The sequence below is a fragment of the Achroia grisella genome, unplaced genomic scaffold, assembly GCF_030625045.1.
Source record: "Achroia grisella isolate CSIRO2021 unplaced genomic scaffold, CSIRO_AGI_Agris_v1 utg808, whole genome shotgun sequence".
NCBI lineage: Eukaryota > Metazoa > Arthropoda > Insecta > Lepidoptera > Pyralidae > Achroia > Achroia grisella.
This window is the reverse complement of record NW_026713029.1, coordinates 1,012,638-1,300,995: the sequence shown is the minus strand read 5'-3', so window position 1 is coordinate 1,300,995 and position 288,358 is coordinate 1,012,638. Positions and strand designations below refer to the sequence as shown.

The following is a 288,358-nucleotide window of genomic DNA, read 5'->3' as shown; positions in this document are numbered from 1 at the left end:
AAGTATAGCCATTATAGTTAAAGGTTAACATTCAGCCAACTAAGAAAAAACAAAGAGAACAAAATGACTACACGGCTGTTCATTCAATATATTCTTTGTTTAAAATGACTGGCACCTGCGAAACATTCATATATTATCGATTTCTGAAGTTTGTACGTGTCGATTACGTATTTGCATTATCATTATGCCTTTAAAATGTACAAAAGAGATGATTACGTTAATTTTTTTTATGGTAAATGGCCTTGCGGTTCTGTTGACCGCGGGCTATTAGTTATACACAGATGAGATGGCTCATGTGGTTACCTTAAAAAGAACCAAAAAGTCTTTGCATTTTCCTCGAAAAGGCGAAGGTATCTTTTTCTTAAAAATTCATGATAATCACTAATTAATTGATATATATTTGCACTGTCATAATTGCAGTTTTGGATTACTATTCTAATCACTAAAATAGTATGGATGAAAACTTTATATATTTGCAACTTCGGATGTTAGAATTACTAGCTGTGCCCGCAATTTCACTCGCGTGAAATTTATAGTCTATATGTTATTTTGATGTGTAAGCTATATTACTGTAAAGTTTCATCAAAATCAGTTCTATAGTTTTTGCATGAAAGAGTAACAAATTTCCATCCATACTCACAAACTTTCGAGTTTATAATTATATATATTATTACATGTATTATACATATAAACCATCCTCTTGAATCACTCTACCTATAAAAAAAACCGCTTCAAATCCGTTGCGTACTTTTAAAGATTTAAGCATACATAGCTACGGACAGACAGCGACATCGACTTTGGTTTATACTATGTAATGATATTGCTATAACCAAATTCAGCAACTGTACACATTAATAGCCATAAATTGAGTTCCACGGCTCATTCGCTAAAATTAGGTGAAACAGGTCCATAGAGTTATTTATTTCGCATTTATTCAAATTGAATTGTCAGACACCGCAATGGCTGTCGCTAGAACCGGTGGTGACGGAATATTTATAATATTTATTGACTTCAAAACTAACTTAATGATTAATGATTTCAAAACTAACATACGTTTACATTATTTCTCAATAATTATTAATGAATAGATTATACTACCTATTATTTCCTAGTTACCAAGTAAAAAGTATTATATCATTTTTAAAATAACATATATAATTTATATTTTAACGTTAAAGAACATAATTATTTTCTATAATTGCGTTAATTCGTCTTCAAAAAAGTATTAATAATTATTTGAATAATGAATCCACTGGCTATCGATATTAGAAAAAAAAATGTGGAAAGCGCCAAATATATGAATTATGTAGGTTGTTTTATTTAAACAATTTAACAACAAATAACAATCAACATTCTAACAGCCCATCAACGTGGAACTAACGCTCTGCGCGGACAATACTGGAAACGTTTTCTACTTTCATCAAATCGAACTAACGACGTGACATATAATGAAGTAATAATTGCACATTCCGAATCGTTAACAAAAGAGAAAATCAGCGGGAACAACAAGTGATCTGGCTGGAACGTACTTTCAATTCAACAATTATAAAACAAGTGACAGTGAGTGTGCACGATATACAATGCTAAAATGCGACACGCCACAAATAGGTAAGTGGATCACTACGACACAAGTTCTTGTCTCGTCTTCAAACGAAGATGCATCGCTGAAGACCAGAGAAAGTGATTTATGATAAATAATTGGCCATTAAGAAAATTGACGCACGCCAGTCGGCGCAATGTGTGCGGCACAATAATAATTTACATGGAGATTAATAGTTAGGTAGGAAAAATATAATTTGAGTTGATTGAAGACGTTCATGATCTAAGTAGAGGATGAACGTCTTCAATCACTTTATTATAATTGTTCGAAATTTAAAGCCCCTAAATTTCTGTTAAATAAAATAATAGTTAAGCAGATTCAATCAACGCAAATTATATTTTGTCGCAATGTTAATAGGGTTATGCTGGTTGATATATGACGAAATAGTTGTAATCTGTTATTGTAATTTTGAATAATTTTGTATTTAAATGAATGATGATTTCTTTTTAAATTTGATTTAATCTATAATATTTGAATCAGGATTCTTGCTAATATTAAGGGAGAATGATTGGACGACAGAAATACCAGAGAAGAAATATTTAAAAAATAATATAATAAATTGTTATATTTATTATGATTAATAAATAATACTTTTTTATATATTACGGTAACCATTTATCATCAGATGGGCCGTATGCCTGTTTGCCACCATAGTAGTATAAAAAAAATATATTGCTGTCATTAAAACGTAACCTGTGGCATAAAAAATAATGGGTAATGAAACTAGAGTGACATTTGCTTAGATTTTTACCATTTCTGTATAAATCTATTCAATAATTAATATCAACTTCATAAAGAGTTTTTTAACACACAATCTGTCTATAAGGAAGTTATTACAATACGAGTCAGGTATATATGTACATACAAAAGTTCAAGTTCACTGTGCAAATTAACTTTATGAGCGATCACTCTCGACGTTAACTTGCTTCGTAATTGTGTAGGTCATTGGATGCCCTTTACATAATTGCACTATATGCCTTCATAAATGCACTATAAATAAACCATAAGTACAGGTGTAGTACCAGCTGGTATCTGCTTTTAAAATTATAAGTGTACATATTCAATTAGAGGGGAGAATGGGATTGTCAGTAAAGCGGACTGATGACACCATTGCTAGCAATATACCATGTCAATTTGACCTCCCGGTGGGTCCCAATAAAAACCATCATGATAAGTTCCTTAAATTTGTCACCATGGGCTAACTGACCTGACCTCATGCTCATTTTATCATGCTGCACTGGTGCCCCGCCAGTATATATGTTAACGCGGGAGGGAGTTCAGTTCCATTATCATCAATAAAATAATCAATTGTAGATAAAGATCTTGCACCCATCTGTCAAAACGTGAAGGATCTACCACTACTAAAAGTATTATCTTTACTACTATAAGCATTATTTCCCTATATAAGAAAGGAAACGTGTTCGCTGAGAATTTTGAAGCAAATGTGAAGAGGATTTTTTTATTTATCCATTGAAATGAATAAGAGAAGATATATGAGATAATGTGTGGGTTTTACATTAATATATGGGATGAGATCTCGTGGGTTAATATGTTTATATTATCAAGTTTAAATATAGTGTAGTAAATTGGCGTCAATAGCTTCATATATTCATCTAATTATCATCATTCCCATATATCTGATAATGTAATACCAAAAATACAACTTACAAATATGTTTTTTTTTTATTTTGGTACACAACAAATTTGCCAGATATTGGATGAGGTATAAAATTTTCACATCATAATAATTAAAACACTACAACAAAATCATTCTAAATGGCTATCTACGGAAACGAAACGATAACTACTAAGTTGGTACTATCAGAGAAAATAATGAAATTAAGCAATTGCTTATCAGACCTATTATCGATTACTTATCACAATGATTAAACACACACAGATGAAACGATAAAAACACGGCATAGTACACACACTACCATACCCAATAACAAAGCAGAAGTGACATTAGCATGCTAGTTAGCAATTAGAGGAAATTATTGGGATGAAGGATTAAAACAATTAAAAGCCACAGACTGCCACAGAATGTCAGTTTAAGCGAAGCATTTACAAGCAAAACAAACACATACACTAACCAACTTCAACATCCGTATATCGTGGAGGGCTGGTCACACGAACTATCAGTATCAGTACATACAAAAGCCTAGTAAACTAGTTCTAATTGAACCATCAAGCGTCCACGACACACACACTCACTTTTACCAAACTAATTATTGCCGAGGACCATTCGAAACACGAGACGAGAGTATGTTATTATGTTCCGCCACGCGTCGTGCAGGTAGGTAGCTGTTTTCAACAATCGATTCACTTGTTCACAACACCCATTCAATTCGTTATTCGAGAATTAAGACAATTCGTTTTGTTTTTGCTATACACAAAAATCACTCCGGCTCGATAAGGTTTTTTATTTACGTTAAAACTTTGGAGGCTAAGGAATGACGCGACAAGCGATATTGTCAGCGGTTGGCGCGGCACTGGCGAGAAATCGAGACTGAATCGAGTAGGCTCGCCGGTGTCGTGCCTCTCGCTCGATCGCACAGCCTCTGCCACCGCCGGAGCCCCCAGATGACTCGATAACGACCTCACACGCACCAAACATACTTTTTGTCGCGCTCCAAATGGATTTCGTACCTATCCCATGAAATTTTAAATTTAAAAACGGTAAATTATTCAATCAATCGCCGTATTCGATTCGAGGAGCGTTTGTTTACTCATCGGTTTAATATTACATTTACGTCTTTTTAAACTTGATTATATTATTAAATTCTGACAGAGGCAATGGACCTTAGATGAGTATAATAATAGTTGTGACGGAGTAAGTTCAAACAAGATTATTTCAAAATGTAATTATCTGAATATGTATACAGATACCTACACAAGATAGAATGAATGTAACGAAGCGAATAGAAGAATAATAACACTTGTATTAACAATGAATCATATTCAAAATAAGCAATCTAAAGTTGATATACCTGTATCAATGATTGGAGTTTATAGCTGCAGCTATTACTACACAGTAATTGCTATCAAATAACAATTTGGACGCGATTACAGTAGAGTGGGCTGTGATTTTCGACGTGATTGGATATTTCTTGTTAAGTTCGATACCCTCGCTCTCATATCGCGATATATTGCTTCGGTTCAAGTAATAAGTACCTATCATTACTGTCCTGCTGATAAATAAGGATAAAATGTATATTTATAGATGTCTTTCTCATACCAAAATTTGTTATCAGTATCCAAATTAGGTAATTTGGGGTTACATCTTTCTTTATTTTATTAGGAAGAGAGAGAAAGAGTATCCAAATTGGGAGAGATGCAAGAGGAGTTCTCACAGACAAATGCTTCTTTGCTTTCAACAGACAAGTGGTCAGGTTATCCTCCAAGCAGTCTCATATGGAAACCATTGTGGTAAATTCCAGGTGGATTCACCAGGATATGCTATCTGACTTCATGCTCATCCTATCAACTTCCCCTGGTCCCCCATCAACGGACACCGTAAGCACAGACCCCATTTCATTATCATCTATTACAAAAAATATATCCAAATTGAAAGAGATTTATGCACGACCGCAATGACTTGTTTTTAATCCTATTCAATTTATCTCTAAGCTGATTTATCACTTTGTTTATCTGTGGCAACACATCCATTGTTATTTGCAGCCTCCTTGCCTTTGGGAATTTGAATAAGTTGATAACAGTCATGACGTTATCCATTCTGAATTGTTGTTTATGATATTTATCGCACATTCACGTTTACACACACAATAAAATAACGAACAATAAGATACACAATGGCGGATTTCTTCGAGTAATCCTGTATCTAATAAAAATGAAGTATGACAATTATTGAATGAAATGGACTAGAATTAATCTTGGTTCACAATGTAGATTTAGCAGAAACGAAAGAACATAAACTACTTGGCTGGTACTGTTTTGGAAAAAGTTTAATTTAGAATACAATAAAAAGAAATACTAAAGTTTACTATTTTAAAAATATAAATACACACAGATATAAAAAATCTCTTTATATCTTTGATCTTTTGTGCTAAGAAACTTTGGAGATTATTTTGCAACATTTTAAACTACTGATTGATTGTACTGACCACTAGTCAGTGGTCAGTACAATCAATCAGTGGTTTAAAATGTATAAAACAGCCTTCATAACTTCTTACTTGTCCGATTTTGTTGCGTGTTTATTTACAGTAATCGAACAGGACAGAATGTCTTCCCTTGCCAATCATTAATTCCAATAATAATTTTAAAAAGTTGTACGTATTTTTAGAATATATACTAAAGATATTGTGTATCTACGGTTAATAGTTATTAAACGATTAGTCAAGAAACCACATTTATTTTTTCGACTTCAAATGTCATAAATTAGTTAAGCACCTGTAATGCAATCCTAGACATACGGATTTGTTGTACAGGGTGGCCCAGAAGTCACTTTACATTTTGAAAATTAAATAATTTTTTTTCTATTAATATATTTCTTTTTCTCTTTTAAGAATTAAAAAATATAATCCCTGGAAATTTTTATCATAGATAAGTTTACAACAGAACAACGGGTGAAGATAATTGAATTTTATTTTGAAAATGGATGGTCAATTGTTGCGACGCAAAGATCATATATGCGCCATTTTAATGTTCGACATCCCCCTAGTAGGCCTGCAATAAGGAACTTAGTGAAGCGTTTTCAACAGCATGGCTCTGTAAGTGATAGGACTAGAAGTGGACGAGATCTTTCAGTACGTACACGTGAAAGTACTTACAGTATAAATTTACATTTTACTAAAAACAGATACAACAGAATTTAACTGATGAAAGGCCGCAATATACCTGAAATTCCCATACTCCTCTAGATTGACAGCTGCAAGCGAGTTAGTAATAATTTAACATCAGGTAAACCGTATGCTGTTTTCGCCTTTGCTATAAAAAACCAAACGTAGGTGAGACAAATTGCGAGGAGTACACGAACAATTTCATAACAATTTTAATTTGTATCAATATCGAAATATTATTCTATATTAAAAAATCAATGAACAAATATTTTGTAATATTGTCATTGAAATTTTTCCACTGCTGTCAAAGTACTCGAGATAATGTGAGATGTATCTTTTACATGTGACTACAATTTAACTATATCTTAGCTAGTGTTAAAAATATACATAAATTTAGTAAAACGCATCATGAAATTGTAAAAAAGGTTGATAACACCTGCAGAAGAATCTGATAACGGAGATATTGCCTTTCAAAGAATGAGATCACAATGTGAATCATGTAGGTACACGTTTGGATTTATTATGATGTTTCTGCAATGGACAGAGGCAATAAATGAATCAACTTTAAGTATGGATTATAAGAGAATTACAAGTGTAATTATAATTACTCAATTACATGGAGGCATGGCACCATAGACCTACATAGAATGGCAATAAATGGAACATGAACAATAATAAAGTTTCTGGACTTAAAGATTTCTGATACCGGCGACACAACCCTTGAGCTTAGTGCAGGGATTGCTGTTAAAACATTTTGTCTATAATCATTGACGTAAAGTATACAAATAAATAAAAAAATATCTTCAAATAACGAATTAATATCAATCAATCAAAATATCTTTATTCATGTAAATCTAATATAGACTCTTATTACATGTAGCGTTAGCGGAGTGCTTTCAAGGTAAGAAGACCTAACAAGATATCCATATATAGTACATAGACGACAGCTTTACCAACAGGTGGACTGTCAGTTTGTTTACTATTTTAGTTACATATATCTGAATTTACATTAATTAATAAATAAATAAGTTCAATAAGTTCGCCTGGATATTGGAGATATACGATCTTTTACATCTACAATAGTCGTCATAAGGTAACTACGTCATTAATCAAAGTAAAAAATCATTTATTCTAGTTTCATGTCATCAAGACCTTTTAGCCGCTTATGAACGTCAAGTTTTTTTGTGATATACATTTTTCCTTACACACTACAGTGCTTGAATAATTCACACAACGCCGTCTAGTCCCAAGTTAATCCGAGCTTGCATTATGGATACCAGACATTATCATTATCTGCTTGTTCCTTATCCCATTCATTTAGGGTCGTCGTAATATGTTTTTCTTTTCCATTCATCCCTGCTCGTAGTCTCGTTATTTACACCGTTTCTTCCCTTATAATCTTTCACACAGCCCATCCATCCCTTTTTCGACCTTCATCTACCCTCATAACCATCCACGCAGCTCCTTCTTCTTGTGATGAGACAGCTTTCCGAATGAGCGGTAGATTAAAAGAATGATAACTATGACTATTCAAAAGTGCTTAAATTAAGTTTATTCGAATAAATTATTTCTATTCTATTCTATTAATATTCATATGTTATAGCTTTCTTGAAATATCCTCTTGTAATGTAATGTATGTTGGACTCCAGTCTCCGCAATTAGCCTCTCATTCGGGCCGTTGTGCGTGCAGAGCCAGACTACTAAAGTAGCCAGCCAAGCTCATCCCAAAAGCGCAGAAGACTCTTGGTGTCTTCACAGGCTTCACGGAACGACCTCATCGTTCCGAGGATTTGTTTTCGTTGTTGGGCCACTGCCGTGCACTCCAGGATTACGTGAGCCGCCGTTTCTTCAGCTTCAAAACAGCCCCGACAAAGGGGACTGTCTGTAGCATCAATTTTGTATAAGTGTTTGTTTAAGGAACAATGGCCCGTTATTGTCCCTATCATTATTTTAAGATTATGTCTATCTAGATTAAGTAGGCGTGTTGTTATGTAGGCGTAAATATTATCTTTATTCCTATAGATATTTATGGATACCAACCGCTAGACATACTTGGTTACATTTTTATAAACCATTTATGTCAATTCTAGGAGTCATAAAAGTCTTTTATATTTATTTTGAATTTCGAATGCGCTATGCATTCATTTGTTTTATGAATAAAAATATTATTAAAGAGATGTGAAAATACCATCATGCCGTTTTTATTTATCTCCAAACAAATTAACTATGATTTATACATCAATAAAGATTACTATTGTATCAATTTATACATATAAATAAAATTGGAGTGTCTGTTTGTAATAACTACCTGCATATTAATATAAATACGGTACATAGATCAAAATATATTTTTTACAATATTTGTCCGTCTGTTCCGGCTAATCTCTGAAATGGCTGGACCGATTTTGACGGGACTTTTTTGGCAGGTAGCTGATGTAATAAGGAGTAACTTAGGCTACTTTCATTTTAGAAAAATAACGTTAAATTCCACGGGGACGAAGTCGCGGGAACAGCTAGTGTACTATAAATATATCTTGTATTGGCCACTTCTTAATTTGGTTACGCTGTATTGCCAACCTCCGGACGGTGACCGCCCGATTTTGTCTGCTGTTTTTTGTCCGAACGACGAGTCATTAAACCTGCGAGGTTTGGACGATAATTGATTCCAAGAACAAACAACATGTTAAGGAATCAAGGCAACGAAATAATGGCGGCCTGAGATAAATGTACAATGTAATAATAATAATAACCCAATGAATATCAACACAGCGCCATCTAGTCTCAAGCAGACCCTGTGTTATGGGTACTAGACAACTGAATATATATATACTTAGACACATTTTTTTGGAATTGTGAAATTATTTACACGGGACACCGAGGAGTGCATATTGACAAGATGAGCATAAATAATTATATTGGTGTAATATACTGACGAAATATGGATATTTCATATCATTTTTTCAAATATAATCTATACATATAAATAAAATTGCAATGTCTGTTTGTAATATTTTTTTACACATGACACCGAATATGAATACATATTGACAAGATGAGCATAGAGAAGATCTATATTTAGATTAGCCGGAACAAACAGACAGACAGACAGACAGACAAAAATATGACGGGACTTTTTTTGGCAGGTAGCTGATATAATAAGGAGTAATTAGGCTTAGAAAAATAAAGTTAAATTCCACGCGGACGAAATCACGTGTACAGCTAATATAATAATACAACTAACCACGATGGTTTCTAGAAAGGACTACGTGGAGGTCTGGCATGGAATGGTTTCTAGCAACAGAGTCACAAGTTTCGATTACTAATAATCCCCTCCTTCTGAGTCAGTAAGCAAGTGGTCTGGAAGAGGTTTAGTTAAACCAATTATGTTATCTGTGGTTAAACCGAAAATGCAATTTCTTTATACAATTGGAAAGGAGAATAAGCAGACAGCCCGACTAACAATAAGCGGTATGATATCACGTCATCACACAACACCCGTGATACCAATCGTGCTTTGCCATTCCACAGGACTATGTCACGCCTCTTGTCCAATTATTACTACCTAGTAATGGGTCATAAAAAAGTAAATGATGCATGAATAATTTAAGTACATATTAATTTCATCTGTAGAAAGCTATACGTATTATATTATGAGCGAGTAATATAGTATTGTTTTTAAAAAAAAAGAGATCGCTGCAATAAATGCAACCTATGTGAAGCCGGGATATAGTCATAGCCGCTAGTTATAAACAAGGGATTAACAAATAATACCTTTTAACTGATCATTTTCTTTTTCTAATGGTTAAAAAAAGATACAAAATAAGTGACACAAGGCCAATTGTTTTTCAATGAATACAAACCGAACAATAACAAGCGGCCACAAATTGATGGTGACAGGAAGTGACGTCATCACTGCAAAAACCATCGAATCCATGTCCCCAAAAAACGGTTCCCAAATTACATTAAGCACATAACTGAACCTTTTCCGCTTATTGTGTAGACTTTGTAAAATCAGCGCTTCTCAAAGTGAGATTTTGTTACCAGTAGGGTAGTTGTATATCTTTTATAGTTAACTAGCTATAGTCATCCGAGTGAAATTTATACTTTAACACAAAAAAGATAAACTTTGTGTTATTCTGAAACGTAAGATATATTACTGTAAAGTTTCATTAAAATCCGTTAAGTAGTTGTATGAAAGAGTAACAAACATCCATCGATATTCAGAAACTTTATAATATTAGTAATCTTACTAATATTATAAAGTTTCTGAGTATATCTATACTTACACACCTGATGGTAAGTGTTAACTGTTGTCTATATACATGAACAAATAAAAATATTTAGTGTATGATTTTATTTGCAACTAACTGACCCGTGTAACGTCGTTTGCATACATTTTCCCCGTTTTTGAAACATTCTGCATTGCAGCTCTGCTCCTATTGACTCTACCTATGAAACTAACAAATGATGTGGCTTTCTATTGGTAAAAGAATTTTCGAAATCAGTTCCGTAGATCCAGAAATTCCTCCGGTATCTCTTTTACTAATACTTGAAGCAAAAACTTTGTACCCCTTTTCACGAAAATTGCGGGGACAGAGGAGTGTGTGAAATTTCATTTCACACATTTATATGTAATTTACAAAAAGAAGGAGTGCAGAAAGGTGATATTTATGCATTTAAAATACATTAAACAAACAAAAAGAACATTACACAAACTACCATGTATTTGACACAAACACGCATATACACTCTTTTGTTTATTATTAAAGTCAGTGGTTAAATTTAGAATAGAGTAATATTGTTTGTCTTTAATATTATTTGTCTATAGTTTTACTGAATGTTAAATTAATTATGGTCGAATTTCGACCACTAGGGGATCACTTGTTAGTATAGACACAGATAATATAATATGTACAGATATGTAATGTTATGTTATCTGTGGTATAGATAATAAAAATCGTTACATTTGACGCTGGAAATTGGCAAGAGCTTGCTTATTGTTTCATTAATTAAAGAAAGAAGAAATAATACGCATCTTTACTAATATAAAATTTAATGACGTCAATAAATTTAGGCTCTACATAAGGTTGAGCGAACCATAACTTGTAGAACCTCTGGCTTTTCTTGTAACCACTTTATGAAGTCTGAAAATCAACCTCAGTTGAACCTGGTCATTGTGCGAGAGTACGGGACAAAAAACTAATGAACGCATCCGTCAATTGAATGTACAATATACACCAATAACATACAAATTTACCGTGTTTCTATTATTCAAATTTGACTTTTTTAGCGTGACATTTTATTGTTAGTTTCAATTGGGCCTGTGGGACAGAGTACTAACAAAGGACATGTAACGCACAGATTAATTTGTTTATTCTTTATTATAATTAGAAAGCGTTGTGGGGTAGTAATAGTGACTGTATATAGTATATTTTATTATTATATAGTAACTGTATCAAATTTACTAATATACATAAATAACTATACGATATATATAATATAAATTGAACAAATTTATTAAACACAATACAACTGATACAAACACTAGGTATATTAATTGACGTAAAAGAAATCGTCTTTTCGTCCCTTTTTTTGATTTTTTACGTGGGAAAAATTCCTCACGGAGACCCGTCCGTCTCAGGGGTTAAACGGACTGTGAGACTCATACACACCAAAAACTATATTACCCTACAATCTTGCTCCTCGCTGGCATAGTGCTGGGGTCGCGGGAACAAGTTCGCAATCAACCGCGACCCCAGCGGTGGTTGCCCGCAAGCAGGCCCTCCTCAACGCGTGGGTGGGAACTCTTCCCGGTTCCCCCGCCTTCGTGGGGAAGATGCACCGGCATACGGGATGCTCCCATCTCAGCTCCAGTTGTGAGGACGGCGGACTTGAGTCCAGTCCGTATAATCTAATCTATTCTTAAGCCGGGAAAGTGTGTACCAAAACAAAAATGCGAAATTTCTCTAAAGTCGTCATCCGGATTTTACTTTTTTTTTAAGTAACTAGTAAGGCATCATTGTACCTCCACGTATTGCCACTCTGGAGGACTATTCATACCTCCATACCTATTATTATCACTGTAATGAGACACAGCATACAATCACTAGTGTTTGATTTAATTGAGTTTACGTTATATCAGCACCAGTAATTCAATGAGAAATCTTTCTATTTAATGAATCATAAATGCAAAATTGGGGTTGTTTGATTCCACTTTGAATCCTTAATCGTTGAACTAATCTTCATTAATGCCACTTATCATTTGGAATTTAGAAAAGGACATAAGTATTATTCCCAATCATGGACTTACGAACTTTGACTTTATGTAGTTATAGTTTTAATACTATTGATTGACATTAGTGGAATATTGTGACATATTGTTATTTTATTGTGGTACCTATTATAATGTTTTAATGAAAATAAAATTAATGACATATTGTATTAAAATAATTATTATGTTAATTCCAATATTTGCATACCCCTAGGTACATGTCGTGTACTTTTATTATATTGTAAGATCAAAATTACCATGTAGCAAGCAAATAAATAAGTTACTATTATTATTATCAATTATAGTTGCGGACAGAAATCAAAGCTCGTCATTGTATAAACACTAAATCAGAAAAGTAGCTTACCGGAATCGAGTCCACTGCACTCCATCACAGCTGAAAACAATGACTAATCCATCAGTGATGACGCCCGTAATTTCCTCTAATTGGCACATTGTGCCGCGTACCTTGACATTTTGGCCTAGACAATCAGAACTCGCCACTCTTGAAAAAGCACAATCAACTCTATGAATATGATGATACAGCACCAATTACCTGGACACCGTTATGTGAGTCTTAAGTAGGTATATTTGCGTGGGACAGGTCACATTTTTTGCGGTTAGATTGTTAAAAGAAGGAGTGAGGTGAAATCCTTTCCTTACATAAACTAGCTATATTCCTCGACGCTGTCCGCGCGAAACTCCGTACATAATATCACATGTGCTAAATCTATCTATACAAATAAATAAATTAAAGTATCATATATATCATACATATTAAATTGTATACGGTACTTACTTCAAAAATATAATTAATAAATAATTGTCTGCTGGTTATATTTAAAACGGCTGGACTGGTTTTGACAGAAATTTCACTCGCAGATGATTTAGCGGTTTAGCACACTGCCTTACTTCCAATGGTCGCGGGTTCGATTCCTCGCACGCTGTAAAGATGAACATAATTATTTGTATTGGTCAGGGGGTTTTCTATAAGTATAGAAATATAAATAATCTTTATTCAAATAAACACTTAATAGTCTTATTTTTTATTCTACCATACCTTTGGAACGCAAACTCATTACAAGAAGTACGAGCAAGAAACTTACGTATTGTTCTTTTAAATATTTTTTTTTATTATAAAATGCATCTACATAAAAAGGGATGAATTATTGTTTGTCCGTTAGTTGATAGTTGGTGACCGTCATTTAATATTACTGTATGTGTAATTCCACAGTTTATTACCGTTACATCTATTCAGAATAATTACGCTGTATTTATATTACGTATAATTACATAGAAAAGAGCATCGGACAATTATTTTGGATGTGGGACAGACATAATGACTGATACGTAGAAGAATCCGCTATAGTCTTGAAATTTCTCTATAAATCTTTCTAATTTTATAAACTTGGAAGTTTGTAAGTATGAAAGGATGTTTACGCAAAACTATTGAACGGATTTTGATGAAACTTTACAGTAATATAGCTTATACATCAGACTAACACATAGGCTATAAATATCACGCAGCCGAAACCGCGAGCACAGCTAGTATAGGAATAAATCAAATTGAAAATTGTCGTTTGAGTTTAAATGAATTCATCCAAACAGCATATGTAGTCTTTATCCAAATAAACTAAATATAAGCACTTTAGAATAACCAAATTTGTTTTATTCCACCGCTCTTTCGAACGCGGAACGAATAAGAAACTTGCATGTTTCTCTATAAAATGTATATTGTTCAGAATTTAATTTTTATAACTTTGTGTGAATCATCATCATCATCATCATCGCAACCCGGAAGACGTCCACTGCTGGACATAGGCCTCACCCTAAGATCTCCACGACGATCGGTCCTGCACTGCTCGCATCCAATGCCTTCCAGCGACTTTGACCAGATCGTCGGTCCACCTTGCTGGAGGTCTTCCCACGCTGCGTCTTCCGGTCCGTGGTCGCCCCTCGAGGACTTTACTGCCCCAACGGCCATCTGTCCTACGAGCTATGTGCCCTGCCCATTGCCACTTCAGAGTCGTAATTCTTCGGGCTATATCGGTCACTCTGGTTCTTCTGCGGATCTCCTCATTTCTGATTCGATCACGCAGAATACAAACTGTAAAAAATATTAGATACCAGAAAAGTATTGCCGAATTAAAAAAATATCTCTGTTGCAAACTCCTTGCACATTTTTATACGTTTATTTTTCCACCTATTTTGAACGCATTTTCTTTATAGAATTATCATATATTTTTATTGACACTTTATAAGTATTTACCATTTTCTATCCATTGTTTGACTTACATCATACATACAGTCCACTCATTTTATCACCTACAATCTCAATCTGACTAATATTATAAACGAGAAAGTCTACGAGTATGGATGCATGGATGTTTGTTACTCTTTCACGCAAAAACTACTAAATAGATTTTAATGAAACTTTACAATAATACAGCTTATACTTCAAAATAACACTTAGCCTATAAATTTCCTGCCGATAAAACCGCGGACAGAGCTAGTGATATATACTTGAAAATGTCTATTTCTCAAGTTTTCAGTGAGTAATGCATATTAGGTAAGATTAATATAAATCACATGACACCTACTTAGATAAAAACGCAAGGATACTGCGACAAAGACGACGTTAATAACCTAAAACAAGAGATAAATACTATAAATACAGCACCAAATAATGTGGCTCCTCATTAGATGGACATTCCGGCGTCTGACGTAAAGGTTGGTGCACACTCTCCTCATAAAACTGAGATAAAAGTAACTTACTAACTAACCGTTAACAAAGACTTAATTCAATAATAACCCTGATCTAAGATTAAAAAAATTCTGATCAATATGAAATCCATAGCTAGTATTATAAATATATATAATGCAAAAATGTGTCAGATTGTCAGTGTGTTTGTTACTTTTTCAAGACTAAATGGCTGAACAGATCTTCATAAAATTTGCGATGAGGATAGATTATATTATGAGGATGAATATAGGCTATCTTTATCTTATAAAATAATATGCGAGTAGATGAAATAGAGGATGAAATTTTGTGCAGACAAAGAGTTAATTTATACGATTAGTTTTAAAGCTGTCAACGTAGTTTCCACAACATAATTTCAAAATTTAATAAAATTATTTTATTATCCACTAGTGTTTCAATTACATTTTGTGTAAAAAAAAATCATTTTTTATTTTCGTATATATATACTCATTTTTATGATATTATACTACAAACCAACTATCCTTTGAACAGCTAAACTACTACACACAACCCTTTTTAAAAATTACAAAAAACTAGCAACATAGGTATTGTCAAATTAGTCTCCAGCATTACAAAATAGAGAATAGAACGTTTTAACGAGAGTGTAAACTGATCTTTATAACTCCGCATTCTTTGCTGTCTAGTCTAAGCTATAAAGAAAATTTCAGTCCATAAATTTGTAGCGCTTGCAACGCTTTCTGGTCAGATGCCTAACGTAAATCAGCCGTTTTGTATTTAGTTAGGCATTTTCAATACCTAGAGCTATTACTTTCTTTTTTTAATATTGCTTATTGATTATTAAAAATTTAAACATACACAAATAATATATAATATAAACAGGACGTTTTTGTGACAGACTCGAGCTCGAACGAGACAGGCTATGCGACGAAATATTGCATCTCTGTGCATTTTCCACCGCATATATCACAGTGAGTGTTCTGAAGAGTTGTTCGGATTAATACCAGCTGCTGAGTTTCACCATCATACCACCCGCCAGAAACTAAAATACCATCCTGATCATCTGGATGAATGGCGATCCTCGGTGCGGTACGGTTTTCTAGAAACTTTTTGTCACGCACAACCTCATTGAGGAATCACCTTCCACCAATTTTTGAACCGATACGATATTGAAACTATCTGGAAAAGAGCTTATTCCTTCTTAATAGGCCGGCAATGTACTTGCAATTTTCCCGGTGTTGCTGGTGTTTATGGGCGGCGGTAATAAGTTACCATTAGGTGAGACGCAAGCTTATTTGTCCAATGTGCTATAAAATAAGAAGAAAAGTGTGATTAGAAAATTTTGTGTCTACCATTATTAGTTCGCAACATAAAAGAAATGGTGTTTGAAAAGTTGTGAAAAGTTTCACGTGTCTGTTTCTCTGTGGCAACATGGCTCCTAAAAGATCACTCCTTTAGGAGCCATGTTTTGCCAACCACCGATTATGACCGCCACCGCAGTATTTTTAAAGCTGATCGTAATTATTCTGATCCACTATTTATTGGAATTATTTTTTTTAATTCGGGAGTTCCTTAAGTTTGGAATTGTTAAATAAAAAAAAACAGATACTTGCCCGTATTGTTATCAGAAGTTCTGTAATTATATAAATATATGAACAATACTAGGGACTTCCCGTACTATCATTATTATCATTTAACATTTATTTGTTTGAATAGTAATATCATAGTAGTATCATATAGTAGTAATAATATCATTTATCATTTATTTATTTGTTAGAATACAGTGTTACAAGTAGGTCTTACAAAATTGAATATTACGTCCAATGTATTCAGCCTGCATACAGGCATGCAAAATTTACATTATTAAGTTTAAGAAATGAATTAATTTTTTTAAAAAATGTAACCATAAAAAATCCTTAATACAATAAAAATATTATTATTATATATATATATATATGGTAGTCCATAATCTATATACATACATATAATAAGGTCCAATATAGTTATATAAATAATATAATTTGCCTGGAGCAAATAAATAAATTAATATCCATGATCAGACTCACTTTTACTCATTAAGAGTCAAGTAATTAACAATTTCGCTCGGTACCGCTTCAATTATCGGATTTGTACCCGCATTACATCTACAATATGTCGCTCACTTGTTTTAACAAGTGATGAATATTTCTCACGATCTCTACAATCTGTTGACCGAAGTTGTTTACGGTAAGACTGCTTTCAAATGGAAAACATAATTAATTGCATACCCCACATTCTAAATATTTTTAATACAATTGGATTAACTACATATATTGATACCTAACTAAAAACTCTTTTCATTTCCAAAGAAGACACATTTATTTCTTTTGACACCCAAACGGTATCAGGAACAGAACAAATGCGTAAAAAATATAGCATTTTTTTAAGTCATTTACTATAGCATTTAATTTAATGTATTGCAGCAAGTTGCTTCCAAAAATGTTTCAGTCTTGTGTTTGTTATCAAAAAGTCAAAGATTTCCGACTAAATTAGCAGTTTTAATAGTTTTCCTTGTCGGCAATCAATATGTATTCATTAAAACGTCCGTTTTATTATGTTTGAAAATAATGAGTATATAATATAATATAACTTACTATAATAATTAAAAATAAATTGTACTTGGAGAACGCTTCGTCTTTTAGTTATATTTATTCAAATATTCTTTTGTTTCTACTTATTCAGAACGCAGATTCATCACAAGAAGAATAAACGAAAACTTGCGTGTTGCTCTTTTAAACAAATATTCTATGTTAATACACATTAATAAAGATTAGGCATAGGACAATCGACATAGAATATGCTACGCACTAATCTTTCACAAAAAGAAACCGCGTTTATAATATTAATATGGGCACAGATATGTTAATATTACATAGTATGGGTAATAAATAGATCTACATAGGTCGCAGTACTACAGCTCTAAGCACATGACAGCCCAAATTTTATTATAAAAAAAAAAGTAGTAGACTTGTAGTACTTAAATTGTAGTACATCATCAGAACAATTTTTCAATTATTATTTAAGAAAATTTCACCCATAAAAGGTTGTAAAGCATGTCGAAGAAATTATCATACAATGTAATGTTAACATGCGAGTGTTGAGAACACCAATATAGCGGGGACAATGCAAATGAAGGATTATTATATAAAATGACAAAGAATATTAAACGGTGAAAAGAAAGTCATCTGTAATCTTTTACATACCTTTTATTTTGAAGTATAGATACGGACCTTTTAATGGAATATGCGAGATTAAAAAGCAGTCGCCTAGTCTAAAATCTGACTTTTAAAAACGATGAAAAGAATGTCATGTCCAATCATTACATTGATACTTACTTTTGTTTTTTATGAAGTATAATGAAGACCCTTTCAATGGAAAATTCAAGATTAAAAAGCTGTCGCCTAGTTCAAATTAAGACTTTTAAAAACGATGAAAAGAATGTCATGTCCAATCATTACATTGATACTTACTTTTGTTTTTTATGAAGTATAATGAAGACCTTTCAATGGAAAATTCAAGAGTAAGAAAACAGTCGCCTAGTCCAAAATCAAACTTTTATAAACGTTGAAAAGAAAGTAGTCTCCTATCATTACATAGATATTTACTTTTGTTTTTAATGTAGTATAGTAACAGCCATTAAAATGGTTTTTTTTTTTAATAGATAAAATATAGAAATTGGATTTTATTTTGTTTAGTCCAAGGTAAAGTCAACATTATTTCATTATACGTATATGACACTTTTGGCTACTTATACCCGATATAATTTTTATTACAAAATCGGGTAGATCCAGAGATAGGTATAAATAACAGAATAGGATATGACGACCTCATTTGAAACCCATGAAATTGTCATTAAATCACTGAAATATTCATGCATTATGAGGAGAATCTAAGGTTTCCATCCTCTCCCGGTACGGACAGGTCTTTTTTAACGGCAAATCGCTCAACGCCATGGAGACCTGTCCATCTGAGGGGACGGACGGACAGGTACTTTGATTCATAAACAAGAAAAGTCAATTTCAAAGTATATCTTAATGTATTTAATGGGATGGTGTTAAATAATATATTGATAAATTTACAAATATATGTTAATTTTTTAAAGACGAAAAATATATTTTATTTATTTATTTCAGAGAGTACTATGAGGTTCTAAAACGATTAGAATTATTTTCTCACATCCATATTCCGTGGGGAAAGTTTTTCACTAAACATACAATTTCATGTATATCTAATACATATAAATAAAATATATTTGGAATTTCTGTATATGAATATATATAAAGATAATATAAGTAATATTGAAATAACTGTTTTTTACTACATGTATATGAATATAAATACGGTACATACACCAAGATAATTTTATTTTTAAATATTTGTCTATCTGTCTGTTTGTTCCGGCTAATCTCTGAAATGGCTGGACCGATTTTGACGGGACTTTTTTTGACAGGTAGCTGATGTAATAAGGAGTAACTTAGGCTACTTTTATTAATTATTTTTTAATATTATAGAAAAAAAAGCTAAATTCCACGCGGACGAAGTCGCGAGAACAGCTAGTAATAATAATAATATAAATAAATATAAATAGTCTCTTTATCACGACACTGACGAATCAATCGCAATCTCTCACGGTGGAGTCGTTTTCCCAAGTATTCGTTGGGTTGGTTTAATATTTGGATACAAACACAAGCCTACAGCTCAGTTTTGCTAACTTGACATATATATATCGGAGTTTCTATCACCGAATGGTCAGTCACATAAACTTTTTTTTTATTGAAATAAATAAATTTTCTATAACAAAAATAGTCTAAGTTATTTTCTATAACATTAGCTATCTGCGGGTGGAAGTTCCATTAAAATTGGTCTAGCCGTTTCAGAGAAAATCAAGAACAAACACACAAAAAAAGTTCTTTATATATTTTTTTATATACGTATCTTTCATTTTTAAATTACCGTTTTAATATAGTATATACTTTCATATGCCTTTAGTGAAATTAAGTTAATTTGAAATTACAAACAGATACTTTAGTTTTGTTTATTTGTATAGATTCACCTTGACTCTTGATTTCAAAAGGGTCCGTGATCGTAACTAAACAATCAATACGTTCCAGTTTACATCCGTTCGTCACAGCTCGGTGTCCAGTGCACGATCTGATTGTCTTTGAACTTCGTTGGAGCCCTGATGACTCAATACTGAGGTACTCGTATCGTTAGAAAAAATCAATTGTTCTCTATCAAGATATATAGTTAAGTAGTAAGTTATATGTTAACAAAGTTATATGCATATCTTACCTATTTCTACCTCCACTTTTTCCACTCCGATCGATCCCCTGTACAATCCAAACGGGGATCGAAATTACAACGGCTTGAGCCGAGGTTCGAACCCCTACTCTGTAAAAAGTAGTTGCCGCCAACAGCATTAGAGTAGTCCGAAAAAAAATTATTTTAACTAAATAATAAAATTTACTATTATGAAAGGCCAAACTGTTACTATTATAATTAAATACCATTAGGTGACTAGTATGCCACCAGATTATAGCTAGCTGACAATTTTATTTTGTACAAATAGCATATGAACTCACATCTGACAAATGGAGTGACAGGAAATCACTGAGTTTTCTATTTTTTCCATGTTCGTGATATCGGCTGTCATATAATACAGCACGCTACAGCCAGCTGACTATTTTTTATCTTCTATATGTAGGTTTAACAATAATTTCATAGGAATCTGAACCGAGAAGAAATGACAAAAATTCTTACATGTTTGACCGGGAGGAAATAATTGACGAAAAAAGCGTCTGGCTCTACGAATGGAAGTGACTTCTTACTTAAGCTATCTGCGACTGAAAGTCTCGTTAAAAATAGTCCAGCAGTAGCAGAGATATTACCAAGAACAAACAGACAGACAGACAAATAGTTTTCAATTATTTTTTTGGTGTAAGTACCTTCCTTATATACTATCATATGCATTAGTGAAAACCTGTTGATTTAAAAGTATAAACATACACTTCAGTTTTATTTATTTGTACAACGAAAACATAACAGTAAGTAATTAAAACATCTTATCAGTTACCTTGGCTTTCATATGAAAACAATATAGTCTTCGTGATGCGCCAAATGTGTCAAGTGTAAAATTGAGAGACGCATAACAATACAATCATTTACTACCTTTTCGCTCTACTCCATTATCGCAATCTTCATATAAAAATCTTCGCAAAGTGTTTATAACTTAATATGACAAGGTACTAATGTATTCACACATAATTACATGTACGTATAATAAGTTGTTCTAAGTCGTTTTTGATAACACTGCTTATTTGAGTAGCCTTCAAAATTTAGTTTATCACGTAGTTTTATGTACTTAAGGTTTAATTGCAAGTAAAGTTAATAGAATTGTAAACATGTTGAATGAAAAGATATCTGTAGACTGATTAAGGATGCAAGTTTGTTCAAATTTTAAATAGCTACATCTACAAAAAATATACGCAAGTTATATTGATTGTTTAGATAGATAGTTTTTGTATATATACATACTAAAGTATATATTTAAATCTTCACATAATGCAATCGAAAGACAACAATAATAAGTAAACTCGGACTACTCTAATACTGTTGGCCGCAGCTGGCCTTTGCAGCTACACCAGACGACGGCACTCCAAACCCGCGGAAGGTCTTGTGGAGCGGCTGAAGTCCAACCTCTGCCTGACCGATACGACTTGAGTCTGAGGGCACCGCTAGGGGTTCGAACTTCGGCTCAGGCTATCTTAATTTCAATCCCTGTTTGAATGCTGCTTGTAGGGACTGGTCTGCTCTTATCACTACGACTGATTTAATCTTATTGCATATTTATATTTGACCCAAAAAATTAGTGCTTGTTAGTAGTTTGTATTCACACGTTTCGACTTGTAAATGTAAACTTACAAGGATTATTTAAAAGAGCAACACACAAGTTTCTTGCTCGTTCTTCTTGTGATGAGACAGCTTTCCGAACGAGTGGTAGATAAAAAACAAATTGTTATGACTATTCAAAAGTGCTTAAATTAAGTTTAAGTTTAATAAATGATTTTCTATTCTATTCTATTCTATTCTATTGGACGGGCGGCGCGGCGATCGAGTAGATTGATATCTCATTAATATTATAAACGCGAAACTTTGTAAGTATGGATGGATGTTTGTTACTCTTTCACGCAAAAACTACTGAACGGATTTTAATGAAACTTTACAGTAATATAGCTTATACATAAGAAGTTATTCTTATGTATATAGGCTATAAATTTCATACGTGTGAAACCGCGAGCACAGCTAGGCGATCTGTAAGTATGAATGATAAACATCGAATGAGATATATCTCATTGATATATCAATAGTCTTGTTTTTTTACATTATTCGTGTAATAATTCTTGTTTTTGTTGATGTTATCGATAACTTAGTGTTCGAAAAATCGATATCAACACCGATTTTTCTAATATCTGTGATCCTTAACACGTTCAAATCCGCGTTGAAAAAATCTTATTTCTGTCGTAGGGACTGGCATTTTTTTATTGTTAATTACGTATATTATTTTTTTAAATGTTTTAGTGTACAATAATTTGAGGTAAACATTTTTTAGATTTATTTGAATTAAAGTGCCCATGGGTGATCACCCAGTCCCAACGTGTAAATTTCCTTTGTTGCGGAGTGACCCACCGGTGGGCATGCGGTCTTTAACGTGTTAAAATGGGTTGGAAAATCATCAAATTGTGGCACAAAGGATAATCAAGATATGTCACGTAGCTATAGTTGACGTAATTCTCACAAGGCGCCCGAGACGAATGCTAAACTCGTGAAAGTGTTGTGAAAGCGCCGCAATGTGTGCGCGTGCGCACCGCCATCTAACTAACGCGGCCGGAGAGCGATTTGCGACCGACATATTACTGCAATTAATCTCGCTATTATTAGAAAAATGGATTGTCTGTGCGTTCATTTATATTGTGTCGGTAGAGACTGACTCTCCTTTGGATATCGTTGATTGCTACTCTCTTTAGCAATTTTTTTTTATAAAATGGTGCTGTGAGCGATGTATAATTATTATAACTATTGCGAGTATATCATACATATGTATCTATATACCTATATATTTGTATATAATAATACCCCTGGGCAGTTCACACAACGCCATCTAGTCCCAAGCCTTTTTTTATACTAATACGGTGGCAAACAAGCATACGGCCATTTGTATCTGATGGTAATTGGTTACTGTATCCTATGAATACCTAAGACACCAGGGGTGTTACATGCTCGATCTCGACTCTTTAAGCTCAGCTAAGCTTATAGGTATTAGACAACTCAACTGACAACTTCTCTTATATTAATAATTTTATATTTATAAAAATGTATATATTACAATAACATAATCCAAATTGTACACCCAATAAAAGCATAACTTCACAAATCCGTTTCAACTCTGCTGAAGCGAGCGTAAACCACAGGCGCAAACGCTGAAGCATAGAGTACATCAAACAGATTCTAAATTAAAAAAAAAATCTGCCATAAATACTTTTTTTTGTAAATACCCACATAATATACATAGAAAACATCCAAACCGACACAAACAATCATACTCATAAATACAAATAATTGAAACCGAACCCGCGACTATCGGAAGTAAATCTGTATACTAAACTGCTAGACCACCGACATTACGTAATTCGAATGACAAGCTGTCGAACCACTTGATGGTAAATGGTCACCGTCGCCTATATACATAAACAGCACCACGATATGACACTTGTGGGACGGTACTACTAATGCGTTATCATTATGGAGGTCTAAGATGTCATGCCGAATCCAAATTTCACTGCCTTCAGTTCTTATCTTATCCTTGAACAGAAATACATCTTACAATACAAAGCAACCGGCTTAGAGGCTGAAATAGGTAAAACACCACCAAATGACTTCATATGAACAGTAACTCCGTCAAATAATATTATACCACAGATAAGATAATATTACGTACCTATTATTTTCTTTAATTTGCACAGAGAATATTTACAAAAAAAAATAAGTTTTGAAACATGTGTGAAATAAACAAGTATTGTTTTGCACATTTATATAAATTCTATTTTTTGTAAATATTTTTCTGTCGGCCTTATAGCCTTAAGCTATCTCTTACAATATTAATAACATCTTACTATGTAGGTATAATAATATTGTAATAAATATTTGTAAGAAATAAGATGTAGGCGCTGCGACGGTCGCCACTTACTATCAGACAAGCCGTAAGCTAATTTGCCATTCACGTTTTTTTTATATCACAGGGGACAAATGATCATCGTCTCACTTGATTTTAAGTGATTACCGCCGCCCATGAGCACCCCTAACACCAGGGGAATTGCAAGTGCGATGTCGACCTTTTAAAAAGGAATAAGCTCTTTTCTTAAAGGTTTTAATATCATATTGGTTCGGAAATACCATTTCTTGAAAGTGATTCCACAATGTTTATTATATTATTATTATTATAATTAACAAAACCAGTTACATTAGAACTAAATACAATTGTGAAGAAACAAAAAAGAACATTATTTACGCTGGTAGGTAACAGAGAATAATAAGATGAGCATGAGGTCAGGTCAGTTAGCCCGTAATGCCAAATTTATCACGATGGTCTCCAAGAATCAAGTGGAGATAAACCTAACATGGTACATTCTTATTCTATAACTCTTCTAGTACTCATAACAGAAGCTATGCTTATCTTGAGACTGGATAGCGCTGTGTGAATTGTCCAATGTTATTATTAGTAATAATAATTCCAAGAAGACCACTTACGGCATTTAACTTGAGTAACTCCGCGGGACGTCGCTATACACTAATTGTTCTACACATGCAGCTATTAAACATGATTGAAAGTGTTCCAGTTTCTGGCGCCATTGCTAATTTTCACTTTTAATTCAAGATCACTGTTTGCACAGACTAAGTGCATTCAAATAAATTTATAGGTTATTCTGAACCGGTTTCCATAAACGTGTTGTTGTAATTGGTCATTAGAAATGTAGTACTTGTATATTTTTGTGGTTAAAATTAATTACCTATTTTAATGATAAAAACAATATAGGTAATAACTATATAGGTACATAAGTCTTTTTTAAGAAGTTTCATAAAAGAATTAGTAATCTAATACAGTAATTGCAAATGTGATACTAGGTAATACCCGCACATTCGTCTGTGTGATTGTGGTTGACCAGAATAAAAAGTAAGTTGTCTATGGTCTCTGTAACTGCGTATCTACATATAATAATATTATAAAGCTGAAGAGTTTGTTTGTTTGTTTGAACGGAGGTTTCGGAATTATTTTTATGTTGGATAGTCCATTTGTCGAGGAAGGCTTTAAGCTATATAACATTATGCTAAGCGAAGCATCAGTGAAAAATATTACAAAAACGGGAAAATTTATTCATATTTGAGGGCTTCCTTTGCGTGCGCTGCGCCAACGAAGTGGCGGGCACAGCTAGTACCTACATATAGGAAATATTATGATGAATACACATTTATAGTATTACTTTAATAGAGTTTATGTCGGTCCCGTCTCATGCTGGTATTACTGGATATGAAGAGATGAAGATACGAAGTCGTAGACAAGAAGATTAATGAACTGGATTGTCATTTGGATTTATCTAACTATGCCAGTGTCAATGACTGACTACTAATTTAGAGAAGAAGTTTAGTAATAGACAGAAACGAAAATACTAAAAGGACAATGGTACACTTATATACAGGAAATTTCTATTATATATAGTATTTCAAACTAAAAGAACTATCTGGAAAATATATTATGACAGTTAATAGGATTCCTATGGGACATGGGCAGTTTCTATCTCATTTGTATCAGAATAAAAGTGTGGTCTTCTTTAAATTATGACCAATGCAGCAGAAAAAGCAGTTGTACGACATATAAAAATAGTATGTCCAGTATTTGGTTTGTAGTGAATTGTGATTTTGATAAATATCTCAATTAGTTTATATAAATATCAGTATCTTCGGAACTTTGCCTAAAGGGACTCCTTTTGATAATATATTTTAGTTATTATATTATATTTTTAAGGTTTTTAATTTTAGGTTATTAGTTGTACAATTAAGTTATATAAATAAATTTTCGTTTGTTTATATAATAAAAAAGTTTTTACATCCGCCGCCTTTTTACATCTAGCCTACAAACTACTGAATTTATAAAAAAATGTAATAAAAAAAATACTGTAGGGACGCTCTAGTAGTAATAATTATTAGGCTGTTAGAGATTTTCCAGGACCATTGAACTATTTAATAAAAAAATACTATAGGACGCTTTAGTAGCAGTTGTAATTAATAGCTAACTAACCTACTAACTAACTAAACTAACTAAACTAATAAATATAATTATTTGACTGTTACCAGGACCGTAAAACTACATAATAAAAAAAAATATTCCTACATGCCCACGTAGCTATTTTATGTTGCACTATCCAAAAAATATTTGCAGACCAGCACTTAATAAGAAAAAAACAGACAATGAAAATAACAATATCATTAAATTAAGGATGATATCACTACGGTTAACCCACTTAAGAATAAGTATAATTAAAATAATTAAAACCGGTTCATAATTATGACGATGACGTATCGTCATGTTATGGTATCGTAACATTTGCTGGCAAATCGATCATGTCCCAACAATTTTCACGTAATATTACAAAGAAAATTCGAACGAATAATGATTTTTTTAAAGTTGCTTGAAAATTAAACTATTTTTACAGTCCCTAATGAAATAGGTAGTAGAATCCGATTGTCGTTCCATTATATTATATTAGATATTATGTTATCAGTGATATTAGTAACGGGGAGTGATAATCCCATTGCTAGCAATGTACCATGTCAGGTTGGCCTCCACGCGGTTCCCCAGGGAAACATGATAAATTCCTGATGAATTTGACATGATGTACTAACTGACCTGACCTCATGTTCATCTTAACATCCTCCACTGGTGCCCCGCCAGCGTAAACCGTTATCACAATCGGGTGTACCATACCATTATCATCCATAAAAAATAACCAAGTAGATCATAAAACAGAACAATAAATAACATACCTGAACTGATGCATCAGAGAACTAAAAAATTACGTAACATATAGTTATTACGAAATATAAATAATGTTAACCCACCGTAAAGATAGCAGTTTTAATTAACATCGCCAGCAACAAAATCAGTTTGGCGGACCTAATTGGTAATGCATAATGTGGCCAATTATTTTGTACGTGTGGAGACTACAAAAACACACTACAAGGTTGAGGTGGTATGATAACGTAATGAGACAAGAAGAGAGTCATATAACAAAAAAGTCCTGAACCTTAACAGCGGCCCAAAGACACGAGCCCTACCAAATTGACAGTCTGCTATCAAACGACACAGGACAGATATGCCTAGCGAAGATGGACTAGGAGAGCCGACACCAAATGAAATAGAGAGAGAGAGAGAGGGAGCCCATCGAAGACAAACACCGATAAAGGGTTGAAATGGTATGGCCACGTAATAACACGAGAAGGTATACGGAAGAAGTATATGACCAAAAAAATAAAATGCAGCGGGTAATAGTTAGTTTTTTATAATGTACGAGCTACTCACCCCGGCTTCGCACGGGTGTACATGTATTATATATATACCTTCCTCTAGAATCGCTCTATCTGTTAAAAAACCGCTTCAAAATCCGTTGCGTAGTTTTAAAGATTTAAGCATACATAGGGACGGACAGACAGCGACAGCGACTTTGTTTTATACTATGTAATGATTCATGTTTCTTGTTTTTTATGTACTATTTCGTAACAAATGTAATTAATATAGATAATATATTATATATTATTATTATTGCTTCTCTGTTGACAAAGTTGAGACATTTTTACTCTCGCTAAAACGACACAGACAGCCTGAAAGCGGGATTGTCCCATCAAAATCAGACCGTATGGTCACATTAGTAATATAACGTAATACTGCACTAAAATAGGAGATGAGGCGGCGAATTTCAGAATGTAATTACGCAATCCGTTATAATAAATAATGAAAGTTTGTTTGCTATGGTATTCGCGATTCTGATCAACTTTTACTATTAAATAATCTCTCCTAATATAGACAAAAGAAGCGCTCAGCCGCACTAATGTGACAGCTAATTGTGTACATATTATACATAACTATCACCATGTGTCATACTAGTGAACGGGTGCTGCTTGTCTGTTCTTTAAACTGGTTTAAACTGGTCTGTTCTTTAAACGATTTTTAATTTGGATCTATTTCTTATATAGCTACTAAATATAACTTTTATATAATAGTTATAATGGAAAATAAATTAAATAGTAAAAATTCTGGAAAAAATATATAATAACCAGGTACAAGTTGGTAATAATTCGACCCTAATAAAAATTACAAAAAAACTTTGAATTAGGATTCACAAATAAACAAAAAACTATATATACGTATTTGTGGGTCAGATTTCAGACTCCACCATCCGCGCAATATTCGTAAAAAGTTGATATAACATAATACATAATAATTATTATATTTTGTCAAAACTGCGATGTAGAATTATTTTTAGAAAGAAGTTGGCGCGTATAGTATACGGATGTCAAATACGTACGTATTTGTGATTTTAAATATTCTATATATAAATACAATATTATATAAATAGAAACAACGGGAAACATAGGAAGCCATTCATTAGATACTATTCTTGGCGCCATAACGTTCCAGCGCCCACTTCAAAAGGGTCCCATTAAACATTAGAAATGTCACTGCGCGCCAAAAATAGACCGCATCCGTTAGTTCCGCTGCCAACAAATAAAAAAGTAAAACAAACATTTTCACTTTAACTAATTTGAATTCATAAATTGTGTTCTTTTGGACAGAACAACAATATTTATGTATTAGTCGATTTAAATAGACGTTCTATGTATGTATTTCATAATGCATTATTAAATTTACAGTCTTTCTTTTAAGAGAAATTACCACCAAAAGAGGTGGCAGCTAGAGATATGAGTTTTATAGTGGACTTGTTTTCTACATTGTATAACACGAGATATAATTTGTATTAAGTAATCTTTATCGACATTCAAATCAGCATCTCAAACTAAAAATCTAGAATGGCAGTATGGTAAAGAGACCTTTTGCTTTTCCAAAATGAAAAATAATCATAATCACAACTGTTTATAATGGTTTTTTAGGTATTATATTAAAATTTTATCGCCATTTTAATGCAGTCCATAATAGCAGGTTGCTTAAGCTGAAAAAAGTGAAATATTACTGTTCTATTTTTTTTAATCTGTTATATTTACTTTAACTTGAATCTCTTCTTTTTTACTGCTGTCTATCACACAACGAGGCAAAGGACGTAACGTCAACATGTCCATTATTTATAATCGCAAATTTATTGTTATTTGTAGGGATTATTTTACAATTAAAAATAATATTATATTATTTATAAATCTTGATTTTTTCGCTTATAATGAGAGCGTGTATTACCACTGTATTGTACTGATTTATAGAACATATGATTTTCTTTTTCTCTAGTTCAAGGAATAATTTAAATCGAAAGGTACTCGATTAAACTAAAGATCTGTCTAAACTATGAAACCACAATAACAACTACAACGCCACGTAATATATAAGCTACATTCCACGAGTAGGGCAACGTGATACAACCAGTCTACTATAGAACGAGAAACTATTTCACGTAATTCCACATAAAATCTATGGGAGCGTAACTTCACAACATCTATTAAGGCAAATTCAATAGCTACTGCATAATACCATAATACTAAATTATGTTCCGCCGATTTAGTTTCAAAATTAGCGTCATTTCGTCGAAGGTTACCAACAAATAGTCCAGAAACAATCGTAAGGCCGTAACTTTGAATAAGACAAAATGTCGGTTAGGTAATTTAATGTAATAGGTACTCCACCTAGTTACCTAAGATACAACGCTTTTGTGAATAACCAGCAATTAAAATTCTACCTTTGTTTAAATATTCATAGCGTCTCTTGTAGGTGTACATTTATATTTATTACTAGCTGTACACGCGACTTCGTCCGCGTGGAACTTAACTTTATTTTTCTAAAATAAAAGTAGCCAAAATTACTTCTTATTACATCAGCTACCTGCTAATAAAAGTCCAGTCAAAATCGGTCCAGCCATTTCAGAGATTAGCCTGAACAAACAGATTAGACAGACAGACAAAAATTGCAAAAAATGTTATTTTGGTGTTTGTGCCGTATTTATATTCATATGCATGTAGTAAAAAACGGTTATTTCAATATTACAAACAGACACTCCAATTTTATTTATATGTATAGACAATGATTGTCCCAATTTTCGGTCTAAATATCAAAAATTTGAAAGTCAAAGTAAAATATTTTTAAAGCTCTGTTTCCCTGCAATATGTTATTTTATCTAGTTTTGAGACTATTTACTAATATGTAGTAATAACTACAGCTCGTAGCTAGGCTGTACAGCTTCACCGGACGAATATGGGAGTAAGTGCAGAGGGCACACCAAACCGCGAAATAACTTATGGAACCGCTGATTCCAACTCAAACATAACGCAAATGACTTTAATCTGCGGCCATCGCTGCTCGAGCCTCGCGATTTTGATTATGATGCCCGATCCATTGAGCGAGGATCGATCGGATAATCGAATAATCCATAAATAATATCTTACTAATATTATAAACGCGTAAAAACATAAAATATATATATAATATAGCTTATAAATCAGAATAACGCATAGATTAATTTAAAAAGATAAATTTAGTAAAATATAATGATATAAGTGTGATTCAGAGGAAGTTGCATGGGTCAGTAATAAATAATAATTGATATAAGGAGGATATGGTAAAAAAATTTTAACTCTGTATGTGACCTACTGAACACCGAGAGTTGTTTTGATACTTGTATTAGAAAAACTTAGTACTTGAGTTCGATTACAATCTATAATACACAATTGGAATTTGTAAAGACTTCTCGTCAGTATTCTGATTCAAATTTAAAGTTTCGCGGAAAGTAAACAAACAGGTCACTTAACAGGGATGTCAACAGTACGAGGATCTTCGTCCAAGTACGAGATTTTTAATCTTTGGTGCGAGGTTCGTGGACATTTTCTTCCTTCTTCTTTTATTATGAAAATCTTATTTAGTTACTCAACCAGTTGGTTGTATATTTAATATTCTCTCTGTTTGAGTATTTAATTCAATTAGTGCTAGTTAGTAGCTTGTATTCACACACTTAAACTTATAAATGTAACATAACAACAAAATTATTTAAAAGAGCACATTCCTCTTGTTATGAGAAATTACTCCGAATGAGCGGTTGATTGAAAAATATGTGATGACTATTCAAATGTTGTGCTTCAATGTAAGTTCATTTGAATAAATGATTTTCTATTCTATTCTAAAAATATTTAGCCAAAATTATAATTGTTTTATCAAGTTTTTGTGTACCTTTATCAGTTTGTGCACATAGGTGATAGGTAACAACCCCAGCAGTCTTCTCTCTTTCCCCATCCCCTGTCGAGTATGATATACATCATATATCACAAATGCTGATTTGAACCAAATTCTGAGATTTTAGTCAAACCATCGCGCTCATTCGGATTTTATCTCATCAGCCGAACACCTGCACCCAGGCAGCAACTTACAAAGATCCACTTGGAAATCCCTCAATAAACTACGAATGCAGCTGAGACGCTGCCGGGGCATGGTGAAGTGCACGTGGTGAAATGGGGTGTCTTTAAGGGAGGCTTGCGATCGTGATGCACCATCCCAGACTATGGCTCACCTAGGGTCTCTCCTGTCCTTTATGAAAACATCCTACACAAAGGAACACCTCAACAATGCGACCGAACGCGCTGAAGTCATCGCAAGAGTCTAATCGTAATAATAATGTCAGGACAATTCACACAGCGCCATCTAGACCCAAGTTAAGTTAGCTATAACTTGTGTTATGGGTACTAGATAACTGATACAAATACATAGTTACACTTTTTTTTTCAATACATAAATATTATACATAGAAAATGCCCAGACCGATACAAACAATCATACTCATGAATACAAATGTTTGTGTCGTGCGAGGTATCGAACCCGCGACCGTTGGAAGTAAGGCGTTGTTCTAATCCGCTAGACCACCGAGGCCGTCTCTAGGATGATTATATTTAGTAACAAAAGAAGATGACGAGATTTTTTTCTACTATACTATATATTTCGGTATATTAGACAAGAAAATATTAATCTAGTAACCCTGCCACTCAAGCGCGCCGTTTCCGCGTTTAGTTAAGTCAGAAACTTGAAATTCGTCGTATGTAACCTTTGGATTAGTAGATCACCATACATTACAAAGCTGTTTATGTGGAATTAAAATTCTGGGCTCGAACGAGGAAGTTTGGATGTTAGTAGGCAAGTACTCGCATTACATAACCTAATCGTGTTTTACATTTTGTATAATAATCAAAAATAAATATATGTATTTATACTATACATACACATACATAAGGTTAAACATTACCTACAAAAATTAGACTATGATGCCACTGAACAAATTTTAAATAGTATTACGTATATTCTATAAACCGAACAATCAATAATTTAATAAGAATGTTTAATTACAGCGTGTAATTTGAATAATTTATGAACTATGCACACATATCATTGCAAGAACAAAGTGAAAAAAAAAATGTTATTTATTTTATTTTCTCTGTTTATTTTATTTTATTTTTATATAGTCAACAATTGTGTTTTTATGAAATCAATCTAAAAAATCTTAATTAGTCTGATATGTCAAACCCACTGATCAGTAATAGCACAGATAACATAATATTACATAAATAGTTAATTATTAGGCAATTCTTTTGCGGACTCCCGCGATACAGTTTCGCCTAGCGCGGGGTCCAATTTATAATAAATTTTATAATATTTGTACGTTTTAAAAAAAAATTAATAAATAAATAAACATGAAAATTTTATGGTAGAAAAACATATAGGTAGATGTTACGATGTAATGTAGATAGATGACGCCCTCGGTAGTTTAAGTCTAGTGCTTTAACACACCCCCTTACTTTCCGATGGTTTTTTTTATGGATGATAATGGGATGGTGTTCCCGCCTGCGCCAACGGTTTACGCTGGCGGGGCACCAGTGGAGGATGATAAGATGAGCATGAGGTCAGGTCAGTTAGCCCATCGTGACAAATTCACCAGGAATTTATCACGATGGTTTCCAGGGGGAACCGCGTGGAGGTCAACCTGAAATGCTACATTGTTAGTAATAGGTTCATGAGTCCACATTACTAACAATCCCCTTCCCTCCACTTTCCGATGGTCGTGGGTTCGATTCGTCTCAAATGTATTTAAGTATTTATGCTACTTTTCTAGTATCCATAACACAAGTTCTGCTTAGCTTGGGACTAGATCGCGCTGTGTGAATTATCCAGGAATATTATTAATATTATAAACTATAAAGAGACAACTTATAAACGAGAAAAGACACGTATATCACAATTTTTTTTTAAACTTCCAATGATATCAATAATTGAATTAATTACATTCGTAATCAATAAATACATACGACTGACCATTTTCCTACTACCGCATTTTCCACTTGAAAAACTTGAAAAGTTAACCTCAAATAATCGATCAGTCGGCCATTAATTGTTGCGGAAATGGCGGGAACGTGTTCAACTATGCTTGTTTGTTTTTTATTCGACTGAAATGACAAATAAGGCAACGGAACCACCGGATGGAAAGTGTAGTAATCACCATCGCCTGTAATGAATGAATGAATAGGAGCGCAGACATCACAAATTATACTCTGTGGTATTGCTCAGGCGATCCTTCTTACTAAATCCTTACTTACATACTCTATAATATCTATGAAACAGGCCCTCATTATATAGAACAGTTGCTAATGATTATTTTTATTTATTTAACTTCAATGCACACAATACAATATATGGTACAGTACATTAGGCGGACTTAACACCATGCGGCATTTTCTACCAGGCAATCATAGGTGGTGCAGAGAATAATATAATAAATGATGAATAAAATGCAACAAAATATAAACAGAACGTAAAATACAATATATACCTAAGAGATACCAAAATATATACAAATATTATACATATATATACAAATAAATATATATAAAATAAATATAAAAACCTTATTATATTTATTTTCTATTGACTTTAATTAGCTAAGGACACAATTTAAAACCAATTTTTTTGTGATTTGCTATAAAGCACTTAACTTGATTGACACTTAACGGCTCATGGCACACCGGCACCGCTTTACTTCCGATGATCGCATTTTCGAATCCTCGCACGGTACAATGTACAGATGTATTCATGAGTATGATTGTTTGTATCGGTGTAGGTGTTTTCTATGTACATATATTATGTATATACTAACATAAATATATGTTTACTAGCTACTACACCCGGCCTCGCACGGATGTATATATAAACCTTCCTCTTGAATCACTCTATCTATTAAAAAAAACTGCATCACAATCCGTTGCGTAGTTTTAAAGATTTAAGCATACTTATATAGGGACGGACAAACAGCTACAGCGACTTTGTTTTATGTAAGAAGATACTATGTAAGAATGATTAAGAATGTGTATAAGTTATCCAATAACACAAGCTCTGCTTAGCTTGTGACTAGATGGCGCTGTGTGAATTATCTAGGGATATTATTATCGAGTCAGTCTACCATCTTCCACTGGTACTACACCAGCGAATACTGTTAGCGGAGTCGGGTACTCTATCCATTTAAAAGAATTGTACCTACATTGTACCACCTACAAAGTTTCCGGATGCGCTATTGTATATATACCTAGATTTGTATAAACAGTTGCGTATGCGCATCAAACGTGACTCGATACATATTACGTAACACGATCATTATCATCAGTAACAAAGTTACATCACCAGAGCACTAATTACTTGCTGTGCTTGCACATATATATTTTTTTGGAAATTTCATTTCCATTAAAGTCTGTATTATGATAACGTCTAACGTTAAGTTAATTTAGAAGGAATATATTCATTACTAGTGACTACCCGCGACTTCGCATGAAAGTTAACCATCTTTTTTATATTAAATAATATTTATTAAATAAAAGTAGCTTAAGTTGTAATCCCTATAACATTATCTATCTGCGAGTGAAAGAACCATCAAAATCGGTTTAGCCGTTTCAAAGATGACAAGAACAGTCAGACGGATTTTTTTTAAAATAACTATTGAGGAAAGTACCGTACTGTACCGTATATACTTTCATATATACATGCGTTTAGTGAAGCTGTTAATATGATTCCATACAAACACTTTAATTTTATTTATATTTTACACACGCCTTTGTCTGCTTTTTTATATAAAAGATAACCTAATGCTTTCTCGTGTTATAATCTAACTTTACAACAAATTTCATCAGGATCCGTTCAGGCGTTTAATCATGTGAAAAAGTAGCAAACAGACAAACAGAGTGACAAACTATCGTGTTTAAATTATTTGGTATATACGAATATTCAAAGATATTTCTAAAAATTTAAATTATACATTTTTCTATATCGTCGGACATGTCAAATTAGCTAATCACAAACGGAAATCTGTAACCACAAATTATTAACTGTCCCTGAGTTGACGTAACAAGACGACCTCACCATAGTGACCCTACGGCCGTCATTACGTCACTTCCGATTTTCCGGTAGTCGCTTATATTAATAACATGCAATTTTCTTCTAACTTATTTGGTCATTATGTCAGAACTGTCTAAAACACGGCCCGTGAGCGTTTGCGGCCCGTGGCCTGATCTTCATTTACATAGACACAAAAATAGCAATGTAAATCTATACATATAAATAAAATTGGAGAGTCTGTTTGTAATATTGAAATAACTATTTTTTACTACAAGCATATGAATATAAATACCATGCAATTTTTCTCTGTCTGTCTGTCTGTCTGTTTGTTACGGCTACTGTCTGAAATGGCTGGACCGATTTTGACGATACTTTTTTGGCAGGTAGCTGATGTAATAAGGAGTAACTTAGGCTACTTTTATTTTAGAAAATATAGTTAAATTCCACGCGGACGAAGTCTCGAGTACAGTAACTAATATTAAAAAAAAACTCGTGTCAAATGCATTACTCCTTGTTATCGCTACGATAAAACAATCGACCTTCATTGATTTCAAATGTGATGATGTAAATATCTTTATCACGTACGTTACGTTATTTTAATATAATAATAGTTACAATCGTTAAAAACTGTTAAATATCCCACTTTGAATATTGTCTCATTATTATAGCTGTTTGGGTTTGTTCTGTTGCTTGTAGTCCATTTTAAAAAGGTGAAATAACTTGGCGCCAAAATATATTGACATAAAATAAAAAGGATATAATATTATAGAGACCAGAAGGGAACTGTAGAGAAAATATATATATTGTCATATTTATTACTGAAATACATTATAAAAGTTTTTTAAAGTGTAGTAATGGTTGGAAGTACAGTACAAGTATATTTAAGGCTTCAAAATAAAGATGTATATTGATTACAGTTTTCATTGTTATTATAGAAGATTCCCTAAATAAACAAAAACATTAATAAATGTTTATATTTTAAATTTAAAAAAAATGTCTTAGCAAACAAACTTACCAGTACGTCGCCTATATACGTCTAAATAAAAAAAAAATCTAATATCTTTATTCATGTAGGTCTATTACAAAGTCTTATTGCGTTGCCATGCCAGCGGGCTAAGATGTTATAGCTCCCGTAATTTCACTGCCTAATCTGGCCGTACACGAAACGGCTTACAAAATTTGTTGCTTGACTGCAGAAATAAGTTTTTTTTTTATAGATGATAATGGAAAAATGCCCCCGCCTGCGCTAGCGGCTTACACTACCCTTCCCCTCAGCTGAGAGTTATCCATGCAGACAACTTTTTACAGTCTACCTCTGATAATAATAGTAATCTAATAATCTCAGGACAATTTACACAGCGCCATCTAGACCCAAGTTAAGCTAGCTAAAGCTTGTGTTATGGGTACTAGAGAACAAATACAAATACATAGATTTTTTTTTAATAAATACATATTACACATAAAAAACACCTAGACCGATACAAACAATCATAGTCATGAACACAAATGTTTGTGCCGTGCGAGGAATCGAACCCGCGAGCAGCGGTCGTAAAGCAGTGTGCTAGAAGGCTAGACCTCCGAGGTCTAGCGCTCTACTGATCAACTAATTAAATTCTTTATAAATGGCAGTAAAACTCCCTATTTTTTTTTATTGACGTGTTTCAGCTATCTCTCGGTGTTTTAGAATTCTTAGCGGCGATGGTTTTTATCTCCTCAGGATAGAGTGTGTACTTTGCAAAGAAGATATATCGTTTATCCATGAGTAGGCTACAGCCACATAGGATTTGCGTGTGCTTATGCATTTCCTCTTCAATTTAACAAAATCTGAAAACTTCCTAAAAGTAATTAATACCTATTTCAGAAAAACTTGTACCAGGTTTATATTTATCATAATGACTTCATTTATTTCTTCTCCCATTCACAAACCAAGGCAAAGACATCTCTTAAAGTGTATATTAATTTACACACTCGATAAGTCGGTCAATGGCGAATTGGCCACGTTAGACCATAATGGCAGAGTAATCTACAATACGAGCCAAACGTGAGCACGTCATTCTAACACAATATGAACAAAACCTATGTAACCAAAATTAATGCAATAATAAAACCAGCAAAATATTTTAATGCGGTAAAATAAGAGGTGTAACTGATGAGTATATTATAAACAACATATCACATGATAACATATGATATCATACGATAACCATCAGGTGACCTATAAGGTTGTTTGCCATACTAGTTTCATAAGAAATAATATAGGCAAAAATATATTTTCTATTATTCCTTCGATCAATACCTACCTTGATCTATCTTTTAAAAGAATCCACTATATTTTAATAACTCAAACCGCCGAAATGGAAATTACCCACAAAAATTTTTCGAGTGCACTTCATATGCAGTATTGGTGCACGTCAATTTGTATGTGATCGACGCGCAGTTGTATTCTTAAAAGTATGCTTTATTTGAATTACCATTACTTGTAATTGATAAATAAAAACTGCTTCCATAAAATAATCATAATTAGACGTCTTTTTTATTCTTTGCAACTGCGTAGAACCGCTTAAAACAATGTAAGTTAGCATTAAAGTTTGTCCTGTGTTTGCGAAGGATCGACGCATATCATGCATCACGGCGCATTCACGTATGTATGTATTCGCTCATCACTAAATTGTTATGTAAATAGAGGCATGCATAAATACGCAACCGTGCTTGGGATAATAAAGTAATACATCAACCAGCTCCACTGTTCAAATCCTCGCCATTTCCATTCAATTATGAGCTGTATATCCAAGGAATAAGGACTCGCCAGGATTTTTAATGAATGCTGTACTCAACAATACTGTCAACACAATGAAGTTTAAACATTGTTTATTCACCCTTATGTCTATAGTAATAAGGTGTGTGAATCTTTATGTTGCTGTTAAGCCTTCCATTACCGGTGTACCTTCGTGGCATGCTAATTTAGAGTTTTAATGCGACCTTCCATACGTCTTGGCTATAGGAATTTACTGTTGAAGACACCTTCCTTGTTTTTGTCGGACAAAATATTAACAGTTTCTTTGTCAGTTGACAGTAATCTTTATCTCTGCTATTATTAATTAAAAATAACAAGTGTTCCGTATTTCTAAGTTTAAATAACAGAGCTGTTATTTGTTTTGATAAATAACATATCAGATTTCCTAGTTCCTTCTTTATTAAGTTTAGTAAGTTTAGGAACTGTGAAGGAAGGAGATCAAGACTAGGCGAGCAAAAGAAAAGGGCACCGGATTAGCAGAATATTGTAATGACTTACTTATACGTAAAAACAATATGATGATTATAATAAATATAGACAATAAAAAAGGTTTATAAAACAGTTTCCAACAATAACACAAAAACATTTCGTGAAGAGAGACCAAATCAAAAATCCTTGAAAGATATTAAGCCATTTTTTAAGACACCTTTATTTCTAATTACATATTTGATTTTTATCTACTGCGCTACGGACATCACGTTATCATATAACCATCCGTGATACCACTCACGCGGTAACATTCTGGAGATCTAAGATATCACGCTTTTTGTTGCATGTTGACAGTTAGGTACTGGCAGCCTACATTATTTATAGAAATATAAATATAAAATTATTACAATAAAAAATATTTGTTGAAAATAGAATATGTAGTATCATTTTATTAATTTATCTCGCCGTCAATATATATATTTAAAGACCGCACAACATCGATTTTCAACACTTCTTATTCTGTATTTTTTTGCCTACTAGCTCTACCTGCGACTACGTCCTCGTGGATATGGAATTTAACTTTATTTTCTAACATAAAAGTAGGCTAAGTTACTCCTTATTACATCAGCTACCTGACAATAAAAGTCCTGTCAAAATCGGTCCAGCCATTTCAGAGATTAGCCGCAACAAACAGACAGACTAAAATTGTAAAAAATGTTATTTTGGTGTATGTACCGTATTTATATTCATATGTACGTAGTAAAAAGCGGTTATTTCAATATGACAAACAGACACTCCAATTTTATTTATATATATAGATGTGTAGATAACAGTTATCCTTCAACCGAAGCACATCTTACAAAGGAACCTGCTTAGCAGCTGAAAAAGGTGAGACTTATGTAACCATGCTAACGACTTTTTAACGAAATCGATCTCGGTAAGAATAATTATTCTTGTTTCATTTGAAAGCTTCTTGCTGCTCTCATAAAAAAATATGAAGATCGGACCAGTCGTTTCTGAGTTTTGATTCAAAACTGTTTATTTCATGATCGAAAAAAGTATTGTACACCTACTAATGTATACTAGTTGGTCGGCCAGTGGTTGAAATTTAACCATCATTAATTTAAATTGTTAATTTAAGTTTGAAATATATGTGTACGTATGAAACACGTTGTAGAGTGTGTAATTTTTTTTTTGCGAATTTAATGTACTTTTTGTTCATAATCTTTCTAATATTATAAACCCGAAAGCTTGTGAGTAGGGATGGATGTTTGTTACTCTTTCAAGCAAAAATTACTGAACTGATTTTGATGAAACTTTACAGTAACGTTACACATCAGAATAACACATAGACTATAATTTAAAAAGATATATAAATTGTGCATTGTGCGAAATAAAATGTCAAGTAATGTAAGTGCAGACGAAGTTCCGCGGGTTAGCTACTTTTAAATACTATTCTGCAGTCCTTCTCTGTGTCAACTGTAGATATATATCTATATATTTCTGATTATATATATCTCTATAATAACTATAAGTTTTGTTTTCGGACTACTCTAATGCTGTTGGCCGCAGCTGGCCTTTACAGCTTCACCGGACGATAGGGAGCGAGTGCAGATGGCACTCCAAACCAAGGAAGGACTTATGGAGCGGCTGAAGGCCAACTCCTGCCTGACGGATACAACTTTAGTATGAGGGCACCGCTAGGAGTTCGAACATCGGCTCAGGCCGTCGTAATATAGATCCCCGTTTGAATTGGACGGGGGACGGAGGGGCACGGGGGATCGATCGGAGGGGATAACTATAAGTGTGTGAAATTTAATAGCCCTCTTTTCGCGCAATTTTCGTGAAGAGATTCGTAGATATATGTATTTCCTATATTACTTTATGAATTTAATTGAACATACCTACATATTTATCACATCATACCTATGTGCCTATTGTATTGACATGTTTATGTAGGTACGACATATCGATTTACTATCATTAAAAGATGTGTGTTTGTATGGCAATGGCATACCTCGGTATTGCGTCAAGTCTCTTGACATATTGTGGATACGTGTACCCATAAATATATTTATGCAAATAATCTCTGGTAGGTCTCTACATATATGGTTATGAGACAAGACCGGATGACACTTACGATAGGTACCTATTAATTAAAAACCAGAACACATTACAAAAACTATTGCGTAGAACAGTATTTATGTGTATAGTGAGTACGCTTCTTCTAAATATTTATTTTACTAAGGATACAGTAAGTAAGGTATTTAGGATAATGTGGTCTGGTCTGTTCGATTTACGGGCACTGATTGGACTATTTCCTTTTGACAAAGCATATATTGCAATAGCATATGGTGGTGGTCACTCTATTCTTTAAAGCAAAGTCGAAGTGTAATGACTTTAAAATGAATTTGTATTGAAGTCGAAAGCACTCCGAACTGACGGTAGATTTGACATATCATAAGAGTCTGTAATAGACCTACATGAATAAAGATATTTTGATTTTTATTGTGATTTTGTAAACAAATATAATGTGTTATATTACTATAGATACTAGTAAAATGAAACTTTTTCAATTCAGCCCTAAGTCCAGGAGTAAGCATAATAGCAATTTATTCATTTAAATATTGGGCCAACATGTTTTCCTTCGGTCTTATTCTTTCGTAAACTTTCTGTAGGAAACGGATACAATTTTAACATCATTATCATTAAGTATGTCAATAAATTACTCGTTCCTAAGATACTTGCATGCTCTCGAACATTAAACAACCGCAAATGTATCTATTAGCAATGGTTTGCAATAAGAAACCTAAATAGTTTTGTTACGAACGTGTTATTTTTATTATGTCTAATCACATTGACCATTAAATACCAGTTGGTATTAGAAGAATGCAAATATATATTGCTAGCTAAATATGTTATGGGTACTAGATAACTGATGACCGATACAATCATACTCATGAATACAAATGTTTGTATTGTGCGAGAAATCGAACCCGTGACCATCGGAAAGTAAAGCGGTGGTGTGCTAAACTACTAGACCACCGTATGACGACCTCGTCATAATATAATATTAAAATATATTACGAGGGTTTGAAGACTGGATAATACATGAACAATCTGTATCAAATGTTTAATTAAATCAAAACGATTATGTATATCTAAGCTCACCATTTTATCAATGTCCTTACCACAGACTACATAAACTTTTTAAAATTTATGTTATATTACAATTCACAATCATTTTTGTTCCATGTATTTTTATATTGTGGGGAGTCGTTTAAGTAAACAAACCACAAAACCAAGCAAATAGCGTAATTAGGTAAACACTGATTAAATTTTCCAGCAAAGAGTGAGCGGAACATCCCTCAATAACTTAAATCTACCCACATATATAGCACAAGGGAATAAAAGAGAAATAGAAAAAATAGAACGAAAGGCGCCAGGCTAGCGAGATATATAAGAGTCATTTCTCACTTTATAAAGAATGATATACGGCCAACAGCAGGGCGCAAATGAGATAAAGAATATCCCTTTTTTCTACCATCTGTTTATCACATTAATAATATTATTTTTTCAAAAGCAGCCAAGATCGTTGTAAGGGACTTCCGGAGTTAAGAATTTAAAAGTGTGCCCTAAAATACTATAACTCAATTAAAAATTGAACCCAAGATCTAGGTTTTAAACGACGTGCCTACTAACTTCGCTATTGACGACGTCATCAAAATTAGCATTCATATACAAATGACGTCTTCCTACAACACAATAGGCCACTTTTTGCACAACAATGCCTAAGTATTTGGCTAATCTCTATAAATGCTGCCTTATCTAAATATAGCTGAACTTTGTCATTTATCTTGTTTGTTCATTTCACTTTCGAGTTTATTACAAAACAAGAGCAATTCACAGAAATGTAACTATGTATTTATCATTAGAATCAGAGCATCACGAACATGGTTGCCATCGCAAATAACGCGTAGAAACGACAGAATTAAATTGCGTAAATTGTATCAAATTACACTTAGATCTATTGTCGTAGATTTTAAACTGTTTTCCACTTTATCATAAAAGGTTTAGGTCGTATTTAAAGTGAGCAATGTTTCGCCAGAAGTTACAGATGCTTATTGTTTCTGTTGTTATTAGTATGTAGTGGCACGTCCTATGACGAGATACTCTATTGTTCCAGGGTTTCAAACAGTATGAAAATTATTATTACCGTGCCCTTTGTTTTGTAATTTTTGGTGCAATTGTGTTAGTAGTAGACATCATACATTTGTTATGATATTCTAAATCTATAAAATATATATTATGTCATGCACGAATAGATATTTTATCATACTATCTAATAAACAGTATTGCTATAGTTATTGCCATAAGTAGCGATTATAAATACCTATTTAGATATCTGATTATCGATTTTAAAGTCGTTGTGATAACAGGTTATATTTAACTGTTATTGTATACATTATAATAACTGGATAATCTCTAAAGCGCTGCTTATAAGGACCGAGTCTGCTTATATGTATAGACTTTAAATTTAATTTTAATTGAAAATAAATAATAGAGATATTTGACAGAAATTAAAGTAATTTATTGATAAGAATCATCGACATCTTACTAAGATCATAACGCGAAAGTTTGTGAGGATAGATGGATGGATGTTTGTTACTATTTCACACAAAAATTACTGAACAAATTTTGATGAAACTTTACAATAATATAGCTTATAAATCAGCTGGCACAGCTAGTATTAGATATTTGTGTGCTTGCCACATACGGTAGGTAAAACCCACGATACCTTCAAGGAGTAATTGTTTATCCACAAGATATAATATCTTTAGGGCGTATATATTTTCCTTTTTTTTGTTACAAATACCTACTTATTTATTTTTATTTTATATTTTTAGTATTAACGGTTTTATTTTTTTGTTATTGTGGAGTTATTAAAGGTCATCAACTTCTTCGCCGTTCACACAGAACGAACGAATGATCTTAATGTATCATCTCCAATACTTATTACGTATTGTTAGTATGTATTGTTCGCTTGCTGTTCAACCATATTACGAATAAACAAAGTGAGATATGCAAGGTCTCACGTGTAGCTACCTACGTCATACTCCGAGCAACATATTAGCACAGGATTTAACATATTAATGTGTCATTTTTCTACGTTTATTTTGCAAAGCGGCCATTTTGAATATTTAGTTGGTGTGATGGATCGGATGAATAGATGATGTCGTGGTTGAAGTTTAGAGGTTCCGGGATATACCTACATACATAGGATGAGTGGATTATATATTTATATTCATATATGACACTTTCTTATTGAAATCTACTAATTGTACATATTTTATTAAATTAAGAAACAAAATTTTTCAAGAAATCAAAGAAGAAACATAAAGTCAATATTTATTATCACAATTTTATAATATATTACTTTTTAAAATAAAAAGTTTTAAAAAAATAGGCGGCTCTGAATAGAGATATAAAATTGGAATTAACTTATTTTAAACCAAATTTAATTTGTCTTTATTTTTGTTCTTTTATAGCCGTATTCGAAATACAGATTGTGACTGGAGCGGGAACACAAAAACTATTTTAATTAAAAATCAAATACTAGTAAAAAATGTGTATTTTTCCCAAAAGGGCTCACAGCGAACAAAAAGTAACAATAAGAAGTCAAAAGTGACATATAAAAAATAGATATAAAAAATATACAGTTTATAAAAAGAATGGTAGACAAGCTGCCAGCAACACAGATTGAGATAATAATGATCTTCGTAACCTGATTTTTGTTCTTTTTAATAAAATTTAAAACTACATGCATAAGTTTTTATTTCAGAAACTTCCTGAAACTGAATGTAACATCCTCGTGTAAGTGAATGAATAAGTTAATCTTCTTCACTGCATTGAGACTTATATTTATTGTATCACTGTTTTTTTATTCTATGGTGTGTCCAATCTAAACATATAAATAAAATTGGAGTGTCTGTTCGTAATATTGAAATAACCGTTTTTTACTAGGCGCACATGAATATAAATACGGTACATACACCAAAATAACATTTTTTACAATTTTTGTCTGTCTCTTTGTTCCGGGTAATCTCTGAAATGTTATAAGGAGTAACTTAGACTACTTTTATTTTTAAAAAATAAGTTAAATTCCACAAGGACGAAGCTGCGTATACAGCTAGTAAAGAATAAACCACTAAGCCACGACCTCTGAATAATAAACATCATAGTTTCTCCATGTACCGAGCCTTTTCTTGGAAGAGTATTACTTATTATTGGTTATCAGTTTAAATTTAAAAAATAAATCATAGACTCCAACAATCATCGACAACCGTACGTCACTTGTGCGTACCCATACCAATAGATGAAACAAGTGAAAACACTTCCTGTCATTATAGCACAGAGCAGTGAGTAGTTAATAACCTTCCGCGTATGACATAGACCATAGACACACTGTACCATAACATTGCTGGTTTCCAATCAACTTCTAACCGGAAGGTAACACCTATCTACCGATTCCATATCTGTAGCCTAGCAATTTAAACTCGACTAAATATACTACAAGTAAATAAGTACCGAGTAGGTATCGGATAATTAAAATCATTATTAAATTAAATTAGAACGTACCTAGCTTTACCAACCCATTTTAAACCCTAAAGGGGAAGGAATTTTTAGTAGTGAAGATTATGTGTCCATTGAACTCCATTGTCAGCAATGGACCATGTGAAAGATAGCATTCGTGGTTTATTTCCTGAAGAATTCGCTATGAGTATGACTGTCTTGTTTTCTATGTTTATTATGTACTAGCTAATCGCCCCGGCTTCGCCCGGGTGTATATATATCTAAATATATATAACTCAAAGGTGACTGACGTAGTGATCTATCAACGTACAGCCCAAACCACTGGACAGATCGGGCTGAAATTTGGCATGCAGGTAGATATTATAACATAGGGATTCGTTATGAAAGGATTTTGATAAATTCTACCCCCAAGGGGTTAAAATAGGGGATGAAAGTTTGTATGAAACTTTGTCAATTTTAAACCGATCGGGCTGAGACTTTGCATGCATAAAGCTACTATGACGTAGGCATCTCCTAAGAAAGTTATTCATATAAACGTTCCTCTTGAATCACTCTATCTATTTAAAAAAAGTAGTTTTAAAGATTTAAGCATACATTGAGACGGACAAACAGCTACAGCGACTTTGTTTTATACTATGTACTGATAAAAAACGTATCTAAGTATTTATATCTGTTGTCTAGTACCTAGTAACATAAGCTCTCCTTAGCTTGGGACTACATGGCGCTGTGTGAATTGTCCAGGTGTATTATTATTATAGGAGGAATGTAAATTGCAGTACCCAGCTTCAGTGCCGGTTGCGAGCCGCGTGTAATAGGCTCTTGTTATGTATGTGTTACGCGGTCAAATTGCGATGCTGTTCCGTTAACCACCTGATGCATTAAAATGCAACGTCCACAGCCCACTGAGATTTGCAGTCAGGGTTGCCAACCCTAAGACTATTTGCCTCGTACATAAGAAGACAATATATAGCTAACTAGATCTTGTATTATAGGTACTAGACGACTGATTGAAATACTTTAAGCAAGAAAATTGCCTGTTCCTCTTTTTTAGAGGAACGCGAAGGAGGAGGAAGCGCGGAGCGATCTTAGAGATCAGATTTGCACAATTTGTAACAGTACTCCTCTAAAATGGCTGGACAAATCGAGACCAAAATTTTATCGTAGGTCGATTATCATTTACCACTCAAAAAATTGCGATGGTCAAGGTTGAGATTTTAAAACTATACACGCTCCGAATGTAAGCAACACACCTAGTAATTTAACCTATTAGGTTATTATTTAACTATACATTTCTAAGATTGAAAAACAAAGTCCCTAAAATAAATAAATATAATACCTAAGTACCTAAGTACCAGTATAAATCAGTTATTGTTATCAGCCAGACCAATTTAAACATATTCTTATTTGTAAATACATGTATCGTGCGAGGAATGAACTCCAGTGCGATCATCAGAAGCTGGTGTAATATTTAACAACCCTAAAAAATATACCTAAACTTTTTAGGGTTGTTAAATATTACACAAACTAAAATAGGTGTACAAATTAGTACCTAACTTTACACTAATTTACTTTCTACTTTACGTAAATGCAGTGTAAAATTATGTCATAAATTTCCGTGGAACAAAATTTCGTACAAATATGTACAAGGATAATGTTCTCGTACTGGAGACCAAAAATTTCGTACAAATATGTACAAGGATAATGTTCTCGTACTGGAGACCAAAAATTTCGTACTGTACGAGGACTCTCGTACGGTCGACATCCCTACTACAACTTGCCGACTCGATGTGGGTCAGATGGACTGGTTCCTTTATAATTACGACTCCCTTTGAGGTCACTTGCGAAAATTTTCATTGAGAAATACCTATTGCATTCACATTAGACATATAAAACGAGTATTAGAAATATAGCAATTCCTGAAGCTTTTTTATGTATGGAAGCATTTACTATTGTCACAAATCTTAGCTTACAACAGTAACTCTCTAAAGGTCCATAAAAATCAGAATACAGACTAGAATATCAAGTTATTTATTACAATACATACAATTTATTTATTAATTACTGTTTACAGTTTAATACTACTCTAGAAAACAAATATCGAAATTCAAATTGAAAGTATCAAACCATAGTTTTGAAATTTATGGTTATATTCGAAAAAAATAGAAATAGCGTTTTCTAGGCCCAAGCTAAACAGAACTTGTGTTGTGGCATCTATACATCTATACGTATAAATAAAATTGGAGTGTCTGTTTGTAATATTGAAATAACCGTTTTAACTACATGCATATGAATATAATAATAGTTATTTTGGTGTATGTACCGTATTGTACATACACCAAAATAACATTTTTAACAATTTTTGTCTGTCTGTTTGTTCCGACTAATCTCTGAAATGGCTGGACCTATTTTGACGGGACTTTTATAGCAGGTAGCCGATGTAATAAGGAGTAACTTAGGCTACTTTTATCTTAGAAAAATTCTTTAATTAACTTTTTGTTAAATGCCATGCGGACGAAGTCGCGTGTACAGCTAGTAACTAATAGAAATACTTGTATGCATTTTTTTGTAAATATATCTTATTAATATAATAAACGCGAGTTTGTGAGTAGGTATGGATGTTTGTTACTCTTTCACACAAAAATTACTGAACGGATTTTGATGAAACTTTACTGTATCAGAATAACACGTAAACTATAATTTTCGAGCGGGTGAAACCGCGGACACAGTTAGTCCCAAATATACATAGAAAATACCAATACAAACAGTCGTACTCATGAATACATATGTTTGTACCGTGCGAGGAATCGAACCCGCGACCATCATAAATAAAGGTTGTGCTAAACCGCTAGACCACTCAGCCTCTCAATTACTTGCTCGCCTGCGATCTGATTTTGTGGAAATTCTGTTTTTACTACACTTGACTTAGAAACATATCTAAATAAAAATACAATGACATTGAATAACTCTGTAAAACATAAACTTCTTTTTTACTTGCTTAAACAATTATGTATTAAGTTTATTTTTGCCACATACAACCTCATTGTGGAATCACCTGCCAGCAATGGTATTTCCGAACAGATACGATATTGAAATCTTCAAGAAATGAGCTTATTCCTTTTTAAAATACCAACAACACACTTGCTCATGGGCGGCGGTAATCACGGTGCTTGATATATATAAAAAAAGATACAATTTCTACAAATTACACACATGTTTGTAAAGTACAAGGAAGGAGGAAAAGATAAGTACGCCTACAGATGAATTTCCTTACAATAGACACGAGTTTTATCGTTAATCAATAGAAATGCAAATGAACTTGCTTGCGATTAGCTAGTGCTCGCAAGAAATCGACCTTGCGCTCTGTTCATACATTCAGTCACATATTTGTATGGATATGGCACCTTCATTTATTTTATTCCAATATATAACTACATTGTACATACTGTGGAAAATTTTTAATATTAATGAAATAGTACTGAAATTGTAAAATTCTACTGTCTAAGCTCATATTATTCCTTTTGTTTTAATTTTTATGTTTTAATTAGTTTAGTTTTAATTAAATTCATTATAAAAATGTATTCGACTGAAGGACTTGTATCCATGGTCATGAATTGATGAAACTTTACAGTAATATAGCTTATGCATCACATTAACACATAGGCTATATTTTATATTGAATTTTAACGCGGATGAAACCGCGGGCTCTGCTAGTAATATTATAAACACGAAAGTTTGTGAGAATGGATGCATGTTTGTTATTCTATAACACGAAAACTATATATCAGAAGAACACATAGGCTATAATTTTAAAAGATATTATGTAAATTGTGCACAATATAAAGTCAAGTGTGATGCAGACGAAGTCGCGCGCGTCAGCTAGTATCTATAGTATATTTAGCAGTTTGGATTCAGACAAAATTTTCAATATCTACTGCGGGATAACATTTATTTCAAATTACACCGTGCGCGTTTTTTGCTCGATCTCCTTGTGATGAGTCTGCTTTCCGAATGAGAGGTAGAATAAAAAATATTACATGACTATTAAAAATTGCTTGTATTAAGTTTATTTGAATAAAAAATATTTCTATTGGATTTACAAAGAGTACAATTTTAATCGTTTTATGTAGTTTATAAAAACGTCCCGAATATATAAAATTATTGACGTATTTATGCCTCTAAAAATTAAATTAAAAACTGCAATGAATATAGGAACGTATTCTTTTTGAAGTCGGTAAACAAACGACAATATTTCCTTCAATATCTCACATAAATTCACCTTAAACTAACGCTAATCGTAGTAAATCCCCGTGGTACAATTTTTATGTTGGTAAGCCTACCTTTGCTGCCAGATTTTTTTATATGATACTGAAATAGTGTACCCGCCTGCGATGCACAAACTCGATGTAAACAAATCGCAGTCGAATTACCGTATCCTAATACTCTTATTATAGTTCAACAACGTGAGTAGATACCTGAACGGAAAAGGCTTGCGCTCCCTGCGCCGACTGTCGGTTTCCGGTTGCGCACGCGCCACTTCCCATAATGAGTCGCGGAAGTCGTGCCATTCATGAATCGCTCCCTTTACGCCCTATATGTACACGCTAAAGCATTTGAAAATATATGTACATGAAATTATAGCGACATCAACTTTCAACCAGCCATATATGATTACAGTACAAACGATAACTATGCTTTTTAATTTCTTGTACCTCTCAGCTCTCTCTATAATAAAAAGGTTATTGCGTTTCAATTAATACTCTTTCATAAACGTGTAACGATCTCGGTGGTCTAGCATTCCATCTTACTTCTGATGGTCGTGGGTTCGATATTCACAAACAGTTTTATTCATGAGTATGATTATATCGATCTGTGTTTTATATACATAACAAGTATTTACAAAAAAATGTATCTAAGTATTTATATCTGTTGTCTAATACCTATAACGCCAGCTCAGCTTAACTAGGGACTAGATGGCGCTGTGTGAAATGTCCTGAGATTGAATTATACTGAGATGTTACAAGTCTACCTCTAAGTTCAAGCTTAATATTTAATGCAATCAAATCCAGTATCATAAAGTGTTTTTGAAACGCAATAAAAAACTCGAATGAATCGATTACATTATAGTTTTCTTTATTCATATAATCAGGAAATATGTACTCATCATCATCATCTGCTTCTTCCTTATCCCATTTATTTGCGGTCGTCGTAATATGTTTTTCTCTTCCATTCATCCCTGTTCGCAGCCAATAATATCATCACACAGTCCATCCATCTCTTTTATACATATAAATACATATAAATAAAATTGGAGTGTCTGTTTGTAATATTGAAATAACCGTTTTTTACTACTTGCATATGAATATAAATACGGTATATACAACAAAATAACATTTTTTAAAATTATTGCCTGTCTATCTATTTGTATCGGCTAATCTCTGAAATGGCTAGACCGATTTTGACGGGACTTTTTTTGGCAGGTAACTAATATAATAAGGAGTAACTTAGGCTACATTTATTTTAGAAAAAATCTTGTATTTTAGAAAAATATAGTTAATTTCCATGCGGATGAAGTTGCTAGTTTGTATATAATTCAAGAGTACGAAAAATGTGAAATTCCTCGAATAGAGAAAATATTTCTTTCTAAATAGCCGAGAACACACCACACATAATAAAACATCAACCGACTTAGCCGAAACCAAATATCCTTTGCCTCCTATGCTATAAAAAATATAAATTATTCTCATTAGAAATAGGTTTTAATGTAAACGTATATCATACCGGAAGACCTTATTTCATGCAACAGACCATGACAATCGAGATAAAATTTTAACGAATTGCCATAAAACTATTCCACTATTTCGAAGGTCTACACAATAAAACATTTCCGTATAACATTCTATGCTTACTTGGAATTTTATTATTTAATTACAGACCTACGCGAATTGGTTCAAACTGTAGGTATAAAATTGTGGCCTACATAAAGTATACGTCATATATATTATACTTGAACAGTAGGTGGGAAAGTCGCTGTCTTAGTATACTAGCTACTATTTCTAACACTTATTACTTTTTTTAATTTAATGTTGTTAAAGATTAAAATTCAGTTTTAAACGCAGCGTTCCAGTCCTCGGGCTGTAATTCTCCTAACATATATTCTTTAATCAGGCAACATAATATTATATATAGAACAATATTGGCCCATATTGTATATATCTTTAGGACTAACATATATAGAAAATAATAACATTGTCTGTGTAATTTTGTTACGAAATGAACCATTCAGAAGTTTGCAGTATTTAAAGAATTTTTTTCCTAGCATATACCCAAATAAATGACAAATTGTGTGAAACAAGATATGATAACTTAAAATACCAAATCTACTGTACCACAGTTTATGCAATAAAATTTGATTTCATTCATTTCATAAAACACGTATACAATAAACACGTTATTACATTAAAAACATATACAAGCTTGAATATAAATATTTATTTTTTCTTTAAGGTTCACTTCGACCGAGCATTCACTTACGATTACCACATTCAGCTGGGGAGGGTGATCCCCCTCCCAGCCTCGTGTGTACGGCCATAGACTGTAGATATGTTCATCACAAGGCCACATGAATTGCCAAAAATTACGCTACACCCAGACAGCGGGGCACGCCATAAATGGTCATAATTACACACCGCGCTTAAACGCACTTGCACTTTCGTACGCCCCGAGCAGTGAAAGCAACAGGTGTTGCGTGTATTGACCTTTTGAGTGCGGAGTGGCCACCTACGGGCGGGCCCATTGATGATCATGACTTCACGAGATCAATTGATGCTGTCACACAGCGCGATGCGGATACACTATTGCATTTGCATAGTTAATAATGTGGATGTTATAACTTGACGTGAAATTGTAAGTGATTCATGTATTAATGGAAATATTGTTTAGTCAGCACCATCTGAGTTGACGAAAACACTCCCATATACTGGATTTTTAGCAGGATATCTTTGTAATATATTAATTACTTACTCAATGAGTATTTTTATAAAGTTTTTTAACAATGTCATTAGACCTGTAAAGAACATACTTTTTAAAATTAGTTCTTCTCCTGTTTATACAATTTTTATTCCACAGTCTTTTTATTGTGCCTATCTATATTGAAGTATTTTTTATTTTAATTATATTCTACACAGCATTATTTATTTAATAAAAACGAAATTACTTATCTAATAATAGTTTCCATAACGCTAGCATTCTACATGTTGAATTACTAGGAAAAGCCTTTGAGAAACCTATTATTTATTTTATATATTTACTTTTGATGTGTATTCTGTAGATGATTATAAATACCATTATTTTCAGATGTCAATTAAACTTAAAATATACTAAAATAAAACACTTATTTTTCATTTACAAATTTATTATGTACTCGTAAAGGTATTTATAACCTATAAAAAGGTTATGTTCCCGTAGGCATGGATTTATACAATTTCAATTTGCTTTACTATCTAAAACAGTGGAATTATTTTGTTTGTAATGTTAGTTCATCGTTTAAATTAAAATTTACCTTACCCTACAACATGTTACCACGAAAACACGTTTGTATAAGTCAGTTATAAAAATTTTGTTCTGTCCAGGGTTAGTCGAAAAGGGTTAAAATCCAAGTGAAAACCCAGTGGCAGTATTAATGAATGATTTAAAAAAACTAGAAATTTAAAAATCTATATCAACAAATAAAATTAAAGTGTCTCTTTACAGCTTCATATTAACAGTTTTTCACTAATTTCATAATAAAGTATACACAGTATTTAAATAAAATATTTTTTTGTCTGTATTTCTGTCTGTTTGTTTTTACTAATCGCTGAAAAGGGTTGACGAGACGTTTAATTTTAACGTTAAAGTTTAAACTTGTCAAAATTCGTTTTTCTTGGTGAGTCATTTTCAGATATAACTAATGTAATAAGGTGGTTGAAAAACCACTTTACGATATTTCTGAATATACAGAAAATTTCATCAAAACATGTTTAAATTTGTTAAATAATAGTTTAAACTTGTCAAAATTCATCAAGGATCCTGTGTAGTTTCTGCATTGCACCAAATATGTTTTATATTTGGGGCATGATTGTTAACTCCTGTTGTATCTATTCCCCCAGCCGCGACGGTGATCGTCCTTGTACTCGTCCATGTTGCGCTTCCTCTGTAACTCTTCAGGGTCGTCATCATCTTCTAGAAGCTCCTGAAAAAATATTTATTTACTTGTGTGAATTGAGATGCAGTGTCCCTAAGTGACTTCTTCTCCTCTAGAGAATTGGATTTTACTAATATTTGAATTAGGGAGCATATGTTTCTTAAGTAAAAAACTTGGTTTGTCGTCACTATAGGTTGCAAGGTCATAATATCCAATTTAGCGACATTTTGCTATCATTAAATTTATGCCTACACTTAATATTTCTGTCCATTTGTTCAATTATGAACTGTATACTCACTAGTTAGGTACTACAATCTATTAAGTGGCGACACCTCATCACATCATACATAACGCTACAGTGATGAGGTGACAACCGCTACAAATTCTTACTTTTTGAATTTTCTCTGCGTCATCTGGATCCGTTTCAGCAGTCTGTATAGTTGTGTGCGGTATATTAGTACCGTTCCCAGGAAACACGCCGTCCCTAACTCTCTGGTCATAGAACTCCTCCACCGTCATGGTGGGCAACGACGGGTAGCCGGCTCCGTACACTGCTTTCTGTATCGCATCGCGAGTGATTATGACAGGTTTTAATGGAGGCGCTCGAGGTTTGTCTTTCGTTGGCTTTGCCTCTGTAAAAAACGTATGCTTCATTTTAGCGACGTTATTTTGTTAGGAAATAGAAATAAAAATAATCTTTATCCAAATAAAATAAATATAAACACTTTTGAATAGTCATATTTTTTATTCTAACAGTAGGTAATATGGTACGCTGACGCATCACAAGAAGAATGCGCAAGAAACTTGTGAATAAATGTTTATTTAAATAAAGAGAAGCAGGTTTCAATTAATACTCTTTCACAGGTGTATAACGGCCTCAGTGGCCTCACACCGCGACACATGATTGCGGGTTCGATTCCTTCAACAATACAAACATTTGTATTCATGATTGTTTGTATTGATCTGGGTGTTTTCTATGTACACAATGTATTTACAATAAAAAAAAAATATGTATTTAAATCAGTAGTCTATTACCCTTAATACGCTTTGGAGTTGATGGCGCCTTGTGAATTATCCTGAGATACTATTATTTGAAAAGAATGGAGTTTTTAGTCATTTTTTCAAGGCTCCAGAGTACTCTTCCAAGTACTTCCAGAACGGATGGTAGATTTCATTTATCATAAATGTTACATACATTTACGAGTCTGGTCGAGAATTGGTCGGTCGCGGATAGCGCGCGACGCACATGAGCTATACGTTAGATGAGTCTCATGATGTAGGTACTTACTATATATATATCTCTCTCTCTTACAATATTAAAATTAACGAACCTCCAGCATGTTTCGCCATATACTCAAGTATAGGTTTCTCCTGCTCGATACTGCTTAACTCTTCCATTGCCTGATTGACATAATTGAGTAGTAGAGTTGTGAAGTACTCCCGCTTGGTCTCATCATCCACATTGGGAGAGGACATTGACTTTGATAATGTGCTCAACTTTTCTTTTAACTCTTTCTGTTCCTTGTACCTTTTGATTTTTGCTTCTCTTGTGAATACCTGAAATGGAAAAATTTAGCAAATACAATTATTAGAGTCTACAGCATGCAGTTTTGTATGAGGTGTAATAAGACTTTACACAATACTAGCTATTACATCTTTGATTTTGTAACAACCTGAGCAGCTTAAGCAGCATAAGCAGCTGATTTCCAAATGGTTGACAAGCTTAAGGTAAGTAGAAGAATTAAAGTAACTTATGTTGATTATTTAGAGGAGATAAGGAGATATGGAAATCTTAATGCTTAGAGATACTCCTGGATGTTGCAGTTGAATTGTGCTTTTAAGATAAGAATTTCGATGGTTGATTAATCTTAAGATTTTTTTCGAGCTACTACTATGTTATTGGCCGCATCGGGCCTTTACACCGAACGATAGGCGAGTGCAGATGTCACTCCAAAGCAAATGGACTTATAGAGCAGCTGATTTCTGTATGGTTAGCAAACTGTTAAGGTTAATAGAGCAAATAAAAAAAAAATATTGATTAATTAGAATTATTTATTTATTTTAAATAATAAGAAAGATTTATTTTATGAAGCAAACAGAAATTGAAAATTATGAATACTTGGGGATACTCATGTAATATCCTTGATGCTGCAGTAACAGCTTAAGCATAAGGTAAGCATTTCTATGGCCATCTATGATAAGATATTTTTAGAACTATTCTAATGTTGCTGGCCGCAGATGACACTTCAAGCATACGGAAGGACTTATGGAACCGCTGAAGACCAACTCCTTGTCTTAACCGTCTATTTGTTGCTATAGGTTTCATTATTACACCAAAAGCACTAAACTAATAAGTTTTAAATGTTATGATGATGTAATGTAAAAGCAAATGGAACAATGTTTATTTCTTGATGAACAAAAATGAAAACTGAAGGTATTAGACAGACAGAATTTAGTAGACCTACTAGTAGGGCGAGCCCAATATCTGTACAGGTCACAGTGTTATAGGTCTTAGCACCTGACAATAACCCCCCAAAAGTAGTTTCTATTACAGCATATTAAATATATAAAAGCAACTCATTATGTATAAGAATTCCAAATATTTTTTTAGGGATACCAACAACCACAACACAGGTTAGCTTATCTGGAGTTGGATCAACTGTATTCTACAACTTTGTCATCATCATCATCAATATGATTGATGATATTGTGAAACTTTGTAAATTATTGTATAAATATGTGAATAAAAATGGGAGTCTATTTTATTTGTAATGTACTGACCATGCTCGCAATCTTGGCTTGTTCAGTCTGTGGCCTGGATACTGTGCCCTGACTATTGTCACTAGTCTGTGGTACCTCTACATCTGTTACACCATAATCTTTACACCTCTGGAGGAAGTCTCTGGAAATAAAAAGTATGTATACTTTTAGTATTTATGGCATGCATAGAAACAAACATAAGGTAAAAACTTGATATCATTATTTTTGGGATAATGAGCTATTCTTTTTATATGTGGCATGCACACACAATTTGACCTCTAATCCGTTGTTTGTACTTATATTGTATATTGTTAACTGACCATTGCAGTGGTGTATTTACATTGCATCTCTCTTATATTACTGTACCTTATGCATCTGTCCTTTAATGGAAATTAAAGGTTTGTCTATATGACGTATATGTCATAACAATGATAAAATTGTGTTCTCAAGTCTAATAGTTTTATAAATTGACTTTATTCATGAACACTATGTTGAAGCCAAGAAAATGCTTTCACATTATTAAAGAAAACTTAAAAATCTTGATCAAATTTATATGGGAGCACATGAGAAGAATCTCACTTAAAAAAGACTGCATATAAATAGTATATTATATTATTTATTTTGAAAATAAACCTGTAAATATTGTGCAATATATAGAAATCTTTAGATAATAAATAGTAGACTAACCTGAAGTAAATTTCGGCTACATTAATAACTTCTTTTCGTGGTTGGCCAGATAACTTCAAACTCAGTGTGCCTAAAAGTACGGGCAATAAGAGGTACTGTAGTGTCTCCGTTGGCAACTCCTCAAGGCTCTCATTTCTGCTGAACATGCCTAGCATGGACACCATGTTGGTGGCCTTCTCAAATTTGGAAATAGCTGCTTTTATGCTCATCTGAAAAGATATAATATAATGAATTCAATCTTACTACTATTCAATAGTAAGACAAATATTTCAAAACTAAAATTGGCCATACTGGTCCAGCCATTCCCAGGTTTTTAAATATTGTAGAATGCCAAGGAAGTAGGAAGGTTTTGACTACTGAGAAAATATGAAGAAATTGCATGGAAAATAGTAAAAATAATAATTATATGCACCCTGTTTGACAGGTACAAACAGTTTGTATAGGAATATACAAACTGTTTGAACCTGTCAAACTTTTTAATTATAACTATTATAATAATTAAAATAATTAATTTCTGAATGCACCCTGCATTCAGAAATTAATTGCTTAGTTAAACTTTAAAAACTTTGGCATACTATTTTTTTTTATATACATAATTTTGACTGTATTCAGTCTTTACTACACTGCATAACAAGTTCTAGATATATAAATACCATAAGGAGGGGATTGTGAGTAATAGGAACCAGTACTTGCAGGTTGAACTCCATGCAGTTCCTCTGGAAACAATTATGTTTAATTCTGATTTTACTATGCCACACATGAGCTCATGACCATTTTATCAATCTCCAATGCTATCCCATTCCATTATCAATTGAGCAAAACCGTGCACACTTCATTAACAAGTACCTCTAAATATCTAAGTGATTTTTCGAGAAAGAAAAAACTATTATCGCAACGGAAGGCGCAGTATCAACGTCATGGTGGCACATCAGCGCAATAAAAGCCCATTTCATATACCACAGGTATGGAAGCGGATATATTTACCATCATTATATGCTTCTTCTTTATCCCATTCATTTGGGGTCGACGTAACATGTTTTTTTCTTCCATTCATCCATATTCACAGCTATTTCGGTATGTATACCATATCATATATACCACTAATCTCTAAAAACAAACATTCATACCTGTACCGGATCGCTGTTGGTCGCTTCATTACCATTTTCTATGCTATCGTACAGTTTCATGGCATCATCAAACAAACGCTTCAGCGGCTCCTCATCTGTGGATTGTCCTGCTTCGTTTTGTGCCATACTTGATTATTACGACATATAACTAAAAACTATGAATTAATTGTGTAAATTAAGGATTTTTATACTTGTTATTGAAGTGATTGTGACTTTATTATTATCATATATTTGACATTCAATTTATTCCTGACAATTCGATTGACAGTATTTACAAAGCTGTCAATGTCATATTAGTTTTTATACTTTTTCACGTTCATTTTAATGTAGTTATGGACTTATAACAATACAGCCATAATTGTTTAATATAAAGAAAACCATCAAGTAGTACATAATATAGTGGTAGTATATACTTAATTTCAACTTATTTGCGCTAATATAATGAAGACACTGTAAAGAGAATAAAATCAGATCGTAGTTCCTCTGGTGGCGACACAGAAACTAACTCCGATGAAAATCAACTGCTGATAAATATGTACGTAGCTAGAAATAAAGTCATAGGCACAATTATTCAGGCGTCTTGGCCTCGTTATTTGATAAGGGTGACGAGACACTGATATTTGTAGACGAATTTGTCAATATTTCATTCAAATATTAATGAATGGGAAAAAATGCAGAAGAAGAGAAGAATGCTAGCTTCCGGATGCGTATTCAGAGGGCGACCATTGATTACAGCAAGAGTCTTCAGAATTAATATAATCATGGAAACTCAATCATGAAGATTGGCCAGGAATAGTTTGTACTAATGGTACTAAACGCGTAATACTCATTAATTTATGAATTATAGCAGTACTAATTAGGATACACACATTTTTTTTACATATTACCTCTGCTTCGCACAATTGACACAGAATTCCGAAGTTAGGTAATATTTTAATTTCAACCAAATAGCACGAAACCACTTTAAATAAAATTTCTTAGATTTCAAGGAATGTATTCTTGTATGATACCTCGATAGCGCCTGTTAGTTTCATATAGCAATATCTCATAATTTGTTAACAGAATTACTTTGTACAAGTAGGGTATTTTCTTTATCTCTGCAATGTGTGCATGTATTCTAAATAGCAACACCATTAAATAAATAATTTGTTTTTCAATAATTACTGGTTAATAACAATGGCATTCTATTATACTGCTGATAATAGAGTGATCAACTGTATAATATGTCTTAGTTTTCATGTTAAAGCTTACGGCAACACTCGAAGTACTATCGATTTGTCAGATCACAAAAAAACCTAAACAATATAGTATATTATGTACTTACAGAATCATTGAGTGGCTAAGCGCCTGTATGAGCATCAACCATTGTCAAGTAGGTTTCATCATTTCATTCCGCAGTAGACAGTTTGTGGTCGAGTTAGGAGCACGTACATCGAGAATACAGTCATGTAAGTTTGTTATTTATCGTATGCATCGGCCCGGAAAATGTACCACGTGACCTTTCGGCTCGCGTCACGTCTCACGGACGCCCAAATTTTTGTAGTGTTTGAAGTAGGTAAGAAGTTAATCAAGAACTAAAATACGATGTTGACATCACGCTGTGTTACCTAGAGATTATAATTCAGTCGGTTATTCTAGGTGTTCATGTTTTAATTGATTAGTGAAAAACATGTGGTTTCCTCAAAAATGTACCTAATTTAAACTCGCAATGACTTTAGCATTGCATAACTTGTGCAGTTATAAGTGGCATTTACACAACTTTAAGTACATTTCTTAGTAGATATATATAGGTATATACCAATATATATAAACCTTATTATATCAACGTTACTAATTTAGATATAAATATACATTTTGTCATGTGTGTTATTTCTTATGTATTATTTATAAGTTGCAATACTTTATATGACGTAGTCTATCGTCGATCAATTTTAGAACCATGTTTTTACTATAGTTTTCCGAATATTTATCTACTATTTCATACCATAACCTTAAATCTGAAAACCGTTTATGTAATTAATAAACTCAAGTTTGTTTACAAACATTCAAAGGAGAGATGAAAGTAAAATAACGGGTTTAGGCAAATACCTACACGTGTAATAGAAAATATATATACTATGAGTGTGCTATTCAATATACTAACATAATGAATAAATCAGAGCTTGAAGAAAATAAAAATACTTTGATTATAAGTAAAATTACCATGTTCATCCCACCATATTTTATTCGAGAATAATATAACATATTTCCTTTTTACAACTACCTGGCAACAGAATTATCACATACAGCTTAAACCCATAGAACAGATAAATAATTTTCCCAAGCGATTAATATGCTAATAATAGCCTTAATATATTTTACCCACTTGACTTGACCACCATTATATTTGGTCTATGGTTAAAATGCGATATCATCACCCATTTTAATTGTGATGGGTTTGCAAAGACTATGTAGAGTTTAATCATATTGATTCTCTACTAATTTAGTCGCGAATAATCTAAAACCTACTCAATAGGTTTTAGATTATTCGACTTATATCATATTACCGAAAACCTATCGGAAGCGAAAACTTTCCATCTAGACCTAATTAAATGGTCGATATAAAGCACCCGGTGGGCAGTCGTCCTCCACGTACGAGTAGGTATCAGGAAAACATAAATTGCTGTTAGTTTATACGTCAACTGAATGTTGATGAATAATCCCCAAAAAGAAGAGGATTTAATATTAATCTTCTATAATAATATAACTGCAAGTTTCTTGCTCGTTTTTCTTATGATGAGGCTGCATTCGGAATTAGTAGAATCAAAAAGATATGCACTGCAACTAAAGTGTCAATTGAAAGTAATCTGTTAAGGGTATAATTGAATGTAAAGTAATTTAAAGTGCTGGTAATTGAATTTTTATTCATATTTTATTATAACTTACATTAAATTATAATTAATTACAAGCTGTTTGCATTTCATGTTATGACATCTCATCAATTTTATCCCGTTTCACTTTGTGATCTTCCCAAATTAATTTCGTGTTAGAAAAAGGAAAACGTCTATATATTTACGTATATGTCATAACAATGATAAAATTGTGTTCTCAAGTCTAATAGTTTTATAAATTGACTTTATTCAGGAACACTATGTTGAAGTCAGGAAAACTAATAATAACAGAAACATGTGTTCGACCGTCCCGACACAACCACAACAGAATATTTCTAGAAAATTCTGTCGGGCAGTAACTCGTGGCACACAACAGGATGACCGCTATTACATTGATTGTCGTCTCCACTGTCGAGTACACAATGCCTGTTTTAATTCAACAACGAGCTGGAATGGTTCCTAACAGAAAGGAACGGATGACCGCGTTTAATTAACTTATCCAATACATTTACAATCATCGATAAGTGCACACTTAATAAATAATAATTAATTAAAGGTTAAGTTTCTGCCTATCACCTTTGGGTAATTTCCACGATCAATTCTGCAATTCTTATTAATATTACCTATAAACGCGAAAGTTTGTGAGTATGGATGGATGTTTGTTACTCGTTCACGCAAAAACTACTGAACGCATTTTAATGAAACTTTACAATAATATACTTTATACATCAGAATAACATGTACAGACTGTAAATTTCATGCGGATAAACCGCGGGCACAGCTAGTCAAATATAAAATTAGTTGATACAATAACAAAAAATAAATGGACTGTGTTGTTTTGCTTTGCTGTAATTATAGACTTATTGAATTTACAGGATAAGAAGTATGACATCTTACGTGATGTCCGTAGTGTTGTTCATGTAAATATATAGGCGTCGGTTAGGTACCGCTTACCATCAGTTGGGCCGCAGCATATGCCATTCAAATTACATAAAAAATCGTGATCTGTTTTGTATATTCTGGAATATTCCTATGGACTCCTGAGATACCAAGGGTGTCACGTGCGCGTTCTAATGGTGCTCCCGCCTGTGCTAACGGCTTACGATGGCGGTGCACCAGTGAAGGACAAGATAACCTGATGTCAAGTCAGTAAGCCCATCGTGGTAATTTCACCAGTAATTAATGCCATGGTTTCTAGGGAAAACGCGCGGTGGTCAATCTGACATGACACATTGCTACTATCGTTATGATTTGTCCACAACTAACAATCCACTTCCCCTCAAATTTAAAATTTACTTAACCCACCTTACTTATCCTAAAAAGGAAAGCTATTATACAACCAATATAAAATTAGAAGCAACGTAGGGAAGATAATCTGGATTAAACACAAAGTCAACATTTACATTACGATTACAAGTAATCCATAATATAGTAGATTTACGAGGTAATATAACGAATCATTTTACATGTGCCTGCGAATGTTTACCGTAAAAATTAACGATCCTAACATAATCACGTCTTCTAATCAACACATCATGCGAGTTTACTAAACAAGACCTTATTCTCGTTCCAGATACACTCTAATATGGATTTTAGCATTGGACTGTGAAGGGTAATCTGCTTGAAGATGGGGCAGTTCTCGCTACTTATATTTGTCTTCATATCCATCAGTTTCACATATGGCTTCAACGGCGACAGCTTCGAGCTGGAATGTCCTGATGAATGCGACTGCCACTACTTCAGGATCAATTGGGTGACAGATTGCTCCGAGAGTAACCTCACCGAAGTACCATATGATGAGCTCAGTATGAGCGTTTACATCTTGGATCTCAACGGCAACAACATAACAAAGTTAAACACGTTCCCGAGCGATATCAAGATGCGTCGCCTGCAAATCGCTAACAATCACCTGAGGAGCGTAGATAGAGACGCTTTTAAAGGCTTGGAGTACCTTATTGACGTCGATTTGTCAGGAAATAACATTAGTTACGTCGACCCGGAAGCTTTCTTGTAAGTACATATTAAATTTTAGTAATATTATCAAATTTGATCGTACCTATTGAAGGACGACTACCTTATTGTGTCTGTCGTACTCCTTGTTTTCGTTTAATCATTTAAACCGCAGAAACTCTAAATTTGAAGATTTAATTCTAATGCATACATACGGTTGTTATAGAATTACCTGTTTTTTTTACATATTAAGTGAATTTCAATACATGTAGTAGTAGCAGTATAATGAAAAACAAGCATAAAAGTACATTAAAAAACCATATCTAAGTAACATCACATGCCATAGACTAAGTTGCAGTGTGGTTTCAAATAATATTCAGATTCACCCGTACCGATTTCAGTATTCCTTCTATTACGAAATTTGCAGGCCTACATATCACAACATTTCCATGACCATTTCTAAATATGGCCATAATTCTCCAGAACTAGTTATCTACTTACCGAAATTTTAACGCCCTCAACGAAATCATTAATTAACATCTGATTCGAATTTGGCAATGGCGCTACCAATCGAGTGGCGCAAATCTTATTGTTTGTGACCATCGTATTCGTATTGTACAAATTAACAAGGCCTAATTACCGCAAAATTAGCGGCCAGGTAGACATTACAATTCCCTTCTGATAAAAAAAGGAAACATGAGAAATCTGGAAGATAAAACATTACACACCTCACTTAAAAGAAAATTAACAACATCGAATGCGAGCCCTACTTTTAATGATAGCTGCATAAATATTGTACCTATAATTTATAATCACATTGTGTTAATAGATACTTAAAATTAAAAAAAAAAACACCGTCGTAGTATAAACAAATAGTATTGCAAGCAATTGTTTAGTTTTTAAGGTTTTCCTCAAATATTCAAGCCCGCCTAAAAGAAACTTTGTTTGCGAACTTTTCCTTTATAGGAGTATTATGTGATATAATATTCGTTATGAGAACATATGGATAGTGTCAAATCTTATAAAACGTAGTGTTAATAGCTCTGTGGTACTAACTTCAGTTTACTTCACATTGAAATAATGGGCGCACAATACACGTTACAAATTACAAATTACAAACAGATACAATAAAAAAATTAAAAGGTCTAAATTCATTGAGAGAGCTACGAGTGAACAAATTACCTCTAAACACCTTCGTGTGTGATATAAAATGTAACATTATCATCAATGTTCGAATGACTCACTGTTTACTGCACACTGGAAAGATTTTTTTCCCACGAGCGTTCAATGTTTGCGTGACGATTCTGACACTCATTCCTGAACGCACAATGGCTCTGATGACAAAATTGTACCAATTACTTGTGAACTTGTTGTGTTCACTAGTACGGCAGAACGCGACAAATTGACGTTAACTCGTGATGCCAATATTAGATAATGGTCGCGCAACGAATGCAAATTGAATTTAACGCCTAGAACGCTATGTTCTTATCTTAGTTCAGGCATAATGGAAGTGTCTATATTAAAATTCATTGAATTAAAATCTAAAGACCCGATTTTAATTCTTTCTGCACTACTGTTTATAGCTTTTATAATAATTTTAATTATATTTCATTACAGAGATGCGCGTGGTCTTCTAAACGTAGAGCTTCAAGATAATCCGATAAGTATTGTGGATGGGCCATTCCTAATCTCCACTACATTGCAATATCTGGACATTAGCTCATGTAACTTGTCAGAAATAAACCCACAGTTTTTCGAGAATATCACATCTTTAACCACAGTTGATCTTTCTAATAATCCTCTGATAACATTAGACACTGGTGTGTTTGACGTCTTAACCAGTCTCGATACTTTAAAACTGAACGATTGCAAGTTAACCAGTATTTCTGAAAACGTATTCTTCACCTCCTTTAACTTAAAGAACTTAGAATTAGCAGGAAATCAACTTACCAACACAAATTGGCCAGAATTATTAGGAAAACTAATAAGACTTGAATATTTAAATTTGAGGAAGTCTGGAATAACTTCGCTATCTGAAGACACTTTCTCCAACTGCACAAATCTGGTCACATTAATTTTAGCTGATAATGAACTACGCGACTTAGATGTTGGGGCTATATTGGGCAGCAGTGTTGACCATTTAGAATTATTGGATCTGTCAAATTGTAAAATACAAGGACCGATTGCAGGAGAAGCATTTGCAAATGCGAGCAGGTTAAAAAGCCTGTATCTTTCTGGCAATCCATTATTCGCACCCGACTTGCAGGAGGCGTTAGAGCCCTTACCAAAACTGGAGAGATTGTTTTTAAGTAACTGTGGCCTGCGTAATCTGCCTGATAATTTCAATGTTTTTAACAATTTACAAGAACTAGATATATCCCATAATCCACTAGTAAATGTATTCACGAAACTCCTTGCGCCTTTGGAAAAATTAGAATATTTAAATATGGGTTATAGTAATTTGTCTTACATAGGCCCAGACACATTTTCCAAAATGACATCAATGAAAAGGCTGGTCTTATCTGGTAATGATCTATTGTCTCTTGAAGCAGGTCTTTTTGGAAACTTAACGCAGCTTACTACACTTGAACTGGAATTTTGTGGATTAAAGAGGCCATTAAATGCGAATGTTTTCTTTAAAAATTTAACTTATATGGATTTAAGAGAGATACGTCTGGGTGGAAATCCACTGGTGATTCCTGTTTCAGGTCCTGTTTTCCCTAAACAGTTATCTCAAGTCACAATACTTGAGTTGAGCAACTGCAACATTACTTCCCTTAATGCTGATGCATTTAAAAATACAGAAAATCTGACAGAATTAAATTTGGCTGGTAACAGAATAAAATCTGAGTATGACAGTCTTTCATTCTTAGAAAGATTACATCAACTAGAAAAGATAAACTTGAGTAACAATAATTTAACAACTATTGACCCTCAAGTATTTGTTAATAATCCCAAGCTACATTCTTTGAATTTAGTTGGCAATCCATTTGTTTGCGACTGTAAGATCGCGGAAATGTGGGATTGGGCAAATATGATTAAAGGTAATTTAGATGTTCTTATTGGAGCTAAAAGTGCAGAAAAAGACATAGTGGTGAAAGGAAACAAGAAAAAGAAGCATTTATATTGTCATTACAATGAGACACAGCTTCGCAATATGTCTATACCTGTCAACAAAACAGTTCCAGGCAGAAGGCCATTCATAAAACCAAGAGAATTAAGTTTCGCTAACAGGACCTGGGCAAAGTACGTCAGAGAATCGGGATGTGAACCTGTTGTGAAGATACTGAGACCAGTGGCTTTAGTAGCTGAACTTTTCGACTTCAGTGATGGCCACTTTCCAACAAGTACCATTGTTTTGACTGTGTTATCACTAACTTTAGCTGCAGCTACTATTGTGATGACTTTAAGGCTATTTAGAAGAAGAGACGTTGAAGTAGTAGATACAGAGAATATAAGGAAACTAAGATAGCAAAAAGAAAAAGAAAGTTAAACATAATTAAGTATAAACATGAAATTTACAATCTTATGTCATCACGATATATCAATAACTACTTACTACAAACACGAAAGTTATCGATATATGACACAAATAGTACAATAACATTAATTATAAGTTATTTTTAATTGAATTTTAATTGGCTGTACTTTTTCCATATGTATACATACAATAAAGATCCATATAAAAATAATTCAAAGTTCGCCTACTACCACAGACAAAACAGTTGCAACATATGCCAATATATTTGTAGTAGCATCACCTCGCAAATATTTGCTATGCAGAATCAATACTACCAGCCAGAAGACACTAGCATAAAATATTGTTCCATTAGCTCTAAACGACGTGAAAATTACAGGATCGTATACTAGGTTAGTCGTAAAGATCAGATTACCTCTTCGTTTCTTAATGAAATGTTCCAATTTCATGAAAATATAACTTTCGTCTCGATATACCATTTACGACTAATCCTGTACACTTAAATTTTTCAACACGCAAGAAATTCAGAATTTTTTATTTATTTAATTCAGTCTACATGGCCCGTATTACATATATCTTACAGAGTAATATACAGATATAATAATAAAATATAAATTGTCTGTGTGGTGGACAGCACTGACGACGGCAATCTGCCACGGTAGCGCCGATATAACTTCGGCCAGTATTCCTTCATGAAAGTCAGCATCTTGATGGGGACCCGGGCCAAAAACGCCTTGAAACTCGCGTAAACATTATCTCATGATATAAGATTGTAGATGTTATTTTTACAATAGAATATGTATATTGTTTATTTTTATACTCTTGCATAGATTTAGAATTACGTACGGTTAAAACAGCACACAAATAGGAGCATTTCAAATGAAATATTTTTAACTAGTCATACAATTGGAAGCTTTATATTATTTATAGAATACGGTTTTCATAAACGGTTTAAGAATTTATTATTTTACATTAATTTGTCCCAATAAATCATTCAAAACTTAATTATATGTTTAATTTGTGGAATATTCTAATAACTGTCAGGACTTCTGGCCTTGAACAAGAACCTATAATCATATTTTTCCATCTCATCTACCTCTTGCCTAACTGGTCTCTTACTCGGATAAAAGCACAATCTTTTCTTCTTCAATAATAATAATTATAATAATCTAAGGACAATTCACACAGCACCATCTAGAGTCAAGTTAAGCTAGCGTAGCGTAGTTAAGCTAGCGCAGTATCCACAACACAGCTAGCTGGCTAGCTAGCTATGTTGTGGATACTAGACAACTGATACAAGTACACAGATATTGATTTTTCGATAAATACATACATATAAAACACCCAGACTGATACAATCAATCATACAAACAAATCATGAATAGAAATTATTGTACTGTGCGAGGAATCAAACCCGTGACCATCGGAAGTAAGGCAGTGTGCTAAGCCGCTAGACCATCGAGGTCGTCATATATATATTTTATATTAGATTATTACTACACATATAATGTGACCTATTGTATGCTATTGTATGCTATTGGAATAGTTTGCAATTTTTTTTTTTTGATGATGATGATCCAAAATAATAAAGATATTTGTATTCATAACTACGTAAATACATACGTAAATAAAAGTAAAGTAACGTACGTAAATGTTACAACTAAAACTACATATCCCAATGGACAGATAATTTTAACTGAATCTTATGAATGAATGAAGAAAATGCAATTACATATACAATTATGTATAAAATGATAAAAAAAATACAATATACGAGACAAAGAGGTAACAATGGGCGGCCTTATCGCTAAAAGCGATCTCTTCCAGGCAATCTTAGGATGGAATCTTATTAGTCCTCCATCATTTTTTCACTAATTCTGAACTGATTTTAATGTTTTTTTAGTGATATATGACATAGTTGACTGCAGTATAGTAGTTGCACAAATAACATGGTAATGCCACGCTATTTGTGCAACTGCAGTCTGTTTTTTTTTAACAAAAGTAACTAATTGCTTAAGCAACGCTCTCGTATTTGTCTTGAAGAATCTATTCATTCAGACCTTGCAAAATCTTCGAGGTCGTCACTGCATCAATTTTTACTATTAGTCTCAGTACTTGTTGTTGAAATTTGAAAACTTAACTCTGATCGTTATTAGTTATTACAGGGTAAAGTCTAAACTATTTCAGAGGAAGGTGGTCTAGGCATATAGCAGACTGCTTTACTTCTGATTGTCGCGAGTTCGATTCTCGATCTCCAGCGTTCTCACTACTACACTCATACAATACTGGGCAGATTTCTAGTAAACTAAAAAAGTATCTAATTTGACTTTTTGATAACTCGACTACGTATGTACCTTATCATCAACTTTTTCAGCCACTAAACAGCTTGTATAAGATGTGTTTCGTTAGAAGAAGGGAGTGAAATTACTGAAATGTATGTGATATTACAAGCATTACATGCAAACTGTCTGTAGTGCTGTATGTATTTATATATAATAATTACATATACATAGCTCCTCTTACCATCAGATAGGCGGTTGGTTTGCAGTTCAAATTATATAAAAGAACTAACTAGTAGGTATTACAATTAATTATCAATAATAGTTCATTAATAATAAATTTATTTGTAATATTACCAATGTTACTGTAAATTATTATTTATGGTTCTTTATCGTTGGATACTTAGATACTTCACAATCTGTCACCTACAAAATATTGCATCACCGTTAATAATCTATTTATTCATTTTCTATCCAAACCTACAACTGCAACTTAGACAACAAAAAAGAAAGAAATACTAATCTTAGCGCGCGCCAGACTGGTAGTTGGTTGGTGGTTTAAATTTCGCAAGAATATAGTACTGAGCAAGTAATCACTACGTTTTGATCATAGCAATTTATCTAAGTATTACAGATACCTTTTTATTTTACCTACTTAAAATAGAACAACTAAACCTATTTTTACACTAATTTGAATTTTATATATTTATACTTACATTTGTTCGAAAAAATATACAACCGAGTTTCTTCTGAACCAAATTTCTGGATTATTTCGGTAGAATTTAAAAAAGTACTATTCAATAATGTCTGTGTATTATGTTAAGATTATTTGAATAAAAAAATATTTCTATTTTATTGTAAAATTGCTAATTATAAATTAAATTTGGAGGTCGTAAATTGTTAAAAACTTGCTAAATATAATTCTTGGATTTTGACTTGGTCACGTCCGGCGTGCACGTTTTTAAAACCATTTATTTCCCCAGCGTTGCAGCATTTGCCTCCGTAACGTCAATTCTCTGCATCCGCTTGCAATGGGCATGCAAAATCAACTTTTTGCTATTCTACGGTGACTGATTTTCTTGATAACCAGGCCAGTGTAAGTTTTTTTTTATTTACCGATGTACAATGTGAATGGGCGGAACAAATAGTTGTTGTCACGTAATGTATTGACTGACAACGAAAGTTATATTGCACAACAAGACTATCTATTGGTCATCTATACATATAAATAAAATTGGAATGTCTGTTTGTAATATTGAAATAACCGTTTTTTACTCCATGCATGTGAATATATAGGTACGTACACCAAAATATCATTTTTTATTATTTTTGTCTGTCTGAAATGGCTGGACTTTTTTTTGGCAGGTAGCTGATGTAATAAGGAGTAACTTAGGCTACTTTTATATTAAAAAAATTAAATTATATTCCACGCGGAGGAAGTCGCGGGACAACTATTTAAAAAAAAATATTATTAAAGAAAAATAAATGTCATTTATTTTTTATTTACTTTCATGAAAAAATATATTTTTTATTACCTTAACGCTTAGAAACTAATTTAACAAATTATCGATACGCATTATAATAATAAATAGTTATCTAACCGTCATCAGCTGGCCGGCTTACCACCTGCCGTGCTAGTTTTCTTAATGTACCAATTCTCTTTGTAAACCTTTTTTCTCATACCCGGCTTTTCGCTCTCAGGACTATTGTTGGTCGCCATTGCCGCTAACTCGCTGTCCAGTAGCCGCGGTAACGAGATAGGTTCGAACCCATATTGGAATTGAGGCTCCACGAAATATGTTCTGCTCTTGTATCTTTGATACGGGCGCGACGCGTGCGCAGTGCTGTCCTTATTTCTAGGCGCTTCTTTAGCATAATCATACTCATATTGATATTTTTGTGGAGATGCTTTATATTGAGCGAAATAATCATTATTTTTCTTAGGCTCAGAACCGAAATTAAAAACGGACGCCGCAGTATATTTCTCTTTTTGTTTTTTATTATTATCCTCATTGGAGAAATATTTTTCGGGTTTATACTTGTTGTACGTCTTATAATAATCTTGTTTCTTTTTACGGTAATCTACTAAACTTTCAGGTTTACTGATTGAGTAATCTGAATAGTAGTCTTTTTTCATGTTATCCCTTGCGTCTTTGTATATTAGGCGAGCGGATTTTGGAAAGTTATCGCCTTCCGCTTCATATGCTTGGAAAGGTGTATGTTCGATATCATATTCGGCATCATCTCGAGGAACTCCATAGCTATCCGCATTATAGATGTCTTTTTCAAGATCGTCAGTAGACTTTCCATAAGCTGGAAAACCATAGGCAGCATCTTTATAAGCCTTTTCAAAGTCTTCCTCGTTATTTTCTTCTTGCTCTCTCATTTTGGCCATAAAATTCTCTTGATGAGAATGTACTTCCTCAGGAGTTTCCTCTTGAATAATAATATGTTTTGATTTTTCAAGTATATGTGGCACAGGCTCATTGTTGTGTCTCTGTTCAGGCTGATGTTGATGGTGCTGATGGTGTCTATGTCGAATTGGAGATGGACGTTGAGTTTGATGTTGCTGGTGAATTATTGGTACAGTAGGATGTTGTTGATGTAACTGTGGAATGGGGGATGGGCGATGATTTTGATGTAATACTGCTGGTGTTGGCCTTTGTATATGTTGATTAGGATCAACTTTGACTGCGGCATTAGGTCCTTGCGTTGGGTTCAACCGTATATTTTCCTCATATTCCTTTGTTACAGGTTGAACATCAAGCTCATAGTGTACAGGAACATTATGTGGCTGCGAGTAATGATTGGATGAAGGTGGAGTATGATATTCCTCTCTGTGTTCAGGTCTAAGCTGCTCCCCGTGTCTTGGTGTTTCTTCGTACTCTTCATGATGATAATTGTGATCATCTTCATCATTTTCTTCTGATGAATTTGTTTCGCCAGACTCCGATTGTGGTGGATGACGAGGTGGTGTGTCTCTTTGTTCTTCGTCATTTTCTTCTTGTTTGAATGAGTATACAAGATGTTTTGGTTGACCATTGTTTTCATAATGGACTTCTTTAATTTGCATTGGTTCTTTAGAGCTATGGACATAAGAGTGGTATACCGGTGCTTTTTGTACAGTTTTTCCATAACTATATGTAACCGGTTCTTTTACTGTCTTGTGTTCATAGTTGTAATTAACTGGTTTAGGTTTCGTCTCTTTATTATAACTCACTACTTGTTCTTTGTAGGTTTCCTTGTAATTCGGTGAATTAATTTCATATGTAAGTTCTGGACCATCATTTGGAGTATTTGTAATAGTTATAGTTGGCTTGACAGGTATATGTTTTTGAGGTGTGTTTTCATTATACGATGGTTTCTTTTGTTTCTTTTTCGTCAACTTCTTCTGTTGTCCTTCACTATTAGTTTTCTTTTGTTGTTTTTTACCGTCTAAGTTAAACTCCGGCAGTTCTTGGTAAGTAGCTTGATTAATCCTGGGTAAGAAGTGCTGTACTTGTGGAACAACAGGATTATCAAAGTGCAACGGTTCCAAAAGTGTCAAATCTAGTAATGGTACTGGTGGCTTTGTCTCTACGTTTATCACTGTTTTTTGTCCATTAACAACGGTCGTATAAGTTTGAGTTCCTGGACTTTCTTGTAATTGTTCCTTATCCACTTGTCTCGATGAGATTAATCCACTCTCATGTTTTGCCACAACATTATCTTTAGGCCTTTCTTCAAGCCGCTGAAATTTTGGTTCGTTCTTTAAATCTGTATACTTTATTATCGCTTGAGAATTTTGAAAAACGCCATTATTAATAGTAGACTGCTTGGGTGCGGCTAACCTCTGAGCTTGACTGTTAACTTGAATAGTGTGTGAGGGTGCCACATGTTGAATATTTTGAGCATACACTAAAGGCTGTGTGAAGCCTGTAAAACGGTTTATAGGAGTAGGCACTGCCGTTTGTAGCGATGGTATTCTATACTGTGATCCATAAATAATCTGTGGTGCAGCTTGCTTGATTTGGTAACTGGGCACTGTTGCAGGTAACGGGTTCACGAGATGAACCGGTAACCCTTGCAGCTGAACGAATTGCTGCGGAAAAGATGTCTTGTAAGCAGATTGAGGCGTTCCCACAAATCTGTTACCGTACGAATCCTTTAAAAACGTGTTTGGATTATGCACAATGAGTTCTTCTTTCACTGGTATGACACGACTTGCTGCAGTTTTTGGTGCTGTTACAAATCTTGGAATATGAAACGAGTAGTCTGCGTGTGGAGCAGCACTTGCATACACGCCAATAACGGGTACATTACGATATAATCTCGGAGCACTTCCTTCACTTATATTGTCCTTAGTAACTAAAGTATTTGATACGTTCTCATCCTTTGCTAAAGTCCCACTAAACGTAACCCAACACAAAACCGCTAGTAACGCCTGTGAACAAAGAAAATATTAATTTACTAAACATTAAAACAGTTATCAATAATTATGATCATCAGCATGAAACAACTTACTACGTTATAAGAATATAAGAAAATTCAGCTGTTGTAAAAGACATTTTTACAACTATTTATTGCAACTAAGTTTTTTAATTTTATTTATAGCACTGAAAGACTCTACTCTTAAAAATATTTTGTTTTTCTTAGTTTTAAATAAAAATAATGAATTACCTTTCTCCCCATTGTGGTGGACGTTACGTCGAGACAGTGGTAGCACTGCGCGGCGCCGGCTGCACCTTGCGCTTATATCGAAATGCGCGGGCGGGCTACAGCCGACGTTCGCAAGCGCCTTTTTGCTCCATTAGTCACCTATATTAAATTGTGCACAAATATTCCTTTCTTAAGATATTCCTTTAACATCTTTATATCCAGTCATTCAATAATAATTAGGTGTAGTAAAAACAAATTACTTTAAACACCACAAAAAACCAACTTCAATCATAACTTCATAATGCATTACGAAACTAATACTGTAGTAATATGTAGCGATTAAAAAATAAATCAGTTTACAATTAATACGAAGATATTGGATAATATTCCCATTTAACTACAGAACTAAATAAAATTGTTTATTTATTTAGCTATTTCAAATTTTTGGCGCCAAAAACTAGAGGCAAATGATATTTTTTCAAAGATAAATAAAATCTATACGGACACGGAATAAAAAAAGGTTGTATTTATTTTTAATCTAGTAGAACTATTTTCAAATTTCGAACACTAACAGCTACATACAATTATATTACTTCAATAATGATTGGGTCAACATGTTAGTAGTAATACCTATCACCAGGTACATCCATAGGCAGTATCATGTAGGCAGTCTTTCCTGGAAACCATTGTGTTTAATTCCTGGAGACTTCATCTCTGATGGGATGACCATTAGCTACCGTTATAGCAGATGGTGTTAAATCAGTTTAGGTACATCACACAAAAGGTCAATTGAATAGATAGTAGGTATCTAAGAAATTTGAAACCAACACCTTTACTTTTTTAAAATATAAACCAAGTCATAGAATCTGTAGAGTCGTGTCATAGGGATTCCGCTTTGTATCTTTAATTTGGAATAAAATTTTAAAATTACTTTCATCTAGAAAATTGTAAAAACTTCTTTCTTTCGAATAGTTATTTTTAAACTTTCGTGTTTAATATACATTATTTAAATTTTTAACCAGGTCTTAACACGAATAATTTTATGGCAAATAAAGTTATTTACCTCTCTCGACGTTTCGACTTCTTTCTTTCGAAGCCTATTGAATTAAATATATAGGTATCAATTATTACTTCCGGCGTTGAATTTCAAAACTGATTTAGTAATATTAACAACAATAGATATAAAAGCACGCACTGGCCGTTATGTCACCGGAGAATGGTCGAGATCGAGTATTGCTTGCTTTCTGTGGTAAATATTAAATTAAACAGTACGATACTCCTATTATTTAATCTCTACCACAAATCTTAATATCAATAACATTTTCACAAACTCGTAACTTAACACATATATCTATATAACTCAAAGGTGACTGACATAGTGATCTATCAACGCACAGCCCAAACCACTGGACGGATCGAGCTGAAATTTGGCATGCAGGTAGATGTTATGATGTAGGCATCCGCTAAGAAAGGATTTTGATTAATTCCACCCCTAAGGGGATAAATTAACGCGAGCGAAGCCGCGGGCAAAAGCTAGTATTAGTAAAAGTGTGCAATATTATATTATCTGTTTGGAGTCAACAGAATATCAGCGTTGCAGATTTGTAGCTTCATATTGAGTGGTTTGTCTACTCACCTTTGCGGCACATAAAGCCAGCTACATTTCTTTTATATGTACATTTATTTTTCTGTACCTCATACATGCTGGGTTTTGTAATTGGTGAATGAAGAATCTATCTATCTAAATACCATACAAACAAGAATGAAATGCTTAATTCTAAAATTTCACGGTGTAGGAAATATGCAAGGATAGTACTTCTTACAACAACTGAATTACCACGGTGGAAATAGGATTAAAGACAACGCAACATCAATCTATGGCGACAGCGAGTGGTTTCGCTAAGGGACAATTTGTTACAGTCAGCGATCACTAATAAAGTGAGCTGTGCTTACATACAGCCCTGTGTAGCTGGATATTTTTTTATTAATGACAATACTGATTGTTGTGATGGTAAGTGGCAACCGTTGCCTATACATGAACAGAGCTACGGACATCAGGTCAATGAATCATATTTGAGGATTAAGATGCATGACTGGTCATCTAGGGAGGTGGAGGTTGGAGCATCGGGACGAATCTTTGCCCCGGCATCGACTCCAGGGTTAGCCCTGGAGTGGTTTCAATTTCAATCCAACCACCCTCTGGGTAGTTGGATTGAAGCCTCTTAGGGAGAGTATAAAATTAAAATTAAAGTATATTGGGGATTTTTTTTTGTTTCTTGCTTTTCTTTACTTATTGGATTAAAGTATCATGCCGTTACTATAATTTAACTGCCATATCCCGCCTTCAAACAAGTTGTGATCAAAGGACTGTATATATATGGGGCTGGTAGATATAATTATGCAAACACGGGTTTTAGGAAGCAATAATATAATATTATGTACAAAAGTATAATAATTAGCAGAACAAGAATGACAATGTCATATATATTTTTCTATATAAAATAATAGACAAAATACATAAATAATATACAAAGAGGTGCGTCGTGCACACAAGTAAAGCCACTTGATGGTTAAAATGCTCATCCATTTTAGCCATCAAGTGGCTTTACTTGTACGACGACTTTGTACAAAGTCTACCTCGACTTTTAATAGATTACTTCCACTGTCATAGCCCGGGGGCACTCCACACGGGGATCAAAATTACGACGGCCTGAACCGATGTTCGAACCCCTAAATGTCGATGTCCTCAGACCAAAGTCGTATCTGTCAGCCGGGAGATAATCTTCAGCCGTTCCATAAGTCCTTCCGCGGGTTTGGAGTGCCATCGACACTAGCCCCCTATCGTCAGGTGACGCTGTAAAGGGCAGATGCAGTCAAATGTATTAGAATAGTTCGAAAAAAAACTGGAGAGATCTCATTCAGAGATAAGAACTGACCCTAGCTTAAATTAATTTATAACAATGTTGGATTTTATTATATAAAAAATACACTTTAATACACATAAAGTGTACATAGATTTCGCAAGCTTGCATGTCAAATTTTTGGCTGTACCTAAATTAGGAACTGTGGATATACGTCCACCTGTCATCAGAGAAGTCTGCAAGGTGGAACATTGATAGGTATGCTCATTCTTCCATCTTTAACTAATAACTAATACTAATAAAAGTCAACTAATAAAAGTCCATGGAACGAATGCCCAATTTATACCGCGCCCAATAAACACCTTACCTACTAACTTGCAAAATAGTATTAGGCAAGTAGGTACGTGCTGTCAAAATATAAAATGTAAAATTATAAATTGTAATTTTAATTAATTAATGTTCAAATATTGCTGTTTGTTATTAAATTAAATTCTTTAAGCGAAAATGAATGCGACGTGCCACAGACGTACCAACCTCAATATGTAGTTTATATTATGCGAAATATGCATTGTGTATTCCAATAAAAAAAACTATAAAGATTTGTTTTTAGAATGATTTGTACATCTAATAGATATACAATATTTTGGACTTCTAGTTTATACAAAGTAGTGAGTTTCACGAACTCTATGGCTATTTGAGCTTGTTTGTAACCCTTTCTATTACATAGATGATTAAGTTAAGGTTTTTGTTTGTTTTATTCAAAATATATTAATAATATATTCCTTGAACTGTTAAATAAGTAGACGCCATCAGTAGTGATTATATCCGATGCGAGAGACTGACAGAAAATCAACGTTGTGCAGCGTACATGTAAACGTTACACTCACAATATCAGCTGAGTCAGCCGCTTTTGCCCAAAATATGTATAGTTTCGGAAGTTCATTTCATTTTTGTTTATTTTTAACTAAAAATTGTACGCATGCAAATGTATGATTGTATCTTTTCCTGGCAATAAATCATTTATATTACATATTATCTTATTATTAATATTGTAAACGCGAAAATTTGTGATTATAGATGGATGTTTGTTACTCTTTCAGGCAAAAACTGCTGAACGAACTTTGATGAAACTTTACTGTAATATAGCTTATACGTTAGAATTACACATAGGCTATAAATTACACGCGGGGGAAACCGAGTGCATAGCTAGTAATAAATAAATGAACATTTGATGAAGAAATCTATTCATACATTCATTGCATTATATGTATGTTAGTTATTGGATATCTGGTATCAGCACTTTCCCACCACGGCTTTCTTCGCTTCGGTCACGGTCATAACCTTGGGAATCTACGTACTGGAAACCCAGTGAAAGTGATACCTAGTATACGGATATCAATTCTTCTGCGCCCTATAACAGATAGTAAACTTATAAAATAATAATTAAAACACTTACACACTGGAGGGAAGGGTATTGTTAGTATTGTGGACTGTTGATCCCATTGCTAGCAATGTACCCTGTCAGGTTGACCTCCACGCGGTTCCCCCTGGAAACCATCGTGATAAATATATGGTAAATTTACCACGATGGGCTAACTGTGTTCATCTCATTATCCTCCAATGTTGCCCCGTCAGCGTAAACTGTTAGCGCAGGCGGGTGCACTATTCCATTCTCATCCTTTATAAAAACGCACTGCACTTGGATTAAATGAAATTCCAATGAAATGAACTTCTACCCCGTAAGTGTATTACACTACCGCAGTTGTAAGCAATGTGTAATAACCGTGGACAATTCACACAGCGCCATCTAGTCCCAAGTAGAACTTATGTTCTAGTAGTAAAAAATATATTGTATTCTATATGCGGCGGCGTCCTTACCCATTGCGAGGCTTTGTCCTACATGAAAAGTCTGTGATGCGAACGATTATGCAGAAATTTTCCGCTGATTCAAAAAATTTATGCCTTGTTTTATATTTATTTAAATGTTTTTTTTTTGTTTGTGTATTTTAACGACAGTAATGTTTGTTGTGATTGATTGTGAACAGTGATTTGTTCATTTGCGATTAAATGCCTAAATCGGGATGTTTTTGCAACTTCCCACTAGGCAAAATGCCATTCGCTGATTATTTTAAATTGCAAGAGCTAGGCCCCGGGCGATTGCCCTGTTCACCACCCCCTAAGGCCGCTACTACCGGTATAGACTTGAAATAAATGCCTTACTTTGTAGGACATGTCGTGTCTATAGATGCAATTTTTTCACCTAGACCTTGTTATGCGCGTGAGTCGTCTGTACTAATTTACATTTAAGACAAATCCTTGCGCGAACTATTGATGATTGATAATGCGATCGCATGCGAAACGCTTTCTAACACAAAATTAACGTTTTACATAGTTGCATTTCCTATTGCGTATTCACTGTGTACTCACATGATTTTGTCCCTAACGGGTGTGGAAATTTTGATATATTGTGATGGCACACCAGATGGGGATATTGTAGCGAACTCCTTGAAAAGTTTTTATACTAATTTTAAATTTTATAATAATATTCTTTGACATATTCTTTATTGTTACTTTCTAATCTTTCTGTATAGATCACCTTTCTATAATAGATATTAGTCGTAGTTTTATTTTATCTTCGTATTTTAAAAGATATTAAAACCCTCAGCACATCTCACTCATCAGACACATTAGATACCTTCGCTTCAGGATATGATAAACGTATTAGCCTATTTTTTTAATAATGATCTTTTTCTAGGTGTTATAGCATGGTGACCTACAGAGATTTAGTGTACTCGCTCAAAAAAGTAGGCTATTGTCGTGAGTATAACCATACCTTTTTAGGAGGCATGGGGATTGTTAGTAATGTGGGCCAATAACCCCATTTTGTTAACAATGTACCATGTCAATTTGACCTCCACGTGGCTCCCCCTGGAAAACTACGTGATATATTACGGTGAATTTGCTAACTGACCTGACCTCATGCTCATCTTGTCATCCTCCACTGGTGCCCCGCCAGCGTAAGCCGTTAGCGCAGGCGGGTGCATAAAAAAACTTACCATTGGAGGAATCGCTCACATGCATGTAATAGTCGTATATGGGGGAAGGTGATTATTTGTAATTTGGACTAATCACCCCATTGATAGACCCCATAGCGCATGTAGTGACCTACTGTTACATCTGACCTTACTGTTCTGAATCTGACTTAATGTTCCACATTAATTCCAAGTTATCTTGACCTCCACGCGGAAAACCATCGTGATAAATTCCTGGTGAATTTGTCAGGATATAGGCTAACTGATTGATGTGCTAAACCGCTAGAGACCGATATTTGCTAAACTGTCGCTGAAAAAATAGATTTTTATGGTAAAACTACATTTATTTGGAAACTTTATTACAGAATATATGCTTTTAGTATTTTTAAGTAAGCTTATAATAATTAAAATACAAGTTTATTGCAAAACTCGTATTTTAATTATTGAGATTTAAGATTTTCTAAATGATTACTTAAAAAGAACTTTTTAAGTAATCATTTAGAAAATCTTGAAATGTTTATGAAAAGTGAGAGGCAATGCAGATGTTACGTGTCGCTCTAAATTTCAGTTTGAAAGTAATCTGCACTGTAAGAGAGCGTCGTGGACCAGTGGTTTGCTACTTACTCCCTTGGACTAAAAGGTCGTAAGTTCGAATCTCGTTGACGCTAAAAAAATGTTTTGCGTTGTTTTGTTTTGATGGAAACACAGATAACAAACGACACTTAATACGAGAGACGTCAATGTAATTGACCCCTACCGCGTTTATTTTCAAATATATATTTTTGCTTGGCAGTGGTACATATTTAAAAATGTATGATTAATGTGTTTTTATTAATATGCTGTTTTTTTAATATATAATACATAAAATTCTAGTATCACGGTGTCTGTAACAAAACTCCTTCCAAATTGATCGATTCCTATAAAATTATGTATTTTCAGTAGGACTTTGAATAGGATATGTGTACACCCCAAAATTTATGTTTGAATTTTTTAGACAAAATATTATTTTAATTTTTCGGATGTGATACGGCATTAAAAGTATGTGTAATCCTAAATTTTTACCCATTATATATTTTAATAGACATATTAGAACTTTTCAATTATATATGACAAAACAATGTTTGCCGAGTCAGAGAATTATATTATAAAATTATTTATATTAAGATGTAATATTAATATATCTATATATCTATCCACCTAGCCCGTGAAATGCCGACGCGACGAATTTCCAATGTCTCTGTCCACTCCCTCTGTGATAAGAGTGTGAAGATATTATTATTATCAGAAACACCAATAATACAGTGAGAGTTCAATTCTATTGTAACATTAAATAATTACAAAACCCCAGTTACTAAACATTGTATAATAGTAAAAAAAGATTAAAAAAACATTGGAGATGACTTTCATATCTTTTATTTAATGCAAAAAAGTATTTACAATTATTACAAAATAGAAAATACGTAACTTATACATAAAAACTAACTTCTTCGTTCAAACCCATTCCAACTATTACAGTGATTTGTCATTTTCATTAAAAAATCATAACAATAATAAACCTGGCTAATTTACACAGCGCCACCTAGTTCCAAGCTAAGCAAAGCTTGTGGTATGACTACTAAGACAACAGATATAAATACTTTTTAAACATATTTTGGTAGGTACATACTAGGAAACACGCAGATAAATACCAACAATCATACTCATGAATGCAAATGTTTATACTGTGTGAGGAATTTAAGCCGCGACTATCGGAAGTAAGATGGTGTGCTTAACCGCTTGTCCACCGTGGCTGTTTAAATATAGATACCAGCCCGAGTGAAAAAGACAAATCTATTCTATAACCAGAATGGGTTTATTCATTTTTGTTATTATGAGGTAATATTTAGTATTTTAGTAAATAATAATCAATTTCAAACACAAAAGAGCACCCCATTTTTTACATGAATGTAATTATAAATCATATATTTTATTAAGTACATAAAAAGGAGTACTTAGTAGAAAATACTTAGTTATATATATTTTTATTTATAATCCATAAATTTAATCATTTATCCAATAGGTGTTTACAAGAATATTTATTTAATACTATGTTAAACATAGTTTATGTTTACTTCATGTCCTTTTTTATAATTAAAGTTCTTTAATTCACATTCTAAGTCTAAGTTATGTCAGGTTATTCGTATGAATGTCAGTTTGTAGGTGCCTCTATGTGCAAAAACCATGCTTTTGTTTATGTATGGTGTCTATGCACCAAACATAAACTCGTGCTCACAAGTTCACTTTATACATATGTACATTTAAACTAAATAATTATGTAGTTACATCTATACAAATAAATAAAAAGGTTGTGTCTCTTTCTAATTTAAAATTAACAGCTTTTCACTAAATACATATGAAAACATATAGGGTACTTGCTGTACCTACTTATATTTTTTTTATCTGAATGTCTGTTGTCTTCTTGCTAATCTCTAAATATTCCAATTTTGACGGGACTTTTATAAGAACGGTTATGAAGAGTAACTTAGACTACTTTTATTTTTGTTATTTTATTTATTTAATAAAAAAAAAAGTTAAATTTAAAGTATTAAATAAAAATCTAAGGCATTTCTCACACGATACCCAAAGCATTAATTTTTTTTATATCGAGATTCAAATTTTGTTTAAAAAAAAATTCTTTGTACACAGTTTATAATTTATATATTTTTTAATTAAACTTAATAACATTTTACTTCTGTTTTAGTTTCGTGCTAATTTATCTATACTAGTATTATAAAGAATAAAAAAGTTTGTTTATTGAATTTGGATTGAATAATTAGGTAACATTATACTTACTTAGTGTAACCGTTTACCATCAGATGGGCCGTATATGCTTGATTGGCGCCAGCGTGGTACAAAAAAACTTATGCTAAAATAACGTAAAACTATATAAAAATAATCGGTACATATACCGATAAAAAAATAGCGATGTCAACAACATAAAATACATCTATATTGTCAATTATGAGTGATAAATAAATTCTTTTCATATATACCAATTAACTCGAATAGAATAGAAAAGAAACTTCAGAGGCTGTTGACAAAAAAAAACAATACGACGCCATCTCGTGTCAAAAATTATTTTTCATCTATACGAATAAATAAAAGTAAAGTGTATGTTTGTAATTTCAAATTAAAAGCTTCTCACTAAATGCATAAAAAGAAAAATAATTTAAAAAATCTTGCCTATGTTCTTGCTAATCTCGGAAACGGCTTGACCTCTTATGACGAGACTTTCGCTAACATGATATAAAGAGTAAGTTAGGCTACTTTTATTGAAGAAATTATATTTATTTCAATAAATAAAAGAAAGTTAAATACCACGCAGATAAAGAAAACGGCTAGTTATCAATACTAGTGTCGCCGAATGGTCGAAATTCGACCACAATTAATATATTGAACATTTGTAAGGTCAAAAATAAAAAAAATATTAACAATCTGCACACAAAATATCACCTATATACTACCTACCTATAAACTATATGTGTTCGAAATTTCATACTCCTCCATCCGCACATTTTCGTAATAAGAGGTACAAAGTTTTTGCTTCACGTATTAATATAATGATTGTACATACATTCTCATAGTAATGAACGGATTTTCCTTACCGGCTCAACATTAGCGCAAACTATATGTATATATAAAAATAGAATAATATTTATGGCTAATTACTACTACTCTGGATTGTAGCAATGTTTATCGGCGATCAGTAGGCTCCATTATAGTTAGTACTTACGGTATGTACTTAGTACATTATTTATTCTGTTAAGCTTTCTAACGCATTGTAAATTTTTATATTGTTATTCCTATGACTGAACCATACATAGAAAGCATCCACAATACGATTCGTAATGATAACAATCTCTTAAAACAACTGACTACAAATTCCTTCCTCAGAATGAGTACATTAATAAAACACAAAACACATTAAAAACAAACTCGTCCTTATGGCACAGAAAATCATACACCTAGCCTATTGAATACGTTTCTCGTAATTGTAAGATTGTTAGCATTCTTATTACCTAGCCTAGCTTTAACTCCATTATTGACTTCTGGCATAGACAACCGTCTCTCTGGTTTGTTAAAGACCGGCGTAAATTTCTGCGGCAACGCCTTTGGTTTGACTACATTCTTCTGGTGTGTTAATTTCTGCGGCAACACCTTTGGTTTGCCTGCATTCTTCTGGTTCATCTCTATTTCTTTGTACTCTACATGATTTGAAAACTTTACCGATTTCGATTTAGGCAATGCTAATTTATCCTTAATATTAACTGGGGTCTCGTCTGCTCTCATCGTACATCCCATAGCTATCTTCCTAACATTGTTTGTTGACGTTGTGACGGTGACAACCTTCGACCGCGTAGCTATGACTGGAGTCTTGAGTATGCCTTCATACTTGAGGGCATCCTTTTGTACTGGTATAACAACCTCTTCTTCAGCCACAGCAGGCTTGGATCCCAACCTAGCGTATATTGCTTTGACGGTAGGCTTTGCGGTTACAACTTTGGCCGGCTCTGACTGCCCGAGCCGCGAAAACACTGTTGTCTGCTTTGTAACTGCAACGAAACGTTTTACGAAGATGTAAGGATAAGTTTAAAAAAATTAATAAGAAATATGACTCACTTAAATGACAAACGTGCATGGCAATAGTTGTTCATGCACAGAATTTTTATAAATACTAGACATAGACACCTATATAACTATACAATGTAAATACACGGGCTTTCAAAAAAGGTATTCAGTTGAGTTTCTTAAAACTACTTAAGTTACAGTATTTAAATAAGCAATTTTCTATTCTATTCTATTGTGTGGTCACAATTACCTTCTTTCACCGATGCTTGTGGTGGCGACGAAAAACGTATGAAGCGAGCTTTCTTCATACTGTTGCTTTCCGTGTCAGATCTATTCAAACATATTTCACATTTCTGTCACAAAACATATTGTATTGTAGTTTTTTTTATAATTTCAATAGTTGGTTAGCTAGTCTATAATATATCTTTACGTAGGATAAAAGAAAGCCGACGCTGCTGTCTGTTCGCTTGGATGTTTTAAATTACGCAATGGATTTTAATGCAGTTTTCAGCAATAGATAGTGATTCAAGAGGAAGGTTTATATGTATAAATGCGTGTTATAGTACAGAACAAGCCGAAAAATTCCAATATTTGTAATGTAACCATCCGAAGCCGTGATGGGGCTAGTTATAATTAAATCTACAAACCCGGCATTTGTGAGCTTCCTCTTTTGTTGCAATGGTACCGTAGGCGATGATTCCCGCACGTTTGTGTTACGAGTATAATGCTCTAATATACGGCTAGCGGCTGTAAAAAAGAGAAAATAAATGTTTTTTAGCTTTCAGCTTAATCAATCAGATTTTTGGGTTTTATACCGTTTTCGAGAGTAGTGGGCGCAAGATGGCGGACTATTATTTGTGACTCGGACCAATAAAGATATTATTTTGAGCGTACATGTTGTGGCATATTGTGAGTGTGTTTCTAGCATATTTAAATATAAAAAAATTAAAATTTCATCTATTCTTGGCTAACTAATATCAATATTCTACGAATGTGGGAAGCCTACTTACTTCTATCGTTCTAGATGTTTTATAAGGTTGTCTTTAATACAGATATGTCACATCTAAACCGGTGTTTTAATTATTATTAAATTTGGAAGCTAATTATTCAATTCCATTATTATAAAGAGGAACCGATGTTTTAAATATTACTAAATTGGGAGCTAATTATTCAATTCCGATATTATAAAGAGGAATGATTTTATTTTTTTGTATGTTCGTTTAATTTTAATATTTCCATCCAAATTGAAGAACATTTGACCAACTACAGTTATCTTAATGCCATTCGCCAAAATATGGCTATTGTCAGGCCTGTGTGTTACGAAATGCACCCCAAGAAATGGAAAAGTCGAAATATGGATTATATTTCATTTATGGCAAATAGTTAGCTTTGAATCATTGCATTAATGTATAAACTGACAGACCCGGCGGTCAGAGGTGTAAGGCTTCCGATGGTCGCGGATCCGATACCTCCGACGAAACATTTGCATTTATGATTAAGATTGTATGTATCGGTCTACAAAAACAATGTACTTAGATAACTTATCTAGTACCCACTAGTTCTGCGTAGCTTGGGATTAGATGGTGCTGTGTGAATCGTCCAGGATTATTATAGACAAATTATTACAAAACTAGACTAACCAGAAGAAGGCTGAGACACAGTGGAGCGTCCTGTGACAGCGGCGACGGGCACTTTGTTTGTGACTGCTGTGCTCAGTACACGATCCCTCGCCGTATTCTCATGCACTTGCTTAGAATGCCTGTGTATAATTAAATAATTATAAACGTTATTTCTTACTAGCAGTTGCTCCCGTAACCGTTTATAGAATAATAGCTGCTTTACAGGAACACTCTTTCATGTAAATCGCTTTTCACGCAGGAAAGAATACAAATGTAAACAAAGCGAACGAGAAAAACAGCGCGCCGCAAGCTTGCGCATATAGCACCTATGTTCTACAATCTTGCGTGCTTTAGAACCTTTTTGAAGTAATTAATTGAAATTGCAAATGACCTATGTAAAAATATTATTATAGTTATTGATAATTTATAAATCTTAAATATATGCCTAGAAAAAATCTGTGATTTAAGAAATAATATTTTAAAAGTTCTGAAATGATTCATAGAAGTAAACACATGTGAAAGAGTGAACAAAAGAAACAGTTAATAGAAACCCCTACCATGGATTTCACTGGATTTATTTTATTTATTAGTTATTAATAAATAAAATAAACTGAAATCCAGTATGAACTTGCAAAGCAGACAGCACAGAATGGAAATGAAACGAAACGAACTAGACCTTGTTATTGATTAGTAACATTTTATATAATAAAATATAATAACCATATGTAAAACTATGTATAGCAATAAAGGTTAAAAATTTTATGATATATTTACTTAATTATGTTGTAACATGATGACCTGATGTTAAGGGCCCATTCGAGTATTACGTAAGCACTATGGGAGGGCAGGGGGGATCTTTGCTTTGCTTATTTTGGAGGACATCAGGGGTAGGGGAGTCTAAATGATGATTATGTCATCGGTAGTTATTTACTTTCTTACATGTATGGCAACCCTCACATTGTCTTTGCTAAAAAAATAATACATTAATTGATAAATAATTACGTAAACATGGAGGAAGGTGATAAGAGCTTTCCTTACTTTTGCTGACAAGGGGGATGGGGGGTAAATAATTATAATAAAGCTGCTTACATAATACTAGAATGCAGCAGCACTCAACACATGTGTGCTGATAATCTTCCAACTGTTCAACAATTAAAATAATAAAGAAAAATATTATGACCTCACCGCAGTATGGCAATAACGTCTCCCATCCTGGTGATGCCCATATCTCTGAGATACTCCTTGTTCAAGTCCAGTAGCATATCATTTTGGATCCTGTTCTCTGTGAAGGTGAGGGCATATGTAGCAGCAACATCCGATGGTATGCCAGCTGTAGTGAAAAAACTCACCCACATGCCTGTAATGATCATCATACTTTAGATTATAAAGATGTAAAATCTGTAAGTTTGTGAGGTTTTAGGGGGAAATTAGAAAAATCTTTTACCAATATAATACTACTACTTGCAAGTGTCATAGACTACTCTTATTAATATTATAAACACGAAAGTTTGTTAGTATGGATGGATATTTGTAACTCTTTCACGCAAAAACTACTGAACGGATTTCGATGAAATTTTACAGTAATATAGCTTATACATCAGAATTACATATAGGCTATAAACTTCATGCGGGTGAAACCACGGGCACAGCTAGCATATAATACGTACATAATATGCGCCAAACCTTCTTTGAAACCATATTGTGAATTTCTGACCGTGCGTTAGTGTAGGCGGGATTATCATTACATCATTATAGACAAACAAAAATACGAGAAGAGATTAAAATAATAAACACATCTTTCTAAAACAACACTGTCCTATCATTGAACCTTGAAATTTTGACAAAATTCTATAAATTAGTTCCACATGAATATATAGAAAGATAAATATTCACCAGTTAAATTGGAATCCATTTTATTCAGTCCGGTACTCATTTGTTTCCGTTTTTATACAGTAGCAATATAAATTTTTAATTCTATGTAATTTAAGACATGAGATGAAAAGAAAAATATAAATATCAAATAACTATTACAGGAATTAAAGACAAACTGTCAGACTAACGGATCAGACTGACTGCGACTGATTTTCTAGATTATGTTTTACGGCTCTGGATACAAGTCCTTTCTACCATTGTCAAAGATGCCAGGTTAATCTGCTTTACCTCGAAATTTAGACTCAAATACCCCCAAACTTAAATTTTCAACAAAAATAACATCATAAAAAAAGTTGCCTCCTGACTTTTTTTATGTTGAAGTACAAAAAAAGCAAGCGTACTGAAATTATCATAGAAGAACTATGACACTTTTCAACGTGCTTGCTTTTTTTGTACTTCCTTGGCTTCTCAAACTGATTAGGCAGCGGGCTCGTATTTTTTCGTTAGACATACTGTGGGCATATATACAGTCAAAGCCCTCCCACAACTATCAAATAAAATGTTTTCTCCACCGCTACAAAATTTTGATGAGTGGAAAATCTCCCAACTGTCATCGCGATTGACACAGTTATTACTATTATACTGACATTTACTGTATTCGATACACAGAGTAATTTACTACTTTTCTTTATGCATTCCTCTGATATACTTACTTTACTCTTTGATGTATTGATTGATTTTTCTTTTAAAGAATACTTGCATATATCAAATAAAATCAATATTTGCAGAGTGGTGCAAGTAAGTCGTATAGAAATTACTGTACAGTAAATATTTGTTTGGTAGTGTATTAACTTAATCTCAAAGCATCAATTGGTTATTCATTTGCAGGTTTAATTTCGTTACAAACCGTCAAAACAATGGCATCATCTTCATTGGCGGATGTGCCTACTGTAGATATAGATCCATCTGGGGTATTTAAATATATCCTAATTAAATTATATGATACAAAACAAAGTGAAGACGACTTTGTATATATTGTTCGCGGGTACTACAGATGCAATTACCATTCAGACGTATATGATGAGGTATATAAACTTAATTTGTTTCTCTACATTTGTCTCCTTTTTTTTCAACTCGAATTTTAAACATATTGTTATTCAAAATATATAGTTATTATAGTACTTATTAGCAAAATATAGTCACATGCTGCCGGATAGTGGATGAAATCTTCCACTTGCCAAAACTGCTTGGCAAACAAGTTGATGGCAATGGCAGCAGAAATATGTAATAAGGAGGTACTGCACACTAACAACTGTGCTTATAAATAGAATGGAAAGAAACTTAATGTAAACTCATTTGAATTGTTGTATAACATATATTTTTATATAATTCCATTACTACATTGACATGTATAATTATTGTTTTTATTTTTAGGTACAAGAAAAACTGCATCCATTAGATTGTGAAACAGTGGGTGGAGGTAGAATATCACATGAGCCAAGTATTAAGAAGATTCACATCTATGGTTATTCACAAGGCTATGGCAAAGCAGACCATGAAATAACAGCCAAACTTATCAAAGCTGCATTCCCTGACTATAAAATCACAATTAGTGATGAGGGATATTAAATGCAGTCATATTGTAATATATTATTAAATTTAATGTTTAAGCTTTTATGTTCTATTTAATGTATATTCATCGATGTATTATAAATGTGCAGTTAATGGAATTCTTAGATATAACTGTTATGAGTAACATGTATACTATAACAGCTAATAAATATATCATTTGAATTTCAAATTCATAATTGTTTTATTAAATATATTAATATATAAATTATTAATATATTTATATAAATAATTTGTTAATAACCATTTTCATTTAATGTAAATCTATATACTAAAAGCATTATAAATATAATGTAGTGTAGATATAGTGTAGTGGAAGACTTATAATATTTATTATATTCATATCATTCCATGTCTTTAATTTTACTAGACATAGTGCTGTGATGTGCTCTGGGGTCTGGGTTAATATATACAATTATTAATGCTGAGCCCCTTCAATGTGATGTTGTTTTATTGAAAATTTTTTTTTATGTATAATGAAAAATATCTATTGAATATTATATATATTATCTATTGAAATAACATATTCTTTATTAGGTGGAACCTAGAAACAAAAAAAATCCTTGCATTATGTGTCACTATAATTATTATAATATTTATAAACCATAAAATTTTTCCCCACCCTCATCTTTTGCGCAGTAGTTGCAGGTTGTTCTACATGAAATAATAGATTTAAGACTAGCCTATAAGGAACAAGAAGCAGTTGATAAACAAATTGGTGAGTGGTTACAAAATGGTATTATTAAACCTAGCTTTTCAGAGTATGGATTAGTATTAGTTAGAAAAAAGATGGTAGTATAAGAGTCTGTGTTGATTACAAATAAAATAAAAAAATTGTTAGGGATGAGTAAAACAAGATCAACGTCGGTCTTTATACTCGTTTACGCTGAATTCAGTTTCCTAAAACTTGATTTATACTGCGAATGGTAATATCCAGTCTAAGCGTTACAAGTAACGAACTACTATATAGGTATAAGGCTACAAATTATAGTTGAAAATTCAAATCGACACAAACTGAAATTTCTCCAAATCAAAATCAAATGACAAACACCTTGGCAACCCAGCTTTGGACAGATCTTTGACAGTTATCTCAAAACAGAAAGCATAGATTACTTGCCAAGTTGACACATAGCAAGTTCTGTGCTTTCTGTTTGTTTACAGTCTTCCTTCTTAATATTTGCTGTTCACCTATTTCAATAAAAATTAATGTAATTATTTCCTAATTTATTTAATAATAATGTCTAATTTAACCACAGACGGCAAAATATGCATTGAACGTGAAATATCTATTGCAAATGAGAGCAATGATTTTGAAGATATTGTACCACGTTTTTATGTCGAGGAAACATGCAAGTGGATTGTAGATAATAATTTTTTGAAGGTATGTAATTTTACTTGTAGTTATTTTTATTGATGATAATAGAATGGTGCAGCCGCCTGCGCTAACAGTTTATGCTGGTGGAGTACCAGTGGAGGATGATAAGATGAATATAAGGTCAGGTCAGTTAGCCTATCATGACATTTTCAGCAGGAATTTATCACGATGGTTTCTAGGTGGAACCGCGAGGAGGTCACCCTGACATGGTACCCATTGCTAGCAAAGGGATTGTATATTACATTTACCTTATTACGAGATATTATTTTTTCCTATGTGTGTGTACTATAAGGAATAAATTATATTAAATTTATCAGCTATTAAACAGTTTGTAATGTCATGTGACTTGATAGTTGTATTGCCAGTTTTTGTTTGTATTAATTAAATATGATGCATTTCTTTTGTGTAATATTTCTAAAACATTTATTGATAGTGTGTAATTGGATCTAAATGTAATTGTTTGTTTGCAACTATATAGCAACATTACAAGTTCCCTATTATTATATTATTCCGTAGACAACCACATGCTTTATTTTGAACAGATCTGCCTTCAGTTCCCTGATGACTTATTGTGTGTGAGTGTGGCCATTTATGAGGAGATAAAGAAAAGAGTGGGTGTTGACTTATATATTCTGGGTGATACTTCATATGCAAGGTTTGTTAAATTCTAGAAAAAAAATACTTAATGTCTTCCTTCATGATACAACCTACCTTCACACTAAATTATATAAAGATCTTTATGTAATAAGCAGTTTAGTTATGAACCAATATACACCACTTTACTTTTAATGGTTGTGGGTTAGATTCTTCCCATGGTGCAAACATGAGTATGTAAGTACTGCCTGGGTACAAGACACCCAGGCAATACAATGTATAATAATATATTATAATATTTTTATAGAAGTAGTAAGCATACAAGTACATACCTACATAAAAAATTAGGTATATCAGTTATTTAGCACCCATAACACAAGCCCTGCTTTGCTTAAGACCAGAGAGGATTGTCTGTATTATTAAATATAATTATTATATTTCCCTGAACACAACAATTTCATCTTTTTATTAATTACTTCCAGCTGTTGTGTGGACACAGTGGCTGCTATGCATGTACAAGGGAATGCAGTGGTTCATTACGGCCACACTTGTTTCTCCAAGACCAACCTTCCTGTTTTCATAGTGCTTCCAAGAGGAGACCTCAACATTGATGGGACAATAAATAATTTGTTCAATAACTTCAATTCTGACAGCAACAACAGTTTATGCCTGTTTTATGATACTGAATTTGAGCATTGTAAAGGTGAATTATTTTTTTTTTCTATTCAAGAGTTACACTATTCATGTATGTATTCATGTATTTTTTAAACAAATATCCTACAAATTTTGTGTATATAGTTTCTTATAATTATGTTTATAGATTAACTAGCTACCCACCCTGGCTTCACATGGCTGTATATGTATTATACATATAAACTTAATTAGAGTATATTACTCTAATAAAAATATTAACATTTTATATCTCATAACTTTAAATATAATTTATTTTGCAGATGAAATATCAAAGTGCTGGTATCAAAGGTACCCTAAAAGTTATATTGCTTATATAGAAAAAGAGGAGACACCGGAGAGGTTCCTAGGAAGAGTAGTTAAAGATGTAGAGGGAACAGTGTTACCTGTTGAAACACTCAGGGATTGTATATGTATTCACATTGGAACTAGAACCCAAACACTTTTTAATTACACAATATCTGTTGAAGGTCATTATTAATAAACTAATATATTATCTTATTATTAAAAACTAGTCTCATAGATGTTGATATGCATACTAGGTCATACCAACACTGTAGTTTTGAAATGAAATTGTTTTTGAAGCTAATAAACTTTTTTACTTGTTGTTTCGTCTCGGCACAACTCCTTCAATATAAATTGTTTTACTATACCATTTTAATGACAACAGAATTTTGTTTCTGCAATCTAATCTCTTAAACTTACTCTTCTTTTTTCATTTTAATAATATATTATCACAATTTAAGGAATGTCTATAGTACAGACTTAAATAATTAATGAAAGTATATGTAAAATAATACTTTTATTTTTTCTACAGCAAAAGAATGGTATTCACTAGACCCAGAAACTGGTAAAGTTGAACATAAAGATGAAACATCGTGGGTCAAACGGAGGCGGTTTCTTGTGGAGAAATGTAAAGATGCCAATGTTGTTGGTATTCTGGTCTGCAAATTGGCTGGAAACCAGACTAAGGATATAATAAACAGGATGAAGCAGCTTTGTCGTGTGAATGGCAAGAAAAGTTACATCGTATCTGTCGGCAAACCGAATGTTGCCAAACTAGCGAATTTTCCAGAGGTAAATAAAATGAAAAAACTACATACATTGTATATTTTACTAATATTATAAACATGGAAGTTTGCAGCTGTGGATGAATGGACGTTTGTTACTTTTTCACGCAAAACTTCCGAATGGATTTTATGAAACTTGACAATAATATAGCTTATACATCAGAATAATATATAGGCTATAAATTTCACGCGGGTATAGTTATTCCGAAATATAGATAATGTTCCGCAAGAAGTCCATTGCCCATAAAAGAAACTAAAATAGCTACATATTTTTATTACTAAATATAATTTAGAGTACTAGATTATATTTAGTAATTTTAATTTTACATTATTTATATTATTGACAAATTTTACGGGCTCGATGGTCACCTTACCTTCTATGGTCGCGGGCTCGAGTTCTCGCACGGTACAAATATTTGTAATCATGATAATTGTGTGTCGGCTGGGTGTTTCTATATATTTTATATCAGTTACGTTGTATGTATTTTATAACACAAACTCTGCTTAGCTTGAGACTAAGTGGCACTGTCTTCATTGTCCTAAATTATTATTTTTATTATTTCAGATTGATATTTATGTAATGATCGCATGTCCTGAAAACGACCTGTATAGCAGTAGGGATTTTTACAAACCAATTGTGTACCCTTACGAGTTAGAAGTAGCTCTAAATTCTAATCGACCACCTTATTTTGCAAATCACGTCACAGACTACGACGACCTACTGCCTGGCAAGAGGCATTACTGTGAAATTAACCAAGTAGAAGAGGGCACCGATGTTAGTCTGGTTACAGGAAGAATAAGGGAGATTAAAGTAGGCAACCACAATGATACAAGCACAGAATTATCAGAGAAACAAAACTGGGCATTGGAAAATATTGGAGGGAATTTACAAGAACGCACATGGAAAGGTCTAGAACAGAAATTGGGGGAAACAGAAGTGAAAAAGGCTGAAGAAGGTAGAGGCGGAATACCACTACAATACAAGAATGAACCCAATTGAAACAAACTGTATTAATAAAATTTATTTACACACATACTCTCCTTTTAAAGAATTAGTTGTACAGCAACAAATATTCCAAAACAATTGAATTATTGGAAAATGACCTATGTTATCTATGGCTTCTTTAACTTGAAATTGTAAATGTATATTGTTAATAAAGCTATGTTTCAGTATTACCAATTTTTTTTTTATGTCAGTAAACATGAATCTTTCGTACAAATGACATGTAACAAAACTACTACTAAAATGGAATAAACTTTTGAGCCATATACACTGTAGTTTACAATTTAATATAACAGAAACATGATAGACAATATGTATAAATAAATATATATTTTTTAATTTTTATTAACAAATCTCATACTCTTTTTTTAACTTGATTTTGGTGCTGAAGGGACGGACCTGACTTATACGATTTTAATTTGATGCCATCGTTAGGGAATCAGAACCCTGGTCAGATAAATACATTATAGATTACTGATGAGATATCAACTTCTCTAACAAGCTTTTATTCCACATAGAGATCAGTTTTTACTATTCACAAAGGTATCATGTGAGATATCAATCTCAGGGGAACAGGCCATTGTACTGTTTTTTTTTCAATGCTATGTAATATAAACTTCACATATTGATGAGTTCAACATAAACATATAATTAAATCATGTTAGTAAATAAGTTACAAATTTTTAAACAACTAAGATCACATCTGATTAACAGGATTCTGTGGTGATTTGAGCCATTCTTTCCTAAGCATCTGTTTCAGTTGAGACAGCCTAAGAGTAGGATTCTCCGCTTTAATTCTTGGTAAATTTATTTCTTCAAAAGCTGTATATGCAGCCTTCTGTCGTTTCTCAGGATGTCTATCCATGTCTGATTTATCACTGAAAAATAAAGAGAAATAAATTTATAGAGTATATAAAATTTTAATTGAAAAACTTCAAACATTAGAGAAACCAAAGTGAAAAGATAAGTAGAAGAAAAGTTAGTATTTTGTGTAACTAAATGTGTACAATTTATATTAATTGAATTTGAAATAGCCCTAAGGTGTGTGTTTTCATAATACATTTTTGTATGGAACTATCAGTACTCGGTTGTAATTTTTTTAAATTCATTGTTTTAATAATTTCCTTAGATACATTTTTGATAACTTCAGTGATACTAAAGGTAGTCTGTTTACAGTAATAACTAGCTGTTCCTGCGACTTCTTCCGCATGGAATCTAACTTTATTCTTCTAAAATAAAAGCAGCCCAAGTTACTCCTTATTACATCAGCTACCTGCTGCCTAAATCGGTCCAGCCATTTCAGAGTTTAGCCGGAACAAACAGATAGACAGACAGGCAAAAATTTTTTTAAATGTTATTTATTTTAGTGTATGTACAGTATTTATATTCATATACACATAGCAAAGAACTTTTATTTCAATTATTTTCAATATTACAAACAGACACTCCAATTTTATTTATATTATTTAAAGCATAATATTAGCATAGTGATACAATTCTCACCTGAGTATAGATATAGCTTCATCCACAGACTGTGCCAATTCACCATCAAGTTGTATTCTATTAAGATTTTCTTCCAAAGGAACTTCTTCAATGACAACCCGTGATGGCTGCAATATATTATTATAATAGTAATAAAAAACTGTTCAGGCATTAACATATTGACAATAGTAATAACATATTTAGTTAGTAAGATGTAGTAACATTTTACAGTAGTATACCCCAAGTATGGTTAGCACTTATCATGTAGGCCTTTATATGTTTAAGTAATAATTAAAGACTATTACACATAATATGAAATATTGTCATAAAAAATCATCACTTAAACATACAAGGATATATTTTTTAATTCAAATTGCATTACTGTTTCATGTGGTTATACAGAATAAGTTTCCAAAATGAATGCTGCAAGGGCACTGTATTTCATATTAGCATAAATAAAATATATAATGGCAATCTAAAATGCCTTGCTGACAAAGTCCTGCATTCTATAGTAATTTTTATTGAATATTTGTTTTGAACAATGACACTAATTTGTTCATGAAATATAAATGTATGTAGACCAAAGAGATAAAAGATAGGACTTGTGACTCAGGTGTAGGTTTAGTTGGACGCTTTGCCAGATTCTTTATTGTACTTGCAAATTTAATTTTGGAATAAGTAAAATATTGTGATTGAAGTCTACTCTTAACAGGGAGGTAGGGATCGTTAGAAACATGAAACAAAGTACCATGTCAGGATAACCTCTATATGATTTCTTTCGATTTTCTTACATGAAAACCGTTCTAAACAAGGTGGACTCAATAATAGATTGTCAATTTCATTGTACACAAAGAAAATACTACTAAGATGTAGATATTTTACCACTGGTTTTGGTGGTTCAGCTTTTATAGTCTTTTCCTTTAATTGTGATATCTGTGCCCGAGTAATTTTTGGTGGTGGTGGTGCATTTTTCACAGTGCCTTTCAATGATTCCATTTCCTTTTCTAATAGAGCCTTTGCCTCTGCCTTCTTTTGTAGCTGTTCTACACGTTTTCTTTCTTGATCTTCCTGTAAATTGTAAATTACATATAAAAAAATTAAAGTGTAACACTAAGCTTTTTGCTGAGGTAGACTTTGTATAACAATTATTATGTGTAACTCTATATCATTTATTTCCGCCAACAAACAATATGTCAGCTGTACTTCCATAAAGATTGAGACATAACTATGAAATTCAGAGACAAAAAGGAATAGTAAAACATGAGGGTTACTAAAGACGTCACATAATAACATGATGCCTGCGGTGCAGTTCATGTGAGGATTGCCATTTATCACCAGGCCGTGGATCATTCCAATTACATAAAAAATATAATTTATGTTTACCTTTTTTTGCTGCTTTTTCTTTAATTTGTCATCGTTGTCCTCCCATTCTGCATCCTCTATCATTTTCTTGAGTTTCTGATCTTTCTCCTGTTTCGCATTCTCTTTGCGTTGCCGTGCAGCGACAGCTTTGCTGTTTTCTCCCGCGAATTTTTTCGGCATTCTGGCTACAAGTAATCTAAATGTTAATATTCATATATATTCATAAATACTCTAACCTAAACTGTAATTAAATATTAGCACAGTACCTTTTATCCTGTTCTGGTGATATTAACTGATATTTATTATATTCTTGGAAATTGGAATTAATAATGAGAAAACATATTTCGAAAAAATAATGGAAACATGACTACGAATCGACATATCAATTACAATCGGTGTACTGACAGTGACACTAATGACAATGACAGTATGAATAATATAACATATTAAATAGTACCTATGTAGAACTCATCTCTTTTTTTAATAATATACCGATATTTTACTTTTTCAGTATGTTTAGTCTGGAATTGAATATATATTATATATATTATTTTACTCGTTGCTTCGTTGCGAGACTTCGGTAGAATTACTGACAGCCACTTTTCGATCTGTGCTGAATTCCTAGCAATCTCTATATTACTCTGTGTCTCTGTGCAGTGTATTATTTATTTTTATGTGTTCTGAATCGTATACTTTCATTATAAATCAAAGTATTTTATTCTATATTATGATTCAAGTAATTCACTAATTTTAATTTCAATAGAATATACTTTGTCTCAATATAATATTAGAAATCAACAAACATTAATCTTTACATATAATGGCTCTAGTTGCTTACGACAACAGTGATTCTAGTGATTATGGAGAAGATGATGGTGATACTTCTTCTGTATTGCCAGCCAAGAAACTGGAAGGTAGGCTAATAAAGGAAAACGAACATTTGTATATTGGAAATGCCTGACATTTAAGTTCGTTTGCATAATCAAATGTAATTAAAAAAATATATATATCATAGTAAGGGGGGAACTTAGGTACTTAAATCTAAGACATAGTGTATGTCTTAGATTAAGTACTCCAATAAATAAAGTTACAATACCAGTGTGCTCAGCTATATAGTAATGTATTAAATAGACAGACACATTTGCAATTTATCCATATAATCTTTAAAGTTTTTTCCTTGTATGTAACTTTTACCTACCATCACCTACCATCTGAGCATTCGAGCCGCATCATCACATACCAAACATCAATCCATACTCACAAATTTTTGCATTTGTTTACATTAATAATAGTAAGATTACCAGAAATTAATTATGTTTAGTTTGAATTAATAATAATATAATAATCTCTGGACAATTCACACAGCGCCATCTAGACCCAAGTGAAGCTTGCTAAAGCTTGTGTTTTGGCTACCACCGAGGTCATCTAATTATCTCTTCAGAGTGTATGCTGACTTAACAACTTTTTATATTGGAATAATATTAAAGTGCACCAATATCTGCTAATGGTATACACTGTTGGGGCACTAGTAAGTGACTGATATGATGGGATAATGGTCAGGTCAGTTAGGCCATTGAGATGATAAAATGTGGGAGTTAACATGATGTTATATTATGGTTTGCCCATTAGGTGCCTTAACTCAATATTCAACAATTTTATTACAGAACCTATAGTGCCATCTACAAAGACAGATTCAAAAGAATTAGAGACATCACCAGAGGCAGGAGACATAGGATTATTCAATTTTCTGCCACAACCAACACTGAAAAGGTCAGCTGTTATTGAAGAAGATGATGAATTCTTGCACAAAAAGGAAACATCAGATAGTGTGAAACCAAAAGTTAAGATTACAGTGCCTTCTTTGAGCGATGTAAGTTTGCTTAAAACTGGTTTCAGCCCATAACTCTTAATGACTAAATGGACCACAATGAATATCCAATCTTTTATCCAAGTTACAGTTCTATAGCAAATGTCGTAATTATAAATTTAATTTGGTGAGATATTAAAGTGCAAGAAACATACTATCACATTTATAATATTAATTAAAAATAATGGTTACATTTTTAAATATTAACATGTTTGCTATTTCATATTAGATTACAACTACTGGATAAATTTGATAATGAATATGAAGAAACCATTGAAATAATTAATTTAATTAATATAAAAAAAGCCTTAATTTTTTACAGTTCAAAGATGTGGATGGAAGCACACAACCTGCTAAACCCAAGATACGAAATGGGGTAAGTTGATCAATATTATTATACAAATATTATTTAACATCTGTCATGTATGCATAATTTTTGGATTGTATTACAGCAAAAATCAGGGTTGTTAAGTATACTACCACAACCAAGGAATGCCAGTTTATCCATTAAAGCTACTACAAAATCATTAATACCACATGTACTCACACGAAATAAAACTATGGATATAAAGAAAAAAGCCCCATTACCTACACCAATGAAAAAAGCTAAGACAGATGTGAAAGCTCTAGCAGACTATTCAGATGACAGTGACAATGAAGATGAAGTACAAAATGATTTCTTCTCAATCAACAAACCAATTGAACTGCCTGCTGTTGAGGATATTCCTCTAGATATAGATGATATGAGAAGCAATGTGAAAAATGTATCAGCTCCAAGGGCACAAAGAGAAGCATCTAACATTCAATCTTATTTCAAAGACAATGTTACAGAAAATTATGTGGATAATGAGACAGTCTATTCAGAAGGTAGTAGTAGTAACCCTGAACAGTACACAAATAATGAAATATCAAGTACGAGTAGCAATTATGGTGCTACTGATAATGCAAATGAAATAGTCCTTGATGACGAAGCTGTAAGTATATCTGTTCATAATATATTAGATCTTAGCTTAACAATAAGCGCCTTGTTGATACTCTAACATTTAAATTCAATAATTATTAAATATACTACTGATTGAATATAATAATTAGAAGCTTCTATAGGTAGTATATTGACAATATTCTAGCTATGGAGCCTGATAAAATATTTATATTCAGATCCAAGTGAAGCAGATCCCAAATTGAGTCTAATGAGAATCAAAGTTGGATATGAATCACTCAATTCTATATATCATACAATGTTATACAAAAAATACGCCTGTAGGCTGCAGGCTGAATACACTGGATATTATATTTTAATATTATATAAATTTATAAGCTGTTCTGCTAATAAATGATTTTATTTGATTTGATAGAAACTCGATATAATGTCATTGAATGAAACACTATACCAAAACAGATGTTATAAGCAGTGTAAATTATAATTATATGATTTTATTTAGAGGCAGGGTCCGATGTTGTAATAACGACCTGTCTCAATCAGTCATAAAGCAATTACTGAACTTTATTGTCAAAACAATTTTTTAACAATATTAAATATGTTTGCAGATATTAAAATTGTGTGGTGCACGTGGCAAACGCAAAAGGGAAGACATCCAAATAGTAGACGTGAATCAACAGGAAGTACTTGCGGATGCACGTGAATGGTTATTGAAGGGACTTATGGATGACACAAGTAAGCGTGTCTCATCAAGTAAGAAGAAAGGGAATGAACCTACAACGCAACAAAGGAGGAAGCACCAAATTACATATTTGGCACACCAAGTAAGTGTCGATAATTACTGAATATACTAAAAATATACTTTTCCTGTTTATGTTGTCTATATTTTTTTTTGTTTTTTCCAGGCTAAGGCAAATGAAGTTGAACTACAAAATCAATGGGCAAATAATAGGATGTCAAAAAGACAGACCCAGTCTAAATATGGATTTTAATGTAAATAAAATAGGTATAATAAAACTGTAAATATTTATTATTAAATCTATATTTTTATTATAATTTTTTTTAACTAGATAATAAATGATAAATATACATTATTAACATCAGTACAAACTAAAGTCTCCTTGCTTTCCTTGGCCTTGGAGGATTCCATGATACGTAAGTATTATCTGTTACTGATACCACTTCCAAACCACCCATCTGTAGTCCTTTTACTGCCGCCTGGAAGATAATTAAAAAGAGATAAAAATTAATGTTACAGCTATATGGAATAATATAATAGTAATATTTTTTTTTACATGTCATAACTTTTATCTCAGATTGGGTAGTCACATAATGTCATGGTAAATGCGACACCTGATATTGCCACACTTTGCTGGGTATATCAGAATTCAATATAGCAGGAAGTGTGCCTACACCCAACTCTCAGATTAATCTTTGGTTTGATATTGGTATTTCTTCAAAAAGGTCAATCAGAAATATTTTTTAACACACAAAGTTTTTTTCTGTATCCTCCAGATACAGAAAAAACTCACGACCTTTAGGCTGTAATTCAGGGTTAGTATACCACTAGGCCACTAAATTTTTAAAATTTGTAATATTCCAATATTATTTCTTAAGTATAAAAAACATATTAATTATACATACCAGTCTTCCTGGGCCTAATCCTCTAACACGAACTCTGATAGTCTTCACACCTCGATCAATAGCTTTCTGTAAATATACATAAATTATTATAATTGTGTAAGATCAAATTCAAGTTGTTTGTCAACAATTATTTAAGAGCAACATGCAAGTATCTTTTTCTTACTTCTCATGAGACAACTTTCCGAAAGATAGTAAATTAAAAAAAAATAAGTTTGACTATTTAAAAGTGCTTAAATTTAAGCTTATTATTAGAATTTACTATAGGATTCTATTTCAATACAACCTTCAAAATTGACATATGGAATGGCTTAGAGATAAAGAATTTCATTTTATTCTTTCTACAGGTATATAGAAGTTAGTCTATATTGTATTGTAAATGGCAAATAAGTTGAAAGTTCCATAAGTAAAATTGAAATGTATAATTATAATTGCATAATTCCACATAAAAAAATATATTGGAACACAAAATGAGTAAGTGAGTAAAATAGATATGAATATTTTATTAAATAGACATTTCAATTATAATTGAAAGAAAAATAGAAGAAAAGAGGAGTAGTAGAGGATACCAAGCAGATTAAGGAAAATGTTTGAGTTTGGTTGTATCAGTACCCAAAGAGATTTATGGAAGATTGTATAAAGTAGTAAAAGCTCTACCAAGAAATCTACTACTGTTAAATTATAAATGAATGAATGAAATAGGCACAAATTTATTTAAGAACTAACATATAAATTCAAATATGAACTTACCGTTGCAATACTAATAGCAGTAGTCTGAGCTGCTATGTTTGTGCCCTTTTTTGTGTTTTTGAACCCTTCAATGCCACAAGATCTGATAAGTTTGACTGTTCCTGCTGCATCGGTCATTGTGAACACGGTGTTATTATGTGTTACTCTTATATTACAAATGGGTAGTTGTTTGTATGGCACCCCATCAAATAGTGTGTTTTCTGATTCGAGGGTCGGGAATAGGGATTGTTTTCTATAAACATATTACAAAAATAATTGTATATGCAATCAAGATTAGCTTGTTTAAATTAATAACCTTAATTTCAATTTAATTATATTAAATATAAAAAGTTACTCATTGAATATTACAGTTAATATCTCTAATATTAAGTGTAAACTTTATTTAATAGGCTCACAACATATAATAATTATAAGTAACATGAGTGTAAATTTAATTAATAAATGATTACAATAATACATGTATTACATTTCCATTTTAAAATATATACTCATGATAATTGGAATAAAAAGCAGTGCACCCTTTTCCTTTATAAATACAAATAATGAAAATTATATAATAACATACGCTTTAAGAACAGAATCCAGATCAATTATCTTTTCGCCTTGTACACCCTCATCTTCTTGGGGTATACGTTTGTGATCGAATTTTTCAGTCGCTAGTGGTGCTGAAGTTTGAAATAACCGTCCTATATTTATAGCGGGAATACGCAAAGTGTTCCTAATTGCTGTAAGCATATTAAATGCAAATAATATTATGAATTTCTAATATTCAATAGTTTTGTAATCGTTGTAATAATAATAGAAACAACTTCATAACCTCAAATAAAACACTGAGGTTAACATATTGATTGACGTTTAACAAATTGACATTGACAGTTATTCTCACGGGTCTCTTATTTTACATAAGCAATAAATAAAGAAAGCATAGTGGTTATTTGCTCAGTGGACATTTTGCTGTTTTTCGGTAAATTATCGAATTCGGCACTACACTCACAAATGTGGCCTCGTTGGTGTAGCAGTTTAGCACACCGCCTTAATTTCGATTATTCTTTCTGGCTTTTCTATGAATATTATACATAGATATATGCATAATATTCTAAAAAAATAAAACTATATATTTCTATCAGTTGTCTAGACTCTAGATCCATAACACAAGCTCTGCTTAGCTTGGGACTAGATGGTGCCATGTGAATTGTCCAGACTTATTATTATCATTAATAAAATATTTTATTAGTCAATAAAGAAAATTCATGTTTATGTAAGTAAAACTATAAGATTATGAACCTAAATGGGAGTAGAATGAACTCGAACGGGGTATTAAATTAATTTGTCTGCATATGAATTTCTATGTTATGTTTATGTATCAGATTTAATTAAAAAATAAAACAAAATCACATTAAACATTGATTTAATATATTATTTTTTACATAATATAGACATAAATATCCCCGTTTAATTCTTACTGAACATACTTTTGCAATATAGAATAGATTGAGAGAAACCACGAAGCGGTGAGGGCACGCCGATGGACATCAATCGTAAATGACCCACTTCTGCTAAATAGTTAGCCTTTAGAAGCTCGTTGGTTGCCCATTCTACAGTGTACGTACTAGAAACTGGCTCCCCGGGTGTAGCCTCTTGAGTTACAATATAGCTAATTAATGGTGCATATAACGGAGTAGATACCAACTTCAAAAACATTCCACTGTCGAGTAGTTCCTTTATAAGGTCTTCTTCAATGTCTTGTTGTTTGATTGTATTCTGAAAACATACTCACAGATTAGGTAGTTTATAATATACTATCATTTTATTATTTTGTATTCTACTTAAGTAGACATTAGCTTTAAGTTTCAGATTAAAAAGGTAATTTTTAATCTAAGCTAATGTTTAGATATTATAATGCCAACTGCCAACTATACTACTATAGTTGGCAGTTGGCATTGACATACCGTATAGAAAATATACTATGTTGGAAAAGCCCTACTACACAAGTAACTGTTTATGAACATTGCAAAATAAACTCATTAAAGCAGTGCAGCCAGATTGGTGCAAGCAAAACTTTTACATAAGTTTATCTTTGCGCCAAGTCACTTAAATTATGTATAAGCACTGAGAACCATGTGGCAAAGGCCTCTACTCAATTCCTACTTCAATGTTGACACTAGTGTAATAATACCTTTATATTTTTGTAATAAAGTACAGAAAGGATATTTATGGCGCTTGACTTTATGTATATCTATTTTCCCCACTTATACTTAAGAATATTAAAAAAAATACTAATAATTTCTTCTCAATGGAAGTTTATAATCAAACAGTATAGTGTTGCCTTTGATTATGTGTTACCCCTGTACGTCGTTGTAGGTCAAAGACAATAATATTTACCTTATGCTGTAATATAAAGTTGAAAGCGAGAGTTTGCAACTGTTCACATTTGCTAAGTAGTACAATCCAAATTGCGTTGATTACCGCATCGGCAGGGGCTGAATCCGCTAGCCATTTCACCTCCTGGTAAATAGATATTTTATTATTTCTAATATAACAATAAAACTTCTTTATTTCGCCAACGTTCAAGACATATACGAAAAAACAAGTAGTAATATTACTTTCACATTTTTTTTAATTGTAGGAAATCTTTATTTTTTTATCTATTTCAAATTCAATAACAAACACGCATACACACACACACCCATATGCAAACAACCACGCACTCGTGTGGAAATTTCTCATTAAATTCACCAAATAATATATGTTTAATATACCATACTAATGCTAGAATTGCTCTCTACAAGTTCGGGAGGTGCAGTAATTCACAAATGATGTACTTAATTAATTAATTGAAAATAATAATAAACAAATAATTATTACAATGATGTTATATATACACATACTATGTACACATGTATAAACACATAACTTATTTATCTCTGGCTTGTTAAAGTATTTAGTTGTAGATACCTCTTCTGTGAGAACAGGACGTTGGAGCAATAATTTTATGAGAACTAAACTCTCCTTGCAGTCACTCGTGTCTGTTAACAGCGACCGGAGAAACACGTAGTGTAGGCTTCTAGATTCGCTAAAGAAAAAAAAAGTCAATTGTTAGACGAATTCAGTAAGAGGGTTCTGTATTATATAAGTTACGAGCTTTAGAAGTGCACGAATACAACTGAATTTTCCTTGCATTCCATCTTGTTTATAAATTGTATTATCATCTCTGATCGCCGTAATAATGTTACTTTGATTGTTAAATTACTTTCATTCTTGATATAGGCATAGCCCAGCGTGGGGCCATAGATAAAATGTTACTTAAGTTTTGTGAAGTAAAAGTTATTTTACTCTTATTTACTTTAATTGTTATAAAAGCATGGATTTTGATGAAATTTACAGTAATATATACACATCACAATTATGGACTCATGTGGGTGATACCGCGTGCACAGCTAGTTGTTCTTAGTAAAAAAAGTTTTCATTATTGTAAGTTAAATAATTTCAAAAGTAATAGTAGAATTTGCTTATTATTAATCACGCAATATTTGTTTTATATATGGTTACATTTAATATGTATTAATATATTTTTGTAATTGCAACGACAAGTAAGCTTATTTAGCTTGCATATTATTAATTAAGTTAACATTTACTTATTTTTATATATTATTGGTATAGAATATGTGAGTACCTGTTCTTAGTTGGAGGCCAGCAGTTCAGGACATCGACCAGCGCTTTCTTTTGCTGCCACGTGTCTGAGGTCTCCAAAAACTTTTCGAATGTTTCACGCCGCCCTTCTTCAGTCAGTAACTTTTCCTCTATAAGGAAAGAGATCATTTTAAAAATGTATACTGTTATTTCTAGATAGACTGAATCCAGTTGCGGTAGTCAAAAGGTCTTTTAAGAGTAGGACTATAAAATCGTGGAAGTATGTTGGAAAGTTGCCAGGAGCCGATTGCAAGTTAGCAACTGCCTTAGACTCGCACTGGAGGTACTAACTGAAATTAGTCTTTATTCTCACCATCATGAGTTGGCAACCTTAGTAACCTTACACAAGAAGAACCGCTAAACTCGTTTTATTTTACAATCAAGATATTATATTCTCGAATTCGTCGGTACCACGACGACCATTTCACAGCGTGGTCATGTACCAAATGTGTAAAGTGTGTAACTGCCTTTACACAGCACGTTAATTCACGCACGATCAGCTACAGTGTGTACCGGTGAGTGCAGCGGCGTAGTGTCGGTCCGAGCACTGCGCGCGCAGCAGGTGCGCGGTGTAGTGCGCGGCGTGCGCGGGCGGCGCGGCCGCTCCCAGCGCCAGCAGCGCCACCTGCCGCCCGGCCGGCACGCCCAGCACCCGGGCACGCTCCGCCGCCGCAGACACCACCTCCTCCGGCACCTTCACGCCCTCCTTGTGGTACTGGCATATCCGGCTTATTACCGTTTCCATTTCACTGCAAACCGATAATGACTAAAGTTAAAGCGATCTAAGTATGGTAAGGGACGCAGTTCTCGAGTAGTAACTATAACATTGTAACGTGTGAAACGCGGCCGGCGGCGGCGGGCACGTGCAGGCAGTGCAGCGAGCACAGTGTGCGGGTGTACTGACGCGGGGGAGTGCGCGGCGAGCAGCGCGGCGTGCAGCACGCGGCCGGCGGCGGCGGGCACGTGCAGGCAGTGCAGCGAGCACAGTGTGCGGGTGTACTGACGCGGGGGAGTGCGCGGCGAGCAGCGCGGCGTGCAGCACGCGGCCGGCGGCGGCGGGCACGTGCAGGCAGTGCAGCGAGCACAGTGTGCGGGTGTACTGACGCGGGGGAGTGCGCGGCGAGCAGCGCGGCGTGCAGCACGCGGCCGGCGGCGGCGGGCACGTGCAGGCAGTGCAGCGAGCACAGTGTGCGGGTGTACTGACGCGGGGGAGTGCGGCGCGGCGTGCAGTGTACTGTGCGGGTGTACTGACGCGGGGAGTGCGCGGCGAGCAGCGCGGCGTGCAGCACGCGGCCGGCGGCGGCGGGCACGTGCAGGCAGTGCAGCGAGCACAGTGTGCGGGTGTACTGACGCGGGGGAGAGCGCGGCGAGCAGCGCGGCGTGCAGCACGCGGCCGGCGGCGGCGGGCACGTGCAGGCAGTGCAGCGAGCACAGTGTGCGGGTGTACTGACGCGGGGGAGTGCGCGGCGAGCAGCGCGGCGTGCAGCACGCGGCCGGCGGCGGCGGGCACGTGCAGGCAGTGCAGCGAGCACAGTGTGCGGGTGTACTGACGCGGGCGGCGAGCAGCGCGGCGTGCAGCACGCGCGGCGAGCAGCGCGGCGCGAGCACAGTGCAGCACGCGGCCGGCGGCGGCGGCGCGGGCGTGCAGGCAGTGCAGCGAGCACAGTGTGCGGGTGTACTGACGCGGGGGAGTGCGCGGCGAGCAGCGCGGCGTGCAGCACGCGGCCGGCGGCGGCGGGCACGTGCAGGCAGTGCAGCGAGCACAGTGTGCGGGTGTACTGACGCGGGGGAGTGCGCGGCGAGCAGCGCGGCGTGCAGCACGCGGCCGGCGGCGGCGGGCACGTGCAGGCAGTGCAGCGAGCACAGTGTGCGGGTGTACTGACGCGGGGGAGTGCGCGGCGAGCAGCGCGGCGTGCAGCACGCGGCCGGCGGCGGCGGGCACGTGCAGGCAGTGCAGCGAGCACAGTGTGCGGGTGTACTGACGCGGGGGAGTGCGCGGCGAGCAGCGCGGCGTGCAGCACGCGGCCGGCGGCGGCGGGCACGTGCAGGCAGTGCAGCGTGCTCTGTGGGGGACGCAGACGCGGGGGAGGGCGCGGCGAGCAGCGCGGCGTGCAGCACGCGGCCGGCGGCGGCGGGCACGTGCAGGCAGTGCAGCGAGCACAGTGTGCGGGTGTACTGACGCGGGGGAGTGCGCGGCGAGCAGCGCGGCGTGCAGCACGCGGCCGGCGGCGGCGGGCACGTGCAGGCAGTGCAGCGAGCACAGTGTGCGGGTGTACTGACGCGGGGGTGTGCGCGGCGAGCAGCGCGGCGTGCAGCACGCGGCCGGCGGCGGCGGGCACGTGCAGGCAGTGCAGCGAGCACAGTGTGCGGGTGTACTGACGCGGGGGAGTGCGCGGCGAGCAGCGCGGCGTGCAGCACGCGGCCGGCGGCGGCGGGCACGTGCAGGCAGTGCAGCGAGCACAGTGTGCGGGTGTACTGACGCGGGGGAGTGCGCGGCGAGCAGCGCGGCGTGCAGCACGCGGCCGGCGGCGGCGGGCACGTGCAGGCAGTGCAGCAGCGAGCTCAGCGCGGCGGACCGCAGCGAGCCGCCCGTCGCGAGTCGCGCCAACGCAGCCACCGCAGCTTCCTCCGCTCCGTGGCTCATCTCCACCTCCCTGTGAAATACATTCACATTATATATTTTTTTAAAGTTAACCAGAAAATGCTACGTTTTGATATGGCTTTAAAATAACACTAAAAACAAATTATATCTAAACAGATACAGTCCACACCATAAATGCTGGTAGACAAAGCCAAAATATTTTCCGAATACTGACATACTGAATGCACGCTCGGCACGTGCGCGCTGCATTTATTCTTCGTCCATAGTACACAGAGTACCAATTACGGGAACCTTTGTACTAAATTTTTGTGGAAATCTAAATCACTTAGTATCGATTGCAATTCTGGCTCGACTATGTGTAGTTCTTCTACTTCCTAGTAGAAAGGATGAGAGTGAACTGACCAATAGTGTGTAGTAACAGCACTACCAAATATTATAACTATATGTAAACTAGCACAACAGAAAAATACATATATCAGTAATATTGTGAGTGAATACTAACGCCCACATGTCGGCGGCGTCGGGCGTGCCGCTGTTGCCGTCGACGATGGCCTGCACGGTGGTGGAGTGGAAGTTGTCCAAGAAACGTGCCCACCGGGTCAATTCTTGGCCTGTCTGCGACCACGACTGCTCACTGCTGTGACCGAATTATTGCTATATTTTAGAACATCTTCTAAAAGAATGGCGCTTTAATTTTACTGTATTTTATATCGTATACATAATGTCGCCATTTCTCAACCACTTTCATAACATTTTATGAAAGTGGTTGAGAAATGGCTTTTGTTTAAACATAAATGTTTAAATGCAAACATCTATTACTTACTCACTCTGTAACATAATTTCTTTTTATTAATCAAAAATAAATCTATATTTTTCATCAAATCGTTCACAAAACAAGGATTTTAAACAAACTACCACTAGTGTCGATAATTACACCGATTCATAGACTAATCGCGAATATATTTAGATTGTCTAGAATCTAGAATGTCACACCACTCACGTTTTGTTAAACTTCAAGTCGTTCTCTTGTTCCTGTTGACAGTAGTCCACCGCTTGCATTATCATTAGGTTTCTGGTGCCGTGTGGAACTCTGTCGTACATATACAAGAAATAATAGTACAATATTTATAGTTTCTTAAGAATATTTTTAGTCGGGTACGCTGTGGGTAAAAATTAAATATTTTTAAGACTTTTGAATGATATTTTTAGAGTGAATAAATCTTAATTTTTTAAACCCAAACCCAAGTGATCACTCGGGCTAATGTAATATATAAAAAATGTATTATATAGCGTATAATTGCAACACCACTTTCAGACCTAAAGTGTAGATATTTACCTTTCTACAGCATCCCGCGTGAAGCACGTATTATTGACGAACTGCAGAAGGTCCTCTGGAGAGAGTTTGTTGAAATAGCTGGCGCATTGTCGGTACTGCTGCATCCATTTCTTGTTAGTGGCATTCGCGGGCGGCACCTAACATTATTGATACTACCATTACAAGTTGCATTAATTATATAAAAACAATGACAAATATTTCATATGATTTATAAATTTGCTGTATATTTTATTCACGCACAAATTATATTTCTGATAGTTTTGTTGCGGGTAAATTGATTACAGATGGTAATAAACTGTTAATATGTACATAGAAATAATAATCTTATATACTAAATAACAATAGGAAAATGTAAGGTGGGGTGACACAGTTTAGACACAGCAGTGCTTAGTAGACAATATTGAATTTGTCTTACTAAACATTATTAAATGCAATTATTATTTTGATGTATCTAGATAACTGTGTTCCATAAGTTTCATTGGTAGAATACAAACCCAAACACCTATGCAAAACCAAAGTAATCTGAAAGCTGAGATATGCTCTCATTCAGTCACTTTGGATTCACGTATATAGCGCAAAATGTGGGCATTTTTTTTTCTCACACAGTTACATCTAGACCCAAGTTAAGCTAGTTAAAGCTTGTGTTATGGGTCTACCGAGGACGTCAAATATTATATGTTCTTGTGTTGTGTACACCACATATAACAGCCCCGAATGCTTATATTATTTACATACCCTATCATACCATACTAGTGAGCCCTTAAAATGGGTTCCTATTTGTTCATACATCATATAGTTACTTACGTTAAAGAAGTGTTTGGTGAGCCACATAGTGTATATAGCGTTGACCGTGAGAGGAAGTTTGATGGCGGGCGGCAGAGAACGCACGAACTTGCAAACCATTCCGATATTCTCCGGTTTCAAGATGGCCAGCAGGTGCTCAGATAACTGCTCCGGTGACGGCTGCTCTAAAAGCAACTTGTAGTCCAGCTCTGCGCATATTATCATTTAATCTTATTATTGAACTGTTTTAGCTTTGAGCTATAGTAATCCGGCTCCAAGGACCAAAGAGAACAGCCAAAATTGAAGACCTGCGTTTTAGCCGTACTTTCATACTTATTAAACGAATAATTCAAATTTATTGAACGTTAAATTAATATAAAAATATTAAGCCCATAAAGTAGCCCATAATTTTAGTATATGTCAAAAAGATAAGGAAGCATTATGCCGTCTCTAGCGCACACAGATGACGTTATGCGGCTATTACACTGTAACCGGCAAATGAGAATAGCGGTGAGTGTCTGAGAGCCGATAATTAGGAAGGTAAACAGTACATTAACATAAAACGTGTCAGTATTATACTAATACAAAACGCGTGACGGTGCCTGCATTTATTACATATGTACCTGGCGAGGCGGCCTTGGCCTTTTTGAGCAGCTTGATATGGTCGGCGGCGGTGAGTCCAGCGATGAGTGGCCGCTCGTCTACGCTTCGGAGCAGCGACACCAGATTCAGCAACGTACTGTGGTCGTGCCCCGCCACAAGCGGCCATAGAGCCTCTTTTATTCTGTAACATCATATGACTATTTTAGCTCGTATACTGTGTAGTCGCTTCAACTTGCGTAATCCGCTCAGAAGATTGGTGTTTCAGCAAGAAACGTCAGACATTATCAGACCCAGGGAATATTAACTGTATCGAACTTAATATATATAGCAGCGTGTGCGCTGCGTGCAGCCGCTGCAGGCCGGGCGCGGCGGCCGCACATGACGTACGTAACTGGCGTGCGCTGCGTGCAGCCGCTGCAGGCCGGGCGCGGCGGCCGCACGTGACGTACGTACCTAGCGTGCGCGCGCGGCAGGTGGCGTGCGCTGCGTGCAGCCGCTGCAGGCCGAGCGCGGCGGCCGCACGTGACGTACGTACCTGGTGTGCGCTGCGTGCAGCCGCTGCAGGCCGGGCGCGGCGGCCGCACGTGACGTACGTACCTGGCGTGCGCTGCGTGCAGCCGCTGCAGGCCGGGCGCGGCGGCCGCACGTGACGTACGTACCTGGCGTGCGCTGCGTGCAGCCGCTGCAGGCCGGGCGCGGCGGCCGCACGTGACGTACGTACCTGGCGTGCGCTGCGTGCAGCCGCTGCAGGCCGGGCGCGGCGGCCGCACGTGACGTACGTACCTGGCGTGCGCGCGCGGCAGGTGGCGCGGCGCGTGCGCTGCGTGCAGCCGCTGCAGGCCGGGCGAGGCGGCTGCGTGTTGCAGCCAAATTTGCAACGCATCCAGTTCGTGCCGCGCGCCCAGAGACATCGCCGCCTCCAGGTGCTCCTCGTCACCGGACCTGCGCACCAACACTCCTTAACGTCAATAGGGCATTCATAACTACAACGCAAAATTTAGATGCGTTCAAATTGCTGCTATTTTGGTACTCGTTTTGTATAGTACCCAAAGGGTAGCTTAATCACTTTCGATTGAAAAAATAATAATTAAAGAGAGAGAGACGAATTTCGTAGCATTCCGTGGGTTCAACTTGGGGAAGTGGGGTACTTCGTGTGGCATAGAGGAAAACTCCGAGCCTCTAGTCCGGTCGGTCTAAAAGGTCCGTGCGTACTGTTGCGGGTGAATAATACGATGTTGCTGGTCGAGACGATGTATATTACAGATGATGATAAACTGACAATGTATACATAGAAATAATGATCTTATATACTAAATAAAAGTAGGAAAATGTAAGGTGGGGTGACACAGTTTAGATACAGCAGTGCCTAGTAGACAATATTGAATTTGTCTTACTAGACATTATTAAATGCAATTATTATTTTATGTATCTAGGTGACTGTGTCCCATAGATATTCCCCCCTTGAGAGAAAAAAATATATATATTATACACAAAAAAAATTATAAAAGTTAACTGTAAAATTTAAGACGTTATCCACTTTAGTAACAATAAAAATTCATTATACCCAAATAACGACGTAAATTTTCGACTGTCGTGGGTTTAGGGTACTCGTGGATTGCTTGCCATTTTTCTTGCGTTGGTTTCATCCCTTGGCTCGTTATATGATAACCAAGAAAATCTAACTCATTTGTGAAGAATTTGCTCATATTAATTGTTTGCGGCGAATAATTTGATTTCGCTAGCGCTCTCTTTGGTCTGTGCTTGTTTTTTATTCATCGAGATTTTTTGCTCCGGTGTCCACCAAAATTCTATAGCCACTGTTAGAGTCGGTTATAGCTAGGCGGTTAGACGGATGAACAGCATAGCGTTTCCGTCTTATTCTGCGTCGAATCTAGTTTTCCGACGGTTGTCTATAGGAGCGCGGCATGTCTCATTTGTATGCCTTTTCTTTATATTTGCGATGATATAATATAAATAATAGTCATTTTTCTGACTATGCAATGACCGTAGGTGCGAATTTGACCTAGATCGGTAGTTGCTGCGTCTGTTTGTGTGTGGCGAGCGTTTTTCGCGTATATCAGCAATTTCTGATCGCAGTGTCGCAATTAGTGACGACAGTGTGCAATGACGTCGGCGGTAACTGTTGGCTGTACTTTTGTAGACAGAATTTTGGCTTTATTTTTCCAGTTTCAATTTTTCGTCCAGAGATTATATCCAGCAGGCAGTTGTGTTTACTGGGGGTCAGTAGCACGGCAGGATCCTTGTTGCGCAGTATTGCCAACGACTTTTATGCCTCGCGCGGCATTTCCGAGCCGGTGAGACCCGCTTCTGGGAAGCCGGTGGAAATGTGCAATCGTTGGTGGTGCGCAGGATGCCGTATCGTTTGATCTCGTCGTTTTCCCAGGTATCGTCTCGACCACGTCGGCCAGATCACGTCGGGGTCACCACTGTTGCGGGTGAATATTACGATGTTGCTGGTCGAGACGATGTGTATTACAGATGATGATAAACTGACAATGTATACATAGAAATAATGATCTTATATACTAAATAAAAGTAGGAAAATGTAAGGTGGGGTGACACAGTTTAGATACAGCAGTGCCTAGTAGACAATATTGAATTTGTCTTACTAGACATTATTAAATGCAATTATTATTTTATGTATCTAGGTGACTGTGTCCCATACGTACGTTAAGGAAAGAGCCTTAAAAATGGAAAAAATGTGACTATTCTTTTTATACAACTTGCTACATACCTGGCGAGACGGTATATGGTCTCGGCGCGGTAGTCCGGGTCGGCGTTGAACAGCAGCCCGTTAACTGTGTACCCGAGGCGGCGCACTATCTCCACGTCCCCAGTGCCGCTCAGTTTGTCTATACACTGTCGGATTATTGCCAGTTGTGCCTCCGATGCGCTCTTATGTTTCAACGTTGTACGCGCCATCTAGTTCAACAATTGGATCATGCTTTACTGTATTGTCCACGTAACTTAGAATGAACTATAGCATTATTGTTTGGGATGAAAAGTAATTTATGTCCTAGGTCCCTAATTTTACATACATTCCAAATTTTTAAGTTTGTGTTCATGTTGGCATTTATAACAATAGCTGCCTTTACACGTACGCTCTTTTACGCAGGAAAGAAAGAACATGTCAATGTAGACAAAGAGAACGAGAACGATTGCACGCGTGGGCTTTATCAGTGTAGGCAGCTATTAATTACGACTTCACTGACCACTGAGGGTTTGACGAGGTAAACGTTGTCGCGCAGCTCGGGCGCGTTGCACTTTAGCAGCGCGGCGTACAGTACGGCGGAGGCGGCGGCGGCTCCACGGGCCACCATACGAGACACGCCCCCGGCGACGCCCGCGCCCCCGCCATCGCCGCCGCCCACGCCCTCGCCCCCTCCCGCGCCCGCTCTCTCACCCCCTCCCGCGCCCGCAGCGTGGTCGCCGGCCGCCCGCAGCAGGCACGCCACGCTTAGGGCCGTGTCCTTGTACACCAGCTCTTCGGCACACTTCTGTACCACTGCGACAATGAAAGAGGACCGTTTTTAATTGTACGCATAATTCTAGTCATAGGCCTGTTTCTGTAAGTTTGAAAGTATAAGTTTCACGTGCTAACGTTTTTAAATTGTTCTCATATTTTTGTTTTTTGCAATATAATAGAAATCTGGCGCGAAGGACCATAAAGTAATTACACACTATCATAATTAGGATATTGACTAATATTATTACTGGTCTACTCCACAGACGCACGTAGTCATATATGTACTAGTGACCAGTTGGTATCTAGCTAAATCACGACGATTTTGTTTAACTAGGGACAATTTTCAGACATTATTAGGATACAAATATCAGTATAGGGTACATAGTGGTCACCTTCGGTCTCGAGGTGCAGCGTGCCGCCGCCGTCGAGGCAGTTCTGCACGTAGTACCAGTGCAGCGCGGCGGGCGCGCGCGCGTCCGCCTCGGGCGCTGAGAACCGGTCGTACCGGTAGCGCGCGCCCCCCGCCGCGCGCCGCACATGTAGCGACTTGTACCACTCGGCCACCACCACGCCGCGCAGAACGCCGTCCGTGTCTTCAGAAACCTCCGTGCTCTCTGCGTCCTCCACGCCATCTGACTTGTCGCTTTAAACACAATTTTATTTTATTTCTACTCTTACAACTATTTTGATGGCCTCGGTAATGTAACGGTTTAGCACACCGCTTTAATTCCGATGGTCGATTCGATTTCTCGAACGATGGAAACATTTGTATTCCTGAGTTAGTACAATTTGTACATTTTTCCACTATATACACTGACTAAGAAAGAAAAGAAAACTTCCCTACAAAACGTCTATAATTAAATAAAAAATCAATTATGTAATCTTACCTAAAAGGAAATTTATTCTGGAATGTATCAAGTAGATAGTTTAAAAGTGGTTTCTTCTCGGTTTGAGGTGGTGCTACTAAATCTTTCTTTTCTATAACCGGCTGAAAGAATTTTCAAAATACATGTCATTATTTGTTTGATGTAATCATTTTAGTGATGGTTAGAAGAATATTACTTACAGTTGTAATTGCGTCGGAGAACTCATCATCAGTAGACGGCCAGCGGTCGTCTTTCAGACGATTATGTTCTTTCAGAGCTGCACCCATTTGTTGCAGCCCTTCCAGTTCCAGTTCCAACCTATAGCATAATAAACATTTTTAAGATGCAGATAATATATAAATCACGTTACCCCTCTGTTTAAGTGCTATTATTGAGAACCACAAAGTATTTTAAAATATTATCATTAAATTATTTATGTGACAAGATATGGTCAAATTGAGTGGCCTTAATTTTCTACTTTGTAGACCATTGAATGAGTATCTTGGCTGTAAGGCGAAGAGTGATGTAGTTCTGCTATTGGCGCGCAGTAAGTTCAGCGCCGCGCCGCGCTCGCCGGCCGCGCCGGGTGTACAGTGCGGGCGGCGTACCTGGCGCGCAGCACGTCCTCGAGCTGGTGCGGCGCGGCGCGCGCGGCGGCGGCGGCCAGCAGGTGGCTGCGCTGCGCGCGGTCGGCGTGCGCGCGCGCGCTGCCCGCCACGCGCGCCAGCAGCGCCGCGCCGCGCTCGCCGGCCGCGCCGGGTGTACAGTGCGGGCGACGTACCAGCACGTCCTCGAGCTGGTGCGGCGCGGCGCGCGCGGCGGCGGCGGCCAGCAGGTGGCTGCGCTGCGCGCGGTCGGCGTGCGCGCGCGCGCTGCCCGCCACGCGCGCCAGCAGCGCCGCGCCGCGCGCGCCGGCCGCGCCGGGTGTACAGTGCGGGCGACGTACCTGGCGCGCAGCACGTCCTCGAGCTGGTGCGGCGCGGCGCGCGCGGCGGCGGCGGCCAGCAGGTGGCTGCGCTGCGCGCGGTCGGCGTGCGCGCGCGCGCGGCCCGCCACGCGCGCCAGCAGCGCCGCGCCGCGCTCGCCGGCCGCGCCGGGTGTACAGTGCGGGCGACGTACCTGGCGCGCAGCACGTCCTCGAGCTGGTGCGGCGCGGCGCGCGCGCGGCGGCGGCCAGCAGGTGTCTGCGCTGCGCGCGGTCGGCGTGCGCGCGCGCGCTGCCCGCCACGCGCGCCAGCAGCGCCGCGCCGCGCTCGCCGGCCGCGCCGGGTGTACAGTGCGGGCGACGTACCTGGCGCGCAGCACGTCCTCGAGCTGGTGCGGCGCGGCGCGCGCGGCGGCGGCGGCCAGCAGGTGGCTGCGCTGCGCGCGGTCGGCGTGCGCGCGCGCGCTGCCCGCCACGCGCGCCAGCAGCGCCGCGCCGCGCTCGCCGGCCGCGCCGGGTGTACAGTGCGGGCGACGTACCTGGCGCGCAGCACGTCCTCGAGCTGGTGCGGCGCGGCGCGCGCGGCGGCGGCGGCCAGCAGGTGTCTGCGCTGCGCGCGGTCGGCGTGCGCGCGCGCGCTGCCCGCCACGCGCGCCAGCAGCGCCGCGCCGCGCTCGCCGGCCGCGCCGGGTGTACAGTGCGGGCGACGTACCTGGCGCGCAGCACGTCCTCGAGCTGGTGCGGCGCGGCGCGCGCGGCGGCGGCGGCCAGCAGGTGTCTGCGCTGCGCGCGGTCGGCGTGCGCGCGCGCGCTGCCCGCCACGCGCGCCAGCAGCGCCGCGCCGCGCTCGCCGGCCGCGCCGAGCCCGGCGGCGGGCCGCAGCGCCGCGAGCCGCCGCGCCGCGTCCGCCGCCGCTCCGCCTCCGCCCGCCCGCACCGCGTACTCGCCCACCAGCTGCAGCACCGCCATCTCCCTGCGCAGCGCAATTTGACGACAATTTGAAGCGGAAAGAATCGCCTCAATTTATGTTTGCGAGGATGCATCTCTGAATACTGAATCGTAGCTGACTTTCACTTGACTTTATAATACAACTATCTTAACGTATTCTAGATGTGAGATTGGCGCAAAATATTAGGAATTTCATGGACGGAGCGGAGCTCTAATGCTATCTATACTGGAACAATTGGGTGTCAGAACATATCTCTCTACTGGGTGCTCCCAGCGTCTGCTAACTTTATTCGGCCACGGTCCCATGGTAAACCAGAGAATTTGGAAAAATGTATAATGGTAGGCCACGTGGACGGAAGAAAGGGCAGAGGTAGAGACGTGCATATACACTTGGCGCAAAATAAAGATGACTGGAGAAATTTGGTTGGAAAAAAAATTCTGGTGATCACCTGCCTCAGATCACAGAATCAACGAAGAAAAGTTTTCAATCCATTTCAAAAGTTTACTGCCGACAATAAATAATTTCAGAGATAATAGTCTCTGAAATTATTTATTGCCCTCAAAAATAATCATGAATGAGACCACAGTCCATAACCACAGGTATAAAAAAAATACAAACCTCGTCTGCTCATCATCGCCTGCGACTCTTAACAACTTCGCCAACTTCAATAGTTTATGGCTTGCCATGTACGCGTTTGGGTCCACTTTTAAACAATCTTCGATCAAGGTCAATCGATCTTCGCAAAGACGAACTGTAGAACAAAGAATTTCATTTCTAGATAGTTGTAGCCAAATTTCATACTCTGTAATTTGTAGAGTTTAGTTTATAACCGATGTTATTTATTAAAACAACAATGTGAGAGTTTCTAAAACCCCTTAGTTAAAGAATTCTTCATTTCCATGAATACTATCACTGTATTTCTACTCTATATACTTTTTTTTTATATACATGTGTACCTTGTATGGGGATAATACTCAAGCCGAACTCGTTCAATATCTGTAAGGCCGAAATTAGATCCAGCTCTTGTTCAATTTCCTCATTGTCCTCCTTTATCAATGTTAAACAGCATCTACAGAGAAATAAAAATAATTCAAGGCATTATCATATTTTTCATGTAGTATTATTTCCAAATAACATTGTGTGAACATAGTCCAAAAGTTATGTGTATCGTGCATGAGACCATAACATCATAATTCATACTAATAAAGAAATTATTTGATTATTATGAAAGACTTAATCTATTTTATAGTATAAATATTATTTAATCTGTAGAATGGACATAACTGTTATAGATAGCCATTATAGTACGTTATTCTTTATACATTTTAAGACTACATAACTAAGATTAACCATTCAATTAAGGTTAGCTAATTCTGATGCTACAAATGTAAACTTTTGTAAAATTGAATTCTCGAAAACACTTAAACGGCTCAAGGATTCAAGACGGATGGTCGCAATCCCCCGTCCATTTTCAAACGTTATCAAAATTACAACTATCTGAGCCGAGGTTCGAACCTCTAGCGGTACCTTAAGACTAAGGTTGTACCCGTCAGCCATGAGGCATTCAGTCGCCTCATAAGTCCTTCCGAGGGTTTGGAGTGCCATCTACAGTCACACAGTCAGTGAATTTACAGCTGCACTGAATGCCTATCATTCAGTGCAGCTGTAAAAGCCAGTTGCGGTCAACAGTATTAGAATAGTTTGAAAAAAGAAGTTGGGTGGATAATTAATAAAAGAGAGAGAGAGAGAGAGATAGAGAGAGCGAGGTGTCTACCTGGCGAGGTCGAGCGCGGGGTCCGCTAACGAGTCTGCAGAGTTGAAGTACTCGCGCGCGGCCGCCGTCACCAGCGACACGCGGCCGGCCGCGCCGGGCCCGCTCGTCACCACCTCCACGGCCAGCCGGATGCTTGCCGCGTCCCCCGACGTCAGCAGCGACGACGCGTATATCTGTACGCGTCGTTGATACTTTCACTTACCCGGCTCGAAGGACCGATTCATGTACGCTATAACGACTAGGGCTCTTCCAAGTGAGTAACAACTACATCAACTGTCAGTTATTGTCTAACTATGTTAGGAGTTGTCAGTTGACGTACTGATTTGTGGACATTATTAGAAATTTTATCAATTCCAGTAACATCAAATCCTATTTGGTTCAAAGGTCCCTATTGTTCTTCAATAATGATACCTTTTTAACACTACTCTAGGAATAGAGTAGTACATTCCAAATCATTTTATGTCAATTGTTATAATAATGTGGTAGTTTAGATGATAAGGCCATGTCCCAGCAGATACTGAGATTAGTTACGCAATAAATATCTGAACGCACCCTGTTTGCCAGGTATCATCAGTTTGTATGCGAAAATAAAATTGTTTTTATCTATTACATGCAATTTCTTCATATTTTATCAACGTTTAAACTTTCCCTGGACTTACAAGAGTATTTCAAGATTAAAATTAGCCAAATCGATACTATAATTACTTTAATTTGTCAAATATCATTGTTATTGTACCTTAATTTAATCAAATCTTAGCCATACCTCATAACATTCTTCTTTGGAAACGTTGGTGAACAGCGTTGATTGTAATTCCAGCATATCCTTTAGCAGATCGGCCCAATCTTGTTGAGTAGGTTTTTCAGTCCCGCGACCACTGGCAGTGTTTTGAGTACTAAATAATAAGTAATATAGATGAATAATAAATAAGTGACGATCGATCAGGGTTGTTAAAAAGCTCGCTTTACACGAACCATACTCATAATAGCTGCTTTTACATGTACGCTCTTTCACTCGCAAATAGATTTTCACGCAGGAAAGAAAGTGCTTGTAGATGTAGACAAAGAGAATGACAAAGACCGCCCGCGTCGCCAGCTCGAGTATTCACGCGACGTTAAATCGCTTTAGCACTTTTTTACATTAATTAAATATCATTGCAAAATGGCGAACATCAGACTGCGTAGCAAAGACATAACTATAAAGAGATTAATAATTTATAAATCTTAAACATGTCTTTGGAATATAAAATCGAGCACCCCGCCACCGGCTCCTCCAGCTCGCTGTTAGAGTGAGAGAGGTCAGAGACCTGCGGCAGAGTCCGCGCGCGATCCTGGCGAGCACGCGGCGCGCGCTGGCGGCGTCCCGCGCGACGTCCCGCAGCTCGCTGGGCGGCTGCAGCACGTCGCGCGCCGCCAGCACCGAGCACCCCGCCACCGGCTCCTCCAGCTCGCTGTTAGAGTGAGAGAGGTCAGAGACCTGCGGCAGAGTCCGCGCGCGATCCTGGCGAGCACGCGGCGCGCGCTGGCGGTGGTAGCACTTTTGCAGTTGCATTATATTACTTAGTCCCGCGCGACGTCCCGCAGCTCGCTGGGCGGCTGCAGCACGTCGCGCGCCGCCAGCACCGAGCACCCCGCCACCGGCTCCTCCAGCTCGCTGTTAGAGTGAGAGAGGTCAGAGACCTGCGGCAGAGTCCGCGCGCGATCCTGGCGAGCACGCGGCGCGCGCTGGCGGCGTCCCGCGCGACGTCCCGCAGCTCGCTGGGCGGCTGCAGCACGTCGCGCGCCGCCAGCACCGAGCACCCCGCCACCGGCTCCTCCAGCTCGCTGTTAGAGTGAGAGAGGTCAGAGACCTGCGGCAGATATATATTTGGAGTTGGTATTTTGTTTGCCGCGCGCGATCCTGGCGAGCACGCGGCGCGCGCTGGCGGCGTCCCGCGCGACGTCCCGCAGCTCGCTGGGCGGCTGCAGCACGTCGCGCGCCGCCAGCACCGAGCACCCCGCCACCGGCTCCTCCAGCTCGCTGTTAGAGTGAGAGAGGTCAGAGACCTGCGGCAGAGTCCGCGCGCGATCCTGGCGAGCACGCGGCGCGCGCTGGCGGCGTCCCGCGCGACGTCCCGCAGCTCGCTGGGCGGCTGCAGCACGTCGCGCGCCGCCAGCACCGAGCACCCCGCCACCGGCTCCTCCAGCTCGCTGTTAGAGTGAGAGAGGTCAGAGACCTGCGGCAGAGTCCGCGCGCGATCCTGGCGAGCACGCGGCGCGCGCTGGCGGCGTCCCGCGCGACGTCCCGCAGCTCGCTGGGCGGCTGCAGCACGTCGCGCGCCGCCAGCACCGAGCACCCCGCCACCGGCTCCTCCAGCTCGCTGTTAGAGTGAGAGAGGTCAGAGACCTGCGGCAGAGTCCGCGCGCGATCCTGGCGAGCACGCGGCGCGCGCTGGCGGCGTCCCGCGCGACGTCCCGCAGCTCGCTGGGCGGCTGCAGCACGTCGCGCGCCGCCAGCACCGAGCACCCCGCCACCAGCTTCTCTAGTTCGCGCACACGCCGCAACAGCTCACTGTTGGAGATGCTGCCGTCGCTGCAACAGAACATGGTCATAGATCATGCTAACCGACTCAATATTTAAAATATAGTAGTTAATATTGTCTGAATTCATTAAGACCCATGTGTCGTCTCGAATGTATTCTCTCCCCATTAGTTACTATTGCCGCACTACCTATCTATGCTGTAGCGTGGGGCGCCATAGACTAACAACTGACACCGTATTAATTCTAGAAAAATTGTGTAGAAAACATAACGCTGCTATCTCCAGGGCATAACTCAATGGCGCCCTCTATCATCTTTCAGAAAATCATGACACTATAGCAAAGCATGGTGATATAGTTTACCTTTCTTTTAGTATGGTATCGAGCAGGTCACAGGCCTTGTCGAGGTCCTGAGTGCCGTTGTAAGCTAGCAGGCAGCGCTCCGCGAGCTCGAGGTGCGTGCGCACGTCCAGCTCGAACTCATTTGGAGACTGCAGCACCTACGGCCAAAAATGAACCAAACTCTTTGCGTCTTTACATAGTAAAAAACAAAGGCTCCGCCGCTGTCAGCTCGCTTATATCTTTTACATTACGCAACAGATTTTAATGCAGTCTTCGGCAATAGACATGAGTAATTTAAGAGGTAGTACTATTAGTATAATACATGCGTTATAATATAGAACAAGCAGAGAGATTCAGACATTTGTAATGCATCCTTGCAAGCCGAGACGGGTCTCAAGTTTATAGTAAATTCCAAATTACTGCATAACAATGCACACAGGAAGTATAACGTTTTTATTATGTAATACGAATGGAAAACAAGCTGATGGCACAGGTTATGGGAGCGGTACATAATCATGTCACACATGTGATACCCCTCATGCGTTGATATTCCAGAGGACTAAGATCTGCTTCTTATCCTGTTATTTCATAACCTTAAATCTGCAGCTGAGGTGCACTACTTTATACAGTCTACCTCTGGTAAACTCATAACGTCTAGAACAGATATACATCTTAAAATGTCCTATAAAAATTACCAGTATATAGAAATTGTAAATTACCAGCAGTATGCAGGAGAGATCATCACTACTCATGCTCTCAAGGTACTCGGTGAGGCCGTTGATGCACGCATCGGCCCTCTTCGACAGTTTCTCGTAGCGCTTCAGGAACGGAATCACAAACGACTTTAGGTCCGACACAAATGTCGAAGCCGTCGACTGTAACAATTGTACAATAATAAATTTATTATCTGCTTTTACACGACACGTGCTTTCACGGGCAGTCTGAAGCGCATGCGATTTAGTGTTAGTCTTTTGCGCTTAACATACGCGTCATGTTATATCTTTCTTTCAAAATTCACTCTCTTATAATATTCCACAGATTTTATTTTCCAAAAACACGATTAAAATTTATAAACTATATATCAACAAGTCTGCGTCTGCATAAAAAATAAAACAGGCACAGTTGTAGGACGAGGGAATATGCGAGATGGGAGCGCGCGAGATCTATCTCGTTTTCTTTGATCTATTTAGATGGTTTCCACGCTTCAAACCAATCGATTCGCGCGTGAAAGAGCGTACATGTAAAGCTAGTTATAGTAATAATGAATGAAAATAATATAGATGCTTCTATAGACGTTTACTATAGCAGCTCTGCTATACTGCAGGGACAGAAGTAATTATAAAACAAAATGTATAAAAAGAACTCTCTTATTTTAAATATGGATAAACGAATATAAAAATTGCCAGTGATTGTCATTATAGGTCTAACAGTTATAAATGTGTAAAGGTAATTATAAACTCTCTATTACTGCTATTTATGCTGCTGCTATACATGGGATAAACATTTTTAAGTGGAATGATTGTACTGTCTGTCTGTAATGGATGACTTTTATTACCATATAAACTGAATATGACATATTTGAGACGCATAAAAGCTATTAATATAATTAAAAATATGTACTTTTAGCAGAAGGCTTCATTATATAAACAAGACTGAATTATAAACTGATAATTTTACACTATATTATTTTTTTACTATTAACAACAAACTAAGATTCAAATTGCTTTGACTCTATGGACAATCCTCGATTATGTTTCAAACTTTAGTAAGTTACTACTCACCATTTCCATTAGCACACGACAAGTTTCCAAAATAGACATCTTCTCGAGCTGATACAACGTCACGTCCTCGACATTGATGTCATAAATGAGGGTGTCAAGGGTTAGGAGGTTGAACATGAGGTCATCAAGGCCTTCTACTCCACCACCCACAGAAGCCAGGGTAGCCAGGTGCAGCGCGTGCGACACCATCCCACTACGACTTTCTATCTCTCTCGCACGCCTGTCGTACCACGCTGCCAGGTCTTCGTTCGTCGCTTCGGCCGTTTCCGTTTCGGGTGTGGTATCTTCTGACCAGTTCGAACTCCATATCGATCTATTTAATAATGAGTTGCAAATAATATATATAGATATTTTAATTTATGGTATATAAAACACCATAAATTAAAATATCTTTATAGATGTAGATCTGTTACAGACTCTTATGATATGTCAAACCTACCGTTAGTTTGTGCTTTCTAGTTAAGAACACGAAAAAAGAACAAGAAAACTAAGCTCTTATTCTTTTGATGAAATGAAGTGAGCTCGTACATGATTACAAAAATACGGTCTTAAACAATCTAGATTTTACTTATATTATATTATATATAAGAAACAAAGGCAATAGAAGTTAAATTACTGAGATTTGATGAGTTATAAAATGGTGTATATCGACTATCCTACCTGAAAATTTCTTTCCTGCACCAATCGTTATCGTATTTTGAAGGTTTAATTTTCACAGGCGGCTTCCTTTCGAACCACTGTAGCGGATGCTTGGTCGGCAAGAGATGCTGATAGTCCACTGGATTAATTGTCTCTGGCAACTTTTCAAGTACTGCCAACTGCATCGCAACGGTCTTGATATTCGGCCATAGACAAGTGAGGGCTTCTATGCGGCCTTCTTTAGCGATCTCCATAGAGCTATGGACAATGCTGTTGCTGCGCAGGCGGTCGTATTCATCTTTCACATATACAGACTTCTCACACTTCAGTATTGCCTATAACAATATTTTTCTGTAGTAGTTTGAAGTTGTAATGAACTAATTCTGTATATTCTTTGTTTATGGTGTTTATATATAGAAATAAATTTTATTCAAATTACTTTGAAAATTATAAGCTCAATTTTTTTATTCTACTACTAATTCGGAATGCAGACTAATCGCAAGAAAGGTGAGCAAGAAACTTGTCCGTGTTTGTTCTTCCATTTATATCTATATAATGTCAGTTTGTTTATCGCCGCTAAGTTATCAGTGTTTCCGTATTCTTAAATTTAATTAATAGATAAACTTTCTTGTGCCAACTAAATTCGAACTCACGTCTTTGAGATTTAAGTCGAGGTAGTAGACCCAGTATAGACCAAACTTTATACAAAAAAAAAATTAATTTCTGAAAAATAACATGTGACATAGCAGTTCTAAGCATAAATTAGGTTTATAGGTATTCCTTTTGATATTTAAAATGCTGTAAATCGTTACTACATACTATCAGTAACTTCAAAGGGTTTTCCTATTAAAACTATACTACTTCCTAACCAGTTTACCACCTTGTTGTATTTATACATGTTTAGTTTACTAATTAATTGTACCTATCTTCCATCATAGTATAATATAAATAGACATATACTATGTAAAGTAAAATAGTGTGATAGTCAAGGTACCTCATAGAGCCGTAGCCTCTCGTTGTAGAACAGCATCACGTGCCGGCACCGAAGCAGTTCGCTCGTGTACGCATTCAGATCCTCAAGTGTTATCTCATCGGGAGTCTTCAGTTTGTTCTCATCTCGTTCTTTATTTATCTCTATTTCAATAATAATAATAATTAGAATAGAACAGCATAGAAAATTCTTTATACAAATTAAGTACTTTTGAATAGTCATGCTTGTTTCGCTACCGCACATTCAAAAAGCTGTCTTATCACAAGAATGGTTAGAAACTTGCGTGTTTCTCTTTTAAATAACTATTATAAATTTACATTTTTAAGTTGAAATGTGTGATTACATATGACTAACAACAATAACTTAGCTTTATATAGAAATAGAAATAATCACACAGTACATTAATAAAACACTTTTAGTATGAACTGCATGCTCTTGAGGACAACAACATTTTTCAAGAAGAGTATATTACATATATAGTTAAAAATACTATTTATCACCAAGGGCGGATCGTGAATTTGTGGGGCTCTGGGCTAAATGTACATAGGGGTTTACCTAATTATATTACTCAACTAAAAAAATACTCGGACCAAAACCAAGCAACCAGAAATTCCCCATGCCTTTCGATAAACACGTTCATGCATGGGTTGATTGATCTCAGGGTTGCCAACGTTATGATAGGTTTTTTTAACATTCTAGACATTTTTAAATATTCTAAATGTCGTTTCAATGGGGATGTGAGGCCCTTTATATCCTCGGGCCCTGGGCTGCAGCCCAAAAAGCCCTTAGGTAGATCCGCCCCTGTTTATCACTATAAAATGATGTATGAACCTTTTAATCAATGAAATAATTTCTCAAATGGATGCAGTCCTTCCCGAGTTTACTTTCCTTGTAACAATACAGGCTACAGAAGAAAGAGATTGCACAAAAAAATCTACAGAAACTATACCATTTATAATTTTTTCATCAGTCAGCTTGATGCCGAATTCTAGCAGTTCTTTAGCAGCCGGGAGGGTCTCCGGAAGCCTGTCTACACACTGGTGCACAGCCCATATCTTCTTTGACACTTTACTCTGAAAACAATAGTTTATATCATTTTATATATTATTATGAATTGTTACCATTATACAAAATTGTCTTATTAAATGTTAGATTTTATTAAGTTTACTTTTTACATATTTGATGGAAGCAGAAATACATCCGGACCCAGAACTATTGAGTCTAATAAAATATTAAGAGAACCAGTTTTTTTTAAATAATATAATTTTTATTGAACTCATACATATTCGTTAACAACTTAGAAAACTTGTGAAATAAATTGTCGTTAGTAATGAAACAATATTAATCTTGCACTTACCAAATACTTCTCGATGGCTTCTGTGGAGACGGGGTTCTTCCTCCACTGTTGTTGGTACACGAGGTCGCTGTCCAAGTTGAAGGTTTCCGCCAGTGCTAACGCGTCATTATAGTTGCCACTTTCAATCTGTCAAAGTTAATCATAACTATTACCATTTTTTTAGTACTTTTTACACTTTATTACACTAAATACAAAAAAAAAATCAATATAAATTACATAGCATCTCAACCAACCTTTTTAGTATCATGCCCTACCATAATCTTTCTAAAATTTTTATGCCGAAATATTATAATATTATTGCCAACAAACTGCTCTGTAATTTGGCGAGTTATTCGTTATAATAAAATGTTAGGTACATTTGCGCGTGAAACCGTGCGTGTAAGGGCAGCTATTGTCAGTTCAGTATAAAGAGGACAGCTCCGGATCTTTTTCGAGGAGGGGCTAAAAACTTAAAAATTACCTCCCTAACACTCCCCGCTCCCTCCTCCTTCGCTTAACATTTTACAATACAATATAGCCAATCAACATGCAATATGTCGAATTAGTAGTTAATTTATATTGTTTTATGTTAATAGACCATCATAGTTTGAAAAAGTATGGGCTCTGCGAAAAATAATTTACTTGACGTCTCAGTGGTCAAGTTGTCAAAGGTGCGTTAAGATGAGTTATGTATTCACCTGCTAAGTTCGAATTTGCCGCCCCCAACACTTGACAAGAGGAGAGAGGAGGAGAGGACGAGAGAAGGAGAGGAGAGATGTCTTCTTCTACAACAATGCATACCTTCCTGGAGAACAGTTCACTGGGCGTGGTGCTCTTGACACCGAGCAGCCTGTATATCCTGGAGACGACGGTGATGCGGCGCGGCCGCGGCTGGAACGTCTCGATGTCCGTGATCGCGAACAGCACCGATTTGATCAGCTCGCGCACCGTCTCCATCATAGAATCCTCTGAGTCTGACTCCAGTTTCACCACCTCCATCTGATTATCAATCATATATAATACAAGGGTATGTCTGTCTGTCGGTTAGTCACGACTAAACGGCTCAGCGTCGGATAAATGGAATATGTTCACAGACACAGACTATTTTTTATCTCGAAAGAAGCAGACGATGATATAAATAACTACTATGCCAGTTTAACGCAATAAAAGTTTTTTTACAGTACAATGGTAGCAAACATATAATACAACCCTATTCACCATTCTACCATCAACAATTGTTTTTAATGGCGATTTTAATTTATACGGCAACACAACGTTTCGGGGTAACTAGTATTATATATTCTATGATACTCACGCTTTCATCGCTCCGGGACTTCTTAGCGGGCAGTACGTTGGACTCACACTCAAGCACCATAAACGTGCCGTCGTAAGCGCATGTCACCTGATAGTACAAATAACATAGATATTAAAAATATTACTAATGGTCTTGATGGCCTAGCGGTTAGCACACCGCTTTATTTCCGATGGTTGCGGATTCAATTTCTCTCACGGTACAAACATTTGTAGTCATGAGTATCAAATCGAGTATTCGAATTTGCGACCAACAGAAGTAAAACAGTGCGCTAAACCGCTAGATCACCGAGGCCGTCAATAATATAACAAAAACTAATCAAAACGCCCTGTCATTGCTAAACAGTGGTATCATGCAAATAATTTCATTTCGGGATAATTCAATTAGGTATCAAACATAAGATTATATTAACAATCTTATGAATTAGAAAAGAACTACTTTTGTTATTAAGTGTGACAGACCCGCGGAGATCCTTGGAAGAACTCGGGCTTCTTTCCCAATATATTCACCATATCTTCAATGTTACAAACGGTCACAGCACCACTGAATCTGGATACTATGATTTCCTAAAAAAACACGAAATAAAGATAGATTAGAAATAAAATAAAATTAATAAAGAAAGATTAATATTAATATAACTTTTTATTGTGCACACAAAAATATTTAAAAAGAAAACTTTACATAAATTTGCTAACCAAAAAGGCATTAAAAGCAATCTCTTACTGACAACTTTCGAGATCGAACCTTATATTCTCTGTGTTATTAGGTATATTTGCTGTTTAGTTTATTTAGACATCACAAAGCATCTGACATAGAGACCTGGATTCCTAAGATACAGATCTCCGAACTAGTTTCGGGTGCAATTTGCTACAAATTTTATATCATAACACTGCTGTCATATTCAAATTAAAATTAAAAATATTTTTTGACATAACAGAAGAGTTTGTAATAAACCTATTATTACAGACTCTTATGTTATGTCAAATCTACCATCAGTTCGGAGTGCTTTCCAACTGAGAACAGACAAGAAACTCAGTTCATATTTTTTTCAAATAAAGTTGTACATGTTTACAATAATAAAGATTCATTTTTAAATTCAAATATGGGAATATATTTTATGAACACTGTGGGGGTTCAAGCCCATAGTTTTGTGATACCGATATTACTTGATATATTGATTGATTGATGGATTGATGGATTGATGAGGGTTTTTGCTAAATATAACCGGGTTGGTTGAATGCTACTCAAACACTGAATTTATTGCTAAAAAGAAATGTAATGAGGTGAAATGCATTATAAGGTGAAATTGCATGTGTCGGAAATTATGTATTATGCACGTATAAACACAGCGAAGAACAAATTAAAAAAAAGTTAAATATGCGTGCGTACATTATCAGACCACCAGCTGAGGTCGGCGGGGGGCGAGGGTGCGGCGGTGGTGGTGGTGGCAACCGTGGTAGCTGTGGCGGTGGTGGCGGGCAGCGGGCTGGGCAGCGCGTGGTGCGGCTGCGTCACCAGCGGGTGGTGGTGCAGCCGGACCAGCAGCGGCAGGCGCCACACCGACACCGCGCCCGACCACTGCACGCACACCAGCTTCGACGCATCCGAGGACAACGCCATTTGTACCACCAACTCCTAGTAGTCATATGGGAAAACCGCGCCTTGGTAAACGATTGGTTGGATATTAGTAGTACTATTACTTGGTCAGTTTTTTTTTTTCTTTTGTATTATATATATGTATAATATTTTAATACGAATAAAAATTCTATCTATCTATCTATTACCATTGATAGTCTGCATGTAATCGCTATTGATTTGACAAGATATTGTAACTAAATTATAAAGTAAATTCAACGATTTAATAATTTTAGGTGGCAACAGTATTGAGCAACAAAATTGAGACATAATTTTATTAAAAATTATTAATGACATATTTCTTAGAAAATATATAAAATGTATATCCAGTACAGTACACAATTATAGTAGTACTAAAAAACATATATTTTCAGAATGTAGCTATTTTTACACAGTTATAATTTTATACGTACCAAATTCTTCGTAGACACAAACGGTATATAAAGCTGAAATCTTTCATTAGCCAGTTGAGCTTCAAGTTCATCCGATACTACAGATAACTTGTAAAACGGATCGTCATTTAATATTCGCCAAGCAGTTATACCGGCCGTAAGAGGTGATGCTGGATCCTACAATCAGATTATAAAAAGGAGGATTAAAATTCGGTTTTGGCCTTAGCAATTACACACAAAATACAGAATTCCGTGCTTTGAATTTTAATCAGAATTAATCAATTTCCGTCAGGATCATGATTTATTTACTTGTCATTCCAAAAATACAAAATATGTTTGTATATTTGTTGTATCATAGATATTAGGTAATTATGAAGAACGATCATAATTACCGAAGAAAACAATGGAATATAAATAACACTTAAATTAGTCAATATTAAATTCTTATCCTATTCTTGTAAAATAAAATCAGAATAGAGGGACTATTTTATTTTTCTTTGAAAATCCAGTTTAAAAATGTATCTATATTATTTTACACTACACTTTAACCGTTTCATTGCCATACATATTTTTTTACTAGTGAAAGCAGAGCGACGGCGTTCCTTGGCACTAAAAGGGTTAAAAGAAGACCGGTCATAATATTTCAAAAATATCATTTACATATACGAATTGTTAACAAATAGAACTTAATATTTGAAGTAGAATATGGATAATGGTGGAATGTGGGAAACTGGAGTGTGTGGTGCTAACCTTCGCACCAGATCGCGGCAGGCCGGCCACGTAGAGCGTGGAGTGTGGCGCGGCATACAGCACGGCGCTGACGCCGCCCGCGAACCGGAACGTGTGGTGGAGTTTGCATCCCTCCGTCTGAGACACCACGTACCCGCGCAACCGGCCGTCGTACGTCACCACCAACACCTCCCAGTTCCTACCAGACAAAGATTATGCCACGACTATTATGCAAAGAAACTTAAAGTCCTAAACTTGCATAAAGGTTGCAAAAGTACACAATTTAAAAAGTTTTAAAAATGAGTACATCCACAATTTAAAAAGTTTTAAAAATGAGTACATCCTTACATAAATAATACAACTGATATAAATACTTATATTTGTTTTTGTACATACATACATAATGTACATAGAAAACAGACTGATACAAACAATCATACTCATGTATACAAATTTTTGCACCTTGCGAGGTATCGAACCCGCGTCCATCAGAAGTAAAGCAATGTGCTAAACAGCAAGACCACTGAAGCTATCTACATAAAACAGAAATATTTCATTATTTAATTCAGAAAACAAAAAATATTCAAAACTTCATATTCTTTAATTTTTTGTATCATATATTCAACTTGTGTATAATACTTTTAGATTATTCATATCATTGAATTAAATATTCCATACTGACCACTTGTTGTCTTTGACTCGAAGTGGCATGAATATTATGTCAGCAACAGCATGTGTATTGTCTGTGCACTCCAATCCACCTGGCCTCGAACAGTCCTAATGAATAATAAATTAAAATTAGTAATATTCTAGTTATCATAGTTGAATGGTCCTTTATAATGTAGCTCGTATGATGATATAATGATCTCTTATGAAATCTAAAGAAATGAGTGAACCAAACTAAATGACATCTGTGCACCAGGCACAGATGTCATTTATTTGTTTGGCTAGCTATTTGTATATGATGCCAGTGTAAAAAGTATGTATGACAACTTGATCTAGATCAAAGATCAACAATCTTGATCAAACTCTAATAACAGTACCATTAATTGTTAACACCTTAAGGGTAAACAAATAATTATTCTATGAATATACTTACGATTGGTATATTGAAGAGATTAGAGGCTGTAAGGTCAAAGAAGCTAACAACTCCATTGCCATAGGCTAGAACCAAGAAGGAGCAGTCGGGGCTCCACACTAATTTACGCCACTGGGGATATGCATCACGACTCACTGCAATTATTAGAGAATCACTCAAAAAAGTAAAATAAAATAATCTAATTTTCAAGTATGCAGTGATTACAATTAGTTTCATATTCTGTACTTGAGAAATCACATATTCCACCCGTACACACTTTCACCCATTTATGACATGGCATGACACACTCATTCTCACAATTTATAGTTCTAACAAGTTCTAACAGAACTTAAGAATCATTCAGTTTTATTTATGCACTAGCTGTTCCCGCGACTTCTTCCGTGTGGAATTTAACTTTATTTTTCTAAAATAAAAGTAGCCTAAGTTACTCCTTATTACATCAACTACCTGTCAATAAAAAGTCCCATCAAAATAGGTCCAGCCATTTCAGAGATTAGCTGGAACAAACAGAGAGACAGACAGACAGACAAAAATTTTTTTTGTTATGTGCATGTAGTAAAAAACGGTTATTGCAGATTACAAACACACTCCAATTTTATTTATATATATATCTATGTATAGATTTATAATGTTAGCTAGGACTTTTGGAATTATCAATTTTTTTTATGATACTTGTATAAAAAGCAAAAGCAATACTATACCTGTAGTCCTAGCTGCTATAGTAGCATAATCTGATCTCTTTGTTCTGATTTCCAGTATGTTATCAGTTAGGACAGCTATAACTTTTCCTTCATCTCCTAGAGCAAAATGCCATTTCTGTTGTTTCTCCTTGTGCCTATGTATAAATATTTAATTTGAAAAAAATAATATTTGCTACATATGTATGATATAATTTTGGGATGAAATAATGAAAATATTGGGATATAAATAAGGTTTGGTTGGATAATGAGAAATCCGAATATGTAATAATATACATCCTATAGACACATACATTTATTCTTTAACAATACCAGAAATTAAGATTATAATAAATAAAACATAATTATGATATAATTTGACTATTATTAAATTTGTTATACCAGATAAAGTTTCACTTAATAAAAAAAAAAATTTATGTAGAACAAGAAATTATATATATATATATATATATATGAAGCCCTTACTCTATTCTGATGAAGTATAAAGGCAATGTACAAATTACTTACACTGTTATGCTATCAATCAGGCTCTTCTTTGGACCAAAAAACTTCAACCATCGCCATAATGCAGATATGTTCTCTGGTAATATACTGTCAGGTTTTTGCTGGAATAAAAATAAAGAATATCTTACTACATTATATTCAAAACAACTTACTACCAGTTCATGACTTCAACTGCACAAAGTTTCATTCCCTATTTCAACCCTTCCATATTATTATTTGAGATTAAATATATAATATTTATAAGACTCGGCTGAGTGTCCACCCTAATCAGCTAGACCAGAATTTACTCATTAACAACCCCCCAAAATGCCTGAAAAGGACACAAATACAAGATAAAGTGTGCTCAAGGTCTTGATTTCTTAACAGAACACCGGAGGCATCATTTAAATAAAAAGTTGTGCACTTAGTGGACTGCATACTTGCATTGTCCAACCAACCAATCCAATTATAGTAGACTTACTGATTGCAGATATAAAAAAAAATGTTTAGTTGTGAAATGGTAAACAGAATAAAAACTTATGTTATTAGTAAGAATTACCATTATTATTATTAATAATAATAATAATATGAGATTGTGTACCGATATAGACTGAGATGTGGAAATAATTTGTCTCAAATATTCAAAACAAGATGTTAATGCTGGTGTGTTGGTGAAACATTATTAAAAAAATAATATTACATATTTTGTTTTTTTTATTTAGTATGGGACTTACTTTTCTTTGCTATCTTATTATTTATGTCATATTACAAAGTCTTTATAGATATATTACACTTCAGTATGGACTCAAAATATATGTTTTTATTATTTGTTTACTCTAATAGGAGATTTATATACTTAAGACAATAAAAAAAACATAATCCAATTAACTATAAACCTAAACAATACAAAGGGTATAAGTTAAATATAAAAACTGCGATAAGTGTGATAGTATTGAATTATGAAGAATTAAATGAAAATTAAAACTAATAAAAACTATATACTCACAATATATTCTGGTTCTGGTTTCCATTCTGAAAACACATATAATTCGTGTAATATTGATTTATTCTCCGCCATAATTATAATTATTTGACGGAGATTTAATAATTTAAATGCGAATCAGAATCTCATACCAAATCAATATGAAAATTTTATATGGATTATTTTGAAATAGTGTTGTGTTGTCAAAATTCAGTGTTACCATATATCAACAGATCTAAATTCCAAGTCGCTAAAAATGTATGATGCATCAACTGCATAATACACTTATATGAGGTTATAGTATATGTATTACTCTGTTTCAGTCCGATTTTAACTTTTCTTGTATATTACCAGCTAAAAATTAAAAGTCACAATTACTATGATGAATTTTAGAAGTGGGTATAGAGTGTCTGTATGTCAATTATATTCGTCTGCAGAAGACGAATATAATTGACAAACAGATAAATTACTTAAGTCAACTTAAAATGCCATATTTAGAACGTATTTAAAGAACCGCTTTTATTAATTCTATACCATATTGATTGATTATGTGTTTCATATTGATTTCATAAATATCTAGACTTGACAAAATGAAGTTGACATTGTTGATATATTTTTAAAACAACTTGGTGACTTCTGATTTGTCACTAAAGTACCTTATTTTTATAGGGTCACACTGAACAGCTGTTTTATGTCAATGATTGTCAAACGAATGAATTCGTCGCAAAATATTTGAATTTAACCTACAATATAAACAAAATTCAAAATCAATTTGTTTTAGCAGTATAAATAGTCATTGTTCTTAGAATACAAAGTGAAAAACTTTTTTGTGCGTATAAAATATTTGTGCTGTTTGTTTACCGTTCAGGATGTCAATATTAAAAGGAAACGTGAATTCTGATGGCTTTCATTTCTTCCACAAAGTACCGACTTTTTTTTATTATTGTAAATAAAATACTGTTATTTATATTATTATTTATTTAGTTAAGTCAAAATCAATAAGTATTTGTTAATAATACTCTAATTCAACAAAAGACTGGTTTATAAATGATGACGATTATGGAAACTTCATAGAAACAACAAATATTATTACAAATGCTAATTGGGAATTGTGTCTCACTTTGCTACTTAAAATGTTCATATAGTACTTTATTAAAACATTTGAAACCATATCTTATATTTATTTTCAGTATATAAATGAAAATGATAAGAACTTACAGTTTTGGGATGACTATTTACACAAGCTAAAGTCACTAGACTTCAATGTGTACAGTGATAAGTTAACAGTACCAATTCTTGTACCCATTGGGAACAAGATACTTTTTAGGGGACACTTGAAACATACAAATGAAGTCACAGTGTCATTAGGAGCAGATTACTTTACTAAATGTTCTTTGAAACAAGCAGAGGTATTAAGACAACATAGAATTGAAGGTATTGTAATATATACTTATTTTAATTTTTTTCATAGTGTTTCCAATTGTAAACATTATCAATCTGTGATTATTATATTTGGTATGATATTTGTAACAATTTTGAAATATTTATAGATAATATAATCACACTGGTTAGTGGAACTTAACTGGTTTTTAGAATGGCCTCACCTCTTTGTGCAATAACAGCCCAAATGTCTAAGACTCCATTTTACAAATATAATCACAATAAATGTATAAAAAATATTTATAACATTTGTAATTATTTATTTGTATCTTGAAATTCATTATCAATATTTATCTTCTAGATGCTCAATCTAAAGTGGAAATGTTTACAAAAGAAAAGGAATATCTTGAAAGTCAAATATCATTTAAAAATAATATGACTGAACATTTAGGACAAGAGATCATAGAGGTACATACAGATGAGGAAGACAAAGCGTGGAGGGAAAAACATAGGGAGAATGTTAAAAAGTACAAAAAACAAAACCAAACTCATAAGCAAACTACTAGTGACATAACAGATGAAGAACTATGGGTCAGATTAGAAGAATTGGAACTACAAGAAGAATTGGAAAATGAAATGTTACATATGGATAATAGAAAATACAATAAGGATTCACCTAATACAATTATAAGAGAAATTGAAGAATCAAATATTTCATTGACAGAGAAAACAGAACTAAAAGAAAATAAAGATGAAACTGTAAGTAACAAAATAATGAATGATCCTAAACCAGTTCTAGAACAAACATCAAAATTGAATATATTACAACAAGTAATAGATAAACAAAATGAATTGGAACAGAAGCTTACAGAACTCAAGTATAAAGAAAGAAGTGAGACTAAAACTGAGCAAGATTTAATTGCAAGATTAGATGAAATGGATGAACTTGATGACCTTGAAGATGAAATGAACAGGTAATATTCTAACAATGAAAATCAAATTCTCTTAGCAGTTGTAAAATAAGTTAATGTATTAACTTTAACTTTCAGATTAGAAGATAATATTTTGGAGACCAATGCTTTGGAAAGTGAAGAGGATAATGATGCTATTGCAAAATCATCTACATCAATTAGAAAAGGTGTCTCCTTTGCTGATGAAGATGATAGTGAAACTGTAGATATTGTTTTTAAACATAGCACAGTTGAACCATGTAAAGAACCATACAACCCTGATAATGGTCTCAAAAAACCTAGTGATATCTATTATGCTTGTCCAAATCTTTTTAATGAAACCACATCTATTCTGAAGAAATCCAAATATGAGTCTAATATAGACTACACAGGAGACACTGGAAAAAGTGTGATTGGCATGTCCATACCTGAATCTAATAAGATTCCTATTAATAAAACTATAATTGTTAAGGATGTTGTGGAAAAATCAAATCAGTGTGATAATAAAATAGAGATTGAGAATCGCCCAACAAGTCTTTTCAAGAAAAAAAGACTACAAAATAAATCATAGTGAAGATAATAAGAAATGATATAAAATAATTGACTAAATTAGATGTAAGGTGTATAGCGATGATTGTTCTTTTACAAAAATATAATAAGTAAATAATGTCAATGATTGTTATTCATTTTTTTTATTAATTATTATTTCATTAATTATTTGCAAACTTGGACCTCAAATAAAAATTGTTTACTAACTGTTATATTGTATAATGTTTTATTGTACTATGGTATGTCTACAGTTGGATTCACTTTGTATTCACCCTATTACTACTTACTGGTGTACAGGTCAGTAATACATATTAGTGACCTGTACACCAGTAGATAGTGACCACATGGTCACTAGCTTAAAAAATAGGCACGACTTCAAGATAGTTACTTGAATGAATATATATTCTACACCCAGGGACTTCAAACTTCTTCAATGATTTGGCCACAAATATGGGATAGCAATATATCATAATTATAAAAAGTTTTCTATTGGATGATTCATTATAAATTCTCTGGGGAATGTTGCTAAGGTATACCTAAGGTAACCGTTAAAGATAATAAAATTAGGGTCACCGGACCCACTGTAACGAAATGTGTTGTGGAAGAAAATTATTTTATATCTATATATCATACAAGGATTTTTAATTGAAAAATAAACTATTTAATCAGAAAAGTATGGTTGTGAACCGAGTTGAATATAGTCAATCTACGCTCTTCTAGAGTCGGCTACGCACAAGTAACCCGTGGTATTTCAGACATGCATAAGCTACAGTAACAATTTACATTCAGAGGGGTCGTCTGCTTGTTTGTCACCATATTAGTATATAAAAAAACTGTTTAGGCAATTCTGCTCTCAAGTGCTTCAAAAAATTCTCACAGTTCTGTTAACAATTGTAGCTGAAAACCTGAAAACGTGTATAACATGTATCTTGTAACCAAGTCATAAATATACTTAAAAAACTTGTCTGTCAGCTCAGTTGTCACTGTCATTTATCAATATCATTTTGACATTTTATTTTATCTTGGTTATATTTTAGTATTTTAGGTTATGAACAGAATTTTAAAATTTTCTTTATAAATAACATAGATTCGAAATATTCTTAAGTAATTAATTCTAAATAATATGATATCACGCAGCTGGAGAATCGTGTGCCGACGATATTCGCAGACAGTAACATTCAGAACAACAGAGTCGTCACCTGTAAATATGTTTATAATATTATTAATAATATTTTATTGTAAATAAAACAATAGAAATTTATTATACTCTATAACCTATAATTAATGCATATAATTTATATACATTATATATACGGGCTGTTCCTGATAATATTATTTTAAATTCCCGATATTCTGTCTATTTTATAATCGTCGCGCTCGCAGAACGGCTTCCTAACTATTTATTATTACATTAACTATATGTCCTATTCGTATAGCATGTAAGCAAGTAAAAAAAAAATTTATAAATTTGCTAATTTATATTTTTTTAAATATAGAAGCATGCGCCAAAGCCCTCATTTATTTTTAATTCTATTTACATTTTACAGTCACAGCACAATGAGAAACAGATTGGTTTATTCTACTCCATCAAGCCTGATCTGTGCAAGCAATTATTTGCCCATGGAGGCTTACCAAAGAGTTTTTCCAAACAAACCAAGACATTCACAGAAACAGCCATAATGGTGCGCCAGCCAGCTCTTGACTTAATTGATTGTATTAAAGCTACAGATTTTAACAAGCCAGTGATTAGATATGTGATGTGTATCCTTTTACATTTTTAAATACAGCAGTAATATTTTTTATATATTTATTAGTGTACTAACAACTAGAATATTCTAGTTTATATAGATACAGTAATGAGATAATATATATTATGTGAAGAAATAAAATAATATAGTAATATAACATATACATTTAATAATAATTATAAAATAATTATGTAGAGGTAGAGGGTAGAACAGGCATATGGGCTGTCTTAACAGATGTGGGACAAGTCCCACATGGGGTGGCTATATGGGGCTTGTCACACATTTGTGTTCTAACAAAGGTTAAGGAATTATTACTTACAAAATTTAGTATTGTTGTCTAAAATTTAATAAATTATTAATAACAATACATGTATTAAATCTGATTTGTAATACAACATTATGAATTAATTTGTTGATTATTTATATCATTATAATATGGATATCTGTGCTTCATTTAACAATGAAATATTACTATAATATAATAAATATAAATATAATATCTACTATAATATTTCTTAATATAGATCAGATGGGGAAAAAGGATCAGGTAAATCATTAACAATGGCACATTTGCTGCATTATGCACATGAAGAAGGCTACTTAATTATACATGTACCCTGGGGTAAGGCAATTTAATATTTTTACAATATAATAATATGCATAAAGTCAATAAAATATAATTAGTATTTTATGTAATTGGAATAATAAATTTGGCCAAACAACCTGGTAACTTTAGGTAAATTTCAACTTTCCATTATGTGAGGGATCCTTGCTTTGTAAGTTGTATTTTGACTGAAGGCTAAGATGTGGCGCTTAGTATTAGTTCTCAAGAATGGCAATGAGCATACATATACATGATGAAACTGGAATGATAAACAAGTGTGTTTCCCACTTGATGGAAAGTTGCATTTTACCTGAAGTCATACAACTTACAAAGCAAGTTGTTTGGCAACAGAGATAGGTGAGACAGGTTTATACAGTCTACCTCAATGTTGCTGTATTTCAACTCTTAATGTAATGATTATATATAATTTATTGTAAACAGTATCAGAATTCCTGCGGCGTGTGACGCGACATAAGGAGATGTCGAACTCTCAAACCCACGAAGGATTTGTGGACCTTCCTCTAGATGTCGCCGCGTGGCTCTTACATTTTAAGACTCAAAATCAAGCTTTACTAAAAAATACAGAGGTATATTCCCTTATGTTGATATCATAGATTGCTACAAATGATAGAATTAAAAATAAGACTCAAATATTTTTATTTATTAATTACAAACAAACATACAAAAATACAAACCTTTCCTCTTTATAATAATAGTATACATGACAACTAACTAGAAAAATGATGTAACCAGGAAGATGTCAGATTCAAATTAAGGTCTATGAAAAAATATGTATCTCTATTTGTTGATAAATCATGCTTAAAGACTGCACAGATTGCTTAATCACTTTTGTATTTTAGTGCACATATAGATCATATATTAGGTTAATACATCACCATCTGTTTCTTCCTTAAACGATATTACGCCGACGCCAAATGAATGGGCATTTGGCGTCGGCGTAATATCGTTTTCCATTCCATTATTTCCATTTATCCCTGTTCCGTCATCTCGTTATTTACTCCCTAACCATATCATCACAGTCCATCCATCTCTTTTTCAGTCTTCTTCTGCCCTTATAACGATCAACATCTATATGTGTGTTACATCCTTAATACTATCTTATTTCTTTAACACCTATGGTAGTTTTCAGCTCATACCTGACACAGTTTGAGTTCCTTATATTTCTTAATTTGACACACAATTCAATTATGTATATGATTTGCAGTTGAAGATATCCAAAAGCTATGTATGGAGCAAACGTGAAACTACGGAAGCTGGCGCCCCACTGTCACAATTAGTGGAACACGGCATCAACCGCGTGAAATACGCCTGCGACGTGCTCGACGCTCTTGTATATGAAATTAAACAACTCTCTGATAACAAACAGTTAGTAACTATATGAAAATATACTGTAGAAAACATTAAGTTATTACAATATTGACAATTATGGAAAAGTTGTCATCACACTAAAGTTCTTAATAATAGTGGATGAAGATGTAATGGTGATATGTTTGATTTGGCTAAATTAAAAATGTAAATTTAGCTATCAAAAAACTTGCAGTATGAGAAGTAATTGTTAGTAATAGGTGGAGGAATTGGTCTTATTGTTATCAAAAACCTCGGCCTCTCTGAAAAATACCTAATTAAATAATAATTTATAGTGTAAAATAATTTTACAGATAATGTGTTATACAATATTTCATTTTGTGTTTTAGATGTAAAACTTTTGTTGCAATTGATGGTTACAATGGCTTCTTCTACCCCCTAACGCGACTTCACACACCAACCAAGAAGAAAGTGAAACCAGAGGAAGTAACACTCACTACATCGTTTTTGGAACTCACGAAAAATGATTGGGTTTGTATTGAATTCAATATATAAAACAGATCAATATTATTAACCTGTTATTAAAATAGTTGTATTGTGTTTGAGGGCACATGTATTATAAAATTATGTAAACAAAAATATTTGTCAATGTGATTATTTTTTATTAACTAAAACCAAACCTCCAATGCAAAAACATGCCCAATACTGAAAGTTTGCTGAGAGAAGGTGTTTGGTTAAATAAATAATCTTTTTTTTTTATTATTTTCAGACAAATGGAGTTGTCGTTGTGACAGCAGATCAGTTGGCACTACCTGATGATAATCAAGAAAGTTACCTTCCTAGATACTTATTATACAAAAAGGTAATTATAAATTTATTATTTTTGGAAGATGTCAGGATGTAGGTGACTCAATATGTCTTATTGCAATCTCTTTTTGGGAATGTGTTATGAACAACTGAAATTATGATTACAAAATTTTTTCTTTCTCTTATTAATTATCAGAGATAAGAAAATGTTTTTTCTATACTGTTTTTATTGTTTTGCTTCTTATGCTTTATATTTATGACTTTTAATGTAAAGAGTATTACACTTCACATTTCTAAACCTGTTTTTATATTTTCAGGGTTTTGAGTTATTGGACCCATTTGTCCCAATTGAAGTTGGGCGATACAGTGATAAAGAATTCCTATCCTGTGCCAGTTACTACAGAGATAGGCTGTGGCTCCGGGGACCTCCAGAAATTGAAACAGAACTAAAATTCACAAGTGCTGGCAACCCTTATAAATTTATGGAGCAGTGTGCTCCATTATAAATAATTTTGTATATAGATTATAGGTGCTTAGATGTATATTATATTAATTAATAATGTAGGATTTTTTTTATTTATTACTCCATAATTTAATGTAATACCTATACTCAGGTTTAATAATTTTACAGACATGCAAACTCCATTTATAGGTTGGGTTATTGTTATTTGTGTAATATAATAAACACATTAATTACTGTACTTTATTATTATTTAAATGTTCTATCTGATGAACTTAAACTAAATTGTTAAATTTAAAACAGAAATACATAAAACAATTTAATAATTTATTTCGCTGAAAATAATATCTACAGAGTTGAACTTATAATAAAATTTAAACATCGTAGCCAATAAGGTGACGTTTGCCAATGCATTCACCGACGTAGAACCAGAACAGAACCTCAGCGCCGACTAGTGTGTTCAAGGTTGCCTGTTTGATTGTCTGCTGTTTCCATGCACCTGATTTAGCACTTGACAGCAGTTTAGCAATACCAGCCTTAATTTGCGGGATTTCGCTCGCTTTTGGTGGGGCCAATTCAACTCGTGCATATTTCAAAAAAATATTGAATTTTGGTCGAGCCTGGGCGATGGCGGCTGTAAAAAATTTACGAATTAAATGATCAGTGGATATCTTTAGAGAACTAAAGATGTAGGTAAGAGACAATTTTATGGTAATTGATATATAAATAGCAAATTATCTTAATATCGACATAATAGTTGTGATAATAATCACGAATTACATAACAAATTAATCACGCTAATAAAACTAAAATGCCTTACAGTTGATCAAAGAAGGTAATTTAGCAGCGGCACTAGCCATTTTGTTAGGTTATTCGAAATATTAAAAGCACTTGCTGAGAAATATTCTAGATGAAATTTTGATTTTGGAATGAATGAAAGCAATGGGATACTGAAAAATGAGTTTGACAGTCAGTCAATAGATTGAAGTCATACTGTCTGAAAAGCACCGACATTTTTTTACACCATATTTACTCTTTGGTCACATCGTAGGGGTTGAATCGATATCGACATTACATATAATCTCAAAAATTGTTACATGTTTGTGTTAAGGCCCAATATTTTTACATTAAAATAATGATTTTATTCTACTTATCCCTAACTTATTAACAGTCAAACAAACTTTAAGTTCACAGTGAGATTTGTGAAGTTAAAGTTTCAACAGCCATTGTCTAGTGCCAGAGTTTCTCGCGGAATAGGCTAACCTCCAGAGTCGTAAAAAAATGTCTCTCTTGCTTTTGCGTGACGTCGATGATTTCTGTCAAATTCTATCCGGCTATCGTATAATTTTGTGAATTTTCTCAGCAATATTCTTGATTTACATTAATTGTAGGTTTTCCATTACTATCAGAGTGATTATTCTGATTGATATCTAAAATTATGCAATCATTAGGTGAGTAGTAAGGAGGTTTTTCTCAGAAATCTTATAACGTGGCTACCACAACATCGTATGTAATTGTACTTATTATTCGACATATTACAATTTTTTATAGGAAACTCTAAAAAAACTTTTATTTTACTTAACCCAATGTATAAGATATATCAATTCGGATGATTACTAATAATGATTATCCGATATATTAATGATTTTGGGACACGTCATGTTTACCCGTTCGGTGCCGGTAATAGGTACATAATGAGTTAAAAAGGTTAACATTAAATTAAATTCTAATAATTACGTATATATTTATTATTACCCGCGCCAGTATTGTCTATGGAAATACAAATAATCACATATTGATTTTTTTTCAGAATTATTATTATTAATATTAAGTATATTCACAATAAGTAATGCAACCCTTCAAAGCACCATAGATCTGCCACGCCTACAAGTGATATTGCAGGATGGTATTAAATCTAAGGATGTTAGTTCACTGTATTTTGCTATAAAAGGATTGAAGCAGTTGAAAGCATCCATACCTGATGTCTGCCAAGTAAGTGTAACTACTGCTATTGTATTGCTATATTATAATTGAAAATAATATAGCAGGACTATTAAGAGACCACTATTTAGTCCCAAACAGTTATATTTAATCTGTAAACTGATTATTTCACTCTATACCAATGTAAATTTTGTGATTATTTAACAACAATACAATATCATAACAGAATATTCGAATCGGTATTCTAACTCAGTATAATACATACAGATATTATTTGTAATACTTGATTTAAATATTCAAAAAGTTAAGATATTTTTGAATTACATCTGTGATTGTCAATGCCTGTGTGGTGGACATGGAGTCTGTAGTGCTACAGAAATAATAGTTACCACTAACTAACAGGTCATATCACTTACAGTGGCATATAAACTGCCTGAGAAAATGTGGTACAAAATTATTAGTTTTAGTTTATGATGATGGCATATATGAACAGTGTAATGTGTGATCTACTTCTACTTATGTAAAAAAGTATTTTGTCAGTTATTACCTTAAATTGGACATATCCATTAATGTTTAATTACACATTTCATTATGGTGTTTTTATTTCCTTCCATCCTTAATTGCAGGACCTTAAAAACTCTAAATATGATATAAAAAATGTTGAACAAATATTCTACCTCACAAATGCGGCAGCCCTGTCAAATTGCCAGAATGTACTGTCGCCAGATGTTCTAAAGACTCCAACTCAAGTCCTGGATAAAAAGGATGTGACTATCCGTGAACTGTACTATGCTGTTTACTCACTGAAGGCCTTGGGGAAAGGCTCTATATATGATAAGGAGGATGCCTTGAAGAATCTTATTCAGTTATTGAAGAAGGACGATTCACCAGTGAAGTAAGTACATATATAAATACACTATTAACTTTCTACATATAAAAGCAGACAAAATCATGTAACCTGTGAATATGTCTACCTTTTCTTTTAAGATAGCCAATATAAGATCTTCATAAAATAATAATCTTTATTTTAAATTTCATTAACATCTATTTCATTGAGGTAAGGTAACAAACACAGACAGATTTATCAACACATATACACATTTATAATATTAGCAGCTTTGCATGGCTTTGTTTGTATTTTTTATTATCAGCCTTTGTGACACAATTTGTCTTCACACAAATTTTCATCTAATAATTAATCATTTTAATTCACTGAATTAATCTTTCATTGATTTGTTAAACAATCTGACACACATACATACTTGGCACTTATAATATTAGTATGTATATTTTTTATGTGCTGTTTAGCCTAACTTTAACATATCTATGCACCATCCACAACTTTTTTTAAAGATTTACAAACCAATTATTAGTTATGCTCTTACAATAGACAGCCACAACTTTTTTATATTTATAAATCAATATATTGCTATTTTGAAAAATAATACTGTAAATAAAGACAAATTGGAATACTCTTTTTTGTATATTATGTTATGACTTTTCTTTTCAGTATGTGAATGTTAATGTTCTACAAGTGTGTTACACATAAAAATTATCACTCTATAAACTGTAACAATGTGTTCATTAAAATCATGTTTACCCAAGTGAAGTCATTCATCAACAGTAAATATTTACTCCATTTGCAATAACATACATACATTTGCATACAATATATTCATGAATTAAAATAAAAATACTATAATTATAGTCTATTAATATCATTAATTCCTTACAGTTTTTATTTAACATATATTTATTGTTAGTTATGGATAATAAGGTTTCTTAAGTCACAAATGCATACCTGATAGGGAGTCAGCCCCTAATACATTGAGATAATTCCAAAAGACCTATAAAGAAGAAATGGCACCTGTGGGTTAGAAAATGCACTCTATCTAAATATATACTAATGAATAAAATTGAAGTGTCTACTTGTAATTTCAAGTTAACAGCTTTTCACTAAATGCATTTGAAAGTTATATACAGACCTTACATTGATAATATTTAAAAAAAAACTGTCTGTTTGTTTATTCTAATCTATGTAATTGTAACTATATAAATATTGTTTTGAACAGTTACGGATATGTGTTTGGACTGTGTGAACACATGGGGTGCGGTGTGTGGACTTCCACGCACGCGGAGGGCGTGCTGCTGGCGGCCGACGAGAGCGACGCCAAGGCGCTACACTTCGAGGGCGGATTACCAGTCACCTCACTACTTCTCACCACCATCGTCAAGTATGTAACTAGGAAATATATATGATTATTTTATAGCAGACAAACGAGCTTGCGGATCACCTGAAGTTAAGTTAATCACTAGGTATGTGATAATGCGGCTCAAATGAAGAGATGGTACTTTATGCTTCAGCTGATTATGGGGTATAGAAAATGATAGTTTTGATTACTATCTTAAATTTATTGGGTAAATTACTATTAATTACAAAATTTGGTGTAGTGATCAAATCATATGTTGCGTCGATCGATTAGATTTTTGGAAGTCTGTGTCGTTATATCGCGGATTCAAATTGGATGGGTGTGCGCCACAATCAGAACACTCCCTTTGCGTTGCGTTTTGTTGCTGCTCGTACGCGACACTGGTTAAGTTCAACTATCGTTTTTTAAAACATTCATCAAGCTATTAGGCGTAAACATATTCAACAATTTTTTTAGAAAATCTACACAGTTTTCTAAATAAATTTCATATAGGTATGGTACTGTTAGAATTGGTCTGGCTGTTTTCAATGCATATTGTGTATGTATTTACACAATAAGGTATATAAGTATTTCTATCAATTATTTAGCACCCATAACACAAGCTCTGTTTAGCTTGGAACTTTGCGAATGTATTGTCCAACGATAATATTATTATCTTATTTTCTTATTTAATATCTATTACAAACGCGAAATTTTATGATTATGGATGGATTACTATTATTTATTATTACTACAAAAACTACTAAATGGATTTTGATGAAACTTTACAGTAGCTTATATATCAGAATATCATACATGGTCTATAATTGGAAAAAAAATTGTAATTGAGCGAAATATAATGATAAATGTCAGGTAACTGTGAAGCGCAAATGAAATGACGCTGGTCAACTAATTAATATTATTATATGCATCTGTGCAGAACTTACAAAGAACTAAAGAAGCCATTGCCGCTAACTGAGGAGCAACGCTACAAGTTCGCTGAATACTTGCTCTCCCGCCGCTCAGTGAATTCCCCGCGCGGAGCGTCGCTCCTGCTCGACGCAGCCCTTGCGCTTGCTGATGTCGATGTAATTAGAAACCTTAATATTTCTGGCTTGTTATTTAAAACAATTGCTAATGATTCTTAATAGTAACAGAGTGAAATTAATTGCTGTGTGAGTACAAAATCGCAAATGAACTGTTTCCTCTACTTGCGAGTAAAGGAGTTTTAGTCTCGTCGCTGAACAGTCAACAGTAGGCTGCCAAATTAAATATATCCAAACTATTCAATGCTCGATGATGCCTCGTTTGGAGGCGAAACACGTGTTGTAATGGGTGTAGATTCAATAACGATAGGAATTTAATCACTAATGGGGAAGAGCAACGCTTCCAGTAACGTTTGGACAGGTTTCAGCACTAAACATTTGTGATCTCACACATGCTTAAAATAGCGTTCTATTTCATTACTTGATTTATAAGATTTAAACAAACTTATACAAAGTAATGTAATGGACCCTCGCTAAAATAACACAAATCTATAATATATTATTGAAATATTATTTTCTCATATGACAATTACATACTCTTTTGGATTACTATCTTGGAAATATTAAACATTTAAATTTATAATTAACCCTGCAGCCCACACCAATCAGCATCTCAATCAAGGGCAAGAAATATGTCACGGCTGAATACGAGAGCGTCGAGGTCTCCATCACTGACCTGATTGGTCGCCCTATCAAAGCACTGAAACCTGAAGAAGTAGTCGCCCAATCAGGCACAAGACTTGCCGACGATGTTGTTGTCCTCTCGAAGCAACCATTGACACAGAAACCCAAAGATACAACAACATTCATCCTTAATTTGTCAAAGATTAAGGCTCAATATGGTTTGTACAAGATTGTTCTCAGCGCTGGAGGCAAGACGGCAAGTGTGAATATAGCAGTGTTGGGTGAAATACAAGTCTCTAATATAGAGGTCGGTGTTGGAGATGTCGATGGTACTACAAGCCCCAAAATCACAAATGTTGCATATCCTAACAAACTGAGCGAGAAACTGCAAGCTGATCATTTACAAAAGTGAGTAAATATAGTAAATATAATGTTACAAAGAAAAACATTAATCTTATTTTTTAAAACTAGCCACATTAAAAGTATTGGTTTCATATTCCATATTTCGTATAAATTTATTGAAATGTATATATATATATATGTAGTGATTGACGAAAAATCATGGAAAATGGCAAGAACGCGCCTCTTATATTATGAATAAATTGAAATCGTGTTAATTTTTGCATATTTCATTGTAATGGATAATTAAATATTATTTGATATGTTTAAAATAAAATTGCTTATTTATATTATTGTTATATTTCTTGTATAATTTGCTATTAGAAACTTGCGAACAACTATTTGTGTTACTTAAAATGTAATGGTTTACTCCTCTATAGTCCATTTCTCATTTTTGCCATCGAGTGATGTTATTAATCAAATAAAACAATGGTGCAGGGTCTCGTTGAAGTTTAACGTCCGTGACAAATGGAACAAGCCAGTACTGGTGCAGCAGGCGTTCGTGCGCGTGGGCAGCCTCGCCGGCGAAGACGAGGCTATATTCGTGGCAGAGCCGGACAACACTAAGGCCTACAAAGTTGAACTGGTTAGTAAACTTAATAGATGTTACCATTCGCCAACGTCCAAAAATACAATCATAGTCTGAAACGGGAATTTTATATTGTCGACAGAATGTGGGTGCTATTGGTAAACATTTGAACCAAGTATCGGGCACCTATACGCTGACTGTGTACTTGGGAGACAGCGCAGTTTCCAATCCTATCTCGTGGACCATCGGCGGTGTGGCGTTCAACTTTGGAAAGGATGTTACCCCAGTTGGTATGTAGTTCTAACATAATGTAACGATCTATAGGAATTTTGATTATTTTATTCTTTGTTTATGTATCCAATAATTAAAATTAAAGAGCCTGTAATAAAAATGATTTAAATTTATATGAAAGTTATAAAATACGTGTATTTACATAAGTTAATTTATTAGAATGGAAAAATATGGACATATGTCAAATGGTTTACGGGTTCCCGCCTGATGAAAACGTTTTTGGCCTGAGGGCACCGCTAGGCGTTCTAATCTCCGATCGTTTGAATTGGACGGGGTATCGATCGGAGAGGCGACCGGGCGCGCGCAGCATTATTAGGGTTGTTGTATGTTAGGAATAGGAATATCGGCGAGGGGCGCGGACCCGCTGCCCGATCGCGCTCTACGTATAGTCGTTATATCAGTTATCTGTCTAGTATCTATAACATAAGCTCTGCTTGCATCGGGGGTAGATAACACTGTGTGAATCGTCCAGGCAGGCAATCGTACTATATGAGGGTTGTGGTGTGGTAGGGTGGGCGGCGCGGGGCGCGGCGCCGCTGCCGGAGATCGCGCACTCGTTCCGGTCGGCGGAGGCGCGGCCGGCGCGCGTGCTGTCGGACGTGTTCGCGGCGGCGTGCGGGGCGCCGCTGGTGCTGCTGGTGGTGTTGTGGGCGCGGCTGCGGATCAACTTCGGGAACTTCCCCGCCACGCCCAGCGCGCTCGTCTTCCACCTCGCCCTGGGAGGTAAGTCTTGGCCTACATTTACATTTACATTGTACTACATTAACTTACATTATATTACAAACAATTATATATACAAGATAAGAAATTATTATTATTAGCAGCTCCACGATTAAAAACCATTCTCAATCTTTTTTCAATGCTCATTTGAATTATCTTCATACGACGACTATAAAATTATGAATTCTTATCAATGTAATCACTGCAGTATTGAATAATGAGTTTAAAATTATCACTTATCTAAGTACTCACACTCATCTACTAAGAAAATTTATCAGTATCTACATTGATTCTAATTTAAATTTGGTACTTCTAATAAAAATAGTGATTTGTTACCGGAATTATTCAGTGTCGAGTGTAAACAAAATGTATGTATACAAATTAAAAAAAATAGAAATGTCTGTTAGTAATTTCAAATCTTTATCTGTCTGTTGTTCGTGCTAATCTCGGAAATGGCTGGATACGTTTTGGACGGGACTTTCACTTGCAGATAGTTTATGATATAATGACTACTTTTATTTAAAAAAAAAACTATTTTAATAAAAATAAGTTATATTCTGCGCGATCTAAGTCACGTATAACAGCTAGTACGTAATCACGCACAACGACCCAGATGAGAGGCTAAATGCGGAGAATAGAGTCCATATTACCACAACTAGTAATATTTATTAAAATATACCTTGTTTGCAGCTTCGTTGTCGCTGTACGGCGTGTTGTGGCTGAAGCTGACGATGTTCGAGACCGTGCGCTACTTGCTGCCTCTGGGAGCGCTCACCTTCCTCTCCGGACACCGCCTACTGCGGCGGCTCGTGCAAGACAAGAGCCATTCTCGTTAGACGTCCATTTATATTGGTCCGAGGGTTTCTTATAATAACATACACAATCAATTATATTTAGGTACTAACATTGCCTTTAAACAAGAAGCACGGCGCGTCTGCGGAGTGACAGAATTAAGGTGAAACCATAGTGGTATAGGTTCACGTTCTTTTCTCTGCTACTTTTACTACCCTACGTCTCCATGTGAAGTGCCTAGCATGATGTTGACGGGCTATAGTGTGTACCATCGTGATAGCTTCGAAGTGATTGTTTTATAATATAGTGTCAGAGTATGTGCAATTATTCATAATACATTAATTTACACCTATTTATTTCTTATTAATATTGGTACCTAAGTATTAAGGGTAAAACTTGATTGTGTTGGTCACAATTTCTATATTTTATTCAAATCCAAAGACTGACTGATAACCCTCGACCATAACACTAGTTTTGTACTAATAGTCTATTGTCAATACGATTTTTTCAGTTGTTCCTGCTACTGTAGAAATGCAGAGCTGCAAAAATATTCGCATTTACCCTTAGAAAATAGAATTGTATTAATAGGAAATGGTCATAATGAAATAGACATAAACAGTTATATTTTTTTAATTAAATTCTTTATTGCCCTGGGAGCCTCGAACCAAGTGAACGAGAATTTCTAGTATTGCAGAAAATAACGCGCATCCATACAGAAAGTTCATGAAACATCGCGAACTATTTATAACTGGGAGCAGCGAGAAATTAGGATTTTGTTGACACCTGAATCAGTAATGCATCCATTATCCTCATGTCAAAACAGTATATATGTAGGTCTCAGTTTCATTCCAACTGCAAGTAGGTGCAACATAGTCGGTTTTTATATGCATTAATTAATTTAATGTGATTTTTTTAATAAAATACGTGATTTGTTATATGTTGTTTAATTTTATCAATTCCCTTAAAAATGATTAAGAGTAAGTTCTTTGCAACATTATAGTAAAAAAATAAATACTACAAATGTAATATAAAGAATGGAGGTATAAAAGAAAACAACGAAAATAGTTTAAGGCTTACTTTAATAAATTTACATATAATAATTATGACGCAAAAACAATATGCGCAATATATTAGTAATGTCAAACAAGACAAGAATACACACTTGCGATGTCCATGTTATATGTTTTACATTATGAGATACTGGATATTTCTAGATATTTTTGATACAATAATAAATTGAGAAATGGTATTTATATTATAACTAAAACTTATAGAAATGCAAACTTTTATATATTCGTTTCAGTTTGAACCAGTTTAACGTGACGGCTAGGTTTTGTATTTAAGATCTATGACCTAAAATATGGTGGGGTCGAGATTCTCGGTAACCCTATTGCCATTTTCTTTACTGCGATATGGAATAAACTCTACGAAGTCTCAACCTCCTTAAAGACTTGTAACTTGATAAGTAACTGCAACCAATGTATGGATTACTCGATATCCCTAAGATTCAAAATATAAATATCAGATTGATTTTAGTAATTTGCTCTACATTATTAGTGTCATTATTGATACTTATAGGTCGAGCCTGAATAATACTATTATAATTTGAACCGCCAAGTTGTCTGGTATATAAACTATTAATATGTAATATTAACAATTTCTATACTAGTACTAGATATACAAAATAAGGCAGAAACTAAAATAAGTACAGTCAATGTCACTTATACTTAATTATTAAATACATAATGTAAAAAAGTTGTGATAAATAATAGGTCACTGAAATGAATTGCACCATCAAATACACTAGAAAGTTTCCGTAGCTACTACAAAATAAACGTAATTTTTTTTCTCTTGTCTGCCTGCAATCAGTCTCTCAAACTTATAATCTGATTATAATTTTGTAGGCATTAGTTAGAGTCATATACATCAAACTGCCATGATATAAATGCATGTATTAGTTTTAGAAGCAGATCATGCGAGATATTTAAAGTCTAGACGGACAGTTATTTGTATTCAGTACCTTAAAGCTAGCCGCTTATTAAGGTTAGTCCATCTACAGTGATTAATTTATAAAGCAGTAATTTATAATATGTCAAATTCTGGAATAAACTATTCATATTAGTAGTATGGAAATACATTTAGCATCATCCGTGCTAAACCTTTGAACCAGTTGCGTATTCGAGTATAGGCGATTTAGCACCACTGTGCAAAATGTTATAATAAATCATTATTCAACTAGTCATTGTTGTAGTCATTATTTACAATTCATTCATAATTTTCCCGTGTTTTAGTAGGCCACATGTTCCTTCAGTCAATCAGTCACAGGTACAATTACAAATATTTGATTTTATACAAAATTAGACAGTAAGCGGTTCAACCGTTACTGATATTGTTATCCTTACATCTAGTACAACATTGGAATCTTTAATACTGTCACTATATTATTTACATTAAGCTAAAATTTTTGTTTAGAATTCTGCATCCAAAGTGAACACATTGTCCGTGCGATTCGCCATGACACCCCATTTTTGGTATTCGCCTACTTTCTTCTCAAAGAAGTTTGTCTTGCCTTCCAAGGAAATGAGATTCATGAAGTCAAATGGATTCTTTGTGTTGTAATGCTGTAAAATAAAAATATAATTACATATAGTTCTTTAGGTAGAAGTAGAAAAATTATTTTAACAGTATGAGAACAATAACGGCTTTGATTACACACACACATTAAAAAAACAAAGTAAAATAATAGAAAGGTATATATATGCAGAAACTTGCCTTCGGCAGAGCCAAGAATTTACATTGATGTGTGTAAATGTGATATCAAATTGAGAGTTATCCAGATTATTTTTATAAAATGGGATCTTACCTTTTCGCCCAGCAAATCAACAAGCAATCTATCGGCAACGAATTCGATATATTGCGACATCAGTTCACAGTTCATGCCAAGGAGCCTGACAGGCAGTGCGTCTGTGAGGAACTCCTGTTCGATCAGGACGGCATCTTTAATTATATGAAGCACTTGTTGCTTGCTCGGCTTCTGAACAAGGTGCTTGAACATTAGGCAAGCAAAGTCTGTGTGGAGGCCCTGTTGAGTACATGTGTAGTATTAGAAATCATCAAATTTTAATAGAATTGGACAACTTTGATTTACATTATATTGACTAAATTTGACAACTCTTCTAAATTGTTTCTACCAGAAGTTAATATTTTTTATGTAATAGGAATAATGAACAAACTGACTGACTCAATATTGGATATATGGATATGGTGGTCCATGGACATAAGATGTCATACCTCTTATCCTATAATTTCACTGCCTCATTACACCCTACAACTAAAACTATTTACGAAGCAAGTTGCAACGGCTGATATAGACGAGACTGGGGTATCCATACTGACGTTTTAGAATGGCTTAAAATATTAAAACAGATGTTTGATAAAAAAATGTTGGGAGTTTAACATCAAATGAAATGTTCGTAATTTTACCTCATCCCTGGATATTAGTTCATTGCTGAAAGTCAACCCTGGCATAAGACCTCTTTTCTTGAGCCAAAAGATAGATGCAAAACTACCAGAAAAGAAAATGCCTTCCACAGCCGCAAAGGCAACGATACGTTCGCCGAAAGTAGCAGATTTGCTCGCGATCCACTGAAGAGCCCAGTCTGCCTTCTTCTTTATGCATGGTAGAGTTTCAATAGCATTGAACAGGAAATCCCTGAAGATATAAAGTTGATACATTTTGAAATCTTAACATTTCAATCTGTCATACTCAATTAGTTCATATAAGTACAATTTATAATTGGTTTTGGCTTCTTAACTAATGTTCTTTAATCAATGTTATTAATATATTTTATTTTAATAAAATACAATAATAACATAAAAATGTAAATGGTGGTAAAATACAATAATAACAAATATACCAGTTTAATGCTTAAATATTAATATTTCTATGCTTCTTATAAGAAGATTTTGCAAGGCTATATTTTTCATAACATCTTGCAATGTACCCAAAATCATTCACAAATAAATTATTATTATAAAGTTAACTAATTTGAATATAAAGTGAATAGTCTGAAATCTCATTAGAATATGTATGTTACAGATTAGAACTCCAGATTATAAACATATTTTAGGAAAAGTTGTATCCTCTAATAACATCATTTATGCAATACTATAATACTGATTTATCTATACTAATATTATCTTTACTCTACTCTAGCTAAAGAGTTTGAATGTGCTACTCTCAGGAATTACTGGTTCTAATAGATTTCTTTTGTGTATGATAGTTCATTTGTTATGTAAGACTTTATGACTATATATAACATTACACTACAACCAATAGAAGCGAAGCATTGGTGAAAAATGTTGCAAAAACAGGGAAAAATATTAATATTTGAGGGCATCCAAAGATAATCACGATAGTGTTTTTGATAACCATCTGAATGAAGTCGCAGACACAGCTAGAAATATGTATAGCTAGATTGAATATGAATTCTGCATATGAGCATAACATACTAGATATTACATACTAAATATAGAAATACTAATAAATTTTAGTGACATTTAATGTTATTAAATAGTAACTGCAAACAATACAATAATTAACATTGAAGTTATAGGTAGATCATATGGTATTCAAATTCGAATCTTAATAGGTCTAATCAAATAATTAATATGCTTGTTAAATAGGCTACAAATTTGTTTGAAATCAAACAGACAGAAAGTAATCCTCAAATATGTATGTATGATTTAATGACATTTCCATGACATAGGCTGAGTTAGGTTTAATGTATGCAAACTTGATATCCTGCATTAATTATTCATTGTTCTGTATTTGGTTTGTAAACAGTGTATCATTCTTTCTACACAACATAATGACTACTTGAGTAAATATAATTACTGCAAAGCCAACTATTTGTAGAAACAATAAGATAACAACAAAATCTAGGAATATTTTGTATTTTTATTAATGACTAGCTGTACACGCGACTTCATCCTCATGGATATTAAATTTATTTTTCTAAAATAAAAGTAGCTTAAGTTACTCTTTATCAGCTACATGTTATTTTTGTGTGTACTGTATTTATATTCATGTGTGTAATAAAAAAAAATGGTTATTTCAATATTACAAACAGCAACTCCAATTTTGTATGTATAGATATAAATAATGTGGATGCATCATTTAAATTACATTATCATCATCTGCTTATTCCTTACCCCATTCATTTAGGGTCAGCATGCATTTTCTCTTCAATTCATCCCTGTTTACAGTCATCTTGTTATATACTCCCTTTCTTGCCATATCATCTTTCACATAGTCCATCCATCTCTTTTTCAGCTTGTCTCTGCTCTTATAACCATCCACATTCATATGTAATACCTTCGTTAAAATATTATCTTCATTCCTACACATTACATGCCCGTACCATGACAGATGATGTTGTAAACCTCCACAACACGGATGCCACTTTCATACTTCCCCTAATATATTTGTTCTTTATCTAGTGCGTTCTTGTAACATTAAGATTACATTACTGCCTGTATTATGTGCGTATGTTGAACCACAGTTTAATGCTATAAATAAACATGATGCAATACTTCTTTTAATTTATACCATGGTTACTTACCTCTCTTTTGGATCTCTGATATATGTGTCAATAAGTAATGAATACATCTCTGAATGGACATTTTCCATAGCAATCTGGAATCCATAGAAGCATCTCGCTTCAGTCACTTGCACTTCTTGTGAGAAGCGTTCCACAAGATTCTCATTGACAATTCCATCAGAGGCAGCAAAAAATGCTAATACATGTTTAATAAAATGGCGCTCGCAGTCTTTCAAGCTCTCCCAGTCTGATAAGTCCTGTTAAAGGAAGACAGGACAGGTTAATGACCTTACCAAAATATACTCATGTTCTATATGACATGATAAGATTGATAAAATTGTACTTTTCTAATAAGATTATGGATCATTGAGTACATTATTCTGCAAGAAATGCCATAGAATATGATATACAATAAAATTATTAACTTGCTTAAGAATTAGGTTATGTGTGAGATCATTTATTAAACAACAAATGCGCAAGTTTAGAACCACTCCTTGAGGATATAATTATAATATTAAGATATACTTACTTTCTTATCTGCTATTTAGTAGCATTGGACATGGTTGAGTGGTTAAAACGTTAATTTTCACAATTGTATTATTACTACGTCGTAAATATTATTAAGTACCTTTGATAAATCAACTTCCTCTACTGTCCAGAATGAAGCTTCAGCCTTTTTGTACATATTCCAAATATCTGGATACTGTATAGGAAATATAACAAATCGTCTAGGATTTTCACGGAGTAGGGGCTCCAATTGAGGATCAAATTCTTTACTCTCCTTCTCCACTTCCATTTTCTCCATTGCGACTGGAGAGTTGGAGTTTCTCAATGATAAAATGTTTTTAACGGGAGACTAAAACAAAAATAATAAAATTGACAGCTATAAAAAATAGGTACTAATAACTGTAACAGTAAATAACATGTGCTTGCAATGGAGGCAAAATTCACTGTACAAAACCTCCATATTTTTTTTATGTACAATGGATTTAATAAACGACATACGGTAATATATAAGTCAATAACTACGATAATGTGAAGACATATTATATATTCTAATTATACCTTAATGTGAACATTGTTGATACCACTGCTAATGTTTTCTTTGTCTGTTATTAGAGACATCCTGAAGAATATATAATATTCAACGCACAAACCAAGAAATCAAAACTGGATAATTCTATGTGAATCCAATACGACTACGACAACGTAATGGATGGAGGACTATTTCTAAATAACTGATAGCTTCATTTGTACGACAAAGTAAAAATGAGCGCCCTTTCCAGATTTCAAAACAACAGCACGGAGGCGCGAATTCTATTAGAAAAAATTGGTCCAAATCGCGTCTATAATTTTCGTCCTAGAATGAAATTGGAATTTTTTATATATATATTTTAAATTACTATCCTTATATATTTACATCACATAAAATAATAAATTTTGTATTATTGTTAAAAAATCTTAATTTATTCCGTTTTTTATTTATCAAAATAATTTGGGAAAATATTTTATTTTAGTAATCTGAAACGTGAATAGGAACAGATCGACGATTTAATACATGTTAGATATTAACCATTCAAAAGTTGTTTACAAAAAGGCGGCAAATTAACTTCTGTCTCCCCCTTTTATTACTGAATGTAATTTAAACATTGTGTTATTTTTATTTATATAACACTAATCAAAACTTAGTAAGTATACTATTTATTATGCTCAATTATAAGAAATTATATTGAGTGTATATTGAGAAATTAATATAATACTAGGTATAATTTTTTCCCTCGCAAAATATTTGTTTCAGGATAATTGTGATTGGTTGACTTTTATCCAATCCAAACACACATTTTTTTTTAATTTGTTACACTTTAACTTAGCTACATGACTACAGTCTACAGCCAAATGAACAAATGTATCTATGTCACATTAACTATTGGTGATTTTCGCATGTATGTGGGTATAAAGAGAACAAGTAATTCTGTTTCGGTACTATTTAAAATTAAGTTCTACTTACAATTTCATTTAGTAAAATATAAACCTTTTGTTGTATCAACATTAAAAGTAGTCAGAAGCAAATGAAATTGTAAATACTCACATTTGGATAAGCTGAGATGATTACAGACAATCTTTAAGAATTATGAGAACGGAACTTACTGTTTGATTACTTAGAAGGAAAAGGAAAAAGGAAGCATCTTAACTAACTGATTTTGTTTATTCTTTTAGTTTAACCGTCTGTAAAATAGACGGGGTTTTAAATCAAAACCACTAAGCTTTAGCAATTCTAAAAGTCAAATCAGAAAGTCGTCGCACAAAATAAACATTTTAGATAACCTCATGATCTAGTTGCAGTAATACATTTTCTCGACTCTCAAACACTCCTTTGCTTGATAGTCGAAAAATGTATTAGGTACGTATTCTTCTAAAGACCTAAAGGACTAGCGCCAAAATTACTTTGTATTGTTGATTTCTCTGTGTAGCTCCTGGAATATAGAACCACTGATAATAAATTAAATTAGGTAGGAGAATTTATGAGTTGGCCGTTGAAGTAGGAGATATTCAAGATGATATCGACTAGATCTTACAAGATATTTTTATAAGAGAAACATTTTAATTTCCTTATCTATATTGTATATATATATATTTGTGTTTACTAATCTTGTTATGTCGATTCATTGTTTTTATAGCCATTTTGTTTTAAGATTATTTTATTGTTATTAGTCGCGTCTTATCAAGAATTAAAGAGTATGATGGAAGATTGCGGAAAGCGGCAAGAACTTCACTAACAAGAGCGTAGCTCTTAAATTATGAATGAATGAAATTCATTAACCCATAACCTATTGCAGTACGAGATATTCTGGTCGATATTAACTACATTTTATATAATTTTTTTTTAAAGAAGACGTTAAAATTTTTTAATATATTTTCTCATGTACTAGAGATATAAAAATTTTATACCTATATCATTTTATGTCTACCTGAAGTGTCAATATGACATTGCTCTGAGTAGTCTGTGGCTCAATTTCTCTGTATTTTGTGTTACTTCATAGATGTAACTTTAATCTTGTTGTTAAATTGTGGAAACTAAGTAAAATTTTATTAGTTTTTAATATCTGACAAAAATGTCTGATAATGACGATGATTATATGTGTGAGGAGGAGGAGGACTATGGTTTGGTTTGTATTATAAGATAAATTTATACGCAGTGCCATCCTAATAATACCTGTTTACCGTGATCAAAATTTGATACGTCAATTTATATTTATGATAAACCATGATATTTTATGTTTTAATTACATTAAAACATAACCGCGTGTTACTTTTTTACAATGTTTAAATTACAACAATTTAATCTTTATTAATGATATATAACCTCAAAAGTATAAAAGAATTTATGAGCCATATTATGTTTTAAATTTATAAATCGCTCAAATAGATCTTAATCCTTTTAAGGCCCACTGTAAATAAATTGCTCTTTATCGAAGTGAGACGTAAAAGTAGTCAATGGGAATTGCCCTCATCTTTCCCTCCAAAAGAAATTGATTTGCTAATGTATACTTTATAGAATTTTTGACAGTCATTTAATATAAAAATAACACTAATTATATTATTCCGAGTAGAAATTAGGGTTGGGTAACAAATGTGTTAATCTTTTGTTGTAGTAATTTGAATATACAGTCTTGGTTATATTTATTGTGATACAAGTTTGGACAGGGATTTGTTGAGAGCCCCATAACAAAATCCTACCCAAAAATTAATAAATTTCATATGTAACTCATGGACATAAAAAATATATAATTGTTTATAGGAATATTCTGAAGACAGTAATTCAGAGCCAGATGTGGATTTAGAGAACCAGTACTATAACAGCAAAGCATTAAAAGAAGATGAGCCCCAGGCAGCGCTGCTCAGTTTCCAGAAGGTTCTGGAGTTGGAAGGTGGAGACAAGGGTGAATGGGGTTTTAAAGCACTCAAACAGATGATTAAGATTAATTTCAAATTGGTTAGTTAATATATTCTTAAATATTGCAAGATTATAATATTTTATGTTATATTTTCTTTTGTTATATTGCAATATGAAAATTACTTTTTTTATATTGTCTATTCAGATTTTACAAAAAAAACTCATTTTATTTTACAAAAAAATAAATTGAAATGAAGAGTTCAATAATTAAAATATTGAACAATTAATTTAAATTTATATTTATTCTAGCTGTGCCAGCTGTTTCACCCATGTCAAATTTACATTATATTATTCTGATGTGTAAGCTATATTACTGTAAGTTTCATGAAAATCTGTTTAGTTGTTTTTGGGAAAGAAGCAACAAAAATCTATCCATACTCACAAACTTTCGTGTTTATAATATAAGATTTATTCAAACCTTATTGAACCTGTACAATAGTCAGGTGTAATACTGTTAGCATTGTCTACCTTAAGAAGTGCAGAGATACTTGAAGGTGGTTTAGTTAATTAAATAATTATTATAATAAATAATATATAATATTTCTCCTCCCAAACATGTATGGCTACAAATACATGTAGTATTTTAGATAATACAATGCAAATTTACTATTACAATCAATTGCTGTGAGAAGCTGGTATCTGAGATAGGTAAATAAAGTTATAATTTCAACTGAAATAGTATACTAAAATGTATGTATGATGTTTAATAAAATTATTTGGTGTGGTACCAATTTTGTTGTAAGAAGAGTGATAAATGAAACTGACAAATTAGGAATATACTTTTCATTTCAACACTATATAAATGAATGTGTAATATACCATAAATTATTAACTATTAATGATGAACTTTGTGACTACTGTTTCAGGGCAATTTCACAGAGATGATGACTAGATACAAGCAACTGCTGACTTACATAAAGAGTGCTGTCACTAGGAATCATTCAGAGAAATCCATTAATTCTATTTTAGACTATATATCAACATCTAGAAATGTAAGTATTATATACAGCATTCAACTATGTAAGTTTACTCCTTATGACATTTATTATCTGTGTGTGAAAGTCTAATCAAAATCGATCCAACCATTCATAAGATTAGCAAGACCAAATGGACACACACACAGTCAATATTTTTAAATTATTTGTTGATTTAAGTAGCATATGTACTTTCACGGGCATTTAGTGATAAGCTGTTAATTTGACATTGCAAAATGGACAATTTTATTTATTTGTATAGATTAAAACAGAAATATTGAACTATAAGTGAAAAACTAAAATATTTTCAAATCATCTACTGGTATTTTGCTAACTGATGTATGTCTATCTAGATCAGAGGTTCCCAAATTTTTTTGTGTTGTAGACCTTGCCATATTTTTGGGTTTTGGGTAGATCCCCCATTCTTACCTGGTATTGATTTTTTGGAAATTTCTAACTGTAGTAAAGTTTGACCACTGTTGTAGACACCTTGCAGTTTGTCATAAACCCCTGGGGATTAATATAGACCACTGTGGGAATCACTGATCAACTGTGTTGACCTGCAAGTCAACCCAATCTTGCTTGATTTATTTCTTCCATTACTCTTCTATCATTTAACCTTGCTAAGTGTCCAAACCTTTTCTTGTTTACAATTGTACACTTTATAATATAAATGATTTAATTTACGGTCTCCCGATATTTCGACACTGTTACAAACATTCCAGTTATGGGTCAACTGACCTCATAAATAATGTTATCACAACAAATATGCCGTTTATATAATGTTTTTTGTGACATTTGTATAAACAAGCATAGTACACTAAATGAATAGTATAAACACACCAAATGTAGCATTCTAGAATAAATACATGCATGCTGTTACACTTGTTTTACATAGTGGTAACAAAATGTTCATATGCCACTTCATCATCATTCACATGCCTTTCGTTTTCTGCAGACATGCAAATTCATTCTTTATTGCACTTATATATGTATGTAATTCACCAGTTATGTGTACATTTTATTTTGTCTCACTTGTTTTGCATTATGGTAACAAAATGGATAGTCAAATGGACCAATTCATCACCATTCACATGTTATTCATCTTTTGCAATCATACAAATTCATCAGTTATTTGTACATTTTATTTTGTCACACTTGTTTTGCATTATTCTAACAAAATGGATAGTCAAATGCACCAATTCATCACCATTCACATGTTATTCATCTTTTGAAATCATACAAATTCATCAGTTATGTGTACATTTTATTTTGTCACACTTGTTTTGCATTATTCTAACAAAATGGATAGTCAAATGCACCAATTCATCACCATTCACATGTTATTCATCTTTTGAAATCATACAAATTCATCAGTTATGTGTACATTTTATTTTGTCACACTTGTTTTGCATTATGGTAACAAAATGGATAGTCAAATGCACCAATTCATTACCATTCACATGTTATTCATCTTTTGAAATCATACAAATTCATCAGTTATGTGTACATTTTATTTTTCCCTTTTTCAATATCTCTTAAGGGGTTATTTATAAATTGTGGAGTAGGAAGGAGTTAACAAAGTGACAATAGGTGGGAAAGGATATCAAGTTACAGGCTATTTATTGACTGTTTGTTATTTACACATATTTAATACTTAATCTAATATTGATGTATTGTAATTTTAAACAGATGGAATTGTTACAAGACTTCTATGAAACAACATTGGAAGCGCTGAAGGATGCAAAGAATGATAGGCTATGGTTTAAAACAAACACAAAATTAGGCAAACTGTATTATGACAGGGGTGATTTTAATAAATTGGCAAAAATATTGAAACAATTACATCAGAGCTGCCAGGTGAGACTAACTTATTATAATTAAGATTACAACAACATTACAAACATTTATTAACTGCCTCACATATCTATAGCAATATAAAGAGTTTTGATTGTTTCTATATTTGTAATAGGTAAATTAAAAAAACTTCTTAACTGGTGAAGAAAAATCCCTTGACAATTCACAGTGCCATCTAAATGCAAGCTCAGCAGAGAGAACTGATATAAATAAATACATAATATACCTAGAAAATACCCAGACCAATACAAACAATCATACTCATGAATACAAATGTTTGTATCATGAGAAAAATTAACCCGAAACCATTGAAAGTAAACCAGAAGCTTACCAGCCATGAAGTTTATTTGAATAAAGATTATTTCTATTTCTTAAATTATGTATGGCATTACTTACATTTACAATTTACGTCATCCAGTATATTGTATACTAGCTGTACCCGCGACTTCGTCCGCGTGGAATTTAACTTTATTTTTCTAAAATAAAAGTAGCCTAAGTTACTCCTTATTACATAAGCTAAATACCAATTAAAGTCCCGTTAAAATCGGTCCAGCCATTTCAGAGATTAGCCGGAACAAACAGACCGACAAACAAAAATTGTAAAAAGTGGTTTTTTGGTGTATGTACCGTATTTATATTCATATGCATATAGTAAAATACAGTTATTTCAATATTACAGACTCTCCAATTTTATTCATATGTACAGATAAGACTGACCTATTTATAATTTGGTGTTTTAGACTGATGATGGAGAAGATGATCTAAAGAAAGGCACACAGTTACTGGAGATATATGCACTTGAAATCCAGATGTATACTGCACAAAAGAACAACAAAAAATTGAAAGCATTGTATGAACAATCTTTGCATATCAAATCAGCTATACCCCATCCTTTAATCATGGGAGTCATTAGAGGTTGTTGTCTACTATTGTTTTATTTATATATACATGTAATTATCTGGTTTATTTAACAACCAGTAAATTTAATTAACAACACATAATATACCTATTGTATTTTAGAAACTATTATCATCTATTATAATTTTGATATTACCTTGTATAAAAATCACATGAAATTTTGAATGCCTAAAGAGACAAAACCAGTGGGACATTATATTCTACAATGACATATGTTTAATCACAAATAAATTTGTTTTGATTTGACATGTCAAGTAAGTTATTTTGTACTTAAATTTATTGCATTAAATAAAAAATTACAGGATAAGAGGCGTAACATCTTAATCGTCCTATATGTTAGAGTGTTCATTACTTCATGTCCATTCAAATTCCTTTATAAATGGTTATGTAAGTACTATAATGTTTAGGCATTCATAATTGTATACTAAACTTCTTTGACTACTTTGAAATTCTTTTGAAGCTAAGAAAAAAAATAGATCTTTTATGGGAAAATAAGTAGCACCAGTACCAGAGATACAGTTCATAATATTTTATAATACATTTACAGAATGCGGAGGGAAAATGCATTTGAGAGAAGGAGAGTTTGAGAAGGCTCACACTGATTTCTTTGAAGCGTTCAAAAATTATGATGAGTCTGGGAGTCCTAGAAGAACTACTTGTTTGAAATATCTGGTGCTAGCTAATATGTAAGTAGGTTGAATTATTTTTTAATGCTTAATTCCAAGATTGAAGATTGATTAAAACTACATAAATAATATGACATCAGATTTATTGATATTTAATTTTTTTTTGGATGTGTCGTCCATTGACGTTAATCCCTTTTATTGTATGTAGGGAGTACTTATATTTTGGCCAGACATTTCCTCTGCAGGCGGAACACATCAACACTTATCTAGAAGCTTTAGGGCTAATTTGTTCTCGTGGTATTCAAGTTTGTGATATATATTTCGATAGGATCATGTAAAATCTCGTGAGAGGTGATTCTCCATTGAGAATCCACCCTCAGATAATCCAGCTTATGCCAGGTTGTTGAAGTCTGGTATTTTACGTCTCTGATATTGTCTAATTATATACGTCTTAATATAATCAGGCAATATCAGTTCATGTATATTATTATTATGAAATTTTACAGGCTTATGAAATCCGGCATAAATCCATTTGACTCCCAAGAAGCTAAACCCTACAAAAACGATCCTGAAATACTTGCAATGACAAATCTAGTAATGGCCTATCAAAATAATGACATCAATGAATTTGAATCTATATTGAAACATAATAGAAATAATATAATGGATGATCCATTCATTAGAGAACATATTGAAGACTTATTAAGGAATATTAGAACACAAGTGTTGATAAAACTGATAGGTCCATACACTAGAATCCATATACCTTTTATATCAAAGGAGCTGAATATAGATGAGAAAGAAGTGGAGAATTTACTTGTCACATGTATTTTGGATAAGTGAGTGTACAGTCAAATGCAATATTTATAAATAGTTTTATTTGTATATTTTATTATATGTCATTGGAATGGTAAACAAGCTTACGGACCACCTGATGGTAAGTCCAAACTGTCATCTAGTGAGTTTCAGCTAGAACTTTAAAACTAAGAATTCATGCCTCTGTTTTCTTGAAGATTATCTGTCTGAACTCTTAACTGAAACACATCAACAAACCAAGCTCTTTGGCAGCTGAAATTAGTGATGCTAGTGCTCACATAGAGGACTTTTTACATAATATACCTTGGTAATGATTGATATTTAGAATGGTAAGGTGGTGGTTGAAAATGGTATCTGTCTAGTATCAAATAGTTGTAGAATGTTTACACAGTTAGTAACTACCACTCATGTATTACTAATAAGACAGCATTCAACCATAGCTACTTGGCTTGTCTAATTATTATAATGGCGTAAATATTGTATTTTTACTCTCTCACGGAGTTCTCTCCCTCTCAGGTATTGTGAGACTCACTAAAAACCCTACAGCATTACTTCTCCCTGCCATAGTTCCAGGGACGTGTTATCTATCATCAATTACAAAATTTTACTTGTATAAGGTACTAAAATGTCCTATGTAACCAATAATAGTCTATTACGATATAAGTTTGTTTGCTACTTTTTTATCAAATTTCGAACTGATTGCCGTGAGGTGCCAGTCAGCTCGCAGCGCGGAAAACGACAGTATGCATTACAGTTTTATTATTGAGTTTATTGAAAATTTTGGTGTGTTGAAAGACGTCGTACGATATACGTGCTTATTTAATACACTCAGCTCTATTACACCCTCGCCCTCACCCTATAATTGTTCGTGGCTGTATGGATGCAGCTCCCTTTACGGGATAAAGAGAATCAAAAAAAGAAATGTTAATGTGAATGTGACGTGTTGCAGCACGATAAGCGGCCGCATCGACCAGGTGAACTCAGTGCTGGAGCTGGCCAGCAGCGCGCGCGGCGCGGCGCGGTACTCCGCGCTCGACAAGTGGACCGCGCAGCTCTCCTGCCTGCACCTCGCGCTCGCCAACAAGATGGCCTAGCCGCCGCCGCACCCCGCACACCTCCCGCACGCCCGCCGCGCCGCCGGAGCACCGTCGCTGTAGTGCCGCGCCCTACACACTGTAACAAGGCTAACCCTCCCCCCCTCGAACCCAGCGCACACCGCCACCCACACGTGCGTCGCGCTGCTATAGTGCCGTCCCTGCAAAGCGATGCAACACCGCCAATAACATGATGACCTAGCCCCCCCGGACTCCACGCACTCCGCCCCCGAGACGTCCGTCACGCCGCAGCAGTGCGTTCCCTGTAGTGCGACGCAGCACCGCCGCCCGTGTACATTATTACATGCCATTAAAGGATATTCTTTCACGCGCCATTTAGCGCGGGATAGCCAGCGCACGCAATTGCATTTTACAATTTTTTGTGTTCACTCTTTCCACAAATTTTATTTTTCAAAGATACGTTAAAGATTTATAATTTATCAATAACCCTATGTTTATGTCCCATCTGCCTTTTGCAAAGATAATTAAGTATCACAATAAAGCACGCACGATAGAAGTACGCGGGAATGCGCGAGCTGGGGGCGCGGGCGGTCTTTCTCCTTCTATTTGTCTACATTTACACATCCACATGCTTTCCTGCGTGAAAGCCAATCCAAAAGAGCGTACGTGTAAAAGTAGCTTAGCGCCTTTTAGACCCTAAAGTAATATTCATAAATTACGTTACACCTTGGGTTGGGTCCAGAAAATGTGATATTGGTGGAAGTGGTGGAAGGCGCCCTAATTTTAGTGACATTTCAAATATGTAAATATTAAAACACTTAACTTCATAATTTCTAGCTGTAAAATTAGAAATTACGTGACGTCACATTGGAGAGGGGGAGTGTCAGTGACGGGAGTGCGTATAAACAATCACGAAATTCGTGTGACGTAATTATGGATGGCCCATAAGCATGTGTCTACGGCATTTGCTGGCATTGTGATTCGTAATTTTTTTTATTGGGTATTTTGGGCCAAGCCACGAAAAATTGTTTTGTCAATTGAGATACAGTGTACAGAGAGGATTATGTATAAAAGCGCGTACACACAAAGCATTAACAGATATGTGACAAAGGTATACCTACTTTTTGGCTGATTACTAATGTAGTAGCATTGTTTACACAAGAAATAGAACTTGCCAGTTGCTGACAACGTTAAATTTTATCTGTCATCTGCGCAGGCTTTTATTGATTGATTTAATACACATGTTCTATTTGCGAGTTTGTACCACAACGCGAATATATTTGTAACCCAATTGTAGGTACCGTATCTTGATATTTAATTAGTTTCACCGCAATAACTCCTAGTTCTTTAAAGATGCTTTCTTGTGTCGGTGGTATGTCGGGTCGAATTGTAGAGCGGGCGATAAGCTATCTTGTGTTATATATCTTAAGTAAAAGAGTTCTCTTTTAATCCATAAAATTAAAGACCCCCAAACCATATGGTTATTTGAGCTGGACTGTGTGTTTATTTATATTTTCTAAACGTTTTATACTCAAATGTAAATTGCACAATTGATGTTTTCTCTATATATATATATGAAAAGGACATCATAAACCATTATTTTAGGACATAAATAAGTAAACATTGCAATTTGTATGATTACGAACCGGAAAAACGGATTCGTGTACGATATTTAATACAATAACGGTAAAAAAGACAGATCGAATTATCGGTAAATATAATGCCGCTGTATTTATAATAATAGTGATGTGTATTGGATACTTAATTTGGGTAAAGTGATTTTAAATAAGTGTCCACTAGTTAGACTTTAGACTATAAGACTAGTAACATCACTCATAGGTTTGATTCCAAATTTTCATTCGCTGTAAATCTTTAGTATGTGCTATTTGCTATGATATTTTAAAAGAGCTACCCATCGTTTTACTTAGAGGTCAACGCGTTCTTTTTCCAACCGTTTTTGATATATATAAACATTTTTACAGCTAAATATAAGTCCTACACTTCTTGTATATATTAAATTTGTGAACATTTGGTTGTACATCTCGTTGTAACAGAGTCCCAATATTGTGCTAAAAATAACAGATCAAGCTCATAATAATGAAAGCTTGATCCCTATTATAAGTCTCATTCAGAGTTACTATGGGTTTTTAGAGTAATATTTTATACAAGATTTTGAATAATTCAGTATAGTGGTATAATTAACAAGTTTACATTAATTCATATTTGAGCGAAGATATTAACAAATTCACAGATGGTATCTGTGGATTTGTTAATGTTTTCGAACTTTCTAAGTTCTTTAAATTTATTTAGAGCCCAGTTTCACTGATATCTTTATAGTTTTTCAAGCAATTTGCAGCAACTGAACATGATTTACTTTGTATAATCAGCCAACGTAACTACGCTAGTTTGTAAGCGCGAGATGCTTGATAAATATAGTTGGGTAAATGAAATTGTATTATACTATTTGTTATGTGTTTTATTTTGTATTATGTGTGCTGAAGATACAAATAAATCATTTGTCTATCTACATAATTCAGTTTAAATTGGTTAATGTAATACCCCCATACTGTAGCTCTATATTTTAAATTGTAGTTTCTCGGATTTGTTTTTATAATCTTCCGAGTCCAACAGAGTGTCAGTTGGATTTTAGGTTTTGGTTTACATTATTTAAATTATATAATTTCTTTGGTTATTTTTTATTAGATTTCATTTTTTTTTTCTGATTACAATATTTAGTTCTAATCTTAAAATGAACTACTTTATTTCTACAGCATGCTGAATATCATGCTAATTCAATACAAGTTGTTAAAATAAAAGCAATGTAAAATATATATAATTAAATTAAATTGCTAAAAGAAAAAATGTAGGTAGCTAATGTCAAAAGCAATTAAAAAAAATGTATAAAATAATTAATTTGCTTAAAGAAAAAATGTAATATCGAGTTTTGGTTGGACACTAATTATTACTCAGCTTGGATAATCTGAAATTTGTAAATCGTATACATCAATATAAAAATGTGCAAATACAAAATTATAATATAATTTTGGTTTTTTATTCAAACTACAATTCTAATATAACTTTTTTATTATATAAAAGTCATAATAGGTATATAGTCTTACACTATTATATAAGTACACAATATAAAATGGACGGATTCGTATTTTATATCACAGGTTAGTTATATTTCAGTATAGACAGTATACAAATGGTTTATTGTATATATTGCTATCATATAGCATTACAATATTGCAAATACCACCACAAAGAAACACAAAGTTTAATAGATCCTTAGTTTAAAAGATTCATTTTGATTAATAATTATATTTTAAGTATGGCTGCTGATATACAGTCGGTCAGTTATTTATTGTTCGGATGCGGTGCTCGTCGTTCGTTCTCTGTCGTTTTAATCATCTTAGAAGAGGGTGAGGATTTAATTGGTATTCCTATTGGCGAATTTAAATGATGTAGAAATAGAATAGTCAATAGGAACGTTAATATCATTCGGACAACCTAACAACTGACCGACTGTATATTAGCAACCTAAATGGCACTATAGTTAAGAGACGATATGAAACCACTGGATTTCAGAGAGAATTTCTATGTACATTTAACTATTTAGATTAAATAGTACTTTATGACCTAATATAGGATGTAGTACATCCAAGTGCCAAAAATCATTGACACATTTTAGTAACAGCATAATAATAATAATCCCAATTCACACTGTGCTACCTAGTCCCAAGCTAAGCAGAGCTTGTGTTATGTGTACTAGACAACTGATATAAATACTGAAATACATTTTTTTTGTGGATACATATACAATGTACATAGAAAATATTTAGACCAATACAAACAATCATACTTATGATCTATGATGCAAATATTGTCACCGTACGAGGAATAGAATCCGCGACTAACAGAAGTAAAGCGGTGTGCAAAACTGCTAGACCAAAAGGCCGTCGACGCACATATATAATAATAGTGACGCCAAAACCACAGATATAGTTCTTAGCGTAAATCCAATCACATACAACATAATTACACTTATTCACGCACACATTTGCGCCCACAACATTTTGGCAAACGATTAACAAAATGTATATTTTTTAATGTAAACATTTTTAAAATTATCTCAAATTACTAAGAAAGATTAATAATTAATTGAAAATATTTCGTAACTTCACATTTATCCAGATATTTTCTTTTTTCAATTATATTGATTTCTTTGCCTCACATAACATAATATATAGAAATGGCAACACTTTCGATACAAACACATTAATAGAATATTGTTCTCTCTCGAAATTAAAATAAGATTTAAAGTCAGTAAAATGACGAAAAACCTTGATATGTACTATCAATGAGCCTCAAAATATTGAAACTGAATATTAGTAAATATATTTTGTTAAGTGCTTCACTTAAAAAATACCTTTAACTACTCTTATCAAAGGTTATTAATATAAATGTGTGTTATTTAAAATTAAATCGATATATTTTTTTAAAAAGATGTCGGATTGCGACCATATTTAAAAAAATATCGTCGTATAAATTTGGTTAAGAATATGAATAAATATAATTCGGGTACACCATTTCATTATCATCCATTAAAAAAATATATGCTGTCATTTAAAATGATAAGTTCTCGATTGGTCGAAGACATCGCATTACCATCATATTTAAAAAAAGACCACCCAATTAAAAACCTCCTTTCTAAAAATCGGTGAATAATATGAATAAATATAATTACTTGTCAATTTAATTACCTATGATACACCATTTTGATGTTTCTCCCATGATAACGTCAGTTGGATAAAAAACTGGGAGCGTAAAGTGGTGAATCTTGCTGTCAGTGCGCTGGTTTCTCGTGCAGCCACGGTCGGAATATTGGCAGCGTGCTCGGGTAGTGCGTGGGAGGATGCGGAGGGTCGTCGTTCTCGTCTCTGAACGGATACGTGCCCAGCAGGATCGGTAATTGCAATTTTACCTCTTTATCCAGGCTCTTGGGTTCTATTATGAACTGTAACAACAATTAAGTATACAAGGTGAATGTTTTCTTTTTCGGAATACTGTAATGTGTTGGCTGCAGCTGGCCTTTTCAGCTTCACCGGACGATAGGGGGCGAGTGTAGATGGCACTCCAAACCCGCGGAAGGATTTATGGAGCGGCTGAAGGCCAACTCTCGCCTGACGGATAGGAAATCTACTGTCTATGATTATTGAAAAGTAATCCTTAAATTCAGAGACATATATATTAATTTGAGTTATGTAATAATACCTATTGAGTTACAACTTAATAGATATTATTATATAAATAAATAAAAGGAATGTGTTATGGGACACATAGTAAAGTTCAACAGACAGCGCTGCTCGCGTGATTTTAGTGACTTACGAAGACGTCGTACTGCACGGCGATGAGGTGGCAGCCGCGCAGGTTGGTGGGCGGCAGCGGCGGCACGTACAGCAGCTCGCCGCGCCACTCGTCGCGCTGTCCGCCGCGCACTTTGCCGCGGGTGAGCGACGCCAGCTCGCGCACCTCCTTCGCCGCCACTTTGCCGTGCGCCGAGTACTGGATAGTCTACGCACAGGACCAGATCTCCATAAACCACATGTACACATGTACATTGTCAATACAAGGCAATTTACATAAAAAATGTATTATACATTTTCTATGTCACAATGAAAGATAAGCTTTCGGTTTTATCTTACTAATTTAGAAAATATTATAAACGCAATAGTTTGTGAGTATGGATGTTTGTTACTCTTTCACGAGAAATAAATTAAACTACTAAACGAATTTTTATGACATTACACTCATATAAAAAATACTCATTCAAATAAAAAATCATTTAATTTACTACATTTAGTAGGAAATTTTGGCTCATAAAAAAAATTAAATGTTCTCAACATTTAATTTTATTTATTAATATTTATTTCCTATTGTCCAGTTCAGTATACAGATTCAACAGATTGCCATGAAACTGAAGGAATTCTTTTATACACTACAAAACACATTTTATCTCATTTTAAAATAATGTAGTATTCTAAGATTTAGTGTGAATATTCGTATTGTGTAGTATATAATACAAATATTCACTCTAAATTCATAGTCAGACAAAACTAGTATGGATATTACATTTAATTTCATAATATTTCTAAACAGAGTTGTCGTCGTTTTATGATGAGGTGGTAGAGATCTCGGGTCGATTGTAGATAGAGTGATGGTGTTGATTGTGAGAGTGAGACGTTTGATTGTAAGCGATGGTTGATGGTGAGGGAGGAGGTCGGTGGTATGTTAGTTACCTCAGTGAGCGCGGCGCGGGTGCACTTGATGGTGGTGCGCGAGTTGTTGACGAGCAGCGCGTCGAGCGCGATGGACTCGCCCGGCACGAACGCGCCGCGCTGCAGCGACACGCGGCACACCACCGCGCCCCCGCCCACGCACCCCACGCCCAGACGGTGCTCCACGCTGCACTCCAACTGGTGCTGCACCACGCATCATCCGCTCACAATAATAATATAGTGACTCTCACTAGTATAAATATACCTTCGCTACTACTTCTACCTCGCTCCGATGATAGGTGGTACCAACTGCTCACATTCGTATTACATTGTTATACTAGTGAGAGCTGCTCTAATAAGTAGCACAGACTGTAGTTAATATTTCTTGTTTTAAGACAATGTCACACTTTATACATATTCAATCCTCTTAACGTGTGATGTAACTTATGGATGCACCATTAAACTTTATTATTTTGTTTTTTTAACATTAAAAGATTCGTCCTTTTACTGTTGATGTCATACTGCTTATTAAGATCATAAAATGACTAGAATAATGAAAAGAGACTAACTTTATTAAAATAAACCTCCTTATAAAAGTACTTATAGGGTACTTTTGAATATTTGTTTTATTCTGCAATCGCTTTTAGAAATCAGATCTACCCAAGGAGCATGTCTAAGATATTTGGCTACTCTTTAACAACACAAATTTTGTATATGCAACTGTGTCAATACATATTAATATAAACTAATGAATAAATATTAAATAGTACAAAATCATGAGACAAAATATTAAATTATAATATGGAAGAGGACATAGACTTCTGAAACAGATATTGTCTATACCTACCTCAGAAGTTTGGGACTTCATAAATTATTTGTAATAAATATGTGATAAAAAAAATTACAGTCAATCAGAAACATAAAACTAATAAAAAATGAATAGAAAATGAGGAGTTCTTAACTGAACTGTTCTATTTGAAATGGTTTTGATTTTCACTTTGATAGTATGACGGTAATATGTTTAGAAATAACCTTTATTCATAATAAACTTAATATAAGCACTTTTGAACAGTCACATTTTTTTTATTTTACCACTCATTCGGAACGCAGACTGGCCAAGAAACTTGTGTGTTGCTCTATTAAATAAATATTGTTTTAAGTATGAAAATACTCACAGCTAACACAGGTGGTTCCAGATTCAAATCAATTGGGTTCATTACTATGAACACTTGTTGGTTTTTATGTGTTAAGCCATTGGGTTCTCTTAAAGCTGCTTTACAATAGTACTGAACCCAACCATGAGTGCCGAGGAATGTGGACGGCAGCCCCATTGGTAGGCCCAACTTGAATGGGAAACTGTGAATACCTGGCGAAAGGATTGAAGTGCCATGACCTGAAATAGAGAATTTTCTTATATTTTTTTTTTATTTTTACTTACATATCAATAAAACACAGCTGTTGTTTTTTTTGACTTGATTCTAGGTCAAACTGTATGAATTTTCCCAAAGGCAACCTATTTGATAATTACTTTTATATATTATATTTTGATGCTCTGTTTTTATATACTAATTATTTTCTAATGCCATATTGCTTCATCCTTACGATTTTGTTCTGCTAGCTGGATATACCAATTTTATGTCATCCTCATAGGAGTGTGTCCCATTTTAAACCAGCCTAATACAGTCCCTCCATCACAATGAGAGTCCACAAAAGACTTGTGATATAAAGTGATATTAAATTTACCTTTACAGATCAAAGATTATATATATAGAATTAGACCATAGATTAGGAATGTTTAAATTTGTGTTTCCTATAGCAATTTGGGCAACTTTTTATCCACTTATACTACTTATTACAAATCCATTTGAAGAAACATGTCATATATAAGTATTCTGATGCAAAGGAAGTGCTTCAGACAATAAAATGTATATATTATATAACTTTTTTTTTCTATGACAGGAGCATATATTGTATTCACAACAAATATTAATCATATAATTTATGAAATATATTAAAATAATATCTAACAGTAGTTAGACAAAATAATAATAATAATAATAATTAATAAAAATAAATAATAATAGGCATTACCTGGTTCTCCAAGCAGTCTCATCCTGAAATCAATGTAGTTTTCCTTATCAAAGAGCCTCTCATGACGGCCATTACCAACTCTAACAACACCTTCACCAACAACATGGAAATGAAGACCTGCAACACAAATAGGGAGTATTTATTTCTTACATCCATATTATCTGATAATGAAATGGTACACCTGTCTGGGCTAATGGATTATGATGGTGGGGCAACGGTTTATGATGATGAGATGAGCATGAGGTCAGGTCAGTTAGCACATTGTGGTAAATTCACCATGAAGGTTTCCAGGGGGAGGTCAAGCTGACATGGTACTTGCTATCAGTGGAGTTATTAATCCACATTACTAACAATCCCCTTCCCTACAGACTGAATTTTTTTAAACAGTAATTCAACACTTTGTAGATCATTTCTCTCAAAAAAAATTCAGTAAGTACTGTTATAGCTATTAATAATATATACAGAGATAGCTTTACCTAATACAGGTGTGTCATCTTGCAATTCCATCAATACTTTTCCTGAGAGAAATTGACCAGGAAAATATAGCAGTGATGTGTTGTCAAACACTATGAGGAACTTCAGCAGTTTTCTTGGCATTTTCACTTAGTTTTGTTTAGGTGAGAGTATGAAATTCACTCACGGCACTAATTTAAAACACAAATCAAAGATAACACAACAGCATATAGCACAGTGATTTATGGTAATGCTCAATTATGTAAATTAATAAAACTTTTGTCACAATAACTTTGTGACAGTGAACTCCAAAATTAATTAAAATGAACTAGACTAGACCGCAGAACCTTGCAATTACGAAAGTTACACCCACGGTTTATTTTACAGTAAAGTTCTCAAATTCTTGAGTAGGTATTCGTAGGTTGCAAACAAAGTTGAGAAATATGTTAATCGAAGCCTCGCTCGAAGGCCATCAACTTAAATGATTTGGTCAGTAAAGATAGATATTTAAAATTTCTGTAAAGAATCCAGATATTACAATAACTACAGTTTTAAAATTTTTAGTTTATCTTATTTTGTATTAGTAAAATTAAAAAAAATAACATATATAAAACAATATTTAAAAAAAGTAAATAAAATATATTGACACAATTGGTAAAACAACTGACAATTCTATTTGACAATGACAATTGCACAGAGTGATCATTTACGGCTGCAATTTATTGACAGAAAGGAACACAGAGTAATTTAAGTTGTTGTTTATTATTATTCAATTCATGGCGGTTTAATTCTTTTTATCCACATTAAAGTTGTTAAAAATAAGAAATAATTAATGAGGATAATATAAATTTCTTAACACTATCGATTACAAAACAAGTAAAATGCCTAGTGAAATGATAACACTTCAACTTGGCCAATGCGGCAATCAGAGTAAGTACTTTTGGAATAACTTGATAATTAAATTGTTTCATTCGTCAATTTATTCATAAAATATTAATTACAGTTGGCTTTGAATTTTGGAAACAGCTGTGCATAGAGCATGGCATATCTCCTGAAGGTATACTGGAGGAGTTTGCCTCGGCGGGGTCTGATCGTAAGGACGTGTTTTTCTATCAGGCCGACGATGACCATTACATACCGCGCGCCGTTCTATTGGATTTGGAGCCTCGTGTAATTCACACTATAATGAACTCTCCTTATGCCAAAGTAAGTTTTAACATTTTAAATCCACTGAATTCAATCAATCATGTTTATAATATATTACAGTAAGATCCAGCTTAACACGGTGAATATGTTCCACTAAGTTCCAGCATTAAACGAGGCGCTCTCCGGAATCACTACTATCAATATGTTTATTTTCTTCTCGCTCAGTTAATTCCTTGAGCTCATTATTAGAAAAGCTAGCTGCTGTTTCTTGAACTATTTCCTCAACATCTATCAGTTATATTCTGAATCCCTGGGTTGAAATAAAGGAGTGCTAAATGAGACAGTGTTAAGCGGGGTCTTACTTTATTATCCAGTTTCAAACCTAATTATGCAATTTTTAATATTTAAGAATGCTTGAATGTGCTATTATGGCAAATGATAAAATTAATCATGAACAAGCAACTACACAATGTTTTTCTTGGAAGCTTCCTCATCTAAATTGTTATTGATTGTTTAATACTTATATTATTGAAAACTTTCTTTGCTGTTGAATATAATTTGAACTTTTTTCCTGAATACTGAATATTATACAATTGATACTAAAAAAAATATAAACAGTACATATGTTGTATGTGCAGTGTAAAAATTTGTTTGTTAATACTTTGAATTCATTAATATTTGCAATCAAAGGGAGATAAATTAAATAGAAAACATATATAGTAAATATTTTAAGATTAAAGAAATACTTATATTTCAAGAAGGGTATATTAAGGTTTCTTCAGGTTTGGCAATAAGCATTTGGCAGCCCTAGTGTTTTAGGTGTCCATATGCTACAGTAACTGTTTACCATCACATTAGCCATATGTTCTATTGCCAGCATTGTAGAATAAAAAAAAAATGACTTGTTTCAGCTATATAATCCAGAAAATGTATATTTATCTAAACATGGTGGTGGTGCTGGTAATAATTGGGCTTCTGGGTATGCTCAGGGTGAGAAGTTGAATGAAGAAGTGTTTGATATCATCAACCGTGAAGCAGATGGCAGTGATAATTTAGAGGTAATTAAGTGATATAATTTTATACAATAAATAATAATTGTCATAAGCTGCTAAATTGTTCTACATGAATCAATTATTTTTGATCTGATTTGATTAGAATGGTGTACAATTTTTTCCATCCGTTTATTTCTATTCATAGCCAACCCAAATTTAAGTCAATTACTAAATACATGCTGTTTAAATTTTCTTAGTTAAAGAATATGGCGAGACTGGATTCCCAGTGGAGATTTAAAGGACAACTTTAACGTTTTCTTTCATATTATGTAATCCGTCTTCCAGACTTCCAGTTTTCCAGTCTTACCATGTCACTAAGAAAATTGTATCATATAGCATGATTAGTAATTAACTTAAATTTGGGTTGGCTATGAATAAAGATAAACAGAAGGGAAAATATATTACACCATTTAAATCAAATCAGATCAGTAATAATTTTTTCATGTATATTCATAAATTAGCAGCTTATCAACTCAAGTTTTTTTATATTATTTATTATTTTTTCCTCAGTTCAGTGTACATTTATTATATAGTTAATACATATAAAAAACAATTTTTCTGTGTTTTTGTCTCTCAAAAATCTTTATTAGACTGTTGTTAAGGTTTAGTTGTTTGTGTTAGACATAAACACCTATATAAGTATACAATGTAAATAAACAAGGTTTTAAAAAAATTGGTTGAGATTTTGCTAGTTCTTCTCAATTGAATATATATACTGAACTGGACAGTAGAGGAAAGCAACAAACTGTATGTTTTCATATATTTTCGAAAAAAAATGAAATAAACTATATGAATTGTTTTATTGTTTGTCAGGGTTTTGTGCTGTGTCATTCAATTGCTGGTGGTACGGGCTCGGGTATGGGCTCCTACATACTGGAGCACCTCTCAGACAGATTCCCAAAGAAGCTTGTGCAAACATACAGTGTATTCCCTAATTTGGATGAAATAAGGTGCATATTGTGTTATTTTATTTAATACTTAATATTCAAAACTGTCCCTTAGTGTTCTCCCGAAATTGTTGGTTTCAAGGTCTATAATAATTTATTGTACAATTCTCACTCAACTCTTTAAAATAAGGTGCATATTGTATAATTTTACTTGATCAGTTAAGAATATTTTTTTTTAAATGATGACTTTATAACAAAAATAGCATAAGATACATTCTGTCAAAAACCGTCCTGCCGTTTCACAGATTACCAAGAACAAATAGACACACAGAAAAATACTATACATACATCAAAAAATTTATTTAAAAATGCTTTTTTATATAGTAGTTATACACAGTTTCATTATACATAGTTTCATATGCGTTTAGTGAAACACTATTAATTTGAAATTACAAACAGACATTTCAATTTCATATATTTGTCAAAGCTCGTCCATTTATCATGTGAGGCTCGCTCTCGGAGAAGGCGGGATGGGGATTCGAATCACGAAATATTACAAAGGGGAGCAGTAAAGCATCACGTGATTAACGGACGGTCTAATTGTGTATGTATGTTTCAGTGATGTGGTAGTCCAGCCCTACAACTCGCTGTTGACTCTGAAGCGATTGACAGAGAGTGCTGATTGCGTCATGGTGCTTGACAACACGGCACTGAACCGCATCGCCAGCGACCGCCTGCACATACAAAACCCTTCATTTGCACAGATAAACACACTCGTGTCCACCATTATGAGTGCCAGTACCGCCACTCTCAGGTATATGGCAACATTTATTATTACTAAAACGAAATATTTTCATTTTGCTTAATATGATATTATTTACTTTCTTTATTTCAAAGAGCAACACACAAGTTTCTTGCTCATTCTTCTTGTGATAAATCTGCGTTCGGAATTAGTAGAATAAAATATAGGACTATTTAAAAGTGCTTGTATTGAGTCATCACAAGAAGAATGAGCAAGGGACTTGTGTATTGCTCTTTTAAATAAATGTTATTTTAAATACATAATTACACAACAACAAGTAGCATGCGATAATGAACATTGAAACTGCTACGAACTACCTTCCAGCACTAATACATACTCAAAATAATGCAACCAACTGTTTGAGTAACTAAGTAAGGGTAAATCAGTCGTAGTGTTTAGATTAGACCAGTCCTCTCAAGCGGCACTGTATTAATGATTATAATTTTATTTGTAAACAGGTATCCGTCATACATGAACAACGATTTGATCAGTTTGGTGGCGCCGTTAATACCTACCCCGCGGTTACACTTCCTCATGACTGGCTACACCCCACTGTCGGCCGACCACGAGCTTAATACCGTATGTTACCACATTTTATGATAGTTATGATGCCCTCGGCGATCTAATGGTTTAGGATACCGCTTTACTTCCGATTTCTGGTCTGATTTTCTGGTCGCGGGTTTGATTCCTCACACGGTTGTATTCATCATGAGTATGATTGATTGCATTGGTCTGGGTGTATTCTATGTGTATTATATATGTATTAACAAAAAAAGGTATGTAACTATTTATATTTGTTTAGTACGCATAACACAAGCTCTATTTAGAATGGGACTAGATGGCGCTGTGTGAATTGTCCAGGCTATTATAATTAGGAAACGTCACTGAATGCAGTTGTTTCTTGTTTTAGCATGTGTAATAGCTGAACTATATCATGACAAATTTAGCACAAAGCTGATTGAGTTGGTGGCTCACCTTCAATAGCAGTGATGCTGTGACAGGATATGGACGTGTAATATCTAATCGTTGAAGGTTTTCTCGTGAGACTACAGCATGGGGTTTTTAAAGAAGGATGTAGTAACATTATTTAAGGGGAGGCAAACTTTTGGTATATTTTGTTAATGGTATAGTTATGTTTTTTAAGGGTAGCAATCCTCATTCCTTGTTGTTCTAATCTGCGATATCTCTTTAGTCTTTCCATGTATAATGTAACACTGAGTAAAATTCATCTGAAGATATTATAAATTCAATTGCATTATATTTTCTAGGCTCCAAAGATTCGAAAAACGACAGTTTTAGATGTAATGCAGAGACTGCTTCAGCCAAAGAATATGATGGTATCGCTTAGTCCAGACAGAACTAACCAACACTGCTATATTTCAATACTGAACATAATACAGGTAAATAAAATTAATATGTATCTAGTCTAGTCTTGCTTTCAAGAAAGTACATGTTCTAGAAGATGTTTAATTTGCAGGACATAACAGAACAATAGAAGAGAATCGGAAATAAGTAGTTTTCATACCTAATATAAATATGGTATTGTATAGGTATGGGTGTCTTCTATGTATAATATATATTTGTTTACAAAAAAAGTACTTATTTATATCAGTTGTCTTGTACCCATAACACAAGCTCTGCTTAGCTTGGTGCTGTGTGATTTGGCAATTTTGTGAAATATTAATATTAATATATTTACTCCATTTCTTAACTAATAACCCATGACAATGACAATTATTAAAACAGTATGTGTAAATTGTCAGGGGGAGGTGGATCCGTCGCAGGTGCACAAGTCGTTGCAACGCATTCGCGAGCGTAAGCTGGCCTCGTTCATCCCGTGGGGGCCCGCCTCCATACAGGTGGCGCTCTCCCGCCGCTCGCCCTACGTGCACGCTTCACACAAGGTCTCCGGCCTTCTCCTTGCCAACCACACCAACATATCATCGGTGAGATTTTTATATGATTCTATATTGCATATGGCATTCTCTACCAGCTAACATCAGGCGGCGTTCATGTAAAATACAATATGTTATTTAATATTTTCATGCATTCATTAATTATTACTCCAAACTATTAGTCAATCTGACCTTAATCTTTATATGTAAAAATTACGTGTCACGTTGTTTGTCCGCCATGAACTTCTAAACTACTAAACAGATTGCAAATTTCATTTGCACATTATGTGCAATTTGATCCAACTTGATCTTAATTTTACGTCTTAATTAATAGTCGCAATATTATTTTATTCAAGAACCTTAACCCCAGCAATGCGTGGCCGGGTCTGCTAGTGTTATATAAATAAATTACGATATCATTTTTTTACATACCACAATGGTGGCAAACTATCGACTGATTCTGAGTTCCTTACAGTTTTTGCATCGTTTAGTCAAGCAAAAGTAATATAACTATGCAAAGATAAATATAGCTAATATTATTTAAGACATCTGAATGATTTATTATCGTAACTCCGGCTGATTAATCATATTTTCTGGTATTTTCAGCTATTCGACAGATGCCTGCAGCAGTTCGATAAGCTACGTAAGCGTGAAGCGTTCCTCGAGGTGTTCCGTAAGGAGCCCATGTTCAAAGACTCGCTAGAGGAGTTCGACGAGTCGCGAAGCGTGGTTGACGATCTAGTCCAGGAGTACCAGGCGGCCGCAACACCGGACTATGTACATTGGAATCCAGGTAAGGTGTTATGGATGATAATGGAATAGCCCACCTGCCTGCGCTAGCGGTTTACGATGGCTGGTACCCCGCCATGGTGGAGTGAATCTGCCTGACTGGATCTCATGCTTATCCTATCGTGGAGGGTGATAGGATAAGCATAAGATCCAGTCAGATATCCCATCATGGTAATGGGGTTATTAGTTCACATTACTACAGTTCCTTTCCCCCCATTCAGGTATAGTCATGTTTCTAGGCCTAAACAGAATCCTGTACGGTGAACATACCCATGTAGTCAGCCATTCTGTATTAAATGTAAAATCTATATTAATATGATAAAGAGTAAATTATGTCTGATTGAAAGAAAAAATAATACTTGGTCTATTTTAAAGAATATTTCACCTACAAAAGGCAATTTATTAATTTATTTTATTAGAATTTTAATTGTTTGTAATAAGTAAAGGTGTCAAGTCTCCTATCCTATAATTTCACTGGTAACCCCTCCATGATACTTAGATATATTCCACACGCTATAGGATATACCATAAGTTACTTAATATAGGACTAGTTTTATATAAAAAGGGTTGAGTTATCGGAGTTTACTAGCATTTTAGGATCTTGTGTTCTTGTACACGTCGATAATGTAAGGCATTATCGATTTGGATGAGATTTGCGAACCTTACCCGATTTGAAAGTCAAGTGACGTGTCGAAGAAACGTGTCTAACGTTTAGGACAGGTGCTCCATTTGGTTGAGCAATTATATCATAATATCACCATCATAAAAACTCATTCATATTTGAAATTATTGGTTTCAGAGAGCAGTCAAATATAACAAGAACTGTAACTAAAGTATGGAATTATATTGACATTACCAGAATCTCAGAGGATGTAAAGAGATTCCAAGCGGAATAAGTTGAATAATGTATACTTACAACTTGTTATCTTATGTTAAACAAAGTGCCATTTATCACTGATCAATGTAACTAAAATTAATAATCTCATTTTGTTAATCTCTAACAACGACTCGACAAGAGCCATTAACTCTTCAACAAAAGGTTGCACAGATAAATAAATACTACGTTATTTTTACCAAGAATTTATTTTATTTTTAATAGCTAACTTTTTAACATCCCTTAATCTTCCGTACCATACATATCACACCTGTGCGGAAATCACACATTTTTAAAAGCGTCCCTGCGCTTCTGTTGCCTCCAACAATCTGGAGCTGGTTATGTAGAAACAGATGGATATGATGTGAAAAAAAAATACAGAATAGACATCGATCGACCGAAGCTAACAAAACAAATATGTTAACTATTAGTAGTAGCATATTTTTTATAAAAATAAATTCGTTTCATAATAATAATGACTAAAACTAAATCGCACTTGTGTTCTACTCTTCACAGTGCAGACCAATGGGGCCTAGATATTTTATCACTATCAATACTAATTATGGCCTTAATATACAGGGATCGATTACATTTTTTTTCAATCGTATTTTTAAATCATGTATATGATTACACAATCTCGGTATTTCAAAAAGATAAAAAACTACAGCTTTGACAGTCTGATTGTAATTTGAAGACTGTGATTAATGTTAAAGTCTGGTATAAATTATACTGGTACATTTGGCTGTAATAGAACGAATGAAGATGCGATTATTATACATACAATAATATTATAGATAGTGCATTAGTGTGTCAAATTCATGTGCAATACTGACAAGTGCGGGACAGAGATGAGCTTGCATTGAGTATTATATGAAGCGGCGTTGAGACATTCTTCCCTTGAAAGTGAAACGTAGTCTGTGCCACGTCCACCCACATAGCATTCTTGGCACAAACTTGACATACTATAGACATATAGTTTAAGTAATTTAAAAATGATCCCTTGTATGTTTAAATCTCCCATTATTGTATAGGCAATTCAATCAAAAGACATTTCTCCATGCTATAAAAATAATATTACACCTCTTATCACTAATGCAGTTCTCGGAAAAAAAACAAACCATAGATGACAGCTTGCTAGGTACAGGATGCATGTCAAATTGTAACAGGGCAAGTTACATAAGTATCAATATAATTTTTATGATTTATTAACGTTTATACAGATCCTTTAAGAAATCTCATAGTTACAGAATGGATTATCTTTTATGATATACAAGTTATACATTTATTGAGACATCATAATATGATATTTTTGTAGTAGTTATTACAATTTACTAAAAACGATGCAAACCAGCAAAACTACTAGGCTAAAACTTGACAACTGCATTATTGAATACAACTCATACATTCAAACACCCCGTCACACTCAACTATAGCTAATTTTTATTTTTACACATTAATATAACAGTTGCACTTATAAAAGTTTTGTTAAAATTTCAACACAGAATGCTAAATAAGAACAAAACATACACATAGTCAATATCAAATATATCTGGTGCCATCAAGTAAAGACAATGTGATGAAACCTAAACTAACACAAATGCTTAGAATGGTGCTGACACTGATAGGATCAAAAGCAATGCATTGTGTTGTATTAGCAAAATTAAAAGTTAAAGACAGGGCTTGATGCCTATTTGTGGACAGGGCTAGGAAGTCTGACTGGGCGGCTGGAACTTGGGTTGGATGATAGACGTCTTGCGAACGGGGACTGTCTCTGGCGTTGGTATGGCGTCGCCGGTGGGCAACTTCGCAGGAATGGCCGGCGTTTTGAATGGAGCCGCTAAATTGCTCGGCCTCTGTTTTGCCATTTGATAATCACCAGAGTCGAAGAACTTTTGCTGAAATATAATAGGAAATATATAAGTTATGAACTATTATTTACTAAGTTTCAGTTTTTATGCCTATTAGACTAATGGACTATTTAAAAATAGAATGTCAATTTGGACTGCCCCTGGACTGGAATGAATAATACTATGGACACATCGCCTACCTCTATTTTGTCCTCTGAGTCCAGTTCCCCTGGGATCTCCACAGATTCTCCTTAGAAATTATTATGGTAAATTCATAATGAGTTTTGCAGGACGAGGGTAAACCTTTTTCGTCATTAATATCCACAAGAAAAGAAAAAAAACCAGACAAAGTATCATAATATTTTATGATTTACACAGAATTGTTACTATTTTACTACTGATAATATATATACTCCTACAAAAAAAACTGTTTTTTTAATTTGTATCTTTCCTATATATTAGTCTTACTACTAGTATTACTGTAGTCTCTGGTTTAAAATGTGCATATTACCTTATGCACATTTTAAACCAGAGACTATTGCATAAATCACAGACAACAATGTAAGTATTTTTAATTGCTAGGTAAAAGAAATATAATCATGCAAAATGTACACAAAATGTACACTCACAAAGTGACTGTCTTTCGATTAGCAACCTGGAACATCAATGGATTGACTCCAAACCAACACGACGTAGCTATACTGCTGAACGAATACAAGCTTGACATAATTATGATCACTGAACTCACTGCACAAACTTTAGCAATGTAAAATTTAAAGGCTACTGCACTTACTTGACTAACCACCCAGATGGTACCTCTCATGGTGGAACTGCAATTGTAATCCGAGAAACTATTAAACACCATGTAATGGCAAATTACGAAACTGAACATATTCAGGCAACTACAGTAGCAGTGGAAGACAAACATGGCTTCTTTAACATCTCTTCTATATACTGCCCACCCAGACATAAAATAGATGAGGAGAGCTTCTCCCAATTCTACAGCACTCTTGGAGGAAGATTTATTGCAGGAGGTGATTATAATGCAAAACACACATACTATATACAACTTAAATCAAGTGCATAACTTGACATCCATCTCTACCGGGGAACCAACATACTGGCCATCTGATCCACACAAAATGCCAGACTTACTGGATTTTTTTATGATTAAAGGAATGTCTCAGCATTACTTTAAAGCGGAGACATGTCTGGACAGTTCATCTGATCACAGCCCTGTTATCTTAACTGTTAGTGTTAACATAATAGTTCGGGAAAGACCAGAAATCATCTGTAATAAAAATATAGACTGGGACTCATTCAGAGAACATATAGAGAAAAACTTAATGCTGAATATCTCATTAAATACTATCAACGAAATTGAAGAAGCTACTAAATATATAACAACTATGATCCAGGAAGCTTGCTGGAGAATTGTACCCCACATCTAAAATACCAGAAGCATTTACAAACTGGTCACTCGAAATAAAAAATAAAATTCTCGAGAAACGTCGTTTACGTCGTACGTGGCATCGAAGCAGATGTGCTGAAGATAAAACTATTTTAAATAGAGCTATTGTGGAACTAAGAACAATGATACAGGAGCACAAAAACTACACATTACAGCGAAAATTAGAGGCACTGACGCCTACTGTTTCTACAGATTACTCATTATGGAAATATACGAAATCATTTAAAAGACCACAACAAACCAAGCCTCCCATAAGAACAAAAAACAATATCTGGGCTAGAACAAGTAAAGAAAAGGCCAATATTTTTGCCAAACACCTATCTGAGGTATTCATCCCGAATCACGTACCTAATGAGGGATTTGAGAACAATGTGAATTCAGTCCTAAACCAAGATCTACAATTAGACCTCCCAACAAAGCCTGTAACAGTACGAGAGCTTTGGAGGACCATAAAGTCTCTTAAAGATAAAAAGGCTCTGGTTTTGATCTTCTCACCAAAGAAGTGCTATGCCAATTGCCAAGAAAAGCTGTAATTTTCCTAACCATTCTGTTTAATGGTATTATAAGAGTTCAGCACTTTCCAGAGCTATGGAAGGTCTCAACCATCACCATGATACACAAACCTGGAAAACCTTCTCAGGAAGCCGCATCCTATAGACCCATTAGCCTCCTTCCAATCTTGTCCAAGCTTTTTGAGAAGATACTTCTGCGAAGAATCCATTCTCAACTTGCACAAAAAAATTATTCCTGATCACCAGTTCGGTTTCCGGCATCAACACTCAACTGTGGAACAGGTTCACAGGGTCTGTGATAGAATTCGAATGACTCTCGAAAACAAAGAATACTGTTCGGCTGCTTTTCTTGACATACAGCAAGCTGTTCGATCGTAATATAAAATCAGTAACTCACACAGTTATTACCTCCTACTACGATCTTACCTGCTACAAAGACTCTTTCAGGTAAGGGAATCTGGAGAAACATCATCATTCTATGAGATCAAAGCTGGAGTGCCACAGGGGTCAATTCTCGGTCCTATGTTATACCTCATCTATAGCGGACATTCTGGAAGTGAAAGGTGTCACTATAGCCACCTTTGCGGATGATACTGCATTGCTAGCTAGTAATAAAACACCTGACATGGCTTCAACCATTCTCCAGAATGGCCTGGATCACACCTATAGGTGGTTGCAAAGATGGAAAGTCAAGACCAGCATTACAAAATCTGTCCAAGTCACCTTTACTCTAAAACGTGGAAATTGTCCACCAGTAAGATTGGATTTATTGAAAAGAAAATAATTAATGATTATGCTCTACCACATAAGGACAATGTTAAGTATCTTGGAGTACACCTTGACCGCCGTTTGAATTGGAGGGAACATATTAAAACCAAGAGAGAATGCTTAATGATTCGCTTTAAAAACCTTTACTGGCTTATGGGTCGAAATACAAAACTGTCTATTGACAATAAACTACTGATTTATAAGTCCATTCTAAAACCTGTATGGACATACGGCATACAACTTTGGGGAAGTGCGTCAAAGTAAATGTTAACATCAAACCCAAAATATTATACTGATATCGGGTGTCCCTTGGTACATCACCAACAACGAAATTCACAAGGAACTCCTGACAGTAAAAGAGGAGATCCTCAATTGTAAAGAAAAATATAAAAAGCAACTATGTAACCACCCAAATCAACTGGCTGCTCAATGACTACAAATAATTTACCCCAAGCGACTAAAAAGAAGCGACATTTAATGTTTGCATTGCTTAAGGAGTAGATTCGCCCGTGGGGTGGACACTTTTCTTAATCCCACACCCAAAAAATCTGCTCATAGTTCCGGGATATGATTGCAGACAGGAAAAGAGTTTTTAAAAAAAAAAATTATGCAAAATGTATAGTAAAATCCACAACTATCTACTACTCATCTACATGATATGTATCAACTATCAGCTACATGATAAGACCGCCTTTAGCACATCAAATACTTTGTTAAGTATAATTGTTGTATTATATATTATATCTTTGCGTAGAATAAAAAGTTAATAAATCAATAAAAACATAGTGATGTTATTTATTGATAGCTAGACATTACACAATCTATGTCATAAGAGAGTTTAACTAGAAACAGTAACAATGTCTGACAGTAGTAAAACAAAATATTTACCCCTTTAGCTAGTCTCTTCTGTAGAAATGCGGAGTGTCCCCCAGGGCCTCTCATAGCATTCGGAAATTTGGCTTTTAGTTTGGCCTCTTCCAGTTTCTCCAACTCTTTTGGCTGTAATTGAAATCACTCATAATTTATTATCATCAGACTTCAAAAAGTAGAAAATAGTCAATTGTAAATGTATGGCCTGGTAAGTCTTACAGTAAATTAAAGTAATCTCTACAATAGTGGTCATTATTTATACATAAAATTAGAAAAGTCATGAGATCTCACTACATTTTATTTATTTTTATTGAGTTTGTGCCAATAAACATAAACAAAACATGGTAAGATCCAATCCAAGCAATATATCAGCAATGCTCAAATAAAAATCTATTTGATTACTTTTTTAATCCACATCTAATTTGTCATGATATAACTTACACTAATATCTGTTTTTAAATTATGAAACATGTTTTTTCATACATTACAATGTAAAATATATGCATGTGGATTATTAGTAACTAGCCGTGCCTGCAATTTCACCTGCATGAAATTTATAATTTAACACATAGGCGTGTTGTTTTGATGTATAAGCTATATTACTGTAAGGTTTCATCAAAATCCGTTCAGTATTTATGCATGAAAAAGTAACAAACATGCATACATCCATCTCTCTAACCATACTCACAAACTTTCGTGTTTATAATATTAATATAATTATAAACCTGCACAGATTACATTATCAACATGTATATAAAGAAAGTTGAAATAAAATATGAAATTGTATTCATAATATGAATTATAATATGCAACTTACATCTTTTGGTGGTTCATTTTGATCTGATGAGTCACTCATTGCGATTACTGAAACAAATTAATTTTAAGATACAGTAGGTATTTTGTTAGCTGATATGAAATCTATAGAAAACATTTACCCCAACTAACTCTTATTTAATTAACTGTAATAACTGAATTATATTATCATACTGGTTTTTCATTTGCACTATTATTTAGATGCAGAGATTCCCAGGCTAAGTGGAGATGGTTTTATGATACAATACTAGAAAACAGTAAGTCTGTTTCAAAAAGTGATATAAATAAAAATAAAGTTCAAAGGTAGATTTGAAATTGCAATAGAATTCAAATTGAATTTAATATATGAGCTATTTTACACATAGAGATGTAAAAATTACCAAGTGGACATTGAAAAAAATTGAGTTGAGTAAATAGTGACACTAAATAAAAAGCTCCTCTGAAGTTGGCCTATGATCCAAGTTGTATTTCGTGATCATGAATACCCATCCTTTATTATACAAGAGTAAAGATGCACTTTCAGCAGCACCAGAGACATCATAAACAAAGGTAGGTTAGGTTGTTTAAATTGTAAAAACTCAACAAATAATCATTTCCGCATCTTAATATTAATGCAAGTAGAAATTGACATAATATAATATGTAATAAAGATAAAGGAAAATTTTAGAAAAACAAATGTATTAAAATACATTCAGGTGAACATTTGGCAACTAATAAAGAATTGCTTCTTCTAATTTAATAAATATATTAATATTAATGTTTCACGTATGCACAATAGGAATGGAGAATGAATGTTTCCGGTTAATTTGCTTCTACTTACAATTTTAAATTAACAGAAATTATTGTTTGTTTACACTTTCAGCAATCACATGTGATTGACTGTCATTATCAACAGTAACAAGTAGTTTAATTGCTTTATGAGCTAGGAGAACTAAAAACTAATATATAAAATCAGAAATAATGTAGTGAGTACATTTAGAGGGTAGAAAGTTATCTAAAAATACTTGTACATCGCAGATTGCAGGTGGATAATTGAAGTGCAGACTAATACGAAAGTTGTTTACCTTGAAATATTTCGGCAAGTGCAAATTCTTTTAAAAGAATTATATTTAGTTAATATTATAGTTTAGGAAATTGACAACGAAAAATAAAATTCGAATAATACGCACGTTTATCAGTTATTTTCCAAAAAATAATGATGGGATTATTAAACAGTCAATTGTCACAAATAAAAATGGCGTTTGTTTTATTTTTTTTCTGTGATTGGAAGCATTACATTGTCCAAATAATAATTTGTCAATTAATAAAAATAAATAGTCACTTTATGCGTTTTTTAGATTATTATAAGTCTTTATAAATTTAACACAATATCTCCTATTTTGGGTTGTGTAACATTAAAGAAAACTAAAAAAAAACCAATATTTCATATTATACATATTGTATTGTATATCCTGTGGACCAGTGTAAGAGATGAGTGATGGAAGACATCAAATATCTTTATTACTGTCTGTGACTGTCACTGTCACTGTTGCGGTGTGTGTGTTGTATACTTTTGTTATTTTGTGTTATTTTTGATCTGTGATTGTAACAGAGTTTGAATTGCTTATATTATTATCTTTTAGATAACGAACAAATTAAGGTATTTTTATTTTATATCTTTCTTTAGATCTTTCTAAAATGGAAGAGGATATAATCGAGGAGGATGTGGATGGTTCAATTCATAGTATTCATGTTCGCAATTTTTTTTGCCATGATAATTTAGAAATTACTATGAATAAAAATGTGAACTTTATTGTTGGTCGCAATGGTAGCGGAAAAAGTGCTATCCTGGCGGCCCTAGTCGTCGGTTTAGGAGGCAGAGCTTCTGCTACTAACAGAGGCAGCAGTTTAAATTGTAAGTTGTGTTAATAATGTTTCTAATTAGGGCAAGGTGTGAGGAACTAGAATATAGGACTTCCTGGAAATTATTATGCTAAATTCCTGGAGTAGTTGCCATGATGAGCTAATCTGAATTCATCCTTATCTAATTATCTGCTGGGCCCCCACCTACCAGCAGGTTGATTAGCTTTACTGCAGGCGGGTGAATCCTATCATCTATGAAAAAGAAAATTCCACAACTAAATATTTCTTGCTTGAAAATGAATAGTGATCATAAAATTTTACCAAATTGACACCTAGCTTTATGAAGTGTCATATGTGATCTGTATTGTTTGTCCTTTATAAAACATGTAGCATTGATTAATAAAATAGTTTTTGCTTAAAAATAAAACATTATGAAATGTAAAAATAACATCTTAGCTCAGTAAAATGTAAAGACAAAAATTATTTGAACACTGGCACTCCACTTTTTCAACCTTCAACAATGTATTGTGCAAGTATTCATAAGATGATTATAAACTACTTGTGCCCGTATTTCACCCGTGTAAAATTTATAGCCTATGTGTTATTCTGATGTATAAGCTATGTTATTGTAAAGTTTCATTAAAATCCATTCCCTAGTTTTTGTGTGAAAGAGTAACATACATCTATCCATACTTACAACCTTTCTTGTTTATAATATTAGTGAGATAATGTACAGATAAAGTTGCAAATAACAATGTAGTATAAAATTGAATCTGAATACTGAATGAAACTAAACATTTAATGGTCTGTTTTCAATTTTCATTTAACGGTCATATTTTAGTATATATAAAGTCTACAATGAACAATATTATGTTTTCATTACAGTCTTTCAGCATGTAATTTATAATTTCAGCTCTTATAAAGAAAGGTGCTAATTCGGCTACAATAGAAATAAAAATAAATAATAGCAGTGAAAAGGCGTACAAACCGAATCTGTATGGAGACTATATAACTATTGTAAGGCACATTAATGCTTCTGGTGGATCCAATTACAAAGTGAAATCAGAGACAGGTAACTATATTAAATAAATTCTTAATTAATTTATGATAAACAAAAATTTATTTTTTTTCCCAACAATAAAAGAGTCAACAAAACAAGAAAATTATTTTTACTATAATAATTATTTATAGTTGATTGATTACATACTAATTCATTTCAAATTGTAACCACTGTAATAAATGTGATGATCCTTATTACATCAGCTATCTACCAAAAAAAGTCCCGTCAAAATGGTCCAGCCATTTCAGAGATTAGCCGGAACAAACAGATAGATAGACAGACAGACAAAAATTTTGATAATGATATTTTGGTGTATGTACCGTATTTATATTCATATGCATGTAGCCAAAAATTGTTATTTCAATATTACAAACAGATACTCCAATTTTATTTATATTTATAGATGTATATATAATAATAATTTGGTATATGTTATTGCTTTATAGGTGAAGTAATATCAACAAAATTTGAAGAAGTTAATGCTATAATACTAGCTCATGATATACAAGTGGACAATCCAATATCAGTACTGAATCAGGATGATGCCAGGAGCTTCCATGCATCAGATTCTAAGAAAAAGTACTCCCTCTTTAGAAAGGCTACAAATTTGGACCAGACAGAAACAAATTATATCAGGGCTTTGGAGAATTGTAACAAAGCAGTTAATATATGGAATAGAAAGAATGAGGTAAATACCCACTAACAGTTTATTACTTTTATGCTAGAACCCACTTAGGTTTTGTGTTATCAACTTATCACATAATTTTATTAAGTAAAATATACCTTTGTCTTTGAGTTGGTCTTGAATTATTTTTAACTGGTGACCCATCCTGGCTTCCTCACGAATACATTACAAATCTTTAAAATTCTCGCCACTTTCTATACTATAACATGCATGTATTATACATATAAATCTTCCCCTTGAATCACTCTATCTATTGCTCAGAATTGCATTAAAATCTGTTGCGTAATTTAAAAGATATAAGGGAACAGATAGTGCCAGCGTCCTTGTTTTTTACTATGTAAAAATTAGTTCTGCTCATTTCACAATTCATTAAACATCATAGAGTTCAAAATTCATATAGAATTTTTAATTTTATAGAATAACTTTATTGGATTGGGTATATATGAAATCCCATGTGTTGTAACTAGCTAATAAGAAATGCATTTTATATTCTCAATTTGTATTTAAATTATTATTCTTTTGTTATTTCATTCTATTATTTTCAATACTAACCAAAATATATATTTTCTTCTTATACCTAGTCTTTATTCCTTTACCTATATACAAATATAATAAAACTACAATATCATGCATAATTAAAATTAGAATATTAAGAATTCCAACTTATCGTTATAATAAATCGAACCATTTCTCTTCAGTCGTGTATAGAATTAGAAAAAGAATATAAAAAATGGAAGCAAAGTCATGAACAACTGCAGTCAAAAGACGAGATTGAAGCAAAGAAGCTGGCTCTACAGAATGAATATTATTGGAGTGAGATAGCTGAGTTTGAGCGTGAGGCGACAATAGTGCAGACTCAATACGACAGACAGCAGGAGAGGATCAATAAGCTGGCCGAAAAACTGAGCACCATTAATGAACACTTTGGAAGTAACACTGAAGTAATTGAGTAAGTTTTTACAAATTTACGGTTAGAATTGATTTAGTTTTTATTTTTCTCCAAATGTGATTTTGTTTCATCACATATTGTAAAATAAATGTACATTAATGTGAAGTAAAAGATATAAGATAACATACCCTATGTCCATTCTCATACTTTTATCTTTTAAATTTTTACGCCAAATGTAAAGAGCCACGACAGTCAGTTGTTTAGTTCTGAAAAATTAAAGCAAACAAACATTCACTCGCATTTGTAATATTAATATGGAAGTCTATATTACTCAAAGTAATTTAAAATACTAATTTTTTTAATTGGTCTTATAGTTTTGAGTTTTTTTACAAACATTTAAAAAGATATCATAGAAAATGAGGCATGTTTTTAAGATAACAGAGCAGTTTAATATAGCAGAGCGGAGTTACTGAATTAGAAGAAGAATTGGTAATGAAAACAATAGGCAAAAAGAACAAATTTACAAAACTGCCCGTGAATATAATTCTATATCTAAAAAAAATAAACATATTTTCTCTTTATAATATTAGTGTCCATTTCATAATTTGTATTATATTTTTACTGAATGGTTTTATAACATTTTGTTTAATTCTACTACCATAAAAACAAAATAATAGAATAGAATAGAATAGAAAATAGAATAGAAAATCATTTATTATATAAACTTAATTTAAGCACTTTTAATAGTCATAACAATTTGTTTTTTATCTACCACTCGTTCGATGTCTCATCACAAGAAGAACGAGCAAAATTGTGTGTTGCTCTTTTAAATAATCCTTGTAAGTTTACATTTACAAGTCGAAACGTGTGAATACAAACTACCAACAAGCACTAATTTTTTGGGTCAAATATAATCATGCAATAAGATTAAATCAGTCGTAGTGATAAGAGCAGACCAGTCCCTACAAGCAGCACTCGTTCACGAGTATGACGGATGAGCCAGCCATCACTGCGCTCGACCATATTTTAGTAAGCCCATTGACCCGGCCCACCACGCCGCCACATGTCTGGACATTTTAGTGATCATGACTACTCATTCCACACGAATCACAGCTACAAAAATTACTATATGGTAGTTACAGTATTCGCACTTTACATAAGGATGCATGCGGCAATCAATACAAAAATACGCTATCATATATCAAGAAAGCAGTATGAAAATTAAAATTATAATGTTGTCCGCAAATATACTTATTCTTGCTATATATTGCTATCATCTATAAATTCATCTATCTTATAATAGGCTTTTTTACATAACATTTGTTTAATATAAGATTTGAATTTCTCTGTAAGATTTAGCGTAGACTCTGGCAGTTTATTATAGAATCTTACGCAATTACCATAAAATGAATTACTAACTTTGTGTAGACGGCATTTCGGTAAAATTTTTTTTTTTTTTTTTTTTTTTTTTTTTTTCTTTTGTCTATCTGCGATCAGCCAATTAGCTTTTATCAGATTTTATAGCTTTCGTTATCTGTCGCTTTGAGTTACCACATCCAATAATGTGGTCCTCTTTTTATATACATCAGCTGTTTTAAATCGAAGCCAGACGTGACCTTTTCAGCCTGCATACGTAATTCGAGTCCAGGAGAGTTGTTGCTAGAGGGTTGGTATGGTGTTGAAGTCTTTGCCGGTAAGCCTTACATGAGCGTTTTATCTCTTCGTGCACCGTTGGGATCTCTGTGTAGTCATGCACCTCCCGGTTTTTTACATACCAAGGTGCATTGGTTATGATCTTTAACACCTTACTTTGGTAACGCTGAATTATTTCAATATTGGAATGACTTGCCGATCCCCATAGCTCTATACCATATGTCCATATAGGCCTTAAGATGGATTTGAATATGAGAACCTTATTTTCCAGGCTTAGAGCTGATTGTCTGCCTATTAGCCAGTGTATGTCTCTAAGTTTTATATTTGCCTGTTCTCTTTTGGCCTTAATATGATCACGCCAAGTAAGTCGTCTATCGAGATGCATACCCAAATATTTAACGGTATTGTTATGAGGCAGAATACAGCCGTCGAGCGTCACTGGTGGGCAGTCTCCTCTTTTCAGGGTAAAGGTAATGTGATTTGATTTTTCAGCACTGGCTCTTATGCGCACACACAACCATATGGTTCAGGTGTTCTTGTAGTCTTGCTGTAGCCACTTCAGGTTCTCTGTGGCAGGCAAGTATAGCTGTATCATCTGCATATGTTGCAATCACCACATTTTCTGAGGTAGGTAGATCTGCAGTAAAAATGGTATATAATAAAGGACCCAACACGGAACCCTGAGGAACACCAGCATCTATTGGATATAAGGAGGACAAACAGTCTTCGTATCGAACTTGAAATAGTCTGTGTTCTAGGTAGGATTTTATAAATAAAAGCAGAGTTGGACACAGTTTAAGCTTATATAACAGGCCTTTGTGCCAAACTCGGTCGAAAGCTTGCTGCACATCAAGAAAGGCAGCTGAGCAATATTCTTTCTTTTCCATTGTTTGCCTGATGGTGTGAGCCACTGTGTATTTGTTCTGTCGTGCCATGTTGTTGGCGGAAACCGAATTGGTGATGTGGTATAACATTTTGATCTTTTAGATGCGTTAGGAAACGTTTCAGAATAAGTTTCTCAAGCAGTTTTGACAATATTGACAGGAGGCTTATTGGTCTATATGAGGTTATTTCTGTGGCAGGTTTTCCTGTTTTAAGAATCATGTTTATGATGGAGACCTTCCAAAGGGAAAATATTGTTTTCTCAATATTGCGTTATAAAGAATGGTCAAGAGAAGAATACCTTTCTTTGGTATCTGCTTCAGGACTTCAGCTGTTATTAAGTCAAAACCAGGTGCCTTTTTATTCTTTAGACCATTAATGGTTCTCCTGACTTCTGCAGGTGTAACTGGTCGTAATGGCAATGACAGTTGTTGATCGCTGTTTATAACATTGTCTATTTCTGTCTCTGAGTCGCTGTCGTCTGACTTATTAGGCGTAAAAGCGTCTTTTAGGAAGTGAGCAAAGGTCTCAGCTTTATCATCTCAACCAACCGCCATTTGTTCCAATGGTGCATTGTGTTCCTGTGGTCTTCTAAGAGATTTTGTTACTTTCCAAACATATTCTTCTGCCTTATGTGGAGATAACGTCTTTAATTTGTCTTGAAGGGTTTTAGTCTCACATTCCTTTAATTATTTAGTTCTTTTTGGGCTTTATTTAATGCCTTTTACACAAGATCTCTGCTCGTCTGCCATTGAAATTTATCAATCTTGATTCTAATTTCAAGTATAATTCTTGTTTTGTGGTTCTATCTCAATACTAGGTGTTGACTTCCATGCGGCTGTTTGTATCAAATTTGTGGTGTACCATGTAGCATTATCAATATCTTCTTCGGTTTTGAGAGGTACGTGCAATTTTGTATTCTCTTCGATGTAATCTTTAAATGCTGGCCAATCTGTCTTTCTATTATACAAAGCCTCACGTGGCTCTTTCGAGATAAGTGTGGTGCTTAATGTACATATTACTGGCGAATGGTCAGAAGACCCATCCAGACATGATTCAACTTTTGTGTATAATCCAGATATCCCTTTGGTTATGAAGAAGTTATAAGGTCTGGTATTTTATTACGGTCAGAGGCCAATGTGTTGGTTCTCCAGTGGTAAGTACGTTCATATTTTCTTTCAATGATTTAAACAATTCTCGACCTCTAGTGGTGGTAAAACGTGAACCCCAGTAGGTATTTTTAGCGTTCCAATCTCCTCCGAATATATCTGCAACCTAAATATAAGTCATTGAATAATTGTTCGTCTAGTCGATGTCTTGGGGGACAGTATACAGCGATAATTTGGAGTAATCCTTGGAATCATCTAAATATTCGTAGCGAAAATTTAAGGAAGAACATGATGTTTTATGTTTCCATTTAAGAATTGGGATGTGCCATCAGGGTGTTTTATTGTATATGTTATACCCCTTTATTGTAATAATTCTACCATCAGTCATGTGGGTTTCCAATACTAAAAGAATGTCAATTTTGTTGTGATTGATAAATAATTCCACTTCCTGCTTATTGAATGATTAACATTCCATGTAGCAATTCTGAGATTTTTTACTTATTATATTTGGCAATTAATGTTGTGAAAGTAATTCCCATCTGTTGAATATATATCTATTTTTTCTGATTGTTTTATTAAAATTTGTTGTAACAAATTTGTTGGCTGATGTATAGTCTCTGATGTCCTACCCCAGTTTCCAGAATTTCTGGTCGCGGCTTTGAAGACTTTTGGATATATTTATATCATCATTAATATATAAGCAAGAGAGAGTCTGTTTTGTGTAGTGGAGGAAATTCATTCATTGTTGGCGGGTACATTGGAATAAGTGGTTTAGTTGGCTGTTTTTTAATAAGTGGTGTTTTTGTACTTAATGGCTGTGTCATTTTTCTTGCCCTGATTTCTTTGTATACCTGGCAACCCTTGTAATTGGCTGGGTGGTTACCAAGGCAAAGGGTACATGTTGCAGGTGTATTTCTGTCCTTTTTTGGACATTCTACAGTCTTGTGTCCTTCAGCGCATTTGACACATCTATATGGACGCATACAGTTGTTTTTTGTGTGTCCATACTGCTGGCACCTGGTACATTGTGGGATTTCACTTTTCAAAGGATCAATTTTAACTCTAGTATGTGTATATAATCTATTCTTTTTATATCTGAGTTCTTTGTAGGTTCAATGTTCACAAAGAACATATTTAGCGGCTTCTTATTTCTTCTGGATATTGCACATATTACTTCACCTCTGACTTTATTTCCAGTTTTTTCTATTTCTTCTATAATAGCTGTTTTCGGAGTGGTATGATGTAGATTTTTGATCACAATTCTGTAGCATTTATTTTGTTTTTGTGTAAAAGTGTGACCAATAAGTCCATTGCTTCAGTATCAATCAAGCTTTTGTAGGTTTCAGTACATTGTGTCATTAGTCTCAGCTGATCCTTGTTGATTATTTTGTATGAGTAGTTTTTTTCGGTAAAATTAGCTTATTTTTATTGCGTAAGTTTCTACTTGTACAGTCTTTAAGTTTCTTGAAACTATCTAAGTTTTTCCTTGTATACATAATATTTTCATAAATGTACTGTGAGGCAACGGTGAGGATATTTGATTGTTTAAAGCATTGACGTAATGACTCTCTAGAACCCATACCATAAATACTCTCTTTTGTAAAATAAATATAGTATTTATATCGGCAGCTTTACCCCATAGCAGTATGCCATATGACATAATGCTATGGAAATAACTAAAATATACAAGTTTTGCCGTCGCCACGTCTGTTAATTGCCTTATCCTTCTAATTGCATAAGCAGCAGAACTAAGTCTACAATTTTGAAATATGGGGCCCCCATTGTAACTTCGAGTCCACTGTTATTCCTAAAAAATAGGTATCATTAACAAAATTTACTATTTCATCATTAAGCAATAGCTGCGTATTTACTTGTTTTACATTAGGCAGCGTGAATTTAATGCACTTAGTTTTGTTGGAGTTCAATAATAGATTATTACATGTGAACCAATTTAGTATAGCAGATATAGTTTTACATCGTCTAATTGATTACATTGGCGACCAATTTTAAACACTAACGAAGTATCATCCGCAAATAACACTATGTCTGCAACTTTCTGAACCATGTAGGTCATTTATATAAATTAAAAAGAGAAATGGGCCTAATATTGAACCTTGAGGAACGCCCATTTTTATATTAGTTCCTTTAGACTTTACACCATCAATATCTACAGTTTGCACCCTATCCTCTAGATAAGTTTTCATTAGACTTAGGTCATTATCTCTAATACCATAGTGTTTGAGCTTGTACAAAAGTGTTTCATGATCTACGCAATCAAACGCCTTCGACAAGTCAAAATTTATAGCATCCTGTGATTTTTCCCATGATTCGAATATATGTGTAATAAGCGCTACACCTGCATCAGTAGTAGACTTGCCGGCAGTGAAACCATATTGCTGACTGTGAAGCAGTCCGTTATCCCTGAAGTTTTTGTGTGAACATTTGGTTAAACATAATCTTTTCAAATACTTTACTTAGAACTGGCAAAATAGAAATTGGTCTATAGTTGCCTATAAATCTATCTCCAGATTTAAAGAGAATTAATTTGCTAAATTTCATTAATTGAGGAAACACGCCATTATCAACACATTTATTGAAAATAGTAGCTAGATAAGGAGCAACAATATCTATGAATGAACTAACTACTTTAACTGACATGTCCCAGAGATCTTCCGTATTTTTTAAATTTAACTGTTTGAATATTTTTATATATGAAAAGGGCTGACATGTGAAAATTTAAATGTTAAAGACAGTCTTTCACATTAATTTCCATAATGTTTTTGCCCGAATTATAGATGAGTCTAGAGAAGATGTAATATCAATTGGAATATTAGCAAAAAAATCTTGAAAAATATGAACTATATCTTTTGTTGCTGTTATTAACTTATTGTCATAATTTAATGAGAATTGATTGCAGGCTTTTTCAGACCGTATATAATTCCCCAGATGGTCTTAATTTTGTCAGAGGACTGATTAATTTGTTTATTTATAAAATTAGATTTAGCTGCAATACAAACTTGTTTGAAAATTTTAGAGTAATTTCTCACATAAGTTGTAAATTTGTCATCAAATCTATATTTTTTTTATCATATAAATCAAATAAAATGTTTCTACTTTTTATTCCTACTGTTGCCCATTCTGTAAATTTAGATTTAACACAATATTCTATTTTCTTGAAAATATTCGGGTATTCTTTTGACAAAAGACTAATTAACTTATGTAAAGAATATCAGGATTATTAAGACTGACAGATTGTAACTCTAAGTCTAATTTATATTTAACCGTGCTTTTGTATTTATTAATATTGTAAGCATTTATTTGTCTTTTTGATCTTTTATTATTGGTATTTTTTTTAGTCTGATTACTAAACTTAACAACTTAATTTTTCAATATACTCACAGTTACAAAAAACATTGTCAAGACAAGTAGCAGTCGTAGCGGTTACACGAGTGGGTTCCTGAAAGACATTACTCAAATTAAAAGACTGAAATAAACTAATAATTTTTGTACATGTGGGTGTATCACAAAGAATATCAACGTTAAAATCACCACACACAATGATTTTTTTACTGCTATTAAATACTTTTTTTAATATATCCTCCATCACCTCTATATACATTATAATCACTATTAGGAGGCCTATAAACACATATAAGTATATAATTATCTAGTTCTATACATGAGATTTCTGTACAACACTCAATAGAAAGTCTAACAATGTCAGCACGTTCCTTTACTTTAATATTATTTCTTGCAATTATCATAGACCCACCTCTGTTAACTGACTTTCTATTGAAGCAGCTGACAACATTATAATTATTTAAACTGAACATCATATTGCTTTCTTTAAGCCAATGTTCAGTGAAACAGATAATGTCAATATTGTATTTTTCAAAAAATAATTGTATAATTAATTCACTGCCGGGAAAACTTTGTATGTTCTGATGAACAATTACCAATTCTAATTGCTTTCCCTTTGTCTTTGTTAGCAGTTTAAATCTGCAGTCAAATTACTTATATCAATATTTAAACAAAAATTAATAGAATCATTTGTTATGTCACAATTTTTATATTGAAGTTTACCATGTAAACTGTTCATGAAGTCCCTATTATAAGCCACTAAAGTGGCTATTTTATTCTTAGAAGATTTAGAAAGATACATTGTATCTTTTGTCAAATAAAAATCACTAATAAAACTATTAGTGTCAAAAAATGTAAAAACGTCACTATGACGACATGTCAATGTATGCAATAAATTATTAAGGTAATGTACCTTATTGTTAATTTTTTATGATAATGGCTACTTGTATAAATACATTACAAATCTTATATACATTCAATTGTAACAAATATTGAATACCTTTAATTATATCCTGTCTATTTAATTTAATACATACCGAAAAATAACACAACTGTGGTCATTTTATTTATTTTAGCTAGATTTAATTAATAATTTGTGCAAATGATGCCCCTGTAATTTAATACATACCCTAAGATGATACTTCAATATAGACCCAAAATTACAGCCTATTCTGTCAGAAAACACCATTGTTTTTTACTTATAGTCACTGACACAAATCCCCTGAACTTCATTTATCTGCACAGTTGATGAATTATTATTTGGCAAAGTTGAATGATCACATGTACAATGTTTAATTAACGATCAAATAAGCATTGTATTTACTGACATCAATATATCCATTGCCAAAATATGCTCCTGGATTTGTTTTTGTGAGATAGTATATTGTTAAAATCATGAAGCATTTCTAAATTCTCAATTTGTATTTAAACTTGTATCCATTATATAACTTTTGTTATTTCATTCTATTATTATTATACTTATTAATATATATAATTTTAAATTGTTTAAACTAGTTTTTATTCAGCTTTACCTATTTACAAATATATATAAAATACAATATCTTAGTTATAAACTTTTTTAATTTTAAATATTTTTTTAATTTATCGTTATGACTAACATACACCATGTTATTATTATAGTTGCCCTGTGATGTGTCACTAGAAAAAGGTCAATAAAAACTGGATGGCTGCATGGAACTGAAGTCAGAAGGAGATACAGCACACTAATAAGCTCATCATATAAATATTAATCTCATTACTTTGTTGAGATTCAAATTTTGTGTCAAGATCATTAATTTTTAGATATGCCTGCTTTAACTCAATACCAACTCAGGATACGATCAATAAGCTTGCTCAAAAACTGTATCACTACATTAATGAACACTTAATAGTTCTTGAAGCTGATACACTGAATAACTTTCTGATGACTATTATGAAGTTCTGACAATTCAGATTTTAATTGATTTTTATTTATAATTTTTAAATTTCATTTTCTCTTCTCTCTCCCTGATCATTGTCAAATCTTTGGATGCCTTAAGTTCTTGTAAAAGATATAAGATTCATCTCTGTCTGCCTATGTCCATTCTCATACTTTTAGATAGTGACATTATTAAGAATATAAATAGTTACTAGGGACAGTCAGTGAGCTATTTCTGAAAAAGCTAAGTAAACGAGAAACAAACATTACTATACAGTTTAAGTGTTAAAATTGTGAATAAATTCTATATATTATATACAAGTTATATTTATAAATTGATAATCTAAATAAACGTTTTAACTGAATAACGAAATAAATGTAGATAAATTGTTTTTTTCCCTTTAAATTATAATAATACAAAATATAAAAAGACTTACAATTAAATTATGGGCATTTTTTTTCGACGTATGCAACAACCGAACTTCACTATAATTATTATTAATTTAACTTAATATGAATATTTTATGAAAACTTGCAATGATTATGAGTTTCTTGGGATAAATCCAAGAAACAATTGCAAAATAATTTTGAATAAAACTTAGTTGTTCACGAACAGTTTGACAGATGGCCGGTAATATTTGTAATGTCGATTTTTGCTAAAAACTAAACTACACAAACAACAATCGACACTAATTACAATATTAGATCACTAATAACAATATTGAAATTATATATTTGTATGATAAACAATTAAAATTTATTTATTATTACGGCCATAAAAATGACAATTGTCGTAATATAAGAAAAAAAAATAAAAACAAGTAATGATATGGACTTCCGCACAATAACATCTAACTCAATAAAATATATATTTTTCTTTCCTACCAGTGCATTGAAGAATCGTTTGGATGAAAACAAGCTTGAGAAGACAGCACTGGAACAAGAATTGCGCAGTCTGGAAGACGAAGTCCGAGAGACGCAGGCGGCGTGGCGGACCGCGCAGCACGTCTCCAGCAAACAAGCCGAGCTGATCAATAGGGAGAATCGGAAGGTGGCCGATATCGAGCAGGAGATCGCCAATATCGAGTGAGTCTAGATAACATTGTACTGCATTGAAATATTAATTTACAAGCGACCTGTGCCGCCGTCGCAAGGATGGAGGATTCAAACACGCATGTATTATATAATAAAACTTCGTCTTGAATCACTATCTATTAAAAAAATGCATTAAAATCCGTTGCGTAATTTAAAATACATAGTAAGTAATACACTCCTAAAGTTTCGCTCTTCTATTACAAGCCTTTATTTTTTAATAACGATAGTAATTTATATGAAAAAACAGCGTGGGTTGGATCAGCTAGCGTCATGATAATAATAATAACCCTGGACAATTAACACAGCGCTATCAAGTCCCGAACTATGCAGAGCTTGTGTACTAGGTAACCGATATAAAAACGTAAATACGTTTATTAAAATATATACAAAATATGCATAGAAAGTACTGAGATCGATACAAACAATCATAGTCGGGAATACAAATGTTAACACCAGGAATCGAAATGGCGACCATTGGAAGCAAAGCAGTGTGATAAACCGTGGTTTTGCGGTTATATGTAATCGACCACATGGTGGTGTGTGCAGGTGTTGGTTTTCAGCCGCTTCCCTGAGTTCGGAGCGCCCTCTGCGAGTGTAGAGGGCGCTCAGGGCGTTCGGTGAAGCTGTAAAGTCCGGCTGCGGCCAATAAAATTAGAGTAGTCCGCAATCGAATCGTGTGTGCACAGTTCGGGCGACGCGGCTGCGACCCGTGCGTGTCTGGAGGCTCGCGCAGAGGAGGCCAAGCTGGTGGCGAGCGCGGCCCGCGCGCGGTACGACACCGCGCGGCACGGCGCCGACCAGGCCCGCGCCGCGCACGAACGGGCCGCCGCCGCCGCGGACCTCGCCGCCGGCCACGCCCACCGACACCGCGACAAACTCAGTATGCCCCCTACCTCTTTTATATCATACCTACTCGCTCCGGCTTCGTTCGTGTGTACATGTATCATATAAACCTTCTAGAATCACTCTATCTATTAAAAAAAAACAGCGTCAAAATTCGTTGCGTAGTTTTAAAGATTTAAGCATACGTAGGGACAGTCAGCGACGGCGACTTTGTTTTATGCTATGTAATGTAATGAAGGGTGGTATTTGTTAGGCAAATGATAGTTACGACATTAAATTGTCTCTAGTTGCCTTAATTTTGTCCTCTTATCATATGATTCCATCTTGGCGTTATGTGTATATTTCTTGATTTTGTTTCCTTAATATACGTATATATTTATTTTTGATTAAAATACATTTACAAGTATTTTATCTACTGCTGTTAGCGCGCGAGATTGAGCTCATTCTAAGCTCATGGCATGGATGGGCACGACATTTGAGTGTATACTGATTGATATATACTAGTTGACCCGGAATACGTTATTTTGCAGTATAAATAAAAATAGAGGATGGTGATAGAAAGGCGAAAATTTACGGTTGTATGAATTTTTAATGCTACATTATAAAAAAAATCCATAACATAAAAAGAAAATATTAGGGGTGGACAACCCTTATCACTTAGGGGTTGGAAAAATAGATAGTAGCAGATTCTCAGACCTACTCAATATGAATATAAAATTTCATAAAAATCGTTCAAGCCCTTTCGGAGGAGTATGATAACTAACATTGTCGAGATTTCACATATAAAATGAGATGGTGCATACAGATCTTCTATCGAGCCCCCGTCTAATTGAAACGGGGATCGAAATTACGACGGCCCGAGTCGAAGTTCGAACCCTAGCGGTGCCCTTAGATTAAAGTCGTATCCGTCATGTGGGAGTTGGCTTTCGGCCGCTCTGTAAGACCTTCCGCTGGCGTGGAGTGTCATCTGGTGGTGGTCCACAGAGCAACTGAAGCAGGAGCTGCGCGAGCTGGAGTCGCGGGGCTCGGACTCGCTGGCGGTGTTCGGGTCGCGCATGGTGGAGCTGTGCCGGCGCGTGGAGGACGCCGCGCGGCGCAACATGTTCAGCGAGCCGCCGCGCGGGCCCGTCGGTCTGTACGCACTCTCTTAACCTTACCTTAACCACAGCCCGGGGAGTGAGAGAGAGAGATGAGGGGCTCGATCCCCTGTTTCCGCAACTTAAGAGAGCGTTACGAATTGGAAATTTTTATGTCAACAAAATCACTTTCATAATAATATCTCAGAACGGTTCACACAGTGGCAAAACTAAGCAGAGCTAGTGTTATGAGTATTAAACGACTGATACAAATAGATAGAAACATTTGTTTTTTCTGTAAATACATACGAGTACATATTATACACAGAAAACACCTCGACCAATACAAACTATCATACTCATACATACAAATGAATCACGACCATCGAAAATAAGGAAGGTTAGCATGATCACTGAGACCGCTCTACCGTTGTGTACCTATTATGCTATTTATACTATATTATATATATAGCACAATAGATACAAGACGGGCGATTTTCCACATGGTAAAGATGACAATATGAGAAAAGTAGAATGATTTAAAGAAACATCCTGTACTAAATGTACTTCCTTTTAGGTGCTTATCTGAAGGTGAAGCAACAGGAATGGGCTGGTGTTTTAGAGCATATCCTCGGAAATTCCATTCAGACGTTTTGTGTTAATTCGCCCGAAGACTCTAGAAAGTTGTTTGAGATCATGGGTCAAGTAAGTCAATAAGAATAAATATATTTAAAGAATCTAGAAAATTAAAAAAAATTCTAGAGAGTATGATTATATAGTAATAATAAAAAACTCAGGACAATTCACACAGCGCCATCTCAATTACCAATTTAAGCTAGCTATACCTTGTGTTATGGGTATTAGATGACTCGATCAGTCACGGGCGCGCATGTCGTGCTCGGTATAGAGTAGAGTAGAGTGGATGTAGAGAGTGGTCCCGTGGTGCAGGTGTACGGCGGCGCGGCCAAGCCGGGCGTGACGTGCAGCGAGTTCGCACGTCGCGCTCGGTATAGAGTAGAGTAGAGTGGATGTAGAGAGTGGTCCCGTGGTGCAGGTGTACGGCGGCGCGGCCAAGCCGGGCGTGACGTGCAGCGAGTTCGCACGTCGCGCTCGGTATAGAGTAGAGTAGAGTGGATGTAGAGAGTGGTCCCGTGGTGCAGAGTAGTCGCGCTCGGTAGTGGATGTAGAGAGTGGTCCCGTGGTGCAGGTGTACGGCGGCGCGGCCAAGCCGGGCGTGACGTGCAGCGAGTTCGCACGTCGCGCTCGGTATAGAGTAGAGTAGAGTGGATGTAGAGAGTGGTCCCGTGGTGCAGGTGTACGGCGGCGCGGCCAAGCCGGGCGTGACGTGCAGCGAGTTCGGGCGACACACGCACGACGTGCGCGGGCGCTGCGTGCGGGCGCGCGGGCACGCGGCGGCGCTGCACGCGCTGGACGTGCCCGACCCGGTCATCGCCAACTTCCTCATCGACAACCTCGCGCTCGAGCGCGTGCTGCTCGTGCCCACCCACGGTAACCTCGCGCTGCGCTACATTTACACGTTTCTTCTGCACTCATAAAATATCTACTGCCGTTAGTTTCACTGCTTTCGTTTCTTATATACTAGTTATCGATTGCGTTGTTCGAATAGAGGAGGCGATCCGGCTGGCGGACACGGAGGAGAACGTGCCGGAGAACTGTGCCAAGATCGTGACGCTGGACACCACCGAGTACCACCCCGCGCCCAACTACCGCAGCTACGGCGGCGTCGCTCGCCGCGCGCGATACCTGCATCTCACCACCGCGCAGAGGAAGAGGTACTCCTCCCCCCACAGCCTCGTCCCCGTCTCTACACATGTATCGTTAGAATACATGTGTAGAGTCCCACTGTGGATGACATCTCTTCCCTTCTATTCAATAGCTGACCAGCACAACTTCGTCTGCATCACACTTTAAACTTATCATTATATTTTGCCCAGTTTACTTAATATATATTATTATTATTATCTAGCTGGAAACTATGACCTATAACAGATTTTTGTTATAAATAATATACAATGTAATAATAAACTCTACTCGCAGCCAGGTGATGGCAGAAATAAGTGAAGCTGAAGCAACGTTGCGATCGCTGGAGAACACTGAAAAAGAGTTGAGAGATGCAGCAAAAGAAGCGCGCGACAGCGAAGACAGCGCTCGACGAGAGCTGCAAGCGCTGGTGGGGGAGAAGCACCGCGCCGAGGAGCGCGAGCGTGCGGCCGCCGCCGCCGCCCTCGAGCAGCAGAACGCGCCGCACCTCGCCATGCTCGTGAGTACCGTCCGTGCGCGTGCAGCGCTGCAGCGCTGGTGGGGGAGACGCACCGCGCCGAGGAGCGCGAGCGTGCGGCCGCCGCCGCCGCCCTCGAGCAGCAGAACGCGCCGCACCTCGCCATGCTCGTGAGTACCGTCCGTGCGCGTGCAGCGCTGCAGCGCTGTTGGGGGAGACGCACCGCGCCGAGGAGCGCGAGCGTGCGGCCGCCGCCGCCGCCCTCGAGCAGCAGAACGCGCCGCACCTCGCCATGCTCGTGAGTACTGTCCGTGCGCGTGCAGCGCTGCAGCGCTGGTGGGGGAGACGCACCGCGCCGAGGAGCGCGAGCGTGCGGCCGCCGCCGCCGCCCTCGAGCAGCAGAACGCGCCGCACCTCGCCATGCTCGTGAGTACTGTCCGTGCGCGTGCAGCGCTGCAGCGCTGGTGGGGGAGACGCACCGCGCCGAGGAAGCACCCTCGAGCGCCGCCGCACCTCGCCATGCTCGTGAGTACGTCCGTGCGCGTGCAGCGCTGCAGCGCTGGTGGGGGAGACGCACCGCGCCGCGCGAGCCCTCGAGCCGCCAGAGCAGAACGCGCCGCACCTCGCCATGCTCGTGAGTACCGTCCGTGCGCGTGCAGCGCTGCAGCGCTGGTGGGGGAGAAGCACCGCGCCAAGGAGCGCGAGCGTGCGGCCGCCGCCGCCACCCTCGAGCAGCAGAACGCGCCGCACCTCGCCATGCTCGTGAGTACCGTCCGTGCGCGTGCAGCGCTGCAGCGCTGGTGGGGGAGAAGCACCGCGCCAAGGAGCGCGAGCGTGCGGCCGCCGCCGCCACCCTCGAGCAGCAGAACGCGCCGCACCTCGCCATGCTCGTGAGTACCGTCCGTGCGCGTGCAGCGCTGCAGCGCTGGTGGGGGAGACGCACCGCGCCGAGGAGCGCGAGCGTGCGGCCGCCGCCGCCGCCCTCGAGCAGCAGAACGCGCCGCACCTCGCCATGCTCGTGAGTACCGTCCGTGCGCGTGCAGCGCTGCAGCGCTGGTGGGGGAGACGCACCGCGCCGAGGAGCGCGAGCGTGCGGCCGCCGCCGCCGCCCTCGAGCAGCAGAACGCGCCGCACCTCGCCATGCTCGTGAGTACCGTCCGTGCGCGTGCAGCGCTGCAGCGCTGGTGGGGGAGACGCACCGCGCCGAGGAGCGCGAGCGTGCGGCCGCCGCCGCCACCCTCGAGCAGCAGAACGCGCCGCACCTCGCCATGCTCGTGAGTACCGTCCGTGCGCGTGCTACGTTCACAACGTATTGTCCCGTACTGCGATACTCGTCTCATCGTGAGTATGTTCTTCGTGTGTGCAGCGCTACAATGCAGATATTAAAAAGTGAGCAGATCCTCGTAATTTAATTGATATTTTCAATTGATTTCTTAGAAGATTCTCAGGTATTTTGATGCTGGCAGTAAACATCTGTAAGAGATTGCTTTTAACGTTATAGGTTCTCATTGTTTTCTGTGTAAATAATTCTCGTAATTTTTATTTCCTTTGAATGTGTTGTTGGTAACAATAAATAATCTCTATCTAACCTTCTGTAATAAAAAAGCATTATTTTGACATACGTTCAAAGTCAAGACCATTTATTAATATAAGACATTTTTAACAATAAAAAAACCTACACTACAAATATTTATAATTATATATAAATGCGGTAAAGCAGAGTTCTATTTATAGTAAGTATTAAATGTGTAATTAATTATATTTACATGCATTGAAACATACAGACGGAGGAACTGAACGTATCCAAAGAGAAGCTGCGGACATTAAAAAAGAAACTGGAGGAGCTGTCGGCGTCAGAGTCACAGTATAGAACCAAGATCGATCAGTCCGACGGCCGGATACGATCGGTGAAGAACAAGCTCGGGGCCGTCACTACTATGTGTAGGACGATTAATGTAAGTTTAATAATAATAAGTTTATTGTGGATAAAAGCTGTTACAAAATGGATGTTGGGTTGTACGGGTCGTGCCGTAACTATAAGATGATGAAGAAGATACTGATTGAAACTGTATATTAAAATTGATTAATGTTAAATGAGTAAGCGCAGCGTTCTTGACGACCAAATGCGGACTGATTTTTGGCCAAATATAGTGAAAATATAATAATATATAACAAATAAATAAATATTAAACATATTAAGGCATTGAACGAAAAAACACGTTTAAATTAGGTTCATTTATAATAAAAAATAAATTGTATAACTGAGGTAATTAATGCGTCACATCGTGTCGCGCATTATATATTACTATCTTTTGCCCGCGGCTTCGCTCACGTTAATTTATTCCCTTAGGGGTGGAATTTATCAAAATCTTTTCCTAGGGCATGCCTACGTCATAGCTTTATGCATGCAAAGTCTCAGCCCGATCGGTTTAAAATTGACAAAGTTTCATACAAACTTTTATCCCCTTGTGGATAAAATTAATCAAAATCCTTTCTTAGCTGATGCCTACGTCATAACATCATAACGTCATAACGTCAACATACCTGCATACCAAATTTCAGCCCGATCCGTCCAGTGGTTTGGGCTGTACGTTGATAGATCACTACGTTAGTAGTGATCTATCAACGCACAGCGTATCGTCACCTTTGAGTTATATTATATATACTAGAGGGTGCGTGTGTGCGCGGGCCCCAAGAGGCCCGCGAGGCGTTGTCGCTGATTTTCTTTGTGAAGACGGTTTTCTTTTCGAATAGACTTGGTTGGCAAGTAGAGTTGTCTGTTTTGATACGAAATCATTCATGTGACTTCAAATTGTAACAGTGTGGCAAAACTTTATGTTGTAATGTTCACAATACAAAACCTAACCTAACCTACCTTTCTGTATACTATATTAGTCTAGGGTCAAGTTTTTAATGTAGAGATTAACCTACCTTTTTGTTTACTATATTATTCTGAGGGCATAATTTCTACTGTAAGAGTCGCAATAGAAATCCTAACCAAACGTAACTTTCAGTATACCATTTCGACCTGTGGCTTTAATTTTTATTGCAATAGGCACAATACAAAACCTCACATTACCTACCTTTCTGTATACTATATTAATTTGGGTTCACAGTTTATAATGTAGAAATCATAATACAAAACCTAACCTAACCTACTTTTTTGTTTACTATATTATTCTGAGGCCATAATTTCTACTGTAAGAGTCGCAATACAAAACCTAACCTAACCTACCTTTCTATATACCATTTCGACTTTTTATTTTTTTTTATTTTGGCTTAGCTACCGGTGACAAAAACATTTCGTCCATACATTGTCAACTCCTTCTAATAGTTTACTATGAAAACCGATGTATCAAACTTACATCGGTTTTCATAGTAAAGTTTTCCAAATAATTTTGATAAAAGCCTTAGGGTTATTATTTATCGTAGGTAAAGGACCTATGATAAATAATAACCACTCAACACTCTTTTAATTAAAATATCATAAATATTAAAATCGGAGAAAGTTTTTAGCGCTGGCAATACTAAGATTCAATGCCATCCCATAAAAGCGGACTCGCTGCATGGTTACAATGTACCAAAATAAAAAATCTTCCAAATTTTGTTCAAAGCCAACCTCGGCGACCATCTTGGATTTTTCCATTTTGATACTTCTGACGTATATATTACATGACGACAGATATATTTCGTCCATATAATGTACAGAGACACGGTCCTTTTAAAATATTCGGTCGGTTCCTTAGTAAATATTACTTTCTACGAAAATCTATGCATGGTGTTGCCCCCTAATTTTACAAAAAATTGCATAAAACTATTAAGATGAGATTTATTATAGATACCCGTCACTTTTATGTTTAAATGTCGAAAAAAAATTCCCACATTTAAGGTTTGCAAAATTACCCAAAAATCGGGGAAAATTTGTAGCCTATATAATACTTCACGTCTTTGCTCCATAGAAGTAACTTGCTGTAAGAAATAAAATACTACCCCAAAAATGAGTTTTAAAACGTCCCTAAACTTGTCATCGGGAATAAAGTACCCTAACTCGGCCGCCATCTTGAATGATTCCATTTTAAATAGTTGTTTTAACATATACACCTTGGTGAGAAACATTTCGTCCATACATTGTACAGAGCCAAGGTAACTCCTTCTAGTAGTTCCTAAGTACTGTTTACAATGGAAATCTATATATGGTGTTGCCAGCTCATTTTAACAAAAAACACCTAAGACCCCTTGGGGATTATTTTTGACAGATCGTCATCATTGTTTGGTCTAAAATGATGAAACAAAAAATTCCACGTTTTTTTTTACTTCTCTCCGATATTACCCTAAAATCGGGGAAAATTTTTAGACCAGATAGTGCTTCGTACCCAGAGTTTCCACTGTTCCATAAAAGTCAACTCGCTGCAGTGACGATGGGTACCTGAAAATTGAATTTAAAAAAGTACCCTAACTCGGCCGCCATCTTAGATTTTTACTTCTTAATACTTTTGACGTATTCACCCTAATAACAGAAACATTTCGTCCATACATTATGTAGAGTCTCGGTGACTTCTTCTTGTACTATTCCCTAAGAAAACTGATCTAAGATGTTGCCAAATAATTGTGACAAAAACCAATAAGGGGATGATTTTTGACAGATATCCATCATTATTTTGTTTGAAATATCGAAAAAAAAATCCCACATTTTGGACTTGTCTTCTAAATTACCCAAAATCGGGGAAAATTTTCATACCATTTTTCCTTTTTCGTCCATATATTGTACAGAGACACGATCCTTCTAGTGGGTCCTTAGTAAATATTACTTTTTACGAAAATCGATGCATGGTGTTGCCACCTAATTTTACAAAAAATCGCATATAACTATTAAAATGATATTTATTATAGATCTCCGTTGCTCTTATATATAGTTTGTCGAAAAAAAAATCCCACATTTTGGGTTTGCAAAATTACCCAAAAAACGGGGAACATTTGTAACCTAGGTAATATTTCGAACCGAAATCTACCACGGCTCAATAAAGGTCGACTCGCTGCAGGGAAGCCAGGTAAATTTATCATCAGAGAAAAAATACTCAAACTCGGCCGCCACCTTGGATTTTTCCTTTTTTAAATACTTTTAACTTATCCACTTTGGTGACAGAAACATTTTGTCCATACATTGTACAGATGTAAGGTGACTCCTTCTAGTACTTCCTTAGTACTGTTTACTATGAAAATTAGTTAATACTTCGCACCGAGAGTTTCCATTCCTCAATAGAAGTCAGTTCGCTGCAGGGTTGATAGGTGCCACAAAACTGAATTTACTAAAAAGACCTTAAAATTGTCATAATAAATAAAGTATCCTAATTCGGCCGCCATCTTGGATTTTTCCTTTTTAAATACTTTTAACACATACATTTTGGTGACAGAAACACTTCATATATACATTGTACAGAGCCCAGGTTACACCTCTAGTTCCTTAGTACGGTTTACTATGAAAATCGATGTATGGTGCTGCCAGATGATTTTGACAAAAACCACCTAGGATCCTTTGGGGGATGATTTTGAACCAATGCTCATCACTGTTTTGTTCAAATTAACGAAAAAAAAAAAAAAATTCCCACGTTTTTTTACTTTTCTCCGAAATTACCCCAAAATCGGGGAAAATTTTTAGACCAGGTAAAATTTTCCACCGAGAGTTTCCATTGCTCTATAGAAGTCAACTCGCGTCAGGGATTAATTGTACCCCAAAATTGAATTTTAAAAAGTCCCTAAAATTGTCAACATAAATTAAGTACCCTAACTCGGCCGCCATCTTAGATTTTTACTTTTTAATACTTTTGACATATTCACCCTAGTGACAGAAACATTTCGTTCATACATTGTATAGAGCCTCAGCGACTCCTTCTAGTTCTATTCTCTAAGAAAACTGATGTAAGGTGTTGCCAGATAATTCTGACAAAAAACACCTAAACTCAATAGGGGGATTGTTTTTGACAGATTTTCATCATTCTTTTGTTTGAAATGTCCAAAAAAAATTTTCCCACTTTTTAGGACCTATCTCAAAAATTACCCTAAAATCGGGGAAAATTTTTATACCAGGTAATACTTTGTGTTGAGACACATCATCTCTCCATAGTAGTCGACTGGCTGTGGGGTTGCCAAGTGTCCTAAAACTACATTTAAAAATATCCCAATTTTTCTCCGAAAAGCAAAACTCCCCTATCTCTGCCGCCATCTTGGATTTCTAAAATTTCATAATTTTCCCTAGAGGCCGAGTCCTTCGGCTATCCGACGCCGTACAGTGCGTTGAGCTAGCATACTCGTAGGTACCCTATCAATTTCAGTTTTTGAAGCTAGACCTCAATTTCAAAATTTGTCCGATGATGTATGGGTGTTGCCAGCAAATTCTGAAGAAATCCACCTAAAACCCTTCAGGGGACGATTTGTAGTAGACCAAAACGAGTTCTTCATTTAAAATGTCAAAAAAAAAAAAAAAAAAAAAAAAAAAAAAAAAAAAAAAAAAAAAAAAAAAAAAAAAAAAAAAAAAAAAAAAAAAAAAAAAAAAAAATTTCCCACTTTATGGGACTTTTTTCCAAAATTAACCCAAAATCGGGGAAAATTTTAGACCTGGCAAATCTTCTTACTCAGACTTACCCATGTCAGTAGGTGGCGTTTAGCTGCAGGGTTGCCATGTGCAGCAAAAACTCGATTGAAAATATCCCAAATTTTTTCCAAAAACTAAATCTCCCATAGCTTGGTCGCCATCTTGGATTTTTGAAATTTCATAATTTTCCCTAGAGGCCGGGTCTTTCAGCCTCCCAATGCCCTATAATAGGGATCGGTAGCTCCCCCGCAAGTACCCTAGGAATTTCAGTTTTTGGAGAGACACCCCAATTTCTATTTTGGTCAAACCATGTATGGGTGTTGCCAGCAAATTCCAACAAAACCCACCTAAAACCCTTTAGGGGATGTTTCTCGATAGGCCTTGATGCCTCTTTTGTCAAAAATGCCGAAAAAATTTTTTCCCACTTTTTGGGACATTTCTCCCAAATTACCCTAAATTCGGAAATTCTTTTTATCGCTGGCAATACTTCTTACCGAGACCCATCATCGCCCCATAGAAGCCGACTCGCTGCGGGGTTGCCCTGTACCTAAAAAATGATTTTGAAAATAATCCGGATTTTTAGGACCAAATTCACACGCCCCCAACTCGTCGGCCATCTTGGATTTTCGAAATTTCATAATTTTCCCTAGAGGTCGGGTCCTTCGAGTTTCCTATGCCCTACAACCGGTGTCGCCAGCACCCCCGCAACTACCCTGGGAATTTCGGTTTTTGAAACCCTAGAAAATTTTCAACCAGTTTTTGGCAATTTTTTCGCCGCCATCTTGGATTTTAATTTTTTGTTTTTACGCCATATTCTGGGTCCCGCCGAGACGTGCCAAATCACTCTTTGAACGGAATCGATCCGAGCGAAACTGTAAAAGTTAGCCGCCATCTTTGTCCGCCATCTTGGATTTTCCCAAATTTCGGAATTTTCTCGTGGTCACCCTAGCCAAAGGAACATTTCCCCCATACATCGTCTCGACCCCCGGACGCTCCTTCTGGGAGAACAACTATGTCAATCAGTGAGTGAGTCACCGTAATGCAGCTTTATATATTATAGACTAGAGGGTGCGTGTGTGCGCGGGCCTCAAGAGGCCCGCGAGGCGTTGTCGTTGATTTTTTTGTGCAGACGGTTTTCTTTTCGAATAGACTTGGTTGGCAAGTAGAGTTGTCTGTTTTGATACGATTAGGTGACTTCCTATTGTAACAGTGAATTTTTGTTTCACGTGTACCATCCTGTGGCGAAACTTTGAATTGTAATGGTCACAATACAAAACCTAACCTAACCTACCTTTTTGTTTACTATATTATTCTGTGGCTTTAATTTTTATTGCAATGGTCACAATACAAAACCTCACATTACCTACCTTTCTGTATTAGTATACAGAAATGTATGCTTAGTGTTGCCACCTAATTTTACAAAAAAATCGCATGAAACTATTAAGATGAGATTTATTATAGATCCCCGTCACTCTTATGTTAGAATGTCGAAACAAAAAATTCCCACATTTTGGGTTTGCAAAATTACCTAAAAATCGGGGAAAATTTGTAGCCTAGATAATATTTCAAACCGAAATCTACCATGGCTCAATAAAGGCCGACTCGCTGCAGGGAAGCCAGGTACCCCAAAATGTATTCCTAAATTTATCATCAGAGATAAAATACTCGAACTCGGCCGCCATCTTGGATTTTTCCTTTTTGAATACTTTTAACTTATCCACTTTGGCGATTGAAACATTTTGTCCATACATTGTACAGAGCTAAGGTGACTCCTAGTAGTTCCTTAGTACTGTTTACTATGAAAATTAGTTAATACTTCGCACCGAGAGTTTCCATTCCTCAATACAAGTCAATTCGTTGCAGGGATGATGCCACAGAACTGAATTTTAAAAAGTTCTTAAAATTGTCATCATAGATAAAGTATCCTAATTCGGCCGCCATCTTGGATTTTTTATTTTTAAATACTTTTAACATATACACTGGTGATAGAAACATTTCATCCATATATTGTACAGAGCCCAGGTTACATACACCTAAGAGTTCCTTAGTACGGTTTACTATGAAAATCGATGTATGGTGTTGCCAGGAGATTTTGACAAAAACCACCTAGGGCCCTTTGAGGGATAATTTTGGACCAATGCTTATCACTGTTTTGTTCAAATTGACGAAAAAAAATTCCACGTTTTTTTACTTTTCTTCGAAATTACCCCAAAATCGGGAAAATTTTTTGGACCAGGTAATATTTCCCACCGAGAATTTCCATTGCTCTATAGAAGTCAACTCGCTGCAACGTTTAGTGGTACCCCAAAATTGAATTTTTAAAAGTCCCTAAAAATGTCAACATAAATTAAGTACCCTAACTCGGCCGCCATCTTAGATTTTTACTTTTTAATACTTTTGACGTATTCACCCTAGTGACAGAAACATTTCGTTCATACATTGTATAGAGCCTCAGTGACTCCTTCTAGTACTATTCTCTAAGAAAACTGATGTAAGGTGTTGCCAGATAATTCTGACAAAAACCACCTAAAATCAATAGGGGGATTGTTTTTGACAGATTTTCATCATTCTTTTGTTTGAAATGTCCGAAAATTATTGTCCCACTTTTTAGGACTTATCTCAAAAATTACCCTAAAATTGGGGAAAATTTTTATACCAGGTAATACTTTGTATTGAGACACATCATCTCTCCATAGAAGTCGACTGGCTGTGGGGTTGGCAAGTGTCCTAAAACTACATTTAAAAATATCCCAAATTTTCTCCGAAAAGCAAAACTCCCCTATCTCTGCCGCCATTTTGGATTTTTACTTCTTAATACTTTTGACGTATTCACCTTAGTAACAGAAACATTTCGTCCATACATTATGTAGAGCCTCGGTGACTTCTTCTTGTACTATTCCCTAAGAAAACTGATCTGAGGTGTTGCCAGATAATTTTGACAAAAACCACCAAAAATCCTTAAGGGGATGACTTTTGACAGATTTTCATCATTCTTTAGTTTGAAATGTCGAAAAAAAATTTTTCCACTTTTTAGGACCTGTCTCAAAAAATACCCCAAAATCGGGGAAAATTTTCATACCAGGTAATACTTTGTGTCAATAGACATCATCTCTCCGTAGAAGTCGACTCGCTGCGGTGTTGCCATGTGTCCTAAAACAACATTTAAAAATGTCCCAAATTTTATCCGAAAAGCAAAACTCCCCTATCTGTGCCGCCATCTTGGATTTCTAAAATTTCATAATTTTCACTAGATGCCGGGTCCTTCGGCTATCCGACGCCGCACAGTGCGTTGACCTAGCACACTCGTAGGTACCCTATCAATTTCAGTTTTTAAAGCTAGACCTCAATTTCAATATTTGTCCCATGATGTATGGGTGTTGCCAGCGAATTCTGACAAAATTCCCCTAAAACCCTTCAGGGGACGATTTTTGGTAGACCAACAAGACTTTTTCATTTGAAATGTCGAAAAAAATTTTTCCCACTTTATGGGACTTTTCTCCAAATTTAACCCAAAATCGGGGAAAATTTTTAGCCCTGGCAAATCTTCTTACTGAGACTTACCCATGTCAGTAGGTGGCGTTTAGCTACGGGGTTGCCATGAGCAGCAAAAACGCGATTGAAAATATCCCAAAATTTTTCCAAAAACTAAATCTCCCATAGCTTGGCCGCCATCTTGGATTTCTGAAATTTCATAATTTTCCCTAGAGGCCGGGTTTTTCAGCCTCCCAATGGCCTACAATAGGGATCGGTAGTATCCCCGCAAGTACCCTAGGAATTTCAGTTTTTGGAGAGACACCCCAATTTCTATTTTGGTCAAACCATGTATGGGTGTTGCCAGCAAATTCCAACAAAACACATCTAAAACCCTTTAGGGGATGTTTCTCGATAGGGCTTGATGCCTCTTTTGTCAAAAATGTCGAAAAAAATTTTTCCCACTTTTTGGACCATTTCTCCCAAATTACCCCAAATTCGGGAATTCTTTTTAGCGCTGGCAATACTTCTTACCGAGACCCATCATCGCCCCATAGAAGCCGACTCGCTGCGGGGTTGCCCTGTACCTAAAAAATGACTTTGAAAATAATCCGGATTTTTAGGACCAATTTCACACGCCCCCAACTCGGCGGCCATCTTGGATTTTCCAAATTTCATAATTTTCCCTAGAGGTCGGGTCCTTCGAGTTTCCTATGCCCCACAACCGGAGTCGCCAGCACCCCCGCAACTACCCTGGGAATTTCGGTTTTTGAAACTGTAGAAAATTTTCAACCAGTTTTTGGCAATTTTTTCGCCGCCATCTTGGATTTTAATTTTTTGTTTTTACGCCATATTCTGGGTCCCGCCGAGACGTGCCAAATCACTCTTTGAACGGAATCGATCCGAGCGAAACTGTAAAAGTTAGCCGCCATCTTTGTCCGCCATCTTGGATTTTCCCAAATTTCGGAATTTTCTCGTGGTCACCCTAGCCAAAGGAACATTTCCCCCATACATCGTCTCGACCCCCGGACGCTCCTTCTGGGAGAACAACTATGTCAATCAGTGAGTGAGTCACCGTAATGCAGCTTTATATATTATAGATATTTAGACTAGCTATACTCGCGGTTGCACCCGCGTGAAACTTATAGCCTATATGTTAATCTGATGTACAAGCTATATTATTGTGAAGTTTCATTAAAATCCATTCAGTAGTTTTTGCGTGAAAGACTAACAAAATAACCGTCTATACATACTTCCACGTTTCTAATATTACTAAGATTGTTCTTGTATTTCTTAGGAAGAAATAGAGCAAGAGCAACTAAAGAATGACCAGGCGGTGAGTGAGCGGGACACGTGCAAACAGAAACTCAACCAGGACAGGTCCAAACTGGAACAAGTGGCGGTCATTTTAGAAGAGAAAAGGGCTAACATAGAAAAACTCATATACGAAGCAGTCAAGCTGTGCCCTAGAGTCCAGAATCCAAGGTAAACCCAACTACAATAAATGTTCAGTTGAATTAATTTTATAACTTTTATAATAGCGTACCATCAGTAGATAAATGAGTACACATTTATTAATAATATGTTGGACAATTCTATTTAGTCACAAACTAAGCAGAGGTTGTGTTATGTGCACTAGACAACTGATAGATATACTTAATTTTTAATATACATAGAAGGGGGGGGGGGGAGTACAAGATTGTTAAGTGGATTAATGATCTCATTTCTAACAATGTACCGTGTCAAGTTGACTTCCACACGTTTCCCCTTGAAAAGCATCGTGATAAATTTCTGGTGAATTTAGCCATGATGAGCTAACTGATACGACCTCAGGCAGATCTTATCATCTTTCACTAGTTGTACCGGGCGAGGAATCAAACCCACAACGCGTAATCTTGGTATATTTTTTTATTATTTTATTCTAACAGAGAACGAAGCATCGTGACCAGCGAACTGAAGAAGACACAGTTGAAACTGAACTCCATTCGTAGCGACGGCATGACGAAAGCGCAGGTCGCTGAGAAATTGTTACAAGTCGGCCGCAAATACAAACGCACCAAAGACACGTTGGACAGACTCAAGTACCTCATAGACGATGTGAGTGCATTAAACGTGTTACATTTTTAAAGAATACACAATTAGAATAGTCCGAACTAAAATATTTTTTGTGTGATTTTATACATACTGTTACACTAACTGTGACAGGAACGGAGAATGTTAGAAAATAGAAAAAAAAATAGAAATAATCTTTATTCAAATAAACTCATTACAAGCACTTTTGAATAGTCATATTTTGATTTTATCATTCATTCGGAATGCAGATTCATCACAAGAAGAATGAACAAGAAACTTGTGTGTTGCTCTTTTGAATAGATGTTTTTTTTATATAAATAAATACAGTATAATAAGTAAGAGGCATGCGATAATCAACATAGAAATCGCTACGCACTCATTATTACTGTAATCAGATAATATTGTCAGTGCTATGGATTTTAAGTTTTTCTATAAAATAATAATTGTCGTTAACGAAATCTTCAATTTTATAGTAAGCTTTTTTTGCAAAGGAAGTATTCTATATGACATTTAAATATATTATCAGGCAGATTTATAACAGACTCTGGTATTTTGTTGTAAAACCGTACTCAAATGCCATAAAACGAATTACTAACTTTAGTTAAACGACATTTAAGGTAAAATCTGTTTTTTATTGTTACGTAAGCTTTTATTAGTGTAATCACTAACTCTTTTGAAATTGTCTATATTCTTCCTGGCATATAAGATCTTTTCATAAATGTATTGAGAAACAAAGGTGAGGATTTTTGATTAAAAAATCGTATAATTCGTGTGACGTAACGTAGTAATGCTCCTATACTTTATAAACGTTATTATGTTGTTCGCAGATTCAAAGCACAACAGACAAGCATTTGAATTTCTGCCACAAAATGCAGACATACATCGCAAGGAGAGTACAATACTGTTTTCAGTCTATACTGACTTTGCGTGGTTATTCCGTGAGTATTTTTTATTTTTAATCTTATAATGTTAGCTACAAAATGGATATATTATTTTTTTAATAAAATACTTAAAACACCTGTATGTGATCTAGTAAACATCGAAATATATTTATGACTTCGTCCGCGTGGAGTTTTATTTTCTATTTCTAAAATAATAGATTTTTTCTAAAATAAAAGTCGCCTAAGTTACTCCTTATTACATCAGCTACCGGCCAAAAAAAGTCCTGTCAAAATCGGTCCAGCCATTTCAGAGATTAGCTGGAACAAACAGACCGACAGACAGACAGACAAAAATTGTAAAAAATGTTATTTTGGTGTATGTACCGTATTTATATTCATATGCATGTAGTAAAAAACGGTTATTAAAATATTACAAACAGACACTCCAATATTATGCATACGTATAGATGTATACATAAAAATAATTAAAGTAAGTTAGAAATGTAAATGTTGTAAGTTATTAGATACAATATAATTAGTGATGGAGATTACTCCGTCGCTGATCATATGAAAGTTTAAAAATCACTAACACTACTTAGTGATTTTAGACCTTTCGTGTTTAATACGCATTATTTATATTGTTAACCGGGGATAGTACAAAGCATTTTATGGTAAATAAAGGAATTTATCTCTCACGACGTTTCGACTAGGATGTACTGGCCGTAGTCACGATCTGTCTCAAGCTGTTGTTTATTCGTATTATGACCTAGTTAACGATGTGTAATAGACTTTAGTATACACTAATAGTTGATGATGTTTTTATTTTTTACGATGCTTATATCTTTTTCTTATAGATTACTAGATGTACCCGCGACTTCGTCCGCGTAAATTGTCGATACTTCCATATAACCTTTCATCTCCTCTTTCAACCCCTTACAACCCTGTTTTCGGATTAAAAATGTATTAAATGTGTACCAAATTTCTTTTAAATCGGTTCAGTAGTTTTGGCGTGAAAGCGAGACAGACAGACAGACAGACAGACATAGTTACTTTCGCATTTATAATATTAGTAAGGATAAGGAAGTAAGGATTGCAATATAACTATTTGTATCAATCTGTCTTATAGGGATTTTTTTTATTTGAAACACAACTCTTATTCTTACTCTTAACTGCTATACTATAATGTCTCCGCTAATATATTATACAGGTAAAGATTTTTTTTTTAATTCATCTATTACAAACAAAAAAGTTATTTTACTTTTTGATATTTGTTAAAATATTTTTTTAATGGTGTAAATGAAATGATGCACCCGTCTGCGCTAATGGTTTACGCTGGCGGGGTACCAGTGGAGGATGATAAAATGAGCATGAAGTCAGGTCAGTTAGCCCATCATGACAACTTCACCGGGAATTTAACATGATGGTTTCCAGGGGAAACCGCGTGGAGGTCAGCCTAACGTGGTTTGTTAGCAATGTGGATATTAGTCCTCATTACTAACAATCACCTCCCCCCAAATATGGATATTATAATATTTGTTAATATGGATATTTTAGTGATATGCGTATGTGGTGACATGTGCAGGGCCGCATGGAAATCGACAACGGGCGCGGCATGTTGGAGATCACGTGCACGGGACGAGAGTCGGGCGCGCGGCGCGTGGCGTCCTCCACGCGGTCGCTCTCAGGCGGCGAGCGCTCCTACTCCACCGTCGCATTCATTATGGCACTTTGGGAGTGCGTCGAACTGCCGTTCTACTTCATGGACGAATTCGACGTGTTTATGGTTAGAATTGTTTAATTTTGGTTCTATATTTTCTACTGTCGAGTGGCGTATGAACATGAACTTACCTTACTACTACTGTAAGTATTGAATGACTATTGAATACATGAATTCATCACGTGGCAGAGGGAAACTCCGAGCAGTTCCCGGGATTTATGACCCGGGTGTAGGTTTATTGCCGATGTTCGTACGTATTCTATTGTTCATTTTCATTTGAAAATACATATACATTTTTAAAAAGTAGTACCTTTAACAGTTCCTTAGTATCTATAAGTATACGCTCTACTTATTTTGTGATTAGATGCCCCGTGTGAATTGTCCAAAATTATTATTTAAAACTATACCCACCAGAGAAAAGTTCGCTTTTTTTCTTCAAAATGTAAAAAAACTTACCTGACAAGCTTCATGTTCATCATATTACCAAGATTCCAATATTTAAACTTAAATAAACATTTAATTTCATACCCATTTTATTGACAAGCATTTATTCATCAACAACAGGACAATGTGAACCGTAAAATAGTAATGGAGTTGTTAATCGACCACGCGCTGAAGAACAAGAGCCGCCAGTTCGTGTTCCTGACGCCGCAGGACACGTCCTCCGTCGTCGCCGGACCGCACATAAGTATACACATGTAAGTATTATTTATTTAAATATTGCGTGTAATGGAACTAACGTAAATTCACCACTATTAGCCATAGTAATCATAAGAAATGAAAGGCTGTTAGGGAGTGGGGAACTTGACAAACTACAGCGACCCCAAATAATGGGATAAAGTCAAGACAATGATGACGACTCATGGAAATGAGTTTTCTGCAGGACAGCAACAATTGATTTTTTAAATGTAACTGAAATGTCAAACAACTTGTATGACCCAGTTGCTGGTAAATGATAACCGTCAGCTATATACATGAGTGTTGAATAATTGATATATTTAGAGACTAACGTCGTAGTTATTACTCATCTAGCTGTTCATTAATATTGTAGAAAACACGAACCTATTTCACTAGTTTCGTAACATATTAAAATATAAAATGTATAATTGTTTGTTAGTGTGTATTTTTTATGACACATTATAAAAATGACCCAAAAAAAAAATGTTATGAGTGGACAACCCACTTAGCTGTATGAAAAATAGATAGTAGCTGATGCTCAGACCTATTTAATATGCTTATAAAATTTATAAAAATCGATCAAGCCAAGGTCAAGTTTCGGAGGAGTATGGTAACATTGTGACACGAGAACTGTATATGTTGACCGCGTCAAATACAAACAGTATATTAAATATATTCCTTAATTACTGTATAATTAGCAGGGACATCTTATTATTTGACGTCCGTGATAAGAATGAAAGAATGTTATGCCTCCCTCCTATACTATAATCTCACGCGCTACCTCGCTCTTCAACCGAAACAGTTTACAAAACTTCAAGAACCTTAGCCACGCGTTGCTGTGGCTATGTCTTGAATAAAATAATATTGCGACTGTAAATTGCGACGTAGGCTATCCTATCTTTCAAGTTGGATCAAATTGCACACAATGTGCAAATCAAATTTGCAATCGGTTCAGTAGTTTAGGAGTCCATCGCGGACAAATAAGGTGACACGTGTTTTTATTTATAAAGATTTTACATTTCGTATTAAAATATATGTAGTTGTTGAAGTATATTTTTTACTTGCAGGATGGCGGCTCCACGACCTTAAGTTACGAATGGTATTTTTATATGAACCAGTGAGATTTGTACCAATGTTATTGTTCATTCAATTTGTGATTAAGAATTAAACGTATTTTTATTAAATATTGATTATTATTTAACCACAAATAAATAACGTATAGTTCAATAAGTACATACTGTGGTATTTACCGTTCTTACTTATACCGATATATATACAATAAATAATAGATTTCCATAAACAGTACTACAGAAAGTTTCTCTTTCCAAAGATTGTTGATTGACTTTTGATCAACAGTATTAAGTTATTTTGTCAAATAGTAACTTACCTTTAAGATTATTATCCAAGATGGGTAAGCCAGAGGCGTTGTGAGCCATCAGCGTAATGGTGATCAACTTATTGACATTTCGCGAGGTAGGTAGGTATATGAAAACCATCGTGGCAGGGGCCAGACTACATACTTCAACTTGACATGGTATATTGTCAGCGATGTAGTTATTAGTCCACATTATGGATAATGGATTGATACACCCGCCTGGGTTAACGATTTATGATGGCTGAGATCAGTGGAGGATGATAAAGCGAGCTCGAAGTCAAGAATATTACCCCATCTCAAAATGGTTGCCAGGGGGAACCGCGTGGAAGTCAATCTGATATGGTATATTGCTGCAATTGGTCCATTACTCATAATCCCTAATGGTGAGAGCTGAGGGTCCACCGGAGTTTTACCCAGATATGTTTCAATTGCTAGAATATCATAACCAGCCAAATCTGAATTCACATCCTTTCGAGGTCAAAATGGATTAGTAAACCACACGGCCTTAAATATCTCCAGGATATTTTGATATCAGTAAAGACATTATTATTTTATTTCATATCAGTTTCTTGCTCATATGTCTCGATTTGAATCTACATCGAGAGTGAAGGTAGAACTATTATACTCTTTCTCTAATTTATCTTCTAGTTTCTAAAAATCTTACAGTTTCATTGCAAAATAACACCGTTCAAAGTCTATGGTCAGGGGACTAGTCAGTTGACAGGAAAGATTGAAATATCTCAGGATGGTAAAATAAAAGTCACATGAAAATTCATTGATATCATTTATTGAATACTCGCACGACATAGCAGTAATCATACAATACGTGATACATGTATGTTTATTGCACAAATGAAAATACAACAGTTCTACGAAAATTATAATCAGTCCGATATGGATTCTTATTCAACTGCTATGAGATCACTCACACACCATTTCTTGGAATTAAATTGCAAAACTAATGATCTTTTACATTTTTTTTATATTAGTTTATTAGATTTATATAAAAAATAACTTATATCTAATATTCGAAAACTAACACACGAGACTGCATATTTTATAAAATATACACTCTTCCCCAGCACTATATACAACATCATTTAACTTTGTGATGAATTTCAGAATCATTGATCTCGGTATAAACAAAAACAAACATGTATATAGTACGTAATATACAATTTAGAAGATCGATTTAATAAATTAAATTGATAATGATTATACATACTATTTGCATTGAATTAAAACCATTTCTGAATGCGTGACCGCTGACCCCTTAATATTATTAACACATAGATATTTCTAACTACAATGGGATATGGCCTATTTAATTTTTTTTTATGACTGGAATGGTAAACATTGATGGACCACTAAAATTAAACTTACAACCGTCGTCGTCGGACATCATGAAATGCAAAGTCCTGTATCAACTCTATATGTGTTACCATTCTCGAGGATTAAAGTATCATTGAGCGGAGCGCGAAGCGAGCGATTGCACTCTTTGCAACGATATTCCTCCAAAATGGTTTGACCGATCGAGACCAAAATTTCAACGAAGATCTGACGGACGGGCCTTAATCGTTTACCACTCAAAAAATCGATCGATCAAGGTCGAGTTTTAAGAATAAGCGCACTCCGCTCAACACGGGTGTGGTGTGTAAACAACACACCGTTAACAAACCTACTGTTATTGCCAGTCATTTCATTGCTATATCCCATTATTGAATCATAAGAGAAGTTTGCAGAGCAAACTGCTTCACGGCAGATATAAATAAAACAAACAGTTGTGAAGACGCCATTGTATAGGCTTCTGTAAAAATAATAAAATGAAGTTTGATTCGTAATAAAAAATTAAAGTTAACTTTTTATAAAAAATAGATTTAAATGCAGTCGTGCTGCTACAATGCTCTATTTAGTAACCAAACAATCGCTTCGCATTCAACATTGGCATTTTACACTATATATACATTAACAAGCAAGGATTAATTCAATTTACTTAAACATTTAGATTTACTTAAGCTAATTCAACTAAGTCTTATGTACCTATAAGGTAAATATCATTCACCATAAGCGTAATGTTTTCCACCTAAGCTTAAATCTATCAATTCTCTATAATGAAAATACCATCAACTGATACCGTACCATATAGCTTTATTATCACTACCAAATATATTGAAAAGATTCATTCGTTTAAAAATACAAAATATCACACGTGGCCTAGCACAGCGGGGGACAACTGACATTTAAACATCACATTACAGAAAAAAAAAACATATTTTATACAGCCAAATTAAATCGGCAAATGTTACAGTAATGTAATTTTTGTCGCTGTCACCTGCATGCTATAACGGGCGAGGTCTGATTATTTCCTCAGATACAAGAAGCTTCTAATAATAAAAATAATATTCAAGTTCAAATTCATCTATATATTTGATAGTGCAATATGCTAATGTAATTTGTAAGGCGAAATCCGTCTATATAAGAATAGGAACATATTATTATATCCACAGAATTATGGCATTCAAGTTTTAGATCTCCTAGGTCACAGTATAAGGTTTGATCTCTTACCAGACCACTTGTTTGTAAGTCTTATTATACACTGCGTAAAATCAGTTGTTATTTAAGAAAATATAAACATTGTCAAGGCGATAGAAAAGATCAAGTGTGTAATAACAATTTTTAGACAATAGTTAACACGCTATGCTTATTGTATTCTATAAATATAAATAGCAGGTGGAAAACGAATTTAATTTAAGAAATAAATAAAAAATAGTAACCATGCATACATAGAGTTGTAATCAAACCATGTCATTCAAGACAATATTGTAATAATATATTTTCGAGTCAGCCGCGAGTCTTTGGTTAAAATATTGTTTGCAAGCATTTAATTTCACATTTTATTAGGATTTTTATCTGACTCGAAAGTCTGTATCAGTCTCGTGGAATCACTTTGTTCATTTATTAATAACATCAACCAATAAATTATATAAGAAAATTACAATTAATATTTTAGTATTTACAAAATTTATTTAGAAAGTGCACATAACCTAGAGATTAAATTATTATCGATTCTGTATTGTAGAATAACGTCCTTGTATTTTAAAGATATTCGTTTGATATTCAGATTTGATTAAAGGCGAGATTTTTTTGACAAATTCTAGTGTCGATTAATAAACGAGGTTCAAAATTGTACTTTTGGAGAATTATCTAAAGTCACGTCTAAAGTCATAAATCCAATACGATATTAAAGCCAAATTAATCTAGTAATGTCTGTATTGCATAGTTATAATTCGTTCAAAATTATATTATATACATGTTGGTCAGTACGCACAGACATTTGCTGGTAAAGTTAGATTTAGAGAATATTTTAGAATTGTCTAGAATTCAGATGCAACTGTTTTTGTATTAAACAACTAAATTAAAAGATTTGTGGATATCTATCTATCAAGTATTTGATAGTATCTATCATAAATTAAGTTACGTATTAAAATTATGAATTTAATTTTGAAATCTTATATTTTCTGGTTAATAAGTAACATGCATTGACTGGCATAATGAATAGTTGGGTCACGTATGTTACGATTATATATATAGGGAAGTAAAATTACAGATCTGTGGTACATTTTTTGAGATACAATATAAGAATAAGTGATTAGTCTTAATGCATTCTTAAACTTTCGCTAAAGTTTCTCTTATTAAATTTAAACAAAGAGACGTCGTGACAGCGATATAAATATGTAGTTGCGAAATATAAAAGATGGAATGTTCACACACATCCGCAAAGTCACAGATTGTTAAAGGGCCATCTAGTAATGACGTCACACAAAATTCAAGATTTTCGATTCCTCCCCCGTTCCTGTAACAACATTTATGACACTCCCCTCCCTAGTATAGAATTATACAATAGTATAACTTGTCAACAATAGTGCATACAGCTGAAGAAAAATATTTTAAAGATTTTCGTTAATAGTAGTTAGTATAGTTAATCTGGTAAAACACTAGTGGAGCAACAAAAGTGCAACGTGGCTAATTTGCCAGGAATTAACTAGTATGGATTTTAGCGGTAACCGCATAGAGGGCACACCCTAAAAAATTGTAGAAAATAGCTGATATATAAACGGCCCTTTTTATACGCGTTGAAGCAAAGCAAAAGCAAGTCAAATATAAAATATAAACAGTTTGTTTATTCGGCGTTTTATTATTACTTTTCTATTTACTGTTTTTTTTCTTATTATGTTTCTATTGTGTACACATTTACACAATAAAGTGTTTATTATTATTATTTTGCGTATTAAGTATCAATACACAGGATATATTATATTTTATAATATGTCATGAAATTTAGGACCCATTGTCACACTATGTCATATGTTGTCAACCTTCTGACCGCGTGACGCCATTTATAAATGATCCCTACAGCTAACTAACTATAATTATTGTATTATTAGTTCGCATGCCGACATCAAGTCAAAACGTATTAGAATAACTTAAAAACAATACAAAAAATGTATTTCATTAAATGCTAATCATTTGGGATGACAGTTGAAGCATCAATATACAAAAATAATATTCGAGGTATAATATATTAATAACAGATTTAGTATCAAGAGATGTCTTCGAGAAAGTTCCTTGTTGAATGTAATTAGTGCTAACTGATGGACGCGTTTTCGTCTGCGTACAATTACTATTTACAGTAGTTTTTTTAGGCAAACATATTCCTTACTTAAGAAATATGCAAGTAATATTTTTGGGACATAAAGTAGCTTACTTACTTTACTTCGTCAATGTTCCAAAATTTATCAAATCGGGTTTAGTGGATTAGGCGTCAAATTATAATACATACACAGACATTAATTTAGAATTTATATTAGTATGGATTAAGAAAAATTATAAATTCTTTATTAATTTTCTTAGTATTTGCAACTTTATATACTATTCTATATACTCGTAACTCAGTCAATGCGTTTAAACTATCAACTATATCGTATAGTTTGTCTAAAGTTATATTAAAGTCACAGCTTTGTGGTGCAAGCAGAAATATTTAGTTTTACTACTTAAACTGCAGACATTATTTATATAAAATTGTATTAATTTTATTAAAAATAAAATTACTATCATGCGAGTTTTAATTAAGCGTAATATGGTACGCGGAGTTGTCTAATATTACAAGTTGTAAGTGTAACTTTTTTAACATGCACATAATTAAGGTTAAGCATTTGGAGAAACATGAGGCGTTAGAGAAGTAGACCGGCTGGTCTACTCTGGTATCTAATGTCAATGATTTCAATCCAATTCCGCTTTTACTGGTCATTTGAATTGCTATCAATAAGATCGTTTAATTGATGACTGAAATATGGATCTAATATTAATACGTTATTGTTGGGAGTACGTTTATTAACAGAAATTGATCTAGAAGAGTAGACCGACAGCTTACTGAAGCATTTTCTATGTAGAATGGGATCACAACTGCATATCACTTTGAGAATTAGAGAAAATTGCTCTTTTCTTTAGTTTAGGCATATGCGAAGTGGACTAACAGCTACTTTGATGATATAACTAGTAAAAACATACAGATCTAATGGATTCATCGATATACTGAATTTTGCTAATGTTTTTTTGTAACTGAAACAGGAAACAAGCTAACTGACCACCTGATGGTAAGTGGTAATCCTCGCCTGTATATAATAATAGCACCATACTCATCACCTTGGCAACCAACGTCTGTATAGCACCACGGCCATCAAGATCAAGTCGTCGTCAAGAGACGCTAATGGGACATCTGTTGCTGTTGTGAAGAAGTAAGCTCATGCGCCGCTGGAGTCGCGGTAGAATGATAATGCAACCTCGCGAATCTGGCAATGGCGCTCGTAGGTACACCGTGTGGTTTTTTAGTGGGTAAGAATATCACACATTCCCTCGTCATCCCTCTGACGGGGGGACGGTCTTTTGAAGATTTTTCTACAAGATAAAAAAACGACTACTAGGTGAGTTGATTTGCCTATTATTTCATTGTCATAGTCCTTCAATGAAAACACCATTTATAAATCAAGTTGCATGGAGTCTAGCATACGCAAGACGATCAGTCTAAACCACGATAGAAAGTTAATTCATCCTAAATAACCAGAACAATCATTTGCTTATCTAAACGTCTAATTTACATTAAGATAGTTCCACGTGTAAATTTTTAAATTCTTCCAGTTTAAAATTAAAAATTTATGAAAGTGAGATACAGTGGTGGTTTGACCAAAAACGAAAATAAATGCACCATGTTAGTTCCTGGTCAATATCCTAGAATGTATATAGTCCTTTGACGATAGCTAGCAATAAACTTGATGTATCAGTCTATAAATTACACTAAATTAATTAAAAATTTGTGAGATTTGCATTATAAGTTAAACAGCCAATCTTTTTTTCTTTCTTTTAAAGTATAAAGTATAGACTGATGTATTTTATACTATATATACATATACAGAGAATATAGTAGGCACAGGATGACAATGGTTTCTGTCAAGAAAATTAATTGTCTACGAGTTCTGAGTTAGTTGTGAAGTGAATGCCGTGACGGAAACCAGGTAGCCCCCACAAAACTGAACCATTATCACTAAGAAACAAAGTAATAATTTGAATACAAATTTTGAACATTCATATTAAATTATGTGACCGTACAATTGTAGAATCCTTTCAAACATTATCAATTTTCCACATTGCTTCTGTGACAAAATCTTAACATCATGAATACTATCATTAGCTTTCAGTTTTACCTTTTATGAGTAACCCTGACACAAGATTTTGTTATGCAGTTATAAAACTAAAAATTTTGCGCCTTTTTGTAAAAGTAACTAATATTGATATACACTTGCATTCCCAAGTTTCATGTATATTATGCATGCTATCCTATTATAAAAGTTTTACTAAACCGGTTATAGTAATTGTCTATTGTAATGTGGTGTTTATAAATTGTGTACAACATTGTATGTACATAAATAACTTTACAGGATGCATCGAAGAGAGTATGACAAATAAAAACTGATCATATTAATAAAATAACAACATATGTCGTTGAAACATTTAAAATAATTATATGCGTACGATTTTACATAAAATTATATGTAATATTTTAAAACTTTTCACCAATTTTAAAGTGCAACAAAAGTTCAAAAATTTGATAGTCTGGTGTGAATACACCACATATTTCAGTCATTTCTTCGTAGCTTGAAAGCACTTCGAATTGACGGTAGATTTGATATATCATAAGAGTCTAATTTGATTTGTTAGTAAAATGTTCAATTTTATTGTTTTATTTCTTTTGTTGACTCTGAAGAGTAATTTCATGTTTTCTTCTTAGTAAGTGCTCCGAACTCACGATAGATTTGACATATCAAAAGAGTCTGTAATAGACCTACATGAATAAAGATATGTTATAAGTAAGAAGCTCAATTCTATAAGAGCCATTCTAAAGATTTGATTACTGTGAAATATTAAAAATTGCACAAGTATATATCATAAATTGTGGTAAATACTACTTACTACAGACCTGCTTTATTTGTTATATTCTTTTCAATTACCCCGTAGGATCACTGTACAATCTTGTACAAGATCATAACAATACTAACAATAAATAGAGTCCTTAATGTAAACCACAATCATTCTACCTCTGAATCTACATCCGGTACAGACTGATGCCTCGTGGACGGCGTCTTAGTGGACGGTGTTTTGGGACTCTTCTGGTCGGACTGCGGGGGCGTAGGTGGGAACACGTGCTCTGTGTCTTGTGATGTTGATGCACCGGTGTCGGCTTGTGTTGAAGATTGTTCAAGAAGTTGCTGGTACACCTTGTCCTGTTGACAGTACAATTAGATTTTTTGATGCTTGATAATGGAATGTTGTATTCATCTGCGCTGTCTCACCAGCCTATACTCTGGCGAGACACTACTGGAGGATATGATGAAATCTGATGACTAAGGTCGTGATTGTATCGTGGCTAATTTGCTAGGAATTAACTAAAATGGACTCTAGGGATAGCCGCGTGGAGTTTAATCCTAAAAATAGTTGTTAGGCTTGATATACAAATCGGCATAGTTTATACGCGTTGTAGCTGCCCAAATATTTTAATTAGCGATTGAATATCAACAAATATGAAGCGACAGGGTCAGAAGGAACTTTGCAGGTTCTTAACACTTATTGTTGATATGCATTCCTCCAAAAGTAGTTATAATGCATTCAAAGTAAATTAGGATTACAAGATTGGATTCAGTAATACAATCGGATTGTAATTGAATTGTATTTCCCAACCTAGAATTATAATATGGGACAAAAGTTTCAACACGTAAACTCGCATTTTCTATATTTATACTCATTTGTTTACTTTCGATTAAGATTTCAATAATCAGTTACAAATGATATATTGTAATATAATAATATGACAATGGTGAAATAGAAAGTTATATTGAATCTTTTAATTGCGGATTCCATTCCCACATCATTCAATCATTTTAAATAACAGTTCTAGAAAGTTATATGACATCTATGATCGATGTAGCATATCTACATATAGCATCTAGAAAGCATTGGAGCTATCCGATGCTTTCTAATTAACACTGTTAGAGTTCCTAAGTTAGGTTAAGCTGTACATATTGTACCTTGTAGTTTAGATAAGTAAAATCTACGTAAATTTTCTGTCCTTAAGGCTTAAAACCAGTAGCCCGGGGACTGTTGCCCCTGGAGAAGTAGTTCTCATGTCTCTGATTTTGTAATTTTATTGCCAAAATTGCATCTTATAAGCAAAATACAAGGACTAAAATAGAAAATAATTTAATCAAATAATCTTAAATTTGAGTACTTTTGAATAGTTATAATTATCTTTTTTTAATCTACCGCTCATTAGGAAAGCTGTGTCATTATAGAAGAACGAGCAAGAAACATACGTGTTGGTCTTAGGCTCTTAGCGTGTACCAGACGACACGTCTCAGATGTTGTAAATTCATTGGCTTATTGCATCCTACAACCGAACTGGTCTCTGGCTCACTGGTCGTCTCCGACTGTATGCGGGTGTGTGGCGGCGGTACTCACGAACATGTCGAGGGTGACGTTGTGCGACTGGATGCGGTGGCTCTCGTCCAGGTTGAGGTCGGGACAGATGAGGTGGAGGCCGGCGGCGCGCTGCACGAACTCCCCGTCGCCGCCGCGCACCACCCGCACGCTGCCCGCGCCGCGCACGCTCGCCGCGAACGGCGACAGCCACCGCCAGCACGCCGACACCGCCTCCCACGCGTACCCTGCCCACCAAACACAGAACCAAATATAAAACCAGCCTTGACCAGCACGCAGATACCGCCTATGACGCGTACCCTACGTAAACACCACATCCCCACGTCACATACAATTCTCCTCCGATCGATACCCCATCCAATTCAAACAAGGATTGGTAATACGATGGCCTGAGCCGAGGCCTGAATCCCTAGCAGTACCCTCGGAATAAAGTTGTACCCGTCAGTCTATCTATGTAGTCCTTCCGCGGGTTTGAAGTGCCATCTGCACTAGTTCCCTATCGTCCGGTGAAGCTGTAAAGGCCAGATGCGACCAACAGCATTAGAGTAGGCCGGAAAAAACCCCCCACTACCCTCATTTCCAATACATACTCATCTTACCAGCAAAGATAGGCATATATTTTAAAATGTGAAAAATATTTTCAAACATTTCATTGCAATTTGAAATATAACTTCTACTACTCTTTCATATGTAATATTTTGAAGTGAAAGGAGTTTTTTTTTAAGTAGAAGAAATGTAGCTTAATCAAAGCTATACAACAATATATATAATAAATGTAAGCAATTCACAACTAGCTCTTTCCTGCGGCGCTGCAGGCGTCTTGAATATAATATATGTACCTCTAATTTGAATCAGTACCATAGCTTTTACGTGAATTAGTAAGAAATATCTAAGTTTATTCCAAGTTCATAACATTAGTACAATTAAAAAAAACTATTTACTCACCTGACACCCTAATAGCTAGTTCCTTACTGAACGCGTGCGCTATAGCGGCCGCAGCCACTATACTGTACGGGAACATATTAACATCTACATGCAACACTGCCAAGTCTATCAACTGTCCACATATCACAAACTCGAGCGATGAGTACTGAGGGAACACGAACGTGTACCCTCTCAAGGCGTTAGCACCGATGTCACTTTCACCGACCAGCCGCCTCTTGGCACTGCGGCCTTCGCTTGCCAACTGCATGTATATATTTAGCCAGCTGTTTATCGTGATGGGAGTGATACTCCACGATAATATCTTGAGGATTAGGAGCTCTTCTAGTAGAATCTCCTCGGTGGTGCACGCGCCATCTGTCACGTAGGCGAACTCGCCTATCTTCGGTGGGTATACTTCTTCTACTTTCGCAGCAATAAATAAGCATGTTATACCTGAAATACGTATATATTTAAATATATCTGTAATGGTAAACAAGCTGACGACTCGCCACATGGTAGGTAGTAACCGTTTCGTAGCAAGGTAGTGACGGTCTCGGTAGTCTAGCTGTTTTAGCACATATCTTTACTTCTTATGGGCGCAGATTCAATTCCACGGTTCAAACATTTGTATACATGAGTATATGTATCATAGAATTTCCCAGACCAATACAAACAGTATTGGTCTAGGTGTTTCAATATAAATATTTACAAAAAAGTCAATTTATATTAGGTACTAGACAAACCCAAAACACAATCTCTGCTTAGCTTGGGACTAGATGGCGCTAAGTAAATTGGTCAGGGTTTTATATTAATATTATATGTGTACATGAACAGCACATCGGCCATCACATCATCATATAACGTCAATGGATCCTTTTAAACGTTGCCATTCCCTGAGATTAAGGATTCAAAGCTCGCCTACCCTATAATTTACTGCCTATTTTTAACTTTCAACGAAATACATAAACAATCTGCTCGTAGGCTGTAATATGTGAAACAGGGCACACAAACGACTTTATACGGAGTTTACCTTTGTTATTAAAAAGTAATTAATTTTGAATTAAAATTACCTAGGTCATCACCGAAAGTGTACACATAATGCGAAATATCTAATATAAATAAACATCGTGACAGTAGATTTATATATATTTAACAATAATACGATAATATAACAAAACTTATTATCAACTTAAAGATTTGTACGCTTGATATCAGCTGATTTTGCAAGGGCCCCGTTTCTCACCAATATCATATATGTAATGTTACCAAAATCTTTTACAAATAAAATTATTATTAATAATAATAGTAGAAAATATTTACTCAAAGCTACGAAGCAATCTGAAAGCAATGTTATAGTATGTTGACTAATAAAAATACTATCTCCAAGTTATCTCAGGTATCTAACAATTTTAGTAATCATCATTTAAGAAATGAACTTTAAAAACAAGTTAATATACTATAAAATAAGCTTAGCAATTTGATATTGTTTGCATTTAATCGATTTGCGGTGAACGTGAGTAAATATACAGCTATGTTCCCCAATGGCCAATGAATGGTAGGAACGATTTACTCATCAGTAGGTAATTGCGTATTACAACATTAATATCTAATAGATGTATTTACTACAGAAAACAATATGTAGTCGCCGGATCTACGAGGAAGTCGATATTTATAAAGTGCCATACTCAAACGTAAGTTACGATACGATAATGACTAATAATTACGGCTGCTTGATAAACTTAGTAACTGTATAAGAATGGTTACAATCTCTGTATATATAGGCTAATATATTTTATCATATAAACTAATGTTGTAACACAATTTTGATTTATTTGTACATTCATAAAATTCGTGACCGAATTAATTTTATTTTATATTTTTATTCCGACAGCCTCTTTAGCCGATTGACTTCCGATGGTCGAGGGTTCGATTCCTCGCATGGCGCAAACATTTGTATTCACGAGTATAATTGTTTGTATTGATCTGAATGTTTTTTATTAGGTATGTATTTACATCAGGTCGAGTACCCATAACACAACCTCTGCTTACAGTAGGTCTAGATGGTGTTGTGTTATGCATATACCCATATCTATATACCTCTGCGCTGTCACGTTGCAACCTGTATTGCTCATTAATATCATACCCATATTATTATTAATTTTAACAATTTTATTAATTTATTATATCAATCACGCCACTACTCTTTTCAATAGCAGTGCAGTATGTAGCATTGAGATAGATTTAAAATGCTACTTACGTATAATGTTAAATATTATGATCTCTACAATTTTCTGGTTGAACTGCATAAGTTCTATATTAGAACGTGTATATAAAACTACACTAGCAGGCTCCACCTAGATACGGCTGGGCAGGGAGAGAAACACGAGCGGTGAAGGTTAGCGTTGACGTACGGTCAGAAGAACCGGGAAATGCTCGGAGTTTCCCTCTCTACCACACGATGGACCTGGCATCTGCACGGTTAATCCATGGAATGCTAAGAGGTTCGTCTCTCAATAGTTAGTGTGTTAAATCATATAAGTGTAGTATATATTCACTTTTGTATTTCTATATTAGTATTTTATTTAGTGAAATATTTTATTAGTGAATTATGATACATACCTATGAGCTGCAACCGGCCCTTCTGGACATCCACTGTGTTGCTGAGGTACCTGTCAATATAATCCACCGTCAGGTGGAACGATTCTCTGTGTAGTTTGTATACCTCGCAAACCTTAAAAAAAAATGTTTTGAAATTAAATACACTGTGACTTAAAATATCATATACCTATACCTACTTGTCAAAAAAATATACCTACATATATATTAATACGTGAAACAAAAATTTAGTAGTCCTTACGAAATTAGCAAGGACGATGAGTAAGAAATTTCGCATACTTATAGTTTATATAGAGCAGGAGAACAGAATGCTACTTTAATTCAATTATGCATAAAAAATACTTTAAATCAATAAAAAAAACATTACACACTACAGTTATACATATTATTTGACACGCACAAGCATATACAGTCTTTTCTTTATTGTTAAAGTCCACTTGAGAATAGAATAATATTGTTTGTCTAGTCTTACTGAATGTTAAATTAATTATGATCAATTTCGACCACTGGGCGACAACTAGTATTAATAATTAGATGATTCGTTTACTAGAAATTTTAGTGGACTGCGACGACCTATGGTAAGCTCTTATCTTCTCGTCGCCATTTTAATGAACATCGTAAAATGGCATTTAATTGTAAATTTCAGTCACTAAAATCTAGAATTTTTATTTTGAGTATGTAAAACATGGAAGAGGTCGAGAAGAGAATGGCGGAAGAGAAGGTAATCCCTTCTCTTCTCGGCCTCTTTCGTCCATTCTACTCTAATCCACTCTACTCCATTCAGTTCCATTTTAGCCCGTTCAATCCCATTCCACATTAATTTTTTCATAAAATTAATGTGGAAATTATTAAATTGACAGTAACAGTTTGTAGAAAGAAAAGCTGGCTACGTCTTTTGGTAATTTTTTTCGTTCCTAAGAAATTTTCTTAGAACTTCAAAATATAAAAACCAACTAATTTGTTTTTACTACATGATTTAGTATTTGATATACCTAAGTAAAAGCCGATTGTATAACAGCTTGTTTTGAGTTATTTAGCTCATAGTAAAAGTGCATATAGGCATGCTTAAGTTTCCTTATATGGTGATGAAAATGTAATTATTTTAATAAATTACATGTTATGGGAAAATATGTAGCAATTTCTATAGATAGATTATAAAATCAATAGTAGATCGAAACAATACGGTATGAAAGGGACAACAATAGTTATACATAGATAGTGAATAATCTGTAATATTGTAAAGCAGTTTTTTAGTTAAGAATCGAGTTTAATCATTGACGACTGCAAAAAGAATAACAAAAATAGAACATAAAAATTTCGATTGAAAAGGGAGTTTGCATCTCAAAGTCCCGTTTTCAACCTAAATTCTCTCTCTCTCTGTAAAATACTTTAATACCTCTATATTATTTATAATTTACAAAGACGAGACAGATCTATGAGCTGATTGTGATTGCACAAAGCTCTAACGGTCCGTCAGACTAAAGTCGCATACGTCAGGCAGAAGTTGGCCTTTAGCCGCTCCATAAGTCCTTCCGTGGGTTTGGAGTGCCATCTGCACTTCGTCCCTATTGTTGTGAAGTATATATATTTATAGTTATTGTGCGGTGAAATTGTAAAGGCCAGCTGCGGTCAACAGCATTAGAATAGTTCGGAAAAAATGTGAATGTCATGAAATGTCATGAGGTGTGAAGTCAGCTTATTATTTTTTTTATATAGAATAGGGGAAAACGAGGTTGCGGATCACCTGATAGTAAGTGACTACCGCCGCCCATGAGCATCAGCAAAACATTGTAAATGCTTTGCCGGCCTTTTAAAACGGAATAAGCTCTTTTGTTGAAGGTTTCAATATCGTATCGGTTTGGAAATATCATTTTGCTGTGATTCCACAATGTAATTGTGCGTATTCATTAACAGGACTAAGAATATAACGTCTTTATATGACGACTGTGAGAAGTAACCTCGTGAGTTGCCATTCCGGAGGGAAAAGATGTTATGCCAGTAATTTCACCCTTCATCTGAAACTCAGCTTACAGTACAAGCTATTTGTTGGCCATAATAGTATACTACTAAATTATTACTTTACCGTTTATTCAGATAATAATAATATATACATATATATTTATATCTGCTTGCTAGCAACGCAAGATGCTTGTTGGCCTTAATATTCTACTATATTACTACCTCACCGTTACACAGTAATAATATATTATAAATTCTAGAAATCATTCCGAACTGACTGGTAGATTTGACATATAAGAGTCTGTAATAGACCTACATGAATAAAGATATTTTGAATTGGAATTTGAATTTGTATATTTTTTATAAAACCTTGAATTATATTAAACCTTTTAAAGATTTTGTTGCATTTTATCATGCGGGTCTCGTAGGTCGTACCCGCATTTCTTATGCACAAATTCAATTCAACACAAAAGATGATAAAGAACATAACTAAGAACAGGTAGTGAGCCGGTATCGCCCGTCGCCATTGTTGCGATAAAGCTTTCAATTTTAAACACGTAAACTTACTTCATTGGCCTGCATTAATTAATTCATGGTATAAGTAAACTAGAACAAATGGATACTTATTCTTTATCAATAACATTCCTTTAATTTTATTAATGGGTTTCTCTCCAAGATTGGGTGACAAGGGAAAGAAAGAAGTTTAATAGTACAGGGTGAAGTGCCCAAATAGCTAGCAATGTAAAATAAAATACAACTTTTTTTCAATTTATGAATGTAACGTACATTCATAATAGGTAAAAAATTATGACTGATTCAGCCGTTAAACAGAGGTATTTACTACTACTGACTGGTTGGATGAACAAAGTTTATCTATTATAAAGTATAGAGTAGGCATTATTTGGCAAACCTTTTTTAATACAACCATGAAGAGATAAAGTAGACTTTTATGTTTTGGTTTGAAATTAATGCAGAGGTGCTAGAATTATGATGCTATCCAAAGATAAGTGAACACTACAACTAATGAAAATCGGTAACGCGAGAATGAGGATTTTTGATGAGCCGTTCTCCCATTTTCTTACGTAGTAGTCAGGGGCGAACTAGGCAACATAGGCAAGTGCCTAGGGCCCGCAATTTTTAAAACTAACAAACGCCAAGTTAGTTTTGACTGAAAAGGAGGTTTGGAATAACAATGGTGTCCAACCCGCTTTAGCCTTGGTACCAGGAAGTGTTCGATAATACTGACAATAGTGCTGCTATTTATTATAGTTGCTGTATTTCAAGATGGCGACTTTAGACAGTGTCCTCCAGAGAACCAAAGGGTTATATTCAATTTTACTTGCTTTATAACTATCTACTAAACTAAGTAAACTGGACTATAACGGCTCTTAATGGATGCTGTAGATCGTAGTAGGTAGTTCAGCAGTTCTACGGTTTCCGTAGAGCCACGTTTATCATTCAACGGTTTGTCAACAGATTTTTTCAATAAATCTACGATAATGTGATTTTTTTAATAGCAGTCTGTGTATGCTGGCTTTCAATTATTTTCTATTGGGGTTGAAAACAAAACTTTGCTTGATTATCATAATAATAGCAGATGTTTAGAAAATCTTCGAAATGAGACAAGGTTCTGTCAGCATTTGTATGAACAAGTGCACGCTAATACATAGTACGTGCGAAATGCAAGAATACATACATCAATACATACAAGGTTGTATATATAATTAGAGACCAAAACTTTAATTTAGATGTTATTGTTTTAGAACATACATATAAGCTAACACGTTTCAAAGATTTTCAATTGAAATATATTCTATACAAAACACTAATTAAAAAATATGAATACTTTCTATTAACAAAGTGTAACTTAAAAGTCATGACTAATACTGCGATGTACAGCGTAAGATATGGACGGGGACAAAAAAAGGTGTAAGACGTCTTTCAATTAAGTAATTATGCTTCATTTAGATTTTGGAATTGCATTTAAATAATGAGGTAATGTTTACAAAACGCATATTTAAAGTCGCATTTAATTCGTTTTAGTCTGGGGGCCGGTGTGGGGTACCGATATTGTGAAGGCGTGAATAAAAAGCTGTCTGCACTAATGACATCCTAAAAATAACGCTCAAGTGAGATTCTGGCATTTATAACATCTGTCTAGATGTGCCTAGTATCGTTTTATAGCACGTAGGTAAATAACAAATATCTACGTCCACGATCAGAACAATTATTGCAATTCAAGTTTTTAGTTACATCTTAAGATTACTTATTCTTCTTTCCATAGTATAAAATGAAGTCGCTTCCGCTGATCGTTCGTTTATATCTCTGCAACTATGCAACGAATTTTAATGCCTTTTTTAGCAATAGTGTGGAAAGGGGAAAGTTTGTAGGTACAATACATGTACCGTGCGAAGCTGGGGCGGGTAACTAGTATGGTATAAAATAATTCTATTAAAACATCAGTACATTATTATTAGAATAAGAGCAGTATATGTAACATGTAGATATAGGTCATAAGTTCTTTAACGGAATGATATTTAAATTTATGACGTTACAGCGTAAACGCATCTTCAGGTCTAGAAAAAGGTTATCTTCAAACCTAACTTCTTGTGTAGGTATACATTACACATTTCGTCGTCTATTATAGGAAAAACTTATATTGAAAGACCAAATAATTAAGGCACGATAGTGTATAAACGCGTTGGTTCTGGTGGGGTCAGTGACACATTGCAAAAAAGAGGTCACTGATCTCAATATTACATCACTAACTTTTCTACATGTAAAGTCGCCGTCTGAGAACAGTGTTGTTTTATCCTGATAGTCCTTAGCATATTTTATATATGGTGTACCTAAACCACTCACCTTTTGATAGTTCACTGTTTCACTGTATTGCAGCATGGAAAGATAGTAAATTACTTTAAACATTAAGCATGATATTTTACTAACAATTAACTTTAGAAATTAGTAATTTAAATATGTAAATTTCATAATTAGCTAATTTTCTATAATTTAGATTACTTTATAGTTATTTAAAGTATATTTTAGAAATTTATGAAGAATAATGGATACCCCACTAACTATAATTATGGTTTAAAGCTTAAGTCAATATATGCTATGATGTTACACATTTCTTAATAAACTATATTGATAATAATGTCAGAATATTACCTCATTGAGCCAATCCAGCAGGATAGCTCTCATCCGGAGCTGAAGATTGGGATGATTGTCAAACATGTTGATATTCTTCTTGCGGCTGGATTTGGCATCACACTCACACATACTGTTCCACACATCCTGAGGATCTGCCCAGGAGAGCACTGGCAGGGGACATTTCCGTTTTGGAAGTGTGGGACAATCTGATTTACTTGTGCTGCAATAATGTAGATATGCTCTGTATAGTAAGATGAGATAGACAACTACACATAATACATCATTAAATATCAAAATTTATACCATTATATGTGGTTGACATATCATGATTTAGACATCTCATAAACATTTATAATATCATTCTTATCATAATTTTTTTGAACTTCCCAATGTCCTTGTATACATCATAAATATTGCAGGGTTTTAAATTAACATAACAAACAATTATATCAGAAATATAATTAGCTACAAACATAATTTTATTTGGATAGATTTTAGCTTGTACAACTGTGCATGAGAGCATTCTCATGCTTGCAGTTCTGTCTGGGTATCATATTAACTCACCTGGGCCTTTTATTTGAATGTGGAGTTGATTCGCCCCTGGCCACATTCTCTAGAGGACTCAGTACACAATTTGGCAAATCTGATATGCTTGGTGGACTTAAAAAACTATCAGCATTGTAGTCTATGTCTGTAAACACACTCCTTGGCTGATCAGCATTGTCATATTGTGAGCCCTCATCATCACTAGAACAAGACGACTCCACAACCACATTGTGTGTTGGTTGATCCTGTAGTTTCTCATTGAGTCTCGGTGATATCTTCACCGGAGGCATGTTTTCCACCTACAACACAGATCAGTCTTTAACTAAGTGGTTGCACACAAATACAGTACAAACAAGGAGTACTACAGACCTCATCATCAGTAGAATTTCTTTTCCGTTTTAAATTCATGCGTTTTTCAGTGTCATCAAGTGAACTGTAAAACAAGTGTAAGTGTAAAGTAAACAGAACATCAAGGTCGACGTTTAAAGCGTGTCTGAAGGAACACTTGTTACATACCCATTTTGTGCCATTATGGGCTAAGGCAACAGCTGGCACACTATCCCCAACGTCTGAAACATAATACTGATTACTTATATGTGCTTTCATAGGCCATAAGAGTTACCAAAATAAGGATTAATGACCTAAAATTACCGCATGTCATGTTCAAATTGCAAATAGGGTTATGTCATTTGACAACCTTATTGAGGCCAAATTTCTAATGTTAACGTATAAATTTAACCATCTATCTTCCAGTGAGATATAACTGACGCGTATAAATAACAAAAACATGAAATATTCATGGTAACAGAGGCTCAAATGAGTGTATATTTCTCAGCGTGCCCCCTGCTGATTGGCGGGAGAAAACATTTCAGAGGGCATATTTGGGTGGTAAATGAATGTTAATATAAGCATTTTAGTGTTTTATTTTCACTATATAGTATTAGGAGTAATATTATATCATATTTATTTAAAAAGAATGCAGTCAGCTGTTGAAAAAAATGCCACGAATTCGTCTCAATCGCGCGCGAAATCCTCCGTCAGCGCCATTAGACACGTCGCTGGCTTGGGTTTCTCGGGCCATCCACTTATGGAAATTGATAAAAATAGTACTCAGGTGACATGATATATCAGATCATACAATATATCAAAGAAATAATGCTATATAAACCCGATTTTCATGATCTTTAACGACATAACCGGCGCCAATGTAATCGGCTTGGCTTATCACCTACACAATTTTTATAACCTACTAGCAAGTAAAGATTAACATTACTGTTTAAGAAGAATATTCAATAAGATTCTCTACATATCAAGGGATTCGAAATTAGATTAAACATATACCTGGTCATTCACAAATTATTTCAAAATTCACAAAACAAATTTTCTAATATACTAGGTATGGATGATCACACCAAATGCACAATTGTACAATATTTTTCTCACGTTTAAAGTTTATCACACTAAATATGATTAAAAAATGATACACTTAGACTTTTTCCTCAAATTTATGGTCTATATTTCAGGATTTCACGGCTCGATAACGACCGGCTTTCCGCGCGAAAATGTCGCGGTAAAACTTGGGATACTCTGCAAGGAGACAAACAACTAACTTCGTGTTTGTTTCTACTGAAACTTTACGTCATTTCGATATTGTGCTTCCATTCACGCAGAAATTATTTTACAACATTTGACACTTCCTATATGTATCTTGTTTAACATAACTATTAGTTCAATATTTATATCATTAATGACATTTTATCATAATCTGTTATTTTTTAATAATAAATACGATAGAATAATATTAAATATCTATATATATTTGAGTTAAAATTTAATTTGGATTATCTATGCCATATAATTAATTTTCTTAATCCGTGAAACGAAACTCGTGGAACTATTGATGCTTATCTCTGATTGGTTCATTTGTATCACTAGCGCCAAATGTGGTGGCTTGGCGTTATTCTTTTTGTCCGATTGGTATTTCATGAAATTTTAAACAGCAACTTCATGTTCTACTACAGCTGGCCGCCAGCTGATTGAAAATCGTGTGAGAAAAGTCAATAAAAGTAGGTGCGCTTCTGTGGATATATTGATAACGTGGCTACACAGTGACATATTTGTGCGTTATGTGAATAACAGGTGTAGTTTACGACAATATCAATCGATATGGCCGTGCAAAATATCGCAGTGAAATTATGTGGTGTATTGCAGTCGCAGTCAGATGAAGGTAAGATTTTGTATCAATATTTTTTTTTATATAAATCCTGTATATTTTGATTTCTGTGGTTAGTTTGCAAGTAGTTTTTTACTATTTGTACTGAGAATATTAAATTTAAGTCATAATTTTGAATGAAAACAGTCTTTTATAATCTGTTCTAATATGTATAACATTTCTTCTATTATAAGGAAGAGGGCACGCTCTATTTACGCATATGATGGGTCGGTGAGTTTAAAAAAGTATATTCCATGAATAACTGCAGCAATTGGCAGATTTAATATAGTTGTAAGTTAGCATTATCTTCATGTCAACCTTTCCTAGATTAGTCACCACAGAGAACATAATACATACATGAGCTTGAGCACTAGCTGAATCTGATAGTCAACCAGAAATATGAACATTAGGTTTCTTATAATATTTATTATGTTTCTAGAGTTAGGACAGCCTGAAAAGCTTTCACTCTATATATATGATCCTCTTCAATGATACTCAGTGTTTTCTATGTAGTTCTAAATTTAGATAGTTTACTTTCATGTGTAAAACTAACATTTCTTCCTAAATAAGTAGTTTATGTCAATTCATAAAATTAAACACACAATTATAATTTCAGAAGTGACCGCTAGAGAATGGCGACTGCTGGGGCAAGAACAAGATGGATCCCAATTGCTGTCCTGGGTTTCAAAAAATGGCATCAATGACGTACTTAATATTGGTGTTTATACCAACAAAACCAAAGTTTTGACCACTCTCTACACTTTCCAAGAAAAATTAAATATAATACAAGCATCGGTGAATGCTACTCGTAGTTTGCTGGTATATGTTGTAAAACAGCTACCCAGTGAAGATGGTGACTGTGAACAGCCACTGTATTGTCCCTATTTAATCTGTTTACTCCCCGATAAAGAGAGCAGCCCAGTGGAAGTGGAAGAAGGGTCTACAAAACAGATAATGGTGCAGTATGTTTATGGAAAGAGCAATAAATATAGCCCAGGAATAAGGAATGATCGGTTTCTTCTGTTTAAACATTTGGAATGTAAGTTGACATTCAAATTATTTTTTTAGTTTTTTTATGTAACTAGAAGGTTGACAAGCTGACTGTCCACCTGATAGTAAACTGTCTCCTATATACAACATTACCATGGAGTATGTTATCATGTCAGCCATGATATATCTCATGCATTGTCATTCCAGAGGTCCAAAGTTTTGGTTTGCCTGTTTTATGTGGTTAAACTAAAATATAATTATTATGGAGTTAAGTAAGGCTAAAAGCGGAAAATTTATGTGTCTTTAATTTTTATTGTTATTTTTCTTGAAGAGCTAGCAAATCAAATTTATGTAACTTAATTGCTTACTTTAAAAAAACATTATTATTTTGTCTTAGGTATTAAAATATACCGCACACCATTGTTCTTGAATGAGTGTGATGATGGAACAGAAAAATGGGGCTTTGACGGCATCTACACAGAGCCAGAGACAATAGTGAAGGTTTTCTCATGGTCGCAGTGGGACTGTGCTAATCAGGTATGGCAGTATTTCAGTCATTGACACTTTCTAAATTATACATAATTCTAAAATATTCCTTAATAAAAATAAATTCTTTTATAAGTAGGAGTATAACTATAACATTGCTGGTATTTTTTTATTAGGTTCAAAGAGAGATTTCCATGGGTATTTAAAATTATCTGGTATCCTGCCTAGATCTGTTGTGCGCATCCTGTTTTGAAGCGCGCTACAAATTTAGTTAGAGACGTTAAATAGTTACATTTGTTAACAATATTATACATGAACTTGATATAATTATAATGTTATTTATGAGCTGTCGTTTCATGTTAATGGTACCCGCAACTTCGTCTATAAAGACTTTGCAGTTCTAGTAGTCCATTTGTTATTTTTCCTATACGAACTTTAATTCCCTTCAGGAATTAATTTATCTCAAAACCATAATTCGTTTAGCTGTGAAAACGTTCTAAACATTTATAGGTAATATTAGTACGGATATGGGAAAGAGAGTGTATTTTTCAATGGAGAACTTTCGCTTACACGTAACTGGTACTAAAACAGTACTCTTATGTTTAGGTGCTTTACTACATTCACTATCGCCCACCGACGCAGAGTTTCGCCGAAGGTGAAGAGGTAAAGTCGCCATCCGAAGCAACTCCGACGCTTTCAGCTCTCCAGTTCCACGCTGATTTGCCTCATGAAACAGTTGTAAGTTAATTATCAATATGCTTTATTAAATTTGACGTGTTTATTGCCGAAATATCAGGATTAAAAAAAACGTGGTAAGATAATAATATCGTAATTCAGATAGCGCCATATAGTCCAAAGTTAAGCATAGCTCGTGCTATGGGTACTAGACAACAGGCACTAGACAAATACATAGATAAGTTTTTTTTGTAAATATATACATATATGTACAGTCCAGTTTCTTGTCTGTGTATTTAACACAGAAAAGACACAGATTGATTCAATCAATCATACTCATGAATACAAATGCTTGTACCATGCGATTAATCGAACCCGCGACCATCGAAGATAAGGCGGGGTGCTAAGCCGCTAGACCACCAAGGCGGTCAAGATGGTAAAGGTAGCATATGACTCTTTGCAGCTACGTAGAGCGATGACATACGTAGAGTTGCGGGTAACAACTGGAAGAGAAGGGCTGAAGATCTTGCCATTTGGCGTACCTTAGAAGAGGTCTTTGTCCAGCAGTAGACTGCAGTGGGCTGATGATGATGATGAAGATCCCGTGATTTTTCTTGATTATAAATATTTACAATTGGTTATTTTGCTTCGATATAACATTAAATGTAATGATGATAATCAATAATTACCATAATTAATTTATAATGACATGACATTAAATAATTATCACTAATTATATATAGCGAACATGTATGAATAGATAGATGAATGTTAGCCTAGATAGATAGATGAATGAAGAGGGAAGGGGATTATTAGTAATGTGGACTGATCTTATTACATACACAGGCCAGGTTGACCTTCACGTGGTTCCCGCTGGAAACCATCGTGATAAATTCTTGGTGAATTTATCACGATAGGCTAACTGACTTGACCTCATGCTCATCTTCTTCCACTGGTGCCCCGCCAGCGTAAACCGTTAGCGCAGGCGGATGCACCATTCCATTATCATCCATAAAAAAAACAATCTAGTTGAGCCTGACACTCACTATCTAGGGCGGTAGAATTGTTGGTTGGTAGAATACCAAAGCAACTCTGAGAATGGTACTCGTAGGTACACTGTGTGGTTTTTTAGTGCGTAAGAATTACACACACTCCCTTGTCATCCCTATGTCAAGGGGGTGGTCTTTTTCTGTCTGGATATTTCCACACGATAAAAAATGGGTGCGGATAACCTGTGTTATGTCATTAAAAACGTTGTTATTGGACAGTTGAACATTCCGCTGAGCCTGCCGCACGTGGCGAGCTCGAGCGAGGGTGCCGCGTGTGGTGCGTACGAGGATGATCCCGTGCCACTGCGGGTACACGACTGCAGCCTGGACCTTCAGATCGTGTGTGACCAGAGGGGCATAATATGCATATGCCATCACTACCTGTATAAGGTACAGATATCAGAAATAGAAATAATTTTTATTCAGATAAGTCACTTTCAAATAAATTTATATAAGCACTTTTGAATAGTCATATTTTTTATTTTTACCAATCCATTTATGTATAAAAGTTTAATGAACTCTATTATAATGTTATACAGAGTATTGCACAATGTTTGTACACTACTTTAACGCAATTTTAATTGAAATATGTGGCAAGTGCCTCTTATTGTTGGCAGGTGTTGCCACATACAATATTTTTTTTTTTTGTAAGAGATGGTAATTTTCTAGGAATTGGTATAATGTGTGCTAGATGACAACAAACTCTACCTTGCCATTGTTGTCATCTGCTTGGGTAACAAAGTCTCCCCAATTTCAGTCACCAATCAGATTGAAGACTAAATATTTGTGGTCTGACACATTCTAATGGTAGCGGAATTAAACGAAATAATATAAATACTTTAAGTAATGTAATGGACTTCTGAAAAATAACACCTAATTCTATAAAATATATAAATTTAATATCATGTAAAATTTTAATTTATTTATATCTCCTCACAAACATGGATGGCAACAATATAGTATTTTTATAACAAAATACATAAATTTATTATTGTAATCGATTTGCTGTGAGGAGCTGGTGTCTGAAATAGGTATAACCTGTTATACAGATCACCAGGCCCCCAACCAAAATATAATGTAAGTTAGATAAATTATGATGCTTAATAAATGGATATACACTAAGTAAATGGATCAGTATTTTGGATATTTAAAGTATTATTTGTTATTTAGCCTCTAGACGACTCAACCACATCCCTAGTACTGGAAGACTGTGCGGATCTGAAGGATTCGGGCGTAAACTTCGCCTATTCAATAACGCTGCTACAGCATGGTTGTGTAGTGCACTGTGTGGTACCTGACCTGCCGTGGACTCGCGCCAAGTCCTTGAGGCCATCGTATACGTTATATGCAGGTAGATTTATTTAATAATAATATACGTTTATTAATACAAATATTATTGACATCCATCATCATCATCATCATCGCACCCCGGAACACGTCCACTGCTGGACATAGGCCTCCCCCCAAGATCTTATTGACATTAAATTAAATTGGCAGCATGTATATATGTACACACACATACATATACATACACACAGCCTGGTGACAGTTCAACAATTAAAAACCAACATACTACTAAAGGATATTTGCTAAAAAAGAAAGCTCAGCATATTGCTGCAGCCGAAGCTACAGCGCTGATTTTCACCGACGACCTCAGTAGTTTTTGCATGAAAGAGTAATAAACATCCATCCATACCTACAAACTTTCGAGATTATAATATTAATAAGATTAATTTCTTTGTCAACAGAAAACCATCTCCTAGTGAACATTCCAATGTTATTCACTCATCTCATCGACATCAGTTTACACCACGAGCCGTGCTGCCACATCGTTATACCGATGGAAGACAGCGACAGTGGGCCCAGCCTCGCCCCACTGCTGGGCTGGGGACCCCACGCCATGATCGATCTCAACACTTTAGATGTAGTGATGATGACTGTCCAAGAGAAGGACATCACGGCGACGTTCAAAAGTAACACAGCTATAGAGAACAAACTTGCGATTATGCATTACTTGATACAGCATGAGGGCAATATGGATCTGGCTGAGGAGGTATGAAATCAGATTTTTTTGTTGCACTAATCTTAAGTATAAAAATAAATAAAATTTAACTGCCTGTTTGTAATTTCAAATTAACAGGTATTCGCTAAATGTATATGAAAGTATATACTCATGTCATTAATTTAAAAAAATCTCTGTCTGTACATTATTTTGATTTATCTCGTAGGGTTCAGCCAGAGTTTGCAATGTAAGCGCAAAGAAATGTGTTTATTTACGATATCTCATTAGAAACCTCTAAATTTATCAGTGTTTCTCTACAATATTATGTATATATTATACATATAAACCTTCCTCTCATCAATTCATAAGAATCACTCTATCTATTTAAAAAAACATCTTCAAAATCCGTTGCGATTTAAGCATACATAGGAACCTACAGACAGCGTCAGCAACTTTGTTTTATACTATGTAGTGATAGTGATATGGTTGATTTCACAGTTGATATCGTGGATGTGCGTGAACCAGCGCGAGGGTCTGGGCGCGTTGCAGCGCGTGATGCAGGAGTTCCTCATCGGGACCACGTACGCCGTCACCCGGCGCTCGCTGCCCACCTCCGCACTCGGCCTCATGAAGATGCTACCCTTCACACTCCATCTCAAGTTTGGTGACGTTAAGGTAAACGTAACGTGTAACGGCTTCAAGTTCAATGATTGGTACATAGAATGTTGGGTTTAGGATTGGTGTTTATGCTATAAAAACTACCGAATTGTTAATTATCTTATATATAAAATTCTCGTGTCACAATGTTAGTTACCATACTTCTCCGAACGGTTTAACCGATTTTTATGAAATTTTATATGAGAAGTCACTAGGTCTGAAAATCGGTTAAGTGATAAGGGTTTTCCACTCCTAACATTTATTATTTGGATATTTTTTTTATAATGTGGCATTTAAAATACATAGAACCCTAAATTTTCACTCTTCTATTCTTATTTTATAATAGCGGTTTTAATTTATATGCCAAAATAACGCTTCGGGGTCAGTTAGTAAATATGCATATATTGTAGTAATTTTATGAGTGAACTAGTTATCGATATTACTAGTTAATGTAAAATGTGTTATGAAATTATTACTTATTAGTTAAATATGAACGCAATGTACTTAACTGTACAATTCAGTTTACTTCTTCTTTTTCATTTAATTCGAATGACTTCAACCAAACCAGGTCCGTTAGTTCAGGAATATACAGTGGTGTAGTTTACACGGCAAGATTTGTTGTCTATGTACGTTGATGTAGAGTCTGTTGCGTTAGAAATAGCTATAAAAGTGCGAACTGGAATGCAATGTAAAATGTGCGTAGTAATGCGTGAAAGTCGGGCTGACATTGCCAACAAATGTGGCTAAAAATCCTTAGTACAAAATAGCCCTCTAATGTGCGGTGCGGTGGGCAGGTGTGGGAGACGTCGGTGTCGGTGAGCCAGGAGAAGCTGTGGAACAGCGCGGCCGTGGTGCTGGCGCCGCGACAGCGCGTGTGTCAGTTCGCGGAGGACGTCTGGACGAGAGTCTGGGCCGCGCTCAGCCGCCCGCCCGGCCCGCGCCTGCAGCCCGCGCACGTGCTCGACAAGCTGCGCGTCAGCCTCCACTGCTACCAGGTGTGTACACGGGCCGCGCTCAGCCGCCCGCCCGGCCCGCGCCTGCAGCCCGCGCACGTGCTCGACAAGCTGCGCGTCAGCCTCCACTGCTACCAGGTGTGTACACGGGCCGCGCTCAGCCGCCCGCCCGGCCCGCGCCTGCAGCCCGCGCACGTGCTCGACAAGCTGCGCGTCAGCCTCCACTGCTACCAGGTGTGTACACGGGCCGCGCTCAGCCGCCCGCCCGGCCCGCGCCTGCAGCCCGCGCACGTGCTCGACAAGCTGCGCGTCAGCCTCCACTGCTACCAGGTGTGTACACGGGCCGCGCTCAGCCGCCCGCCCGGCCCGCGCCTGCAGCCCGCGCACGTGCTCGACAAGCTGCGCGTCAGCCTCCACTGCTACCAGGTGTGTACACGGGCCGCGCTCAGCCGCCCGCCCGGCCCGCGCCTGCAGCCCGCGCACGTGCTCGACAAGCTGCGCGTCAGCCTCCACTGCTACCAGGTGTGTACACGGGCCGCGCTCAGCCGCCCGCCCGGCCCGCGCCTGCAGCCCGCGCACGTGCTCGACAAGCTGCGCGTCAGCCTCCACTGCTACCAGGTGTGTACACGGGCCGCGCTCAGCCGCCCGCCCGGCCCGCGCCTGCAGCCCGCGCACGTGCTCGACAAGCTGCGCGTCAGCCTCCACTGCTACCAGGTGTGTACACGGGCCGCGCTCAGCCGCCCGCCCGGCCCGCGCCTGCAGCCCGCGCACGTGCTCGACAAGCTGCGCGTCAGCCTCCACTGCTATCAGGTGTGTACACGGGCCGCGCTCAGCCGCCCGCCCGGCCCGCGCCTGCAGCCCGCGCACGTGCTCGACAAGCTGCGCGTCAGCCTCCACTGCTACCAGGTGTGTACACGGGCCGCGCTCAGCCGCCCGCCCGGCCCGCGCCTGCAGCCCGCGCACGTGCTCGACAAGCGGGCTGCGCGTCAGCCTCCACTGCTACCAGGTGTGTACACGGGCCGCGCTCAGCCGCCCGCCCGGCCCGCGCCTGCAGCCCGCGCACGTGCTCGACAAGCTGCGCGTCGCCTCCACTACCAGGTGTGTACACGGGCCGCGCTCAGCGCCCGCCCGGCCCGCGCCTGCAGCCCGCGCACGTGCTCGACAAGCTGCGCGTCAGCCTCCACTGCTATCAGGTGTGTACACGGGCCGCGCTCAGCCGCCCGCCCGGCCCGCGCCTGCAGCCCGCGCACGTGCTCGACAAGCTGCGCGTCAGCCTCCACTGCTACCAGGTGTGTACACGGGCCGCGCTCAGCCGCCCGCCCGGCCCGCGCCTGCAGCCCGCGCACGTGCTCGACAAGCTGCGCGTCAGCCTCCACTGCTATCAGGTGTGTACACGGGCCGCGCTCAGCCGCCCGCCCGGCCCGCGCCTGCAGCCCGCGCACGTGCTCGACAAGCTGCGCGTCAGCCTCCACTGCTACCAGGTGTGTACACGGGCCGCGCTCAGCCGCCCGCCCGGCCCGCGCCTGCTGCCCGCGCACGTGCTCGACAAGCTGCGCGTCAGCCTCCACTGCTATCAGGTGTGTACACGGGCCGCGCTCAGCCGCCCGCCCGGCCCGCGCCTGCAGCCCGCGCACGTGCTCGACAAGCTGCGCGTCAGCCTCCACTGCTACCAGGTGTGTACACGGGCCGCGCTCAGCCGCCCGCCCGGCCCGCGCCTGCAGCCCGCGCACGTGCTCGACAAGCTGCGCGTCAGCCTCCACTGCTATCAGGTGCCTGCAGCTGTTCTCTTATCGCCGCCTGCTGGTGTGCTAGACAGAACTACAGCTAGTTGCGGGTTATACATAAATACGTTGCACTAAATGCAGTTAGCCACATTTTAATAGTTAAGATTTCGTGTCTTCTAAATCTTCTCTTTGGAAAGTGATTTGGGATATTGTGTATATATTACAGTAGTGGATGTGTTAGATGCCTTGCCTAAACATTAGCGGCGTCACTTTTCAGGACAAATTAAGAATCTCAACCGTCCACTCGAATACTCACAAGCAAAGCTTTGACCATGGACTCATTATCACTCACATGTTGTACACATTGACCATAAGTTACGACTCATCGTCACTCACCTGTGCTTCTAGCCGGAAGCGTTGTCGCGGTGCACCACGCCGCTGTCCCCGATGGGCGGGGGCGTGGGCGGCGTGGGCGGCGGGGGAGTCCCGGGGATCCCGGGGGGAGGAGGCTCGGGCGCGACCGGGCGGCGCGCTACTCACCAGGACCTGCTGCCGTTCTTCGAGGTGGACGTGTGCACGGCCAGTAAGCAGGAGCACGTGATCGCTGCGGTCAGTGAGCATATCATTTTTACTGTCTTAAAAATGTAACATGTCAGTGTATAATGTCCTGAAATTAATCATAAGTGTTCCATGGTCAGTAAAGATATCTAATGTTAATATTCCGTTTACAGTACTGTATTCGAACAGTGCTGTATTTTTTTTCTACTACAATAGTGGCAAACGAGCATTTGGCTCATTTGATGGCAAATGGTTACAGCAGCATATGGACGCATAAAACACTAGAGGAGTTACGTGCGCATTGCCGACCTTTGAGTTACCCTAACATCTTCTCTGAAGCAGCACTGTCCGAAACCATTTAGGTTTCAGCGTATGGGGATGAACTTCCTATCGATGGCGAGCGTGGCGATGGTAAACGGATTTTAAAATGTCTAATTCTCCACAAAATTATCGTTACTAATATGACACTTCTAAACAACGCAACTGCATGTACTTATATGAATTGATAAATAATGAAACGTGATCTGTCGGACGGGGCCAACAGAATCTGCGCGAGGTGAGCGTGCACCTCATGCGGTCCAGTGAGCGGGCGAAGGGCGGGGGCGGGGGCGTGGGCGGGGCGGGGGGCGGGGCGGGCCCGGAGGGCGGGGGCGGGGCGGGGCTCGAGAGCGGCGTACACGCGCTCGCCACGCGCTGGGCGGCCGCGCAGCTTGACGCCTCGCGCGCGCTCTGTCGAGCTGTCACGAGGGCAGCCGCCGCCGCGCCGGTACACCACCAGCACAGGGGGTTCACCTTCATGTACGGACGGTCCCGGCCTACCTTGGTTTTGTTTATGTACTAATAGATATCACCCTGTATGTGACTGGTGATTCGTTCGGTAAACTAGTCCGCCTCGTGATTGTGGTACGCTTGGCCCGTCTGTGGCGCTTGTGTACTGTGCTTTGTTCATTGACACTGAAGCAAGTAATATGTGGAGATGAATATTTATATACCAGTTCCTTTGTAGTTCAGCAAAGTTTGGTTCCAATCTCTCAGGAACATAGTTGTACTTGACACAAAAAATCTTTTCGTGTCAATTTAATATCCCCAATCTGCATAATCTATGTAAATTTAGATAATTATTTATGTATGTATATGTGAAAACATTGTAGCCTAGTGATTTACTACACCGACTTATACCAAAAAGTGTCGTGACCAAATCTGACCGACTCAAAAAAAAACGTCGAATAACAATCTAGGTATATTTCTGCTGACTCTACAGTGAAAAAAACATCACTATCAAATAAGAAAAAGAATTCTATAGATGGCGGTAGGAACATCGCCTATCATTTAGGAATTTTGGAATCAATGTTACCCAGAGAAATGTTGCTCACATTTTTCGTTCATCGTAACATATAGTATATATGTAGATAGTTGACAATGCCGTGACTAGTCGTGACTAGTATGTCTGTATGTTTGTCAAAATCACGTAAATCCAAGCAAAGCGTATCATAATTGCGAGTTCGTTCTAGTCTACGCGATCTCCTTTCTATTTGTGTAGTGGTGAACTATTGAAGGAAACAGACGTTTCACGTTAAGTCTAACTTTAGTTGTTACGTTAGTGTTCGGTTTTTCGAGAGTTGTTGGTCACAAGATGGTGGCCTATGAACATTGATTCGGAAAAAAAAAAAAGTTATATGAGCAGCCCGCGAACGGAACGAACGAGCTCCTAACATTAGAAACGTTTGTTTCTGAAATGATGCACAAGTATCGATGTCATTTTTCGTTGCGCAGGTTTTTGTCGTTTTTAGTTCTCGCTTGTTTTTTTATTTCACTGCCAGTCATTTGCCGCTTTTCTATGTGGGTAGTTAATTTTGGTTTTTATTTTACAGGTGTTGTTTTGTGTTGGTTATATTTTTTTTTATTTTGTATTGGCTTGTCAGTGTCGGTTTTATTTGTTCATTAAATATTTGATAATCTCGGGTATTTAATTTGGTTTCATTGGGCTGTGTCAATAAACATATATCATACATTTCATAACATATATATTGTCTTAAAATTATTTCAGTGTTTATAGCCTACTGAAACATAATCATAGATTCATTATCATATATTTTTTGTATTCATCAAGATTGGTATTAATTTCATTATAAAATAATAATTTAATTTTCATATTGTGAGAAAAGAGTACATATATTAAATAATCATATATAATTTAATTTTTTCTATCTGACCACCCATACATTTGTCGCGGTTGTTAAAAAATATAAAATAACGTTACAGTGATGAAATGGACCCTACGCACGCGTACATAGTGTTCAAACTCCTGGAGCAGTACTTCCTCGCGACGGACTCGATCGCGTTCCCGCTGCCGGCCGGGTTCAGTTCGTTCTTCACGTACCTCGGCTACCGCACGCTACCGTTCCACGCGTTCATTCAATACGTGCATAGAAACGTGTTCGAACTGCAGATCGACGTGCTGAAGGCTATTATAGCTTGTAAGTCAATGTTACTCTTATTACGTATGTGCCGCCACATAGCGAATAAGCAACAAAATCATCAACGTTATATGTATGTACTATCACGTCTGGAACATGGTTTTAAACTGATTCTACCACTGACCGCTGTGTCATTGTCTAGCGATTTGAATAAGCGTATCTTTTTTTATGGATGATAATGGAATGGCGCACTCGTTTGCGCTGACGGGGCACCAGTGGATGATAAGATGAGAATGAGGTCAGATCAGTCATCACGATGGTTTCCAGGGAGAACCGCGTGGAGGTCAACCTGGCATGGTACATTGCTAGCAATAAGATCATCAGTCCACATTACTAACAATATTCCCCCCAATACAGTATATTAAGTTTGCTGTTTAACGCCAAAGCTCAATCGGAGTTCCACAGCGAGCAAACAGTCGAGCCACAGCTCCGACAATGTTGACCCATTCTATAAGATAAGCTGTAGTAGAATCCGCGCGACCCCGTGATTCCGGCATTGCCGGCTTACAAGTACGCCATATGATCTTGCGCGCGTACATAAGAATCCCACAGACACGTTCGCTGGCGGTGGATTGAGCTTTGGAAGAATTTGCACGTTAAAAAAACAAAGTGAGACAGAGGTGCTCACGCATATGACTTTGGACAAAGTATGCCTTGGTAAAAACTTATACATATAGTTTCATTATTGAACCCTATATTCCTTGACGTTTACTGTAAGTTCTGTTTCAGGTAAGGATGACAGCGAGAAAACAGTGAGAAACAAGCTCCGGCTGATCCAACTGGTGGGCGAGGGCCGCGGGCGGCGGGCGCTGGCGGCGTGGCCGCACCGCCGCGCGCTGGTGCTGCGCGCGCGCGACCACGCCGCCTCCCTGCTGAGCGGCGGCGGCGCGGGGGCGGCGGGGGCGGCGGGGGCGGCCGCCTCCGCCAGGCACCGGCCCGCGCGCGACGCCGGTGAGTAACCACCTACATACTGGCGGCGTGGCCGCACCGCCGCGCGACCACGCCGCCTCCCTGCTGAGCGGCGGCGGCGCGGGGGCGGCGGGGGCGGCGGGGGCGGCCGCCTCCGCCAGGCACCGGCCCGCGCGCGACGCCGGTGAGTAACCACCTACATACTGGCGGCGTGGCCGCACCGCCGCTGCTTCCACACACACACACACACACACTGAGCGGCGGCGTCGGCGAAGACGACGATCCCACACCATAACTCACAATCAACCGAGCGCTTGACTTTGCAGCCCAGTTATGTATTATATTACCCAATATATATATCAGAAATATAAATGGGCACACAAAGGTTTTTTGTGTGAAGGAAAATATCCCTTACTTTCCTTTCCAGTAAATCAGTCATTCCACGATATTCTCTATAATTGTAATATAAGATTATTCATTAACTTATTTTATTTCTAATTTATGTGGAAAAGCCCATTGCTGGACGAAGATTTTCACCATTTCTTTACAAAAATTAATTACTTAAAATGTTTATATTAATAACAGGTATCGCAGCGTTACCATCCGGCGAGCGTCTGTCGCCACTCGACACATTTTTGGATCTACTGACGGCTAAAGCGAGCCTCAATGAACTGGACTTCAACCTCATTATAGAGGCGACATTAGCATCAGTGCAACAAGATACAGCAGCATAATACAAATTATTGTAATTCCCATAGCAGTCCTTATTTAAAAGGATTAGACAAACATTATATAATAAATGCGAAATTAATGGAAATATGAGTTACCATTTGTATATCGTAGTAACTCCTATATGTTATCATATTTATATTACTCGTATTAATACTATAATACGAGTATATACGATACTGTATGATTTTTTGCCGTTCGGAGAAAAATATTAAACTAAAATAAACAATATTTACTCATTAATAGTAGTAAGTTGATTGGACTAAATCAATTTACTACTCGCGACATCTATCTATACTTATTATTATTATTATCATAGTGATATGACACAATCTATAATAATTCTAGTGAGGTCCTTTTACAATAGTAGTGCTATTAATAATTGAACTACAATTATAATTACCAGCGATTTAATTTTCTCTAAATATATAGTAGAGGTTCACTCTACACTATGTATAGCACAGTGTTTTTTTATCGCGTATAGATCGGGTATGGCTTAAATGTATTTGGGAATGTACCATGTTATTTTTATTTGGTAAAAGGAACTAAAGAAATCCTCAGCATTTTTAGATTAAAATTAACAAAAAAAGGTGTTCCCCAAAATAAATTTCAATTTTAATATCCATCAAATCTTATTATTCTTATTAAGTCTTTTTTTTCCTCACGGCAAAAGTCAGGTGTCATTCTGGTATCTTTTCTTGTGTAGCTTTGGAATGTTGTATTCATTACTTTAAAATATATTATGATCAGTATATAATTTGATAGTGTAATCTGCTGAGCGGCTATATTAATTGATAGTGTAATTTAAGAGTTAGGTATTTTTCAGACCAAAGAAAAGCATAAATGTGTTTTGTTGTGTTATTTGTCATTCCATATTAGTGCAATATATGATAGTTTAATTATTAAATTATTATTTAAGTATTTAATTTAAAATAATGTCTTGTGATATTTTGTTTAAAATAAAAAAATAAGTACAATGTCTTAAATTTTATTTATTATAATACAACTTGTACTAATTATATTTCATTTTTATTAATTATAAAAAGGGTTATATGTAACCCAATGGGCTCTCTCTTGATCTTTGTCACTTTTATGCGAAGTGAACAGAGATTTATAGACTTCACTGGTTTGTGGGTCTTTGGCGACACTGTAATCCTTCTTAGTTTTCTTATATGATGGGTCCTGTACAAGTTCTGTCGGGTGAGCGCGCTTTGATGATCCAAAGTGACCTCTGGGTTGCTTATTGGGGTTGAACTTTGGTAGAGACAAAGGTATTGTATCAATTTCCTTCTTTACTGCTTGGCTTGAGCCAGGCACAGATTCTTCCTTGACAATGTTTCCATTTGGTTGTTGAGATCCAGAAGTGCAAGGTTCATCTGTTACAGGTTCGGTTTTAATTTCAATTTCCTTAGATTTTTCTGCTTTCAACTTTTTACTGCTCTTCCTGCTGGCAACACGCACCGCCATCTTTGTTTTTAACAGCTCAATGTCTTCTTCATTGCCATTTATTACGATAACATCGTTATCTGAGAAGGGTTCCTGGCACTGTTAACAAAAAATATTGTAATCGTTACTAAAATTATAGCTTAGAAGCATCCTATTAACAAAATAATATAAGTCACTTTGAACATACAAATATAGTACAAGTTTTTTAGTGTTAAATATCTAAAACATATTCTTAAACTGAAGGACAAACATAATATTATACATCCTCATGAAGGTAGCATGTTATCTTAGCTTAACTGAAACTTTAACTTCTTTTTATATAACGTGGAATGGCAAACAATCTTCTACCACATGTTACTGTATCTCATATTGTATGGAGTCCCTTTCTATAGTCAACAGGTGGCTTTGTTAGTTGTAAATAAAAGATAACTTCATTGTCAAACATTATAATATGAAAGATTCATTTGCTCTTTAAGAATGTTGTATAAAATTGATTCATATATTATATAATAAACTACAAAATTTTTTATTTAGTTAAGACAATTTTTACGAAGCTGTCGAAGCCTCCTTTTAAACCTAAAAATGCTTGTCCCATGAGTTTTGCACTCTTCCATAGCTTACACAGTAAGTTTCAAAAAAATTTCTAATTTTTTTTATATATAAATATCACAATATGTGTAAAAATATTTATCACAAACATTTGACAACAACTTACCATATGACAGAGATTCTGCTTGACCTCCTTTAAGGCTCTCTCAGCGAGCACACAGCCACAACTCCAGAGTAAAATAAAGCGGAACTTTCCGGTCATCTCCAGCCCACTGATGGGGCAGATGTAAGGTGCACTACCATCACCTACAGCACCTTCGGTATGCTCAGTCTCCACATATGCTGGGTTTTTATTGAGTTTTAAATCCTTTATGTCCTGTAATAAATAAAATTAACATTATTTATAAATTGATAGTGTGCCTATATTTATTTGTCCATAATTAATTAATTAGAAAATAATAAAAAATTAACAACTAATTTTACTAATAGTGTGAATTAACATTATTTATAAATTAATAATAGAATGTGCCTTTTATTTCTCTGTGATTAATTAAACATTAAGATTTAATTAAAATTTAAGAGCAGTTTTTGTGTAATATTGTGCATGTTTGTAATGTGTGAATGAATGATTCAGTGATGGTTTTTCAGCATCTTGTAATGATCATCCACAGGACAACTGTATCAGTCCTGTGAGGTTTTAATAATTCTCCAACTTTATATACTTGATATAGTACTTAAGCAACACTTTCTGATACAATATGATGCAAATTATTTGACAAAAGTAGAGTTTTATGAAACATAAAGAGTTGATTAGTAAATAAATATTATTATTACTGTTATGAAATATTTACGATGATGTTATGTCTTACATAGTACATAAAATATATAAATATAAATAGGTAAATTTACCTTGAGATTTTTTATATGGCTTATAGATTCTGGTTTAGTTTCTTTGTCGAGCAATGCCTCTAAAATAGAACTTTTGCTGTAAAGACGACCAAGTCCACACGCCACCACTGGTTCTTGAAGCCGTTGTTGTGATAACGCGCAGTTACGCCACTTGAACGAACGCTCCGCATCCTTGTCTTTCTGTAAAACACCATTATTTTTGTAGAATGTTATGGGCATATTAAAAGCATTACATGTTCCAGTATTATGTACCTGTTCTGGCTTCTTTTTCATGCGAACAAGTTCATCGCGACGAGGTATAGTTCCACCATCACAACCCATGATGCTTTATTTGTTTATTTTATTATTTTCAATAAGTATTTATTTTAGTATAGACACACAAATATAAAACATGGATGCAATGACATCAAATTTATTTTTTTAAATAGGTGATTGTGACACTGGTGATTGATGTTGACAATCACAGACAGATCAGAAATTTATTTTTGGTTTGGATGTCACTGTCACTGTCAACCACAGTGTAAGTAACAAGTCGTCATATCGTCTCGATTTTCTTTAGTACATTCTTTTAAATTTTCCTTAAATTTACCATTCAGAATTTTCAGATTTGTGGCATGAAAAAAATCAAAAGTGGTACAGAGATTTACTTATGCCTGAATCTATAATCATGACTTCGGCCGACGATGAAAGGGTTCCTACTAATGGGTCCGATTGCAGCACGCAAGAAAATAATCATTCTAATATCGCCACTAAGAAGAAAATTAAGAAACGCGGCATAGTTTTTTTGTCTACAATTCCTCCATACATGAATGTGGCCAAAATTCGTGAAATATTTAGTCAGTTCGGAGATGTTGGAAGGGTTTTTCTGCAACCTAGTGGCAGTGAGTATTTAAGGTTATGTTTTTGTTATTAAGTTTTTATTTTGTTATATGAGTATTATTTTCGTTGTAGAAATTGGCGAAAGAAGAAAACGGGTTCCTAATCAATTTACTGAAGGTTGGGTGGAATTTGAGAAGAAAAAAATAGCGAAACAGGTTGCCGCCCAATTAAATAACACAAAAATTGGTAGTCGAAAGAAATCACGTTACTACGATATGATTTGGAATATTAAATATATTCCCAGGTTTAAGTGGGTCCATTTAAGTGAACGGTTAGCTTATGAAAGGGCAGCATATAAACAAAGACTTCGGGCTGAGATATCACAGGCAAAGAAGGAAGCTCACTACTTGCAGAGTAATGTAGAGAAAAGTAAAAAGATAAAGAAAAAGCAGTCTGTTGAAGGTTCTGTTGAGTAAATAATTGAAATATAACTTTAATTTTATTTGAACTCACCCTCTAAAATGATAGATGCACAAATTGTATTAGTAAAATAACTCTATCTTGTCTAGCTATCTTTGTGTCATATGTTACTTATTAATCATTATAAAATTTACATCCAGTATTGGTTATTTATGTCGATTGAGGGTCATTATAGTAATAATAGTAAAAATGAAAAGTGTATCCCTTTTATGACTAACTATTAAATGATCTTATTGAAATTGGATATGAAGATGGCTTTGAATCTGTTAAAATCTATCTGGCCTCAAAAAGCAGCTGACACAGGTAAAATAGCTAGCAATTCGTAAAAAACAACTGTATGCAACTTCTGTTCCATATATATAAATAATTAAACTACTTCTTTAGTACATTTTTCATATTTTTTAATTACCTCCTATCTATATCTTGCGATTGGTTCATCAAGACTAGCAGATTTGTTTCTATATTTTAATTGAAAAATAATATATAACCAATTTGAAGTCAGAATTTTTAATATGGCAACATCTTATTAATCTCTTATTCTTTGGTCTTTATTTCTGACGGAAATTAACTCTCCCGCTAATTATTTCTTCAACTCGCATCCTCTGGTGTGAGTTTAGCGGGTCTGGCGTTAGTTTTTGTATGTACCGTCGTGGGGGTATTTTGTGAGAGAGGATTCCTTGAGAGAATTCCCTGTGCACACGTACTCCATCTAGGGCGTTTGGCTGCAGCCTCTCAAAACTATGTAACTCCTTCATGAATTGCTTGCGCTGTGCTACACTCGCCCAGTGATAACGGTGTCGGCAGACCACTCGACTGAAACACAATATAATTTATTTAACTGTAAACGCATACAACCGATGGTCCGAATGTCACCTATTAACACGAAGCAAAAAACGTCTACATCGTGGCGTCCATGATACCCTGATGCTCTCCATCCTTAACCCTTACCCTATTACGGATGGGATGTCAGGGTTCTGTATTTGTGTAATATTATTTCATTGTTACAACCAAAATTGCGTGGCATTAGAATTACACCACAGTTGCATCTTCGTTCTATTTATGTATAAATATAAATGAAGATGTTGGATTGTCTAGAGTTATAGTAAGTATATTTTAACGCGTAGCTGCACGCTCCTATCCAATTTGGCTGGGCAGGGAGAGAAAGATGACGTACCTACATCGTCAAGGTGCCCGTTAAACTTACACCTGGATCACAAGTCCCAGGAACTGCTTGGAGTTTACCTCTCTGTCAGACATGCTTGTTTCTCTATGCTCGTGCATTAGAAAATCACTGACTGATATTGACTGTATACTGTATTAGTGATTTTCTAATGCACAAGCCTATATTCGCTGTTAGGCAATATAGAGTTCAATTTTTCAACCAACATTTCATAAATATTTTGATGAGGGAACTTATAGGGATACTTACTATGCCAGAGCCAATTTGGAATATGTAGGATGTACGCTAACATCTGACCGCGCCAACTCCGGAAATCCAGGGTATAACGGCACTCTCCTTTTGGTCTCTTCATGCGATTTCTCATAGACGGCCATTTTCCTCACGATAGTAAAATGCAAGTCGAAATCTTAAATTAAAAACAATGATACATATGAGTAATCACTGCATTTTAATTTAGGACTCGCTGCTTGCTATGCACAGTTCTTTGTTGATTCAGAGGGACGTGGTTGCTATAGAAACTGCGTTAGTGTTTACAGTCTTAGTAAATGAATGTTGTACGATATCAATGCTATACGTAGGCGAGGCTATATGTGGCGAATTGGCCTAATGTCCTGATCATCATAATGTATGATTTTTAATAGATTATAAATGGCACACCCCCCTGTGTTAACGGTTTTCGCTGGCAAGGCACCGATGGAGAATAAGATGAGGTCAGGTCATCGTAAAAATATCATCAAGAATTTATCACGTCGGTTTCCAGATTGAACCGCATGGAGGTCAACCTTACCATCCATCCAGCATACAGCTAGCAATGTACCATCATTGCTAGCTGTATGCTGGATCATTCATTTTACTAATATTCCCCTTTTCCCCGTACTGTATTAATTAACCACCATCATTTCCAAAGGCCACCATAGTCTACCTGTTGATCCCGATTACTACTAGCCATTGCCTTGCTTTCTCTTTATTATTTATGAGTCGGCGCAGTTTGTCTTTACCATACAAAATTATGCATTTGTAAGAACATTTTACGTTTTGTCTAATCAACATATAATATCTAGTTAGATAATACTGTTGTGGACCATCGGAGAGGGAAGCAGAATAATTATTTCCGGCTCGAGCCGAGGTTCGAATCTTTAGCGGCGCCCTCAGACTAAAGTCGTATCCGTCAGGCGGGAGTTAGCCTTCAGCCACTCCATAAGTCTTTCCGCAGGTTTGGAATGCCATCAGCAGTCTCCTCCTATCGTCCGGTAAAGCTGTAAAGGCCAGCTGTGGCCAACAGCATTATAGTCCGAAAAAACAAAATCTATGTTCTTATCTGTTTATGGATAACGATGTAAACTTAATTAGCAACCAACCAATTATCTTGATACAATTGAATGTGCTCAGTGAATACGCTCAAATTAGTGTTAAACTGTAGAAGGCAAATTACACATCATTACGCCATATTAGAATACATTACAACATTTAATTTATTTTTATTTAACATTTATTTACTTTATTAATTTTATATGAATTAAAGATGTGGTATTACATTAATAAGAAAAGGCACAACTGGTAAAAATATATGATTAAAAATTACAATAATTTTCATAATGAAGAATATATTACTCAAAATATTTTTGTATTTAGTGTAAATAATTTCTTGAAACTTGACTATTTGGAAACTATGTAAATAAACTTTTTATCAACCCATCAGAAAATGATATAAGCCACTAACAACACAATAATGTAATTATGAAAAAAATTCAATTCAAAACAACTCAATATCAAATTAACAGTTTATTAGTACAGAATAATATTATTAAATCTACTTCCAGGTGGAAATATTGCAATATTCCCTGAAGTTATTGATAAAATATACGCAGTATCCCTTCAGCTATTATTTACACAGTTGGTGTTATGTTCAAGATGTTGCAGACACTGCCGCCACTCTGCTCTTGCAAACACAGTCATTAAATTGATTCACTAATACTGAGCACAACAGCGACTTATTCGCATTTGCACTGTAGCAATCCAGTACCTGGAATAGAAATGGATGTTACATATTTAATCTTCCTAAGTTAATTCCTAAACTAAGCTCACTTAGTTTTGATATCAATAAATACATCATTTTATTCGACGGCCTCTGTGGTGTAGCAGTTTAGCACACAAAATAGTTGCGGCTTTGATTCCTCGCACTATGCAAATATTTATATATGATTGTTTGTATCGGTCTGTGTGTTTTCTATGTATAGTATGTATTTAAAAAATTTATGTATTTATATCTGTAGTCTAGTACCCATAACAAGCTCTGCTCAGCTTGGTACTAGATGACGCTGTGTGAATTGTTCAGGTTATTATTATTATCACAGAAAGGGTTAGTCAAAGGTATTGTCAAATAACTGTGTGGTGAAAGTTACACTCGCCATGCCCACATTTCGCTGTGTATATGAAATACAATGTGGCAAGGTCAATCCCTAAAGCCATGCCTCGTAATAAATTTAATGAGTGATGAAAACAAAGACATTATACCTGTTTTCATCACTTATCAGTCACCGCTGAGTCTATCAGATATAAGAAACAAACCAAAGATTTTTATGTTGGCCAGATTTAAACTTGTAACCTTTTACAGTTATGTGGTTAAAAACAAGGCCATAATGCTCTCCAATAAAAATTATTTGTGGAAGACTAATGTAGTATATATCACAATAGTAACTGTATGAATATATAGCACATAAATTGTGTCATAAAATAAATATTTTCTAGCAAATTCCGGAATTATAACTATAATGCAATGAAAAGAAATTGCAATTTATTTATGCAGTGCACCAGTGGATGATGATAAAATGAGGTCGGGACAGTTAATTCCAATTTTACCACAAATTTATCACCATGGTTTCTAAGGGGGTACATGGAGGTACAACCTGACATAACATGCTAGCAATGGGGTTATTAGTACACATTACCAACAATCCCTCCCCCCCCTCAATATATTATTATAATAGTCTAAAACCATAGTTTACCTTTGCTTTTTCATCCTGACAAGGTGGTAATTTACTAGTGATTTTGTCTTGCTGTGCCAGTTCAAATAAATCATTGGCTTCTTTCAATGTCTTTTGGTACTCGATAATCATGCCTGTAGTTATTTTTTCATGTGCCCTCTTCAAGTTGTCTATACGGCGATTCCAGTACGCCTCCTCGGCGGCATTCTCATTTTGCCGCTTCTGAGAGTCGTAATATGGAGGTGGCGCGTATTGTGGTGGAGGCGCAGACTGTGGCTGCTCTGCTTGCTGTAAAAATTAATTCAGATTCTATAGCTTTTAATACAATCATTTCTAATATTGTAAATGTGATAATGAGTTTCCTTATTATTTTTATATTATAACTGGTCCCAACAGTTTAATTTTGGCATATAGAATAAAAAATTGTATACATATTTTGTTTTTTATCTCAACCAAGTAGACAAAGTTATGGGAAGAAGCTCATGTTTTAATAAAAAGCAAAATAACATTATTAATACATACATACTAATATGTGTCTGTAATTAAGGAATAAAGAATTAATCTATCTAATATGTATGTCCTAAAATAATAAATATATCCTAATATTGAGGTACAATATAAAAAAGAAATGACAGGTAGGAATGGAAATAACATCACAGGATATATATGTATTTAATATTATAACATTTTATAGATATTGAAATTGTATGGATATATAAATTGTTAGTTGATCTTCTAAGACTTTATTTGATACTATATTATGACCATAAATAATCTGTCATCAAATGTTCAACTAAAACATTTAATATTTTAATGAGAATATAACACATCATTCAACTTGCGGATATTATAAACATACAAATGGATGAATTTTATAAATACATGAAAATAATTTACAAATATTTAATACATCACATTATTTTGAAGTAACAAAACTTGACATTGATATAAATTATGTAATGCAGCATGATAATTTACCCTAGCACTCAATTGAGCCTGTATTCGGTCTAAGGCTTCTTGGGACACTTGTATGGCATTTTCGTTGTCAACACTTATTTTTCGAGTACTTTGTGAACCACCCATGTTTGTAAAAATATTTCTTTAAAATAATTTTATCGGCAAATCACGTCAAATAGACATTTTTTGACTTTACATAGACCAGTGACAATATAGAGCAGTTTAAGTTACACAGATTAAACACGAAACGCAACAGATCATATAATCGTAGACAAATGTTTATTACAGAGTACGGGGTTTAGGTACATAATTTTCGCAAAATGTCCTAAATTTAATCTCAATTACATTTGTCCCAATTAATTTTAAAACTATATGCAACATGTTGGACCCACATTTTGTTTAACGGCAATGTGTTTTGTCTGTAGCTAATTACTTTGTTTAAGTAATGATTGAACCAAAGGAAATTGAATCTTATGTTAATAAAACTGATGAAATAAAAATATATTTGTCTCCATTATATGATCCGTTGTAGTTAGTTTCACAATAAGAAGCCCCTTTTCTTATTATAAAGATTCTAGTTATATTAATATAAAATCTTTATTAATCTTAAACGGAACTTGTATTAAGTACAAAGTGGAGTACAACAAAAATTTATGTTATTACTCGTATAATTTATGATTCTATTCAATTTGTGCCATCGCTGAATAATGGGCATTATAATGTCAAGCAATATATCGTGTTAAACACCCTTAATAAGACAACATTTACAGCTATTCAACAATAGATGGCGCCGTAAGTATATCTACTTGTTAGTCTGTTATTACATAAATACATACAAAATTTTTGTTCTATAACTTATCATAACAATTTGTTATCGTATGTATTATAAGTACATATAATCAATATCGATCTGAAACACAGCAGCAATACCTACATGTGAAATTTTATTTCACCACAACAGTAGTAGCTACAATATGCATCGTGCAAATTTACTAGGTACTTATTTTATCACTGGATTTTTAACTGATATATCTACATATTTAGATGGACTTTGTTCGATTGATATGTTGTCTAAGTAATTAGGTATATACAATAATTAAAAATATAGTCTAATGTTATGTTCTAAACACCACACCAGATGGTAAGTGAACACCACTACGACATCACGTTATCATATGACGCCAGTGTTACCGGTCACGCGTTGCAATTCGATAGTACATTTGCATAGATATTATGTCCTGTAATTTCCACTATCTTATCAAGCGATACACATCTTACAAAGCAAGCTGCTTGGCGGCTTAATTAGGTCTCACCTAGCTTACGTAGAGACGTAGCTCGGTAAATATATAAAGAGTTTGTAATTAAACAATACAATGTCATCAAATTTGTTTTCTAATGTCTCATTATTACTAGGAATCAAAACAGATATCTAAAACTAATATATCTATATACATATATACGACGTCCCTATGTATGTTTAAATGTTTAAAACTACGCAACGGATTTTGAAGCGGTTTTTTTAATGGATAGAGTGATTCTAGAGGAAGGTTTATATATATATATATAATACATATACATCCGTGGGAAGCCGGGGCGAGTAGATAGTTACCTATAAACGCGAAAGTTTGTGAGTATGGATGTTTGTTACTGTTTCATGGAAAACAAAACTTCTGAACGGATTTTGATGAAACTTTACAGTAATATAGATTACACATAAGAATAACATATAGGCTATAAATCTCACGCGGATGAAGCCGCGGGCACAGCTAGTATATTATAAGAACCAAATTTTGGAATGGTTTATAATTTTTAATGACTATAATGGAATGGTATTTATTTTGGACATTATATTTTTATGTTTGGTTTTAATTATTTATGACTTTTTATAAAAAATATTATTTACACATTTTGCCTGCGTTAATAATATCTATATGATGTGAGGTACCAGTGGAGGATGATAAAATCAGCATAATGTCAGATTATTTAGCTTAACCCATCATGTAAAATGCCCCTACCTATAATTAAAGTCAATGATGTCCATGGCTTCCGCGTGGAGGTCAACCCGGCATAGACATTCAAGCAATTGTGTCACTGGTCCCAATGACTATCAATTTTCTTTCCATAGACACTAATGTTTTCAATTCCCGTGGAACTTCCGTTTTTAGTAGGTATTTGGAAATATAAAATTTCTTGAATGTCCGCGTCTTAAATTACCCTTATGTTATTGGTGTGTTTCAACATATTCTTTTTTTTTGGACGTGATCACAGCAAATTGGAGTTCTACTGCTAGTTCTTTGTATATTTATCTATATAGATGGCAGATTGCTTTAATATTTGATTTTCAGATCTATAACACCCTTTCTTTTCGAACAAAATCGTTGTTTCGAATTTCGAAGCAATCTTCAGCAATAGATAGAGTGATTCCAGAGGAAGTTTTATATGTATAATACATGCATATTATAGTAAAGAAAATTTCTTGCTCATTCTTCTTGTGACCAGTCTGCGGTCTGAATGAGTGGTAGAATAAAAAAACTATGGCTATTCAAAAATGTTTATATTAATAAGTTTATTTGAATAAAGAATATTTCTATTTTTGTATAGACAAGTCAGGAAACCCAATATAATACTTTATAGTTGAAAATAATTTTGATTTAACCTTTGTTTATACTGATTCTAGTTGTTTGTCAGTCAGCGCGTGACCACGGCTAGTCCGACCTAGTCGAAACGTCTAGAGAGGTAAAATACCTTCATTTGGCACTGGCAGTGCAGCGGTTTTACCGCGTGTAATGTATAGTCTATGTGTTATTCTGATGTGAGGTTACCTTTATTTGGCACTACTTATGCCCGCGGTTTAACCAACATGAAATTTATATCCTATGTAGTTATGTATTTATTCTGATATATAAGACATACTATTATAAAGTTTCATTAAAATTAATTAAGTAGTTTTGTGTAAAAGCAACAAATATTCAAACATTCCCACTCACAAACTTCCACGTTTATAATATTAGTAAGATAAAACTATTCGTGCTAACAATATGATTAAGAAAATTTATGATTATGGATGTTTGTTACTAATTCACGCAAAAACTACTGAACGGATTTTAATGAAACTTTCCAGTAATATAGCTTATGCATCAGAATAACACATAGGCTATAAATGATAATATATATAATATAATATTATTTTTTATTGAAATTTAACGCGGATGAAACCGCGGGCACATCTAGTGTGTAAAAAACACGAATGTTAAAAAAAAACATCTTTTTAAATCAATTATATTTATAAAATATTAAGTTTACGAAGTTCCTCAGGCAAAAACATTTTTATTTTTACATTTGCAAGTGAGGAATTTTGGCGAATCGAACCCCTTGGTGAGTCGTGACGAGAGGTGCGGGACTCGGGGCACAAAAACTGACCACGATTTTATTGGGTTTAACATAACCGGTCGAGCCGGTCGTCGCCGCCGCGCCGCGCCGCGCCGCCGCTATCATCCCGCCCGGCCCGTACTTTCTTTTGTCTGATTGGAATGCGATCCGGCACCGCAGCCACACTGTAATAACTTGCATTCAATTTTGTAAAATTATTCATTATCATCATCATCATCACTTGACACTTCACTTATCAAATTTTGTATAATAATTATATTTATACAACTGGTACAGGTTTTTGATATTTGGTTTATAGATATAGGCTTCACTACAGTCCACTTATTAAATTTTGTAAAATTATTTCATTATACAACTGGTACAGACATTTGTTTTATCTTATTGATATTTGGCTTATAGTTATGGATTTCACTACCCAATCTTCTTCTTGGTCGTTCTTCTTGATGACTCAGCTTTTTATTCATTTCTATTTTATTCCATTTTACTCATACAGAGGAAGATTGAGATCCGTTTCATGTATTAATTGCGAATATTAATTTCAGTTTGATTTAAGATTCTATAGGGTTGGAAATTGTCAAGTATCGCCCGATATATCCGTATGTTACATTACCACCACGTTCTATTAAATCACTTTACTTATATTAATGGTATTCGTTATAGTTAAGCATATTTTTTAACATACAATAATCAAGTAAAATATGGTAAAAACAAAATAAAATATAGTAGAATATTCAAACAAAAATATATTTTTTAGTACTGTTTATTGGTTTAAAATTTTTTAAAGCTTATATTTGGAGAGAAAATGTAAATAAGTCTTCGTAATATTTTTTTTGCTGCCACTATTGTCACTATACAGCAATTAAATCTTAGTAAATACAGAAACATACAGGAATGAAGATAAAATATAACACTTTTCATCGTTTTATAGAGCCAGCCTAGATTATACGAGAAGTATTAGAGAACTTTTAAAAGATTTATACAATTAAAATTGTTCGGGTAATCGGCCCTTTGCCTCATTGGATGTAATGATACATGGGGTACATTGTAAAATAGTTCACACACACACATAATTTTGACAGTTCACAACATTAGAGCCGAGGTCTACTACAAAAGTCAGAGATATTAGTCGAAATGTATAAATATATATAATAAGGATAATTTTTAAAACCGAACGAATCACAATATTTTATTTGAAAAAGTAGTTTAAGAGCGCGTGCTGGATCGCACACTGTTCCCAATCGCGCATCGCCCTGGCGCGCCAGGCAAGAGCTCTCGAGTCTTGAGCCTTCTAGTACAGATACATACCTATAAATATACTTATAGTTACTCACCGTACACTAGCATTATAATAATAAAATTGTACTTCAATACTAAACTTATAAAGAAATAGAGGTTTTAATACAAGTATGTAATATTATGTTATCTGTGACACAAGTAAACTTTAGAACTACTGCATCGATTTGAGAAATTATTTTATTGTTTGTAAGACAAATTATTCTAGAATGACATAAGCTATATTTTTACGTGTATAATATATTAATGTATACAAAACATACAAGGTTTTATGAAGGTTGTACTTTGTGGGACTGTGGGACAACCAGACGAAGCCGGTCGGTGTCGTAGAATATACTAAATATATGGCCTAAAACCATAACTAAGCCTGTCAAACATTGCATGCAGTCACAACATCAACTATAAACGCAAACGAGAATAAATAAATAATTAGATTAGACTCAAAAAATATTTGAAAGAGATAAAATATTAATAGAACTTAAAAAATAAAATATTTACATACAACTAATAAAAAAATGTTATTACAATGTCAGTGAATATTTGACAGATAACTTGTAAATAAAATCAGGGCCCATAGTGCTTTTATAATAATATTATGGTAACCCTTTATGTAAGACTATGGAATGCAAATAAATAAATACATAATTAAAAAATACAGATGAGGACAAACATATAAAGTAAAAATTTTATTACCGTAGTTTTTCACTTCGGTAGAAAATTATAGTGATACACAATAAAATACAGAAATAGATATTGATTTACTGTTATTTAGTTACTTAGTGTATTTATTATTTTGACTAACGAATTAGTGCTAGTTGGTAGTTTGTTTTCAAACATTTCAACTTAAAAATGTAAAAATAGAACTAAATTATTTAAAAGAGCAACACGCAAGTTTCTTTCTCGTTCTTTTCGTAATGAGACAGCTTTCCTAATTAGCGATAGATTAAGAAAAAATAAAATAATGACTTGAATAGTCATTATTTTATTTTTTCTTGTTCAAAGTGCTTAAATGTAGGTTTATTTAAATAAAGTACTTTTTTATTCTATATACTTTATAATTTAACTAGCTACTCGCCCCGGCTTCGCCTGGGTGTACATGTATTATACATATAAACCTTCCTCTTGAAATCTATTAAAAAAACTGCTTCAAAAGCCGTTGCGTAGTTTTAAATATTTAAGCATACATAGGGACGGACAGACAGCGACAGCGACTTTGTTTTATTAATATTATGTTATCTGTGGTTTTATACTATGTAATTATAACAGGTACATAATAAAAATAAAATTGAGAATATCCGTCGTTTCGTAGATGTATTATTCATCCTTACTCGTTTTATCATAATGTATATATTATATGAGTGAGATCTATTTTCCTTTCTATTCTATATTTATGAGTCATAAATTCATATGTGATCCAATACGACTGATTTATTTTGTTACCAACTCTAATTGTATATTTTAGCTCTTATGATCTATGTTTACAGTTTACACATACATACAATTATAAACTTGTTAGAAAACAGCACCAGACGAGTTTCTTCTCCATTCTTCTCAGCTCAATTTGCATTATGAATGTTGTAGTAGAAATGTAATAATTATATCAATATTCTGACCATGAAAAACAATTAAATAATTAACATTTTTTTTATTTATTTATAACACTTTATTGTAGCAACATAATGACTATCATTTTTTTTTGTTTATGTTACACTAAAAGGCGGTCTTAACGCTAATGTAATTTCTTGTAGACAACCTTATAATTTATATATCGAAAGGTAATAAAAACAAAAAGAATGTTTATTCAAATAAACTTAACAAGCACTTTTAAATAGTCCTTCTTTTTCCACTACTCATTCGGAACTCAGATTCATCGTAAGAAAGTGTCACTTGCGTAATAATATTAATACGCATTATTAAGGATACATAGTATATAGTATAGTTTACACGATCATATATATATATATATATATATATATATAAAACATAAAATATGAAACCCATAAAATACATACAGACATATTAAGAACCGAAGTCTTTTTTGAAGTCTGTTGTCTGTGAATAAAATGGACCAGACTTATATTAAGGTTATTTGATTAAAGCTTCTTCTTGTTATAACGTAATCCCACATACAGTGCTTGGTAGTTCAGTGACTTCAATTATTATAAGTGCTAAGTATCTAAGTAACATGTTAAGTGCAGGATCAATAAAATATCAAATAAAACTGAAGTTTATTGCAACTTACGTACCTGACTTCCACTTACCATGTACTGATTCTTAAAACATTAAATTTAGATATATTATAAAACATGTAATTTTAGGATTCTGCACATTATACCATGTCAAGTTGACTTCCACGCGGTTTCCCCTGGAAACCACCATGATAAATTCCTGGCAAAATTGCCACGATGGGCTAACCTGACCTGACCTCATGCTTATCTTATCCTCCACTGTTGGTGCAGGCGGGTTAACCATTTCGTTATCATCAAATAGAATATAATTAACTAAGAAGGTAAGGGGATTGTTGCTAATATGGACTAACAACCCTATTGCCAGCAATGTACCACGTCGAGTTTACCTCCACGCGGTTTCTCCTGGAAAACATCGTGATAAATCCCCGGTGAAGTAGCCACAGGGAATGTTAAAGTTTACAACAACAAAGAACCAGTTTACAGGAGAATGTTAAAGATATCGTGGAGGGATAGAGTGCGAAACGAGACTGTTCTCCAAAGAGTACAAAAAAAGACAGAAGTACTAAACACCATCAAACGCCGTAAAATGCTATAACTGGGTCACATAATGTGGAATGAAAAATACAGTCTACTGCAATTAATAATACAAGGGAAAATCGAGGGTTGCCGAAAACCAGACAGACACCGTACTTCCTTAAAAAACCTCAGGCAGTGGTTTGGGTTGAGCACCAGGTCCCTTTTCAGGACCGCCGCGGACAAAGTAATGATCGCTAACCTCCGATAGGAGATGGCACCTAAAGAAGAAGAAGTGGCCACGGTGGGCTAACTGACCTGACTTATGAGCAATCTTATCCTCTACTGGGCCGCGCTAGCGTAAAATGGTGGTGGTGGTAGACGGGTGAACATTCCATTATCATGAATAAAAAATACTTAACTGAAACTATTAATATCCAAGAAATAGCAATAATAAAACGAAGTGCTGGTGTAACGACCCACGCAATTTATAATTACAACGGCTTAAGACATAATATTAAAATTATTTTCACATAAAACGGCTATGCATGTAGGTATCACACGGCGTGAAGAGTCCTCAACAAAATGCAGTTAACAGTCATCTCCGCCGTAGCATTTAATATTGCACGCTGGCATGCGTTTATGGCGGAACACAATATAACTGCATATACCATATGCTTGGTAAGATTGTCATTGAGGTATTATATTCTAATTAACTAGAGGGGCAGATATATTGCACTGCATTCAAACTTTATATTAAACAAATGTTATATAAAAAAGCCTATTATAGGATAGATGAATTTATAGATGATAGCAATATATAGCAAGTATAAGTTTATTTGCGGACAACATTATAATTTGTTTTTCATACTGCTTTCTTGATATATGATAGCGTAGCGGCTTTTGTATTGATTGCCGCATGCATCCTCATGTAAAGTGCGAATACTGTAACTACCATATAATAATTTTTGTAGCTGTGACGTGGTCGAGTGGAATGAGTAGTCATGCTCACTAAAATGTCCAGACATGTGGCGGCGTGGTGGGCCGGGTCATTGGGCTCCCTAAAATATGGTCGAGCGCAGTGATGGCTGGCTCATCCGTCATACTCGTGAACGAGTGCTGCTTGTAGGGACTGGTCTGCTCTTATCACTACGACTGATTTAATCTTATTGTGTTTTTATATTTGAGCCTAAATAAATTAGTGTTGGTTGTTAGTTTGTATTCACACGTTTCGACTTGTAAAATGTGAACTTACAAGGATTGTTTAAAAGAGCAACACACAAGTTTCTTGCTTATTCTTCTTGTGATAAGACAGCTTTCCGAATAAGCGGTAGATTTAAAAAAATGTTGACTATTCAAAAGTGCTTAAATTAAGTTTATTTGAATAAATGATTTTCTATTCTACTGCAACTGCGGCATTGTCGCCACAATTACCTTACATATAGATTTATTAGATATTTTTTTGATAATGGAATACTTGTCTCGCCTGCGCTAATGTTATGCCGACGTGGGTGTTGTTACCTATGTTAAAATTATTGCAATTTTTTTTATATTATTATATATATTTTATCTGGATTATGAGTATATTTTGTTTTTGTCAGTACTTCTGGTTGCAGCATCATGAATGAGCATATATTTATCAGGAATTCATGACAATAGTTTCCACGTCGAGATTAACCTGTACTTACTGTACATTATTAGTAATCACTCGTCCAAGTTAATAACAATTGCATCCTCTTGTCTCACCAGATCCAATATTTAAAGTGACACCTGTGCATCGTTAATTACTTACATACAAACTTTAGAGAAGAATTTTTCGAAATTATAGTAATGTATATTATAAGAAGTAAGCGTCGAAACAAACAGACTTAAACAGCGAACAACAAACAATTGTTTTTTATATGAATCACATAGTTTGATCCTTGTTTCATTCCATTTTTATTTTTCAAGCTATATTACTGTAAAGTTTCATCTAAACCCGTTCAGTAGTTTTTGCGTCAAAGAATAACAAACATCCAACCATACTCACAAACTCTCTCGTTTATAATATTAGTAAGATATAATACCTCAATGGCGACTATTAACCACATTTGGGGGCAAGTATATATCCTCAAGTAGGTACGGGCTGTCAGTAATTTGACAAGTGGACCTACAACTTAATTGCAATTTATGTGAACAGCGTATCGTGGTGCAATTTTGCACGATGCCCGCGAACGTTTTGTACGGACGTAGGTATGCATAAAATTCGAATTATCCGTGAAGCGTCTATGATTAATTTAATCTATGGCCATTAACATTATGGTACTTACTCGATGGTTATATTATTCAAATTAATTTATCAACTAGTATTTGTGTTATGAACAAAGCATTAAGTACTTATATTATATGAAGTTGTAATTTAATACACGTTTAATAGAAAGGAAGATATGATTATGCTTTAAAGAAAGATACAAATCAGACAAATGATTAAGACAAAATCTGTAAAATTCTTTGTCAGACATTTATGTTTCGACGAACCATCAAAACTTATTTGCGTATACAAATTCAAAATAAATATTTTAATTAAAGATATATAGTGAACAGTGGATTTTCTGTAATAAAACATAGCGTTTAATCAGAGACAATATAACATACACATAACATAACATAACACTTGCTGACCCGCGCAACTATATCTGCATGCACACTTACTTGGCATTTATATACATTCCGTTCGATTTACATAATCTTTCTAGCCTAAATGTTATTCTGATATATATAAGCTATATTACTGTAAAGTTTCATCACAACAGTAGTTTTGTGTGAAAGAGTAACAATATCCAGCCACACTCACAAACTTTCGCATTTATAATATTAATAAAATTATGATAAAATAACAACTTGAAAGGAGGAGATGAGGTAAGATAAGATCACCTAACTCTAATAGAAAAAGTTTGCGAACAAATAGATATGTTACTTGATGAGATTGTAAAAGGAAATATCCTTAAAAAAATACTGTATTATTTTTAATAGCCACATCATTTTTATTTATTAATTTGAAACAATATAAATTGTGTAAGATAACAAGGTGTGAAACATAATATATAAATATAAAACGTAATAGTATCTCGAGAAAGTAATTTTTGTTATGTGCAATAGGTCAAGAATATCTCATTAATCATCAGATCAAGAAATCTTTACGGTCATCATTGTAATAATCATCTATGGAGTTGTAATACCACAGATAATATACAATTACATAGTAATAAAATAATATTATATAACAATAAAAATATCTTCAAGTAGTTTTTAAAAAAGTTAAAACTGCAAATAGTTTTTAATCCATTTGGTAAATTTGAAATGAGTTTGTACTTTTACAAATCTACAGATTCAATTTTAAATTCAATTAGGGTATGTAGTGACATACGGTAAAAAATGAACTAAAAATTTGAAGGCCAATTTTATTGTCAACACGAGATATTCCTATTAAATTAAGAAGGTGTTTCTATTAAATGTTTTTTGATACTTCATCTTTTCTTTACATAGTATAAAATAAAATCGCTGTCGCTGTCTGTCTCTATGTATGCTTAAATCTTTAAAACTACGCAACGGATTCTTTTAAATAGATAAAGTGATTCAAGAGGAAGTTTTATATATGATATAATACATTAACACCCATGCGAATCCGGGCAGAGTAGCTAGTTATTGAATAATAATCTATTGGGTAGGTACTTTAATAATGAATACAAAACATTTCTGTTTATACCAATTTAGTCAGTATAAGCACATATATACAAAATATGAATCCCTTTGTTCGAATCACTACGAATAGCACTATTTAATAATATATTATTATTACCAGTCGACCTCACATTCAATAACAATCGATTTCTACCTGCTTCCAGCGCGGCTTGTCAGTGCTCTTGTCTTCTCGCCCTTGCTTTTAAAAGAACGCCTTTCGAGAGCCCTATCACATTCGTAACAAACTCGTCCTTACCTTAACGGAATACGATTACAAATGCAATGAACGGTACGTTTTATTTGTCCAAAAATAACCAGTCATCGGAATCATCGCTGGACCGCTTTTAAGCACAGGTGCTCGTTCAGAAAATAGAAAAAAACAGAGTCCCAATCCGGACAATTAATGGATTATGTGTATAATAGGATCGAGCGCATGCGTAAATGTAACCATAAAGATTGTAACGTCTTTTCCGACAGAGGTGGCACAACTTTGGATTTTATATTAATATCATAATATAAAATCCAAAGTTGTCCATCATAATATCACGGTGTTTGGGAGGGATTTTTGTGTTTTAGTATCTGTTGTTATCTTTATTATCTATTTTATAGAGTTGGATAATTTGCAAACGAATGCTTTATTCGTACCAATATATGTACCCGTGATTAGGTACTACTTGTGAACGCCGATCAAATGCTGTTTTTCAACAATATTATACAAAATCTCTGCATGGTATAATATTTAAACAAATAAAATTAACAATCATTCATTTATGAACGTTTTTTGTATCAATATTTTTACCCGTATTACATATTGGTAAAAATAAAAAAGAAAAACTATTTAATAGAACTAGTAAAAAAAAACAGCACTATATAAGATACAGATAGGAAATAAAATTTAAAAATCGAATAATATAATGAAGGCCGAAGTTTGTTTGTCTATGGTTTGAGAATCGTCTGCAGTCTGTGGTGTGGCCGCATATCTTTACCTACACCGGACAGTTTCGTCTCGCTAGACGTCACGATTTATGGATAGAAACAAGGGTATTTGACCGCCTCCGTTCATTTATCAAACCTTCTTGTAACTAGTGTGGCCAACTCTGTTAATGATTTTTTCGGGATTTAGTGGGGTAAAAAATTAGGACGCCAAAAATATAGTGATGATAGAAAAATGTGTGTAATAATTTTTATAATACTATTAAACTTACATTCTTCTTTCTATGCTTCTCTTATTAGAGTTTACTAATGTAGGGAATATATTAGCTTCTCTGTACTACAGTGTGTAAATATATACAGAAATGAATAACTATATGGGAACATGAATAAATAAATTATATATATAAAAAATCGGAACAATTGGCGTCTTGGCGAGTACTTTAGTCGGGACACGGAACGCAAAGGTAATCGGGATATTGCCCACTGGCCCGCGCGATTTTGTCTGCGTCACATTTGTCCTGGGTTTTACAGCGGTTTTCATTTCAACTTCTCTTCCGATAAAAGAAGAAAATCAGAGTCGTAGATTTCCGACTCAGAAAATCCAGATATCACCCCCTACAACCTTACAAAATTTACCCCTTTATAAGTATAGATTATAACTTGATATTTATATTTGATTTATTAATCTGACATTTACTAACAAATCAAATTATCTTTATTTTACGGTAAATAAAGGTAAGAGGTAAATGCCTTTATTTACCATAAAATCTTCTTAACAATATAAATACTGTACATGCTAAAAATTTTAATGCCTATTTTATTCTCAATCAAGATATTCCTATTAAATTGAGGCAGTTGGTGACTTTACTGGTTGTTGGTCTATATATAGGAACATAAAACATGGAGTGAGCGGAGTTGGCTATGCTAATTCGCGTTCGCCACGGCGACATCCAGAATCTAGTTCGTAGAATTGATCAGCAACAGAAACCCTTTATGGTTAATAAACAATCGCACATTGTTGCATAGTTGTAACTTTATACTGTCGCATAACATTACCTTTAAACTAGATACAGAACACAATATATCAGAGAATAATAAACTGTAGGGAAGGGAAATAATAATCCTACGCATTGAGTTTATTACTGTAGAATTATGAAGGCCTCGGGGGCTTGCTATGGTCGCGGGTTTGATTCCTTCGTATAATTGTTTGTATCGGTCTGGCTGTTTTCTATGTATATTATATATTACAAAAAAAAAAATGATATTATATCAGTTGTCTAGTACTCATAACACAAGCTCTGTTTACCGTAGGACTAGACGGCGCAGTGTTAACTGTCCAGGGGTGTAAAAAAATTGTTGTATTTTTTATGATAATTGAATGGTGCATCCGCCAGCGCTAATGGTTTATGCTGACGGGGCACCATTGGAGGATGATTAGATGAGCATGAGGTCAGGCCAGTTAGCCTACTGTGACAAATTTATCACGATGGTTTCCAGGGGTACCGGCTTGGAGGCTTGGAGGTCAACCTGACATGGTACATTGTTGCAATAGGATCGTTGGTTCACATTATTAAGAATGCCCTTCACCCTAGAATTATGTAGTTAAGATATAATAATACAATATGAAAAACATATTTAATTTTTACAGATATTTTCAGTTTTCATTCTCAGATTTTTTGTATAAAATGTGACACATATAGCGATTTAATGATATATCATCATCATGACAGGAAAAAAGACATAATCTCACTGATATTAGAAATGGGTAAGTTTGTAAGTATGGATGGATGGATGTTTGTTACTTTATAACGCAAAAACTATTGAACGAATTATGATGAAACTTTACTGTAATATAGCTTCTGCATTTACATTACAAGAACACATAGTTTAAAAGGCTATAATTTAAAAAGATATTATGTATAGTAAATAGGTTAGTATATGGAATATGACCATAAAGAATATAATAAGGCTTCCATTCTAATACTTTTTCTCCCATCTGATCTTCTCATTCGATAAGTGTGACTGATCCACTGTCACTTCAACTTACAACTTTGAGAACTGTCGCTTACACTTATAAAGTTTGAGCACCACTAAGTTCTTGTGTTTTGGGTTCTGAAGAGAATAAACAAATATCTTTTATAACACTAGCTAACCCGCGCAACTTCGTCTGCATCACACTTACTTGCCATTTATCATTATATTTCGCGCAATTTAGATCATATCTTTTTAAATTATAGCCTATCTGTTGTTCTGACGTATAAGCTATATTACTGTAAAGTTTCATCAAAATAAGTTAAGTACTTTTTGCGTGAAAGAGTAAACATCCATCCATCCATTCATCCATCCGTACTTACAAACTTTCGTGTTTATAAATTATAACATGATATTGTAATTTTAATAAAAAAATATAAATCATTTGCATACATGATCTCTCTATTCATTTAATTTAATAAATTTAAATAAAAAAAATATTGATAATTGTAGAAAAAAAAACAATATGGTCCTCTAACGTTCCATTTTCAAAATTTTATTTTTAGGAAATATTTAATGGCTATTTGTGATGTCAAACCTTTTTGATATCATAACTAAGAACAATACAACGCTATTTTTTTTTGTTTTTGCCATGTTAATTATTTTCTTCGGTATTCGTATAATTGCACGAAAAGATAATATATATAAAATAAAATATGTTTTGGTAAAATGTCAATTAAGTAGACGGACGACCTGATGATATCAACTACAATATGAACATCACGTTATCATGCTACGCCCGTGATTCTGTAATGTCACTACCTTATGACCCTTTAATTGAAATATCTTCCAAAAAAGATACTTGCCGACAGAAATAGGTGAAACTGAGGTGTAAGCAGACGAGTTTTTACAGGTACTTACAGCACGAAGTCGAAATTTGAGATGTAATTAAATTTGGACCATTTCTCAAGTGGATGCCTTAGATTAGAACAATGCCGTCTACGCGGAAAGTTCCGTCAAACAATACAAATGAAGAAAATGTCTAACACAAAGGAATCTCCAAAAATTACATATTCCCCTCGAGGCTTAGTCTTACAGAGCAGGATGAAAGTGGTTAAAACGTTAATTTGTAATTTTATTAATATTATAAACGCAAATGTGTGTGAGTATGGATGTACTAATGGATGGAAGTTTGTTACTCTTTCACGCAAAAACTACTGAATGGATCTTGATGAAACATTGCAGTAATATAGATTATACGTCAGAATAACATATACACTATAAATTTCATGTGGTTAAAACCGCGGGCATAGTTTGTTAATCTCAGGACAATTCACACAGCACCATCTAATGCCGAGCTAACCAAAGCTTATGTTAATTGCTGTAAATACAGTGTTTTTTGTAAATATATATACTTAACATACATAGAAAATACCCAAATTGATGCAAACAACTATTAATGTAAATGTTTGTACCATGCGAGGAATCGAACCCGCAACCATCGGAAGTAAGGCGGTGTGTGAAACTGCCAGACCACCAAGGCATTCATAATATTGTTAGTCCATACTAACATGTATAGCATGGAATTTTAACCCTAAAGTCCACTTATATTGAGATAAACACCACGCTACTTGATTATTTCCTTGGAAACTCGAGTGAGAATATTAAAACTTTTACAATTAATGCTTTTTGTGCGAGCCGACCTGAGATTAACTTTGTTTTGTTGACTTCATTGTCCGCCGTGAAAACTGAATTACAACCCTGTAACTATGAAAATTAGGTTGATATTTCATTATTAACTAAAAATATAAGTTTACCTTTTTCTGAATTACAGAAATTTAGTAATGAACGGATACCAAGTTTAAATTTATTTAATATTTAAGTAGTTATTTAAGTTTAAATCTAACGAGGGTAATATTATAGACAATTATATTCGCATTTAAAAGTTTAAATCTGCGTGTGCGCAGGGTATCTCGTTGAAGTCTATTGTATGAGAGTCTGTGCTTGATTGTAGGTCGTTAATTGTTGTACAGCAGTTCAATTACGACGACTACATTCAAGTTAATATTCATGAATCTAGATTTCACCTGCATTTATCAAGAATATAATGTCTATTTTTTTTAGAGCATAGGGGGTAAACGAGCTTGAGGCTCACCTGATGGTAAGTGATTACGCCCGCCCATGAGCACCCGCAACAACAGGGGAATTGCAAGTTCTTTTTTTGAAGATTTCAATATCGTATTGGTTCGGAAATACCATTGCTGAAAGGTTATTCCAATGTGGTTGGCAAAAAGTTAAAAACAAAGACCACTGTTTTCTTTGCGTCCTTATACAACTGCGGTGTCATAATGTCATAACATCATTTGGTTTTACGATTTTGATATTTACCTCAGTGTTTAACTAATAATTATAATATTACTTTGTGTATAGTTTGAATATAGTTTAGAATTATTTTTTTTATAAATAATATTATCATCATAACTGCTCATTATATCAGCTCATTAAATAGGATAAAATCTTCCAAATTTAAATTTAAATTTAATCTTATGGTAAACATGTACAACCTTATTAGAAAAGAATACTAGCTGAGTTTCTTGTCAGTTCTTCTCATTTCGAAAGCACTTCGAACTGACAGTAAATTTGGGCTATCATAAGCTGGCTTACATCTTCACCGGACGATTCAGCCAACTCCTGTTTAAAGGACGCTTCAGTCTGAGGGCACCGCTGGGGGTTCGAATATCGGCTCAGGCCGTCGTAATTTCGATCCCCGTCTGAGTTCGAGGGGCATCGATCGGAGGGTCCCTCGTTACAGTATTTCAATATAATCTAGTCTGAGTGATAGTCTGTGCGGTAAGTGAGCCTAGGCTGCACGACTTTACAATTTGCTATACTTGACCTATTGCATCCTCGTATAATGTTATATCTGTACTTTCCCAATAAAAATCTATTGACCCCACAGATATGGGTGATCGAGGTGTACAGATAATCCAAACACATTCATAGTATTTGATACGCATGTAATTCTATATATCTAATACATAGAAATAAAATTGAACTGTTTGAAATATTGAAATAACCGTTCTTTACTACATGCATATGAATATAAATACGGTACATATACCAAAGTAACAATTCTTACAATTTTTGTCTGTCTGTCTTTCTATCTGTTTGTTCCAGCTAATCTCTGAAATGGCTGAACCGTTTTTACGGGACTACTACTATGAGGCTACTTTTATTTTAAAATAAAAATTTATTTAGAAAAATAAAGATAAATTCCACGCGGACGAAGTCGTCTGTGAGAGTGAGTAGATGACGCTTTGTCTATGGTCGTGATGTTATTAGGTACATTGATTTTAGAAGATGTACCCATGACAAATTATTTACTCTATGGACTCGGGTTTAAAATTTTAACGTTATATTGACAACTTGTTTAATCCATAACGTTCCATAAAAAAACCATAATAAATAATCCATCACATTCAAAATTAGTGTTCATGTTGCAAAGTAACAGTTATATGTAATGTGCAACTGTGATGAGAACCAGATTAAAGTATATTTGCTGCTATAATCCACTGAATATCTCCATCAGATATATGTATTTGTTACTTGCAAGAATATTTCCCAATGGTTTTACAAAATTAGTCACGATGCCTATGAATGCACTCCAATTGGATCAGTTCGTGTACCCCGATATGTTCAAGGCCAGAGTTGGTGTTCTTATAACGTGGTCTGTAATAGTGTTGTCACAGATCACACAACCTCGTCTCGAGGGCCACTCAACACTCAACAGGGCTGAGCAAACATCACCTCGTCTCCAAACAGCTGAGTCACCCATGACAAATCATTTACTCTATGGACTCGGGTTTCAAATTTTAACGTTATATTGACAACTTGTTTGTTAGTACACGATTACTTAAATGACAAACGTGTATGGCAATAGGGAATGTACGGGATTTTCAATTATCATGAATGTTAGAACATACACGCCCATATTAATAAATAATGTTGACAAATTATAATAAATAAATAAATAACCCGGGACAATTAACACAACGCCATCTAGTCCCACGGTAAGCAGAGCTTGTTATGGGTACTAGACAACGTATACAAATACATAGATACTTTTTGTTATAAATACATACATAATTGTCATAGAATATACCCAGACCATTCCAAACAATCATACTCATGAATACAAATGTTTGTACCGTGCGAGGAATTGAACCCGCCACCATAGGAAGTAAAACGGTGTGCTAAACAGCTAGACTGCAGAGGCTGTTACTGGTGCTAAGGCTGTTACACTTATAAATTTGAACAATTATTATTTAGAATTTCTCTAAGGGAGTTCAACTACACTTATAAATTTGAACAATTATTATTTAGAATTTCTCTAAAGGAGTTCAACTACTTATAAATTTTATATTGCACTGATTTACCTGCGTTCACTGGAAAAACCATTATGCTATCGGAGGTATATCCATTGAAGAATTTATGGTAACAGACATTATTTACCTATTAGGTAGTTTATAGCGGCACTCGTTCATGGGAATTTACGACTCGCTATACAGCTCGGGAACATAATCTCCTCGTGAGATGATGCCCCATTAATACTACACACAACATAAATATAAAAATATCATAGCCAATAATTAAAATGGTGAGAGATATTTTTATAGATCGAAAACTGTATGCCAGTTTAAATTGCACACTGTTAAAATTAAATAAAATATATTTTTTCTTGTCTATTACATACTCTTTTGATGAGTTAAATCTATGGTCAGTTAGGGATGTCGTTTGAGCAGCTTTGCGTGAATTCCAAATCTTCAACAGACTTAAAGTTTACAAACAGGCATATATTCTCTCACACAGTTTTATTTTTGATGGTCGCGGGTTCGATTCTTCGTATGGTACAAACATTTCGTAATGATTCATGAGTATCTATATTGATTGTTTATATTCTGAGTCTGAGTGTTTTCTATGTTTATTCCGTATGTATTTATAAAAAAGGTAGTTAAGTATTCTAACAAATGTATAGTACCCATATCACATACTCTGCTTAGCTTGGAACCAGATGGCGCTGTGTGAATTGTCCTGAGACATTACTTTTATTAATATTACTCATAATTTTACGATATTTTGACGATAGCGTAAAAAAAGAGTATAAATACTCCTTTATTTCTTGTTAATGTCTGTGGTCAAATTGAGAGTAGATTCGTATTTTTGGCTTTAATATTATTCATTTATGATATTTGAATATTAACCATAATTAATTTTATTTAGGTTGAATTTCGACAAGCCAGCCAGGTACAAACTACTAACAATCTCCGCTCCATCAGTAATATACAATTGTAAAATACTCCAATCGTGAAAGACTACATATACCACAGAATATTATACATAAATACAGTCATATAACTTTAGAGAAAAAAAAACAGTGTGTGTAAAACATTCTCAGGGAGATGTACGGCCTGTCAGTCATTAACTGTGCTAAGCACAATGATTAACTGGAAGCATTACTGAGGGATATTAAGCGTGTATTTTATATCCATTTCGGATGGTAACATTTTTAAAATTAATTTTCTGATCGTTAACGGGTAAGCCATTAAAAATATTTTTATAGAAATAGAAATATTCTTTAGTCTAATAAACTCAATACAAGCACTTCTGAATAGTTATATTTTTTTATTCTACCACTCATTCGGAACGCAGACTCATCACAAGAAGAATGAGCAAGAAACTTGTTGCTCCTTTGAATAAATGTCATTATAAATAAATAATTACACAATAACAAGTAAGAGGCACGCGATAATCAACATACAAATAGCTACGCACTCATTCTTAGTGCAATCACATAAATATTACTGTCAGCGCTATGAATTTTAAGTTTTTTCTACAATAACAGTACTAGCAGTCACAAGTTCTTCAACTTTATAATAAGCACTTTTACAGAGAAAGTGTACAATGTACATATACATATACCTACGACATTTAAATTTAGAACATTTTTCAGGATATTTAGAACATACTCTGGCAGTTTATTATAAAACCTAACGCATTTACCATAAAACGAATTACTAACTTTAGTTAAACGGCATTTAGGTAAATTTATGATATATAATATCTGTATAAATGTAACTTTATGACTGTTGTCCCAAATGAGATAGAGTTGCTAGCATATTTCGTGTTGAATATTTGAATCCTACTTGCCTATCGGTATTTCTTGAATTAAATTTGTTCGTTATCGTTTTTGTCTGGGTATTGTCGTTTTATTTTAATTTAAAAACATAATTTTGTCCGATAAAATAATAAAACATATATTTTATCAGATTTTAATTTTATTATATCATATTACAGTTTATAAATGTCAACTGTGTCATCCACAGTATATTTAATCTTTAAAATAAATAGATTTTTCAAATATAGACATTTTTTCCATATTCGTCCATCTCCTTTTCAGTGATGGAACAGGCAAAGATCCTTAGACCGTACAGCCTAGTCTACGTTTATACTTCTTCATATTTGAACAAGTGATGAGGCCAAAGGCTAATTCTTATGTATGTTTATTCATTATGTTTTCATTCGTGTTCAAAATTTAAGTCTTATCCATAGTCCATATCCTTGTATCAATTATTTAAAGTTTTATCGATATAGAGGTAACGTATAAATATATAGGTATATATGTTTAAAAATTAGTTAGCATGTCTTGGATGTCGCGCGGGATTTTTTCCGATTTCTTGTAAATGTTCAGTAAATTATCAATATAGACCAAGCGTTGGATATTATAAGGGGAACATTCGAAAAATATGTAATTTTGGGTCTGACTTCTGTTATTGCACTGTTGACATGCATTTGAATCAATTATTTTCATTCGGCACAAATCAAATATAGACAGTATTGTACATTCTAAATTTAAAAAATCTTTTTTAATCATTATTAACTGTCTCTAGTTTACGATTGCAAAAGATATTATACTAAAAAGTAATG

At 34.9% G+C, this 288,358-nt stretch overlaps 26 protein-coding genes across 29 annotated transcripts; 12 read left to right on the top strand and 14 right to left on the bottom strand.

The window, feature by feature from the left end:
• Positions 1-53,995: 53,995 nt before the first annotated feature.
• LOC131851852 (immunoglobulin-binding protein 1) lies at positions 53,996-58,915 on the bottom strand. Its single transcript, XM_059202416.1, has 6 exons — positions 58,679-58,915; positions 57,552-57,760; positions 56,886-57,006; positions 55,436-55,661; positions 54,495-54,736; positions 53,996-54,152 (listed from the first exon to the last, which is right to left on the bottom strand). The coding sequence occupies exons 1-6, from the start codon at positions 58,802-58,804 to the stop codon at positions 54,042-54,044; spliced, it is 1,035 nt and encodes a 344-aa protein (XP_059058399.1). The 5' UTR covers positions 58,805-58,915; the 3' UTR covers positions 53,996-54,041.
• A 2,893-nt stretch (positions 58,916-61,808) lies between these two features.
• On the top strand, positions 61,809-66,986 carry LOC131851827 (toll-like receptor 4). Its single transcript, XM_059202391.1, has 3 exons — positions 61,809-61,903; positions 63,160-63,558; positions 65,116-66,986. The coding sequence occupies exons 1-3, from the start codon at positions 61,809-61,811 to the stop codon at positions 66,968-66,970; spliced, it is 2,349 nt and encodes a 782-aa protein (XP_059058374.1). The 3' UTR covers positions 66,971-66,986.
• A 3,875-nt stretch (positions 66,987-70,861) lies between these two features.
• Positions 70,862-73,945, bottom strand: LOC131851844 (myb-like protein AA). Its single transcript, XM_059202408.1, has 2 exons — positions 73,915-73,945; positions 70,862-73,678 (listed from the first exon to the last, which is right to left on the bottom strand). Exons 1-2 carry the CDS (start codon positions 73,924-73,926, stop codon positions 70,862-70,864), a joined length of 2,829 nt encoding a protein of 942 aa, XP_059058391.1. The 5' UTR covers positions 73,927-73,945.
• Positions 73,946-82,110: 8,165 nt separating this feature from the next.
• LOC131851810 (uncharacterized protein C19orf47) lies at positions 82,111-88,052 on the bottom strand. The gene is made up of 6 exons (XM_059202370.1): positions 87,907-88,052; positions 87,199-87,370; positions 86,035-86,153; positions 85,042-85,141; positions 84,645-84,709; positions 82,111-84,378 (listed from the first exon to the last, which is right to left on the bottom strand). The coding sequence occupies exons 1-6, from the start codon at positions 87,944-87,946 to the stop codon at positions 83,783-83,785; spliced, it is 1,092 nt and encodes a 363-aa protein (XP_059058353.1). The 5' UTR covers positions 87,947-88,052; the 3' UTR covers positions 82,111-83,782.
• A 533-nt stretch (positions 88,053-88,585) lies between these two features.
• Positions 88,586-89,663, top strand: LOC131851854 (14 kDa phosphohistidine phosphatase-like). Its single transcript, XM_059202417.1, has 3 exons — positions 88,586-88,683; positions 88,774-88,970; positions 89,320-89,663. Exons 2-3 carry the CDS (start codon positions 88,803-88,805, stop codon positions 89,512-89,514), a joined length of 363 nt encoding a protein of 120 aa, XP_059058400.1. The 5' UTR covers positions 88,586-88,683; positions 88,774-88,802; the 3' UTR covers positions 89,515-89,663.
• Positions 89,664-90,680: 1,017 nt separating this feature from the next.
• Positions 90,681-94,514, top strand: LOC131851838 (2-(3-amino-3-carboxypropyl)histidine synthase subunit 2). The gene is made up of 6 exons (XM_059202402.1): positions 90,681-90,895; positions 91,432-91,544; positions 91,966-92,186; positions 92,437-92,643; positions 92,991-93,250; positions 93,809-94,514. Exons 1-6 carry the CDS (start codon positions 90,752-90,754, stop codon positions 94,241-94,243), a joined length of 1,380 nt encoding a protein of 459 aa, XP_059058385.1. The 5' UTR covers positions 90,681-90,751; the 3' UTR covers positions 94,244-94,514.
• Positions 94,515-94,871: 357 nt separating this feature from the next.
• Positions 94,872-97,482, bottom strand: LOC131851846 (coiled-coil domain-containing protein 124). Its single transcript, XM_059202410.1, has 5 exons — positions 97,357-97,482; positions 97,112-97,275; positions 96,611-96,796; positions 95,750-95,856; positions 94,872-95,124 (listed from the first exon to the last, which is right to left on the bottom strand). The coding sequence occupies exons 2-5, from the start codon at positions 97,268-97,270 to the stop codon at positions 94,944-94,946; spliced, it is 633 nt and encodes a 210-aa protein (XP_059058393.1). The 5' UTR covers positions 97,271-97,275; positions 97,357-97,482; the 3' UTR covers positions 94,872-94,943.
• Positions 97,483-97,756: 274 nt separating this feature from the next.
• LOC131851805 (proline-rich protein PRCC) lies at positions 97,757-100,937 on the top strand. The gene is made up of 6 exons (XM_059202365.1): positions 97,757-98,004; positions 98,755-98,960; positions 99,280-99,333; positions 99,410-99,931; positions 100,506-100,721; positions 100,803-100,937. The coding sequence occupies exons 1-6, from the start codon at positions 97,911-97,913 to the stop codon at positions 100,887-100,889; spliced, it is 1,179 nt and encodes a 392-aa protein (XP_059058348.1). The 5' UTR covers positions 97,757-97,910; the 3' UTR covers positions 100,890-100,937.
• A 9-nt stretch (positions 100,938-100,946) lies between these two features.
• Positions 100,947-103,111, bottom strand: LOC131851806 (small ribosomal subunit protein uS11m). The gene is made up of 4 exons (XM_059202366.1): positions 102,854-103,111; positions 102,289-102,520; positions 101,542-101,607; positions 100,947-101,115 (listed from the first exon to the last, which is right to left on the bottom strand). Exons 1-4 carry the CDS (start codon positions 103,021-103,023, stop codon positions 101,008-101,010), a joined length of 576 nt encoding a protein of 191 aa, XP_059058349.1. The 5' UTR covers positions 103,024-103,111; the 3' UTR covers positions 100,947-101,007.
• Positions 103,112-103,725: 614 nt separating this feature from the next.
• Positions 103,726-134,427, bottom strand: LOC131851819 (NBAS subunit of NRZ tethering complex-like). Its single transcript, XM_059202383.1, has 41 exons — positions 134,263-134,427; positions 133,281-133,378; positions 132,777-132,910; positions 132,076-132,209; positions 131,659-131,753; positions 130,998-131,175; positions 130,269-130,424; positions 129,610-129,855; positions 128,682-128,786; positions 128,224-128,310; positions 127,710-127,907; positions 126,930-127,055; positions 126,522-126,645; positions 125,576-125,715; positions 124,603-124,916; positions 123,943-124,255; positions 122,881-123,036; positions 122,183-122,319; positions 121,685-121,872; positions 120,067-120,167; positions 119,304-119,476; positions 118,486-118,598; positions 118,148-118,280; positions 117,293-117,553; positions 115,856-115,973; positions 115,677-115,777; positions 115,182-115,432; positions 114,536-114,828; positions 114,058-114,245; positions 112,086-112,244; positions 111,323-111,483; positions 110,721-110,908; positions 109,917-110,053; positions 109,581-109,670; positions 109,083-109,214; positions 108,459-108,632; positions 106,492-106,727; positions 105,962-106,088; positions 105,244-105,361; positions 104,671-104,793; positions 103,726-104,049 (listed from the first exon to the last, which is right to left on the bottom strand). Exons 1-41 carry the CDS (start codon positions 134,332-134,334, stop codon positions 103,741-103,743), a joined length of 6,687 nt encoding a protein of 2,228 aa, XP_059058366.1. The 5' UTR covers positions 134,335-134,427; the 3' UTR covers positions 103,726-103,740.
• A 434-nt stretch (positions 134,428-134,861) lies between these two features.
• LOC131851849 (unconventional prefoldin RPB5 interactor 1) lies at positions 134,862-137,294 on the top strand. Its single transcript, XM_059202413.1, has 4 exons — positions 134,862-135,161; positions 135,429-135,672; positions 135,980-136,592; positions 136,668-137,294. The coding sequence occupies exons 1-4, from the start codon at positions 135,108-135,110 to the stop codon at positions 137,137-137,139; spliced, it is 1,383 nt and encodes a 460-aa protein (XP_059058396.1). The 5' UTR covers positions 134,862-135,107; the 3' UTR covers positions 137,140-137,294.
• Positions 137,295-138,151: 857 nt separating this feature from the next.
• Positions 138,152-142,226, top strand: LOC131851807 (small ribosomal subunit protein mS29). The gene is made up of 8 exons (XM_059202367.1): positions 138,152-138,318; positions 138,665-138,878; positions 139,395-139,487; positions 139,911-140,056; positions 140,695-140,855; positions 141,185-141,326; positions 141,565-141,657; positions 141,920-142,226. Exons 1-8 carry the CDS (start codon positions 138,241-138,243, stop codon positions 142,106-142,108), a joined length of 1,116 nt encoding a protein of 371 aa, XP_059058350.1. The 5' UTR covers positions 138,152-138,240; the 3' UTR covers positions 142,109-142,226.
• Positions 142,227-142,376: 150 nt separating this feature from the next.
• Positions 142,377-143,046, bottom strand: LOC131851808 (ATP synthase subunit g, mitochondrial). Its single transcript, XM_059202368.1, has 2 exons — positions 142,883-143,046; positions 142,377-142,696 (listed from the first exon to the last, which is right to left on the bottom strand). Exons 1-2 carry the CDS (start codon positions 142,920-142,922, stop codon positions 142,437-142,439), a joined length of 300 nt encoding a protein of 99 aa, XP_059058351.1. The 5' UTR covers positions 142,923-143,046; the 3' UTR covers positions 142,377-142,436.
• Positions 143,047-143,361: 315 nt separating this feature from the next.
• Positions 143,362-151,526, top strand: LOC131851880 (dolichyl-diphosphooligosaccharide--protein glycosyltransferase subunit 2). Its single transcript, XM_059202445.1, has 10 exons — positions 143,362-143,513; positions 143,873-144,054; positions 144,630-144,898; positions 146,076-146,237; positions 147,133-147,280; positions 147,834-148,270; positions 148,700-148,847; positions 148,933-149,080; positions 149,592-149,804; positions 150,492-151,526. Exons 1-10 carry the CDS (start codon positions 143,501-143,503, stop codon positions 150,635-150,637), a joined length of 1,866 nt encoding a protein of 621 aa, XP_059058428.1. The 5' UTR covers positions 143,362-143,500; the 3' UTR covers positions 150,638-151,526.
• A 1,272-nt stretch (positions 151,527-152,798) lies between these two features.
• On the bottom strand, positions 152,799-157,400 carry LOC131851879 (ribonucleoside-diphosphate reductase subunit M2). The gene is made up of 6 exons (XM_059202444.1): positions 157,262-157,400; positions 156,825-157,052; positions 156,218-156,453; positions 154,077-154,305; positions 153,457-153,675; positions 152,799-153,214 (listed from the first exon to the last, which is right to left on the bottom strand). The coding sequence occupies exons 1-6, from the start codon at positions 157,319-157,321 to the stop codon at positions 153,062-153,064; spliced, it is 1,125 nt and encodes a 374-aa protein (XP_059058427.1). The 5' UTR covers positions 157,322-157,400; the 3' UTR covers positions 152,799-153,061.
• Positions 157,401-159,224: 1,824 nt separating this feature from the next.
• On the top strand, positions 159,225-166,637 carry LOC131851818 (COP9 signalosome complex subunit 2). The gene is made up of 8 exons (XM_059202382.1): positions 159,225-159,363; positions 159,996-160,190; positions 161,018-161,143; positions 162,818-162,985; positions 163,723-163,897; positions 164,448-164,586; positions 165,033-165,365; positions 166,292-166,637. Exons 1-8 carry the CDS (start codon positions 159,310-159,312, stop codon positions 166,434-166,436), a joined length of 1,335 nt encoding a protein of 444 aa, XP_059058365.1. The 5' UTR covers positions 159,225-159,309; the 3' UTR covers positions 166,437-166,637.
• A 4,260-nt stretch (positions 166,638-170,897) lies between these two features.
• On the bottom strand, positions 170,898-175,840 carry LOC131851812 (arrestin domain-containing protein 4). Its single transcript, XM_059202373.1, has 6 exons — positions 175,243-175,840; positions 174,767-174,883; positions 173,851-174,068; positions 172,697-172,879; positions 171,786-171,971; positions 170,898-171,414 (listed from the first exon to the last, which is right to left on the bottom strand). Exons 1-6 carry the CDS (start codon positions 175,361-175,363, stop codon positions 171,244-171,246), a joined length of 996 nt encoding a protein of 331 aa, XP_059058356.1. The 5' UTR covers positions 175,364-175,840; the 3' UTR covers positions 170,898-171,243.
• Positions 175,841-175,961: 121 nt separating this feature from the next.
• On the top strand, positions 175,962-182,742 carry LOC131851815 (tubulin gamma-2 chain-like). Its single transcript, XM_059202378.1, has 10 exons — positions 175,962-176,149; positions 176,223-176,425; positions 177,277-177,423; positions 178,231-178,367; positions 178,924-179,118; positions 179,565-179,685; positions 180,375-180,506; positions 180,870-181,052; positions 181,608-181,794; positions 182,590-182,742. Exons 1-10 carry the CDS (start codon positions 176,101-176,103, stop codon positions 182,604-182,606), a joined length of 1,371 nt encoding a protein of 456 aa, XP_059058361.1. The 5' UTR covers positions 175,962-176,100; the 3' UTR covers positions 182,607-182,742.
• A 124-nt stretch (positions 182,743-182,866) lies between these two features.
• Positions 182,867-190,213, bottom strand: LOC131851814 (alpha-endosulfine). 3 transcript variants are annotated; one of them, XM_059202376.1, is made up of 4 exons: positions 190,115-190,213; positions 188,950-188,996; positions 188,151-188,261; positions 182,867-184,559 (listed from the first exon to the last, which is right to left on the bottom strand). In XM_059202376.1, exons 2-4 carry the CDS (start codon positions 188,986-188,988, stop codon positions 184,368-184,370), a joined length of 342 nt encoding a protein of 113 aa, XP_059058359.1. In that variant the 5' UTR covers positions 188,989-188,996; positions 190,115-190,213; the 3' UTR covers positions 182,867-184,367. The 3 variants fall into 3 exon arrangements, with proteins under 3 accessions (XP_059058359.1, XP_059058358.1, XP_059058360.1); XM_059202375.1 differs by having other exon boundaries at positions 190,010-190,185; XM_059202377.1 differs by lacking the exon at positions 190,115-190,213 and adding an exon at positions 189,766-189,819.
• A 255-nt stretch (positions 190,214-190,468) lies between these two features.
• On the top strand, positions 190,469-224,169 carry LOC131851811 (structural maintenance of chromosomes protein 6). Its single transcript, XM_059202372.1, has 18 exons — positions 190,469-190,839; positions 191,701-191,859; positions 192,294-192,535; positions 193,231-193,481; positions 203,232-203,429; positions 204,125-204,318; positions 205,266-205,412; positions 205,935-206,062; positions 206,671-206,866; positions 206,985-207,150; positions 207,416-207,638; positions 209,381-209,551; positions 218,954-219,141; positions 219,585-219,753; positions 220,557-220,667; positions 222,193-222,393; positions 222,892-223,025; positions 224,073-224,169. The coding sequence occupies exons 1-18, from the start codon at positions 190,623-190,625 to the stop codon at positions 224,092-224,094; spliced, it is 3,117 nt and encodes a 1,038-aa protein (XP_059058355.1). The 5' UTR covers positions 190,469-190,622; the 3' UTR covers positions 224,095-224,169.
• Positions 224,170-230,801: 6,632 nt separating this feature from the next.
• On the bottom strand, positions 230,802-244,054 carry LOC131851796 (G1/S-specific cyclin-E). Of its 2 annotated transcripts, none has more exons than XM_059202348.1 (9): positions 243,962-244,054; positions 243,137-243,189; positions 242,990-243,053; positions 242,639-242,919; positions 242,093-242,294; positions 236,969-237,080; positions 234,371-234,802; positions 233,447-233,652; positions 230,802-232,215 (listed from the first exon to the last, which is right to left on the bottom strand). In XM_059202348.1, exons 2-9 carry the CDS (start codon positions 243,148-243,150, stop codon positions 232,021-232,023), a joined length of 1,506 nt encoding a protein of 501 aa, XP_059058331.1. In that variant the 5' UTR covers positions 243,151-243,189; positions 243,962-244,054; the 3' UTR covers positions 230,802-232,020. The 2 variants fall into 2 exon arrangements, with proteins under 2 accessions (XP_059058331.1, XP_059058330.1); XM_059202347.1 differs by lacking the exon at positions 243,962-244,054 and adding an exon at positions 243,262-243,289.
• Positions 244,055-244,611: 557 nt separating this feature from the next.
• Positions 244,612-258,991, top strand: LOC131851798 (protein pigeon). The gene is made up of 14 exons (XM_059202351.1): positions 244,612-244,847; positions 245,449-245,871; positions 246,220-246,359; positions 246,915-247,046; positions 248,252-248,422; positions 249,203-249,383; positions 249,781-250,085; positions 250,533-250,709; positions 251,486-251,686; positions 253,777-253,977; positions 254,471-254,724; positions 256,189-256,403; positions 257,133-257,354; positions 257,898-258,991. The coding sequence occupies exons 1-14, from the start codon at positions 244,787-244,789 to the stop codon at positions 258,044-258,046; spliced, it is 2,832 nt and encodes a 943-aa protein (XP_059058334.1). The 5' UTR covers positions 244,612-244,786; the 3' UTR covers positions 258,047-258,991.
• A 30-nt stretch (positions 258,992-259,021) lies between these two features.
• Positions 259,022-261,338, bottom strand: LOC131851797 (replication termination factor 2). The gene is made up of 4 exons (XM_059202349.1): positions 261,198-261,338; positions 260,946-261,125; positions 260,203-260,412; positions 259,022-259,586 (listed from the first exon to the last, which is right to left on the bottom strand). The coding sequence occupies exons 1-4, from the start codon at positions 261,264-261,266 to the stop codon at positions 259,074-259,076; spliced, it is 972 nt and encodes a 323-aa protein (XP_059058332.1). The 5' UTR covers positions 261,267-261,338; the 3' UTR covers positions 259,022-259,073.
• A 121-nt stretch (positions 261,339-261,459) lies between these two features.
• LOC131851843 (uncharacterized) lies at positions 261,460-262,324 on the top strand. Its single transcript, XM_059202407.1, has 2 exons — positions 261,460-261,826; positions 261,897-262,324. Exons 1-2 carry the CDS (start codon positions 261,595-261,597, stop codon positions 262,238-262,240), a joined length of 576 nt encoding a protein of 191 aa, XP_059058390.1. The 5' UTR covers positions 261,460-261,594; the 3' UTR covers positions 262,241-262,324.
• Positions 262,325-262,737: 413 nt separating this feature from the next.
• On the bottom strand, positions 262,738-263,927 carry LOC131851869 (uncharacterized). The gene is made up of 2 exons (XM_059202432.1): positions 263,674-263,927; positions 262,738-263,057 (listed from the first exon to the last, which is right to left on the bottom strand). The coding sequence occupies exons 1-2, from the start codon at positions 263,796-263,798 to the stop codon at positions 262,793-262,795; spliced, it is 390 nt and encodes a 129-aa protein (XP_059058415.1). The 5' UTR covers positions 263,799-263,927; the 3' UTR covers positions 262,738-262,792.
• Positions 263,928-265,165: 1,238 nt separating this feature from the next.
• Positions 265,166-267,584, bottom strand: LOC131851863 (uncharacterized). The gene is made up of 3 exons (XM_059202425.1): positions 267,387-267,584; positions 266,430-266,696; positions 265,166-265,447 (listed from the first exon to the last, which is right to left on the bottom strand). The coding sequence occupies exons 1-3, from the start codon at positions 267,489-267,491 to the stop codon at positions 265,331-265,333; spliced, it is 489 nt and encodes a 162-aa protein (XP_059058408.1). The 5' UTR covers positions 267,492-267,584; the 3' UTR covers positions 265,166-265,330.
• Between the last annotated feature and the right edge of the window lie 20,774 nt (positions 267,585-288,358).

Coding starts and splice junctions, on each gene's coding strand:
- LOC131851852 (XM_059202416.1), bottom strand. CDS start 58,804: ATGGCACAAAACGAAGCAGGACAATCCACAGATGAGGAGCCGCTGAAG. Junction 57,761..58,678: donor CCAACAGCGATCCGGTACAG/GTATGAATGTTT, acceptor ATATCTTTTCAG/ATGAGCATAAAAGCAGCTAT. Junction 55,662..56,885: donor AAGCCAAGATTGCGAGCATG/GTCAGTACATTA, acceptor TTTCCATTTCAG/GTATTCACAAGAGAAGCAAA.
- LOC131851827 (XM_059202391.1), top strand. CDS start 61,809: ATGTTGAAGTCAGGAAAACTAATAATAACAGAAACATGTGTTCGACCG. Junction 61,904..63,159: donor CTAGAAAATTCTGTCGGGCA/GTAACTCGTGGC, acceptor TGGACTGTGAAG/GGTAATCTGCTTGAAGATGG. Junction 63,559..65,115: donor GTCGACCCGGAAGCTTTCTT/GTAAGTACATAT, acceptor ATTTCATTACAG/AGATGCGCGTGGTCTTCTAA.
- LOC131851810 (XM_059202370.1), bottom strand. CDS start 87,946: ATGAGTACCGGACTGAATAAAATGGATTCCAATTTAACTG. Junction 87,371..87,906: donor AATGGATTCCAATTTAACTG/GTGAATATTTAT, acceptor TGATCATTACAG/GCATGTGGGTGAGTTTTTTC. Junction 84,710..85,041: donor AGGAAGCTCACAAATGCCGG/GTTTGTAGATTT, acceptor TGACACGGAAAG/CAACAGTATGAAGAAAGCTC.
- LOC131851854 (XM_059202417.1), top strand. CDS start 88,803: ATGGCATCATCTTCATTGGCGGATGTGCCTACTGTAGATATAGATCCA. Junction 88,971..89,319: donor ATTCAGACGTATATGATGAG/GTATATAAACTT, acceptor TTTTATTTTTAG/GTACAAGAAAAACTGCATCC.
- LOC131851838 (XM_059202402.1), top strand. CDS start 90,752: ATGTCTAATTTAACCACAGACGGCAAAATATGCATTGAACGTGAAATA. Junction 90,896..91,431: donor TAGATAATAATTTTTTGAAG/GTATGTAATTTT, acceptor TATTTTGAACAG/ATCTGCCTTCAGTTCCCTGA. Junction 92,187..92,436: donor TGAATTTGAGCATTGTAAAG/GTGAATTATTTT, acceptor TTTATTTTGCAG/ATGAAATATCAAAGTGCTGG.
- LOC131851846 (XM_059202410.1), bottom strand. CDS start 97,270: ATGCCGAAAAAATTCGCGGGAGAAAACAGCAAAGCTGTCGCTGCACGG. Junction 96,797..97,111: donor AGAAAAAGCAGCAAAAAAAG/GTAAACATAAAT, acceptor TACAATTTACAG/GAAGATCAAGAAAGAAAACG. Junction 95,125..95,749: donor GAAGCTATATCTATACTCAG/GTGAGAATTGTA, acceptor TTTATTTTTCAG/TGATAAATCAGACATGGATA.
- LOC131851805 (XM_059202365.1), top strand. CDS start 97,911: ATGGCTCTAGTTGCTTACGACAACAGTGATTCTAGTGATTATGGAGAA. Junction 98,005..98,754: donor GCCAGCCAAGAAACTGGAAG/GTAGGCTAATAA, acceptor ATTTTATTACAG/AACCTATAGTGCCATCTACA. Junction 99,334..99,409: donor AACCCAAGATACGAAATGGG/GTAAGTTGATCA, acceptor ATTGTATTACAG/CAAAAATCAGGGTTGTTAAG.
- LOC131851806 (XM_059202366.1), bottom strand. CDS start 103,023: ATGCTTACAGCAATTAGGAACACTTTGCGTATTCCCGCTATAAATATA. Junction 102,521..102,853: donor CTGGATTCTGTTCTTAAAGC/GTATGTTATTAT, acceptor ATATGTTTATAG/AAAACAATCCCTATTCCCGA. Junction 101,608..102,288: donor CTGCTATTAGTATTGCAACG/GTAAGTTCATAT, acceptor GTATATTTACAG/AAAGCTATTGATCGAGGTGT.
- LOC131851819 (XM_059202383.1), bottom strand. CDS start 134,334: ATGGCGGAGAATAAATCAATATTACACGAATTATATGTGTTTTCAGAA. Junction 122,320..122,880: donor ATCTCTCCTGCATACTGCTG/GTAATTTACAAT, acceptor TTTTGGCCGTAG/GTGCTGCAGTCTCCAAATGA. Junction 112,245..114,057: donor ACCATATACCGTCTCGCCAG/GTATGTAGCAAG, acceptor GTTGGTGCGCAG/GTCCGGTGACGAGGAGCACC.
- LOC131851849 (XM_059202413.1), top strand. CDS start 135,108: ATGTCAATATTAAAAGGAAACGTGAATTCTGATGGCTTTCATTTCTTC. Junction 135,673..135,979: donor AAGACAACATAGAATTGAAG/GTATTGTAATAT, acceptor TTTATCTTCTAG/ATGCTCAATCTAAAGTGGAA. Junction 136,593..136,667: donor CTTGAAGATGAAATGAACAG/GTAATATTCTAA, acceptor TTTAACTTTCAG/ATTAGAAGATAATATTTTGG.
- LOC131851807 (XM_059202367.1), top strand. CDS start 138,241: ATGATATCACGCAGCTGGAGAATCGTGTGCCGACGATATTCGCAGACA. Junction 138,879..139,394: donor AGTGATTAGATATGTGATGT/GTATCCTTTTAC, acceptor AATATAGATCAG/ATGGGGAAAAAGGATCAGGT. Junction 141,327..141,564: donor AACTCACGAAAAATGATTGG/GTTTGTATTGAA, acceptor TATTATTTTCAG/ACAAATGGAGTTGTCGTTGT.
- LOC131851808 (XM_059202368.1), bottom strand. CDS start 142,922: ATGGCTAGTGCCGCTGCTAAATTACCTTCTTTGATCAACT. Junction 142,697..142,882: donor ATTACCTTCTTTGATCAACT/GTAAGGCATTTT, acceptor AATTTTTTACAG/CCGCCATCGCCCAGGCTCGA.
- LOC131851880 (XM_059202445.1), top strand. Junction 144,055..144,629: donor CCATACCTGATGTCTGCCAA/GTAAGTGTAACT, acceptor CCTTAATTGCAG/GACCTTAAAAACTCTAAATA. Junction 146,238..147,132: donor CTTCTCACCACCATCGTCAA/GTATGTAACTAG, acceptor GCATCTGTGCAG/AACTTACAAAGAACTAAAGA.
- LOC131851879 (XM_059202444.1), bottom strand. CDS start 157,321: ATGTCTCTAATAACAGACAAAGAAAACATTAGCAGTGGTATCAACAAT. Junction 156,454..156,824: donor AGGAAGTTGATTTATCAAAG/GTACTTAATAAT, acceptor TTCCTTTAACAG/GACTTATCAGACTGGGAGAG. Junction 153,676..154,076: donor AACTAATATCCAGGGATGAG/GTAAAATTACGA, acceptor TGTACTCAACAG/GGCCTCCACACAGACTTTGC.
- LOC131851818 (XM_059202382.1), top strand. CDS start 159,310: ATGTCTGATAATGACGATGATTATATGTGTGAGGAGGAGGAGGACTAT. Junction 163,898..164,447: donor AATCATGGGAGTCATTAGAG/GTTGTTGTCTAC, acceptor ATACATTTACAG/AATGCGGAGGGAAAATGCAT. Junction 165,366..166,291: donor GTCACATGTATTTTGGATAA/GTGAGTGTACAG, acceptor GACGTGTTGCAG/CACGATAAGCGGCCGCATCG.
- LOC131851812 (XM_059202373.1), bottom strand. CDS start 175,363: ATGCCAAGAAAACTGCTGAAGTTCCTCATAGTGTTTGACAACACATCA. Junction 174,884..175,242: donor AGATGACACACCTGTATTAG/GTAAAGCTATCT, acceptor TTTGTGTTGCAG/GTCTTCATTTCCATGTTGTT. Junction 171,415..171,785: donor CCGTGCAGTACGACGTCTTC/GTAAGTCACTAA, acceptor TTGTTGTTACAG/TTCATAATAGAACCCAAGAG.
- LOC131851815 (XM_059202378.1), top strand. CDS start 176,101: ATGCCTAGTGAAATGATAACACTTCAACTTGGCCAATGCGGCAATCAG. Junction 178,368..178,923: donor CCTAATTTGGATGAAATAAG/GTGCATATTGTG, acceptor TGTATGTTTCAG/TGATGTGGTAGTCCAGCCCT. Junction 180,507..180,869: donor CAATACTGAACATAATACAG/GTAAATAAAATT, acceptor GTAAATTGTCAG/GGGGAGGTGGATCCGTCGCA.
- LOC131851814 (XM_059202376.1), bottom strand. CDS start 188,988: ATGAGTGACTCATCAGATCAAAATGAACCACCAAAAGAT. Junction 188,262..188,949: donor AAAATGAACCACCAAAAGAT/GTAAGTTGCATA, acceptor TTTCAATTACAG/CCAAAAGAGTTGGAGAAACT. Junction 184,560..188,150: donor AGAAGAGACTAGCTAAAGGG/GTAAATATTTTG, acceptor ATTATATTTCAG/CAAAAGTTCTTCGACTCTGG.
- LOC131851811 (XM_059202372.1), top strand. CDS start 190,623: ATGGAAGAGGATATAATCGAGGAGGATGTGGATGGTTCAATTCATAGT. Junction 190,840..191,700: donor CAGAGGCAGCAGTTTAAATT/GTAAGTTGTGTT, acceptor TTATAATTTCAG/CTCTTATAAAGAAAGGTGCT. Junction 191,860..192,293: donor CAAAGTGAAATCAGAGACAG/GTAACTATATTA, acceptor ATTGCTTTATAG/GTGAAGTAATATCAACAAAA.
- LOC131851796 (XM_059202348.1), bottom strand. Junction 242,920..242,989: donor GAAATTCTACTGATGATGAG/GTCTGTAGTACT, acceptor TCTGTGTTGTAG/GTGGAAAACATGCCTCCGGT. Junction 242,295..242,638: donor CATTCAAATAAAAGGCCCAG/GTGAGTTAATAT, acceptor ACATTATTGCAG/CACAAGTAAATCAGATTGTC.
- LOC131851798 (XM_059202351.1), top strand. CDS start 244,787: ATGGCCGTGCAAAATATCGCAGTGAAATTATGTGGTGTATTGCAGTCG. Junction 244,848..245,448: donor GCAGTCGCAGTCAGATGAAG/GTAAGATTTTGT, acceptor TTATAATTTCAG/AAGTGACCGCTAGAGAATGG. Junction 254,725..256,188: donor CACAGGGGGTTCACCTTCAT/GTACGGACGGTC, acceptor ATAACGTTACAG/TGATGAAATGGACCCTACGC.
- LOC131851797 (XM_059202349.1), bottom strand. CDS start 261,266: ATGGGTTGTGATGGTGGAACTATACCTCGTCGCGATGAACTTGTTCGC. Junction 261,126..261,197: donor TGAAAAAGAAGCCAGAACAG/GTACATAATACT, acceptor GGTGTTTTACAG/AAAGACAAGGATGCGGAGCG. Junction 260,413..260,945: donor GCCATATAAAAAATCTCAAG/GTAAATTTACCT, acceptor TATTTATTACAG/GACATAAAGGATTTAAAACT.
- LOC131851843 (XM_059202407.1), top strand. CDS start 261,595: ATGCCTGAATCTATAATCATGACTTCGGCCGACGATGAAAGGGTTCCT. Junction 261,827..261,896: donor TTTTCTGCAACCTAGTGGCA/GTGAGTATTTAA, acceptor TTTTCGTTGTAG/AAATTGGCGAAAGAAGAAAA.
- LOC131851869 (XM_059202432.1), bottom strand. CDS start 263,798: ATGGCCGTCTATGAGAAATCGCATGAAGAGACCAAAAGGAGAGTGCCG. Junction 263,058..263,673: donor TCCAAATTGGCTCTGGCATA/GTAAGTATCCCT, acceptor ATTGTGTTTCAG/TCGAGTGGTCTGCCGACACC.
- LOC131851863 (XM_059202425.1), bottom strand. CDS start 267,491: ATGGGTGGTTCACAAAGTACTCGAAAAATAAGTGTTGACAACGAAAAT. Junction 266,697..267,386: donor AGGCTCAATTGAGTGCTAGG/GTAAATTATCAT, acceptor TAATTTTTACAG/CAAGCAGAGCAGCCACAGTC. Junction 265,448..266,429: donor GTCAGGATGAAAAAGCAAAG/GTAAACTATGGT, acceptor TTTCTATTCCAG/GTACTGGATTGCTACAGTGC.